The sequence below is a fragment of the Aquarana catesbeiana genome, linkage group LG03, assembly GCF_042186555.1.
Source record: "Aquarana catesbeiana isolate 2022-GZ linkage group LG03, ASM4218655v1, whole genome shotgun sequence".
Lineage (NCBI taxonomy): Eukaryota > Metazoa > Chordata > Amphibia > Anura > Ranidae > Aquarana > Aquarana catesbeiana.
This window is the reverse complement of record NC_133326.1, coordinates 311971247-312244963: the sequence shown is the minus strand read 5'-3', so window position 1 is coordinate 312244963 and position 273717 is coordinate 311971247. Positions and strand designations below refer to the sequence as shown.

Sequence of the window (273717 nt, the reverse complement as noted above, 5' to 3'; positions counted from 1 at the left end):
GTAAGCCCAATCTAAACCAGCAGCTCCTTCGGGGGTAAGTGCTACATAGGGAATATCATTCAACCTCCATAATATGAGCTGTACTATTACATGAATGTCACATCAGCCTGGTGTATTTATGTCTGTAATATATTTGGACATCGATCTTGTGCATTTTTTGTACTATGAAATGTTTAATAAATTATTACTTTTTACTCTGTTTAATGTTTTCTTTAGTGACCTGCCTCATTCAAAGTCCCATGACCCCTGCTTTTTGTTTGTCTATACAATTAGGGATGGAGGCACGTCACTGTTTGCTTCAGAACATATTTATTTTCCCTGTAAATGTATTTATCCCTCTTTTTATATAGGCAAGCTTGAAATATGCAAAGATTATCTGTATTACAGAACCAATTCGAAAAATTAAAATGGACTCCCAGCAGATGTTAAAAATTAATAAAGCACCTTAGGGTGCAATATTTACTTTCGATCCAAGCTATCCTCATAGAACTTGTTTTTCACCACAAGATTGTCCTCTTCTGGTTTTAATGACACCCAGCATCACTGGAAGACTAACGATATACAAGGTATCATGGGCCTAACCACTGAAATGATGCAGAGAGCGGCAGTGAAGTGATCATATCAGAGATACTCTCTTCTGCATCATCCAGGACTGACCATCACTGGAGGAAGATCAGAAGAAGAGGACCTTGCTCTTCACATTTCCAGCCTGGGGGGGGGGGGCTTTAAACAAGTCGGTTCTTGAATTTAATAGGCTTTTTACTCCATTACGTGGGTTTACCTGTTGGAAGTCCTTCAACGTTTTGGGTTTGGCCCCAATTTTATTACTTTTATCCATAGTCTGTACAAGTCCCCTAAGGCCAGAGTTTGCACTGACAACACTCTGTCTTCCTTCCTTGCCTTACACTGTGGCAACCACCAAGGCTGCCCTCTCTCTTTGGGCCTGATTGCACTGGCACTGGAACCGCTGGCCTGTTTGATTAGTTCCTCAGATTTTATTAGGGGCCTACTGGTGGTAGGTTGGGAGGAATACATCTCTCTGAATGGAGACGAGACTCTGCTCTACCTTGGGGACTGCGCTACATCTCTACAGGAAGTACTTCAAGCTATAGAAACCTTAGGCCTCTATGTGGGTATTCATGTTAATTGAGATAAATCCCCACTATTCCCTCTGACCCACAGGCACCGCTCCACCTGTCCTCTCTGCTCCGGTGCATCTCTCAGTTTAATAACGTAGGTGTTATAGTACGACATGAACTCTCTAGATACATTGTGGATAATCTCCTCCCATTGCTAACTTCTCTACAAACTAAGTGTACTACCTGGTCCACACTTAGTACCATAGACCAAGTTAACCTACTAAAAATGATCTTCCCGCCTAAATGTGTGCATTTCTTTAGACATACACCCACTCCTATCCCAAAGTCCTTCTTTTGCTGCTTCTATTGAATAGTCACTTCCTTTATCTGGGCGGGAAGCACACCTAGGCTTTCGTCATGCAACCTGCACCTTCCTGTCAACCGAGGAGGATTGGCACTCCCGAATTTCCTTTTGTATTATTGGTCAGCGGTGTTGATCACTATACGGTGGTGGGTCTCCCAGCCTATAGATAAGGGGGCAGTACTACTAGAGGCAGCACTGCTCAGCTCTTATGCAGAACTTAGTAACCTGGCGTACCGGGGGCCCACCTCTAATCCCGCTATTACTGCCCCAATGTGGACTACCTTAAAGGTTGGGAAGCAAGCCAGGGCTCAGTATGGGTCAAATGCCACTTACTCCCTGTAAACCCCACTCTGGAGCAATCCCTCGCTCTTCCATCTACTCACAGCCCCTGACCTGACCCTTTTGGCGTGTCCTGGTATCAAGCTGCTGAAAAATATTTTGTCACATGGCTCTCTCTTTTGCTTTGATGAACCTAAACTCTCACATTTTCCTCACCAAGTCATGTGTTTTTCAGATACCTACAACTGCGGCATGCAGTTGCAGCCTAATTTCCTTCTACTCCTACGCTGTGCTCTGACCCTCTGGAGAATCGGTTGATACAGGAAGATCTTCCTAAGCCCCTTTCAGCTATATACTCTAAGTTGCCCCCCTTAACCTTTCCTAGGATTACTTCTCTCTACGATAAGTGTCATGCAGATATCCCATCTCTCTCAGAGGATAACTGGGAAGACTGTCTCTTGACATTTGTACCTACTATGAATTCTGCAAGAGATCAGTTCCTTCAATTAAAATGTGTTTTAGATTAAAAAAAATAAAAATGTGTACACAGGGTTTATTATACTCCCCAACGGCTGGCTGCAATTTATCTCGCTAGAGACACAACATGTGCATGGTGTGATACAGCCGAAGGCTCTTATGATCATATGTTCTGGGCGTGTCCCAAACTGGGGCCCTACTGGACTGGTGTAGTGACTACTATTAACGCAGTTGGTAATTTTTCTGTGCCTAGAGACACCCAAATTATGCTTTTTGGCCTTGTAGACCTGATTGAAACTACTAAACATATTAAGCTGATTGTATTTTATTCTGCATATTATGCCAGAAGGGAAATTCTACTTAGGTGGAAGTCCCCAATTCCGCCCATGGTGTCTGGATGGAAGGAAGCAGTAAACCGGGCTCTTTGGTTCTATGAACTTACCTACGTGAGTAGAAATTGTCCAGCTAAATTTAACAAAGTATGGAGTAGCTGAATAGACGCGCAAGGCTTTATGCTGTGATATAACATTTTTTACCCCTGTGGATGGAGACTAGGGCTATATTCTTATCGCTGAAAACATTCTAATGCCTTCATCCCACTCCCACCTTTTTACTTCTCTCCCTTTCTCACCTTCTCTCCCTTCTGCAGCCTCTCCTCATATCTTCTCATCTTTGGGAATTGACATAGTATATTATCTGTTTAGCTGATTATCTATGATTACAGTACAGTTTGAAACCTCTTTACATATATTGCTATTTGAGTTGTGTAATTTATGCAGATTCCAACTTTGCATCTGTAATGAATCTTTTGGTCTGCTGGTCTTCTGGTTGGCTTGCTTCGTACCTCTTGTGTTGTTGTTGTTGTAATAATGTTTTACAAAAAATCTTTAATAAACCTTCTTGTTAAAAAAAAAAAACAAACCTGTTCTTTGCCAAAATGACAGTGTGTAATGTCCCCTTCCTGAGTAGAATATACTCAACTTCAGCACAGAAGATATCCAGTACCTCCAAATATGGAGAAGCATGTGACTGACTCTTTTTACTCTCATATGACAGCACTGGTGCTTCATGATTGGCCCAGCACTGTTCCACTGAGGCAGGTAATAAGACCTCAGCCCTGTGTAAGCTCTCTACTTTCTTTGTTCCTGGTAGCTGAATAGGCAGTATGTACTGCTGGGGTGGGGGATTACTACACACTTACTACTTTGCCCTGCATTGACAAAGCACATGTTTTCTTTAAAATTCCTTTATGTTTTTACAAGATAGAGTAATATTGTAACCATCAGATATGTTTCTGAATTTTCCATCTCCACAAAAATGCACAGAGATGAGAAAATTCATTTAGGGTAATTCCAAAACAGCCCTAACAGCACTTTCTGGTGGTAGTTCTTATGGGAACTTATTGTGCCTAATTCAGACACGCATTTGCGCCAGTGTCAGTAACATTACCAACATGTGCGGCAAATTCAGGGAGTTCTTACTAACAAAGGTTTAAGAATTTGTCGCAATGGCAGAACTGCCGCCATTTTTCAGATCATGAAACCAGCGGTAATTAAGACTGATTCTGAGCTGGAATACAAAGGTATGCCATTAATCAGAGCACGCAGTGGGTGTGCTAGGAAGCTGTTATATATGTGACAGCTTCCCACACAGTGCTGTATTCCCGGCCCCATTCAGCCCGAGCTGGGGAATTCCTCTATATGCATTTGATCCCCTGGGGATTAATAAAATGTAAAAATATTTGAGAGTTCTTCAGTGACAATTGAATGGATAAGAGTAGAAGTATCAGCATAGACTTTGCACCATAGCATGTGTTCACTTTAGCAAATGTAACGTATAGCGTATGTTCCACTCAGCACCATGTATCAGGTCTATTCTTTTAACAAGATTGTGCCAGACAATGTAATATCAAGCAGTTTATGGACCAAAACACATTAAACTGGGTAAGTAACCTCTATGTATGTAATTAACCACTTCAGCCCCAGAAGTTTTGGCTGCTCAAATGACCAGGCCATTTTTTGCGATACGGCACTGAGTAGCTTTAACTGACAATTGCGCAGTCATGTACCCAAACAAAATTGACTTCCTTTTTTTCCCCACAAATAGAGCTTACTTTTGGTGGTATTCGATTATCTCTGCGTTTTTTATTTTTTGCGCTATAAACAAAAAAAGAGCGACAATTTTGAAAAAAAAAAACACAATATTTTGAACTTTTTGCTATAATAAATACCCCCAATTTTTTTTTTTAAAAAAGCAAATTTTTTCCTCAGTTTAGGCCGATATGTATACTTTATGTAAGCATATATTGATTGGTTTGCGCAAAAGTTATAGCATCTACAAAATAGGGGAAAGATTTATGGCTTTTTTATTATTTTTTTTCTTACTAGTAATGGCGGTGATCAGCTATAAAAATGCACCGATTACTGTGTAAATGTCACTGGCAGAGAAGGGGTCAGTGGCGGCCCGTGCATTAAGGGCGCACGGGCGCCACCCCCTCCCTCCTGCCACCCCCTCTGTGCACTATGGATAGATTCGTGCACTGCATGAATCTATCCATGGAAACCGCTGCCACCCCCATTCACGCGTCCGGCCCCTTTTCGGGTGCCGGGCGCCTGAATTACAGCGGCAGGGGGTGTTTTTGAAGCACCTGATAGAGCCTTAGGCTCTAATAGGCGTCAAAAACGGTGACCTGCAAGCGCCATGCTTGGTGCTCGCAGTTCACTCATTTGTGTTAGGAAAGCAAATGAATCTTCGCTTTTCTAACACTGAACCGCCTCTCCGCCAATCAGGTGCTCGGGTCTGTTATCTGTCACCTGATAGGCGTCCAATAGCGGCGCCTGTCATTTCAGCCAATCAGGAGGAGAGGACGGGAGTCGGGAGATGATTACGGCAGGAGACGCTGGCTTGAAGGACCCCGCTCGTCGCCGTCACCCACTGCCCCACCAAGACAGGGTAAGGGCCGGGCAGACAGCGAGCGGGCGGGGGGGGTCACACTGTCGGCATTCGATGGCACACTGGTAGCATTTGAAGGGCACATTGGCAGCATTTAATGGGCACACTGGCAGCATTTGATGGCACACTGGCAGCGTTTGATGGGCACACTGGCAGCATTTAATGGGCACACTGGCAGCAATTGATGGCACAGTGGCCTCGTTTGATGGCACAGTGGCCTCGTTTGATGGCACAGTGGCTGCAATTGATGGCACACTAGCAGCGTTTGATGGGCACAGTGGCAGCGTTTGATGTTTTTTTTTTTTCAGAATTTTTCAGTTTGTTTGCGCCCCCCCAAAAATTTTGAGCACTTGCCGCCACTGGAAGGGGTTAACACTAGGGGGCGAGCAAGGGGTTAACTGTGTTCCCTAGTGTGTGTTCTAACTGTAGGGGGATAGGAGTGACTGGCTAGTTGGAACTCACGATCTGCCTCTCCTCACAGAACAGGGATTTGTGTGTTTACACATACAAGCGTCCCTGTTCTGGCTCTCAGGCTCCTTGACCGCTGGCCACGCGCATTGGCACCCCCACCAGGGCATGTGTGCCTGCTATCCCGCTTAAATGGAGCGACGTACAGCCACGACGGTTCACGGGATTGTGCTGGCCTGACGCCGTATAATGACGGTGGCTGGTCAGCAAGCGGTTAATCAAAGGATCAACAAAAAATAACAAACTGCAACTATTGGTCCAATGTTTCAGCTTGCAAGTGTAACCCTTATGAGTAAAGGTTATTATTTGCCCTTTAATTGAGCCCTGGTTAACATTGGTGCAATTTGACATGCAATTTGTCATGTTAAATCTTGTCAAATCGGCAGCAATTGCCGGTAATAGCACCGTCCTAATCAGTGCGACTCCGCACCGATTTCAAAAAGTAGTTTCTGTACTACTTTTTGCGATTTCAGGGTGCGATTTCCATTGACATCTGTGCAGAAACCCACACAGATGTCTGTGAAATTTCAGCCGAAATCAGAACTGACATGCAGGAGTGAAAGTGAAATCGTGCAAGTTCACACGTCTTCATTCCCGCAGTTGGGCTTAAACTAATCTGTAGTTTACATGTCCCCACGCAAAAAATGAGAGGCCAAGAAGAAACATTACTCAGCAACAATTGAAAGGCCTTCTAATAGAATGCTGCAATGGATTTAACATGCCCTTATTTTCATTATTATAGGCATATATACTTACCAGCCATTTTTTTTTTAAGTACCCCTTGCTAGTACCGGGTTGGACCCCCTTTTGCCTTCAGAACTGCCTTAATTCTTCATGGCATAGATTCAACAAGGTGTTGGAAACTTTCCTCAGAGATTTTGGTCAATATTGACATGATAGCATCACACAGTTGCTGCAGACGCAAGATCTGGTGACTGGGGAGGCCATTGGAGTACAGCAAACTCATTGTCATGTTCAAGAAACCAGTAGTGAGATGATTTGAGCTTTGTGACATGGTGCATTATCCTGCTGGAAGGAGCAATCAGAAGATGGGTACACTGTAGTCATAAAGGGATGGATATGGTCAACAATACTCAGACAGGCCATGGCATTTAACCTCCCTGGCGGTTTTCCTGAGTGTGGCTCGGGGTTACATTTCAGTACCATTAGCGTTAACCCCGAGCCACACTCGGGATTTCATTGCAGGATCCTGGTCCCCAGGATCCTGGGATGTCCCCCCGCTGTGTCTGCGGGCTCTGTCCTCCGCCCGAACCCTCTGTGTGCCGGGCTCCGTTCCCTGCGAGCGTCGCGACACACAGGGGCGGAGCCCGTCAGCAAATTCAAAAAATTTTAAAATCATAATACATACAGTACAGTGTAATCTTACAGATTACCTTACTGTATTAAATTTTTTCACATCTCTTTTGTCCCCAGTGCTTTGTCCAGTGCGCTGCATGCAGTTTTATATGATATACACTGTTCTTTCTGCCTGGAAACTGGTGATTGTCCATAGCAACCAAAAAGTATCCCTTTACGTCAAAAGTGGTTTTAGACCAACTAGAAAACAGCGATAGTAAATTAGAACACTTGCAGAATTGAGCGATAGTGATTTGTGGGGAAATTAATTTTATTACTATTATATTATTATTTTTTATAATTATTTATTTATTATATTATCATTTATTATTTTGTGTTTCAAACTTTATCATACCCGGGATATCTACTAGACTCTTGTTTGGACAGATTTAACTGTGTTTTTGCTAAGAATTACAGGCCTACAATATAAAATACCAAATTTCTATGCAAAATAATCATAATCATAACGCCAGGGAGGCTACACAATGCTCAATTGGTACTAAGGGGCCCAAAGTGTGCCATAAAAATATTCCCCACACCATTACACCACCAGCCTGAACTGTTGATACAAGCCAGGATGGATCCATGCTTTCATGTTTACCCCAAATTCTGACCCTACCACCTGAATATCACATCTGAAATCAAGATCAACAGACCAAGAAATGTTTTTTCAATCTTCTATTGTCCGATTTTGGTGAGCCTGTGCGAATTGTAGCCTCAATTTCCTGTCCTTAGCTGACAGGAGTGGCACCTTGTGTGGTCTTCTGCTGTTGTAGCTCATCTGCTACAAGATTCGATGTGCATTCAGAGATGGTATTCTGAATACCTTGGTTGTAACAAGTGGTTATTTGAGTTACTGTTGCCTTTCTATGATCTCAAACCAGTCTGCCCATTCTCTGACATCAACAAGGCATTTTGGTTCACACAACTGCCACTCACTGGATATCTTCTCTTTTTCAGACCATTCTCTGTAAACCCTAGAGATGGTTGTATGTGAAAATTCCAGTAGATAAGTAGTTTTTGAAATACTCAGACCAGCCCGCCTAGCATCAACAACCCTGCCACGTTTGAAGTCACTAAAATTATTTTTCTTCCCCATTCTGATGCTTGGTTTGAACTTCAGCAAGTCGTCTTCACCACGACTAGATGCCTAAATGCATTGAGTTGGTGCCATGTGATTGGCTGATTTGTGTTACCAAGCAATTGAACAGGTGTATCTAATAAAGTGGGCGTGAGTGTATGTGTGACAGTTGGAGCCTCAAGTAGTCCAGTGTCAAATCTGAGACAACCAGTTCCCCTACCAGACTGTAATAAGGCTATCACATTTTTACTGATTGTGAAATTAGCAGAATTAAGAAGAATGACTCATGTTCTAGGCAGATTTTAAACACATAAATGATACAAAAGTACACATTTACTAAACTGTAGTTTTTAAAATTGCCTAATATACTATCATACCACAGTCCTATCACTGCAACTCTACTAGCTATACTAAACCTGCCAAGTAGTGCAAGGCAATGCCACCTCTGCCTGTCACCAAGTGCAGCTGCTCCACCATTCACAGTCAACCACATCTACCCACTGTTCCTATACACTTCCATCTATAGCTATGCAGCACTCATTTGTCACCTTAAACCGGCCATACATGAATCAAAATTCTTCTGCTTCAGGTGTACCCACACTGGGCATGGCTGAGTGCGTGAGTTAGATTGTCCTCACTCCCTCACTGGTCTGCATTAAACTGTGCTCTAGGGATTAGTTCCTGGGAATGCTTACTCCATCACCTCTCCCAACCAGACCACAGTGATCCTGCTTTAGTGGTCTGTTGCTAGTTCTATGCTGAGGTACAGTTTGCGCTCACACCAAAGCGAACACCAAGTGGCCTTCAGCACGGTACAGAGCACTCACACCACACGAATCAGACCAAGGGGGTGAACTGTGCCCATGTATGGTTAAAAATTTGTGCGTGCCCCTTCAAGCTGGTCATAGATGAATCACTTATTTTTATGATCAGCCAACCAGCTAACAAAAAAACAAACAGATACCCCTATCCACACATTTATGGTGGATGGAGGAGTCCGCCTTACTGCGCTGTTGTATTCTGACGGCAGGGACTCCTTTGCTGTCAGAATACAAAAATCAGCGCTGCTGTGCTGATCGAACAAAAACTTTCCAACATTCTCGTTCGTGAGAAGTCGAACATTAGATTGAATTCTTACGAACAGGAATAGCCTTAGATGGATTGAAATTCCGCCGATCCCTGCTGAAACAGCTGAATTTTGATCCATTTATGGCCAGCTTATGTGAGCTTGGATTTTCGACCATATGCAAGAGCTACTTAATGTAACACTGTAGCACGCTGTAGTTTTAAAATGCTGACACGTAAACCTGCTGATTTGATTTGGTTACTAAAACAAAAGAGAATAGGTTTCTTTGAGGAACCAGCAACCACAAGCTGGTTCAGTCAGTGCCTCCAGATAGACTGACCCGATCGTGTCCCAACCGCAACTTCTCAGTGGAAACATCTAGTAAGCAATGCATGTCTAGATTTCCAGAACATGTTCTCACTGTACTTAATACCTTAGGGGGAAGTATCCTGGGATATCTACAGAACATCCAGTTATTGTAAAAGATAACCTTTTTTTTTCTTTTCTGTAAATGATGACAGGTAATTTGGATAACAGACTATAGCCTACAGCTACTGCAGACTTATTTCCAGAAATATAAGACTGAAAGAAACATAATATATATATCCATGTAGTTGCATGTGTGTATTAAAGGGAACCTGTCAAGATAGAAAATGTTGGAGCTGATGGTTTGAGAACGTTTGAATCTTTCAAAGACTGTTTTGTAACATGATTCTTCTCTTGTTTAGTCAAGAATCAACTAGACATTACATACAATGCAGTCCAATTCATCAGTGACTCTTTCCACTAGTATCACTCTACAAATGCCTAGAATTAGGAACATGCACAGCTAAAAGGAATCATAAGCCCCAGTATTACCGTGGATTGCAATCAAATAAAAGAAGCAGTAACTACATACATTTATATGCTTTTCCTTTTGCTATAGTAGTCATTGCCAATAATTGGCCCATGATTAAAACACTAGTAATTAATGCACATGCAGTTACATGTAGTAGCTATCAGAGACACAGATTTGGTGCACTGTGCAATTAATCACTATCAATCTATGTAAATATCTATCTTTCCAGTCACAGATAGAGTTGTATTAATGTGTTATACTACTATAAGCCAGGATCAGCAACCTTTTCCACATTAAGTGCCATTTTTACAAGCATTAGCCAACCAGAGTGCCAGTGTGATGTAGTCATATAGTTTGTGTTCAATTTATGCATTTATAGTTGTACTGCTAATGGAAGAAAAAACCCATAAATTATATTTTAACTGGTGCACACACAAAACTTGCCTATATTGATACCTAGATCAGTTCCAATCCCTGCACCTTCAGAGCTCAGATTAGGCCCAATTCATGCACCTTCAAACATCAGATAAACCCCAATTCCTGCATCATCAGGCTTTACGTCAGCCCCAATTTATGCCACCTTTAGAGCTCAGATCAATCCCAATACATGCACCTTCAGATCAGCTATAATGCATGCACTTTGACTTTAAATCAGTCCCAGTTCATGTACATTTAGACCTTGTAGCAGCCCTAATTCATGCACCTTCAGGGGTCAGATAAGCCCTAATGCATGTACCTTGTTATGTCACCTCAGATCAAACCCAGTGTATACATTTTGAGACCTCAGGTCATTTCCAATGCATACATCTTCAGATCTCAGATCAGTGTGAACACATGCAACTTTAGACCTCAGATCAGCCCCAATTTCTGTGCCTCTGGACCTCAAATCAACTCCAATTCCTGCACCTTCACATTTCAGATCAGCTCCGATCCTAGAACCTTCAGACCTCAGATCAGCCCCAATTCCTGCACCTTTATGCCTCTGATCAGCCTCAATTCCTGCAACCTAAGACTTCAACAGCACCGTGGTAGTTCATTGAGAACTACAAGCTGACATCCGCAAAGGATGTCGGTACTTGTAGTTGATTCATTCACAAAACTCTGTGAATGGAAGATGCAGCTGTGTGGGCTGAGCTGTTTTCAAAAAGTGACAGATGGTACCGGGAACATGTCCTTGTACACAGAGGGCTTGGATCACTGAGCCCTTGTAGGAGCGGGAACATGTTACTGTATATGTTCCACCCTAAAAACGGGTGAAACATGTAACATTTTCCCGAAGGTGAACTTATACTTAAATGTCATCCTGGTCATGCTTGGCAAGGGTTAATGAATCCCTGCTATAAGCTATAGAGCAACACAAGGGAAGCAACCACATCTGGACTGACCGTCTCCATTTCCTGATTTGCTTGATTCTCCTCATGTTTAACAGATCTGCATTCATATTTTTAGGTGCATCAAAAAGTGATTGTCCAGGAATCATCCTTAAAAATATTTCTGCAATACCCAACAGCAGAAAACATCTGGGGAAGCCATTGCCTTTATTTACAAAGTCACGTGTTTACTCTTTTTAAATCATAATGGCAACAGAAACTAGCCAAATGACCCTGATCAAAAGTTTACATACCCCAGTTCTTAATACCATGTATTGCACCCTTTAACATCATTGACAGCTTGAAGTCTTTTGTGGCATTTGTGGATGAGGCTCTTTATCTTCTCAGATGGTAAAGCTGCCCATTCCTCTTGGCAAAAAGCCTCCAGCTCCTGTAAATTCGTGGGCTGTCTTGCATAAACTGCACGTTTGAGATCTCCCCAGAGTAGCTCAATGATATTGAGGTCAGGAGACTGAGATGGCCACTCCAGAACCTTCAATTTATTCTGCTGTAGCCAATGACAGGTCGATTTGGCCTTGTGTTTTGGATCATTGTCGTGTTGGAATGTCCAAGTACGTCCCATGCGCAGCTTCCTGGCTGATGAATGCAAATGTACCTCCAGTATTTTTTGATAACATACTGCATTCATCTTGCCATCAATTTTGACCAAATTTCCTGTGCCTTTGTAGCATACACATCCCCAAAACATCAGCGATCCACCTCCGTGTTTCATAGTGGTGATGGAGCGTTTATAGTTATGGCCAAAAAAGCTAAATTTTGGTCTCATCACTCCAAATTACTTTGTGCCAGAAGGTTTGAGGCTTGTCTCTGTGCTGTTATTATAAGCGGGATACTTTGTGGCATTTGCATAGTATTGGCTTTCTTTTGACGACACGACCATGCAGCCCATCCTTCTTCAAATGCCTCCTTATTGTGCATCTTGAAACAGCCACACCACAGAGAGTCCTGTATTTCACCTGAAGTTATTCGTGGGTTTTTCTTTGCATCCCGAACAATTTTCCTGGCAGTTGCGACCTAGTTGGTCTACCTGACTGTGGTTTAGTTTCAACAGAACCCCTCATTTTGCACTTCTTGATTAGAGTTTGAACACTGCTGATCGGCATTCTCAATTCCTTGGATATCTTTTTATATCCCTTTCCTGTTTTATACAGTTCAACTACCTTTTCCCACAGATCCTTTTACATTTCTTTTGCTTTCCCCATCACTCAGAATCCACAAATATCAGTGCAGCACTAGATGAAAGATGCAAGGGTCTGTCAGGAGTCCAGAAACTCATTGACCTTTTATATATACACACACTAATTACAAGCAAACAAATTACAGGTGAGGATAGTTACCTTAAATAGCCATTAGTGCTGCACGATTAATCGCGGAGAATCATTATCGCGATTCTCCGCCTGCCACGATCACAACTCTGGATTTGTGCGATTCTGACCATCGAGCTGAAAAGCATGCGCTGCGCCGCCGCACACTGATCGATGTTGTCCCTGTGTCAGAGCGGAGGGGAAGCCGTCGGAGCCAGCGTGCTGACGTCACTCAGCAGAAGAATGTGATTGGTCAGGTAAGTAATCTGCTTCACAGAAGTCCCGGGGAGAAGCGTGACTGCAGCTGCATGCTGCAGCACTGAGCAAACGTGAACAGCTTTACTTTTTTTAGAATTAGGGAGGGAGAGACATTTTATATATATTGAGAGAGGGAGAGACATTTTATATATGTTGAGAGAGGGAGAGACATTTTATATATAATATATTATATATAAAATGTCTCTCCCTCTCTCAATATATATAAAATGTCTCTCCTTCTCTCAATATATATAAAATCTCTCTCTCTCTCTCTCTCTCTCTCAATATATATAAAATCTCTCTCTCTCTCTCTCTCTCTCTCTCTCTCAATATATATAAAATCTCTCTCTTTCAATATATATAAAATCTTTTCTCTCAATATATATATAAAATCCTTCTCTCTCTCAATATATATACAATCTCTCTCTTTCTCTCTCTCCCCTAAAAAATTTGTTAAAGTAATAAAACAATAAATAATAAAAAAAAAAATTGCCCTCCAATCCCCGCAGCAGTGAACGCATACGTAAGTCTCGCTGTGTAAACGACGTCCAAACCACACATTGTGAGGTATCACCGCACACGTTAGAGCAAGAACAATAATTCTAGCACTAGACATCCTCTGTAACTCTAAACAGGTACTCTGTAAAAAAATAAAAATGAAACCCGTTTAGTCACAGCGTGTCGCCTATGGAGGTTTTGAAGTACCGAAGTTTGTCGCCATACCACGACTGTTGCAATATTAAAGTGTGACATGTGAGGTATATTTACTCGGAAACTGCGTAACATCATACAACAAAAAAATGGGCTAACTTTTTAGTGTTTTGTTTTTTTATTCATGAAAATGTTGTTTTTCCACGAAAAAAAAAAATCACGCCGCCAGTTTTATTGGCTGACTTATAAAAACACACTGTTTTATTGCCTTTTAAATGACAGTGTGCACTCTTGTTTAGTTTTCTTTTTAGGTACATGAGTCCACTAAGAGAGAGAGTTATAAGAGTAGAATAATGAGTGAGGCAGAGGCCGCAGAGGCCACAGAGGCAGAGGCAGAGCAATGCGCAAGTCAGTCTGATAAAAACACGGACCTTGTTTTTGTACCGAAAAAAGGATCTTATTCCGAAGTGTGGGCTTATTTCAGTTTCAAGCCAGATGATGATACTCAGAAAACCATATCCTGCAAGCAATGTTTAGCCATTGTTTCTGCACCAAAGGCTAACACCACCAATCTGTTTAATCACCTGAAACGTAACCACGTACAACTGTATGATGCGATACAGAAAAAAAAAAATCAGCGATCAATCACAAAGTACCTGCAACCAGACAAAACAAACATCAATTAAATCAACAATATTCAATGCAACACCGTACCCAACAACCTCTCCCAGGTACAAAGAAATAACGGACGCAATCACATTTCACCTGGCTAAAGATATGGCTCCCATGACCACTGTTGAAAAAGACGGATTTAAAAAACTAATTCGTACCCTTGATAAGCGCTATTGCGTTCCTTCTCGTAATTATTTTTCACACGTTGGAATCCCTGCTCTGAACAACAAATGTCATGAAAATTTTGAAACAGAATTGCGCAGTGTACTTCATTTTGCAGCAACTTCAGATTTATGGTCCAGCAGAGCAATGGAACCATACATGAGCTTAACGATCCATTTCATTACTGATAATTTTGAGATGAAAAGTCGTTGCCTACAAACTGGATTTTTCCCTGAGGACCACACTGGTGAAGCTTTGGCGCAGGGATTAAAGGATGCTCTCATAAACTTGGAGGAGGAAAATCTTGTGTGTATAACTACAGACAATGGAACCAACATAGTAAAGGCCATATCCATAAATCACTGGACACGACTGCAGTGTTTTGGCCATAGGCTTCATCTTGCAATAGAGAATGCAATGAAGGACCCACAAATTGAGCGTGCTATGGGTTTGTGCAAAAAGCTTGTCGGGTGTTTCAGCTACAGTTGGAGGAGGAAGAGGGAGCTTTCTGTGGCACAAAAACAACTCTGTTTACCAGACCACAAGCTCAAGACAGAGTGTCCGACAAGGTGGGGACCTAGGCAGGCTATGGTGAGAAGGATGAAGGATACTTGAGCAGCAAGCTGCCATCACCCATGGTCCTCTCTTCTGACCGTAAGGCTAGACACCTCTTGCCAACATGGCAAAACCTAGAGGTCCTGGAAGCTGTGGACAAGACTCTCACCCCACTGGCAGACTTCACAGATGCTCTTTCAGGAGAGCAGTATGTCAATATCTGCTCTGTGAAACCTGCTCTCCACCTATTTCAGTCTTCTGTTTTGGCTGTTAAGGAAGAGGACTCTGATCTTATTCGGACAATGAAATCAAAGATCATGGGGTATCTGGAGGAAAAATATAATGACCAAAGAACACAAGACCTCCTCGACATAGCCACAAGCCTTGATCCCAGGTTTAAGATGACTTACGTCAATGAAGATAACCAAACTGCTGTCTGGAGCAGACTAAAAGATGAAATATCGAAGCTAGCAGTTAAGGAAAGTCTCCCTACAACAGCTACTACTCAGGGGCGGACTGATAACTCATGGGGCCCCCAGGCAATAGGCAATTATGGGGCCCCCAGGCAATCAGAGATTATGGGACCACACAGTATACACACACACAGTATACAATCACACAATATACACATACATGTACACACAGTATACACAGACAGATTTATACATACTGTCCCTGGTTTTACTGAGGCTGGCAACCCTGATGGGCAGTGCCCGAGTGGCTCAATGGTCAGTCTGCCCCTGCTACTACTAGTAGCAGTCCTGCAAAGAAGATTCAAAAGACCTTGGGTAGCTTTTTTAAAGCAGCACAAAGAAATGAAGGGCCACCACCAGATCCAGCCTCACACACACAGCAACAACAATCCATTACCTTGGACTTGGAGCTAAAGACTTACCTGTTCTTAGGCAACACTGACAGTGAAGAAGATCCATTAGTCTGGTGGAAGTATCCAAGATTGTTTGCATTGGCCAGAAAATACCTTTGCATTCCTGCAACCAGTTCCCCTTCTGAAAGGGTTTTTAGCACAGGGGGCAACATTGTCTCTTGTCGCCGTTCTGCACTGAAGCCACAAAATGTTGATAGGCTCGTGTTTCTAGCTAAGAATCTTTAAATCGGTTTCTGTGACATAATACCTGAATGTTTTTTTTAATGTAATGGTAATTTCTTTATTTCACATTACATTGTTCTTCATTACATTTCTTTCAATTTGACTGAAGCGAAGTGTATTATGGCTTATGTTATTGCCATCTTGTTTGCTCAGAGGTTGTAAATCTTTGAAATAAAAAGTTTTTGAGAATCGTGAGAGAATCATGATCTTTATTCTCTAACCAAAAAATCGTGATTCTCATTTTTCCCAGAATCGTGCAGCTCTAATAGCCATTCAAACCCCTTTGTGTCAACTTGTGTGCATGTTATCAGGCCAAAATTACCAGGGTATGTAAACTTTTGATCAGGGTCATTTGGGTAGTTTCTGTTGCCATTATGATTTAAAAAGAGTAAACACAGTTGATTAATAAATGGCTTCAGCCAAATACTAACCATAAGTGAAAGAAATGTTTTTGTCTTATCATTTATATTCTCTGAAAAATGACCAAGAAATCATAAAGTCTGCCAGTGTATGTAAACTTATGAGCACAACTGTACTATTTTGTATGACCTCCATGATTTGAAAGGACAGCACCAAAGCTTCCAGGCATGGAATACACAAGTTGGTGACATATTGCAACATTAATCTTTTTTCCTTCTTCAAGAACAACCTCTTTTAGAACCTAGATGCTGGATGGAGAGTGATGCTCAACTTGTCTCTTCAGAATTCCCCATAGTTGTTCGATTGTATTCAGATCAGGAGACATACTTGGCCACTGGATCACTTTCACCCTGTTCTTCTTCAGAAATGCAACAGTGTCCCTATCTTGCAATGGCAGATAATATGGAATCAAACAGCAAAGAGCTCATTATGCTCTTTATACAAAGAAAACTCCTATAAAATTCTCTTGCTGTGGTATATGACTCCAGACGTTCTCCATGCCATCTTTCCCAATAGTTCCGATAGATGCTGGAGATGCCAAGGAGCAAGGGGCACCTTCCTACATATATATTGGAGCTGCCCATTGTTAACCCCTTACTGGTCCACAGTCCAACAGTTACTGGCTTGCCTCTTGGACACACAGGTCCAGGCAACCCCAAAATTCTTCCTATTGGGCCTATCGCCGCTTAAACTCCCCACCCCATATAAAAAAACTGGTACGTCATATACTAATGGCGGCAAGATGCCTTATAGCACTACACTGGAAGCGTTCTTCCCCCCCCTCTGCTGAGGATGTATATGCTAGAATAAAGGATATAGAGGTGATGGAGAAGATGACAGCCAGAATACAAGATAGACTGGAAGCACATAACAGGGTCTGGGAGCTATGGCACCTCCGGGAGGACCCACCATGACCAGGTAACACCACCGTTGATACATCTACTATACCCCCCCCTTTATCTTCCTCTCTTTCTACTGTCCACTTCTACCTCTTTATGTTATGTAAACCTGTGATTTTTATAGTCATAGATAACTAAGTTATGGTTTTGCAATCACATTAAGGTTATAAACTTGCCAATAGATATATTAAATGGCAGACGATGACACTCAGTTGGCATTTTGCAAAGTTTTAATATTGGAGCATAGCAATTGTTTACCAACACTGTATACACAAAATTTGCACTTTTGTACTACTGTTACATTTAATAATTGTTAATGCATAATGTACTGCAAAAACGAAATAATAATAAAAAACGTTATTTGAAAAAAAAAAAAAAGAAATGCCTAAGTGGCCTTAGAGGTGTGTTTTGGATTATTGTCATGTTGGAAAAGTGAACGATAACCAAGGGCACGGAGTGATGGTAGCATTTTCTCTAGAATTCATTATGCAGCTCCCCGACACCAACAGCACTCATGTAGCCCCACAGAAGGACACTGCCACCAATATGTTTCACTGTAGGCACCGTGCAGTTGTTTTATTAGTACTTCTCACCTTTGCGACACCATACAGTTTTGAAGCCATCAGTTCCAAAAACATTTATCTTGGTCTCATCACTCCAGAGCCCCAGCCATCTTCTTTTTCAGCATAGGCCCTGGCAAATTCTAGGTGGGCTTTTTTGTGCATGGGCTTTAGGAGAGGCTTCCTTCGTGGACAACACCCATGCATGCCATTCCTCTGCAGTGTATGTCGTATTGTCACGGGAAAAAATCACCCCAGTTTGGCGTTCTAATTCTTTAGCTAACTGCAGTGAACTTGCATGGCGATTTTCTTCAACCCTTCTCATCAGAAGAAGCTCCTTTTGCGGTGTTAACTCCCTGGGACGGCCTGGACGTTTCTCTGAGATGGTTGCAGTTCCATCTTTGTATCACTTTTGCTACAGTATTCTGACTGATAAGTAAAGCTTTGCTGATCTTCTTTGTAGCCTTCACCTTTCTTGTGTAGAGAAATTAATTTCTTTCTTGGGCCTTTTGACATTTCTCTTCCATGTGGTGCCATTGCTGACAGCATGAAATGGGAAGGGGTTTTCTTTGTAAAGTAACACCCTTTTAGAATCAACTGTCTGCTGGATACCTGTTTAAAGTAATAATTAGACTCACCTGTAATTGAATTCTTGTTAACCACTTCGGATAACAAGAGATCCCGTTTTTTTCAGGGGAGTAGAGACAGATCGTGTGTTCATACTAAGTATGAACACCGATCGCTCTCTCCTCCTAGACAGTCCTATCCCCCCTACAGTTAGAACACAGTGAGGGAACACAGTTAACCCTTTCAATTTGTCCACCGCAATATCACAGTCCCAATAAAAATTACAGATCGCTGCCATTACTAGTAAAAAAATAAAATAAAAATGCCATAAATCTATCCCCTATTTTGTAGACGCTATAACTTTTGTGCAAACCAATCAATATATGCTTATTGTGATTTTTTTTTTTTACCACAAATATGTAGCAGAATACATATTGGCCTAAACTGAGGAAAAAATTAGTTTTTTTGAAAAAAAATGTGGGATATTTACGATAGCAAAAAGTAAAATAGTGGTTAATTTGGATTTTGTTGTCTAAAAATTAGCTTTGCTCCTAAGACTTTCATTGGGGTGTATTCATTTTTGCAACATGGTCTTGAATTAATTTGTTAGGAAAAATATTTTTTGTGTCTACAAATCTGTTGAGGTGTATGTATACACACACATTGATATTGAAAATATGACTGATCATGAAAAAAACTGTCTTTTATTTAAGGATAGCAATCACATCTAGCCTACTATTACATAGTTTTTTTTAATCCTTTTTAAAATAATATTGTTAACAGAAATCACCCAAATGGCGCTGATCAAAAGTTTACATACCCTAGAATATTTGGCCTTGGTACAGACACAGAAGGTGGCACACACAGGTTAAAATGGCAATTAAAGGTTAATTTCCCACATTTGTGGCTTTTTAAATCACAATTAGTGACTGTGTATAAATAGTCAATTAGTTTGTTAGCTCTCACATGGATGTACTAAGCAGGCTAGACACTGAACCATGAGGAGGTAGAAAAGAACAGGCAAAAGGCCTGCATAACAAGGTAATGAAGCTTTACAAAGATGGAAAAGGATATAAAAAGATATCCAAAGCCTTGAATATGCCAGTCAGTACTGTTCAATCACTTAATAAGACGTGGAAAATTTGGGGATCTCTTGATACCAAGCCAACGTCAGGTAGATCAAGAAAAGATTTCAGCTACAACTGCCACAGGAACTGTTCGGGATACAAAGAAAAACCCACAGGTAACCTCAGGAGAAATACAGGCTGCTCTGGAAAAAGATAGTGTGGTTGTTTTTAGGGAGCACAGTACAATGATAGTTGAACAAAAAAGAGCTACATGGTCAAGTTGCCAGAAAGAAGCCTTTACTGTACAAGTTCCACAAAAAAGCCTGGTTACAATATGCCCAACAACACCTTCACATGCCTCATTGGCTTTTTCTGTGACATTGGTGCAGTAAAGGGTTCCTTCTGGTAGCTCAACCATGCAGCTCTTTTTTGTTCAAGTATCGTTGAATTGTGCTCCTTAAAAACAACCACACCGTTTTTTTTTGGAGAGCAGCCTGTATTTCTCCTGCGGTTACCTGTGGGTTTTTCTTTTGTATCCTGAGCTATTATTCCACCAGTTGTGGCTGCAATCTTTCCTGGTCTACCTGACCTTGGCTTGGTGTCAAAAGAGCCCCTAATGTTCCACTTAATAAGTGATTAAACAGTACTGACTGGCATATTCAAGGCTTTGGATATCTTTTTATATCCTTTTCCATCTTTGTAAAGCTTCATTACATTGTTACGCAAGCCTTTTGACTGTTCTTTTCTACCTCCTCATGGCTCAGTGTCTATCCTGCTTAGCGTATCCATGTGAGAGCTAATAAACTCATTGACTATTTATACACAGACACTAATTGTGGCTTAAAAAGCCACAAATGTGGGAAATTAACCTTTAATTGCCATTTTAACCTGTGTGTGCCACTTTCTATGTCTGTACCAAGGCCAAACATTCCAGGGTATGTAAACCTTTGATCAGGGCCATTTGGATGATTTCTGTTATCATTGTGATTTAAAAAAACTATGCGATAATAAATGGCTTCATATGATTGCTATCCTAAAATAAAAGACAGGTTTTTGGCATGATCAGTCATATTTTCAATATTAATACCAAAATTTCTCAATTTTTGCCAGGGTATGCAAACTTTTGAGCACAACTGTATATTCATCCAATGGTTGTCAACCACACAAATCAGGGATAAAAAAATAGGCCCGGGGCACAGCAAAGACTGTAGTGCATATAAACCAAAAAAGAGCAGCACGATGGCAGCACGATGGCGGTTTAATTTGACGTTTCGACGAGGCACAAGCTTGTCTTCCTCAGGTTTGTATATATGCATACATACACACTACTTTCTACAAATTTGTTATATAAAAGACTAGAAAACCACTGTAGCTATAGATGCATGCTTTGCCTATTAAATCCCCACAGCACCTGGCATGGTGAATCACACAGCCCATCTGTGGACACATGCTGTATGCAAATCATTCTGCTCAACCACAAAGCCTGCCTTGGGAGAAATGAGTATATCTGTGTAGTCAGAACAGGTTTTTAGTAAATGAGGTCATAAATCTAAGCCGTTCTATAAGTATATGATGCAGCTTGACTTACATATATTACTATTGTCACATTAATCCAGTGTTTGTCACAAGGGATCATGGGAATATACAGTACTGTGCAAAGTTTTGGGCAGGTGTGAAAGAATGCTGTAAATTAGACATTAGTTACGATCTGAATGTAAATTCAGACAAATTTTTGGTTATTCAGATGTATATGAAATAATAAATAATTTAGTTGACATTTGTTTAATTTTGGTTTGTTTATTTGTTTTCTAACTAATTCCAAATTTTCGGAACAATTCGAATTCGGGAAGCCAGCTGCCCCGTCCTTAATGACCAATGACTCATCAGCTGTCAGCGGGCTTCCCTGCCCTCAACATGGGGGGGGGTTCTTTGGGGCAAAAAACAAAAATGTCCCACTGGTCAGGGTTGTGAGGAAGAGGCCATTGTCCCCGTCAACATAGGGACAAACTTGTCCCCATCAACATGGGGACAAACAGCTTTGGGGTGGGGGCCCCCCAGATCCCCCCTTCCCCAAAGCACCCACCCATGTTGAGGTCATGTGGCCCTGTATTGTTCCAGGGGGCACTCACTCCTTTACCCCTCGCTCATCTCTCCCTCCTTTCCTGGCCTGAACCCGCTGACAGCTGATGAGTCATTCGTGGTTAAGGACGTGGTGGCCAGCTTCCCGGCCTGCTCCTTAGCAACCTGCTATTCTTTACACAGAATTTTAATCAGTCGATCGTTTTTCGACGGATCTGAATTCAAATTGTTCCAAAAATTTTGAATTTGTTCGAAAATTATTAAATGAAACATAAATAAATAAAATAAAACTAAACGAATTCCGAAACGAAAATAGTAACATAACGAATCAATCCAAAACGAAGAGAAATCCGAAGACCAAATCAAATCAATATTTGGTGTGACCACCCTTTGTCTTCCATACAGCATCAATGAGGTTTCCCCATCCTATGAATGAAAACATAGGAACTGGGGTGCAGAAAAGTGGCAGCAGGTGCTCTGGACTGATGAGTCAAAATTTGAATATTTGGATGCAGCAGGAGGCAGTTTGTTCACTGAAGGGCTGGAGAGCCGTACAATGAGTGTCTGCAGGCAACAGTGAAGCATGGTGTAGGTTCCTTGCAAGTTTGGGCTGCATTTCTGCAAATATAGTTGGAGATTTGGTCAGGATCAATAGTGTGTCCTCAATGCCGAGAAATACAGGCAGATGCTTATCCATCATGCCATACCATCAGGGAGGGTGTGATTGGCCCCAAATTTAATCTTCAGCAGGGCAATGACCCCAAACATACTGAAAATGTCATTAAGATCTATCTTCAGCGTAAAGAACAAAAAACATTCCTGGAAATGATGGTTTGACCACCACAGAGCCCTGATCTCAACATCGAGTCTGTCTGGAATTACATGAAGAGACAGAAGGATTTGAGGCACATTACAAAATTTTTCCCAGCACACTTACCAGCTAGCCTGCAAAAAACAAAACAAAAAAAAAAACAAATTGCCCCTCTCTAACAGTGTATGTCAAAGACAGAGGGTTTAGTTGCACACATTTACAAATGCACTATATTATCGAAAGTATAGGGACGCCTGCCTTTTACACGCACATGAACTTTAATGGCATCCCAGTCTTAGTCCGTAGGGTTCAATATTGAGTTGACCCACCCTTTGCAGCTATAACAGCTTCAACTCTTATGGGAAGGCTGTCCACAAGGTTTAGGAATGTGTCTAAGGGAATGTTTGACCATTCTTCCAAAAGCGCATTTGTGAGGTCAGGCCCTGATGTTGGTCAAGAAGGCCTGGCTACCAGTCTCCACTCTAATTTATACGAAAGCTGTTCTATTGGGTCAGGGCTCCATGCAGGCCAGTAAAGTTGCTCCATCCCAAACTCGCTCATCCATGTCTTTATGAACCTTGTTGTGCACTGGTGGAGTCATTTTGGAACAGGAAGAGGTCATCCCCAAACAGTTCCCACAAAGTAGGGAGCTTGAAATTGGAAATTGCCCAAAATGTCTTGGTATGCTGACGCCTTAAGAGTTCCCTTCACTGGAACTAAGGGGCCAAGCCCAAGAACCCCACACCATAATCCTTCCTCCACCACATGATTTGGACCAGTGCACAAAGCAAGGTCCATAAAGACATGGATGATCGTGTTTAGGGTGGAAGAACTTGACTGGCCTGCACAGAGTCCTGACCTAAACCCGATAGAACACCTTTGGGATGAATCAGAGCAGAGACTGTGTGCTAGGCCTTCTCGTCCAAAATCAGTGCCCGGCCTCACAAATGCGCTTCTGGAAGAATGGTCAAACATTCCCATAGACACACTCCTAAACCTTGTGGACAGCTTTCCCAGAAGAGTTGAAGCTGTTATAGCTGCAAAAGGGTCGGCCAATTCAATATTGAACCATACGGTCTAAGACTGAGATGCCATTAAAGTTCATGTGTGTGTACAGGCAGGCGTCCCAATACTTTTGGTAATATAGTGTATATATGAAAGCCACAGTGCCTCATCAAGGCTCTTCTGTATACTATGGTCCTAACACTATAGTTTTAAGTGTCTCCCAAGGTGGAGCACATCTAGTAGTGGATAAATTAAGGGCAGGTTTGCCTGGAGGGGGCCCACTCCTCCTTAAAGGTGCAGGGACATATTGGACACCCAGCAAAAGCACAATGGCAGCTCAACACATCCAATGCATCCCTATGCTATATTCAGCCGACAAGCTATGCAGATAAGTGGCAAACACCCCAATCTAGAACTAGCTTTTACAGTAAGGTGTAAATGAAATGGCTTAGCACATGAAAAACAAATTTGCCCTGTCTAACAGTGTATGTCAAAGACAGAGGGTTTAGCTGCACACATTTGCAAATATACATGAAAGGATTTGAGGGAGCCTACATCCTACAGAAGATCTGCGATTAGTTCTCGAAGAGGTTTGGAACAACCTACCTGCCGAGTTCCTTCAAAAACTGTGTGTAAGTGTACCTAGAAGAATTGATGCCGTTTTGATGGCAAAAAGTGTTCACACCAAATATTGATTTGTATTTCTCTTTATTTACTTCCCATTTTGTTAATTGATAAAAATAAACTATTAACACTTCTATTTCTGAAAGTATTCTTCATTTGCAGCATTTGTTTCATACCTGCCTAAAACATTTGCACAGTACTGTATATAAAATCTGAAAGGTAAATTGAACATACTCCAATTTTGTATTGTTTGCCAGGTGCACAATAAAATCCATCTTTGTATACAGAATGAAACTTTTACCATCTTGCTTATTGTGAAGACATACGGTAGTTTAAATATTAAGCATTATAATAGGAGTTAACAGAATCCATTACTTATGTCCATCACCCATAATGATACATTTATCATTAAGCTGACAATAATAATTAGTAGGTCTTGTCTAACCTTCGTTCAAGATGAATGCTTGTTCCATCCTTGAATGTGAAGAGGTCCTATAATCAGGGGCCTTTTCTTCTAGAGCTGCTCATGTCAAAAGCACAGTATGGGTGTGTCCTCCAGAGAAAATAGGGCTTTGTGGGGAAATGCAGCATCTGCGGTATGATTGGTACAGAAATAACTGTCAACAGTCTGTCATACTTAAATGTATCTGGCTAAATAGGAAACTTTGTATTGGACGACCATTAATGTATAGATCTTAATCTAGAGGAGGCCTAGGTTGCCCTGACCTGTGGAAATACTTTCTGGCAGCACGATTGATTCAGTTGGCACAATGGCATACTTTACCAACTCATATCTCGTGGCTCCACTTTGAGCGCATTTCAGTGGCTCCCTACTACCTTCTGGGCCTCCTCTGGTCATGCTCTATACGCCTGTGGGATGTCACTCCGCTTAATGGAGTAGTGGGTCAATCCTTATATATATGGTCGCAATATAAAGAGAAATACAATCTACTTCCCAGGTCTCCTCATTTAGCCTCATATCTGGGGGAACCTACTTTTCCACCGGCATATGCTGCAGACCCTGAATTCTCTAGGTGCATTGAAAAGGGCTTGGTGACCCTGGAGTCTCTCGCTAAGGAATCCTTCTTCTGTTCATTTACCGATCTCCAACAAAATTACGCCCTCCCCAGATCAGAATTTTATAAATATCTACAGATCAGACACTTTTATTCATCCATCCCATTATCGGAAGAGGGAAAGGCCGATTCTCCATTAGAGGGTCTATGTGGAGATAGTTCTAGAGATAGAGGGACTATCTCTATTCTATATACAGGCAGTCCCTGAGTTACGAACCTCAAACTTGCGAACGACTCCTACTTACAAACGGGAGGCGGCGTGACGTTCTACGCATGCGCGGCCACTTTTCGACGGCGGGCACCTTGGAAAACATCAGAAGACATCGGAAAACAATGTCTGTGCATGCGCGGCTACTTGACAGAACATCGGAAAACATCAGAAAACTACGTCTCTGCCGTTCTGCGCATGAGCTTCTGACTTACGAACATATCCAACATAAGAACAAACCAGCAGTCCCTAACTCGTTCGTAACTCGGGGACTGCCTGTAGATATCTTAGAGCCCTTGCACACTGGGGCGGGGGGCGGCGTCGGCGGTAAAACGCCGCTATTATTAGCGGCGTTTTACCGTTGGTATGCGGCCGCTAGCGGGACGGTTTTACCCCCCGCTAGCGGCCAAGAAAGGGTTAAATACCACCGCAAAGCTCCTCTGCAGAGGCGTTGTGCCGGCGGTATAGCCACGCCGTCCCATTGATTTCAATGGGCACTCCGCTCCTTCACCGCTCCGAAGATGCTGCTGGCAGGACTTTTTTTACCTTCCTGCCAGCGCATCGCTCCAGTGTGCAAGCCCTCAGGGCTTGCACACTGGAATAAAAGCAGCGGCACTTTCGGGGCGGTTTGCAGGCGCTATTATTAGCGCAATAGCGCCTGCAAACCGCCCCAGTGTGCAAGGGCTCTTAAGGAGTATGGTACCCCAAGTCCCCTGCTATGTTGGGCTGGGAGGAGGAGACAGGCCAGGATTTCACTGCGGAAGAATGGTTTGACATGGTTTCAAATATGTATAAATGCACAAGTTCCATAGCCATCAAGGAGACTGTAGTTAAGCTCCATAAACGCTGGTACTATTCCCCGGTTAAGTTGCATACATTTTATTCACTACTGCCTGAATCTTGCTTCCAGGGATGTCCAGATAGAGGTACACTCCTTACCACCTTCTGGAGCTCTTTGGTCGCTGTGGCAATATGCCACTACTAAGATATGCCAGATGACAGGCGAGCAAATGACTGTGACATACAAGATCTGTCTTCTTTATGCTGATCTCCCTGACGATCCTCCTCCTCCTTGCCAAATACTGGCGCACACATTAGCGTCATTCAATGGGCTATTACTCTTAATTGGTGGTCACCAACAGTACCTTGGTCCCAGGTGCTCCATCGCATGGAGTCCATAAGGCTGATGGAAAGGATACACCACACTATTATGGACTCTGCGTATCTTCGACCGCAAATGGAAATACTGGTCTGCTTACTAGCCTATTGAAAGATTTTTGTGTGTTTCCATTTCTATAAAGTCTATTAAGCATTAATGCAAAAGTTTGATCCCGTTAGCCAGCAAATTTGCTAATCTGAGGTCATTTTGGTTTATTTTATTTGTATTATGTTGTTAGCAGAGAAATACTTTTTTCTGTTCATATTCAATCTGATATTTGGATAACAGATAATTTCAATGGTGCTTTTCCCTTTGTATTGGTTGATACCTTTCAATAAAAACGTTTGTTAACCAAAAAAAAAAAGAAATAACTGTCAAAAAGGTAAAAATAAATTTCTTCCCATTAAAAAGGTAGTGCCTTGATTTGTATAAATAAAAAACCCCTATACGCTATTAAATATCACAAAAGACAGAAAATATATCACACCATTAGTATTTATCACACCAGAAGTAGAGCTGCTATCACCTATACATGTCTTTATCTATTTTTATGTTTGTAGTGTGGAGTGCTTCACTTTTATCGAATTGCTTGATTTGTATGTCTATATGTGTGTTGCTACATTGGACGAGGGGTCTCTCTTAGTGTGTGAATGAGACTATTGGACAGGACACATGGCATAACTCCACATTATTGGTGTAGATCTGTAAAAGTCATTACGTGGAAGCATTTAAATGAGTGTAATGCTTAGAACAATGTCCTGTAATGTCTGTGGAATGTGCAAAGTCTTGGTATTACATCACTTTCCCAAACTTGCCTTCAATGACCATTAACAATCATATTCAGTGTGTAAAATGGGCAATAATGTGTGACATTACTAATAAAAGCTCCGGTGCTCCCACCTGCTAGTGAGAAAAACATGACCCATCCAAGGTCTCTGCAGCCAACAGTTGGGAAATATTACTTGGCCAAATCCTTTTCATCTTTACTACACAAGTGTTATGGGTGGTGGTTGTCATGATATAAAACTAAAATCACAAGCATTCTTGGGTAGTATTTTCCACATTATAGTACTCTCTCCAACAGGGGTTGAGGGCCACAATGAACTATAAGGTTCGACCGCCCACAAACCACAAATGTAAGCAAGCCCTCACTGTCCTGAGCCCCCTATAATTCTGCTTTCACACTGATGTGCTGCGGTTTACCTGTACCACGGATGCAGCGCAGTGTACCTGCGGCTTTCCTGTGGGTTGGCTGCGCTTTGCCATAGACTTCTACTACATCTCTCATCTACATCACTTTCAGAAAGTACACCAAACCAGCAGGATATAATAGAAGTCTATGGCTCAGTGCAGCTAACCTGCAGGAAAGCCTCAGGTGAACTGCGCTGCACCTGCAGATCAGTGTGAAAGCAGCCTAATAACCCTTTTTTAAAAGTGCAAGTATGCCCATTGCAACGCTATGGGGTAGATTTACTGAAACTGGTTCACCCAGAATCTGGTGCAGCTGTGCATAATAGCCAATTAGCTTCTAACATCAGCTTGTTCAATCAAGCATTGGCAAAAAAAACATAGAAGCTGATTGGTTTCTATGCAAAGTTACACCAGATTTTGCACTCTCCAGTTTTTCGTAAATAACCCCCTATGTGATATTTGATAAGCCAACCTTTTTCGCTTTCAGCCTCTACTGGCATTGCTAGTCTGCTAGGAAGGTCCCTGGCAAAGTACATTTGGTATCACTCTGCCTGGGACAGGATCCCGTGCTACAGAGAAATCATTGGGGTTGATTTACTAAAGGCAAATTCACTGTGAGGGGGAAGATCTGAAATGAGGACAAGCTCTGCTAATTTTATCAGCCAATCATGTACAAGCAAAAATGCTGTTTTTTTAAATTTTCCTTACATGTTCCCCTTTCGATCTACAGCGAATGTACTTCCAAGTGCACTTGTAGTGCAAAGTAGATTTGTCTTTAGTAAATTAACTCCATTGGCTTATGTGTCCACTTGCTTCCCCTGCTGCCCGCTCCATGATCATGCTCTTGGTTGGCAGCTCATGATGTGGGCTTGCCATCCAAGAGCATGAGCTTGTGGGCACCATCCGAGGGCCACGGGTTGAGCACCCCTGCTCAGCGAACTTGTTATAACTTATTGGTTAGAGCACCACAGACATATAACACTATGGCCAGGTTCAGACCTGTGCAGTTTGGTAATGCATGTTATATTAACTTATTTTAAAAGGGCCAACGCATCTAATTGTGGCCAAAACCACACCTGATCCTTTTTTGGGAATGGAACTAACAGTAGTGCATTCCAGTGCACATGCGTACATCTGGGTGCTATACAAAATGAATGTCACCCAATTGCTCATAACGTGCTTTACCGCAGCACAATATTATGAACCTAGCCTAAGTGCAATAATCCTTGAGCTTGTTGACAGCGCAATACTACCTAGGCATGGTAGATATGGCTGTAATAGGCTTACCCCTGCTCTCTGCTGATAAATTTACTGTCACCTGCTGTGAGTTCCCTGTTGCCCTCATCATATAGCTTATTCAGCAAAGACACATGTAGTGAGTCACATCCTTTAACATCTGCTGACTGCTTTTTTACAAGTAACTAGACTCATTTACTCGAACTGTCTGCAACTATGTCTTTGAAGATGAGCTGGTCGTGGAAAGACAAATGGGGTATTAAATTACTCAACCAACAGCTCAGCTCCCTGGTATTTTGTGTGTTGTCTTACACAAATATCTGGCATTAAAGTATTTATATCAGCCTACCTCAAAAAAACACCTTCCTATAAATAATAGTTATTAACAGATTTTCAAAAATAGGAAATCAGTGTAATAAAGGAATAAGATGTCAAAGCTAAAAGGTTGTAATCCATGATTACAGGTAACAGAATGCATACTAATGACACAAACATTTCACATAAAGTCAGTCATTCATCCTGTCTTTTGAGTCTTGTACATTATATTGATCTATATACACTCATTGACCACTTTATTGGGTACACCTGTTCAATTGCTTGGCAACACAAATTGCTAATCAGCCAATCACATGGCAGCAACTTGATGCAATTAGACTTGGTGAAGACGACTTACTGAAGTTCAAACTGAGCATCAGAATGGGGAACAAAGGGGATATAAGGGGGATATAAGTGACTTTGAACGTGGCATGGTTTTGGAATGGCTGTAGGTCTCCCAAGCCCTGGCACTGTTATGGAGTCCGTGACCATTACACTCAGCAAATGACCCAGAAAAAAAAAAAAGACTGGCCATAGTGTAAAACAGTCTATTTGATTTCATTATAAAAAAAGTATTGCACTTACATTTGGTATGTTTAAAGGTTGCATGTACATTAAAACTAAAATGGGAGAGTTTGCATCCACAATAAATGACCTAATTGATGCCCATGATGGGAAAGAGGAGGAGATGGAGTGGCTTAAGTAAAAAATGGCAGATATGGAAGACAGATGCAGGAGGAACAATATGAAAATTAGAGGTATCCCTGAGTCCTTACAGCAGGGAGACTTGTGGCCTTACGCTATAACCCTTTTCAAAGAAATCCTCCCTGAGCTAACTCATCTTGATGTCACCATAGATAGGATACATCACCTACCCAAACCAGCCTACCTCCCTGATCACACACCAAGAGATGTGATTTTGCGCCTACATTTTTACCACGCTAAAGAAAAATTGATGGCTGCAATCCGCACCAAGGATCACATCCCACCCTCAGCACCAAAATCTACAATTCTATGCAGATTTATCCCAATATACTCTCCAGAAAAGAAAGAGCCTTACCACTATTACTTAAGCACTTCGAAACCACAAACTAAGCTACAGGTGGGGTTCCCCAACAAAACTCACTATCACTAAAGATGGGACCACCTACACAGTGGACTCCTTGGAAAAAGGCCTTTCCCTATTAAAAGAATTGGGCACATCATCTCTGAACCTGTCAGCAACCAAACCTATCCGAAAAATGTTCCAACAGTGGGACCAGAATGGAGGATGGTCACTGCTAAAAACTCCAAGAAACACGCATAAGCCTGCTAAGCAGAGAATGTGACAAAAGAGTCAGACAGGAGACAGGAGGCTCTCTCAAGCACAAACTTACCCCGCTAAATCTGAGCAGCATTTTGCTGCATTCAGGTACACCTAAATAGACTTGGACAATAAGTCCAGAATGGTTAAAACTATCCAGTTATCTGGGCACAAGTTGTTCAAAATGACTTTCTTTTGTTTTCTTTTTATTGTTGTTCTTCCTTCCTTTTCACCACAGTCAATTATTACCAAACTACCAAGGCTTCCTAGTTACAGCGATCAACATCCCCCATGGGATCAACTACCCAGCTGGAGATTTCGCCTAAGTACTACCAAGATCCATCATACAATTACAGAAATAACTATTCGACGCCACTATACAGCAAAGATCAAGCTTAATATGTGAGTACTATGATACATAGTTTGCGCACCTCCACAAGAAGCGCAGTTCCAACTTTAACCACTGGGCGGAACCCTTCTCACACGAAAAGCATTTTAACAGAAAGACATACCTACCAGTCAATCATTCTAAATCCATCCACATGGGGGTGACATTTCTATCTGTAAACACGAGAGGCCTCAACCATCCAGCTAAAAGGAAATCCATGTGGAATGAAGCCCTACAACTTAAAAACGATGTTCTGTGTAGGGATTGGGAAAAAATCTATTTAAATCTTGAATTGAGTTGAGAGGCCAAATCGATTCAAAATTTAAGCAAATCAATGTTTTTAGATGTTTTTTTTTTTCACCGCGCCTGTCCTGAGGAGCTGCGGGCAGGAGTTTTTAGGCGAGGCCTATCTAATGACCTATCTAAAGGTAGAACTCTCCTGGTCAAGTCGCCTAGCAGCCTTTAAAATGATCCTCCTACCCCAATTTATATATTTATTCCGCACACTCCCATTCCTGTGCCCAACACCTTTTTTGTAGCAGCTCAATCATTTATTAATAAATACCTATGGCAAGGAAAGAAATCTAGATGTGCCTTTTCCAAACTGGTTTTAACCAGAAAGGCAGGAGGAGTGGGAATGGTAATGCTTAAAGATTACTATACGGCCTCAATATTAGCTCAACTTAAAACTTGGTTCCCTCAATCCAAGGATACTAGATGGAAAGAACTAGAACTCTCCCAAACACAGGGTAATAACTTATACCACTTCCTACTCACTAGCCAATACAAAAACCCACAGGATACCTCGCTATCCCCTACTGTACTAGCCTCTCTACAGACCTGGAATACACTAATAACTATCCCTTCTCAGGACTTAAAAACAATGGCACTCCCATTACCGCTACAAAGCTTACCCATAATCATATCCAACTTAAACATAAACAGATGGGTGACAAAAGGGATAAAGGATATAGAAGACCTAATGATAGGACCGACATCCAAAACCTTTATATCTCTACAAATAGAATATGGTTTAGAAAACTGAATATACATATCTGCAAATAACCCACTTCATTAAATTCAACCCAAATGTAGTACTAGCACTACCTTGGAGGATAATCCAATTCTATTCCAACCCTATTACTAAGATCAAAGGCATATCTATGTTTTACACACTGCTTAACAATAAGGACGTATTTACTAAAGCTGCCAACATATTAGCATGGGAAAAAGAGTTGAACGCTAGATATACCCCTAAACAATGGCAAAAGGCACTCAGCGTCACATATGCGGTGACTAAAAGTGTGAACCTACCCAAAATTTTTTACTTAGGTGGTACTTAACTTATAGAATTGTACGTTTTTTCCAAAATACCCCTGCGACTTGTTGGAGGAATTGCGGAGAAATAGGCACGTTATACCATACACTTTGATCTTGTCCGGCCATAAATAATTTCTGGTACGCAATATCTAGACTACTCACACAAATTTTAAAGATTAAAATAACACTGATGCCAGATTTGGCACTATTATCATTAAGCATAGAATCAATCCCAATAGAACTCAGAACAATAGCCACCCATATTTTGCTAAGCGCAAGACTAGTGCTAGTACGCCATTGGAGGAACCAGGAACCCCCCACTATCCAAGAAGCGATAACAACAACCCACACGGCACACTACATATGAGATGCTGTTTGCCTCCACGCAGGGTAAGCACAAAGACGCTAGCCTCCGAAGGGAAAAGTGATCAGAATGGTATACAAAGTTCTCTAAAACTTAAACCTTCCCCAATACCAAATAGGAAACTTGCTCTACTTATACTGACTGTGGTGAATAGTTGTAAATAGTTATTTATTTCCTTTTTTATTCATACCCATAATCCTGAGTGTTAATGCTATGGTTTACGGCTAAGTAATCGCAATATGATTGATGAAAATTACCAACAAAATCTATTGATATTAAAGGATATGAGCAGAAGACTTGGGTCCTTGCCCTCCAGGACGCAGAATTTTCCCCTTGGGACGTCCGGAGAGCGGAGATCCACTAGGGTAAGCATAAAAAGACTAAGCCGTGTCTTATTGTTTTATGTCACCGCGATATCATTTAGGATCGGAACAATGATCAAATGTTAAGATGCAACTGTTAATGCATTGATCACTCCTATGACATTGACTGTTAATTCTTTGTTTTCTTTGTTATCACCAAAAATTACTCAATAAAAATTTATTGAAATTAAAAGTTGCATATAAAAACAAAGCCGGCCGGCAAACAGAATCCCATTCTAGTACACAGGGTGGCGACATCAGCACGTACCCTCCTCCAGACGATTTTCGTCATACGTGACGTTGTCAAGGTGGAACTTATTCAAGGTTCCCCACTGACAATGTCACATATGACGAAATGCGACTGGAGGAGGGTACGTGCTGACGTCACCACGCTGTGTACTAGGACGACGGGCTTCTGTTGTTTGCCGGCCGGCTTTGTTTTTATATGCAACTTTTAAACATACCAAATGTAGGTGCAATGCTTTTTTGCAGTGAAATTGAATAGACTGTATTACACTATGGTCAGTCTTTTTTTCTGGGTCATTTGCTGAGTGTCACGGACTCCATAATGGTGCCAAGGCTTGGGAGACCTACAGCCATTCATCCTGTGATACTCGGCCAGAGACTGTCTGTGCAAGCTAAAGGCCTTGGCTGGGCTATAGCCACATGCCCTTTTTGCTTGCCATCGGGTAAGCATGTTTTTTCTTAAGGTGGCTGGGCACTTTTTTAGTTTGAATCATTGTGGTGCCAATGGGAAGAGGATTTATTCCATCCTATATGTTGATCAATAACATGCCGTTTCAATGAAGATTTTCCTGCAATATTTGGGACTATTTAGCGCAGCTGCTCTTATTTCCTAAGGTATGCAGAATACCATCTCTGAATGCACAACACATTGAACCTTGAAGCAGATCACACTGGGTGCCACTCCTGTCAGCTAAGAAAAAGAAACTGAGGCTACAATTCGCACAGGCTCACCAAAGTTGGACAATAGAAGATTGAAAAAACGTTGCCTGGTCTGAGGAGTCTCGATTTTAGCTGCAACATTCAGATGGTAGGGTCAGAATTTGGCATAAAGAACATGAAAGCATGGATCCATCCTGCCTTGTATCAACAGTTCAACCTGGTGGCGTAATGGATATGAATATATTTTTGGCCCCTTCGTACCAATTGAGCATCATTTAAATGCCACGACCTACCTGAGTATTGTTGCTGACCATGTCCACGTCCATCCCTTTATGACTACAGTGTACCCATCTTCTGATGGCTACTTCCAGCAGGATAATGCACCATGTCACAAAGCTCTAATCATCTCACCCTGGTTTCTTGAACATGAAACAGAGATCACTGTACTCCAATGGCCTTCACAGTCACCAGATCTCAATCCAATAGAGCACCTTTGGGATGTGGTGGAATGGGAGATTAACATCATGGATATGCAGTCAACAAATCTGCAGCAACTGTGTGATGCTATCATGTCAGTATGGACAAAAATCTCTGAGTAATGTTTCCTACACCTTGTTCAGTCTATGCCATGAAAATTTAAGGCAGTTCTGAAGGAAAAAGGGGTTCAACAAGGTACTAGCAAGGCGTACCTAATAAAGTGGCCTCTGAGGATGAATATATATATATATATATATATATATATATATATATATACACATATATACACACAGTATACAAGTATTGTAACTGTACTGTTTGCCCCAACGTTGTAAAGCACCACGCAAACTGTTGGCACTATATAAATCCTGGATAGTGGATTCTTTAATACACCTACCCTACTTCTCCTTTATCTCCATCATTGCTACCACCACGTGCACTAAAAATGCTACATAAAGTAGATCAATAGACTGTGGTTAAAGTGACCCTGTTGTGATTTTTTTTTTTTAAATGCTGCTACCAGTAAAAGAAAGCAATAAATACTCACTTTTTCTCGTGTGCATGGCGCTGAACATATCTCTGATCACTAGAACTGATTCCCCAATGAAACCAACACCTCTGGATTGTTGATCACCTGGGGCCCCTGCAGTGCTCATTGGTTCCCCCCTCTGACCTCATGTCACTACAGGAGAGAGTCGTTACATTGGTCATAAGGAGGAACTAGTGAGAAAACACTCCTGGAATGGTTAGGTTCCAAGTGGACTTGGGGAGGCATAGTTCTAGTGATCAGAGAGGTGCAGGCAGGACAAAAGGTAATTACTACCCTATTTTACAGGAAACAACAGAAAAAAGGGTGTGAATAGGCTTACATTACCTTTTTGGAAGGTAGCATGGTTATATAAGGGTAGGACTAATCAGGGTCAGGTTAAGGAATAGACAGAAGAGACATCGGTCCTGACAGCTTCTGCAGGAAGAGGGTACAAGAAGTAGTTCACAGCTCATGGGAGAAGCAGGCATTGGCCTTTTCACCTTGGGTGCCACAGGATCTTTTGCCCAGCACAGAGACTGATAAATGGCTATTTTTGTAAGGATTTTGTAGTTCTAAATTAAAAAGTATATCTAAAACCCATTTTTTTTTGCTCTGTCCATTGGGGATATTTCCCTTTACTTCCTGTCCTGTCAGGAAGTGAGAGAAAATATCTCCAATAGCGAAGGAAATCCTTCCTTAGACAGTTGTCACTGGAACAAGTGACAATTTTTCCATTAACAACTCCAATGTTTGGGTTTTTCTTCTTATTCAGTCCGGCTGACAATGGTCACTAGCACAAAATCAGTGTTTACACAGTATTATGGAACGAGTACTGATTGCCCTAAAGTGTATACAAGCCAATACTTTGTTTTATTTTTGGGTAGAGTCAGCAAGGATTCAGACCCCAATTTTTACAGTTAGTGACACAGCAATAAAAATCTCAAAGCCTAAAACAAAGTAACGCACCAAATCTAATGGTGGATGAGTCTAATAAATAACTTGTCACACACAGAACTGTTGGTATTATTATTATTATATAGGATTTATATAGTGCCAGTTTGGTATATTTTAGTTTAATTAGCAATTGCAGCCAATCATTGGCTGCAGCACTGATCAGAGAATTCTGACAGTGGATGAGTCCTGCTGTCAGAATACAATAACATAGCAGGGGGGATTCCTTCATCCAATACAAATATGTGGATGGGGGAATCCATTTCTTTTGTTTGGATAATCTGGCTGGCTTAAATAAAATCCATCTATGGCCAGCTCAAGTTTTATCATGCGTTGTGACCTACAAAACATAGGAAGGACAGACAATTAGACAAAGGCTGAATAAGTATCCGTCAAACATCAAGAGTAGGTTTTAGAGAAACTCTTGAAACTTTTCTTGATACAGCACAATAAGGACTTCAACTTATTCAAACTACTATAATTGAATAAGAACATTATAATAGGTTTACGAAGTTGTACAAATATGAAACTTCCTAAATTTATAGACTAGCCCTTTGGGGTTGATCTACTAAAAGAAAATCCACTTTGGAAGTGCAGTCGCTGTAGATCTGAGGTGAAGCTCTGAAATGAGGTGAAGCTCTGCTGATTTTATCATCCAATCATGTACAAGCAAAAATGCTGTTTTTTATTTTCCTTGCATGTCCCCCTCAGATCTACAACGACTGCACTTCCAAGTGCACTTGCAGTGAAATTGTGAGCAAGGTGGATTTACCTTTAGTTGGATTAAATTATGTCTACGTTCCTTGTTTTTCCATTTCTATAACAATCTTTTGACATCAACCATCTATTCTCTTATTTACTATTCATCCTTTTTACATTTTCATCAATTTACATGGGCTTGTGCATATCCCATTTCACGTTTGCTATTTCTAACCTTTTTTCTCGCATTGTAGTCCTATTTCACTGTTTCGGGTTCGGTTTCTATCATTGTTTTCACACATTTTTTATCACTTTGTTTCCTGTTCTGATTATCACACACACATTCTTTTCCACTAGAGTATACCACCTATCATAAGCTTTTCATTAGCTCCTTCCCAAGTTCTCAGTCCCTTACTCTTCTTTGTCAGCCAGCACTGACATACTGTACATCCATTCCTTCCCATCTGTCATTCAATTTGCCTCATTAACGTCAAACTCCTTCCCAGGCCCTAAGAACCCATATTGCCTCCCCATTCCAGTGCTTTTTTTTTTTGGCACAAGCACTCTTAAGCTGTTGTTATTCTTTTGGGACAGTTGTGTAACATACATCCCACGAGCACACAAGCTAGATTCAATACAGGCAAATTAAATTAATTTAGCCCCTTCATTGCTACTATTTCCACTTGAAGTTGCTCTTTTTTATAATGTTTCCAGAAAACACTTTTCCTCATTGTTTAACACAGATTTGTTTGGTAGTTCAATCAGCTCTGATAACGATTTTAAGGTATTCCTTTATCACCTGTTACGATCCCTTTCTCCTATGCAATGATAAAATTAACATTTGATACAAATCCGTTTTGTTAGAGCCATAACATTTAAAACCTAATTGCACGGTACAGGACACAGGCTGGATATTCATAGACCTTGGGTCATAGGCTGCTAGCTTTAGGTGATTGAACACTGGCAAAATGTCCTGCCCCACTCCGTCAGACCTCTTCTTCCTGATGGAGAAGTTTCTGTGCTTACCTATTTTTTTTTTTATTTGAAATTCTAAAATCGACTCTTCACTGCCTTGTACTATAACAACAGAAACAGTACATCTAGATCGGTGTAACCTTGGTAATACCTTGGGAACAATACCCAGACTCCAAGCTGTGGGAATGGCCTGTAACGTTGCTTCGGCACTGAATCCTGCTTGGGCACTCACCTTGGTGCACCTCAGTACAACACATGTAGTTAGTCGCAGGGAGCTATACAGGTTCAGGGCTGTGGTCCATTCCTATGGTCCCCAGACCCTGAAGACCCCTCCAGGGGTATGTCCTTTGCGACAGGAGAAGTTTGGAACCATAAAGAGACCAGCAACATGAAAAATAAGACAGGTTTTTCCTGTTATCAGACAGTCGCTATAGCTTTAAAGCTACTATAATGCCCCGTACACACGGTCGGATTTTCCGATGGAAAATGTGTGATAGGACCTTGTTGTTAGAAATTCCGACCGTGTGTAGGCTCCATCACACATTTTCCATCGGATTTTCCGACACACAAAGTTTGAGAGCAGGATATAAAATTTTCCGACAACAAAATCCGTTGTCGGAAATTCCGATCGTGTGTACACAAATCCGACGGACAAAGTGCCACGCATGCTCAGAATAAATAAAGAGATGAAAGCTATTGGCCACTGCCCTGTTTATAGTCCCGAGGTACGTGTTTTACGTCACCGAGTTTAGAACGATCGGATTTTCCGAAAACTTTGTGTGACCATGTGTATGCAAGACAAGTTTGAGCCAACATCCGTCGGAAAAAATCCTAGGATTTTGTTGTCGGAATGTCCAAACAAAGTCCGACCGTGTGTACAGGGCATAAGACTTTTTATCACCACTACATTTATTAGTGTCCCTTGAACAGTATTTGTTTTTACAATTAGATTGGTTAGAAAAACATAAATTGGGTTTGACCTTATTCTCCTATTGAGTGTTTAAACTTTCAAACTTGATAGTAAAATGTTCACTATTCTCAGGCGCATGACTGGGTGTTACATCACACTACAGGTCCCACTATCACCACCACTTCCATCCAGAGCCCTTTTAAAAAAAAGGACTTCTGCACTTTCACCCTTTTTCCACAAGAACTTCGATACAGGATGGTCGACACCTGGTTTGCGGTGGATTTTTCTCCAGACATGCTTATCCTATTCCTGCACCCTATTCCGTGATCACCCCATGGTGGAATAGCAGCGGAAATTAAGCACCAGGGAATCATGGCAAAAGCTCAGGCAAACCTTCGCTCTGTCGATGGGATGCAAAGAACTCAAACCGCATGCCATTGCCTCCCTTGCATCAGAGCAAGACCCTAATTTAAAACCAGTCTCTGCATCTGATTTTAGCTCTATCTCAGGCACGAAACTGGATTATCTGACCAAGGCAGATTTGTCTACAACTATGTCAGAATTTCTTGGACAACTAACATCCTTAACTTAGCTGTCACTGTCCAAAGCCCAAAAGCACCAGTGTGCTTCTCCACATCCACCTTCTCTGAGTCGGAAGTGGAGCTAACACCTTTAGAAGAGAAAGGCATGCAAAACTTGGCATGCAAAACTTGAGGAAAACATGAAGACAGTGTTATAGGAGGTAATGGAAGATTTCTCACTCCTAGCCTCCCACACACCTGATGCTGTGGCTTCACACAATATGCTTGCCAATGTATTTAGGCTCGCTTCTACTGTGAACTGAAAGCCTCCATAAAGTTGCACTTGATTCTCTTCAGTCTCGCAAGACACCTGCAAAGTCTAAAAATGTGTTCATGAACCAATAGAATGGAAAATTTATGACGATTGGGTTTCTCCTGAATAGGTTTTCCCCCCTTCCAAGAATCATTGCCAAGCTACAGTAAATCCAGTGGAAAAACATTTCACTAAAAAGTGGACTGTTCCAGTAGTAGAATCTGCTATCTCAGTCTTCAAACATCTTACTGTGCCTATAGAAGATGATTCTTAATTTAATAATAAAGCAGACGGGAACTTTCAGATGCTTTTAAAGGCTCTTTTTACTTTTGCAGGTCCACCCCTGCAACCTACTTCAAATTGTGTTGTCAAAACTACAACTAATTCCACTAAGGCAATGAACACTTAACGGGATCCTGTCTTTCAGTACCAATCTCTAGTGGAACAGTTACAAACACTACCTTCCACCATACTGTGTTGACACCCTAGAACAAATCATGACACGAATCTACAAAAAAAATGGCTCTCATTCCTGTCCATATACAAAAGATAGAACTGATATGGTGGACTTTAACGGTACCAGTAAAGGACGTATAAACCAAATAATGCTAAATGTCTTTATTACAAAAAGTTTAAAACATTTTTACAGATATAAAATCATTTGATCAATATACTGAGGCATTAGTAAATTAAAGATCTCTGTTATTGCAAATGTCAAGAGGTTGAGGCGTTTTACATCTTTGCTTCTTCAGGACCTTAAGTTCTTGACTTAAAACAGAGATCCTAGTCAAAAACAGAAAGAGACATATAAACATTGTTTACATTTAGATTGTATGGGGGTGCAACAGAATTAATTTCAACATATCAGCCAATTGAATGGAAAGCAGCATAAATGGGGACTCACATCTATGAGCAGCTCGCAGAGAATGACGTGCCAAGTGTCGTGGGAGAACAACCAGTGTCTTAAAACAATAGATGAATCAATATAAATAATCCTGTCACAAAATCACATGGCTTATTTTAAAGAAATGCCGATAAGCGTCAGAGAGGTAAGAATAGTGTTATAAGCTGACCATAATAATGTAGTACTTACTAAGGATGAAGTCTTAATCTGAAAATGAAGGAGCGGGGTGCATCAGCAAAGTCCCTATACAATTCATACCAAAATATATAGTCAATGTTCCACATAAAGATAAAGTTCCTAATCAAAGGAACAAACAGATAATAATGAGATGTATATATACCTAAAAAATATGAAGATATGGCTTAGTAGTGCTTATCAACATGGAGTTATTCAATCACTTATAAGGACAGTGTAAGGTACAGTGCGCCTTGCAAAAGTATTCACCCCCTTGGCATTTTTCGGGTTTTGTTGCCTCACAACCTGGAATTAACATGGATTGTTTGAGGATTTGCATAATTTAATTTACAGAACATGCCCACAACTTTGAAGATGTTTGTTTGCTTCACAATAAAAATAAAAAATAGGACAAATAACAGAATTTTTTTTTAGAGTGGTTAGGGAAACGGCGCTACCTTCTATGGCCTTAACTTATTTAGGATTTAAAATATTTTGGCTCAGCTTCAAGCCTAATTTATATAGTGTCAGAGTGTGGGTCTCAGAAATATCGTTTTACCAAAATCGTGTAAAAAAGGTGATTCGAAAATATAATCGTGTAATAAAATCGTGTGTACAAGTCGTGTAGAAAAGAAGAAAGGAAAGTGACACCTTGTAAATATTCACTAGGTGTGTGAGTTAAAGACCTATTAAAGTAATAGGAGGGTAATGATGAGAGATGCTGGGATGCAGCTCCACTAAGAACACAATGGAATGCACACCCACCCTCATCCATCCAAAAATAAATTTGTACCTGGTATAAATAAAAAATGAAAGTCTATAATAAAACATGTGAATAGTCTAAAGTACAGAACTCTCCAACCTAGATGTAGACACTATGGATATGTGCACACCCTAATAAGACGTGCAAGAAAATAATAAAATGTCCACAATGGTTGCATAATATAAGTGTCCAGTGTATAGTCCAAATCTTTAAACAAACGTAATAACATAAAAGAAATATGTGAAAGGGAAAATTCATCCACAGATTCCACAGGATCAGGTGACTTTAGTGCACAGCAGGTATGGTGACTTGGTGCTCCCCCAATGTGTCCCCACTCACCGAATATAGTTACCCCTGCAGGGGTAATAGGCATAGAGTGGGCAGCTCTATCCAGGTTTTCTCCTTAGGTGGCTGAATTAGATCGTCTGTACCTCCGGCAGCCTGTACGTTTCTTCACTGAGGTTCCAGAATGTACTCCAATTAGGCCTCCACCTCGGCCGCAGACAACACAGTCCTCACGGAGAAAACAACAAGGGGCTCCCATAGTGTAGTAAAAAGGATTTATTTAAAATTAAATGCATAAAAAGCACAATCGCTATGGCGATGATAGGCTAGGAAACACAGGAGCGGTGTATGGAAGGCCAGTCCATGGTGTGCGTGCCACCTGCGTTCCAAGCTGGATAGTTCCGGGTATGACGTAAGTACGTGGCTCTGACTTACGTGTTTCGTCATAGGACGTTCTCAAAGGTGGTGCCGACACTCCACGCTCTATGTTTCATATAGGCGAGCGGGCTCAGCGGCACCTCCCCTTTCCTTGCAAGCAGAAAGTGAATAATTAATAAGGGGCGGCCAAGAGCACGGACATACAGAGGATACCGCCTCCTAGAGCTAAGTAAGCTAAAGCCCATTCTTCTATATGCAGTAACAGACAGAGGTAAAACCAAGGCACAGTAAAAACATATTGCCCATGCGCATGATGTATGAATACACAACAGATCATATGGATAAGTCTGCTGAAGGTATGACGTGTTGAAAGGATAATAATATAAATAAAATAAAAATAATAAATAAAATAAAATATAAAAAATATTAAATAAAAATAAAAAATAGAAAATGAAGAATTAAAATATAATATATATATATATATATATATATATATATATATATATATATATATTAAAAATGAAAAATATAAATATAACTTAGAAAGGAAAAATTGTTTAATTATATTTAAGAAAGATTATACTTATGAAAAACCGGAAGAGGGGAACGGTCAAATGAACAAATTTAGCAGTATGTCAACCTTGGTGGGTCATATGAATAGAATAGTGGGTTTACATAAATGAGCCAAAGTTATGTGCGAGACACTGGTAGGAGGAGTGGATTTACATGTACATTAAATGGTTGAGCATTATAAGTAACTTAACCCATATTTATTTTGGGGGCCCATCTCCCATTTGTGGTGTTCTTTCATCCATTAACAATATCGCATACTAAACTGTATAAAATTTATATAAGCCAAGGGGGGTACACATGTCCCTAGGCATGTAAAATTACTTTTCCGTAATTCAAACTCAGTTTCCCATTCAGTGAGACTCCCCTCATATGGTAAGTTGTATTAATAAAAGGAGCAATAACCTGAGGTATAACTCTCAAACACAGCCACATATGATATTACAAACTAAAAGGAAAAGAAGAAGGGGTGGATGGATAGTCATAACCACGTTATCATATATGTTAAAGGGCTACATCATCCGCTGATTGTAATATTCCTAGTCAATTTCCTATGTGGCTACTTAAGTTAACACCCCAGAGCTACTAGTTCCTACAGAGGGTGACCAGGTAAGGGAAGGGGGCGAGTGCCCCTATTTGTGCATAGATAGGCCGTGGGGTTAATAGTGGTTAATGAGAATCACACTACTCGCTGCAAATATTAGCCAGGGTGTAATGTTGTTACTTAAAGGGATAATTTATCCCAATATCTAACCTAACTGAAGTTGTTCAGCCCAGCTATATATCCCAACGTCACCCTGTTATTTGGTAAACTTTCAGGGGTTTGCTATAAAGCAATTCAGGTCGATGTCTAGGTTCAACCCTTTAGGGGAAAGGGATCCCAGCTGGTAGATCCAGCTAGTTTCATTCCTGGAGATTAGGGTTTCCCTATTGCCCCCCCTCCAGTGTTCCTGTACATGACTAGTAGAAATATAGATATAGAGGGTATCTTTAGTCAAGAACAGGTCACTAACAATAAGGATATGCATGGTCTGATGAAACAATTAAAACATACATTAGAAAAACAACCAAGGGTCTGGTGGGATATTGCCACCCTAGAGATGTATATCACGGAAAAAATGACACCTAGAAGATTGAGGTGGGACCTACACCCCAATGATAGCATTGATGATGCAGACCTTATGAGAGACTGGTATACCCTCTTTAATAAATTTGAGGGGGAATTACTCCAAAATATTATAAAAAGAAGGAGCTAAAAAACCTATTAGTACCCTTTGTTCACCTAAAGGAATATAAGGATAAGGAAAAAGAGCTCCAAGAATCTATTAAGAAGTATGATAGTGACATACAGGTTAAAAAACAGAAAAAATTTAAAAGAGATGTTTTGGACTATAAAAATTCTACAGTATACAAATGGCAAGTATTATCAGAGGATCAACAAGATGAACTAGAAGATCTCTCTATGGATGAAAGCTCTGAAGAACCTGTAGCAACCCGACCTATGGGGGCGTTGGGGTTTACACCCCGGAGAACAGAAGTAATTAGCAATCCACCCTACAGCCAAGAAACACCAGCACCCTTTAATAGACAGTCAGGAAGAAGGGATGTCAGAAGAGATGATTATCAAGTACCCCCAGATTACAGAACCCCAACAAATAACAGATACAACATACCCACATATAACAGATTCTCACCACTAAGGAGGTATGAACAGAGGGGCCCCCGGTCCCTGTATAGGAGGGAATTCAGAGAAGAAAGGGGTTTTCCCAGGGCCGCCCATTGGGACAGGCCACCTGGGAGGTGGAGACCCCGTGTCCCTTACAGGAACTCTGGATGGAGAGGACAGAATTGGAACAGAGGAAGACCCCCAGGAGAGAACCACCAAAATATGAGGGAAGAAGGAGCTCTGAACGCAGACCAACCCTATGGAGACAACACACGCCCTGGAACCAGGAGAGACTACTACCAAGGAAGAAACAGGGGACCCATACACAGGAATCTAGAAAGAGAAAACAGACAAGAGGAAGAAGAGGAGGAAAAAAGAAGAAAAAGAAGGCGAGAATACTAGGTCAAGGAATTTTCAATTTAAGTAATGTACAATTTTCCCAAGAAGAATTAAAAGTGCTTGAATTGGGGCTTAAATATGCCCCTGACAAGCCTTTGGATAAATTTGAGGTCTATATTGACCTCCAAAAGTTTTTGAGGAAACTCAACATAAAGAAACACTTTGCCCTGAACACAGCGAATGTGAGAAGAGAGGATTCAGAGTACATACAGAAAAATCTTTAAAAAAATGTTATCTTCAGCCCAAAAACGCCAGGGAATCAATGCATAAGTGCATTTAAGAGGATGGTAGAGGACGATATTAGATCATTGGGTAAAAGTAATAAGAAAGTTAATAACATCTGGAGAACTATCAAAGAAATAGGAAGTAAGCATGAGGTGGTAATACGGCCTGCAGATAAAGGAGGATTGGTGATCCTAAATAAAAAGGACTACCAAGAAGAGATGGACAATTTATTGAAAATAGAAAATACCTATAGGAAATTGACAGGAAATCCCAAGAAAAAATATGAGAAGAAACTGAAGAGCTTTGTGGAAAAAGGGAAAAGGAATGGCATCTTAAATCCCAAAGAAGCAGAATATCTGGTCACGAATTCCACTAAAACCCCAGTGATTTATTACACACTCAAAATTCACAAAAGATTGGAAAAGCCCCCAGGCAGACCCATCATTAGTGGGATCAATTTGGTCTTCTCTAGACTCGGGGAGTACCTAGACAAATACCTAAAACCTTTGGTACAGGAAGGCAAATCCTATCTACGAGATAGTATGCAACTTATCCAAGAGCTCCAGAGGATAAAAGGAGTAGAACATTGGTTGCTGGCCACAACAGATGTCAACTCACTGTACACAAGTACTGAACAAAAAGATGGCCTCTTAGGAGTAGAGAAAGTATTACATGCCAGTACAGGGATGAAGCAACAACAAATTGATTACATTTTAGAGGGCTTAAAACTTGCCATGGAGTGTAATTATTTTTGGTACAACAAGGAGTACTTTGTACAAACAAAGGGTGTCGCCATGGGAGCTCGCTATGTTCCGAGCATAGCGAATTTATTCATGAATATGTGGGAGGATAAGTACATTTACAGTAAGAATATCCCTCAAATCAAGATGTACAGAAGATATATAGATGATTTGATCATACTATGGGACGGAACATCAGACAGCTTTAGCAAATTCCTTGAAGATCTAGATACAAACAGTTATGGTATTACGTTTACAGGAAAGTGGAGCCATCAGAAGATAGACTACCTGGATTTGGAGATCTTCAAAGTAGGGGATATTTTATCCACCCGTACATTCTTTAAGGCAACCGACCGGAATGGGTATATTCCCACCTCGAGCTGCCACCATCCACGGTGGAAGTATAATATTCCCAAAGGCCAACTAATGCGGATACGCCGCAATTGTGATACACTTGAAGACTTCAATGCCCAGGCTGACATCCTACTTAAAAGGTTCCAAGAAAAGGGCTATGCATGTGACAACCTTCTGAAATTAAAAGCAGAAATTATGGCTATAGATAAAAATATTCTACTCCAAAACAAAACCAGCAAGAAGAATGAACAAACAGACATAGCCTTCACAACTGGGTTTAACAGCCAGTTCAGAGATTTTGAACGAATCGTGAAAAAATACTGGCCGATATTAAAAGAGGACCGTGTCCTATCTAAAATCCTGCCCACAAAACCTAAATTCATATAGAAAGGCACCCACCTTGAGGAACCATCTAGTACACAATGCTATAGACCCCCCTAAACCGATCAAAATTTTTCCTGATCTTAGGGGATTCTATAGATGCCAAAGATGTTTACCCTGTAAGGTCAGCAAAAGGCAACCAAGAAAGAAGACCTCATTTAAATCGCTCAACGACCATAGGGGATATCAGATCAAGCAATTAATCACATGCCAGAGTACACATGTAACATATATCATCGAATGCCCGTGCCACCTTCAGTATGTGGGCAGAACCACCCGGCCCCTGTCTGTCCACATACGAGAGCATATTAAAAACATAAGAAAAGGCTTCCCTAACCTCAACCTGTCAAGACATTTTGATGAGGCCCACCATAGAGATCCAAGTGGGCTCATCTTTTATGGGATTGACTCAGTACAGGAACACTGGAGGGGGGCAATAGCGAAACCCTAATCTCCAGGAACAAAACTAGCTGGATCTACCAGCTGGGATCCCTTTCCCCTAAAGGGTTGAACCTAGACATCGACCTGAATTGCTTTATAGCAAACCCCTGAAAATTTACCAAATAACAGGGTGACGTTGGGATATATAGCTGGGCTGAACAACTTCAATTAGGTTAGATATTGGGATAAATTATCCCTTTAGTAACAACATTACGCCCTGGCTAATATTTGCAGTGAGTAGTGTAATTCTCATTAACCACTATTAACCCCACGGCCTATCTATGCACAAATAGGGGCACTCGCCCCCTTCCCTTACCTGGCCACCCTCTGTGGGAACTAGTAGCTCTGGGGTGTTAACTTAGGTAGCCACATAGGAAATTGACTAGGAATATTATAATCAGCGGATGATGTAGCCTTTTAACATATATGATAACGTTAGAAAACAGTAACTTCCGCGTCAGTGGTGTCAATACCAAAAAAATATATAAGTGAATCACATATCAAAAAAACATTCCCAGCAGTGAAAATATAAATTATCAAACTAATAAATATTCAAAACTAGTAAATAATTTACAACCTATATAAGCTGCTCCCTGAAGTTAGAAAAGACCCTTCATATCTCATCCTAGCCGGCGTGCGTTCCAGCCCGCATAGAGGGACAGCCAGAGGATCCGGATGTTGGCAGACAAAAAGGACATGTGACCACGTTCCGTTCCGACGTACGTTCACAACTGAAGACGTTCACAACGAAACGTACATCGGAGCGGTACGTAGTCACATGTCCTTTTTGTCTGCCGCTTCCCTGAAGACGTTCACAACGAAACGTACGTCGGAGCGGTACGTGGTCACATGTCCTTTTTGTCTGCCAAAATCCCAATCCTCTGGCTGTCCCTCTATGCGGGCTGGAACGCACGCCGGCTAGGATGAGATATGAAGGGTCTTTTCTAACTTCAGAGTTACCCTGACACACGAGCAGCCCCAGTGCCGGGTAGGCACCCACTAATGTAAGCGGCCACTTGGCTATTTTTATTGTTTATATTTTAATAAATGGTTTTACGCTATGGAGACTGTTTTTGTTTCCTATATACCCATATCTTGAACGAATGTGACGGGAACGATCCATGCCTATAATACCATCCAATATCCAGCCGTCCATGTGAGCAGGCACAATCCTGCGCAAGCGCTAGTGACTCTCTTTTTAACTAAAGGAGTCATTGGTATCTGGTAAGCAGATATCTATTATCTCAAGGTGTATCCCTTTCCTCCTCTTCTGGTGATGGAATTTTTCTCACAACAGCAAGATTGTGACACTATTGCAAGATACCACTTCATTCACTTATGTTATGGGGACAATAATCACTATTACTATCATCACTTCAATGTGTAACTCAAATGTGAATTGTTACTGCTAGCATTTTTATATATTTTTTTCACCCTTCAATGAGAAGCTTTGTTGTTTGCTTTTTTTATGCACCCAATTATGTTTGATAACCTCTAGCGCCCCCTATCTATCTAAAATATATGATAACGTGGTTATGACTATCCACCCTTTCTTCTTTTCCTTCTAGTTTGTAATATCATATGTGGCTGTGTTTGAGAGTTATACCTCAGGTTATTGCTCCTTTTGTTAATACAACTTACCATATGAGGGGAGTCTCACTGAATGGGAAACTGAGTTTGAATTACGGAAAATAATTTTTACATGCCTAGGGACATGTGTACCCCCCTTGGCTTATATATATTTTATACATTTTAGTATGCGATATTGTTAATGGATGAGAGAACACCACAAACGGGAGATGGGCCCCCAAAATAAATATGGGTTAAGTTACTTATAATGCTCAACCATTTAATGTACATGTAAATCCACTCCTCCTACCAGTGTCTCGCACATAACTTTGGCTCATTTATGTAAACCCACTATTCTATTCATATGACCCACCAGGGATGACATACTGCTAAATTTGTTCATTTGACCGTTCCCCTCTTCCGGTTTTTCAAGTATAACCTTTCTTAAATATAATTAAACAATTTTTCCTTTCTAAGTTATATTTATATTTTTCACTTTTAATATATACACATATATATTTTAATTCTTCATTTTCTATTTTTTATTTTTATTCAATATTTTTTATATTTTATTTTATTTATTATTTTTATTTTATTATTATTATTATTATCCTTTCAACACGTCATACCTTCAGCAGACTTACCCATATGATCTGTTGTGAATTCATACATCATGCGCATGGGCAATGTTTTTACTGTGCCTTGGTTTTACCTCTGTCTGTTACTGCATATAGAAGAACGGGCTTTAGCTTACTTAGCTCTAGGAGGCGGTATCCTCTGTATGTCCGTGCTCTTGGCCGCCCCTTATTATTTATTCACTTGCTGCTTGCAAGGAAAGGGGAGGTGCCACTGAGCCCGCTCGCCTATATGAGACATAGAGCGTGGAGTGTCGGCACCGCCTTTGAGAACGTCCTATGACAAAATGCGTAAGGCGGAGCCACGCTCTTACATCATATCCGGAACTATCCAGCTTGGAACGCAGGTGGCACGCACGCCACGGACTGTCCTTCCGTACACCGCTCCTGTGTTTCCTAGCCTATCATCGCCATAGCGATTGTGCTTTTTATGCATTTAATTTTAAATAAATCCTTTTTACTACACTATGGGAGCCCCTTGTTTTCTCCCGTGAGGACTGTGTTGTCTGCGGCCGAGGTGGAGCCCTAATTGGAGTACATTCCGAAACCTCAGCGAAGAAACGTACAGGCTGCCGGAGGTACAGACGATCTAATACAGCCACCTAAGGAGAAAACCTGGATAGAGCTGCCCACTCTATGCCTATTACCCCTGCAGGGGTAACTATATTCCATGAGTGGGGACACATTGGGGGAGCACCAAGTCACCATACCTGCTGTGCACTAAAGTCACCTGATCCTGTGGAATCTGTGGATGAATTTTCCCTTTCACATATTGCTTTTATGCTATTACGTTTGTTTAAAGATTTGGACTATACACTGGACACTTATATTATGCAACCATTGTGGACATTTTATTATTTTCTTGCACGTCTTATCAGGGTGTGCACATATCCATAGTGTCTACATCTAGGTTGGAGAGTTCTGTTCTTTAGACTATTCACGTGTTTTATTATAGACTTTCATTTTTGATTTATACCAGGTACAAATTTATTTTTGGATGGATGGATGAGGGTGGGTGTGCATTCCATTGTGTTCTTAGTGGAGCTGCATCCCAGCATCTCTCATCATTACCCTCCTATTACTTTAATAGGTCTTAAACTCACACACCTAGTTAATATTTACAAGGTGTCACTTTCCTTTCTTCTTTTCTACACGACTTTGACACACAATTTTATTACACGATTATATTTTAGAATCACCTTTTTTACACGATTTTGGTAAAATGATATTTCTGAGACCCACACTCTGACACTATATAAATTAGGCTTGAAGCTGAGCCGAAATATTTTAAATCCTAAATAAGTTAAGGCCATAGAGGGTAGCGCCGTTTCCCCAACCACTCTAAACTATTCTTGCAAGTTCTCTTGGGAACCCATTAGGGGAGGCTGCAACCTAATTTTCTAAGCGCGGATTTTCTGACATAAATAACAGAAAAAGTCAATGTGCATAACTATTCACCCCCCTAAAGTCAATACTTTGTAGAGCCACCTTTTGCGGCTATCACAGCACCAAGTCGCTTTGGATAAGTCTCTATGAGCTTGCCACATCTTACCACTGGGATTTTTGCCCATTCCTCCTTGCAAAACTGCTCCAGCTCCTTCAAGTTGGATGGTTTGCGCTTGTGAACAGCAATCTTTAAGTCTGACCACAGATTTTCTATTGGATTGAGGTCTGGGCTTTGACTAGGCCATTCCAACATATTTACATGTTTCCCCTTAAACCACTCAAGTGTTGCTTTAGCAGTGTGTTTGGGTCATTGTCCTGCTGGAAGGTGAACCTCCATCCTAGTCTAAAATCACATACAGAGTGGTACAGGTTTTGCTCAAGAAAATCCCTGTATTTAGCACCATCCATCTTTCCCTCAACTCTGACCAGTTTCCCAGTCCCGACTGCTGAAGAACATCCCCACAGCATGGTGCTGCCACCACCATGTTTCACTGTGGGGATGGTGTTCTTTGGGTGATGTGATGTGTTGGGTTTGCGTCAGACATAGCATTTTCTTTGATGGCCAAAAAGTTACATTTTAGTCTCATCAGACCAGAGCACCTTTCTCCATACATTTTGGGAGTCTGCCACATGTCTTTTCACAAACTCAAAACGTGCCATTTTGTTTTTTGCTGAAAGTAATGGCTTTTTTTCTGGCCACTCTGCCATAAAGCCCAACTCTATGGAGCGTACAGCTTATTCTCGTCATGTGTACAGATACTCCAGTCTCTGCTATGGAACTCTGCAGCTCCTCCATGGCTACCTTAGGTCTCTGTGTTGCCTCTCTGATTAATGCCCACCTTGTCGAGTCCGTGAGTTTTGGTGTGCGGCCGTCTCTTGGGAGGTTTGCTGTTGTGCCATGTTCTTTCCATTTGGTTACGATAGATTTGATGGTGCTCCTAGGGCTCATCAAAGATTTGGATATTTTTTTTTTTATAACGTAACCCTGACCTACTTCTCAACATTGTCCCTTACTTGTTTGGAGAGTTCCTTGGTCTTCATGGCAGTGTTTGGTTAGTGGTGCCTCCTGCTTAGGTGTTGAAACCTCTGGGGCCTTTCAAAAAAAGGTGTGTATATATAATGACAGATCATGTGACACTTAGATTGCACACAGGTGGACATCATTTCACTAATTATGTGATTTCTGAAGGCAATTGGTTGCACCAGAGCTTTTTTTTTTTTGGGCTTCATAACAAAGGGGGTGAATACATACGCACATGCCAATTATCATTTTTATATTTCTGAAAAATAGTTTAATGTATATATTGTTCTAATTTTACTTCACCAACTTAGACTATTGTGTTCTGATCCATCACATATAATTCAGATTAAAAAAAAACATTGAACTAAAGGCTGTAATGTAACAAAATAGGTAAAAAGCCAGGGGGGTGAATACTTTTGCAAGGCACTGTATATACTCTGCAAATAATACAAAGTGGTATGACAAATAAATTAATACTGTCATTAGATAAGTGTGTATGAGAGTTCTAGTGAAAGCAAAGACTTCACCAGAGAATGGCTATAACAATTTAACCGCTTACCGTCTGACTAGTGGCGATTGAAACTCTCCACCCTACTGGCATTGTTGTCTAACCTCTTTGCCAGGCGACAAACCTATAAATATATGTATGATGAAGAAAGGAAAAAGAAAAAACAAGAGTATAGAACGTGAACAACGGAAAGGGTTCAAGAGATTTTATGGCTTTAAAAGAGCTTATGGATCTCTTAGACGAAAATTATGCATCTGTGGGGGGGGGGTCTCAGATACTATACCGGGAGTCTCCCCTCAAGCACAGTCCCCCTTAGATGCTCCAAAATTTCGTAAAAAATCAAAACTTCCCCCCTTTGAAAACGAATTCCAATATTTGGACATTTCTGTCGGATGTCAAGAAATTGAACTTTGGCATCCGGAATGACAATAATATTACTTTCAAGCAACAGCAGGCAATAAATGTACTACAAAGTAATAGGGACACTACTATTAAAATGGCTGACAAAGGCACAAATGTAGCAGTAATGGACACAAGTGGCTATCGAGAAATGTGCCTCGATATCCTCTCAGAGACAGGTATTCCCTCATTCCTGAAGGAAACATCCGGGAATTCAACAGTGAGTATGATAGAATTGTAAATAATGCTTACATCAATGGAATTATAAGGACATTTTTGAGGCCTTAAAAAGGTACCTCATCCAAGAATCCCTTCATTCTATTCCCTACCAAAAACTCACAAGAATTTGAAAAAGCCACCAGGATGCCCAATCATTTCTGGAATTGGGGCTAAAACGGTAAAGGGAAGTCGCTTGGTAGATGCCTTTTTGCGACCTTATGTCATGGAACTTCTGTCTTATATTCAAGACACTATAGATCTACTGAGAAAGTTATATAACATTAGTGTTCCATCCGATAGTATACTAGTCTGTAGAGGCACTATACTGTAGTATACCGCACTCACTTAGTATCTTGTTAGTAGAAATATTCTTAAATGAGGGGAACGAGGCAGCCAGGCCTCATAATGCTTTTGTGATGGAGTTGTTGCATCATATTCTAACTAGGAATGTGTTCATGTTTGATGGCTCCCACTACCTCCAGGTAAGAAAAAAAAAAAAAAACAGGGAAGGGGAGGCCCCGACCTGAGAGCAGCATTAAAATGATGACTATAATAGGATAAGATTAAAAACACTTACAAGATGTTAGAAGATGCATGCTCGTCAAAGTAAAGTGCAGTCCTGGCATTCCACATGGCTCTGTGGGTCCCACTGCTGATTGTGCAGCTGGCTGGAATGGATCACAGTATTTCTCCAGGAGCAAAGGAACCAAGCAGCTTTACACAGACCAGCATGGACCGTGGAACAGGAAGTGACGTCACCAGCATCTGATTGGACCTAGGCAGGGCTGGAATCTTGTCAATCAGGGCTGCAGTGATGAAAGGCTACACGCTCGGAGCTGATTGCTCCTTCTATTGGCCTGCTGCCCTCTAGAGGACGACAGCTATATATACACAATGGAGAGCATATGGGTGTGGCCGTGGGACTGGAACTTCCAGCAGACCAATCAGTAAACAATAAATTATAGCAAGGGGCAAGGTGAAGCAGGGGTTAACAGTCTCAGGTTGACAAAAGACCCCCCAAAAAACCCTATATTATATATCTATATCTATCTATCTAGATAGATAGATAGATAGATTTAAAAAAATAAAAAAACTCGGAGCAGTCAGCTCCAAGTGCGTAGCCTTTCACCACTGCAGCCCTGATTGACAAGATTCCAGCCCTGCCTAGGTCCAATCAGATGCCAGTGACATCACTTCTTGTTCCACGGTCCATGCTGTTCTGTGTGGAGCTGCTTGGTTCCTTTGCTCCTGGAGAAACACTGTGATCCATTCCAGCCAGCTGCACAATCCTTTTCAGCTATCCGGAACAGCGGTGGGACCCACAGAGCCATGTGGAATGCCAGGACTGCACTTTACTTTGACGAGCATGCATCTTCTATCATCTTGCGTTTTTAATCTTATCCTATTAAAGTCATCATTTTAATGCTACACTCAGGTCGGCGCCTCCCTCTCCCTATTATTTTCTTACATGTCTTGCACAGTTCTGGACACACTCTGAAGGATGGCTGCCTTCCTTTTTAACCCTTAATACCCCTTTCTATGGATATATCACCATCCAGTTATTACAGCCACAGACTATCTTACTAAGGATTACTCCATCTGGAGCGCCAGATAAACACTGACTATACTGCCCACTACCTCCAGGTGCAGGAGGTTGCGATGGGGACATATTGTGCCCCATCGTATGCCAACCTTTACCTGGGGGGGTGGGAGCACACTCTGTTTGCAGACAAGTCCCTATGTACTTGTCCAGCTTTTTATGCTGGTACAGGTACATAGATGATATCTTTATGGTATGGAATTACAGTGAAGGGAGATTTATGGAGAGGTTGGCAGGCAACAGATATAATCTTAAATTTACTATGGAGCATGATTTGCTATCAATAGCATTTTTCGATCTAGTTATATTTAAACAGGAGGACAGAACATTGGGAATGTCATTATATAGGAAACCCATGGCGGGAAATACTATACTTCATGCATCCAGTGCCCACCCCCAACCACTAATTAACAGTATACCATATACACAATACTTACAATATCAGGCACAACTGCTCCAATGAAGAGACTTTCAAGAAGGAATCTAACCTATTACAATCCAGACTTAGAGGCTATACCAAAACAACCTTAAAAAAAGCCTTTTAATAAGGCACGCCAAAAAGAAGGACAACAACTGGTGTTCAGTAAGGGAACCAACAAACAGCTAGAGTCTGTAAGGATAGTCACTACGCACTCAAGCAACCATCATATTGTAAAAGAGATGATAGGTAGACACTGGCACCTCCTAACTGGTGATCCGATCCTGAGAAAATATATCAGTGAATATCCACAGATCACATACAAAAAATGTCGATCTCTAAAAGATCGATTGGTTCATAGCCATTTTCAAGAACCCCCAATGACCAATGAACAAAGCATGGGTATGCACAAATGTGGTGCATGCGAATACTGCAATTGGATTTTAGAAGCAGCATAATTTATTCTGCCTAATGGAAATATACATAATATTGTATTTATGCCTGCTGCTTGGGCCAATAGCTCTTGGACTTTCATACTCTATAAATCACGATATATGTGCAAAACTGACCATATGCAACTCTGATCCATATACCTACAGTACCTCACAAAAGAGAGTACACCCCTCATATTTTTGTAAATATTTTATTATATCTTTTCATGTGACAACACTGAAGAAATTACACATTGCTACAATGTAAAGTAGTAAGTGTACAGCTTGTATAACAGTGTAAATTAGCTGTCCTCTCAAAATAACTCAACACACAGCCATTAATGTCTAAACCGCTATCAACAAAAGTGAGTACACCCCTGAGTGAACATGTCCAAATTGAGCCCAAAGTGTCAATATTTTGTGTGGCCACCATTATTTTCCAGCACTGCCTTAACCCTCTTTGGCGTAGAGTTCACCAGAGCTTCACAGGTTGCCACTGGAGTCCTCTTCCATTCACTCCTCCATGAGGACATCACGGAGCTGGTGGATGTTAGAGACTTTGCGATCCTCCACCTTCCATTTGTGGATTCTCCACAGATGCTCAATTGGGTTTAGGTCTGGAGACATGCTTGGCCAGTCCATCACCTTTACCCTCAGCTTCTTTAGCTAGGCAGTGGTCATCTTGGAGGTGTGTTTGGGGTCGTTATGTTGGAATACTGCCCTACGGCCCATTCTCCAAAGGGAGGGGATCATGCTCTACTTCAGTATGTCACAGTACATGTTAGCATTCACGGTTCCCTCAATGAACTGTAGCTCCCCAGTGCCAGCAGCACTCATGCAGCTCCAGATCATGACACTCCCACCCCCATGCTTGACTGTAGGCAAGACACACTTGTCTTTGTACTCCTCACCTGGTTGCCGCCCCACACGCTTGACACCATCTGAACCAAATACGTTTACCTTGGTCTCAGACCAAAGGACATGTTTACAGTAATCAATGTCCTTAGTCTGATTGTCATCAGCAAACTGTTTGCGGGCTTTCTTAGGCATTATCTTTAGAAGAGGCTTCCTTCTGGCATGACAGCCATGCAGACCAATTTGATGCAGTGAGCAGCGTATGGTCTGAGAACTGGTAGGCTGACCCCCACCCCTTCAACCTCTGCAGCAATGCTGGCAGTACTCATAAGTCTATTTCCCAAAGACAACCTCTGGATATGGCGCTGAGCACGTACACTCAATTTCTTTGGTCGACCATGGTGAGGCCTGTTCTGAGTGGAACCTGTCCTATTAAACCGCTGTATGGTCTTGGCCACCATGCTGCAGCTCAGTTTCAGGGTCTTGGCAATCTTCTTATAGCCTAGGTCATCTTTCCGTAGAGCAACCATTCTTTTTTTTTCAGCTCCTCAGAGAGTTCTTTGCCATGAGGTGTAATGTTGAACTTCCAGTGACCAGTATGAGATAGAGAGCGATAACACCAAATTTAACACAGCTGCTCCCCATTCATACCTGAGGGGTTCACTCATTTTTGTTGCCAGCAGTTTAGACATTAATGGCTGTGTGTTGAGTTATTTTGAGGAGACAGCAAATTTACTCTGTTATACAAGCTGTACACTCACTACTTTACATTGTAGCAAATTATCATTTCTTCAGTGTCGTCACATGAACAGATATAATAAAATATTTACAAAAATGTGAGAGGTGTACTAACTTTTGTGAGATACTGTATATCTGTCCTGATATGTCTTGTTTGTGAGGACACTCCATGATGAACATTAAAGTTATCGTAATTGTTGTATGAAATTGTTCTATATAAAGTCATTATGTACAGCTTGAAATGGGCTACGGTTGCAACAGAAGGAATTTGGACAATAACTAATATATGTAATAACTATAAATTCTTTTTTCGTTTTTTAAGGAAAGTTTCTACATATGCATCTATGATGTGCCAGGCGGTCTTGAAATATGTGATTCACAATCAGGTCCTGATATATGGGACCCCCGGCCTGGTTATAATCTGAGGGCATTAGGGCTTTTTCAGCCATCTGCCCGACCAAGGTGGTGGGGTTGAGGTGGTAGGAGTACGGGGATTGCCATTTTTGTCAGGCCTTCTGTGATGTAATTGTTCCACTACATATTTAAATGATGAGTCGTTTATTCAGTCTTTAGAGAGGAGGAAGGTGTGGCGTAGTGCGTGTATGTGGGGGGTCTTGGATTTGACATTAGATATCCAACATCCTCAGATCGTTGCAGGACAGGGTTCTTATGTTTGTTTTTCGATATTGCGATACTCGCGCCGGCTCTGGCACGCATGCGTGGACTTTCAGTTTTCGGCCAGAATCTGGCTCGGCGCATGCACGGGAGTGCAAACGGCTCATCGCACTATTAATTTTCCTCTCTACCCGCCCCACACCTTGCGAACACCCTCCCATCATCTCACCTGCTTTGTAGATTAAGACACCGTTTTGGCGCTAAAGCAGGCTATATAATCAGTTTTGATTACAAGGGCTTAGTGAACGGTGCTGTGGTTGTTGTTGGGAGACACAGGTAAGTCTGAGGTTCTTTCAATGGAGAGTTTGCTATGCTTATTATGTGAGCCGGTTTCAACTCACTAGATATGCAATTGTATATTTCTTAGAGTCTTTGGATGACCATGTGGAGGGAATATGAGACAAGAGTTTTTTGCTAGACAGCAATGCCAGTAGGGTGGAGGGTTTCAATTGCCACTAGTCAGACGGTAAGCAGTTAAATTGTTACAGCCATTCTCTAGTGAAATCCGTGCTTTCACTAGAACTCTCATACACACTTATATAATGACAGTATTAATTTGTCATACCACTTTGTATTATTTGTAGAGTATATACCTTACACTGTCCTTATTCGTGATTGAATAACTCCATGTTAAACAGCACTACTAAGCCATGTGTTCATATTTTTGAAGTATATATACATCTCATTATTGTCTTTGATTAGGAACTTTATCTTTATATAGAACATTGACTATACAGTGGGGACGGAAAGTATTCAGACCCCCTTAAATTTTTCACTCTTTGTTATATTGGAGCCGTTTGCTAAAATCATTTAAGTTAATTTTTTTCCTCATTAACCACTTGACCACTGGGCACTTAAACCCCCTTAATAACCAGACCAATTTTCAGCTTTCGGAGTTCTCACATTTTGAATGACAATTACTCAGTCATGCAACACTGTACCTATATGAAATTTTTGTCCTTTTTTTCACACAAATAGAGCTTTCTTTTGGTGGTATTTAATCACCGCTGGGATTTTAACTTTTTGCGCTAAGAAAAGAGACTGAAAATTCGGTAAAAAAATGAATTTTTCTTTGTTTCGGTTATAAAATTTAGCAAATTAGTAATTTTTCTTCATAAATTTTGGCCAAAATTTATACTGCTACATATCTTTGGTAAAAATAAGTACAAATCGGTGGATATTATTTGGTCTTTGTGAAAGTTATAGAGTCCAAAAGCTATGGTGCCAATATCTGAAAATTGATCACACCTGAATTACTGACGGCCTATCTAATTTCTTGAGACCCTAACATGCCAGAAAAGTACAAATACCCCCCAAATGACCCCTTTTTGGAAAGAAGACATTCCAAGGTATTTAGAAAGAAGCACGGTGAGTTTTTTGAAGTTGTCATTTTTTCCCACAATTCTTTGCAAAAATCAAGATTTTTTTTTTCTTTTTTTCACAAAATTGTCATATTAGCAGGTTATTTCTCACACATTGCATATGCATACCACAAATTACACCCCAAAACACATTCTGCTATTACTCCCGAGCATGGCGATACCACATGTGAGACTTTTACACACCGTGGCCACATACAGAGGCCCAACATGCAGGGAGCACCTTCAGGCGTTCTGGAGCACCCAGGCCAATTCTGACATTTCTCTCCTACATGTAAAAATCATCATTTATTTTCTAGAAAATTACATAGAACCCCATAACATTATATGTTTTTTTTAGCAAAGACCCTAGAGAATATAATGGCGGTTATTGCAACTTTTTATCTCGCACGGTATTTGCGCAGCAATTTTTTGAACGCTTTTTTTGGACAAAAAATGTTTTGTGCTTTAAAAAAAAACAAAAAACAAAACAGTAAAGTTAGCCCAATGTTTTTGCATAAAGTGAAAGAAGAAGTTGCGCCGAGTAAATAGATACCTAACATGTCACCCTTCATACTTGCACACGCTCGTGGAATGGCGCCAAACTTCGCTACTTAAAAATCCCCATAGGCGACATTTTAAATTTTTTTACTGGTTACATGTTTTGAGTTACAGAGAAGGTCTAGGGCCAAAATGGTTGCTCTTGCTCTACCGATCGTATGCGTTCGCTTCTGCATGCGAGCACACGGGGACAAGGGCGCTTTAAAAAATTTTTTTTTTATTGTTTATTTTACTTTATTTTAGTTTGATGCTTTTTTCCAAAAAATTTATTTTTTTTATCACTTTTAATATTATTGTAATAGGAATATGGCATGACAGGTCCTCTACAGTGAGATATGGGGTCTATAAGACCCCACATCTCACCTTTAGGCTGGGAAGCCCGAAATAAAAAAAACAAAAAAACGATCCTGGCTTTGAGCGTAGCGGTGAGTCGGTAGAAGCACCGGAGGGTGGCGGGAGGGGGGGCGTCCCGTCTCGCCTCCCGTAAGAACGCTCAAGCAGTGGAACAGCCGCTATGATCATTCTTATTGTGTAGGGAATCGCCGACTGAAAAAGCTGATATCTGAATGATGCCTGTAGCTGCAAGCATCATTCAGATATCCCCACACAAAGTCAAGGACGTCATATGACGGCGGGCGGGAAGTGGTTAAAACGCATTTTTTATACAATATTTCTAACACATAGCATGTACATACCAAAAATGACACCCCAAAATAGATTCTCCTACTCCTGAGTACGGTGATACCACATGTGTGAGACTTCCACAGCCTGGCCACATACAGAGGCCGAGCATAGCAGAGTATGGCTGGGTATGACAGAGTATTGCACAGGGTGTTGCAGAGTATTGCACAGGGTATTGCAGAGTATTGCAGGGTATTTCTGAGCATGGAGGGATGGCTGAGCATGGATGGATGGATGGATGTGGCTCTGTGTCACAGAGCAGCGCTGTGGGCACTACACATCCAGCCCACAGCGCTGCTGCCATCCGATCCCATGACATGAGGCCAGTTTGTTTACATGTGATCGCTCCGTCATTTGACGGAGCGATCGCATGTTAAACGGCCACGATCAGCGGCCGTTTACCGAGATCCGTGATGCACCGGGTCCTCTGTACCCGGCGGTCACGGATGTTCTCGGGTGCGCGCGAGAGCGGAATTCTGTGAGGACGTCACTGTACGCCCTCCCAGAGTTAAGCAACCGCCCTGTAGCCAAGGGTACAACTAATGCGCAAAAAACAGAATTGCACAGGGAGCCGCCAACATAAAGAGGTCTACTCACATAACTCGAGAAAAAATATATAATATAAATATGTGGCGCTACCTCACCTACAATATAACTGATGAACAAAAAAATCAATAATGCATAAATATAAAAAGAATACTCAATATAACGTTCAATAATCAGGTAAACACTAATGGCGTAAATACCGTGCAGAAAAATAGTAATGTGAACTCATTAATAAAAGTGCAATGTGCATATGAATCCAAACAATAATATAACGATAAATATAAAAAATAAGTGGACTACTAATATGATTACCATAAAAATAAATATTTAAATATGCATATCTGAAAAAAAAAAAAAAAAAACTCCATACAGTGCGACTCCTGATAGCAGCCCGAAAATTCATATACAAATAATATAAAAGTGCAAGTGCAATGTAGGGTTTGAATCTACATGTGAAAAAATATGGGTGAGCTAATATCCCATATACTAGTATTATTAACATAAAAATAAAAAATCAAATATAAATATGCATATCAGAAAAAAACTCACTATAGTGCGACTCCTGATAGCAACCCGAAAATTCTATAAACAGGTGGTAAAAAAGTGCAAGTGCAATAGTGAATCTAAATGTGAAAAAATATGCAAAAATATATATAGTAAGGGGTGAGCTAGTATCATATATACTAGGAAATAAATGTCCAAACAGACGCAAAGTGCAGTTCAAAAGCGCATGACGTGCGACTCCCAATAGCAGCAAGGAAAAGATCTTCTACAGATGATGAAAAAGTGCAAGTGCAGTGGGCAACCACAATGTGACAGCCAGTATCTAATAGTCAATATAAAGATCCAATCTTGTTCCGGTATTTACGCCATTAGTGTTTACCTGATTATTGTACTTTATAACCGCCGTGTGGGCCGGTTGTTAAGTGGCAATGTACACACAGCACCCCATATTGACAGAAAAACACAGAATTGTTGACATTTTTGCAGATTTATTAAAAAAGAAAAACTGAAATATCACATTGTCCTAAGTATTCAGACCCTTTGCTGTGACACTCATATATTTAACTCAGGTGCTGTCCATTTCTTCTGATCATCCTTGAGATGGTTCTACACCTTCATTTGAATCCAACTGTGTTTGATTATACTGATTGGACTTGATTAAGAAAGCCACACACCTGTCTATATAAGACCTTACAGCTCACAGTGCATGTCAGAGCAAATGAGAATCATGAGGTCAAATGTGGCAAGGCACAGATCTGGCCAAGGTTACAAAAAATTTCTGCTGCACTTAAGGTTCCTAAGAGCACAGTGGCCTCCATAATCCTTAAATGGAAGACGTTTGGAGTGACCAGAACCCTTCCTAGAGCTGGTCGTCCGGCCAAACTGAGCTATCTGGGGAGCCTTGGTGAGCGAGCTAAAGAAGAACCCAAAGATCACTGAGCTCCAGAGATGCAGTCGGGAGATGGGAGAAAGTTGACCATCACTGCAGCCCTCCACCAGTCGGGGCTTTACGGCAGAGTCGCCCGACGGAAGCCTCTCCTCAGTGCAAGACACATGAAAGCCCGCATGTAGTTTGCAAAAAAACACCCGAAGGACTCCAAGATGCTGAGAAATAAGATTCTCTGGTCTGATGAGACCAAGATAGAACTTCTTGGCCTTAATTCTAAGCATTATGTGTGGAGAAAACCAGGCACTGCTCATCACCTGTCCAATACAGTCCCAACAGTGAAGCATGGTGGTGGCAGCATCATGCTATGGGGGTGTTTTTCAGCTGCAGGGACAGGACGACTGGTTGCAATCGAGGGAAAGATGAATGCGGCCAAGTACAGGGATATCCTGGACGAAAACCTTCTCCAGAGTGCTCAGGACCTCAGACTGGGCCGAAGGTTTACCTTCCAACAAGACAATGACCCTAAGCACACAGCTAAAATAACGAAGGAGTGGCTTCACAACAACTCCGTGATTGTTCTTGAATGGCCCAGCCAGAGCCCTGACTTAAACCCAATTGAACATCTCTGGAGAGACCTAAAAATGGCTGTCCACCAACGTTTACCATCCAACCTGACAGAACTGGAGAGGATCTGCAAGGAGGAATGGCAGAGGATCCCCAAATCCAGGTGTGAAAAACTTGTTGCATCTTTCCCAAAAAGACTCATGGCTGTATTAGATCAAAAGGGTGCTTCTACTAAATACTGAGCAAAGGGTCTGAATACTTAGGACCATGTGATATTTCAGTTTTTATTTTTTTAATAAATCTGCAAAAATGTCAACAATTCTGTGTTTTTCTGTCAATATTCAATATGGGGTGCTGTGTGTACATTAATGAGGAAAAAAATGAACTTAAAGAATTTTAGCAAATGGCTGCAATATAACAAAGAGTGAAAAATTTAAGGGGGTCTGAATACTTTCCGTCCCCACTGTATATTTTGGTATGAATTGTATAGGGACTTTGGTGATGGAGTAACTGTAGGGTCCTCTGTCTCTGGTTTGTGGCCGAAGCTAACCCTTCTCCTTCCTTTTCCAATTAAGACTTCATCCTTAGGAAGTACTACATTATTATGGTCAGCTTATAACCCTATTCTTACCTCTCAATCTGACGCTTATTGACATTTTGTGACAGGATTATTTATATTGATTCATCTATTGTTTTAAGACACTGGTTGTTGGATTGCTCTCCCACGACACTTGGCAAGTCATTCTCTGCGGGCTCCTCATAGATGTGAGTCCCTATTTATGCTGCTTTCCATTCAATTGGATATGTTGAAACAAATTCTGTTGCACACCCATACAATCTAAATGTAAACAATGTTTATATGTCGCTTTCTGTTTTTGACTAGGATCTCTGTTTTAAGTCAAGAACATAAGGTCCTGAAGCAGCAAAGATGTGAAGCGCGTCGACCGACATTTGCAATAACAGAGATCTTTAATTTACTAATGCCTGAGTATATTGATTAAATGATTTTAAATCTGTAAAAACATTTAAAACTTTTTGTAATAAAGACATTTAGCATTATTTGGTTTATACGTCCTTTACTGGTACCGTTAAAGTCCACCATTTCAGTTCTATCTTTTAAATATTCCATGGGATGAGGTACCCCCATAGCCTATTCAACCTCTTCCTGTCCATATACAGTTCTACTCAAAAGTTTGCATACCCTTTGAGAATTGGTAATGAATGTAGCATAGACAAAGAAAACATGCGTGAGCAGGTAAAAAAAAACACTTTTCTTTTATTTCTTATGGGATTCGTATTAATCTGTAGGCCATAACAGAATGGCACAATCATAAAACAAAACATGGCAAAAAGTAAACAAATGAAATGCCCCCTGTTGAAAAGTCTGCATACCCTTAGTTCTTAATACTGTGTATTGCCGCCTTTAGCATCAATGACACCATGCAGTCTTTTGTAATATTTTTCTATGAGGCCCTGAATTCTTGCAGGTGGTATAGCTGGCCATTCATCTTGGAAAACTGCCTCCAGCTCATGTGAAGGCTTTGGTCATCTTGCATGAACCACACATTTGAGATCTCCCTAGAATGGTTTGAGGATATTAAGGCCAGGAGATTGATGGCTACTCCAGAACCTTCACCTTCTGCTGTAACTACTTGGATGGTCAACTTGGCCTTGTGGTTAGGGTCATTGTCGTGCTGGAAATACAAGAGAGTCCCATGTACAGTTTTTGTGCAGAACAATGCAAATTGTCTGCCAGTATTTCCTGATAACATGCATTCATCTTGCCATCACTTTTCACAAGATTCCTGTGCCTACAGCTCACACACCCCCAAAACATCAATGAGCCACCACCATGCTTCACAGTGTGGATGGTATGCTTGTTGCTATGGGCTTTGTTGACTCCTCTCCAAACATTGCGCTTATGGTCATGACCATAAAGCTCTAGTCTGGTCTCCTCACTCCAGATTACAGTGTACAGGAAGCTGTGAAGTGTTTTATGGTGTTGTAGGGCATTTTGTAATGGCTTTTTTGTGGCATTGGCTCAGTAGAGGCTTCTTTCGGGCAACCCGACCATGCAGCTTAATGTTATTCAAGTATCATTGTATTGTGCTCCTTGCAACATGCACATCGTCTTTTTCCAGAGGAGCCTGTATTTCTCCTGAGGTTACCTGTGGGTTTTTTTTGTATCCTTAACAATTTCTCTGGCAGTTGTGGCTGCAATCTTGGTCTACCTGATCTTGCCTTCAGATTAAGAGATCCCCAAATTATCCACTTCTTAAGTGATTTAACACTACTGACTTGCATATTCAATGCTTTGGATATCCTTTTATATCCTTTTACAAATTTATAAAGTTCCATTACCTTATTATGTAGGTCTTTTGACAGTTCTTTTCTGCTCCCCATTGCTCAGTATCTAGCCTGCTCAGTGCATACACCTGAGAGCTAACAAATTCATTGCTTATTTATACAGACACTAAATGTAATTAAAAAAGCCACAGATGTGGGAAATTAATCTGTATTTGCCATTTTAAACCTGTGTGTGTCACCTTGTATGTCTGTACCAAGGCCAAATATGCCAGGGTATGTAAACTTTTGATCAGGGACATTTGGGCGATTTCTGTTATGCTATAAAAGGCAGCCAAACAACTATAAGATAAAAATGCATTCATATGATCACGCTCCTTAATTAAAAGACAGTTTTTTGGCAAGATCAGTCATATTTTCAATATCAATGCCAAAATTCCCCAATTTCTGCCAGGGTATGCAAACTTTTGAGCACAACTGTACACAGAATCTTATGGCTAAAAGCCTGGCCAGCTGAAGATGCCTGTAAAAGACACCTCACTCATATGCCCTTGAAGGAGGTACGTACTTTGGTGATGCACTTGACAAGTTCATAAAGGATGTCACAGGAGGAAAGGTCCTTCTCCCACAGCAGAGGGCCCCAACCTCCCTCCCCCCCTTTAGGGGCTACTACCGCCTCAAAATGCAGAGCACCACACTATTCTCCTCAGGCTGTTGGGCTACTTTCACACTGAGGCGCTTTACAAGCATTTTTGCACTAAAAATAGCGCCTGAAAAGCATCTGTAAACGGCCTCTTCTGCATCCCCAGTGTGGCTGAGAGGTGGCTGAAATATCGATATCGTATAGTCACCGTGCAGTGCGAGTGCAAACCGTGCCAGAGTACAGTTTTCTCCATAGAAATGAAACAGGGATTGCTGATCTGGTTAGCAGGTGCGACCACTTTCTTACAAACTAGTGCGAGTGCTTGGATTGTAACCTGCAGAATCAGCGTTTTTCTATATTCTACCCATGTTACAGGTGCATCTCATAAAATTAGATTATCAAACAGTTACAGTAATTTATTTCAATAATTCAATTCAAAAAGTGAAACTTGTATATTTTATATAGATGTGTTACACACAGAGTGATACATTTCAAACTCAAATTTCTTTTTATTTAATTTTGAGGATTATGGTTTACAGCTAGTGAAAACCTGAAATTCAGTATCTCAGAAAATTAGATTACAACATAAGACCAATAAAAAGGGATTTTTAATACAGAAATACAATCAATGCAGTGTGGCATGGAGGCGATCAGCCTGTGGCACTGCTGAGGTGTTATGGAAGCCCAGGTTGCTTTGATAGCGGCCTTCAGCTCGTCTGCATTGTTGGGTCTGGTGTCTCTCATCTTCCTCTTGACAATACCACACAGATTCACCTAACCAATACCTCTAATCGGTGTCCACCCGAGTTATAGGAGGAGTGCTTTTAATTCTCCCATAAAGAGGAGTGTATTTCTTCCATGGTTGAGAAGCAGGATCTTTCACTCTATGAATAGTGTAGGACCCACTGAAAATGCAGTACTTTGACACAGTAGTAGGGCTTAAGCACTGTATGGTCATATGGTGCGACCAAATCCCCATATTTTTACTTATTTGCTTAATATGTTCAGGTGCTTTAAATAACCTTGCAGGATGCAATGTAATTTTTGTATGTGTGCGCTGTAATCTTTTTGTTCTGTTTTTTTCTTAAACAGGATTCACTTAAATTAAACATTCTGATGATGTGATATTGTTACTGCACAACTGCACAAAGAGGAGGAGGAGGAGGAGAAAAGAACCGCTGCTCTTGGGCACAGTGCTGGCTCAAGATCAGACTCCAGTAAGTAGATAAGTACAGAATGCATTAGGGTAAAAAACAATCTTAGGCCTTTAGAACCACTTTAATGTTTTTCTTTGACTCTTTCTTGCATTAGAGCATATGAAAAACATACCTGCATGGAAAATGCCATGGTAGAAAAATGTACACAATTTCCAGTCATATTGGCGCACGTGGAAATTTTATTAAATCAGTTGGAAATTTACGCATGAAAATGAGCAAATTTACATTGTACTTTTGATTTGAGTGAACTGCATGGAATATTTCCTATTATTGGCCTCAGGGCTATAAAGTTTCTACTTTTTTAACTTTGTCCGTGACCCTACAAAGTGTGATTTGTACCTTACTTCCAGCTCTTGTGATGCGTATACTGTGCATGAAAAAGGGGTTGTAGTAGGGATTATTTATATGCCCCGATACCCTCTCTTCTTGGGGAGCTAGTAGTTTAGACTATTTGAAATGTAAACTGGAGAGGCCCATTATCGCAAGTCTCTAAATAACAGTGTACATAACGTGAAATAAATCGTTAAAAACGGATATCTCCTGTATGATTTTATACATATTTGGACCAAAAAAAAAATGACACCACATATTCAAAGCATTTTATTGGCAGAAGTAGGCATTACTGTCTTTAATGTCCTGCCTAGTATTTAATATTAACAGGTGTTTAATCCACCGTATTAATTAGCAATAGTATCACACATTCGGTAAAATATTAAATTAAATTATTAGCAAATGATAGAGACACTAATAGTTGGTATGTACTGTATTTATCGGCGTATAACACGCGCCCCAATTTAAGAGGGAAGTTTCAGGAAAAAAACAAAAAAACTGTGTGCCCATCTGCAGCCTGTTGTGTGCCCACCTGCAGCCTGGTGTTCGCCCATCTGCTCCCTCAATGCAGCTCACCATATCTCGGATTAAATCACAAAGCCATCATCTGTTTCCTCGCTCTCAGTTGACAGTCACATACACAGTCCCACCTCCACCATCGGCATTGGACCAGCTCCTGTGAAAAACAGAACACTGGTCCAATGCTGGTGGCGTAGGCGGGACTGTGTGTCGGAAAGCCAAGTGGAGAGGAGATGACGGCTCGGTGATTTCCGGCAGCACTCGCCCCCCTCCTTGGTACGCTGTCGGCGTATAACACACTCCTGAGATTTTTCCCCTATTTTAAGTGCATGTTATACGCCGATAAATTCGGTAATTCACACAACACGTACTCTTCATGTATCCATTTCTTAAACAGTCCCAGTAAGTAGCGTTGAGACAGTGAACATACAAATTTACATTGGTGAAAAAGGAAAGAGAGAACACACATCTGAAATCCTTTACCCACTATGAGTGATAAATCATCTCTTGATCCATTTAAGAGAACATTTTCAGCACAGTATAAATATCATATTCTTAACAGAAAATTTGTACTATAGTAAGCATATTACAGCTGCATGTAAGCTTTGTATACATAAATCTGTGTCATATGTTGACTAAATGACATCCAAAATGGCACCTGCATTTTTATAAAGAACACATGGCACAGTTGCTAAATAGTTCACATTTGGCCTTTGAGGCACTTTTGTAGGAAACGTACACCAGAACATTAGATCAACTGCATAAGCAACAAGTACATCGGAAAGTTGCATTACCCCAGTATATATTTCTTACATATATACATTTTATTGGCAAATTAAAAGGTATTTTCTAGGTTTTAGAAAAGGTTCCTCTAGCTTTAAAAATGTTAGTGGTAGAATGTTTTTTTGTACAGGCTCCAACCATTGTGCCTCTACCAATGTTATGTTACTACCTAAAAGGTTTAAGAATGATCTACTAAAGGCAGTGTACAGTAAGATGGTACTTCTGCATCTAAAGTACAGCCTGCAAAAGGAGTTGGTTTGGCTGCATTTTACCTGAGCTAATATACAGATTCCTGAGAATCTTCTCCGAATGTCACTAGTGTGCTAGTAGACTTAAAATGTGCTTACGATTTTACCGTCACATTCAAGAAAATCATACTATATATTTTTTATTGATTCCCACAGATTCCCTTCTTTTTTTTTTAATCCTCATCTTCTAGATGTTTCTTAGAAGGTGGTGTCATACAGACTGCAAGCATCTCTGAACAAGTTCAGGGTGAGTCTGTCCAAATATAAAGGATCAGGACAGAACAAACATTTTCTAAATTATTATCCCTTTGTTTAGGACAAACAGTATTCACATTTAGCGTACAACTGATAAAATGATCCGCCAGCACAATGGAGACAGGGTTAATTATGGTAAAAACGGCCCTCATAAACAAAGAGAAGTGGGATTTTTCAGAAAACTAGTAAAATGTATGAAGCAATTTTAATGTTCTGCTATGTCAATGGGAACATGTAACAATTATAAAAAAGGGTGTTATCCCAATTGGGCTGCAACAGTAGAAATAAAGTTAAAAATGTAGACCAGTCAGCACTCAAAATCCAGGCATGACTAAAAAATAAAAAAGGTTAACACAGCATAGAAAAGTACATGTATAATACTCACCAGTACTGCTACCCTTGCAATCAATCTTTACTCTCGCAGAGCTGGAAGCACAGGTGAAAATCGCCCAACAGTGTTGGATGCCTGTGTCCCTCCCCACTGCAAGCTGAGGTTCCACCCAGTATGCGCTTCATCACTATTGTGTGCTTATAGAACTGCAGAAACGCAGTAGTAACCTAGAGGAATGGGGGACCACAGTACACAACAGGGAGACACTGCTGTCAGATACTGAAAATTTCACTGATGGAAGAGTAAAGCTCAGCTGCAGTGTGAGTAATAGAACTGTACTTTACTATACTATTGATTTATGCATTTTAAAGTCAAGGTATTTTTTTAGTTGAAATTTAAAATATATAGGAAATATAGAAGCAGAGAGAAAGCAACACATTAAAAAGGTAGGTGACTATATTGGTTTTCCTTTTTTTTTTGTACCTTTTTCTTTATCCTCATGATCAAACACACCCAATGATTGTACAACCCCAATTCCAAAATAGTTGGGACGCCGTGTAAAATCTACATAAAAAATAGACTTCAACGATTTGGAAATCTCAAACCCATATTTTATTCGCAATAGAAAATAGAAAGCATATCAAATGTTTAAACTGAGAAAATGTACCATTTTCTAAAAAAAAAAAAAAAAAAAAAAAAAAAAAAAAAAAGTAAATGTTGAAATTGATGGCAACATGTCTCAAAGTTGGGACAGGGTAACAAAAAGCTGGCAAAGTAAGTGGTACTTAAAGGAAGAGCTAGAACAACATTTTGCAACCAATTAGGTTAATTGGCAACAGGTCAGTAACAGGATTGGCTATAAAAAGAGCATCTTAGAGAGTCAGAACGTCTTAGAAGAAAAGATGTGCAGAGGTTCACTAATCTGTGAAAGGCTGCATCAAAAAAAAAGGATGAACAATTTCAGAATAATGTTCCTCAATGTAAAATGACAAACATTTTAAATATCATCATCTACAATACATAAGATCTTGAAAAGATTCTGAGAATCTGAAGAAATCTCTATGCACAAGGCTGAAACACAATATTGGATGCCCATGACCTTTGGGCTCTCAGATGGCACTACATGAAAAGCAGGCATGATAGATGAGGACGCACAGTGGTTGTGGTGGTGAGGAGGTGGAGGAATTATGGAAATTATCTCAGTTTGTCAGTATTTTCAAAAATGACCTGAGCGTTCTAAATCTAAAAACAAAACTTGCCAAACGCATAGCGCAGAAGGAGAACAGATAAAGAGCTCAGAAAAAGCAGAGGGCTGGCATAAGGCCTGAAGGGGATGCTACACCATGGTAAACGTGGCCCCATCCAAACTTTGAGACATGCTGCTGCCATCAATTTCAAATGTCCTTTTTTTTTTTTTTTAAATGGTACATTTTCTTACTTTAAACATTTAAAATGTTTTCTATTTTCTGTTCTGAAGAAGAAATTAGTTTATAAGATTTGCAAATTATTGCATTTTGTTTTTATGTAGATTTTACACAGTGTCTCAACCTCATTGGGGTTGTAGTTCCTTGCAGTGTTACATTCAGAAAGCCTACTGTAATATCTTTTTTACTAGTTTCAAACTGATCAGAGCAGCTGCCATAGTTACTATAATACAAATATCAGTACAAAAGGTTAAAGCCTGCCTTGGAAGTCCGATAGTGACTGGTCATACAGACAGCAGATGGAAAGGAAGTTACCCAGCACAGGCTTCAGAATACAATCTCAATGATCCTGTAATAATCTCTGTGACCCGTGGAGTAGATAAAGGGAACGTCCTGATTTTAGCACAGTTGAATTACCGTATTTATTGGCGTATAACGACAGGGGGAAATAATGTATGCGTGTTATACACCGATTCCTGCTGTCTCTGAGGGGAAGAGGAGGGGCGAGCGCCGCCGGATTACACACAGCCGCGATCACCTGTGTACCCAGCATTGGACCGCTGTTCTGTTTATCATAGGAGCTGGGCCAGGAGGCAGGACTGTGTGTGACTGAGCACTGGGTACACAGGAGATCGCGGCTCTGTGTAATCCGACACTGGTGAGGCTGCAGATGGGCACTGTGCAGGCTGCAGATGGGAACTGTGCAAGCTGCATTATTTGGCAATGGTGAGGGTGCAGATGGGCACTGTGCAGGCTGCATTATTTGGCAACAGTGAGGCTGCAGGCGGGCAACGAGCAGGCTGCATTAATTGGCAATGGAGAGTCTGCAGATGGGCAATGAGCAGGCTGCAGATGGGCACTGATCAGACTGCATTGATGGACTGTGACCCTTATTTTGCTTCAAAGTTATTAAAAATTATTTTTTTTCCCTGAAACCCTCTTAAAATTAAGATGTGTGTTATACGACAATAAATACGGTATTTGTTGAAAAGAATTATACGTCATTAGTTGCTTGGAATGGCCCCTTAACCGTGTGAGGTCCTGAAGTGATTAGCTGAAGAAAAATAAATTCGAAAAATAATTACAACTTCCTAATGCTTTGACTTGGACAATGTTAAAGGCTACTTTCAGACTGATGTGATGCGGTCTGACCACACAGTGGGAGCAGCGCAGTGTACCCACGGGTTTGGACCTTTTCCTTTGACATTGCTGAAGCTTGGAGCTAGGACGGGTTCCTTGCCCCTGCCTACACTGACAGCCTAGTTGGACTTTACCGCTCTACCCGAGTGGCACCCAAATGTCTTTTTGATGGAGGTTAAATTATGCTTTCCCATAGACAGATGCAGCATGCAGGCGTTTTGGTGTGCTTTCAGAAAGTGCACCAAAACTGCAGGACTTAAGAGAACTCTATGGGAAAGCAAAGCTAACACTCAGGTACACTGCGCTGCCCCTGCGGTGTGGTCAAATCGCACCTTAACAGTCTGAAAGCAGCCTTATTGCTGTCTGTGCCATCCTGTCTAGGCGTCACATAGAAAGGAAGGGAGTGAAAAAAGCTGCCTAATGGTGTCACAGATGGAGATAAAGCCAGCTAAATTTAGCTTTTTCAGCCATTTTTAAAAAAAGTTTTGGATAGTGTTCGGGTTTAAAATAACCAGCCACTGTTTATTTCAAAGACAGATAGTTGTCTGAATGTCTCCAGCTTCAATACTTACGGAGTCACAGACCTGGAACAAGTAGGCAGCAAGTCTACCCAATATACATATTCACTACAGGTCAGTGACTCAGGATGCAATAAAGCCATTGCAACAGAAAGGATAGCCAGGCAACTGACATTTTCTGAAAAGCTCAGCAACTGCAGCTTACCCAATTATGCTACAAAATGTATGGTTTATATAAACAATGCATTACAATTAATAAAGCAGTGAAAACCTAGAAAATCCCTTAAAAAGTGTCATTTCACACAAATCATAATAAACTTTCCTCTCAGTTAAAGTTGAACTCCAGAAAGAAGAGATGGATATATATATATATATATATATATATATATATATATATATATATATATATATATATATATCTTTTTTTAATACAGCCAATATAAATACAAGAATTCGTTTTGGCATTAATTGCCTCTTATCTCCTGCACTGGAAAGCATGGAAAGGGCAGTCAGTGTAACACTGGTAGCTTGCTGACAGAAGGAAAGAGCAAAGTAACCACCCTGGTCAGTGTGATGATGTGGCACAGTGACCAAACCGTATTGCTCAACTGCGGTGGAGAAAATTGTGCCATGAACAGCTATTCTGCCTGGCATAAGAAATGTGGTGATCACAAAACTAGTCAGATGATTTGGCAGCTATGATGGCCCATTCTATATGCATTTGGCTGGAGTTCAGCTTTAACATCTTATAATTAATGCTAAACTTTTCCATACATTTTTACATTAGTATGAACTTTAGCAATTGTATGTTAAAATACATAGAAATTAAATAATTTTCCCTCAATAAGAACAAACATGTAATAAATTACTGAATGAAAAGTTCAAAACATAAAATTACTGTCATCATGAAATTTAAGGTAAAATATATATAAGTACCTTATCATGAATACTAACAATTTTTCCTAGCACATCAACATGATGTCCACCTGGACCCAGAGGATAAACACCACCTAGGAATACTCTGTAAGTGAAATAAAACTGAAAAATAAAGCCACAGAACATGCATACATAAAATGTAAAGTGCTTATAGCAAAGTGAATACATCACCCACGCACCTACTGATAAGGGAATTTGCCAACTATTGATCATTTGAAATTTGTAGAAAATTGAAAATGTTCACAGTTTTAAATCCTAGAACAAAATACGATTGTCCGCTCTTGTTTAGCTGGATTCTGTGGAAATGATTTTACCCGAGTATCAAGTAGAGGTGGTTGGATTTTCAACCTTGGCTAGTCTCCAACATCTCCATCTCTATCCCCAATAAGCCACAAAATATGGAAGCCAACAGCAAGCAAAGCAGTTCCTAAAAGGTCCCCCAAAGCAGTGAGGTATGGAATAGAAAAACTGTCTGGGTCCTTTCCTTTCCTCCAAATGTGATGCACCATCCAGTCTGCAATCCAGAGCAGAGAAAATACCTGGAAGACATAAGTCAGTAAATAAATAGAAATTCCATGACTGTGTGTTGCATTCCACGGCAGTGTTTCTCAACTCCAGTCCTCAAGGAGCCCCCACGAGGACATGTTTTCAGGATTTCCCTCAGATGAAATGGCTGTGGTAATTACTAAGGCAGTAAAACTGATCAAATCACCTGTGCAAAATAATGAAAAGCCTGAAAACATGACCTGTTGGGGTGCCTTGAGGACTGGAGTTGAGAAACACTGTTCCAAAGGCTTATACTGGAAAGATTCTGGATTATGGCGAACCAACTGTGCTTTAATTTGTGTACATTAACCACTTGCTGCCCGCCCACCGTCATATGATGGGATAGTGCAGCTGTTATCCTGGGCCGCCGTCATATGTTGGAGCTGCCTTTCAGGATCCTTAGGGGGAGCGCGCCCACGCGTCACTCGGGTGCCGATGCGCATGCCCGGCAGCCGCGATGTCCGCCGGGCACCCGCGATTGCCCGGTAACCGAACAGGACCGTGGATCTGTGTGTGTAAACACACAGATCCACGTCCTGTCAGATGGGAGGAGACCGATGGTGTGTTCCTTGTACAGAGGAACACCGATCGGTCTCCTCCCCTTGTGAATCCCCCCCCCCCCACAGTTAGAATCACTCCTTAGGAACACATTTAACCCTACAGCGCCCCCTCCTGGTTAACCCCTTCATTGCCAGTCACATTTATACAGTAATCAATGCATTTTTATAGCACGGATCGCTGTATAAATGTGAATGGTCCCAAAAATGTGCCAAAATTGTCCAATGTGTGCAATATCGCAGTCACGATAAAAATTGCAGATCGTCGCCATTACTAGTAAAAAAAAAATAATAATAAAAATGCTATAAATCTATCCCCTTATTTTGTAGACGCTATAACTTTTGCGCAAATATACGTTCATATAAATAATATTATATAAATTTATATAATATACGTTTATTGCAATATTTTTTACCAAAAATATGTAGAAGAATACATATCGGCCTAAACTGAGGAAAAAATTTGTTTAAAAAAAAAATAAATTTGGATATTTATTATAGCAAAAAGTAAAAAATATTGTGTTTTTTTCCAAACTTGTCACTCTTGCTTTGTTTATAGCGCAATAAAAACCGCAGGGGTGATCAAATACCACCAAAAGAGAGCTCAATTAGTGGGGAAAAAATGATAAAAATGTCATTTGGGTATAGTATTGTAATTGTTATTCAAAATGCGACAGCGCTGAAAGCTGAAAATTGGCTTGGGCAGGAAGGGGGTGAAAATGCCCTGTATGGAAGTGGTTAAGCAGGACACTGCTGCTTTACTCTCTGAAGAATCTATTAGGCACATGCTCAGTATGCAAACTTGCAACCCTGAGTTGCCCCTTGGCAGGCATGTTACAATCATGCACAGTGGGATTTTTTTCCTAAAGTAAATTTTTTTGCTCTGGATCAGATCCACCCCAGCTCCCAGGTTGGGGATTGGAACAAACTTATCCAGAGGGACCTGAGGTGGATCCATTCCCTCAGAGCTACTATTTACCCTGGCTGCAATGAGGCAGTCAATTACAAGCCCTTTTAGGAGGTTTTTGTCTCAGGAGGAATGGAGACGTAATCAATTCTCTTCTCGTTCTCTCTCCCCTCTTGATTCATCTGTTTGTTCTCCACTATGTAATCTTACTAATTTATGACTTCCTTTAGGCCGGAGATGCTCATTGTCACACAGTCACTTTCAATGTATTTCACAATTTTTTTTTTCTGTTTCTTCTGTGGCAGTGGGACCCTGTGATATCTGGAAGATTGATGGTTTAGGCCAGATTTTGGAGAGACAGGCACGCTGATTGTCTCGCTTTAAAGTTGTAAAATATAGCAATTGTAAACCAACTCTGACCCACTGCACACAAACTGGAAATGTTTTTCTGGTAATTCTGTTTGAAGGGTACCTGCCCTTGCCTTAGATTTCTGCATGCAGTTTTTGCTTACCTCCCTAAAATCAAGATTTAAGTAAAAGAAAACCCAGAGTTTGAAGCCAACACTGCCTGCACACATTTTAAGATTCCTACTATTAACTGCCAGTTAAAGTATAAGAGTTTAGTTACAGATTTGCCCTAAGCAAAGACTGAATGCTGAAGGATTGGAAGGAAAACCGTAATGATTTACCCTAGTTTTATATACATATTTTTAATGCATCGACACCATAAACATTATAAGAATTCTGTTTCCTTATAGCTACAACATACAAGTGCATTTACCTGTGTTTCTCCTCATTAAATCTTTCCACTAAGCTGACAATGTACCTATACATAAAAATATGCACTGACTGTTGAGACTAACAGGCCCCTCTTTATTGCAATAACCTAACTCATTATGCATCCACTAGATGTGCTGACTTCAGTCCAGAGACTATTTAAGTGTGTGTTTTGCTTGGAGAACCCTCTCTACAACACTGACTCCACTTTTCCTTCCACTGACAAATCCATTTTTGTACTCTAAATGTATACTGCCTTCTGATTGCACATTAACACTAGTATGTGCCGTGTAGAGCTGAAGAATAAAGTAAAAGGGCACAGGTACAGTGAGGGGAAAAAAGTATTTGATTCCCCACTGACAAAGAAATGATCGTTCTATAATTTTAATGGTAGGTTTTTTTTTAACACAGAGACAGAACAGAAAAAAAAAGCAAATTTCAAAAACGTTAAACAGGTTTGTATTTTTAATGAGTGAAATAAGTATTTGACCCCTTCGCAAAACATGACTTCGTACTTGGTGGCAAAACCCTTGTTGGCAATCACAGAGGTCAGATGTTTCTTGTAGTTGGCCACCAGGTTTGCACACATCTCAGGAGGGATTTTGTCCCACTCCTCTTTGCAGATCCTCTCCAAGTCATTAAGGTTTCGAGGTTGACATTTGGTAACTCAAATCTTCAGCTCCCTCCACATATTTTCTATGGGATTAGGGCCTAAGGCCAAGCTCAGGTTTGTGATAAAAGTGATGACATGTAAATATATTCTGTTTTTAAACAGCAGTGCTGTACTTCTCGTCAAGGTGAAAGATGCCAAGTGACTTGGGTCACAGGACTTCTAAAATCAATGCAAAGTGCTAAGATGCTAGAACAGAAAGCACACTAGGGAAGGAAAACCAGATTACATTTGTTCTACAGAACATTGTTTAAATCATCTTTAGAAAAGGAACAGCCATGGAAGCAAAAATGTATATCAATACAATCAATCACAAACACTCACCAGTCCCAATATTATGTGAAGGAGATTAAACCTACAGTTCTAAACTACCCCTTTACTGTATTGATGCGGCTACGTAAAATGTGAAATGTAATATCGATTTATTCAGCAGGTTCAATACTCCTAACAATACAGCGGACCTGTTTATAGAGTGAAAACAGAAACTGTTATAAACATGCTACAGAGCTAAAGACAAAGCCATAACAAGCATTTTACACTTTTTAAAATATATTACTTGTAAATTTTTTTTTTGGGGGGGGGGGGGGGGAATTAATGTCCATCCCTTGATAACTCGCAATATCAGTGTTCATATTTAGCACAGCTGCTATTGAGATCCTGCACAACAGCCATCGCTGCAAAGGGGAAATAGCTTCCAAGAGGAACAATCCTTATTTTTCTGTACACGTCTTTAATAATAAAACTGGCAAAATGTGTAATACAAATCTAGGGTAGACCTATAGTTCTTCAAATGCTTGATGTTTTACACTGGAGGTCATTTATAAAAAAAAAAAAAAAAAAAAAAAAATCAGTCAACCATAACAACATGTCAATGTTCCAGTGCAAGTTACAAAATGTAAAGAAATTTGTATTAAGAAAATACAGAGGTTGCAACTGCCTAACTCTAAAACTTTACCTTGCACGCCTCCACTTTTCCAATCTTTGGCACTTGTCTAGTAGTATAATGTTCTGACTGTTGTGAGGCACTGGTGGGGAAAATTGTGGATGATGTTTATGTGTCACTTAGGTCACTTGCATACACATGGTAAGGGGCTCTGGGTTATGGCTGGATCATAATAATAAGTTCTAGGTCCTGGAGCCCAGAGGTTTTATAGAGCTTTGGGTGGGATAAAGCCTCTTTCTAGGTTCACATCTTAAGGTAGGTACAGAGGGATCGAATTTTGGCCAGTTCAGTAGGGAGGATTCCTCCATCCACTTTACTTGTGTTGGATGGGGGGGGAGGAATTTTTTATTTTTTTTCTTCATTCAGCCTACCGGCAGCCCCCCGAGGATGCCCACCAGGGATGCCATCAGGACCACCAGGGATGGCCACCACTGATGACTACCAGGTATGCCACCAGGGATGACAATCTGTGGCCACATATGATGCCAATGTGTGCCCACATATGATGGCAATTAGTGGCCATCAGCAATACCTGCCAGTGCCTCCATGGCAGTGATGCCCATCAGTGGCATCTATCAGTGTCCATCAGTCCCTTCTGTAATTACCCATCAGTGCCGCCTCATCAGTGAAGGAGAAAATGTATTTATTTACAAATTTTTATAACAGAAAATGAAGAAACATTTTTTTCATAAAAATTTTCGTTTTTTTTTTTTTTTATTTGTTTAGCAAAAAATAAAACCCCCAGAAGTGATCAAATGCCACCAAAAGAAAGCTCCATTTGTGGGATGATAAAATGATAAAAATGTTGTTTGGCTACAGTGTAGCATGACCGCGCAATTGTCATTTACACAGCGACAACGCTGAAAGCTGAAAATTGGCTTGGGCAGGAAGGGTGGAATGTGTCTTATTGAAGTGGTTAAAGGCTCATTTATGAACCGATAAAAAAAAAAAAATATAACGCGCTATTGGAACGTATATATTATATACATTGAATAAAATTAAAAAAATAAAATAAAAAAAATAAAAACTAAAAGCAGCTGCTAAAGTGGGATACATACACAAATAAAATAAGAAAAAAATGTAGCAGCGCTAAAAAGATGTGACAAACACTAAACCAGTAGTGATCGACAATGATATTGGTATAAAGTTGATTAAAATATATTTGGAATTCGTCAAAAGTGAAGATATTCTTCAGTGTATAGCTAGTCGTGCTCAAGTTCCATAACCAAGGTGTAGATAAATGATTGTTAAGGTATAAGATGAATCCTCCACCGCAACCACAGTGTTAACACCACACAGAATGCACGCTTACCCCAAGGCAAGCTATGTAAGCCTGCGACCAATTACCCGGCCAGGGCCTTTATCCGGGGGAGATTTAAGGAGACCGATGCCCCAGCAGATTCTTAGGAAGTGGTCAGCATACAGCCCAAGTCACCCGAGTTCTGGATTCAGATAAAGGTGGTTTAAGAATGCCGTTCAGATGTTCCCCAAAATAAAAAGGTTTACCATAGCGTAATTCTGACGGACCATCATTTAAACACAATTAAAATAACACTTACAATATCCAGGAATGAAAACAACATAGCAGCCGGCTGGCTTGTACGAACGCCCGTCCCTTGGACGGCACACGCGATGACGTCAGCACGTCAGCTCCTCCCGACGCACGTTTTGTCATACAACGTCGTCTTGGGCACGAATTACGCTATGGTAAATCTTCACTTTTGACAAATTCCAAATATATTTGAATGAACTTTATACCAATATCATTGTCGATCACTACTGGTTTAGTGTTTGTCAAATCTTTTTAGCGCTGCTACATTTTTTCTTCATTTATGAATAGCCCTTATGCCTAGTACACATGGGCCAAATATCGGGAGACATCGGCCGGTTCAATAAAAAACGGTCGACATTCAGCCCTTGTGTAGGTCAGCTGGTCCAACAGAAGCTGGCCATTTGGCTGCCTTCTGTCGGACGAGCATGTCGGAAAACCATCAGTCAACGGCCTCCCGATCAACGATCTCAGCCAATGGCTGAGAGCACTGATCAGACTGTTCTGGCAGGGGGGCTGTCCCTCTGTCAGAGTACAAAAGCTCAGCGGAGGAGATCGTTGGATTATTAGTACAGTAGCTTTGACCGGAGTGGTCAGTTTTTTTTTGTTTAACCACCTGGGTTGAACGAAAAAAAAAAAACTATTCGTATGTACCAGGCTTTAGAGAATAATCCTTTTAAGGTAGACAGTGACACAATCCTGATAATCTCAAAATAAAACTTTAAATATTTTGCTGTAATTTCATGTTTACATTTTTGCCCTTCCCCAAGCGGATTATCAGACTACTGGGACTTGCTGCAAATCTCACCTTATGGTGTCAGTGGCGCATGTTTTTAGTCTATTTATGAATTATTATAGATGAAAAAACAAATGATTGGGCCCTGTTTGCATGGAGATTTTTCAACAAGCTGAAAAATCTCTCTTCAATAATAAGCGTAACCACCTGAAACACTTATCACCTCCGAGGAGATTAAAAACAACCTCATCATATTAAATTTTGGACTACCACCGGCTATTTACCGGCAAATCAGTTCTGTGCTGCCAAGATCAACAAATCTGACTCTCTATTTTATCCCATTTATCCCAGGCTAGTGAAAGAAAAAATATCTGTTTGGCTGCTATGGTCAACACCAACTGGTAAAATTTCCTTTTAGATGCCCTTTTAGGTGCTCAGAGAATCTCATGCCTTAGCATTTGAAAATCAGAGGATTGCGACATTTTAAAGCTGACATTTGCTTTACAGGTGATATTTGACTGCAGCAATGTTATTTCAGAACTTTTAAGAGACTGTAGTTTAATTAGGATTTATATTCAATCTTCTATCCCCGGATTTCCTTGTGTGCAGTTTGTACCATTCATACAAATCATTAGGTTTATTTACACATCTCTCTGGCTCTCTTGTCACTCCTTTTACATCCATTATACAATGAGTGTTTCTCCTCTTGTATTTGCAAGCCTTAATCAATTGAAATGTAAAAAGAAGAAACTGCCGTTCCAGAGCTAGATAAGTCAGAGAGCTGCAGCGCATGCATATTGAGTAGACAGCTAAACAAGTGCTGTCAAATTTATACACTGCCAGGTTGCTTTCCCGAAAGAGAAATAAAATATTGAATGATAAACAAGATAAAGGACTCAGGAACCCTGGTGTAGCTTATGAATAATAAAGAATACAAATCTCTGAAGGCCAGTATGGGGAATACAGCACTTAGTGTAAAATGTCTCTTTGCTGTAGATTATTACCGGTATTCCTCCTCATTGAAGGCTTTTTCTTTTAAGCTGAAAAACACTGGATAAATTAATGTATTTTGCTGCTGACATGAATGGGTTAACTGACTTTAACATCTGCACAATACTTTCCTCACCAAGGGTTAAACAAAATTTTATAAGAAATATGTTTAGACCTAGGCTAAGAATCACATAAGTGTCTGCAATTGTGAAGATGACTCTAGGGAGGCTATCAAGGGTACTTCACAGACAGTACCCATTAATCTGTCTGAAAACCAGCCTAGAGTGGAGATCAGGCGAATACCAAACGGGCCGCTGTATCTAATACCATTTTGGGCCAGTTACAGTTGAGGTGTGATGTTCAACTTAAAACTGCTAGAAAATCCTATTTTATATATATCTATATATAGAGAGAGAGAGGGAGAGACAGAGAGAGAGAGAGACGGAGAGATGGAGAGAGAGAGAGAGAGATGGAGAGAGAGAGAGAGAGAGAGAGATGGAGAGAGAGATGGAGAGAGAGAGAGATGGAGAGAGAGATGGAGAGAGAGAGAGATGGAGAGAGAGATGGAGAGATAGAGAGAGAGATAGAGAGAGAGATAGAGAGAGAGATAGAGAGAGATGGAGAGAGATGGAGGGAGAGAGAGAGATGGAGGGAGAGAGAGAGATGGAGGGAGAGAGACATGGAGGGAGAGAGACATGGAGGGAGAGAGACTTGGAGGGAGAGAGAGAGAGAGAAAATGAACTTGACCCTCAAAACAATGATTCAGCAATGAATAACCAAGGCATCTATGCCAATTGGCAGAATTCGGACATTTGGGTTAGCATGCTTCATATTCCAGGGAAAGCGTCACAATCCTAGCACGTGGCTGCCTGCAAATGGTAACCTGTCCTGTCACCTCTTCAGTGTCAGCAGGACACTACTCTTCTTAATCTTCTCCACCATGGCAGCTACTATTCCTCCACTTGAATCCGTTTCTGTATAACTTAAGACTTGGCAACTGTCTCCAAGCTGATTTTGATTGGTTTGTAAAAGCAGATAACTGTCTGTCTTTTTTCCAGTCAAAAACTACAAGCTCAGGAGCAGGCGTCAAGTGGTAAAATGATACAGAAGGTTAATCCCTGTGGTTGTATATGATCAATGTGCTTGAGGGTTTTTCTAATTTCTCCTTGTCAAAAGAAGTTTATTGAGTATACAATGTTATAAAGATACATAAAGTAAGTTTACAAGGATCTATAAAGTAAGCTCATTGTTTTACAGTAGGGTTTATATAGGTAAATATCATGAAATTTCAAATATTAAACATTGGGTTCACGTAAACCTAAATTAAAGATATATATCATTTCCTTAGTTACTTTTGTAGGTATTTAAATGATTTATACCTACTATACATATTGTTTACAAGTAGAGTGTATATAGGTCAAATAAATTCTGATAATGAGCTTTAATCGTAAGGTGGAGAAAAGGAAAGGGAAAGAAGAAAAAAGGTTGAAAGGTAGAGGTATGGTCCACAAGGTTGTCCCGCTCGTCAGTTTATTATTCTTTTTAGTTCTCTTTGAAGCCTTAGAATGGGTGTCTCTGTAAGTCATTTAATCTGTTACCATGGCAACAGGACAGAGTCATTGAAGTTTGACAGGAACTGTTGTTTTATCCAAGGATGCCAAAGTTTTTCAAATTTTGGAATTTGATTTTGATCGATGGCTACCATCTTAGCATGGGACATTGTATTATTCATTCTGTGAATTGTTTCTGCTAGTACCAATGTAGGAGATTTCCATGCCTTGGCCACTGTTTGTTTTGCAGCCGTTATTAGTTGGATCATAAGTTTGAATTGAGAGAGTGTTAACCATTCCGGTTTTAGATTAAGTAAAGTTAAATATGGATCTGGTTGTATTATTTTTTTAAATATTTTAGATGCAATCACGAAGACTTCCTTCCAGAAGGTTTGGATTACTGGGCACGTCCACCATATGTGTAAATATGTGCCTATTTCTGGGCATCCTCGAAAACAAAGAGCTGAGGTATTAGGTGAATATTTTGCCACTCTAGCGGGTACAAGGTACCAGCGAGTTAGGACTTTATAATTTGTCTCCAGTGCTAAGATGTTGGGTGAAGATGACTTAGATGTGAGCCATATGTTAGACCAGTCCGTGTCTTCTAAAGTTCGTCCCAGGTCCCCCTCCCACTTCTGAACGCAAGAGGGTCTATTAAGATTTGCTACTCCATATAATTGATTATAAAGTGATGAAACTGTACCTTTAGCAAATGGATCTTTTGTACAGATTGATTCAAAAATGGATAATTGGGATAATGGTGTATCCCCCTTTAGGAATGGTGTATAGAAATTTTTGATTTGGAGATATCTAAATATCTCAGAGTTTGGTAGATCATATTTTTCTTTAAGCGATGGGAATGAAAGGAATGATTTAGATGCTATGAAGTCATTTAGTGTCTGAATGCCTGATGTTGTCCAAGCTTTAAAAGAATTTGGGTAGATCCATGCCAGATAAAAGGCCGGATTTCTGATAAAAGAAAGGAGAGGATTGTGTGGAGATTGTAACTGATATTTGGTTTTTAGTTTATCCCAGAGAGATAAGAAGTGTTTAGTTATGGGATTATGAATTTTAAAGCGGTCTTTAGGATCAAGCCATAATAAATTTGATATTAATAGAGGGTCATTTTCTGAAGCCTCTATAAATACCCATAACGGGATTTCCTGTTTTGCATGGTATTTGGACAGACTGGCCAAATGTGCTGCTCTGTAGTAGTTAGTAAAATTAGGGTATCCCAGGCCTCCTTTATTTTTTGGAAGATGTAGTGTGTGTATAGGTATACGTGGTTTAGAAGAGCCCCATATAAACGAAGTTGCTCTTTTTTGTACTATTCTCAAAAAATAGGAAGGAATTGGAATAGGGAGGACTCTGAATAGATAAAGCAATTTGGGTAGAATAGTCATTTTGATTGCATTAATCTTCCCTATCCAGGATAAAGGAAGTTGCGACCATTGTTTTATTAGATTTGTGATCTGTCTTAATACAGGAGGATAATTGGTTGAGAATAAGTCAGAATGAGATGCTGTTAAATGAATTCCAAGATATGGGATTGATTTTTCTGCCCATGTGAATGGGAGTGCAGTCCTAGCCGGGATCAATTCCATGTTTGTGAGTGAAATATTAAGCACTAGGCATTTCTTAGGATTAATCATAAGGCCGGATAGGGCTGAAAATCCATCAAGAGCTGGTATTAAGTTAGGACCAGAGACCTGTGGTGATGATAGGAAAAGTAATATATCGTCTGCAAATATACATAATTTGTGTGTAATACCTCCTACTTCAATGCCAGTTATAGTTTGGTTTGTTCTGATGTATTGGGCCATGGGTTCGAGTATAAGGGCAAATAATAAGGGAGATAATGGGCAACCCTGTCGGGTACCTCTTTCGATATTAAAGGCTTCAGATTTGTATCCAGCATATTTTATATAGGCTTTGGGTTTATTATATAATGCTTTGATCCATGTTAAAAAGTGGGGTCCAAAACCCCATTTTTGTAATGAATATTGCATATATTGCCAGGATACTGTGTCAAATGCCCTCTTAATATCGAGAGATAGAAAACATAAAGGGATTTTCCGTTTTTTAGCAATATGTGCCAATAACACTGCCCTGCGTATATTATCGCCTGCCTGTCTATTTGGCATTTGGGTTTTTCTAATTTCTCAATGAAAGCAGAACATTCCTTTAACTAGTCAAAGCTATTATTATGACTCTAAATATGGGACATAAAGATCAGGTCATTTTTCATATTACTAATAAATTACGTTACTGACATATTTTCCAAACATCATTTTCCTTTGCAACTTGGAGAAAAGAATATGCAAGTTATCAAGGCACTGAAAACTGCAGTTTAAGTTAGAACCCAAAGGAACCCACAAGACGCACATATTAACATTAAAGCTCAGATTTTTTTTAAAATGCACTACACAGCTTATTTATGAGAAAGCAAAAGATAAAAAAAATCTACAATGGTGCCAAAAAATTATGCTTTGTTGAAGATTTTGACCATGTTTTATTTAAGGGGTCAAAGGTAATACCTCCCTATCTTTAAGCCCAACCCCAGGAATTTTTATAAAAATCCACCCTTGCAGTGCTACCCTCCCCAACACTGCAAAGGTTAATGCTCATTATGTACAAGGGTTAAAGTACACACTGTAGTACTTCCTTTACATCCCCATTTTGGCTGGCTCTGACTCTCTTCTTTGCCCAAAGCTCTAGTCTGTGGGTGGAGCTTCAACATCATCACGTTTCTCATAAATAAGCTATGTAGTGCATTTTAAAAAAAATATGAGCTTTAATGTTAATATGTGCGTCTTGTGGGTTCCTTTGGGTTCTAACTTAAACTGCAGTTTTCAGTGCCTTGATAACTTGCATATTCTTTTCTCCAAGTTGCAAAGGAAAATGATGTTTGGAAAATATGTCAGTAACGTAATTTATTAGTAATATGAAAAATGACCTGATCTTTATGTCCCATATTTAGAGTCATAATAATAGCTTTGACTAGTTAAAGGCATGTTCTGCTTTCATTGAGAAATTAGAAAAACCCAAATGCCAAATAGACAGGCAGGCGATAATATACGCAGGGCAGTGTTATTGGCACATATTGCTAACCCCGTGTTGTACACTGGGGTGACTGGAGTGCAATCAGAGCTGGTTGCAGCTTACAGTGCAAGCTGTGGGCGACCTGTCATAGCACTGGAGGGACCCTGCTGGAGCGAGGAATAAGGAAAGGTATACCTTGTTCATGCACCCCTAGAAAGTATTTCAAAGTGAAGCTCAGGATATGAAAAAAATAAACATTCATACTCGCCTAGATGGAGGCTGCTCGGCAGTGAGAACTGAGCGATCTTCAGTGAGCAGAGAGACGGTGACTGTCAGTCATCAGCTCTCTGCTGTGCCCTTACAGTGCTCACTGTAGCAATGGGCTGCGGAGAGGGCAGGAGCGGCTGGCTCAGCCTCTCAGCGGCTCGCAGAGAGGCTGAGCCAGCTGGCGATCCAGGCATTTAGATGGATCCTGACAATAAAGTAGGGATCTCTCCAGAGTCAGGACTGCATGAGTGACGTTGGCTGTCAGCAGACTTTAGCCCACTGTTGGCTCAATAGGGATCACAGGAGTGCAGAACAAACTGCACTCTTGTGATCCCCAGGAGGGCCTTAGTTCTCCTTTAACTCTTGCAGGGAGAAAGGGCGTTTTTGTTTTTAATTTCTGGAGTTGGGCTTAAAAAAAAAAAAAAATCCTGCTTCGACAGGTTTTCATTCATTTCATAACATAAATATTTTAGAGAACGCAAAAGCAGCTGAAGCATGTTAAATGCAGGTCAACTGCAATTGTACTGAATTTGGAATGGTCAAGGTGCTTCAAGCGATGTCAAATGGCACACTGAATTTGCACATCTAAGCACTTGGACAAAGGCCCTAAATGCAGAGCAGACTTCCAAGTGCATTCTACAAAGTAAGATAAGGTGCTAAGTTTCTAATGCAGGTTAAAAAATAAGAAAATATATATGACTGCTTACAATAGAAGCAATGTGTTCTTTCTAGTTTTAAAAATCTACTGTAGGATAAATAACAGAGAAAGAAGTAGCTTATAGTAGATAATAGCTGCAACTTGGCAGCACAAAAAATAGTCATTCCTAATCATATTTCCACTACATAAAATCTCTTTGGTAACATAGTAGCGAAATGACAAATGTAGACAAAAACAGATGTTGCTGGGTGCAATTCATTAAGCAAATTAACATGTTTGTGTTGTACCTTAGACTGGCTAATGAGAAGCAGATACGCTGTGACAATGCCACTGAATACAGGAATCTGGCAGCATGAACAATTGGAGGTGATAAAGAATACAGCATTCTGCAGTCAAAACATTCCAGTAAGAGTTCCTACCTGTAATAGAGCTGCCAATGAATAAACCACAATGAAGATGGGAGTCAGAGACGTGTGACCACTCTTCATTAAATAAATGGTGCATAAAAAAATTAAGTGTCCGGGGATGACAAGGGAGATGAGAACTTGAGCCGATTTCCTATTTGGACCTATGAAAGAAAACAGATTGCATTAGGGGTCTAGGGGTCATGAAGTCATTAACGTAATGAAATCCTGCTCAATAATTTATCCCTTGTGCTCTCTTCCATCAATCATTATTCAGTGATAAAACAAAATGTTATGGTATTTTCAAACTAGTAAGCGGCAACCTTTGCTATGTTACATTTGGTCATCTTCCAGGCATATGGCAAGGTATATATCTCTTTAAAATATATGCAATTAGAAGATGGAGTACCCAGGCCTAGTCAGCCTCTATCAGAATATAGAAAGTTGTAGAATGGTAAGAAAGCCCTTAAAAAAAAAAAAAAAAAAAAAACAAGGTACTGTACATTGTGCCCTCTGCAACCAGAATCTCCCTTCACTTTACACTTGAACAGTGTTTTTAAACTAGGGTGCTGCAAGCACAGGCCTAGCTTGCCCTGGATGAGTGTCACAAGTTGCCTTGGTGTGGACTGGCAAGTCACTAGCATCATAACATCTATAGTTATTCTAGGGATAGGATGCACAGCGTCATTGGCTATGGTAGTGCATAACAAGGATGCACAGTGGATCCACCCCCAGCATTCGAAAGAGGACCAAAGTCCACCTCCTCCCCTTTGCCACGCTGATGGAGTCAAAGGGTAGGGCTCTGATATGAAGAGTGGCCTGTGTGATTTGGGGGGGTGGGGGGACTTTGTCATGTGGGAACTCAGATGTGATTGGGGGGGGGGGGGGGGGCTTGGGGCTTCTAATGTAAAGGGTGGCCTCTGTTATGATGGAGTGCCTCTGACATAAATGAGGGGGGGGGGGGGGGCTCTGATGCGATGAGGGGACCTCTAATGTGAAGTCAAATTTCATTAAGACGCTTGTGTGTACCATCCCAAGCTCAGGCTTCCCATTGATAATTAACAAACAGATTTTCATTATTCTAATGCAGCTTAAATGTTAAGGATAACAAAAGCAACTCTTCCTGCAGATATTTTGGGCGGAATACATTATAACCCAAAAGACCAATGGCTATCGACTGTATTTTGGACATTTACTATATTTTGTGCTCTTGGCAAGAATTCCTTATGGTTATTAACAAAGGCAGATTGAACATTGTAAAGTCTTACCAATCTACATGTGTAACAAAATAGAAGGAAAGAAATTGCGCTAGGTGTGTGATAGATAAACATATAAATTACTGAAAATTGAAACCGTGAAGGATATCCTGCTGCTAAGCACTATAACCCTGATATGGGGCACAGAGAGATAAATATATATAAAAAAAGTGCAGCGCGGGAAAATAAACCAATGGTTTACCAAGTGAACATAATATATAAATTTACACTAAAGTGAAATGTGTATCGTAATCAAAAATATCCAGTGCAAAAAAACAGGTGAAAAAAATCAGGTAAAACAGGTCAAAAAGAATTCATACATAAATGTATATGTTAGAGAAATTATGTGCATTAATAAAACGCATAATGTGACAAACAAGGTTCATAAGTGAAGGTATCCCAATGGAAAAATGGCAATACAGGTACCAGGGTCTATGTTCTCTGCTTGTGCTGCCCGTCACCTTACAATAAACAATGGAGGCTTACCAGAAAGCCTGCGACCACCCTTCTCAGGGGGGTCAAAACAGGCTTAGTAGAAACAGCAGGAACACTGTTAAGGATTCCCAGGTGACCAGCTGGCATCAGTCAGGAGTAACTTCCATAGCTTACTTCCAGGAAATAAGTGCTGCGCACCAATGGGCGACCGAAGGATCAAGAGCGCACCAATGGGCGACCGATTAGACAGGAATTGCGCACCAATGGATAGCCACTTTTGCTGCTGTAGGTCTGCTGGCACCTGTGGTTCCACAAGCTTGTGCTCTGCTCTTGCTGCACTGACTGTCTTACTGCACAGACCCAAAGCTGCTAAGTCAGTGCAGCAAGAACAGAGCACAAGCTTGTGGAACCACAGGTGCCAGCAGACCTACAGCAGCAAAAGTGGCTATCCATTGGTGTGCAGTTCCTGCCTCATCGGTCACCCATTGGTGCACTCTTGTCCCTTCGGTCATCCATTGGTGCGCAGCACTTATTTCCTGGAAGTAAGCTATGGAAGTTACTCCTGACTGATGCCAGCTGGTCACCTGGGAATCCTTAACAGTATTCCTGCAGTTTCTATTAAGCCTGTTTTGACCCCCCTGAGAAGGGCGGTCGCAGGCTTTCTGGTAAGCCTCCATTGTTTATTGTAAGGTGATGGGCAGCACAAGCAGAGAACAGACCCTGGTTCCTGTATTGAAATTTTTCCATTGGGACACCTTCACTTATGAACCTTGTTTGTCACATTAAGCGTTTTATTAATGCACATAATTTCTCTAACATATACATTTATGTATGGATTCTTTTTTACCTGATTTTTTTCATCTGTTTTTTTTTCACTGGATATTTTTGATTATGATACACATTTCACTTTAGTGTAAATTTATATATTATGTTTACTTGGTAAACCATTGGTTTATTATCCCGCGCTGCACTTTTTTATATATATTTACCAATCTACATACCAAAAAAGGCCTAGAAGTTCGGAAGAGACATTTATTAGAGGGAAATCTTTTTAACTGCTGGATAAGATGAGCAAGCAGGAGTGAGAGACAGAGACTTTAAAGTCTAACGTCATTTTTTTTTCCGTTTGTTATAGGGTTTAAAAGATAGATTCCATCAGATTGTATTCTGTCTGTGGCCACTGTGATGACAATTCAAATAAAATGGACACGTGGCTGTCATTAGCACAGACAGCAGTAAAAACTAAACTACTGTCAGAAGTTTTAGCTCTTCCCCCATTATTATAAAAAAATATACATATTTTTGTCCCTGGCTTTGTTGGAAAAATGTCCCATCACTTTCTGTCTGGGCAGGATGTGAGGAAATCACTCCAGAATGAAGGCAGAAGGAAATAAAAACCTGGCACGGATTCTAACCTTTCCCCTGCTCAGTTAAAGCTTAATTCCATGCAAACAGCTAAATACACACAGATTAAACACTAAAGGAGTTGTATTTCTGTCCATTCAGTCCTACCACAGCCCTGTCTGGCAGAGAAGGAGATCTTTATGTTTTCTCTGCAACAGTTCAGGAACCACAGTCTGTGGTTGGAAAGTGAAAGGAGAAGTAGTGGGCTGTTCTGTTGTACATGGACTACATAAGGCCGATAAAGTCAAAACCAGGTATTTACATGGCTTAAAAAAAACAAAACAAAACACCACAATTACAGATTATAATCAATATAGTCAATCCTTGAATATCAGTCAGTCATTGTCCCAAAAAAAGTATGCAGATTATGATATCAGCCTGCACTCTGGCTTTATTATTTGCCATGTCTGCTTTAGCGATTGAGTACGAGTTCCTTTTAAGACATGAAATCAATGATCAAAAGATCTCTTGTAGCAGACTGATTAGTACAGCGGATCATTCGCATTTTGAATTTAGGAAAATAATCTAATCAGTAAAGAGTATGCTATTTCTGGACATAGGATGAATTATGATGCTAAAAGCAATCAGGTATTCAGTGGTTCAGATGGGGCAAAACAGACAGGGATTAGCATTGTAGCAAATGTGAATGAATATTATTTAGAAAAGTGCATCGTCATGATTTTCATTTTTAGACTACCATTAAACATACCTGCTCCACAAAAGGTCCTACAAGGATGGTAACACCCCTTGGCATCTTCTGACAGCTCTCCGGGAATGCTGTGTAAGTGAAGATAGGTAGAAATCCTGCTGGCCTGAATGGCTACTAAATTTCCACCAATACCTGCATGAATAAAACACATATTTCATGATTGAAGAAGACATTTTATGTTCATCTAATAAACCTAAACTGCTTTGGTGTTAAAGTGTAGCTAAACACAAGAACCAAACTAAGTTATTTTTGCAGGCTTTTTGCTCTGATTCATTTTCACCTGGGGATCCTGCCAGTAACACATTTCCCATCCTAGGGTGACAAAGCTTGTTTACTGTACTGTATCTATGAAAAGCAGCAGTGTTGTTACTCTCGGATGCTTACTTCTGACTACAGAAAAGCTGCCCCTCTACATAACACGGGGGAAGTGTTCTAAAGAAAGGGGCAAACTGGGCGAGGCTGATATCATTGCAGCATAGACACAACGTCAGCTTTTTAAATTTTTGAGTTAACTGAATTTCTGGAAGGATCAACAGGATTTTTTTTTTCCAACAGATATAACAAAAAGCTTTTAAAAAGGTACATTTAACAGACCAACATGAAGCAAATGGGGGAAGGTAATTGTTATGCCGCGTACACACGGTCGGACTTTTCAGCTACAAAAGTCCAACGGACGCTGACGGACTAAAGCTGGCTGGTAATCCGATCGTGTGTGGGCTTCTCCGGACTTTTTCAGCCTCAAATCCGACGGACTTTAGATTTGAAACATGCTTCAAATCTTTCCGACGGACTCGAGTCCGGTCGAAAAATCCGCTCGTCTGTATGCTAGTCTGACGGACAAAAACCCACGCTAGGGCAGCTATTGGCTACTGGCTATCAACTTCCTTATTTTAGTCCGGTGTACGTCATCACGTAAGAATTCGACGGACTTTTGTGTGATCGTGTGTAGGCAAGTCTGTTCGTTAGAAAGTCCGCCGCAAGTCCGCCGCAAGTCCGTCGAAAGTCCGTCGAAAGTCCGTCGGACAGGCTGTCGGACTTTTGTAGCTGAAAAGTCCGACCGTGTGTACGCGGCATTAGGGTTTATATACACTTTAACAGTGTATTTAAAGAGGAAATATATGTCTTTTCTAGCAAATATCCTTGGTCATAGAGTTACAAACATGGCAGCTGGCTGAAATGCGAAAGAACTTTTCAATATTGTATTGAGTCAAGCATCTCCTAATGGACAAAACAAGAAAACAGCAGAATTTCAGAAAAAAAATAAAAAATGTATTGCATTTGTCTTTTAACCATTATATTTTGCAGCACAGTGCAGTTTCAATTTAAATCAGATGTGCATATGAGACCTAGAATCATCCAAACCACTTCCTGTGAACCCAGACAGTCATGGATAAGAAATGTCATCAGCACGCCTATAAGCTTGTCGTGAAGTGTGAACTTTTTTTATTGTACGATCACATAAATGTACAACGTTTGGGACCATGCAGAGACATAGGACATGTCATCATGCTGATCTGGCCTTACAACACTACTTAAAAGAATTGTACCCACCTATACCTCATTTTGTGAGCATTGCTTTGCCCAGAAGTAAGGGTTGCCCGCCACCAACATCAGAGGAGAATAGGAAGGACTAGTAATGTCAGGACTGTCTGGAAAGACTGCAGGAATTCAGTTATATTATAAAGTGATTTTGAAACATTAAATTAAAATATGAATTTTACCAGGTATCATCAGAGTGCCAGAATAACACAAGGGGCCTACTCTGAGTATTCTAGTGATCTGGGAATCACTGTCTGCTATACAAGAGAGACGTTCACAAATACACCCACTGCAGGTGCCACGTTATCTCTCATTCAGAAAGCCTGATATAAATGTCAACAATAAGACCATCAAAACTGCCTTAATCTGGCCATAGATGGATCAAAATCTGTCCAGTTCAGCAGTGACCAGCTGTATTTCAATTCATGTGTGGCCGTTCCTGCTTGACAGGAGTAGATTTAACCACTGACTTCTGTCAAACGGACTTGTTGCAAACGTTCTCTCAATCAGCGGCTGCAGCCACTGATCAGTGTATGCCAAAAGCAGAGATTCTACTCTGTAAGAATATAGTGGCACAGCAGGGAGCATTCCTCCATCTTGCTTGTGTGGATGGTGGAATAATTTTTTTTTTTGGGGGGGGGGGGGGGGGGTTTGGCTGATCAATTAAAAAAAATCATCTATAGCCAGCATTACAAGTGTGTGAGGGAAGGGGCTGTGTGAAATCTGGATGCTACATATTACTAGAACTTACCTTAAGGTAAAGCATGTGGACAGGTTTTAATTGGCCAGTATAGATAAACCAAGTGGCTAACAACTTAACCCCTTATGACTTTACAACTGAGGACTTTAAAGAACATGGTATATCTAAAGAGTGGAGGCACACATCATTAAAGCCCAACTCCAGCCAAAAATATATTTCATTCTGGACAGGTTTTAACTGCGGTCCCCATTAGGGAGGTTTCCCTTTGAATCCTGCTAAGAAAGGAAGCAGTGAAAAATATTTCCAGCAAAACACTGCTGGGACACTGGCAAAACACATTTTAGCAGAATGAAGAAGGGTTAAAACAGGAGTGTCAAACTCAATTTCACTGTGGGCCACATCAATATAATTGTTGCCCTCAAAGGGCCTGTTGTTTTTGGAAGAATGTACAAGTGTATCTGTGGCTTTTTTCTCAGAGCACAGGTGCAGAAACTCAACCACAACCAAACCACATCAAACAATGTGCGGCCAAATTGCATGGTGGGAGGATATAAAAGGGGCAATAAATACCAGGAGTGCGTTATGTGCACCGTTCAGTGATGCGCTATGTGTACAGAGTTAAGAGGTACCCTATGCACAGAGTACAGTTCCAGGGGTGCCCTATGCACAGAGTGCAGAGTTCAGGAGCAGGCTACATAGCAAGTGCTGGTTTCAGGGATGCGCTATGTACAAGGTTCAGGATGTACAGAGTGCAGTTTCAAAAGTTCAAAAGGTAAAAAAATGCCCTGGGTGCGAGGGCCACATGAAATGGCCTGCCAGGCTGGATTAGGCCCGTGGGCTTTGGGTTTGACACATGTGGGTTAGAATATTTGTATTGGTGGTGTCTGTGCTTTGTTTGTCCTGGAGGAATCAAAAATGGAAACAAAAGAATAAAAACTCTTCTTTAATTCAATACTAAAATAAAAATTATGGCTGAAGTAGGGCTTTAAGGCTGTTATTATTCAACCAGAAACACGTTTTTAATATTCCAACTGACTGGGAACCGTGGCTGCAGTTGAGCCTAGTTCAAATGAATAGAACACTGAACACATTTTGAGGAATCCTCTTAGTTTATGCCTGGATCACTTTCAGTATGGCTCCTTAAAAAAAAAAAACACACGTCATGACTGAAAGATAGGGGCGTCCATTGCTGGAATTCTTCAGAAAACACTAGTTGACTGGCTGTTTCATACAGTACCTAGAACAGAAATGCACCAAAAAGGACAATTGGAGAAAAGTCTGAGTCCCTGACCTGAAACAACTATGGAAATGCAAAGTGTTTACGCCAACGCATCTGCATAACAGATAGGAATTTTGAAGAAAGCAATCGAAGCCCCCATAATTCCCTCATGACAATTGTATTTTAATGTCTGCACTGAAAAACACTAAATCTAAAAAACAAGCTACACAATGTAATGTTTTTAATCTGATAAAAAGACCACAACACTCTTTTCATATCAAGATGGCTGCCTTCAAAGTGACCTAGGTGTGTTCACACATGCCTTTACATATATACCCAGTGGCCTAACAAAAAATGGTTCTGGTTAGATTAATGCAGTATTGGGCATCATAAAATATGTTGGACTTTTTACTGATCTGTATCAGACTATTTTTTCTTTTTATGAAATTGAAGATGTCACATATCTACTGTCTGTATGCGCTACCAGCTGGTGGCACTGTTCTTGTGTGACCAGCAGCCTGTGGTTCCACTATCCTCTCACAATTGTCTACCTGCAGCTTTGTACCTCTGCTAATATACTTCACCTGCACCTTGCCAGAGGGCATTCTTTTACTTTGCTTCATCATAAAGACTATAAAAATAGATGAAGAGGGAGCTCTAATTGGAAGATCTCATGGCTGAAGCTCCTGGATGATAAGCTACTGTGTACCATCTGCATCTATCCAATACTGTACATATGCATTTTACATGGACCATGGCTAACCTGGCGAAAGCAAGCGATGCTCCAGATTTGAGGATTTCCAATTCCCTATGTGGCAGTACCGTGTACCTGAGGCAGTTTGCACAACAGGGTGGAGAATCTCTCTGCCAGAGTACCTGATCCTTTCCTAAACTATAGAGAAGAGAAAACATCTAAAATCTATGTGTGTGCCACCATCAGAGTCATGCAAGTATTGCAGAAGGTTCTGATGCTCTAATATCTGAAGAACTAAAAGGAAATGATGATGTAGTCACTTGAAGTATCCCAATTATGAGAAGACACAAAATTGCACTGCTAGATTCAGTATTTCTTTACTCAATGACTGCTGTATTTTGGCTTTGAAGGTTTGCTAGCATACTGTGCTTTTCTAGTGTGGTCAATATGAATAAATCAGCTGCTGTTTCTTTGCTCATTATTGCCTATATGGTGTATTCTTTATTAGAAATGCCATGGGTATGTTATGAAAGAACCCAGTGGGCTTCAAAAGCTATTTGAAAACAGCTTTCCTTTAATCCTCAGTGCAAGGCATCCTGTTATGGATGTACAGATGATAGCGTGTGCCCTCCTTTTGATGCTAAAAGCATCCTTTTTCTCAGTTGTTGCTTCTAAGCTTTTTATCCTTTTCCATATAGGTCATCTACCAGTGCTAGGTCTAAAGCATGAGTAGCCTAAATAAATAGGCTGGCAGCCTGTCACAGATCATGGTGAAACTGATGAACAGTTAGCAAAGTACAGCAATCCCTTAAAAACCAATAAGCCTAAAACAAAACTGGATTTTAGACAAAGTATTTAGTAGAATAAAGCTATTTTTCGTAGCCATTTTAGATCTCCGTCAGCCCAGGTAAGCACTTTAAAGTTCCATGCTTCAATTTTCACACCTTTACAAAAGAAACAATTAGATAATGTACTTTCACCCACCTTCCCACCTCTGCATTCAAGTAAACAGAAGAATATTCATCATTGTTCGTGTTCCCAGCCACCTGAACAATCCTATGTTGAGCAAAGTGTGACTCTTGCTATATCTAATGATGGTGTCTGCCTAGATCACATCACATAGAAGTCGGGGACTTGGCCAATTGGCCATTACACTTTAGGCTAGACTCACCTCCAGCTTGGTGTACAGAATTGTACAGATGATGGGGAAATTCTATATTTTCTTATTATTGTGGGCTCACCAATATCTAAGAATGAATCCCAAGCGTGATTACCTTAGCTCAGCCTTAAGGATGCTTTTAGAGGTGCCTTGGCAAAATGCCAAAAATTGCCCAAAAGTGCATACAAGACAGCAGGTGGATCAAGCCTGCATTTTAGTTACACAAAGCCACAGGTTTTTATTGTGCACCATTTCAACCTTCCAAACACCAGAATCCTAAGAACTAAGGATGCCATCAGTGCGGATAAGAAGGGTGTAGAATGCCTGCATAGCATCCTTGTTTGGCCCTCCCCTGCCCCACTCCAACACTAAGGACACATTAGCTGAGGGATAAAGAGAAACTGAGGGAGAGGAGAAACACAGGAATACTAGTCGGTACTAGTGTGCAAAAGTGTATTTGCTTTGTGTGTCAATGCTGCCACATTATGTAAAACTATTAGAATCGTTTTTTACATTTTAGAATTGGGTGCCTTGAAACTGTCCATAATTTTAAAGGGTGCCTTCAGATTGACTGAAAAAAGGTTGGGAAACACTGCCTTAGCTGACTTCATACTATAGGAATGCCATTATGAACTGACCAAATGGCCAAGCAGTTTCAGGAACATGAGCAATCTTCCTTAAAGTTAAAACTACTGTTCCAAGAGTTATAAATCGGTTGTTACTTACCCACTAGTCCTATATATACCACAGCCAAAATTAGAATAAACTAGTCCCATACCAGGGCAAGCAAACACCTGCTTTGATCATTTTGCCAAACCGTAAATGGGGGACTCCTTGGCGAAAGTCATCCATAGCCAAGTAACTTGTTAGTTTCTATTATTATTAAATTTCTTATCTTTAATTTCTTAACCACTTGCCGACCAGCCGCCGTACTTATACTGTGGCAGGTCAGCTCTCCTGCGCAAACCCATGTACCCATATGTCGGTCCATGCATGCGAGATTGTGTGTGTGCGCCCGCGGGTCTGGCAGACTCGATGTCCACCAGCCGCCTCCGATCGCTGTATACAGAGGCAGAATAGGGATTTGCCATTGTAAACAAGGCAGATCCCCGTTCTGACAAGGGACATCTCAGAGATCTGCTGTTCCCAGTGATCAGGAACAGCTATCTCTCATGTCCCAGGCAGCCCATCCCCCTCTACAGTTAGAACACATTTAACCCCTTGATCGCCCTCTAGTGTTTACCCCTTCCCTGCCAGTTTAATTTATACATTGATCAGTGCATTTTTATAGCACTCATCAGTAATAATATCACTGGTCCCCAAAAAGTGGCATTATGGGTTAGATTTGTCCGCAGCAATGTCGCAGTCCCACTAAAAATCGCCGCTATTACCAGTAAAAAATAAAAGTCTCTAAATCTATCCCATAGTTTGTAGACGCTATAACATTTGCGCAAACCAATATAAATATATAAATAAATATTTTTTGGATATGCATTATAGCAAAAAGTAAAAAAAAAAAAAATTTTTTTTTTCAAAATTGTCAGTCTATTTTTGTTTATAGCGCAAAAAAAAAAAAAAAAATCAGAGGTGATCAAAAAACACCATAGGAAAGCTCTATTTGTGGTAAAAAATGACATTTTGGTGCAACGTCGCACGTGCAATTGTCAGTTAAAGTGATGCAGTGCTGTATTGCAAAAAATGGCCTGGTCATTAAGGGGGCAAATCCTTCTGGGGCTGAAGTGGTTAATTAAATGTTAGGTACAGTTAGATTTTATCTAAAAGTGTTTGTGTGTTCTTGTGTACATCTATTAAAAAAAAAAAAAAATGTAAGCCATCACGTTACCGTAATAAAAACAACAGAGGGCAAAGAGTGCTGGAAATGATAAAAACTAGACTGGCCCTGAGCAGATTGGAGATTGAAAGGAGTTATTTTCCCAGCAAACAGATAGCTATTTGTTTTAATTTTTGGATGTAGGGAGGTCACAGTGGTAAAAGGGTGTGTATGCTGCATGGCCTATGTGGGATCAGATTGTCAACCAATGGTATATGATTAGCTAGAGGATGCAGTAGGAGGAGTGATTTTACAATCACTTTATAATAAAAATGTACCTTTTTAGGAAATGGTAAATTACATATAAAATAGAGATCAGTAAGTATGTTTTGTAAAACCATAAATTGTCATATGGAAAACATTTGACCTTTCTTCCATGTTTTGTTACTCAGTGCAGTTGTTAACATTTGGTCTTTTTGCAGTCACTTCCTGTCTACATGCATTCACTCCAGCAGTGCCTGCAGCTCACTGCTCATGGTAGGTTTCCTGATGGTGACAATTAGACCTCATGCACACAGGGCACTTATTTATCTCGCCTAGAAGCCAGCAGCATTTTTGCAGGAAAAATGCCTGAGGCTTGTAAGGCTCCATGTACACTAGGAGCAGAAAAAAAAAAATCAGCGTTTTAGCTGGAAAAACGTGGCATAAAAAACAACGCGAATTGAGAGCATATTGTGCACAGTTTAGGAGAGTTTATGAGCGTTTGAGTTTACAGGTATTTTTTGCACCTAACACTCCCCTTTGCAAAAGTTAACTCCCAAATAAAATTTAAAAAAACGTTGAAACTTGACGTTCACAAGAGATAACAGGAGTTTAGGAGCGACTGACGTTTTTACAGCTCCAGAAAACGTGGTTGAGAAGGGTTTTTTCCCTGCTTCTGAACGTCCCTGTCAGAAAATGCCTGTAGTCGTCATAATGTGCAAAGACCCATAGAATACAATAGAAGTGCTTCTACAGGCAGGTGAAAAAAAGTCAAACGCCTGTAGAATCAACATTTTTTTTTGTCAGTGTGCATGGAACCTTAGAGTGTCTAAAGCTTTTACAAGCTTTAAGGAGCTTTTACAGGCGTCAAGTTCTTGGACTTTAATTCATTTCATTGGCCAGAATAAATCATTTATTCTGGACATTAAAGTGAATTAATGCTTAAGCACTAAATGCGCTTAGCAATGTCAGGTGGTTTTTGCTGCTCTGGACGCACTGGCAGTGGGGCGTTTCTGCGTTTAAAAGCCCCTGCCACTGAACGCTGGTAAAAGTCTATGTGTGCATGGACACACAGGCTAACATGCATGGGAGTTTAGAGGCAGGAAAAAAAAATACCCACACGCCCTTCGGAGAGGCAGTAAAGACTTCCAGTATGCATGAGGCCTAACACCACAAGCCACTGGAAAGTCATTTTACAGGGAGATAAAATATTGTCACCTCATAACAGGAAGTACCAAACAAGAATATTTATACCAGGATTACCATGTACTGTTCTAACAAAAGCTGGAAGTTACATTATAACATTATAATAATCACATTTTGGTGATTAGGTTTGGATCTATTTTAACACTATTTTGTTTTCTCAGACATTTGATACAGAACCCCAGTGTTTTAACACACAAGCCAAATAGATTAAAAAAAAACACGTCAGGTTGCCAGGATCTCACAAACCAATGTCTTCCCAAAGAGGAATCGGATATCTGGACAAGAACGTCACAAGATATCATCAGAAGCTTCATATGGAGCTGCACAAGGAACCTGTGAAGAGGTTGAAAGTGAAACATTGCTCTGTGGCCCAAGACATAAGAGACCTGAACAGATGCAAATCTCCTTTGATGTTTTTGAAGACTGACATTTGCTTCACATGTCACAGATTTACTTTCAAATATTTAAGCGAAGATCAAATGTGTAGATGACCTCCACACTAGTCCAGACAAATACAGCATATTGTACAATGCACCTTAGCAAAGGGTCTATTTTTATTTTAAGAAAACAGAAAGTTCTGTATGGCTGCCGAATGTAATGGTCAGTTATGGCTGGGTGTATTCTATAATAGATGTTAAGGATTTCTGGGGCCAAGTCATTAACGTTGGCACGGAAGCTTACAAAAGAAAAACTAAACAAAATTCAGAAATGTTCATAATGCAGATTTGTCATCAATAAAAGCAATGCTTAATTGATAACTGTACTACACAACGTCTGACCTCTCTAGAATGACTAATGCTACGTGGGATTTAGGTATGAAAAGAGGTATAGTCCTACCAACTGTGTAACTTCCCTGTCCTATTTACCAGAAACACATGCAAATGTTGTCCCATAACCGCCTACCAAATTCAAAGCACAGTGCGGAGCATTTACTGTCACATTTCAGCAAATAGAAACATGTAGGCATATTACCTAATAAAAATCATAATAAGATACTAATGTTCCTTTTCCTCCAGAATGGTTCTATACCTAATAAATGTAGCCATAGGACCGAATACTGACTGAGAAAACAATGAACATAAATAGCTGAAGGGTAGTCTAGATTGCAGTTTAGTGACAGCTGGCTGAAATAGCACACAGCTCTAGGCCATCTCTCTTGCTGGGTAATAATTATAGCTAGATTAGTGGCATGGCCACGCTGTGTTATATAAAAGGGAAGTAGAGCCATAAATCTGGGGAAGTATGGACCAAAAATGCTGGTGTTTTTCTGCCTCAATGCACCTATTAAATATCCAAATAATATGTTGCTAACATGACAGTATTTCTACTAATAATGTTCTTGAGATTACATTCTGCATCATGGGCCAGAGGAGTGTAGCTCTTACCCCCAACTTCAGGTAACTTCGTTTTAGGGAGCGCAAGGCTGCCCCTGTCATTATCGTAACATATTTTAGGACTATGAGCAGAAAAACATGTATACTATACATATGTACTACACGTTTGTGTGGCCATAAAGATTTGGAGTTCATTGTAGTCTGGAAAGGCACCATAAAATTGGCCTAAGGGATTGCGTTACTGAATTCAGGTCCTAGTTTTGATTACCTTTATACTCTAGGCAAATATTTTTAGAAAGATCAAGAAATGGCATATTTGACTCAGCATAGGGTTCCTTACCTATATTAGCGGAAAATAAAATTGTACCCTGACAAGAGTACTTGTATCAATCAAGGTAAAGGAGAAGTATGGGAATGTAAAAAAAAAAGCGCTTTAGCATGCTGTTGGCAGATTCTGGGTCACAGAAGAGAATTATGGACAAAAAGGTTTGCCCATACTGCTCTTAAATAAAGAACTTAAGATTATTTATATATTTATCAATTTTTTACATGTAAGTGAAGCGGACAAGTAAAAGTGACAACCACAGGAGCAGTAGAAAACCAGAATATTGCTAGGGCTCAAAATTGTTTTAAGTAAATTTAAACCATTAAACTAGTCAGTTTACACAGACTACCAAAAAAAAAAAAAAAAAATCAACAAGACAGTGCTGTGGTTTTTATAGCAAAGCACAGCAAGCTTGGCAAACTGAGCACCATGGAAGAACAATCAAAATAATATTTAAATAGGAAGTAAAGCTTTTATGCAACCAAATTAAAAATGAATATTCTTTTGAAAAACTCAAAAGTTATGAACGCTTCCCTTTTAAATCTTAGTGGGTGACATAAAAACAACAGTTGAATGATAAAGCTTTGAAATAATTTCTCATTATTTGTGATAACATAATCATTTACAGTGAATGCACTTTATGTCAGTCTAAAAAAGGAAACCGAGATAAAGAAAATCATCTACTATTGTAGAGGGCAACTTATGAGAAGGGGAGAGTAATTAGAAGATAAATCATACAGACTTTATATGTCATTTCACCATTTTTCTGTAATAAATTCCTTTACATGAACACTGTATGCCAGCATAGAGGAGGAATTTGTGATAAAACACACACACACACACACACACACACACACACACACACACACACACACACACACACACACACACCTTAAAAACAGCTGTTCAAATTAAAGTGGTTAACCCACTGTGACAACTTCATATAATCCTGTTTGTTTCCTAATGACAGATGCTCCTGTCTGTGTTTTCTAAGAAAAATGCTGACATTACCCGATTTTAGAGCGCCTCTCGGCACTCACGTGACCAGACGGCTCTCTCCTCTTCCTGTCTGACAGCTGCAGCGGGCAGGGCCGAGATTCCCCTGCTGACATCAGTCGGGACGAGAGGAGGAGAGAGGCGGCCAGTCACGTGAGTGCCGAGCGGCACTCTGAAATCAGGTATAGCCGGCATTTTTTTTTTAAAACACAGAGACAGGAGCACCTGGCATTAGTTAAGAACCAGTATTATTTAGGATATTTAGTCTAGGTTCACATTGCTGCGGGTTAGAAATCGTGCGAGTTCAGCTGAACTCGCACAATTCTAGCCCGGCAATGCAGTCCGACTTCGGGGGCGATTTGACAGAAATCTTTGTGGGTTCCTGCACACGTTTATTGAAATCGAACCCAAAGTCGGCAAAAGTAGTGCCGCAAAGTTGGCGTCGCAGCGATTCGGACGGTGCTATTGCTGCCAATAGCTGCCGATTTGGCATGCGATATGACATGTCAAATCACACCAATGTGGACCTAGGCTAAGGCTGGGTTCACACTAGAGCACAGAGCGGCTCACAGCAGGGGGTCCAGTGTGTCTCCATTCACTGGTTCAGGTCCAATTTCAGCCCAAATTTTTGGCTGAATTCGGACCTGAAATGGACCAAAAGACGCAAAGGACTTTTGTGCAATTCGCACCGGAGCCACTCCGGAGATGTGTGAACCGGCTCCATAGAGAGCCGGTCACAATCTCCTGCTATGCGGCTTGGATGAAGGGAAACCCGCATCCAATTCGCAATAGTGTGAACCCAGCCTTAAAGTAATTTTAGCAGCGGGAGGGGACGGGCACTGACACAGGAGCAAACAGGCAGAGAGAGGACAGAGGACGACAGGAGAGCTGCGGATGATGGAGGCATATAAACTGAGCACAGTGTCAGGGCAGCCTTGATAAAACCATGGTCAGTTTACAGGGGGAGAGCAGAAACAGCAGGATCAGCCAGGTATTTCAAGTGATACAGGGGGCCAAATTACACAGCACTGTGCTGTATAACATGCTTTAAAGGAACAAGTTTTTTTTTTTTTTTTTTTTTTTTTTAGAGTAACAAACACTTTAACTTGCTTGCTGACCAGCAGCTGTCGTTCTATGGTGGCAGGTTGGCTCCCCTACATGAAATACCACCCAAGTGTGAACAAAGCATAACTGTCAGTCCACTTGAAATTGATATTTCGTTTTTTGGTAGATGCTGGACAGGCCCATAACCAGGTGTAATAGAGCTCATAGCAAAACCATTAAGGGACACCCTGTCAATGTAATTTACAGGCAAATGTAATACCTCAAGTTATTCAGGATAATTATTTCAGAGCAACCGCAAGCAAGCTCGAACTACAGACTGAACGATCACTTTTGGGTGGACTGACCCTTAACAGCTTTTGCAATTAGTGTTATTGATCTAAATATTACCTACAACAAAATGCATAGTACAAGGGTAACAATTGACATAAAACGATGATCAGAAGTAAAATAAGAGCTTAAAGCTGGGTTCACATTGGTGCGATGCCAGACATTGCATGTGATTTGCACCGCATGCCTGTGCATATCACATACGATGTCTGCGCAGTGCGAATTCAGCCATTCAGTTTGTATCACTGAAAACGCATCGCATTCGCACCAAGATGGTGCAGGACCCCCCCTTTTTTTTTACTGCACTAGAATCGGATTGCATGGGTGTTCGGACCCATGCAATCCGATTCCATCTAATTCCACAGTTGGCACTATGTTCTGCGAACCGATTTGAGGGTGTCATTAACTTTATATGGACACCCGCAGCGGTTCGCAGAGAGCAGTGTGAATTGCCTGCGAGTCTAATGCAGGAACCCGTAAAGGAATCGCTGTGGTTCCTGCATCGCATCAGTGTGAACCCAGCCTAAAACACAGTAACTTGTACACTTTCGTTGTGTCCTATGTGGATGTTACTGAAACAAATAAAAGGAGGCAATCATCCATTTGCTCCTATCATAGAACTACAGTGATGAGGCAAAATTGTCTGCTGCCAATTACTCCCAAGCAAATTTGATTATGTCCACTGAGACAGAGGACAATTATCAGAAAATTGGTCATCATTTATAAGGGTTTCCTGAGACATAATTCACAATATATTCTGAACATGCATTGCTAACAAAATTGTGTAGTGAGTGGCATGTGTATTGAGTCTCTGCACTGTACTGACAAAAGGTTGGATTATTATTAGGGCCGAAACAACTAATTGATTATGAAAATAGTTAACTATTTTCATAATCGATTAATCGGCCAGCTGATTAGTTGGCCTGCATGCAGAATGCCTTATTTGTTTACATATCAGGAAATACAGTGCAGCACACATACAGCTCAGTACACCATCCATACATGTCAGTAAGTGCAGGTGTTTCATCAGCTTTGGCGACCCGTCAGAATGTGTAACGGAAGTGACATTCTGTCGTCTCCATCTTGCTAAACCAGGCACTCCTCCATAGTAAGGATACACTGAGAAGGGGGAAAGCAGACATCTTGTTACACCCACTGGAGTTTTGAATTTTACACTTATTTTTAACAGTAAAGTGAGTTTATATAGTGAAATACAGTACTTAGAACTCCATCTGACTGGTTAGATGTTGAATTTTAAAAACAGCCTGCAAGCCTGCTCATCTCATAGATTTGCTAATCTGACCCGGAGTCTGTGATCGACAGAATGCATCCCAGCATTGGACCCGCGTTCTGTCTATCACAGGCTCCGGGTCAGGAGAAGGTGGGTCTGTGTGTGACGGCGAGCAGAGCAGAGGCAATTGTAATGTAAGCTGTAACAGCGTGCTATCTGCACTCTGTGATCCCACGGCTCTCCTCTTCATCCATGCGCTCTTCCCCCGGGGCGATCACTGGGAGAACGGCTCCCGATCAACCCCACCACACACATACACACACACACACACACACACATATACACACACAGTTGTGCTCATAAGTTTACATACCCTGGCAGAATTTATGATTTCTTGGCCATTTTTTCAGAGAATATGAATGATAAAACAAAAACATTTCTTTCACTCATGGTTAGTGTTTGGCTGAAGCCATTTATTATCAATCAACTATGTTTACTCTTTTTAAATCATAATCACAACAGAAACTACCCAAATGACCCTGATCAAAAGTTTACATACCCTGGTGATTTTGGCTTGATAACATGCACACAAGTTGACACAAAGGGGTTTGAATGGCTATTAAAGGTAATCATCCTCACATGTGATCTGTTTCCTTGTAATTAGTGTGTGTATAAAAAGGTAAAAAAAACACATACAGGTGGTCCCTGGGTTACAAACAAGACAGGGTCTGTAAGTTTGTTCTCAAGTTGAATCTGTTTGTAAGTCGGAACAGGTACATTTTTTAAGTGTAGCTCCAGCCAAAAAAAAAAAAATGTTTAATCTGTTTGGATAGAATAGGGAAGGATTAACACCCCTATGATGTTTGTTTTGCTGTCTGTGCCCCTGTTCAGAAGATTTCACCTCACTTTGGTGTCCGTTTATGAAGCAGTGAAATCTATTCACTGCTTCGTTCTCCGACATTCACAGTGAAGATCTTTCTCCTCTGTGTGCCTGTTTATGAAGCTTTGTAGATCGCTTCACCTTCAGAGGAGTGAAGAGATCTACAAATGCTTCAAACAGTGGAGAACGGCCCCTGATACTGGAATCTCGTGAGACTTTACAAGATTACAGCACCAGAAATACAGAGATGTCAGTTTATTAAGCCGTGATAAATTATCACCGCTCAATACAGGGACAGACGGCGTGAATTACTGTTAATAAAATAATGAGTCCCCCTACATTATATACATATGTATACACACACACACACACACATTATATATACATGTATATATATACACATATACACATTATATGTATATATGTATATATATATATATATATATATATATATATATATATATATATATATATATATATATGTATACACATAAATATGACAGGGGGACATGCTTACAGTGTTGGGGGGTCTGAACGAGGCATAAGGAAGTTAAAAATCTTCCTCCTTCCCCCTCAGATCCCCCCAGATTTCCTCTTCACTCCCCAATTCACCACCTCTGAACTGGTGAACCTGGGAGTGTGAATTCTGATACAGATCGCCAGTGAAGCGGTGATAAACTGGCCGTTTCTGTGTCATTCAATGAGGATTCTCCGTGTGTAGAGATAATAGGCGGGAGAACAAGTTCAAACATGTTCTCCCCCGATTATCACTGTTTTATAAACTGTTTATGGACTGTGATCAGCGGCGATCCTCTGGATCACCGCTGATCACTGCTTCATAAACGGACACCTTTCTGTCCAAATGACAAATAGATTTTGAAAACAAGCCTTGGTGATAAAAGCATCAGTGGAGGTACCTTTTTCCCCATAATAACTCTTACAGGAGTGAATTTCCCTTCCTAGGGGTAGATTTCCTCTCACTTCCTGTTGTCTCCCTCCATTTGTAAGTCGGATGTTTGTAACTAGGGGACCACCTGTACACTGTCTGAAATATCCTTTAACCAAGAAGTTTTCTTTTCTGCTCTTTCGAATTTTCCCATAACTGTAGTCAAAAAAGAACGTCAATTTGACCCCACTAACGATTAGAAAATCGAACGAAGTCTCTTCAAATGAAATTTTTTTTTTGAAGGAAGACATTGTTTTTGTATGGCCAGCATAAGTGACAGCAGGTGCAGGGAGCTACTTTTATCAAACCACCTGCCTATGACAAGGGAGTCTGTCATACATAATATAAAATCGGCAAAACAGTCTCATTTTTTTCCTTTAAATCAAAAATTAGATTTTGGAGTCTGATGATATTTACCCGATTCCACCTCTAATAGTATATACAGGGGGTCCCCTAGTTACAAACATCCGACTTATAAACGACTCCTACTTACAAACGGAGGGAGACAACAGGAAGTGAGAGGAAATCTACCCCTAGGAAGGGAAATTCACTCCTGTAAGAGCTATTATGGGGAAAAGGTACCTCCACTGATGCTTTATCACCAAGGGTTGTTTCCACAACAACCCAAAATTTTCAAAATCCAATTGTCATTGGGACAGAAAGTGAGGTGAAATCTTCTGAACAGAGGCACAGGCAGCAAAACAAACATTACAGGAGTGTTAACCCTTCCCTAGGCTATCCAAAAAGCTTAAAAATAGTTTTTTTGGCTGGAGCTACACTTAAAAAATGTACCTGTTCCGACTTAAACAGATTCAACTTAAGAACAAACCTACAGTCCCTAACTTGTTTGTAACCCGGGGACCCCCTGTACAGTATATTTCTTCTGTCTGTTATTCTCACAATGGATTAGAAATCTTGCTCCCTAACCATATAGTTGGTTATTTATATTTACCACTGCATAGAGACATTTAGGAATAAATTGCCTTTTATTTTAAACTTTACACCACACTTTTGTGAAGGTTATTATCCTCAATTAGGAAAATAATCGTTAGTTGCAGCCTCAAATATTATACCACAATACCTGGGACCTATGCGCTGATAAGCACATAAGATTAATTCTTGTTAGCTATCAATTCAGATACAATTCTTTACAGTTTTATTGAGCCACTTTTATCCACAAGACCGATGCCAATTCCTGGAATTTTGCCTGCATGGAAAACCCAATTAACTGGGCCTGAAAATAGATTGCACATGAAGAGAAGTAACTCACTTTACAATCTAATATTTGCTGCATGCCTTTAAGGAGCTGATGTTTATGAAAATTCTCTCTCCAGCTGTGACATAAATGTCATCTTTATATATGTGTGGGTGAGATGCTTATGAATTATCTGTTGCTTGAAATTCACATATGAAGTTTGTGAATTTATGGTCACAGCATATGCGTTCATTTCATAATATCAGCATTGTAATTGCAATACAATAATTATAACTGACAATCTAATATAAGGCCATTGAAAAATCCCTTTTCATATTGTGAGTGCTGTGTGTCTGCTGCCATATCTTTCTTCTATTTCCTGGATTCCCTGCATGCTTTGCAGCTTCTCCTCTGCAGGTTACTTTACATTTTTGAGGACTACATATCCCATGGTACCTTGCTGCCTGCAAGCTGTGATTTCTTTATGGACTCTGCCACTCTTGAGACTCCTCCTCTCAGCACCTCTGTAGTTTAGAAGGCAGGCCCTGTGAAATGTGTGACACAGTAGTGCCTATTCACACTATGTGTAAATGTTTGGGATCTTCACAAAGTACGTTTACAAACATCAAGATCATTATTATTAGGAGTAGGCTAGAAATAACAAATATAATGTGGAAATAAATGTATATGTTAGGTATGAAATAATAATTAAAAATTATTTTAAATTTTGAGCAAAAGAGAAAAAAAAAAAAAAAAACACAAAATGAGCTTCCTACCATTTATTACTGGTGTGTAGACAACAATCCCAACCAAGTTTGGGTCGGAAACAGTTGTGTCTAGTATAAGGCCGCCAACACTGAAAAAAAAAAGAAAATTCTTGTTAATAAGGCAGAACATGCTAGGTACTTAATGACTTATTTAACGTCTTGATTCTGTTTTAAGATGCTATGAGTTCAAGTAACTGTATCTCTTCTGGGACCCACTGAGGCTTTGTCACAAGCTATGCAGCAAAGATGTGAGACTTCCTTTGTAGTCAGTCTCCAGGATGTGCAAGTGGCTGCAGGCTTTAATTAATAGATGAACGCAGCCCAGACACACTGCAAAAGGAACACACAAGATAAAACTGGGAAGTAGAAAAGTTTCAAAACCTGTCTTGCAGCAACTATTAAGCCATTTTGTTTCCTATGCTTGGTCTATATGAAAGAAAAAACAAAAATTGGATTATAGATGAGATGGCAAATTAAGTGTGATAAATATTTTATTGATGAAAAAGATTTTATTGGAAAACGTTTTATATAAACCAATTCGTTTAAAATGAAAGGGGTTGTAAAGGTAAAAGTTTTTTCACCTTAATGCATTGTATTGTGGTTTGTTCAATTAAGCTTTGGCAATAAAAGCTAATTGGTTTCTATGCAGAAGTGAGCTAATTTTGCACTTTCCAGCTTCAGGCCAGGTTCACACTGGTACGGCAAAAGCTCCAACATTGGGAGCTCATGTCGCATGACGTGTGAAAATCAATGTATCCCTATGGGAGCCATTTTAACTGGTCCGACACAAGTCAGTCCGATTTTGAAAATGTTCCCTGCACTACTTTGGTCCAACTTTGATCCTACTTCAGCCCATTGAATATCACTGAAGTCAAATCAAAGTCGGATTGCCGTCTTAACTGACCCGACTTTGGCATGAGACTTGTGCTGTAAGGATCTTGAAGGGGAACTCCACACCAAATTTTATTTTTAAAAAAATGGCATGGGTTCCCCCTCCAAGAGCATACCAAGTCTTTTGGTCTATGGATTTTAAGGGAAACACCCACGCCGAAAAAACAAAGTGGGGGTTTCCACAAAATCCATACCAGACACTTATCTGAGCACACAGGCCGGCAGGTCAGGAAAGGGGGTGGGGACGAGCAAGCGCCCCCCCCCCTCTCCTGAACCGTACCAGGCCGCATGCCCTCAACTTGAGGGATGGGTGCTTTGGGGGCAGGGGGGCCATGTGCTCCCCCGCCCCAAAGCACCTTGTCCCCATGTTGATGGGGACAAGGGCCTCTTCCCGACAACCCTGGCCATTGTCAGGGTCTGCGGGCGGGGATTATCAGAATCTGGAAGCCCCCTTTAACAAGGGGGCCCCCAGATCCCGGCCCCTCACCCTATGTAAATAAGTATGGGGTACATTGTACCCCTACCCATTCACCTAAAAAAAGTGTCTAAAATAAAACACATTACACATGTTTTTAAAGTAATTTATTAAGGCTGCTCCATAGTCTCTTCCAATCCCCTCTTCGGCTCTTCTGTCTCCTCCGCTGAGGTCTTCTGCCTCTGTTGGTTCTTCTCCCCTCTCCGGGTCTTCTCCGCTCTCTCCAGTTCTTCTGCCTCTGCTGGGTCTTCTCCGCAATCTTCTCGCTCTTTTGCTGTTTTTTCTCCGCTGTCTTCTCCCGATGTTGACTTGACGCTCTCCCGCTCCAATGTTGGGTGCGCGGTGTGCCACTACTTATCTTGGCATGGGGCGGGGTCACCGCGTGAGGTCATCCAGAGGCCCCGCCCTACATGACATCACCGTCTGGGGCATGATGGGCGGTGAAGTCATAAGGGGCGGGCCTCCGGTAACCCCGCCCCATGCCAATATAAGCAGTGGTACACCATGCACCCGGCATTAGAGCGGGAGAGAGCGTCAAGTCAACATCGGGAGAAGAACAGAGAGAGAAGACAGTGGAGAAGACCCAGCAAAAGAGCGAGAAGATAGCGGACAGAGGTAGAGTAACTGGAGAGAGAGCGGAGAAGAAACGGCAGAGGCAGAAGACATCAGTGGAGGTGGCAGAAGAGCCGGAGAGGGGAGAAAAGATTGGACGAAATGACACAGAGCTGCCTTAATAAATTACTTTAAAAACATGTCCCAAACATGCCCCAAAGCACCCACCCCCCATGTTGAGGGCACACGGCCTGGTACGGTTCAGGAGGGGGGTGCGCGCTTGTCCCCACCCCCTTTCCTGACCTGCTGGGTTGTGTGCTCGGATAGGGGTCTGGTATGGGTTTTGGGGGGGGGGGGGGGGGTATCATACCGTATTTTTCGATGCGAGTGGGAACCCATGCTTTTTTTTTTTTTTTTTTTTACATTTTGCATGGAGTTCGCCCTAAAGATTCTTACCAGACACAGTGCCTGGTATTGTCTGGGATCCAAGCCGGATCCCTGTTCATTGAAGTTGGAAGCATGTCGGAATTCAAGTCGCAGGGCAAAGTCAGATCCAAAGTGGTACGACTGTCGTGTCGTACCAGTGTGAAACCGGCCTCAGTAAATAAACCTCTATGTTTGTTCAATAGAGATGGTCCTTTGACTAAAAAAAATTAAATAAAATCTGTTGCCCATAACAACCTCCCCTCTTCATCCTCTAATCTGCCTATAAACAAGGGATGGCGAAGCCAATTAATGATTAAATGACCAATACATTGTTTTTCCATATACAGTGAGGGAAAAAAGTATTTAATCCCCTGTTGATTTTGTACGTTTGCCCACTGACAAAGAAACTATAAGTCTATAATTTTAATGGTAGGTTTATTTTTTAACAGCGAGAGAGACAGAATAACAAAAATATTCAGAAAAACGCATTTCAAAAAAGTTATAAATTGATTTGCATTTTAATGAGTGAAATAATTATTATTTGACCCCTTTGCAAAACATGACTTCGTACTTGGTGGCAAAACCCTTGTTGGCAATCACAAAGGTCAGACTTTTTTGTAGTTGGCCACCGAGTTTGCACACATCTCAGGAGGGATTTTGTCCCTCTCCTCTTTGCAGATACTCTCCAAGTCATTAAGGTTTCGAGGCTGAGGTTTGGTAACTCGAACCTTCAGCTCCCTCCACATATTTTCTATGGGATTAAGGTTTGGAGACTGGCTAGGTCACTCCAGGACCTTAATGTGCTTCTTGTTGAGCCACTCCTTTGTTGCTTTGGCCGTGTGTTTTGAGTCATTGTCATGCTGGAAGACCCATCCAAAACCCATTTTCAATGCCCTGGCTGAGGGAAGGAGGTTCTCACCCAAGAGTTTATGGTACATGGCCCCGTCCATCCTCCCTTTCAATGCGATGAAGTTGTCCTGTCGTCTTAGCAGAAAAACACCCCTCAAGCATAATGTTTCCATCTCAATGTTTGACAGTGGGGATGGTGTTCTTGGGGTCATAGGCAGCATTCCTCCTCCCCCAAACATGGTGAGTTAAGTTGATGCCGAAAAGCTTGATTTTGATTTCATCTGACCACAACATTTTCACCCAGTTCTCCTCTGAATTATTCAGATGTTCATTAGCACACTTCAGAAAGGCCTGAGTAGTTGGATAACCTGTGCTTTCCACCAAGGTATACAGAAAATGTAAACAAAATTCCAGGCAGATATAAAGAAAAACACCAATTTATTAATCTATACCAGGGTCCGGCAAACTTTCTAAACAAAGGGTCAGTTTACGGTCCTTCAGACTCTGAGGGCCGGAATTTGGCTAGTGTGAGTAGAAAATGCTTTGGCGTCAATGGGCGGGGACAATGCTTCATTATTGGTATTAGTGGGAGGAATAGTGCCAATTGTTGGTATCAAGGGAAGGAACAGTGTCTTATCATTGGTGTCAGTGTGAGGAATGATGTCCCATTGTTGGTGTCCGTGTGAGGAATAGTCTCTTGTATTAGGCGGAGGAATAGTGCTAATTGTGGATATTAGGGGAAGGAATAGTGCCCCATCATTGGTGCCAGTGGAAGGAATGGTGCCCTATTGGTGTGTAAGGGCTGGATAAAGGCAAGCAATATGTAACATCTGGCTCTAGGCCGCAGTCTGGAGACCACCGATCTATACATTCAATGAAAATCACTAAAGGAAACCTAAGCTGGACAAACAGAACCCAAGGCCCAAAGTGCCTGAAGTTACCGGTGTACTTTCAAATGACTGCCCTGTACGCTTTCAAATCTAGGCATAGGCCACGAATAGGGCAACTAAGTCAATATTATGATCCTCTCCTCTTTTCAGGCATTCCAGATAAACTGTACATGCCTGATGAAGGGGCTCTGCGCATTCCCAAACTATTACACTTTAGACGTGTGTGCCGACGACATTTTCTCTATGTTTTGTATGGATAACAGTCAGTTACTAAAGAACCCTCAAAATACCTTGGGGGTTGCTCTACTAAAACCGGAGAATGCAAAATCTGGTGCAGCTCTGCATAGAAATCAGCTTTCAGGTTTTGTCCACTGTCAAAGCTTAATTGAACAAGCTGAAGATAGAAGCTGACCGACTGATGCACCAGATTTTGCACTCTCCAGTTAAACCAACCCATTGTGTCTAACTCAGTAAGGTGTGTGATGGTAATATTTTGATTATTTCTTTTGGCCTTTTGAGCCCCATCATTAACCTGTGAAATGCAAAAGCCTGGATGGAGAACAGTACTAGGAGCCAGTAAGGCACTACATAATTGCACAGTGCTACCATCTACGTGCTGATAAAGAGAGAAAGCAAACTGGGAAAAATAATAGCATTCCCTCATTAAGCAATAAAAAGGCTGGGTGTGTGTACTGGACCAAGCAGTTCTGCTTGTCCATGACCTAACTGTGCTCTCTGGCAGGGTTGATTGGTTAAATGAAGTTACAAGACTTTTGGCAGGAAAGAAAGTTCAACAAATATGTATTTCAAATGTTTCTTTAGTGGACTGCCTAGAATTAAATTTTAGGACATGTAGGGCATTCTTTCAATGTTACCACTGCCATTGTACTTGTCTATATTAGCACAGCCCTGCCACAGCCAAAGGGACAGTGCTATGCAGGTAACCAGGCAGAATTCAGCTGCCCTTCACTTGTTTTACAGAAAACTCCAAAAAGACCATTTCTGATTGGCTCATATGGCTGATATCTGCCTTTTTTCTATGTTTATATGTAAAAAAAAAAAGTGTAATTGGTATTTGAAAAGCACTGGCCATGCCGGCAAAAGTGGCCTGATATTAGATTAATATATTTGTATGCGCGAACTATAATGCCCCAATGACATTTACACATGCAGGAGGCTACGCTGCAAATTTCTATTTTCACATGTTGGCCATATTTTGTTAAAAATTAGTTTATGGCATCTTGCATTTATGATAACAGATATGGAAAGAAATTCAACGCTGAGAGTTTAACTAAAAATAGAAATATTAAGTACATTACCGAATTAATTATAACTGGGGTTTCTGAAGCCTTAATAGAATGCATACAGAGAAAATTAAAACCAGAGAGGTTTAATAAGGGGCTTCAAATGGAACACACACTGTGGAATAGGTACAAGGTTTTATTGATACAAAAATAAAAAATATAAACATATCATATGGCAAAACAGCCAGGACAATTATTTAGAACCTTCAGCAATAGAATGATTAAAACGCAACGATAACGTTGTCATGATTAATAAACTACTTTAAACTATCCAGAGTAAGGTTGCCTGAAAACCTGGGGATTCGAATGGTTGTTACACCTTACCGTTATGAACGGATCACGAAGACAAGCAGCATAGTGGGTGAGATCTTGATAAGGGACACTGAAGTCCTGCTACTAGTGTTTAATTTCTGTATCACATTTATAAGTTCTTACAGTAAATTAACTGTTGCAACTTTATCTACAAGAGACACTTCCAGCTCACCCCATATACCTCCCCATGGTGAATTTGTTTCTAAAATCTAGACTTTATATCCACCCACAATCGCACATGCGATTACCTCTGGATAGCATACAGTATATCCGCTCTTCCAATGTAGCTAAATATCTTAGTGGCTGTTTCCTTGGATCAATATCCTGGCTTCCAATGTTTGACACCACTGTGTGTCATAAAATTCAAGGGATCCTTGAAGGAAATGTTTCTTGCGATTTTGTGCTACTGGATGCCTTATCTCAGGCTTTGGACTATCAGCCATCCCCATGTGTATGTGGAGTGACTGAGTGAGTGTGATGATGAACCGGGCTGTTTTTTAACATGACATCATTGTCATTAAGTTTTAATCATTCTATTGTTGAAGGTTCTGATTAAATGTCCTGGCTGTTTTGCCATATGATATGCTTATATTTTTGATTTTTGTATCAATAAAACTTTGTACCTATTCCGCAGTGTGTGTTTCATTTGAAGCCCCTTACTAAACCGCACTGGTTTAATTTTCTCTGTATGCATCTTACATTTATGCAATTGTTGCAGAAAAAAAAGGGTTAAATATGGAAGCATTCACAAAACGTCACATGTTCCCAACCCGTAAGGAAAATGTGCTGCTCTTTACCAGACGTGTGGGGGTGCCATTAATTCCCCACGTAGCTCATAATCGTGTGCACCATGCGACGGTGTGGCACATTAAAAAAAAAAAATAAAGAAGAATCAAGGGCTTCTTTCCCTGTGTTTCTGCAAGTGGGGCAGCCCACTGAAGTGAATGGGATACCTACATACCCAATGCAGGTTGCACAAGCTACCTTTGCTACCAGCTACCAGAAGCAAGGGGCATACAGTCTCTTCGTTATTTTACATTATATATGTACTACCATTGCTGGCAGTGCAGATGACAAGTTCATATATTTTATCATTATGGTTTGTAAAAGATCGGAATACAGATTTGTTTCCTACTGAGAGATAATCCATATTGTGAAAAGTTTAAATTCAGCTCTATATCTTCATGCATATTTGTAATACCGATGTAATTGCATCTATGAGATGGAGGAACCCTGCTGGGGAAAACACCATGTGTCATAATCATAACTTATCTTATTGTGATGACTGTTATGCAAAATTTGTACTATGCATTATCTAGTGTCAAATAAAAAAGGTGTTTGTTTTTCAGAGTGGAACTTTCCCCGTAGTCTTCCTCTGCCATCTGTGCTTTAATGACAACAGCAAACATTGTAGATATAGAAATCTCATAAGTACTTTTATTATAAAAATGTAGAGCTATTTATGAATGCTTATAAACCTTCTTTTACTTTAGTGCCATTTTACTGCCTTCCCCTCTACCTCACCAGGCTGCCTCCCCTTTGTATTGCGTCAGTATAGATAAATGTGTATAATCTTGATTTTCAGACACAAGGTTTCGCTTTCTGATGGAAATATTTTTTTACCATGCTATTGTGAGGTCAAGCAAGTATTTGCACATAACCAATTGTATTGTCCTTTAAAGTGTGTGTGTGTACCGTAAACTATTTGCAGAGAAAGTACACATCTACCATTGTTCTCACTGTTTTAGAGGGAGCTCTTGATCAAAATACTGGACTCAAGCTTCAGAGCAGTTGTGTCAATAAAGAATCAACAATATTTTTAACCACCAACATGGCTGTCCTAGGGCAATTTTGGCACAGTGCTGCCATCTAGAGTTTGCAGGCAGAAATGGGGGGGGGGGTGGTGAGAACACTGAAGCTCCACCAGAAGAAAGACTGCCGAGATCAAGGAACCTATTTTCCTGCAACTATTGTCCTGTTCACTAAGAAATCATGGGTCAGCTATAATGGAAGCCAAGTCACTTTTAGTGCATCAATAATTGCATGCAGACTACTGACAATGTTCACTCACCAGGGAAAGATAGACGGTGTGTGCATGTATGTATGCATATTTACACTTTGCATGTCTTGTACGGTTTTCCTGTAACTAAGTAGTTTGTATACACAGCATTCTTGTTAAGTAAAAAACACATTAAAATAATACTGGGTGGTTTCCTTGCTTTACTGCAAATAAATAGACAAACAGCTGCTAAGAAAAAGCTAAATGCCCCTTTTACCTTCCCATCTCTAGGCGACCTCCTCCTCTTCTTTAGGCCACCGCACCCTCCCCATCCCAATATCAAGGCCACCCCCCCACCTTATCTCACCTTTTCTAAGCCACCTCCATCTTCCCATCCCTAGGGTGCTTCCACCATCCATCCTTAGTATGCCTCCCTCTCCATATTCTCATCTCCAGGTTGGTGTCAGTCATTAGAGAAGTGGACGGTGTCAGTAGGGCAGTGGCTGCCGTCAGCAGTGTAGAAGATGGTGTCAGTAGAGAATGGTGTCAGTCAGTAGAGCAGTGGATGGTTTAATATGTTTTTTATTATTACTATTTATTTATTTTTTAACAATTTTTTTTTAGGAGCCCTATTGGGGGCTTTTGTCAATTATCAGGGGTCTAAACCAGGGTTCTCCAAACTACGGCCCTCCAGCTGTTGCGGAAATACATGTCCCATGAGGTATTGTAAAACTCCGACATTCACAGACATGACTAGGCATAATCGGAATTGTAGTTCCCCAACATCTAGAGGGCCATAGTTTGGAGACCCCTGGTCTAAACAGATCCCGGATGTCTCACTTTTGAAACTTCTGCAGCCTCAGCTGAATAAATGGGAAGTGCTCTGTGCCAAGTGGCTTACTGTTTATTCACAAACTGAAGCATAGTAAACACTTTACTACGCTTCATTTATGAATGGACACAGGAGCAAAATCGGTGCTGCTCACTCACTGTGTTAATTTAGAAAAGGAAGGGGCCGGTAAATGACATTTACTGGCCCCTTCCCTTGCTCTCCATCATAAAACGATCCCCTGCAGCAGACAGCGGGACGTGGCAAAAGAGAGGAGGCAGAGCTGTGGAGGGGGGCGGGCAGCATGAAGTGGAACCTGGACAGGAGGGGAAGCAGGGGCAGCATTTACTAGAACCAATCGGCTGCACTTTTTCGGCCTACAGAAGCTGAATGCCGGTGGGAGAGAGAGTGGAAAAAGCTGGTTTTCAGCTGCTGGAGGAGGAAAATACAGGCGATTTGTTCTAGTTAATTCCACCCCCGGCTGCCCCGCTTGTCTAGGTGTAACAGAGAGGCTGCATTGACCCCCTGGAGCATGGGGATGGTGGTACCCCTCTCAATCTGGCACCCAGGCACACGCCCTCCACCCTAGTTTTGGCCCTGGATGAATATGTGTGATTGTGTAAAAGTTTTATGTTAAGGTAAGTGACTTTAGTTTTTCATTCCTGAAAAGGTTTTCAATTTTAAAATTCTTCTTGGAGCTCAACCTTAATGATCCAATCATCCAAAGACTGAAATAAATCTAACAAACAATGACACCTTTTGCCTATGGCAATACAAAAATCATAGGTAAGATACCCACCTGCTAATAAGCATTGCGGTAATGACTGGCTCCCAGCCAGAATGCAGGACGATTCTTGTTGCTGGGTGTTTGGATGCTACTACAATCCATATTGGAGTCAGAGCCAAGAAGAAAGAACCAACCAGTGGTGATGCAAATGAATATGAATCTAGGACACAGTAAAATAGCAGCATTTAAATTTTATAGCAAATAAAAATAAATCAATAAACAAGTATTGTATTTTTGTTAGAATAAGAAGCGATGGAAAATCTCGCATTTGGGGACATGGACAAAATAACTCAGTCAGGAAGGGTTAGAACTTTTGAAAAGGTCTCCCTGTGCAGGTAACATCTACACCCTTTTTTTTGTATTGGGCCTCATAGGAACAGGCATTCAGAAAAAAAAAAATATCCCCAATGAGGCCACATATTGAAATAACAACCATAACAAATTTTTATTGCTTCCCCACCCTACCCAAAAGTCAAAGATAAGGTTTTGTGTAACATTAGACAGTGTACAGAAGTTTTAAAGCCTCTGCCAAATCATAAATTAGTTCCTGGTGTTACCATGGGAAACATTTCTCTTCAGATGTTGCCATGTCAGAGTGACAGGATGTGAGGGAAATGTCTCCAAGGACCAAAAGGGAAGAAAAGACCCCTTTACAAACACGGTTTTCATCTAAAATGATGAAAAAAAAAAAAAAGGTTTTGAGTGGAGCTTCACACTAATTAGCTCTTCCTCTCCCATTTCTACAACTACATTATAGAAGATTTGTCAATTTATAGGTTTCATTAGCATTTTTCAATCAAGTTGAGGTTCGGTGGAATCATGACAAATACATAAAAAGGACAAACTGTAAACAATTTTATAATAGCAGTAATAATGGTCATTTGGCCTTTTGCTGACATTCATATATTCCAAACCTCATTTTTAAAGTGAAAAAAATAAGTATTTTCCCTTTACAAACAGTTAAACTTTTAACTTAAACATTTTAAACCAAAAGTAACCCTGTTCCTACAGTGAAAAAATCTGAAATCAGGAGTAGCCTATATAAAAAAAATGTTTAATACTTACAGGACACAGTTGTAAAGTAGAAGCCCATGGGGGAAGGAAATACAGCACCCAGCAGGGGACCGGGTATTTGACACCCCAGAAGTGTTGCGTACCAATAGTTATTTAAGACTGCAAAGATTTGACCCCCCTCCCACAAGAAAGCCTAATATTAAACATATTTTTTTACAGCCTGCTTTAAAATTTTGCTACTATATCAACAAAGTCATTTTAAAGATTTCAATTTCCACTACGGGCTTTAATTTGATTGGTTGTTAGGGTTTTTTCAAAACAGAAGCTAATATTGTTTCAAAAGGAAAAAATAAAAATAAATAAAAAATAAACCAGACGATGTCTGTACATTTCACTTCCATCACAAACCCAAAAAATAAACGTTTATTCCTCATTTAAGTGGGCAGAGCCATTAAAAGATTTCCTTTTTTTCCCCCTGGGTCCGTGCAGTGTATTCAGAAGATCTGGTTTACAGCCTAATATTATAGAGCCTATGGAAGTTCAGTCAAACACTAACAATACCTAGTCTACTTTGACCACCATTCTAAGGCAGGCCATACATTGTGCAATTTTCTTTCCTTCAACCAGGGGTTAAAAGAAGGAAAATTGCTTGATTCCCCCATCAACACAGTTAGTGTTGATGGGGGAATCCCCCCTAAAGCGCTATTTTATTCTGCTGGCAGGGAGACTTCCCATGAGCAAAATACAATGATCACTGCTGCTATAACCACCGGCAGTGATTGGACGAAAAAATGACAGGCTGGTTGTACTGAAGTTGATTGATGGATTGACTTCAGTACAACCAGCCTGCCCATAGACTGATCAAAATTCGGCCGGTTCAGCAAAAATGTCGATCCTTCAATGGCCAGCTTAGGCCTATTCTATATACCCCATGTGAAAAGGAAAGATCTTTATATACCTATTCTGAGGGTGCTCTGATACGGTCACATGATCGGGCTACAGCACCGAATTCAGTGTAGAAGAGGGAGAGCTGACAACAGATGCCCCTTAATTTCTCCTCTTCGCTGAAGCTGATGCTGGGACCCAATAATGTGAATAGACCAGAGCGCCCTCAGCATAGTAAATATACAGATCTTTCCTTTACAGGGTAGAAAGAATAGGCTTAGAATGAGGGTGGGAGTAGACTTAAGTATAGTTAGTGTTGGACAGAACTTCCACTTTAAGCAGTTTCAGTTTTGTTGGTCATCATTAGTACATGGGAACCTCAGGTAATAGGAGTTAGGTCTCCCATTACACAAGGGGCAATTAGGATTAACAAAATGCAATAACAGTCCCTTGCATTTTTTTTGTACTTCAGCCATATCACTAGCAGTAAAACTATTGTACCATATTACCACAGATAGTACTAGGAAAGGAAAAACAATACATGATACGCTTCATGTGGATAACTAGAAACTGTTTAAGGTGTAATGCAAGGGTGTCTCCATAGGATGCGCAAGAGAAAGGAGCCACCCTGAAACTGGAAACCCGGGGCAGTAGTCATAGCACCAACTTCAACTAAAAAGAGGCCAGAATTAAAAGATAAAGAAGCTGTATACTCAGTAAGTGATTAAATCAACTGCTGAAAGGGCTTAAACAACTGAGGGTTTAATATTACACTGAATTACTAGACAACGTGCTGGTACTCAAGTCAAAGAGTGACAGCAAATATCCAGTGATAATTATAGGATTATTACAGTGGCTTAGTGGTTTTTACTTGCGCCTTGCAGCACTGGGGTCCACGGTTTCTCTGTTCCCAGCCAAAACACTATCTGCATGGAGTTTGCATTGCGTTTGCGTTTTCCTTGTGCTTCCTTCGGGTACTTTTTTTTTCCCCACACTCCAAAAACATGCTGGTAAGTTAACTGACTCCTTTCTAAACTGATCCTAGTATGAGTATGTATGCATGTGAAGCCCTAGAGTAAGTTCCTTGAGGGCAGGAAGTGATGTTAGTGCACACTATGTTAAACTCTGTGTAAATTGTTGACGCTATAAAAACGCCTGTAATAAATAAAAAAAGTGGCCAATGTGAGTAATGTTCTGCAAGTCTACAGTTTATTCAAAAGAGCCAATCATCAGGTTCCTGTCCATATGCAGTATTCAGTAGATACAATTTTTAAACTCCATGTAGCAGAGTCAACATATTCATGTCTAGGTTACAATTTTAATGAAATACTAAAATATATAGGGTGATTTATTTTTGAAGGAGTTACTTCTTTGAGCTTTTTTTTTTGATTGATTAAAAAAGAATTTGCATACAGTATATACATATCTATACTTGACAAAATATTAAAACAAAATGATTCCAGAGCACTGAAAATTTTTCCATAAAAAAAATAAATAAATAATTCTCTGTAACAAAATGTTTTTTTTTTTTCCAGAAGAAACAAAAGAAGACATCTAGAGGAAAAACTGTGTCAGAGAACAGAGCCATATTTATATCATTAGAGCTAGTGGTACATAGGTAAATCAATATGTGAACAGCTGGTGAAGCTGCATTATGCATCCTCTGTGTGGGTGGTTCTTACAGATGATTATAAAGTATTGTTTCAGAAATTCTAAAGTCTAATCAATAGGAAGGCCAAAACTAATGTATTCTCGTGAGAAACTTCACTCTCTCATCCACAAATGTATGCAGATAAAAAGGTAGCTTTAACCGTTGGCATTTGTCAGAGGGATTCCTCCCCCTATTAGTCTGACCCCAAATCTGCAATCTTAAATAAGATTTTTACTTATCAAAGTGCAAAAGATCAGGCATGTGCAGTAATCACAGCAATCGTAATTAAGAATTCCAAGTTTGGTGTAGACCACACATGTCAAACACAAAACCCGTGGGGCGAATACGGCCCATCAGGCCATTTCAGGTGGCACTGGCACCCAGAGCTTTTTTCAGCCACCACCTCTGGCTCTCACACTCAACTCCCCACTCCCCACTGGTCATTGTAAACATAGAAGCCTTCTGTGTTTACAAGGACAGCTTTCCTCTCAGCGGGTCTCACAGATTCCTGTCTGCCCTGTACTCATGGCGGGGACAAGAAAGACGTAGGTGATGTGGTAATAGGTGGGATGGGGCATCACGTGGTAATATGCACAGTGATTCCCATCTTTGCCCATGTGCACAGCCTGTGAAAGAGCTAAACCCTGGCACTCTGCACGTAGCACAACCCTGGACCCTGCACGTAGCACAACCCTGGACCCTGCACGTAGCCCAACCCTGGACCCTGCACGTAGCCCAACCCTGGACCCTGCACGTAGCCCAACCCTGGACCCTGCACGTAGCCAAACCCTTGGACCCTGCACGTAGCCAAACCCTTAGACCCTGCACGTAGCCAAACCCTTAGACCCTGCACGTAGCCAAACCCTTGGACCCTGCACGTAGCCAAACCCTTGGACCCTGCACGTAGCCAAACCCTTGGACCCTGCACGTAGCACAACCCTTGGACCCTGCACGTAGCACAACCCTTGGACCCTGCACGTAGCACAACCCTTGGACCCTGCACGTAGCACAACCCTTGGACCCTGCACGTAGCACAACCCTTGGACCCTGCACGTAGCACAACCCTTGGACCCTGCACGTAGCACAACCCTTGGACCCTGCACGTAGCACAACCCTTGGACCCTGCACGTAGCACAACCCTTGGACCCTGCACGTAGCACAACCCTTGGACCCTGCACGTAGCACAACCCTTGGACCCTGCACGTAGCACAACCCTTGGACCCTGCACGTAGCACAACCCTTGGACCCTGCACGTAGCACAACCCTTGGACCCTGCACGTAGCACAACCCTTGGACCCTGCACGTAGCACAACCCTTGGACCCTGCACGTAGCACAACCCTTGGACCCTGCACGTAGCACAACCCTTGGACCCTGCACGTAGCACAACCCTTGGACCCTGCACGTAGCACAACCCTTGGACCCTGCACGTAGCACAACCCTTGGACCCTGCACGTAGCACAACCCTTGGACCCTGCACGTAGCACAACCCTTGGACCCTGCACGTAGCACAACCCTTGGACCCTGCACGTAGCACAACCCTTGGACCCTGCACGTAGCACAACCCTTGGACCCTGCACGTAGCACAACCCTTGGACCCTGCACGTAGCACAACCCTTGGACCCTGCACGTAGCACAACCCTTGGACCCTGCACGTAGCACAACCCTTGGACCCTGCACGTAGCACAACCCTTGGACCCTGCACGTAGCACAACCCTTGGACCCTGCACGTAGCACAACCCTTGGACCCTGCACGTAGCACAACCCTTGGACCCTGCACAAAGCACACCCCTGGCATTTATGGTCACTTTAAGATTCTCCCACTGTTAGTGCAATATGGCCATAACCACTGTTTAATGCAGTTCGGCAGGGGGGGCATGATTGAATTCCTTCACATTTGATTTAACATAACAAGCATGTGTATTCTTAGGCCCCGTACATAGAGGTTGGGGGGGGGGGGGAGCGAAACGTTAAGTAGAAACGGGCAGCTGAGCTGCGGTTTTACCACCCCTTTGTTTGCCGAGTCACAAGTTTACATAGCCAGCGCCCAATTTAATACACACTGTGCAGAAAAATGTATACATCAGGTCATGTTGAACAGACAGTACTGTTGTTAAAGACAACCTAATGAAGTGAATGGGGCAGCGTGTAAAGCATGCAGTTGCAGCACAGTGCTGCCAGCTTTCAATAAGTACACACACCTGTCAATGCCTCTGAAAAGCAATCCACTGTGGAATGATTTTCAAAGGGGCAGCAAACATGGCCGCACATGTAAGAGAGCCCTTACTTGAATTTTGGTGTACTTTGTGTATTTCTTTCAGATCTTTGCAGTAATCTAGCATGAAACTTTGTCTGTGCAGGAGTTTCCTGTAATATGACCAGACAATGCGGCACTTTCTCCTTGTGCAGCGTGACTGGTCTTCTATCTGCACCACTGACATTGAGGTTGTTGAGTGTGCCACCTCTACGGAGTTGAGGCAAAGAGGGAGACTTAACAATGGGTGCAGAGAAACTGAGGGTCAAATAATTGATGGGATCTGGTGATCCTTTTTTGAAGGAAATTGATAGTTTTTTTTTCCCTCCAGGAGACCTGGAGAGAGATAGTTGATGCTGGAGTTGGAAAGCAAATATTGAATGCTGATCAGCTTGAGACCTAGTGAGAATATTTAAGGGCAGAGAAAAGAGATAAGAGCAGGTCAAACTGAGGGAAGAGTGGTACCCATTTGCCACTGCTGGTTTTGGGCTACCATAAGAAAGAATTGGTGGATTTGTAAAGGACATCACTCTGAAGTGAGCCCTCTTCCTTTATCTTGTGTAGTGGCTGCCATCTAAACCCTGAGCACCATGCTGTTGTTATAACCCTGTTGTGTGTATAGCAGGCACCTTAGAGCATTCTGCACCAACATTTAGGTTCCTAGCGCCCTCTAGAGGAAAACTAAAACTGCATCATAATCTGTATCAAAACAGTAAGATAGCGTGCATTATACATGATTTTCTAAAAATGAATGATGACCTTTCCAACTTTCTTAGGTCACTGTCATTTTAGGAACACTGATGTCAAACCCTATTTTTTACCAGCAAGACTTAAAAATAAATAAAATAAAAAGTCCATCCAAAATTTATTTTTTTATGTGGCAGATGTTGGGTTGTTAAAATGATCTGACAATTTCAATCTCTCAGGAACTCCATGCTGAATGTTGGTATCTGCACACCTGGGATGGCCATAATAAGAGGTTCAAAGCTCCATATTGGATTTTTACATTAAGCTTATATTATAAATAGAACAATAGAAAGTAATGGAACACACAGATGTGGCCAAAAATATTAAAAATAAGATGGACAGGAGTATAGCACAGCGAGAGGATCTTGCTGTTTAAGCATCCAAGATGTGTAAAAAGCCGGGGGCAGACTCAGCCCACCCAGCGTCACCTATGACTAACATTTGGATGGACCTACCTTTTAGAGTTGAAAGGCTGAATCCTGTTTATTGAAAAATCGCATCTCTGGAGACCCAGAACTATAATACACATTGACACCGAGCAGCGCAAATGAAGAGTAGTGCATGTTAAAAAAACAAATCTACAGTAATACATAAGTAAAACACTTGTTAAGTCTAGAGCGCCCTCTAGTGGTAGAAACAAAAGACGATAAAACAAGTACTGCTACACTAAACTTGGTTTAAAAAACAAATCCAAATCAAGATATGTATTCTAGAGTACTCTAAAAGTTTTCATTAGCTACAGTTTTAAATTGACATATATTACAATTACAGCTCATATAAGTCATACTGTAATTGAATGTTATTAAAAATTACCTTTCCTTTTCAATCTGCAGCTTCTGTAATTTTCTGTAAAATTGAAAGCAATATAGCTACCTGGAGGTGTTCTGTACACAGAATGTGTACAGAATGTCCCCCCAGAAACTATTTCCTGCTTGTGCGATTGGCTCACCGATTTTCCCAGAAGTCTACACTAAGATACAAGTCAGATTTCAGGCATCTCCTGAAAGAAAAATTTAATTTTTGGTGAGATACTCCCAAGGAACATGTGTAAAGGGATGCAGGTTCAGCAGATTTCCTCATTAGTGCTCTGCAGGTGCACAGCTGATTTATAATTATGAAACCACTCCCATCAGATCCACTTTTCCACATGGGCACAGAAAAAAAAAAAAAAAAAAAAAAAAGACAGAGGGTTTTCTGCATGCACACCTGTGCGTTTCCTTTTCAGGCAGAAAGTTGCACGATTTCGCACAGGTCAAAAGGTCACCAATGTAAAAAGCAGAAAAATTCCTGTAATCTGCCCAAAAAGAAGCTCATGTACTTTGAGCTTCAGGCTACAAAACGCTCAGATGTGAACAGGGGCCATTTAAATGAATGGGGTTTTGCTTATTGGGCGTTTTAAGAGCTGAAAACACTCAGGTGTGAATGCAGCCTCAGAATAACAAAAAAGTAGGAATCTGCAACAAAGGTTGTTCTAATCCTTGTAATGTACATAAATCACCCAAAGGGGAATGTTTTTTTTTTTTTTCAACAAAAGTGGAGTTACGCTTTAAGAAAGTACAAGGCAATCTTACTGATCTGGCAAGGAGGCATTCTTGTCAAACCTAGCCACACATGCAGGTGGCCAAAACAGACATGAATCCTGACAGCTGACACTTATACGAGTGACACAGGCTCACGCATAGCCAGAGTTTGAATGGGGAACAGATCTATCAGTAGAGGATTCCAGACATCTGCTACAAGCCCCAGGCAGTAACTCACAGTGTGATGATGTCAATGTGCACATCAGGATGAAAATTCCTATATCCTGCCAGCGCTAAGTTAGCAACAAGCCAGCCCAAGGCCAGGGTGAGGTCAGCCCATAGCCCAGACAAACTCCAGAACATTGTATGTAAATAATTCCTCCTCTATCTAGCTGTCAGGGGAACTCAAAAGGCTTTATCCTTTTGTCTGACAAGTTATGGCATTTTGGTAACAGAATCACATTAAAATAAGTAACCTAACCAGGAAAGAGTACTACTACAGAGCAATAACTCTAAATAAATGGAGAGTCAATTGAACATTTTATATTGTGAGATCACCATAAAAAAGGACGATTCTGTGGGATCACCATAAAAAAGGACGATTCTGTGGGATCACCATAAAAAAGGACGATTCTGTGGGATCACCATAAAAAGGACGATTCTGTGGGATCACCATAAAAAGGACGATTCTGTGGGATCACCATAAAAAGGACGATTCTGTGGGATCACCATAAAAAAGACGATTCTGCGGGATCACCATAAAAAAGACGATTCTGCGGGATCATCATAAAAGAGACGATTCTGCGGGATCACCATAAAAGAGACGATTCTGCGGGATCACCATAAAAGAGACGATTCTGCGGGATCACCATAAAAGAGACGATTCTGCGGGATCACCATAAGAGAGACGATTCTGCGGGATCACCATAAAAGACGATTCTGTGAGATCACCATAAAAGACGATTCTATGGGATCACCATAAAAGACGATTCTATGGGATCACCATAAAAGACGATTCTGTGGGATCACCATAAAAGACGATTCTGTGAGATCACCATAAGGCTGGGTTCACACTGCTGCGGTGCGGGAACGCAGCGAATTTACTGCGGGTTCCCGCATCGCACCAGCTCGCACGGCAGTTCACACTGCCATATGCGAACTGCTGGGGAGTGTCATACAATGTTAATGACACCCCCAGTTCAGCCCGCATATCGCAATGCGAACTGACAATTCGGACATTTTCGGATCGCATAGGTGTGAACACCCATGCGATCCGATTTTGGTCCGAACAAAAAAAAGGGTCCTGTGCGAGTTTGGACCGAATGCGGTGCGATATCAGCCATACTATCTGTATGGCTGATATCGCACAGCACAGACATCGCATGTGATGTGAACAGCAGTGCGCTGCGAATCACATGCGATGTCTGCCACCGCAGCAGTGTGAACCCAGCCTAAAAGACGATTCTGTGAGATCACCATAAAAGACGATTCTGTGGGATCACCATAAAAGACGATTCTGCGAGATCACCATAAAAGACGATTCTGTGGAATCACCATAAAAGATGATTCTGCGAGATCACCATAAAAGACGATTCTGCGGGATCACCATAAAAGATGATTCTGCGAGATCACCATAAAAGACGATTCTGCGAGATCACCATAAAAGACGATTCTGTGAGATCACCATAAAAGACGATTCTGTGAGATCACCATAAAAGACGATTCTGCGAGATCACCATAAAAGATGATTCTGCGAGATCACCATAAAAGACGATTCTGTGGGATCACCATAAAAGAGACGATTCTGCGGGATCACCATAAAAGATGATTCTGTGAGATCACCATAAAAGACGATTCTGCGAGATCACCATAAAAGACGATTCTGTGAGATCACCATAAAAGACGATTCTGTGGGATCCCCATAAAAGAGACTAGTCTGTGAGATCCCCATAAAAGAGACAATTCTGGAGGATCATCATAAGTGATGCAATAAAAAGCCAATTCCCTATCCTTGATATTTATGAGTACCTCTAAACAATAAAAAGAATCTGTAAACTGCGATGTAATGTATGGTTATACCAAACCTAACAGACTACATAAAAATAAGTAAATGGCTTTGTATAACAAATCTGCTTTATTTATTTATTACAATTGAAAGAAAGTAAATAAAGAGAGAGTTCTCTCAATGAAGGTTTAAGGACCCGTTCACACCTCTCCAGTGCAACGCATTACCTGCAATGTAAGTTGCACTGCCATTAATTTTCAATGGTACTGCAATGCACTAACCCAAAGCACCTCTGATACACATGCATTGTAATGCACCACAAGGCCCAGCAACACATTGGGTGTTCTGGTGCATGTTCGATTTTTAAAACAATGCATCAAGGGGATCAGTCTGATTGGGCTCTAAGCTCCCTTCCATCTAGATAAGTCTCATTATAGTTTAACCCCTTGTATACATGGGATTAAAAGCTTGGTATTAATTTATACAGCCAGAAATGGAGCTTCAGATAAAAGTGATTCTGGTGGCTTTAGTACCACCCGATCACTTTTATGGGGCTCTAAAAGAGCTCCCAACATTGGTTCCCGGGCTCTCCCATTCCTCCAGTGACCCCGGGATTGTGGTAAATGGCTCCTACAGTGAGAGTAGGAGGTGATTGAGGGAACATTCATTTCTGATCTCCCTGCAATTAATGAACCTGGAAACCCCATACATTTTCTCAATTCCAAGTTCACAGCTGTCACTCCTCGATCACTTTAGCCAAGAATGCAGCTAATCAGGCATGAGCTATGCTTGATTAGCTGCAATTGAGTGCAGGGGAGACATTGGGGGTGTAATAGGCTCAAGATGTTTCAACAGAGGACCTGACACATAAGGGGATTATTAGCCTGCTTGTGATAACAATAAAGTGAAATAATAAAAAATAAAAAATTAAAGCACCCCTCTACATACCCCAAATTCAAATGTGCAGCAGGGGGTGAGCATGTGAGGTATACATCGCAAACATCAAGAGTGAGAGCAACAATTCTAGTCCCATAATTCATTGTTAATTTTAAACTGATAACCTGCATTGCTACACACCACCACTTACGACCTAAATGATGAATGTTAAAAAAAAATTAATTCATTCTGGTGCAATAGCAGCCTATTCAAATAAATGGGCTGCTTTAACACAATAATGAACATTATAGAGCAACATAAAACAAAATTGTGAGTGTGAGTTAATGCAACGCATCAGTATGAAAAAGTTTCAGTGGGCCCTAGGGAAGAATCCACCACTACAATGGCACATTTTTTAAGCTGTTACAATAAAGAGTGTAAATACACTTACCAATGCAGGTGTAAAGACCTTGACTTATCCATGCCAATATAGCAAGGGTGATAAGATCCCCAAAACTAGCAGCAATCGGAGTGGCCACATTGTCTGGGTTTATCCCGGTTTTCTTTGATCCAACAATTACTCCTACCATGATTATACCTGGAGCGTCAAGGGGAAAAAAATTATTTGTACACCAAGCCTGCTAAATTATGTTTTAATAATACAGTATCTCACAAAAGTGAGTACACCCCTGACATTTTTGTAAATATATGATATCTTTTCATGTGACAACACTGAAGAAATGACACTTTGCTACAATGTAAAGTAGTGAGTGTACAGCTTGTATAACAGTGTAAATCTGCTGTCCCCTCAAAATAGCTCAACACACAGCCATTAATGTCTAAACCGCTGGCAACAAAAGTGAAAATGTCCAAATTGGGCCCAAAGTGACAATATTTTGTGTGGCCACCATTATTTTCCAGCACTGCCTTAACCCTGTAGAAGAAAGAAAGTGGCCGCACACTGGAACGAAAAGTTTGCTTGACAGATATCTTTATTGGTCGTATGCCAGACAGATGATACAGGACCAAGGTAATGCTTCACACAGATATACCGTGCTTGTTCACTCCGTGCTTTAACTTCTGGTTCCAGTGTGCGGTGTTTCTTTCTTCTATATACTTCAGTAACAGTGGTGAGACAGGGCAAGCACCTGGAAAGACATTGCACCTCGATGGCCTGAGCGGTGAATACTTTGTGTTACTGCCTTAACCCTCTTGGGCATGGAGTTCACAAGAGCTTCACAGGTTGCCACTGGTCTTCTTCCACTCCTCCATGATGACATCACTGAGCTGGTGGACGTTAGAGACCTTGCGCCCCTCCACCTTCCATTTGAGGATGCCCTACAGATGCTCAATAGGGTTTAGGTCTGGAGACATGCTTGGCCAATCCATTACCTTTACCCTCAGCTTCTATAGCAAGGCAGTGGTCATCTTGGAGGCGTGTTTGGGGTCCCTGAAGGGAGGGGATCATGCGCTGCTTCAGTATGTCACAGTACATGTTGGCATTCATGGTTCCCTCAATGAACTGTAGCTCCCCAGTGCCAGCAGCACTCATGCAGCCCCAGACCTAAAGATGCAAAATTTCCGGACATTTTGAAGCTTGCAAAAAGACCCGGTTTATTTCTTTTTTTGGGGGAAAAAATGGAAATTTTCGGAAAAATTGAAAAAAATGCTACATTAGCACTTTTTTGTCTTTTTAAAATTGAAAGTCATTCTGTTACTTTAGGAACATAAAATAGGACTATGGACAATTTGACTTGGCATAAAATTATCACAACTAGCATATTAAAAATATAGTGTAGCCAAACAATTATCACAAACATAATTTACTTTTTTATAATATTTATTTGTAACAAAGGGAGCAACAATCTCCTGAACTGCTTACTAGTTTATGTGGAACAGCCAAAAAGCCTCCACAACAATTTTCAAAACCAAAGGTAACAATTTTTCATATTTCCTCTCCACAGTATTAAATAAAAATAAAAACCCCATTCTCATAAAAAGAATTGAAGATGGGAGAATTGTTAAGAAGAGAGTGGGACTAAGTTTCCATGGACATTTAATCAGAATCATTTTCTGAGCTAAAATTGTCAGTATCCGTCTCTGCTTCTGCAGCTACTCTTTTTTGTCCGTCATCACAATAAGGAACTTCTAAAAACTTAAGGTTTGACCAGACCGGTTCTTGTTACAATAGCAGCACAGCACCTCCTAAAGGAAGAAATGCATACTGTTCTTGCATTGGAGGGATCAGTTTGTTACCTAGGACTTGCTTGTCCTCACTCATTGCACAGAAATTAGAATAATCTGATATCATACATTTTTTTTGGAAAATATTTGAACACCCTGTCTTAAAATATTTTATATTTATTTTATATTTTATTTTTTTTTTCAATTTTTTGGAAAAAAACAAAAAAGCCTTCAAGAAAAAAAAAAAACGGAAAAAAAACGTTTTTTTTTCCAAATTTTTCTGGGCTTTCACATCTCTACCCAGACCTTGACACTCCCAACACCATGCTTGACTGTTGGCAAGTCAACATTGTCTTGTACTAATCACCCGATTGTCACCACACACGCTTGACACAATCTGAACCAAATAAGTTTATCGTGGTCTCATCAGACCACAAGACATGATGTCAGTAATCCATGCTTGTCTTCAGCAAACTGTCTGCAGGCTTTCTTGTGCATCATCTTTAGAAGAGGCTTCCTTCTGGGATGGCAGCCAGGCAAACCAAATTGATGCAGTGTGCGGCCTATGGTCTGAGCATTAACAGGCTGATGCCCCACCCCTTCAACCTCTACAGCAATGCTGGCAGCACTCATATCTATTTCCCAAAGACAACCTCTGGATATGATGTTGAGCATGTGCACTCAACTTCTTTGGCCGACCATGGCGCAGCCTGTTCTGAGTGGAACCTGTCCTGTTAAACCGCCGTATGGTCTTGGCCACTACGCTGCAGCTCTGTTTCAGCCTCTTGGCAATCTTCTTATAGCTTAGGCCATCTTTATGTAGAGCAACAATTCTTTTTTTTCAGATCCTCAGAGAGTTCTTTGCCATGAGGTGCCATATTGAACGTCTAGTAACCAAAATGAGAGCGTGAGAGCGACAAAACAAAATTTAACATACCTGCTCCCCATTGACACCTGAGACCTTGTAACACTAACGAGTCACATGACACCGGGGAGGGAAAATGGCTAATTGGGCCCAATTTGGACATTTTCACTTAGGGGTGTACTCACTTTTGTTGCCAGCGCTTAAGACATGGCTGTGTGTTGAGTTATTTTGAGGGGACAGCAAATTTACACTGTTATACAAGCTGTACACTCACTACTTTACATTGTAGCAAAGTGTCATTTCTTCAGTGTTGTCACATGAAAAGATATAATAAAATATTTACAAAAATGTGAGGAGTGTACTCACTTTTGTGAGATACTGTATAATACATTGTAATACACAATACATATGCCAACCTGACAAGAGAGAGATATACAGGGGTCAGCTTTGCTGACTACCTTCTAAAAATAACGCAAGGTATACTTACTAATCCACACTCCTTAGCCTCCCTGCTCCATCAAAGCCCTAAAGCTGGCCTAACATACAATTTTATTATTCAATTTCCTTCGGATTTACCTTTAACTATGTACAGCAAGGGCCTGCCTGATTGTGTACAAATTGAGAGCGTTTAGGTCTGACCTCATATTATATGGTTTTGGTAAATCTAAAGGAAAATTGTACAAGAAAATTATATAATGCATGGCCAGCTCACACTGGTTTTGTCTGACTTTAGATTTATATTTGTTCCAATCATGTTTGAATCCACGATTCAAAATAGAACATGGTGTGGGAAACGTGTGATATGTGCGGTTTTCCAGCACTGTGTTCAAACTACACTGCCCTTGCGGGTGACGGTGCAATGTCAAGGACACCCCAAATTGCAAACACAGTGCGTTTGCTTGCACCAGATCACAGGGTACAAGACGCCATACAATGCAGTTGCAATGCATTTCTAAAATTGGTGCATGCACTACTTTGGTGCAATGTGGTACAATTTGAGCCCATTCAGCAAAATGAATGGGCTCAAATCGCACTGCACTGAATTGCACAGGAATGTGCTGCAATTCCTGTGCGATTCATAGTGTGAACCAGGGCTTATTTGTTGACTGACTCACTACCTCTGCTGAAGGTCTTTTCCAACCATCAACTACCCTTTTAGTGAAAGAACACTTTCTAAGATTAGTTTTGAACTTTCCTCCTGCTACTTTGAGGTCATGTCCCCATGTTCTTCACCTTGGCTTCATATTTAAAATACTGCACTCCTGAACCTTATCATTAGGTGCATTTTACACGCATTTATTAGCTGCAGTTCCATTGACTACTATTAGGTCACATGTTTTTCTGCATTTTCTGAAAGAATATCAAAAGTTTGCATGACACATCTTTGGTGTGCTTTCGTGGCAAAAACACATGACCTAATAGTGAGTTAGTCAGGTTGAAAAAAAGACACAAGTCCATCTAGTACTCCTTAGTTGATCCAGAGGAAGGCGAAAAACCCCAGCAAAGACTAATAGTAGTCAACTGGACCACGGCTAAAAATGCACGTAAAACACACCTAAACCACACATACACTGGCGCAGAGGTTCAAGCGCAGCACACCAGTGTGAACTCGGCCCAACTTCAATGCGGTACTAGAGTGGTGCTTCCGATATGGGGAACAGTGCCCTGTCTCAGTCGTCAGGCTAAAACCCTCACGCACAGAGGCAGTACTGTAATCCACTGGGGGTAAAAACTAACACTATAGCTTACCTATGGTCAATTGCTGCAGCACAAAGGAGACGGAACATAGATCAACGAATATACACGGCTGGGGGTAGCAAAGTGGGGGCACTTTTCATCTCACTCACTTTTTATATATTTATTAAATACATCTATTTTACTACTTGAGACACTTATCCTAGGTTCACACTGATGCCATGCAGGAATGACCCGATTACAGCGCTGGTTCCCACATCCCTCCTCTCCCGTAGGTAGTTCACACTGTCTTCTGCGAACCGCTGTGAGTGTCATTACATTGTTAATGACACCCCCAGATCGGGTCCCAGATCGCAGTGCGAACTGTGAATTCTCACAAGAATCGGATAGCATAGGTAAGAACACCCATGCGACCCGATTCTAGTGCGGGGAAAAATAGTCCCTGCACTTTGTGTGAATCTAATGCGAGTTCAGCCATACAACTGTATGGCTGAACTCGCATCTCACAGACATTGCATGTGATCGGCACCGCAGGTGCGAATCACATGGGATGTCTGATCGCACTGGTGTGAACCTGAAATGAAATTATAATCTGATGAAAAAAAAATTATCTTCAAAGAATAAAAAACAGAATGGCTAGCTTTATTCTCTTCTATAGTGGTAGTAAGCTTACCTTGAAGAAGTGATGCGATGAAAGCAGTCGCTACACTACTAGAACAGAGGAGTACTGCATGGTCCAGACGGTATTTGCCCTCTGGAATCCAGCCTAAAATAACTGCTGCAACGGCAGCCAAAAACCCAACCACCGTTGCTTGTACCTGCAGAGAGAGACAAAGTATTATTGAACTGAGAGAACATTATGAAACAGAAAAATGAATTCACATCAGTTATAAGAAAAATACATTATCTACTTATTTGTGATTTTATTTTTCCAAATAAGATCAAGAAGACTTTTGATTTCATTTTTCCTGTAATTTATCTAATCCCCAGGTTTATGTAGTATATTGTCACAGCAAAATTAGCACATTTAGGATTTACTTATTGGAATTTCTGACTATGCCCCTACCACAGCCCTTGCAAAACTAAATTAGGGAGTTTAACTTGGTCTGCTGCATTCCACAAAAAAAAAAAAAAAAAATATAAAAATGAATTGAGAATCCATTAAACGTTGAGCCTATCATTCAACTACTCTTGCATTCAAACTTTGCCAGAGCTCTTTTAGGACTGGCCACACGGTACAATGTGATTGTAAACCCTCATTTCTCTTTAGAAACAAATTAGAAGTGTGAAACAATCTTTTCAGTTAACAACCAATTACGCAGGCCCTCCCACCACAGTTGTGGTAAATATATAAGATCGAATTAAAACATGTATGGACTACCAGTTTAAAAGATAAAAGCTACTGATAAACCAGTCAATATCAATCTAAAAATTAAAGTAAAAAACCTACGGATATCAGAGATTATACACACACACACAGTATCTCACAAAAGTGAGTACACCCCTCACATTTTTTTTTGTAAATATTTTATTATATCTTTTCATGTGACAACACTGAAGAAATGACACTTTGATACAATGTAAAGTAGTTAGCGTACAGCTTGTATAAACAGTGTAAATTTGCTGTCCCCTGAAAATACCGCAACACACAGCCATTAACATCTAAACCCCTGGCAACAAAAGTGAGTACACCCCCAAGTGAAAATGTCCAAATTAGGCCCAATTAGCCACTTTCCCTCCCCAATGTCATGTGACTTGTTAGTGTTACAAGGTCTCAGGTGTGAATATGGGGCAGGTATGTTAAATTTAGTGTAATTGTTCTCACTCTCTCATACTGATCACTGGAAGTTCAACATGGCACCTCAAGGCAAAGAACTCTGAGGAAAAAAGAATTGTTCTACATAAAGATGGTCTAGGCTATAAGAAGATTGCCAAGACCCTGAAACTGAGCTGCAGCACGGTGGCCAAGACCATGCAGCGGTTTAACAGGAAAGGTTCCACTCAGAACAGGCCTCGCCATGATCAACCAAAGAAGTTGAGTGCACGTGTTCAGCGTCATATCCAGAGGTTGTCTTTGGGAAATAGACATATGAGTGCTGCCAGCATTGCTGCAGAGGTTGAAGGGGTGGGGGGTCAGTCTGTCAGTGCTCAGACCATATGCCGCACACTGCATCAAATTGGTCTGCATGGCTGTTGTCCCAGAAGGAAGCCTCTTCTAAAGATGATGCACAAGAAAGCCCACAAACAGTTGGGTGAAGACAAGCAGACTAATGCCTTGTACACACGAGCGGACTTTTCAACCGGACTGGTCCGACGGACCGAATCCGGCACACAATCCGACTATGTGTAGGCTTCATCGGACCTTCAGCGGACTGTTTGTCGAAAATCTGACGGACTTTAGATTTGGAACATGTTTCAAATCTTTACGTCAGAACTCCACCTGACCCAGTTCCTATCGAGAAATCCGCTCGTCTGTATGCTAGTCCGACGGACGAAAACCGACGCTAGGGCAGCTATTGGCTACTGGCTATGAACTTCCTTATTTTAGTCCGGTCGTACGTCCTCACGTACGAATCCGTCAGACTTTGTTGTGATCGTGTGTAGGCAAGTCCGTTTGTTTGAATGTCCGTCAGAAGTCCAGCGGAAGTCCGTCGGAAGTCCATCAAAAGTCCGTCGGAAAGACTGTTGGACTTTTGTTGCCGAAAAGTCCACCCGTGTGTACAAGGCATAAGGACATGGATTATTGAAACCATGTCTTGTGGTCTGATGAGACCAAGATAAATGTATTTGGTTCAGATTGTGTCAAGGGTGTGTGGCGGCAACCAAGTGAGGAGTACAAAGACAAGTATGTCTTGCCTACAGTGGGAGTGTCATGGTCTGGGGCTGCATGAGTGCTGCCGGCACTGGGAAGCTACAGTTCATTGCGGGAACCATGAATGCCAACATGTACTGTGACATACTGAAGCAGACCATGATCCCCTCCCTTCGGAGACTGGGCCGCAGGGCAGTATTCCAACATGATAACGACCCCAATCATACCTCCAAGATGACCACTGCCTTGCTAAAGCAGCTGGGGGTAAAGGTGATAGACTGGCCAAGCATGTCTCCCGACCTAAACCCTATTGAGCATCTGTGGGGCATCCTCAAATGGAAGGCGGAGGAGCGCAAGGTCTCTAACATCCACCAGCTCCGTGATGTCATGGAGGAGTGGAAGAGGACTCCAGTGGCAACCTGTGCAACTCTGGTGAACTCCATGCCTAAGAAGGTTAAGGCAGTGCTGAAAAATAATGGTGGCCACACAAAATATTGACACTTTGGGCCCAAATTGGAAATTTTCACTTAGGGGTGTACTCACTTTTGCTGCCAGCGGTTTAGACATTAACCAGTTCTGGACCAGCTGCCGCAGGTTGGCTCGGCTAGGCGAAGCGTCGTAGCTGTACGTCGGGCGTGGGCCACGACGATTGGATTAGCTTCAGAACCGATCAGTCTCCAGGCCCAAGCCAATGATTTCTGGCCTGGACCTGGTGATCAGTTCTGGCGAATGAAATCCTTCCCCTGCCTGTGGAAATTATGTCATCTCCCCTCGTGGAACTCTTTTCCGTTCCAGAGAGAGGAGAGAAGACATCTCTCCTACACTGACAGTACACATCCCCCCCCCCCCCCATTTAACCCCTTCACTCCCTGTCAGTGTCACCCAGTGCAGTGCTCATATTTTTTTTTTTTTTTTGATCACTGTACTGGTGTTATTTGTGACAATCAATCATTTTTAGGGTACTTAATGTTAGGCCCAGATAGGTCTAGGGACCACCCTAAACAAGGTTTAACCCCTTGATCACCCCCCCGTCACCAGTGACCACCGTATTAGGGTCACGGGTGACGCTGGTTAGCTAGTTTTTTTATTAAAGCATCAGGGCACCCGTCGTATATTACCTAAATAAAGGTTTAACCCCCTGATGACCAGGCGGGTAATATCAGTTAGGTTTTAGCGTCAGTCAGGGTCTGCGTCGCCCCAGGCAGCATCAGATTAGTGCCAGTAGCGCTAACACCCACGCACGCACCATACACCTCCCTTAGTAGTATAGTGTCTGGATTGATCGATATCTTTGATCTGATCAGAAAAAAAAAATTATAATATTATATATATATATATATATATATATATATATATATATATATATATATATATATATATATACACACATATACACATACATATACACACACACACACACACACACACACACACACGTCCCCAATAGTTTAGGGTTTACCAAAAATGCAGCGTTAGCGGGATCAGCCAAGATACCTACTAGCACCTGCGTTTAGTCCCTCCGCCCAGCCCAGGCCACCCAAGTGCAGGATCAATCAATCACTGTCACTTACAAAACACATAACTGCAGCACTCAGGCCTGATCCCTGTGAACGCTAACAGTTTTTTTTGGTAGCATTTGAAGCAGTTGCTGGCAGTCCGTGCTCTTTTTTTCCTGTGAGTCTCACTAGTGTACCAGTAAATTTAGAGTCCAAAATGTCCAATTGAAGGTACACTAGTGAAGAGGCCTACACGTTTCTGAGCATGACAGATGAGAGTGAAAAGGAAGTCACCCATCTGTCTGATTATGGCTCAGAATATGAACCAGTAGAAAGCAGCGGCACCTTGACAGACAACTCTGACGACGGAGTAGTGGTCCCTGCTAAGGTCAGGTGTATTCGACCCCGTTCTTCTGCTGTTGCTGAGGTGCAAGAACCGCAGGGCTCTCGTATGGAGCAGAGAGCCAGTACTAGTGGCACTCATCCTTCATGTGAACTGGCAAGCACCAGAGGGTTTGGTACATTCTGGTCTTACATCCAGCACTGCAGTAACACTTGGTGACGTGGCGAGTCCCATAAGTGCAGTTCAAGCTAGTGAGGTGGCTAGCGCAACTAGTGTCCCACAGCCACCAAGAAGATGAACACAGGCCCATCGAACCCATAATGCCCTTCCTGCTGCATTTGCCAATCCGAATTGGGAGCCCACCACTGCTGCAGTACTTGTACTTCCCCCATTCACTGGCCAACCCGGAATTCAGGTGGAAACAGTTGATTTTACGTCACTTGATTTTTATTGGCCATTTGCACGAAAGATCTCTATAGATCTGTTGTGGACCAAAGCAATTTGTATGCTGGTCAATTTATAACCGCTAATCCCCAGTTGACCCTTGCCAGAGATTGGAAACCTATTACGGTTTCCGAATTTAAGACCTTCCTGGGCCTATCCCTCCTCATGGGCATAGTTTAAAAAAAGTGAGTTGCGGTCATATTGGTCCACTGACCCAATTCACCATATGCCCGTGTTCTCTGCCTCCATGACCAGGACATGATATGAGCAGATCTTGCGGTTCATGCATTTCAATGACAATGAACTCCGCCATCCTCGGGGTGACCAGATCGGCTCCACAAAATTCGGCCCCTCGTAAACCACTTAAACCAGCAGTTTGCAGCCTTGTTTACTCCCGATCAAGTTGTCTGCGTTGATGAGTGCCTGATTAAGTTTTCTGGCCGCTTGTCCATCAAACAGTATCTTCCCAGCAAGCGTTCCAGATATGGGGTCAAGATGTATAAGCTCTGTGACAGGACAACAGGCTATACATATAGTTTTTTAATTTACGAGGGAAGAGATAGTCATGTAGAGCTGGAGAACTGTCCAGACTACATAGGGAGCGCTGGTAAGATTGTGTGGGACTTGGTGTCACCCTTATTCGGAAAGAGGTACCACTTGTATGTGGACAATTATTACACAAGCGTGACACTTTTTAGTCACCTTTATTTATTGTAGAATTGGCGCATGTGAGACCATGCGTTCTAATCGCCGGTGCTTCCCCCAAGAGCTTGTAGAGTTCTGACTTAAATGGGGGGGGGGGGGGGCCTGCTTGAAATGTAATAATTTGTTAGCAGTGAAGTGGAGGAATTCACGGAATGTTTTCATTCACGCAAATAGGACAGTCCAAATTCCTACGGCAATTTGTGTTGTGGGGAAACCCCTCTCTGTCCACGAATAAAACCTTAACAAGGTGGGTGGACCTCAACGACCAGTTGCTGGCACCGTACCCAATTGCCCGTAAGGCCAGACGCTGGTATAAAAAAAAAGTGTCTGTATATTTATTCCAATTGGCTCGGCTGAATGCTTTTGTGCTATACAAAGCTTCAGGACGAACAGAATCCTTCCTAAAATTCCAGAAAGAGATCATCACAGCCCTTCTGTTTCCAGACGGTGCTTTGACCCACCTTCCCAACGCAAGTGCAGTAAGCCGGCTGCATAAGAGGCAATTTCCGTATGTCCTACCTGGTACCCCTGCCCAAAGAACACCCCAAAGAAGATGTCATGTCTGCAGAAAACGCGGATTTAGGCGTGACACCTGCTTTTATTGTCCCCACTGTCCTGACCAACCTGGGCTCTGCATCGGTGACTGTTTCAAACGCTACCACACACTAGTGGAGTATTAGCGTAGGGTAAAGCACTACACAGTCCTAGGGCACACCTACACAGGGTCTCGAAAGATGAGATAGCCATCACATTTTGAGAGACCCTAATCTGGAACGTTTATAGTTTATTTAAAAGTGCAAAATAAAATAAATACATTTTAAAAAAGCCAAAAATGGTTGTGGTTTTATTTTTCTTCTCTCTCTATTGTTATTATTATTATTATACAGTATTTATATAGCGCCAACAGTTTACGTAGCGCTTTACAACTTGAGGGTAGACAGTACAAATACAGTACAATTTGATACAGTAGGAATCAGAGGGCCCTGCTCCTTAGAGCTTACAATCTAAGAGGGAAGGTCAAGAGATACAAGAGGTAATAACTGTGGGTGATGTGGTGATTGAGAAGATAAATGTACAGTTGTTAGGTGGGGGCCAGATAGGCTTCTCTGAAGAGATGAGTTTTCAGGGATCGTCTGAAAGTGGATAAAGTAGGAGAAAATCGGACGGATTGGGGTAGAGCATTCCAGAGGATGGGGGAGGCTCTGGAGAAGTCCTGAAGGCGAGCATGGGATGAGGTGACAAGGGAGTTTGAGAGCAGGAGGTCTTGGGAGGAGCGAAGAGAACGATTAGGTTGGTATTTTGTGACTAGGTTAGAGATGTAGCTAGGGGCCAGGTTGTGGATGGCTTTGTAAGTTATAGTTAGTATCTTGAATTTAATTCGGTGACTGAGTGGCAGCCAATGGAGGGATTGGCAGAGGGGTGTAGCAGACGCTGAGCGGTTTGTGTGGTGGATGAGCCTGGCCGCAGCGTTCATGATGGACTGAAGTGGGGATAGCCTATTTAGAGGTAAACCAATGAGGAGGGAGTTGCAGTAGTCAAGGCGGGAGATGACCAGGGAGTGGATTAGAAGCTTTGTAGTGTCATTGGTTAGGAAGGGGCGTATCTTGGAGATGTTGCGAAGACAGAGGCGGCAAGCTTTGGATAGTGATAGAATGTGGGGTCGAAAGGTTAGTTCAGAGTCCAGGATTACACCTAGGACCTTGGCGTGGGGAGATGGGTTGATAGTTGAGCCGTTGATCTTGACAGGGAGATCAGGGGAAGTGGCACCTGAGGGAGGAAATATCATGAGCTCAGTTTTGGATAGGTTGAGTTTGAGAAAGTGATGTGACATCCAGGCTGATATGTCTGCTAGTAAGTTGGTAATGCGTGAGGAGACAGATGGAGAGAGCTGGGGGGTGGAGAGATAGATTTGGGTGTCATCAGCGTAGAGATGATATTTAAAGCCGTGGGAGGCAATCAACTGACCCAAGGAGGTGGTGTAGATTGAGAAAAGGAGAGGTCCAAGAACAGAACCTTGGGGGACCCCAACGGAAAAAGGAAGAGGAGAAGAGGAAGCAGAGTTGTAAGTGACACTGAAGGAGCGGTGGGATAGGTAGGATGAGAACCAGCGAAGAGTACAGTCACGGAGACCAAAGGAGTGGAGTTTTTTGAGGAGGAGGGGGTGGTCCACTGTGTCAAAGGCAGCAGAGAGATCCAGGAGAAGTAGTACAGAATAGTGTCCGTTCTATTGTTCTCTCTCTTATGTTCGCTCTCTATTGTTACTGTATTTTAGAACTGTAATGTTATATTTTTACTACGTTTTATTGTATTTGCTTTGCAGGTATGGTATGACTTACTGTTATACTGTAATGTTACTTTGTTTTATTGTTAACCATCATTTGCTTAGCAGGTACGCCATTCAGCTGCAGCACGGGTTTATTTATTCTGACAGCAACAGCGTTTGCTCCCACGATACGTAAAGACGCGACTCCGCTGTGGGAGGCAATTCCACCACCACAGTTAAAAAAAAGAGCATATATGCTGAAGCATGGGGGCAGCGGTGGTAGAGGAGCGATTTGCTCCTAACATTAGAGGTGGAGTGCCCCCATGATTCGGCATATATTTTTTAGTCACAGACTGCGTTAAAAAATATATTTTATTTTTAATATGTTTCATTGTATTTGCTTTGCAGGTATGGTATGTCTTACTGTTATACTGTAATGTTACTTTGTTTTATTGTTAACCATCATTTGCTTAGCAGGTACGGCATTCAGCTGCAGCACCGCTTTATTTATCTTGACAGCAACAGTGTTTGCTCTCACGATACATAAATCAGCTACTCCAGCGCTGTAGGAGGCGATTTCACCATCGTCCACAGGCTGCATGAAAAAAAGAACATTACAATATATGCCCAACAAGGACCAGCAACGTACTGGTATGTTGCTGGATTTTGAGTGGTTATACCAGAATGATGCCTGCAGGTTTAGGAATCATCTTGGCATCATTCTTTTCAGCCAGCGGTCGGCTTTCATGTAAAAGCAATCCTAGCAGCTAATTAGACTCTAGACTGCTTTTACAAGCAGTGGGTGGGAACAACCCCCCTCCGCCGTCTTCTATGGATTTCTCTGGCTCTCCTGTCCCACCAGGGAACCTGAGAATGCAGCCGGTGGTTCCCGCCAGCTGACCATAGAGCTGATTGGAGACCAGAACTGCTCCAATCATCTCTATGGCCTAAGAAACTGAGCGCTACAAGCATTTCATGACTTATGTTTCGGCGGATATAAACAGCGCCATTGGGAAATTGGGACAGCATTTTATCACACCGATCTTGGTGTGGTCAGATGCTTTGAATACCTGTCACTACCTATTGCTATCATAGGGGATATTTACATTCCCTGAGAAAACAATAAAAGTGATTAAAAAAATTAAAAATGAAAAGGAACAGTTTAAAAAAAAAAAAAAAAACATCCCTGTCCCCCCATGCTCACGCGCAAGGGCGAATGCAAGCGTCGGTCTGGTGTCATATGTAAACAGCAATTGCACCATGCATGTGAGGTATCACCGCGAAGGTCAGATTGAGGGCAGTAATTGTAGCAGTAGACCTCCTCTGTAAATCTAAAGTGGTAACCTGTAAAGGATTTTAAAAATGTACAGTATGTAGTTTGTCGCCACTGCACGTTTGTGCGCAATTTTAAAGCATGTCATGTTTGGCAAAAGATCATCTTTTTTTATTTCATCAAATATTCAGGCAATATAGTGTGTTTTAGTGCATTAAAATAAAAAAAAAGTGTTTAATTTTTTTTAAATTGCGTGCAAATACTGTGAAAAAAAAAATTGCAACACCCACCATTTTAATCTGTAGGGCTTTTGCTTTAAAAAAATATATATAATGTTTGGGGGTTCAAAGTAAATTTCTAGCAAAAAAAAATTTTTCATGTAAACAAAAAAAGTGTCTGAAAGGGCTTTGTCTTCAATTGGTTAGAAGAGTGGGTGATGTGTGACATAAGCTTCTAATGTTTTGCATAAAATGCCAGGACAGTTCAACCCCCCCAAATGACCCCTTTTTGGAAAGTAGACACCCCAAGCTATTTGCTGAGAGGTATTTCGAGTCCATGGAATATTTTATATTTTGACACAAGTTTCGGAAAAATTACACATTTTTTTTTTTTTGCACATAGTTGTCACTAAATGATATATTGTTCAAACATGCCATGGGCATATGTGAAATTACACCCCAAAATACATTCTGCTGCTTCTCCTGAGTATAGGGATACCACATATGTGAGACTTTTTGGGAGCCTAGCCTTATACAGGACACCGCTTTCAGGCTTTCTAAGGGCGCAAAATGGTGCTTTTCACTTCCTCACTACCTATCACAGTTACGGAGGCCCTGAAATGTCCAGATAGCACAACCCCCCCCCAAATGACCCAACTTTGGTATTTGCTAAGAGGCATGGTGAGTATTTTGCAGCTCTCATTTGTTTTTGAAAAATTAAGAAAAGAAAAATGTATTTATTTTCAAAACTTTGTGACAAAAAGCAAGATCTGCAAAATAATCAACATGCCTCTCAGCAAATAGCTTGAAGTGTCTTCTTTCCAAAATGGGGTCATGGGGGGGAGATTGTCCTATCTTGACATTTCAGGAGCTTTGAAACTAATAGGTAGTGAGGAGTGAAATAAAAAATGTACGCCCTTAGAAATCTTGAAGGCGGTGCTTGGTTTTCGGGGTCCCGTACGCGGCTAGGCTCCCAAAAAGTCCCACACATGTGGTATCCCTGTACTCAGGAGAAGCAGCAGAATGTATTTTGGGGTGAAATTTCACATATGCCCATGGCCTGTGTGAGCAATATATCATTTAGTGACAACTTTGTGTAATATTTTTTAATATTCAATGGGCTCAACATGCCTCTCAGCAATTTCCTTGGGGTGTCTACTTTCCAAAATTAGGTCATGGGGGGGGGGGGTTGTACTGCCCTGCCATTTTAGCACCTCAAGAAATTTAGATGAGGCGGTCATAAACTAAAAGCTGAGTAAATTCCAGAAAATGGACCCTAGTTTGTAGATGCTATAACTTTTGCGCAAACCAATAAATATATGCTTATTGACGTTTTTTTTTTACCAAAGACATGTGGCTGAATACATTTTGGCCTAAATGTATGACTAAAATTGAGTTTATTGGATTTTTTTTTTTTATAACAAAAAGTAGAAAATATAATTTTTCCCAAAATTTTCAGTCTTTATTCCGTTTATATCGCAAAAAAAAAAAAAAAAAAAAAAACGCAGACACAATCAAATACCATCAAAAGAAAGCTCTATTTGTGGGAAAAAAAGGACACAAAAATTTAGTTTAGGTACAACATTGCATGACCGCGCAATTACCAGTTAAAGCAGCGCAGTGCAAAAATGTAAAAAGTGCTCTGGTCATTGAGCAGCCAAATCTTCCGGGGCTGAAGTGGTTAATGGCTGTGTGTTGAGTTATTTTGAGGGGACAGCAAATTTACACTGTTATACAAGCTGTACACTCACTACTTTACATTGTAGCAAAGAGTCATTTCTTCAGTGTTGTCACATGAAAAGATCTAATAAAATTAATTACAAAAATGTGAGGGGTGTACTCACTTTTGTGAGAATATATTTTATATATATATATATATATATATATATATATATATATATATATATATATATATATATATATATATATACACATACATACACACACACACATATACATACATACACATATATACATATACACACACACATACACACATACATACACACATACACAATGTGAAATTTTCCACATGTTGTCATGTTACAATCAAAAACGTAAATGTATTTTATTGGGATTTTAGGTGGTAGACCATCACAAAGTGGCACATAATTGTGATGCGGAAAGAAAATAAGTGTCTTTCAATTTTTATTTTTTTTTACAAATAAATATCTGAAAAGTGTGGTGTGCATGTGTAGTCAGCTGCCTTTACTCTGATACCCCTAATTAAGATCTAGTGGAGCCTTCAGAAGTCACCTAATTAGTAAATAGAGTCCACCTGTGTGTAATTTAATCTGAGTATAAATACAGCTGCTCTGTGAAGCCCTCAGAGGTTTGTTAGAGAACCTTAGTGAACAAACAGCATCATGAAGGCCAAGGAACACACCAGATATGTCAGGGATAAAGTTGTGGAGAATTTTAAAGCAGGGTTAGGTTATAACCCTGCTTTGAACATCTCATGGAGCACTGTTTAATCCATCATCTGAAAATGGAAAGAGTATGGCACAACTGCAAACATGGCAAAACATGGCAGTCCAACTAAACCGACAGGCTGGGCTAATCAGAGAGGCAGCCAAGAGGCTCAGGTAGGAGAATCTGTCCACAGGACAACTATTAGTCATGCACTCCACAAATCTGGCCTTTATGGAAGGATGGCAAGAAGAAAGTCATTGTTGAAAGAAAGCCATCAAAAGTCCAGTTTGCAGTTTGTGAGAAGCCATGTGGGTGACACAGCAAACATGTGGAAGAAGTTGCTCTGGTCAGATGAGACCAAAATTTTACTTTGTGCCCTAAAAGCAAAACGCTATGCGTGGAGGAAAACTAACTGCACACCATCCCCACCATGAAACATGGTAGTGGTAGCATCAGGTGGCGAGGATGCTTTTCTTCCGCAGGGACAGGTAAACTGGTCAGAGTTGATCTGAAGGTGGATGGAGCCAAATACAGGGCAATCTTAGAAGAAACCCTGTGAGAGTCTGCAGAAGACTAGAGACAGGGGCAGAGGTTCACCTTCCAAGCAGGACAACGACCCTAAACATACAGCCAGAGCTACAATGGAATCGTTTAGAACAAAGGATATTCATGTGTTAGAATGACCCAGTCAAAGTCCAGACCTAAATCCAATTGAGAATCTGTGGCAAGACTTGAAAATTGCTGTTCAGAGATGTTTTCCATCCAATCTGACAGAGCTTGAGCTATTTTGCAGAGAAGAATGGGCAAAAATTTCACTCTAGATGTGTAAAGCTGGTAGAGACATACCCAAAAAGACTTGCAGCTGTAATTGCAGCGAAAGGTGGTTCTACAAAGTAATGACTCAGGGGGGCCGAATACAAATGCACACCACACTTTTCAGATATTTGTAAAAAAAAAAAAAAAAAATCAAAACCATTATCCTTTTCCTTCCACTTCACAATTATGCGCCACTTTGTGTTGGTCTATCACATAAAATCCCAATACATTTACGTTTTTGGTTGTAACATGACAAAATGTGGAAAATTTCAAGGAGCATAAATACTTTTTCAAGGCATTGTATATGGACAGGTCTTCAGGATGCAGAGAGCTGGTGAGTGTCAGTTTGCTGGAGCAGCTGGCTTAGGTTCTCAGCAGCTCACTGAGAGGCTGATCCAGCTGTCGGTCCAGGCATCGGGTTTATCCCGACCTAATGATTGGGAACATTTCAGAGCCTGGATAAGCTCTGTGACATCAGCCGACACAGCCACTTCCGGCTGAAAATGGGTCACGGGAGTGCAGAATGAACTGCACTTCTGTGAACCATAGGAGAAATATAACCAAAAAAAGCTTTGGCTATACTTCTCCTTTAATCTTATATGCAACCTATGTTATCTGCTATGCTGAAAATAATGTTGGTCTACAGCAGGCATATGCAATTAGCAGACCTCCAGCTGTTGCACAACTACAAGTCCCATGAGGCATAGCAAGACGCTGACAGCCACAAGTATGACACCCAGAGGCAAAGGCATGTTGGGACTTGTAGTTTTGCAACAGCTGGAGGTCAGCTAGTTGCATATCCCTGTTCTATAGGTATATACAGTAAACAGCACTTACAGATGAGACTAAAAGAGTAGCAGTATATAGATTTGATAAAAGTTCACTCTGGAAAAATAGCCAAAGACAAAACGCATGTACCTTGATAAACGCACAGCACCATGTTTGATATCTGTTCACTCTCCGGTTGTCCAGAATCAGCACCGGAAACTTCTAGCCATTCACCATTGACACCATGCAACTCAAGTGTCACTCAGCCACCCTATGCTACATATATCCTGTGACATGTCATGTGTTACTGTCAAAGATGTAGATAGCAGCAGAGTGGCTGAGCGACACCATGAGTTGCATGGTTTCACTGGTAAATGGCCAACAGTTTCCAATCCTGATTGCTGGACAACCAGAGTGCAGACAGAAATCAAACATAGTGCTAAGCATTTATCATGGTACATATTTTAAAGCGCAATTCTGGGGTGAACTTCCACTTTAAAAAGCAATCATTTTGTCAGTACCATAATATTAAAAAGTAGGGATGTATGTAAGATTGGAAGCATGCATCAAAAATAAATACCTGCTTTAAAGCCAGATTTCCAATAATCAGATTCCACTTCTCAATAGGGGAATCCATTTTCCCAACATTAACCTGCAATAAACACATACAAGTGACATTTTTACAGATAATTTGCTGAAGAATCTAATACAAGCAGACACATTCAGTGCTGGTTCTCAGTTATAATTTGTCTCTTAGATGGGCAAATCTTGTCAGTTTCTCCACCACCTGCATATAACTAAATAAATGGAGCTCAGCTACTACCTACTGTAGTTGGCCGACATCTAAATATTCAGTGCTGCCAGAAAACAAAACTCATTGAAATGTCATATTTGCCTGAACTACTAGTTATTAGTGAGCCAAAACACTTGACCTTTCAGCTGATCTAGTGTTGTCTGCAGCTTGCATTCTCTATCCACTCCTATAGGATTCTACAATAGATTTTGAGACACAAATGGTTTTATTACTCTAGTCGATTTTCATAAAAATACAAATGAGACTTGCATACAAATGCAGTCATGCAAGCAGAATTTCCATCCTACTCTATAATCATTTTCGCAGACTTCCATGGTGATAGAATAGCTCACTTAATCCCACATACCGGTTAATCTTACACGGATCAAGTTTAAGGCTGGGTTCACACTGGTCCGACAAACGCTCCGACATTGGGAGCTCATGTCGCATGACGTGTGAAATTTAATGTTTCCCTATGGGAGCCGTCCTAACTGGTCCGACACAAGTCGTTCCGACTTTAGAAATGCTCCCTGTACTACTTTGGTCCGACTTTGATCCTACTTCAGCCTATTGACTATCATTGAAGTCGGATCAAAGTCGGATTGCCGTCTCGCATGATCCGACTTCGGCACGCGACTTGTGCTCAGATCATCTTGAGGGGGAACTCCGCGCCAAATTTTAGATAAAAATCCGGCATGGGTTCCCCCTCCAAGAGCATACCAGGCCCTTGGGTCTGGTATGGAACTTGAGGGGAACCCCCTACGCCGAAAAAGCGGCGTGGGGGGTCCCCCCAATCCATACCAGACCCTTATCCGAGCACGCAGCCCGGCCGGACAGGAATGGGGGTGGGGACGAGCGAGCGCCCCCCCCCCCTCCTGAACCGTACCAGGCCGCATGCCCTCAACATGGGGGGTTGTTGCCTTGGGGGAGGGGGGCGCGCTGCGGCCCCCCCACCCCAAAGCACCTTGTCCCCATGTTGATGAGTTCTCTCCGGTTCTTCTCCACGCTCTCCGGATCTTCTACCGGGCTCCTCCGCTCTCTTCTGCTCTTTTGCCGCTCTTTTGCTAAAGCGGAGGAGCCTGGTCTTCAATCTTCTGCCTTCTGCCTTCTGCCCTCTTCTCCTGATGTTGACACGACGCTCTCTGGGGCTAGAATGCTCTCTGTGCGCTCTGCTCTGACTTATATAGGCGGTGACCCCGCCCCCTTATGCCGTCACAGTCCCTGGGCATGCTGGGACTGTGACGTTTTAGGGGGCGTGGTCATCACCCGATGACCACGCCCCCTTATGCCGTCATAGTCCCAGCATGCCCAGGGACTGTGACGGCATAAGGGGGCGGGGTCACCGCCTATATAAGTCAGAGCAGAGCGCACAGAGAGCATTCTAGCCCCAGAGAGCGTCGTGTCAACATCAGGAGAAGAGGGCAGAAGGCAGAAGGCAGAAGATTGAAGACCAGGCTCCTCCGCTTTAGCAAAAGAGCGGCAAAAGAGCAGAAGAGAGCGGAGGAGCCCGGCAGAAGATCCGGAGAGCGTGGAGAAGAACCGGAGAGACCCCCGAAGTCGGAAGAAGACCCCCGGAGCTGTCTAATAAAATGCTTTAAAAATCTGTGTAGTGTTTTTTTTTAAATTGACACTTTTTTCCTAGGTGAATGGGTAGGGGTACGCTGTACCCCATACTCATTTACATAGGGTGGGGGGCCGGGATCTGGGGGCTCCCTTATTAAAGGGGGCTCCCGGATTCCGATAAGCCCCCCGCCCGCAGACCCCGACAACCAACGGCCAGGGTTGTCGGGAAGAGGCCCTTGTCCTCATCAACATGGGGACAAGGTGCTTTGGGGTGGGGGGGCCGCAGCGCGCCCCCTCCCCCAAGGCACCACCCCCCATGTTGAGGGCATGCGGCCTGGTACGGTTCAGGAGGGGGGGGGGGGGCGCTCGCTCGTCCCCACCCCCATTCCTGTCCGGCCGGGCTGCGTGCTCGGATAAGGGTCTGGTATGGATTGGGGGCGACCCCCCACGCCGTTTTTTCGGCGTAGGGGGTTCACCTCAAGGTCCATACCAGACCCAAGGGCCTGGTATGCTTCTGGAGGGGGAACCCATGCCGGTTTTTTATTTAAAATTTGGCGCGGAGTTCCCCCCTAAAGATTCATACCAAACACAGTGCCGGCATTGGCGGGGATCTAAGTCGGATCCCCGTTCATTGAAAGTCGGACACATGCCGGCTTCATGTCGCAGGGCAAAGTCGGATCCAAAGTAGGACGGCTGTCGTGTCGCACCAGTGTGAATCCAGCCTAAAAGCCAAACTTCAGGACATGTAAAATACATACAAGGGAGCTGATTTATTTGCCAAAGGATTTGTATTTTATTCATGAGATTACACAGCCAAACCAGACAACAAAGCTAGGTTGGTGACCTAACTTTTTTTCTTTTTACAACAGTTCAAGTGTCACTAAACCCACATCATAACAAAAGTTATCAATAAATGGTATTCATACTAACTCAGTCACTATGAAATTCGTTTTCTGTATTCTGCAAAAAACCTGGTTGATCCTGCTGTTCTCTATCTCCACCTTCTGTTTATGTCCCCAATTCCACTAGGAATTTTGCAGAGCAGCGTTGGCAGCTCTGCACATGCTCAGTTTTCTTGAGTTTCTATGCTGAGCATTTTCTCCTTATCACATCTGGGCAGCCCATGTGACTATAGAGCCACACATGTGGGCGTATATACAGTGGTAAATGACAGCCCAATCCCTTGCTCCTCCTCTACGCCCACTAACCGGATAAACACAATGAGGGGCGGGATATTATATATGTATATTGATGGAGGCTTCACCTCCTTCTTATTCTAAGACACAGGCTGGAGGGGTGTGACACAGCCTGTGTCTGCCAGAAATCCGCCCGCACCATGAGTATTGCCAAAAATAATAAAGATTTCATTTCAAATATATTTTTGTGTGACAATTTAAAACATCTATTTTTACTCTGTATTCCAAAGGCTGTTTTTTTTTTATTGAACATGTGAACAGTAGTAGAAGACTAGAAACTCCTCATGTTTGTTTCCCCACAGACAGGCTGGGAAATTCCATGGGTCATGTGAAAGCAGTTTATTGAATGTGTAAAAGGTACTTAGATTTTTTTTTTTTTTATTAAAATAATTACAGTGCCATCACCCATATACAGAAAGAGAAGGAACATTGTAAATTAAAAACAGTATGTGTTTAGCATCACCTTGAGCATTACAAGGTCAGCCCCTGGTCCAGATTGTAACTGGAAATTGAAGGATTCTAGACAATTCTAAGTGCATCCTTTAACTCACTCCGCTCTTTCCTTCTCTCAGCATGCTTCTATGTCAGGAATTATACATGCAGCACATCAAATTTGGTACTGCTGTTCCCTCTCAGCCCAAGCAGATGAACAGGGGATTCCAAGAGGCTAATATCAACCAAAAATAGTTATGTGCACCAGTTGAATTTAAAAATAAAATCATTTTTACTACAACCATAACAGCACAAATTAGTACTCTATGGGCCTTAAGTTAATCTTTAAACAGATCTAATCTAAGCAACACAAGCTAAAAACGCTGGTATATGGCAATTCTGCTCTCTGTTTACAGCAACATAGCTACCTGCAACACGTGCCAATCTACATGCCCTGTTCATATATTTATTCATCTTCTTTCTCTATTCTTTTCCATCAGAAAGAAATGATGGGTCTGGTGGTCTAAAAAATGACCTAAAACAATCAGCTTTAAAAAACATTATTCCTGTACTGAGCGTAAATAAAGGGTATTATTTTTTTTTGTTTTACTGGTACTTTGCTAATGGCTCCATTTCTTTGCCGCAGCTGTACGCAATAATATTGATTATATTATTAGGAACATGCGGCGTCCTTTGTTATGTATTTTCTACAATCAGCCACAAAATGCAGTCTGTTATTTCAGAATTTTTCTCAGAATCTACTGAGCAGACACATTTTGTTTCTGTAACGCCGGACGCATAATCTTTACAAAGAGAAATGAGTTAGCCAGCATTTGTTACCTGAAGGTAATTATTTTAGCATTGATTTTCCTCATGATATGTTCCTGCCACAAAAAACTGCACAAATACCATTTTGTCAGGATCGTGTTACACTTTCCTAACATTGTGTTAGCACTGAGTGGGTTTCAAAGGAATGGGAGCGGTATGATTAAATGGCAGGCCCCTGAATTTCCATCCTCAATGTAGCCTTTTATAAGCATGACCTTGAGCAAATTCGTTTTCTTTCCCTAAATCAGAGGCTGAAATAACACTAAAAGCTCCTTCAGATTTTTTTGTTCTAACATTTTGCTGTATGTGGCTCCTGAAATCTGTAAGACTTGTCCTAAGCACATTATACTTGACCAAAATATTATTTATCAAGTAGTCTAGTGGAGCGGGTATGGTGCCTTCTCGGAATGCACATTTTACTTTTAGCTGATGAATACAAGTTAGTGGGCTAAAAATTTTTTAAAAAGGGTTTTACAATCCTCTACTCTATACAAAAGTCTATGTCAGTGTTTGGCTCGCAGCCGTGGTGCAGCCCCATTGATCTCAATGGGCGAGTTAGACTTGGGGCGTCACCTGTGAGACTCTGCAGTCCGACTTATTATTGCACTAATAATGCAGCATGTGTACAGCCTATCAAGCTGTAATGTCAGTGTCTGCTGGGCAGCAAAACTGCAGAAGAAAGAAAGAACCCAATGGGGGGGCCGGGGGATTAACTTTCTCTGCCATGACCACCAATGTGTGTGTGGGAGGAGCAGAGCTGCTCCTACCAGTAGGCAAACTAAGCAGCTGCCTAGGGCGCAGCCACGGCCGGGGCTACAGATAGGGCAGAACAGCCGGCCCTACTGTAACATTAATTATATTTTCCCTGGGTCACTTCACCAGAGGGGCCAAGGAGGCAAGGGGCAGAGGGGGACTCTTCTTTAAATTTTGGGTGCAGGTGGCTAAAGCAGTGCTGCATTTTGCAATGCTGATCAGTGGCTGCCCGCCGTAGCTGCTCCCACAGCCGTTCACTGGCGGAGTGATCCTCCACAAGGAGGGCGGAAGGCGGGGCTGGGGGAGGGTGGGGCGAGGGTTGGGCTTGGATGGGCGGGGGGCGCGCAGAAGGCGGGGCTGGGGGAGGGCAGAAGGAGGGGCTGGGGGAGGGCAGAAGGAGGGGCTGGGGGAGGGCAGAAGGCGGGGCTGGGGGAGGGCAGAAGGCGGGGCTGGGGGAGGGCAGAAGGCGGGGCTGGGGGAGGGCAGAAGGCGGGGCTGGGGGAGGGCAGAAGGCGGGGCTGGGGGAGGGCAGAAGGCGGGGCTGGGGGAGGGCAGAAGGCAGGGCTGGGGGAGGGCAGAAGGCAGGGCTGGGGGAGGGCAGAAGGCAGGGCTGGGGGAGGGCAGAAGGCAGGGCTGGGGGAGGGCAGAAGGCAGGCTGTAGCCTGGCCATGGGAGGTGATGCAACAGAGACGTGGCCGAGGGCACAGGCAGCAATGGGAACCCAGTGCACAGGCAGCAATGGGAACCCGGTGCACAGGCACAATTTCTGTTTTCTGAGGCACACACAGAGATACAGCCATATGCTGTATACAGACAGACAGACATGACAATCACATAAGCACAGTGAGATGCTTGCTTTTATCCACACTTTTACTGTCCACCAACCATTCCCCATTATGCTGCAAAAGCACTGCCACCATAGTATGGCAATAGTGGTGGGGTGCTGTGTAAAACCCTCACTGCCATACTATGGTGGCAGTGCCTTTGCAGCATGGCTCAGCCACACGTCCGCTCATTCACCACGGGCATGGACTCACGATGACCGTGACGTCACGGGCCCAGCTCCTGCCCTCAACGCGTGTCGCCCTCTCATTGGGCTTCATCAGTAGATGAAGCAGACAAACAAGCGGACGTTTATTATATATGCCGTTTTAACCTTTGGATCTTGTAAGTGTGCCTTTTATAGGGGGCTTTTTAATAAAAGTACAGAGAGCACTATGGTATCTGTGTTTGTTATTACATGTCAATAATCGTATTGAGAAAAGCAGAGCGGAGCTGAAAGGAGGGAAAGAAGGAGGGCGTTTCCTGGAAGTTACCCAAGTGAAGTTACCAGTACAAAACATGCAGCCTGGGGAATGTAGGAGTTCCTGCTATTGAGACTTGGAGGAGAAAGATTGTGGAGGAATTAAAGAGAGAGATCTTTTTCTGAGTTTTTAACTCATCTGTGAGGTGAGCAGGCAATTTGGGTGGTGATGGTGTGCACGTGTTATTGATCTCAGAGAGGACGGATATACACAGCGATGATTGTGTTTCATACACTAAGATATATGAACTGTTTCTTCACCAAGAATTTTTATTTAATTTTTGATTTTTCACATAGACTGGTTGCACTGTGATATTTATCATTGTATGGAAAATAGGGATCGTATAATCATTTTGTACGTAATGATCTAAAGACACACATCGCTGCACTATAAGGAAATTATCATTTTTATTAAGTGTGGTGAATCACTGAGTGTTACAGCAGCTGTGGGGATCTTTGTATTGTATTTACACTGGTATTTAGATTAATTTTATTTTGGTGCTGATTGTCTCTTCACACTTTAGATAGGGGGTTAACTTTCACTGCCACTGACCACCAATGTGGAAGGTCACCAGGAGACGGGATTATTAGTGCTGACACCAGTGGTGTGGATTAATATTGCACCTATTGACACCAATATTAGGGGTTATTATTGTATTCTCTGGCACCAATGGTAGGGGTTATTATTACATCGACTGACACCAATAATGGAGGGTTTATTATTGCATCTACTGACACCAATGTTGAGGGTTATTATTGCACTCACTGGCAGCAATGCTGGGGGTTGTTATACTCAAAGTTCTTCAGCATGCATTGCGATACGCTTCAAAAAATTCAGCAAAACCAATATTTTTGGGCTTGAGGGGCTGTGCTTTATAGCCTACTCATTTTGAATGGGCTGTCTAAGTTGATGCACCTCAAGGAATGAAAATATGCCGCTATTGTGTGGCCCTTAAAGTGTTACTAAACTCAAGGAACCTGCATTCACTATATCTTGTTTCCCACAGTACACAGAACATGGAAATGCAATTATTTTTGTAAATTTAAGCTGCTAAATATCTTTTCTCATCAGCAGTATATGGCAGTCTTGTGACTTCTATCAGTTCCTAGTAAAGATTGTAAAGGAGTTTTCATTCTCCCCTCACCCTCTGTCCTGACATGTCAGGATAGTGCTGATTGGCCCTGCGCTGATCACATGCACTCTCCCAAGAAAAAAAAAAGCTCTAGGAATACACACCAAACTGAGCATGTGCAGCTTGTCCCCAAGGCTCTGTTCTATCTGGAGATGGTTTGGGGACTGCAGAAGGGGAGGATCGGAGAAGACAGGGTCAAACAGCCTTTTTACACATTGTGGAGGATTAACCTAGGTTCCACAGTGAGTATAACCGGCATGCTTACTGCATATACAGACAGATTTTACTGTTGTGGGTTTAGCAACGCTTTAATGCATCCTCTGCATGAAGGTAAAAAAAGCTTTCCGGGTCAACTCTGCCCGCCCCGCCCCCCCCCCCCCCCCCCTTCAGAGCCCTCTTCTCACAGGAGGCGTGGCAGGAGCCAATGGCTCCTGCTGCTGTCAATCAAATCTTGTGAGCTAAGAGAAGAGGCAAGGCTCAGCCACACTGTGTATGTCAACAGACGCATACAGTACAGCTCACGCCCCGATAGCAAACGGCTTGCATTTGAAAAGAGGAGGAGCCTGGAGAGCTACTAGGGGATCCAAGAAGAGGAGGATCAGGGCTGACCTGTGCAATCCATTGCACAGAGCAGATACATATAACAGAAAGAAAAAAAACAATTTAAACCATTACAACCGCTTTAAGGCAGCCCACTGATATAAATGCGTTGCCTTGCACCACAACAGACCTGAAAATGTGACCTGCACCTTTTTTGCCAGTAGTGCCTTACTGTGTGTTTGGCTGTGCTGCAACATAGCTGTCTGGTGTTCACTGGTTTAGTTTATTGGGTGCTAATCAAAATGAACTGTGTTGAACACCATGGTATGTGTGCTGCCAAGCAGTGCGGTAAGGCATGTTACAATAATGCATATGTGTAAAGCCTTAAAGTGGATGTAAACCCTCACATATACCTAGTGAAGTGTACAGTTCCAGATGATAAACAGGGATGAAACAAATCTCCCTACATAAGTTTTACATGTATATCTGCTATCTTCAGCTTTATATTTAGAAAGTTCAGATCGTGTTAGGAGATTTTATCTTCCTGTTCAACACTGTAGTGAAGTCAGGGCATACAGCCAATTGGAGGAAAGGCACACACACCATATCCACATAGGTAGAGACTTTCAGCTCTGTTCCTTGAATATTTCAGGGCCCTGCTAATCTATTTATAGCATCTTCAACACAAAAAACTCAGGCTGCTTTAATCATATGTGAAGGAGAACTTGTCAGGAGTTACCAGGCTGATAACAGAAGAATGGAGCAGGAAACAGCTAGGGGACATGTTGCTTTGAAGAGAGATAACAAAACACTGCAGATATGTGCCCAGCTCAAATTTCATGAATCGGGTTTACATCCAGAACTCTCTGCATGAACAGGGGGCGTGACCGGATGTGAATAAGACAGGATATGTTTCTCAAGAGCTCCACATCTCTCCAGTAAAACAGTTTTTTGGAGCTTTCCTGCCTGGTTTCCAGCGCTGGTGGTCACGACTGCAACTTCCTGGACATGAAAAAGGCGACATCTAAATTCGGGCACCAGGCACAGAAAGATCAGCGTAAGACCTGCTCTGCGTGAGGCTCGGAACAAGGTTCCGCCATCTTGTCTTCTCCTCAGACATCTAAGAGCGCCGAGAAGCAGGCCAAGAACATGGCAAATGCGGCTGCGGTGCAGAGTCACAGCCCTGAGGCTTCCCTATCTGCCTCTCCAGAGCAGGAGTTGCTCAGGATGCCATAACCAGACCCATCCTGGAGGCTTTTTCGAGGCCAGATCTGGGGCCGGCTCACTGCAGCCAAAGACAGGATTTCAGAAGTGGAGGATGCCTCCCATTCCCAAGGTACTCAATTATCTGAGCTTCAGGATATGGTGAGATCACTGCAACATAGGGTTGATGACGCAGAGGACAGGCAGAGGAGGAATAAAGTGAGGGTGGTGAGGCTGCCAGAGGGGGCTGAGAGGGCAAAGCCCACCATGTTTGCAGAACAGTTCTTCAAACAGCTTTTGGCTTTGGGGGAGCTGCCTCCCACATATGTGCTTGAACGGGCCCTCCGGGTCCCTGCAGGAACCCGCCCCTCCTGGTGTATTCCTTTGGCCGTTCATGGTCAGATTCCTGAATTACAGAGACCAGGACATAATCTTAGCAGAGTCCAGGAAACAACAGGAGCTACGCTAATACCCATGTTATGTTATTCCCTGATTTCTCTGCTGAAACCCAGAAAAAAAAAGTGTTCATTTAATGATGTCCGGAAAATGTTGCAAGCTAAGGATACAGCATGTAAGTACATGCTAAGTACATGCTAAGTACAGCATGCTCTATCCCAGCAGATTTTGTGTTCTGTATAAAAGTAGCTGTGAAATTCTTTGATAACCCACTTGAGGCTTGTGAATGGCTGGACAAGAAATCGCTGAAGGTTGTCTGGGCTGTGATATGTTTGTTTTTTTTCACTGCACCCTGATGGATCGTAAGGCTGCATGCCTTTTCACATTGTTGCACCCTTTTTTTAGGCCTACATTCTGTTGCTGCCGGCAATTTATTCCAGGTTTCACTTTACCATTACAAGTTTGGATCAGACATATCATATCTGCTATTCATCAATAGATGGTGCCAGATGTCCAGTTACCCAGTTTTCTGCTTATTGCTGTATCAATCAATTTATGCAGTATTGTGCTCCTTGCTCCTTATTAAATGGGGCTTCCTGGAATCCACAAGGATACTATTTTGATCAGTCGAAACTAAGGTAGAACTTCCAATACTAATTTTTGTTCGTGTTTGGGACTAAAGCTTTATACTGGACTTTGTTTTTTTTTTGGTTCTGGTAAAGCGTTACTAGAGCTACTGATTACCAATACAGACCTGATCACGGATGTGGAAATAAGGGGCAATATAGGAAACAGAGATCACAAGTCAATTCGTTTCAGTATAAAATCACACGAATAGGAAAGGGCAATACAAAGACACTGAATTTGAAAAGGGCTAACTTCCCTAAACTACGAACCTTGCTAGAAGATATAAGTTGGGATAAAATCTTAGGAACAAAGAACACGGAGAAGAGATGGGTTTGCTTTAAGAGCATATTAAATAAAGGCATTAGTCAGTGCATCCCATTGGGAAATAAACTCCAATGCAAAAATGCATATAAAAGCAAAGGAGAAGGCCTTCAAGAAATACAAGGCTGAGGGATCATCATCAGCATTCAGACTTTACAAAGAATACAAGTAAATGTAAGGGTGCAATTAGGGCAGCTAATATAGAACATGAAAGACACATAGCGGAGAAGAGCAAAAAAAAAAATCCCAAGACATTCTTTAAGTATATAAACAGTAAAAAAGGGAGGACAGACCATATTGGCTCCATAAAGAACAATGAAGGAAATCTGGTTACAAAGGATGGGGAGATGGCAAAGGTATTGAATGTATTCTCCTCACAAGGGAATCAGGGGGCTCCAGTAACCAAAAACTGTTTTTATCCTCATGACACATCTCAGGAAGCACCCTCATGGCTAACAGAGGACAGAATTAGAAATAGACTTGGAAAACTTAACATTAATAAGTCACCAAGACCAGATGGCTTGCACCCGAGGGTCCTTAGGGAACTCAGTCAAGTAAATGCCAGACCATTGTTCCTAAATTTTACTGACAGTCTACTGACTGGCATGGTACCAGCTGATTGGAGAAAAGCCAATGTAGCACCAATATTTAAAAAGAGCCAAAATACACCCCTGGGAATTACAGACCAGTTAGCCTAACATCTATAGTATGCAAGCTCTTGGAGGGGATGATAAGGGACTATATACAAGATTTTAGTAATGAAAACGGTATCATTAGCGGTAATTAGCATGGATTCATGAAGAATCGTTCTTGCCAAACCAATTAATCTTCTATGAGGAGGTGAGCTGTCATCTAGATAAAGGAAGGCCCGTAGACATGGTGTATCTGGATTTTGCAAAAGCATGTTCATAAACGCCCTGGAAGATGGGGTAAACAGTTCAATCTCTGTATTTGCGGAAGAGACTAAGCTAATGAGGGCAATAACTTCTCCGCAGGATGTGGAAACCTTGCAAGAAGATCTGAACAAATTAATGGGGTGGGCAGCTACATGGCAAATGAGGTTTCATGTGGAAAAATGTAAAATAATGCATTTGGGTGGCAAAAATATGAATGTAATCTACTCACTGGGGGGGAGAACCTCTGGGGGAATCAAGGATGGAAAAAGACCTGGGGGTCCTAGTAGATGACACACTCAGCAATGGCATGCAATGCCAAGCTGCTGCTAACAAAGCAAACAGAATATTGGCATGCATTAAAAAGGGGGTTACCTCAAGAGATATAACGATAATTCTCCCACTCTACAAGACTCTGGTCCGGCCGCACCCGGAGTATGCTATCCAGTTTTGGGCACCAGTCCTCAGGAAGGATGTACTGGAAATGGAGCGAGTACAGAGAAGGGCAACAAAGCCAATAAAAACGGACTGGAGGATATTAGTTAGGAAGGTTACGACCACTGAACTTATTCTCTCTGGAGAAGATACGCTTAAGAGGGGATATGATTTCAATTTACAAATACCATACTGGTGACCCCACAATAGGGATAAAACTTTACCATGTAAGGGAGTTTAACCACTTGCTTACTGGGCACTTAAAACCCCCTCCTGACCAGACCAATTTTCAGCGCTGTCACACTGTGAATGACAGTTGTGCGGTCATGCAACACTGTACACCAAAATTAAATTTTTATCTTTTTTCCCACAAATAGAGCTTTCTTTTGGTGGTATGTGATCACCTCTGGGTTTTTTATTATTTTTTGTTAAAAAAAAAAAAAAAGACCGAAAATTTTGAAAAAATAAATAAGTACAAAAACAGTTTTATATTTTGTTATAAAATTTTGCAAACAGGTCATTTTTCTCCTTCATTGATGTAAGCTGATGAGGCTGCACTGATGGGCACCGATAGGCGGCACTGGTGAGGCGTCACTGGTGGGCACTGATGAGGTGGCACTGATGGACAGTGATGGGCACTGCTAGGTGGCACTGATGAGGAATTGATTGGCACCACTGGTGGGCATTGATAGGTGGCACTCGTGGGCATTGATAGTTGGCACTGATATACACTGGTGGGCACTGATATGCACTGTGTGGGCACTGGCAGACGGCACTGGTGGGCACAGATGAGGTGGCTGTGCCTCTTCCTCTTCGGGACCAATGTCCCTTACACAGAAGCTGGTTATCGTCTTTCTTTACTTACCGGTAACATCCTTTTCCAGGAGTCTTTCAGGATAGCACCATAGAGAGACACGGGCTCCTCCCCTCTTAAGAAAACACCGCTTTTCAATTCAATATTTAAATCTCACCGTCCCGCCGGCCCCTCAGTTCTTCAAGAGTACCTCCAGCCAACTGGGGAGACACAAGAATACATCATACAAATCTTTATCTTACCTGACGATCTCATGCGATGAGTTCTCATAGATAGCCAAGAATTTGGGTGGGTACCGATGCTGTCCTGAAAGACTCCTGGAAAAGGAAGTTACCGATAAGTAACTCAGTTTTTTCCCCCCATTTATCTTTCAGGACAGCACCATAGAGAGGATAAGCGAGCACCTTACCTTAGGGTGGGACTACTGCCTACAGCACTTTATGCCCAAAGGCCTGGTCTTTGGCTGACAGCAGGTCTAACCTGTAGTGCTTCACAAACGTGGCATAAACTGGACCATGTTGCAGCCCTACAGATCTGCTCCGGAGAAGCACCAGCCCACTCTGAAAAGTCGCCACTGCCCTGGTGGAATGTGCCTTAATACCCTTCGGAGGCTCCAACCCCCCCCCCCCCCCCCCGATTACATAAGCCTGACCAATGGCCGACCTTAAACATCTGGCTATAGTACATTTAGAGCAGGGGGTCTCAAACTGGTGGCCCTCCAGCTGTTGCAGAACTACAATTCCCATGAGGCATTGCAAGGCTGATAGTTACAAGCAGGACTCCCATGGGCAGAGGCATGATGGGACTTGTAGTTCCACAACAGCTGGAGGGCCACGAGTTTGAGACCCCTGATAGAGGCTCTGGACCCTTTCCTAGTCCCTGAAAATAACACAAAAAAAAGAATTGAAATTCCTAAACTGTTCTGTACTATAAAAGTACTGAAGGACGCACCTTCTAACGTCCAATCTGTGAAAAATATGTTCCCCCACAGGATTTGAACAGATGGTAGGTAAAACCATTTCTTGACCTCTACGAAAACTAGAGGCCACCTTTGGCAAAAAGGCCGGATCCGTTTTAAAAATCAAACGGTCCGGGAAATCCTGAAAATAAGGTTCACTCACTCTCCTTGCCGTGGTGATTGCCACCAAAAACAAAGTTTTGAGGGTGATCAACTTCAACGTACAGGACTCCAACGGCTCAAAAGGATCCCCTGTAAGAGCCTGTAAAACTAAAGAAAGATCCCACACTGGGAAGGAGGAAATTCTGACTAGTCTGTCTGCCTAAGGCTCTAAAAAACCTAGCTATCCAGGGATCTATTGCTAGCGGCTTTTCCAGGAAAACGCTCAGAGCGGACACCTGTCCTTTCAAGGTGCTAAGGGATAATCCTTTGTGCGCTCCTGACTAGAAATTCCAACACTGCTACAGAACTGTGTACATCAAAGGAGCTTTCTGTGCACCAACTATTGAAGCGTTTCCTCACCTTTAGGTAGATAGCTTGCGTCTCTATTTTGAGGCAATTTAGGAGAGTCGCCACTAGACGATCCAAGAAACCCTTGCCCTTCAGCAATTCCTTCTCAGTAGCCACGCTGCGAGGTTCCACCGCTCCACCTGGGGGCAACAGATCGGACCCTGAGAAAGAAGATCCTCCTGGATAGGCAGAATCCAGGGAGATTCCACCGCCAGACCCACCAAGATGGAGAACCACGGCCTCCTGGGCCAGTGTGGCGCGATCAGAATGAGGGTTGTGTCTTCCAATAAACTTTCTCAGAACTGCTGGACTCAGTACCGAGGGGGGAAGGCATAACACCTTGAGAAACGCCAGCTCTGAGCCAGTGCATCCACCCCCGGTGCTCCGTCCCATCTGTTCAGGGAAAAGAACAGAAGCACTTTTGTGTTCCCCCCTGAAGCGAAGAGGTCCACAAGGCAGCCCCCACTTCTGAGTGACCATCTCGAAGATGTCCTGGTTCAAAACCCAGTCGCACTCCCTCAGCATCTGTCTCTCTCCAAAGCTCTTCGTTCCTCTGTTATCAGCATGTCTCACGTCTGACAAATTTTCCCGACACATGAAATAAATTTGTGATGGGGAGGGAGCTTGTCTATTCAGGACACAGCTCTATATCCTTCCTTCTCTCCTGTTTTCTGTGTGGAAGGGGGGGGGGGGGGGGGGGGGATACTAACAGATGAAGAAGGATTATAACACAATTCTCCGCTTTTGAAGGGATGTAGGGAAGAGAATACTGCAGATAAACAAGTAAAACCATATAGGAGGATTTGTTTCATATCTGTGCATCACCTGAGGCCAGTCATTTCACCTGGTATTTGAGAGGGTTTACAGCCACTTTAATTTTGCAAATGTATTTTTCCTGTATGTGTATTTTTTTTTTTGGTCAATAAAATTTATCTCTAAAAAGGACACTTCATAGGACGTAACAATTATTGCTCAACTCAGACAGTCATAAGCTAGAAGTATTTTCAGAAGAGAACTTTTGTTTCCTTTTTCACATACGTATGCTGGAAAAAAATCAGTCATATAAATAGACATCTAAATAAACTGGACCTATGCAAATAGCCTAGGTTTTCAGATAATCCAATCGCATGCGTTCCCTGACTCGCAGGCAAAACGTGCTGCTCTCTTGCCCAAATCCTCACACTTGCCCATTTTTTCTGATTTCAACACATCAACATCATGCTCACTTGCTGCCTAATATATCCTAGCCACTTTCAGATGCCATTGTAATGCCCCGTACACACGGTCGGACTTTGTTCGGACATTCCGACAACAAAATGCTAGGATTTTTTCCGACGGATGTTGGCTCAAACTTGTTTTGCATACACACGGTCACACACAGTTGTCGGAAAATCCGATCATTCTGAACGCGGTGACGTAAAACACGTACGTCGGGACTATAAACGGGGCAGTGGCCAATAGCTTTCATCTCTTTATTTATTCTGAGCATGCATGGCACTTTGTCCGTCGGATTTGTGTACACACGATCGGAATTTCCGACAACGGATTTTGTTGTCGGAAAATTTTATATCCTGCTCTCAAACTTTGTGTGTCGGAAAATCCGATGGAAAATGTCCGATGGAGCCCACACACGGTCGGAATATCCGACAAAACGCTCCAAACGGACATTTTCCATCGGAAAATCCGACCGTGTGTACGGGGCATAACAAGATTACTCAACGTTATTCACTTTACCTGTCAGTGGTCATAATATTATGGCTGATCGGTGTGTATATGTGGTGTAGCACTCTCGCCTAGCAGTAAGAAGGGTCACAGGTTCGAATCCCAACCACGACACTACCTGCCTGGAGTATGCATGTTCTCCCTGTGCCTGCGTGGGTTTCCTCCGGGCACTCCGGTTTCCTCCCACACTCCAAAGACATGCTGGTAGGTTAATTGGATCCTGTCTAAAATTGTCCCTAGTATGTATGAATGTGAGTTAGGGACCTTAGATTGTAAGCTCCTTGAGGGTAGGGACTGATGTGAATGTACAATGTATATGTAAAAGCGCTGCGTAAATTGACGGCGCTATATAAGTACCTGAAATAAATAAATAAATAAAATACCGGTAATTTATTTCTTTAATTTTAGGATCATTTTATTTTGAGTTGTGTCTTTGCTATCTACCAATATTTTTCATTCAATGTTTTAGATAGGAAAAAGAAGACCCAATGCAAGTTTTTACCAACAAAAGTAGCAGGATATTTACTCACTGCAGTGGAGAGCCTAGAAGCTAGAGTCATTTCCAAGTTTCCTTTAAGACCAAGCAGCGCAGGAACCAAGATAAAAACTTCAGTAAGATTTTTAAACACTTCCCAATGCTGTAGATGGAAAAAAGACAAAAGAAAAATGACTAATATGGCAGGACAGCATGTGGCCATCATTAGTAACTGATAACACAGTAATAGCAGTAAGTAATACTAATCCCCAGCAAAGCATGGTAATTAAAAAACATTTTAAAGTGGTTACGAAAGCAGAAGTTTTTTTTTTTTTTTTTTTTACCTGAATGCATTCTCTGCATTAAAAGTGCAAAAACACATTCAGTGATCAGCCCCCCCCCCCCCCCATACTTACCTGAGCCCAATCTTTATCCAGCGCTGTCCCCAAGAGGAGCAGTGCTGCACTCTCTCTCCCCTCAATGGACATGGAGACAGCATCAGGAGCTAATGACTACCATGTTTCCCCCAAAAAAGCCCGGGTCTTATATTAATTTTGGCAGCCAAAAACACAGTAGGGCTTATTTTTGGTGTAGGGCTTGCCATTTAATGTGCTGTCTTCTCGCCTCCTCTACCTCCCTGCCTGGCAGGAATCCCCAGTGTGAAGCGAAGTAACAGTGGTTGTAAACTGCAGGAATCCTTCTCTATTACAGTAGTATAGAACGAAAAAGGTGTGTTTCTGCAATCGATTGTGTGACATACCTTCTTATAGTGCTGCTCTGCGCTTCCATAGCCCGCCGGAGCTCTCTTCCACAATCAGTGCATTGCAGAGGGAGTGCGGCCGAGATCCCCCCGCTGACAGGCAGGAGATCAGCTGAGCACCGATCGGCGCTGTATACCGAAAGTATTTGACTACAGATTAGATTACAGAAACACATAAACTAGGGATTATTTTCAGAGTAGGGTATATACTTGCAGCCCTCCGGGAAAATCAAAGTAGGTCTAACTTTTGGAGAAACACTCCTAGCTCCTGAGCCAATCAAATCCAGTGAGGAGGGAGGGGACGCATGCATTCTGGCTTGGGATCAAGCCTGCAAAAGGGCCCCCATAGCAAGCCCTTAGATATGGGGGCGCTCAGAAGTTTGGGGAAGCCAGGAGGGCCAGTGAGGGACCCCAGAAAAGGAGGTACGGGGCTGCTCTGTGAAAAACAACTGCACTGTGGGACTGCTTTAAAGGGGGGACTGTAATGTTAAAGGGCACAGGGCGCTGTCATGTAAAGGGCACTGCAACATAAAGAGGGGCAGTGATGTGAAGGGGAACTGAGGACACAGTGGGACTGCTTTAAAGAGGGGACTACGATGTTAAAAATACGATGAAGACGATGATGTACGGGGGACCTCTATATGTTCTAGATTCAGACCTCTGCCAGAAGGAAATTTTCCAGGGGCAGCCTTATTTATGAGCAAATTTTTTTTTTTGCAAGCTTTAAAAAGTGAAGCATTTGAAAGCACAATTCATATTCTTCCCGCATTAGAAGGACTAAAATGCTTAACTACAAGATGCCTTTACTTAAAACCCTTACAAACACATAGGTTTTCTGCACCGCAAACAAGATAGTTGACCTAGAATTGATCTATTTCATTCCAAAATGTTTTTTGCCCATTTATAAATACAGTAATATCTTTATATATAAAAATAATATGTGGTGTTTAGGCCACCTATATTGCGTGGCACTATAATATAAAAAATTCTTCGAATGTGAACCTGCACTTTGTCCATACTAGCCAGAATAGCCGATTTGCTGCACAAACAACCAGCACTTGATTTCTACTGCTTTCCCACAGCCATACTGGCTGAGAGTTAAGATCAAGATCTGCTAAGGATCCAACAGGCTCTTGCCTGCCCCTATGTGCTATGATTTGGAACTGGTGACTAGCATCCATCATCAAGTGCTATATTGTAGGGCTGGAATGGAGGCAGGGGCATCAGGTGTATCCTGAGTAAAGGGTATTTCGTAGGGCTCTGGTGGTGGATTGAGATAGCAGGTTAACACAGGAATGGTTAGGCAAGAACATGCATCTCACGGTACCTCCTAATAATGTAAACTTGTTACTTTGTTCAGTATAGACAACAGTACAGTAGTTTGCACTATCCTTTCTTCGAGGACAAAGTTAGTTTGTATTACTGTAGAATGATTTTGTAGTAGGATATTAAAAGTCTTTCATAGTCAAGGCTGGTTAAAGTAGAACTATAAGCAAAACTTCAGCACAAGCGTTTCCCCCGCACCAGGTTGTATCCAAACCAGGTATAAACTGAATGTTGCTCTCCAGAGTTGAAAAGCCCCAGGTGCTGGCTAATGCTAATCCATGTTGTGAGGGAAGAAAAAAGTCCGGACAGCCGCACACCAGGAGAATATAATCCAACGAAATTTCTTTATTGTAAAATCAGGAACAAATCATGTACAAAGCACCATGGATAGAATGTACAGATAATCAGCTAACACGTTTCACGCTCTGCGGAGCGCTTACTCATAGCTATGAGCTAGCGCTCCGCAGAGCGTGAAATTTCGTTGGATAATATTCTCCTGGTGTGCAGCTGTCCAGACTTTTTTCTTCCCTCACAATATAGGCAAAACTTATTTTTGAATTTTGGATAGAGTAATCTAGGGTTATAACCTCTGTCAGTTTTTTTTCCAACTGTGTCCCATTGGGGACATTTCCCTTCACTTCCTGTCTCATAGCCAAAACAGGAAGTGAGGAAATCCCTGCAAGTTAAGGGAAACCCTTAGGGTCCCCTCAGATCACCAGGATTTCCCCTATTACTTTTCTGGGGACAACCCAAAATTTGGGATTTTTTTTTAGGTCATACATATATTTTATAAGATTTGTGTTGAGAACATTGCTATTCTGTGTATATAATGATTCGGAAAGTTGTTGAAAAGTAATAGGTTAATTTAATTTAAGACACGTTGGAATATATAACTCACCAATAGCCTACCTTAAAAGTGGAACAATAGCAAAATCATTTTTTGTAGATTTGGATGGCATGGGGAAGGGTTTAAATGTCAGATGTTTACCGATGCCTGTACCCCTGTTGGGAAGATGCAGGTTCAAAGCCACAAGGACCCTAACTGTTGCCCTTGATAAAGGAGTCCTCATGTGGCTCCTAAGTATCACATCTGCATCTTTCTTAGGTCATCAACCTGAGGAAGGGATGAGAAATCTCTCACACAGTAGCACAGGCAGCAGTACAGTTTTTCTTTATACACAGAATAGTGCAGGGCTTAGGTAGGTTACAGGGGCGGCCCATGCATTAAAGGCGCACACGGGCGCTGACCCTTCTATCCTCGCCACCCGCCTATATGCAGAATAGTTAGATTCATGCATTTTCAGATGCCGGGTGCCTGAATTACAGTGGCGGGGGTGTTTTTTAAAGCATCTGATTAGAGCCATAGGCTCTAACAGACTTCAAATAGGGTGGACTCGGAGCGCAGAGCATTATGTTAAGAGTCCACCCAGATGTGTTAGAAAAGCAAATGAATATTTGCTTTTCTAACACAGAATCGCCTCTCTGTCAATCAGGAAGCACGGGTCCGTTACCTGTTTCCCGATTGGTTAGGCGATCCTATTGGACGCCTAGGAGGAGGGGAGGATATGCACAGCAGAAGCCGCCGTGATCTCAGAAGAACACAGTAGACGCCGCAAGATGCCTGCCGCAGCCTGTCCCCCTGCTCGATGATCCCCAATGTGGCCGCCAATCTGGTAAGCCGACCGGCAAATGTGTGGGGGGGTGTTAAGGTGCCGCGGGGGGGGGGTGTGTGGTTGCTTGCCAACCCCCCAAACAAAAAGCCACCAGCCGGCACTGGACGGTTAGCTTTATCAACTGGAGACAAGTTGGGTCCTTGTTTAAATACTTACAATGGCTAAGGGTAAGCAAAAGTAGTGATGAGAGGGTTGTATGCTGTCCAAAAAACAAAACAAAAAAAAAAAAAAATAATAATAACTCCAGTACCATATGCCTACTGCTGGCCTGCCCCAGGCTGGCCACAATTTTCTAAAGGACAGAGAAAGCAGATAGTCATTATGCGGTAAGGTGGTGTCTAGCCCATGTATGCCTGAACTCTTTCACATACACTAGTGAAAGTACAGCTATTCTTTAAAAAGGAGCTCATGGCTTAAAGTGACCCTGTTAGGGTAAAAAAAAAAAAAAAATTAAAAGGAAGGTTCCATCCATAGAAAAAAGGTATTGTATTTCCCACCAGCACGTTTTATAAACACATACACAGCAGTGACGTAAAGGTCAGATGATGGCATACAGTCGAGGGAACAATGGAATCCAATACTCCTGGATGTGTTGAATGGCTGACAGAGAATGCAACACTGGAGTTGAAGAAAGCCAGGTGACACAGGCTGCCGGGGAGGTGAGCACTTCTATTGCAGGGCATTGTCCTTTAGGATTCTTATTCCCTGGTATGGCCGTTTTAAAGTGGAATTTTGCCAAGAAAAATGAATACTTTTATTGTGGAACAGACATACCATATATCTTCTGCAATAGATGCTTCTAACCTGCCTGTTATCAAACAGTTTTAGATTCTACACTGAGCTGGACATGAGCAGTTCAGTGTACAGTCTCTGCATGTTGTTGGTGCTGGGAGGAATAAATTCTCATAAGCATGCACAAAAGGTACATCATAACAGGCCAGCCATTGCTGCAAGGCAGTTGAACACTGCAGACTCATGTCCTGCTTTAAAAAGTTTTTTTTTTTTTTTTTTTTTTTTTTTAATGGAAGGTTTCAGATTTGTGCAGTGCTCAAATACAATAATATGTGAAATATAACAAAATAATAATACAAAGCTCTATCCAAAAGTGCATCAATGACCATGTGCAAGCAGAGAACACTTAGATCGGGTCTATTCTCTTTTTTTGACCTGCACTTGAGGGAAAAAAGTTTTTTTCTTCCACATCTGCTGAGACAGTCTGGAGAGGGCCAGAGAGGGATCTCCTTTAAAGTGGTAGCAAACTCTACTGTGCCCTTTTTCCCTACAGGTAAGCTTATAATAAAGCTTACCTGTAGGTGAGAGCGCATGCACCAACGAGGAGGAACCTCAACAGCCAGATGACGGCGGCGGCCGTTCCCCTCAGCTATGCCAAAATGGCGGCGCGAGGCACACACAGCGCGGAGGAAGCTGAGGTATCCATTGCGGATCAGGACTTATCAACTCCACAATCCCCAGGTACCTCCTCTCCACCCAGGGACTGGGCTGCTTCTCCTGCTTCAACAGAGTCTCTGTTGAATAGAACGAATGACGGTCTCCCCTCCACACCCATGCTAGATCCACACACAGGCATGCTCCTGTCAGTGAGTGAGGAAATGGCTGCCACCCCCATTCCAAATGATTTCCCCTCCATGATGACAGCTTTCTCCCAACTGCTTTCTAAAAGCTTAGCAGCAAACGCAGCCCAAATTACATCGTCCATCCATGCTGATCTACAGCAAATAGGGTTGAGAATGGACACTATAGAAAGGAAAGCAGATCAATCAGTGGCGAGGATTAACCGGAACTCAGCCAGAATTCAGGATGTTCAGGATCAGCTAGAAGCTGCATTTGCAAAGATCGATGACCTCGAGAACAGGTCTAGACGTTATAACTTTAGAATCAGGGGGCTCCCTGAGTCTGAAAAGGATGTGAACGCTGCTGTAAAATCTCTGCTCAAGGGTCTCATCCCAGGCATTCCTGATCGCCGTTTGGAATTGGATAGGGCCCACAGAGCTCTGCAACCCCCCCCCCGCTCAGATGGTCTCCCTCGGGATATAATTGTGAAACCACATTTCTATTCGGTGAAGGAGGAGGTCATGAAAAAGTCCAGGCTCTCTGAAGATCTAAAGCTAATGGGCCATAAAATTCAGGTGTTTGCGGACTTATCACCGTACACAGTACAGAAGAGACGTGCACTTAAACCGCTCCTGCAGATTCTGATGGACAAAGAAATTACATACCGGTGGTCCTTTCCTCTCCGTTTGAATTTCTCCTACAGAAATAAGAACTATGCATTCTCATCATTTGCCGAAGGGGAACGCTTGTTTCTGCACTTGGGCCTAATTGTGCAGGAACCCCCCAACACTAAGACAGCCAGGGGCTCCACACCGTCCTCTAAAAGACCTCCGCCAGCTAGCCCACTGCGACCCACCTGGCTACAACCAAACCACAAGCGTTCCAAGGAAAACGCTCCGCCATGACTTACCGGTTATGTACAGGGACTCAGGTACTGACCGGGGACTTTCCGGTTTTCCCCTTCTTCTGTTCCCAGATGTCTTTTAGGACTTCCGTACATCACCCCTCACTAACTGGACCACTTCTGAAATACTCTCTTCACCAGCTATGTCCAGGAGGGGGACTTAGTCCAAATTCATGTCGGACTGGAAGTTACCTAAACCCGGCGGTGTTGGTCATTGCCGTGGGGGAGGGGAGGGGGTAGTACACTCATACGGACTTCCTTAGAAAACTTTCCTGTTCGGTTTATTAGATTTTACATTTATGGTTATCTTACTCGCCTTGATCTTTAACGGCAGGTTTTGAAGTCTCACACCCTGTGGGACTCCTAAATAGGTTACGAGAGTTCTAAGTTGCTTTATTTTTATTTTTTTCTTCTTCTCTGCATATTTGTGGCTCTCACTTGACCCTTCACAGGGCTGGTGATGGTCAAATCGCGGGCGGCGTGAGGGGAGAGACTCACGGGACCCAGGGGGGTCTCCTCCAACTTGGTACTCAGAGCCCAGGAACTCCCCGATTGATGTCTGTCGGCTCTCCTAGGCTCACAGCCTCATTGACTGGGGTACTGGGCGCTGGACGGGCTAGGTTTGGTACAAACAGTGACATAAAAGGTTTACAGTTACATTCTTTTTTTCTGGGTCGTTCTGCATATTGCATATTGCTTTAGAACAGCCTTTAGTTATGATTTTTATTTAGGCGTCGGGGCTGTGGTGGACCCAGCACGCCTCTAGTGGAAACCAGGTTCACAGCAGGTGTACTTGGTTTCCTTTCCGGATCCCCCCTAGCTGGGGTTTCTGGACTTCTCAGGATTAGGGGATTGAAGTGGCGAGTTCACTTCAACCCAGGGGTGGGAAGGGGGTCGAGGACCCCAAGGTTTACTGTTACCAGGGAATTTATCTGTTAGATATGCATCTATTTCAGTTTAATGCAACGTATTTGTTTCTCTTCTTTCCTTCCTTCCTTCTCTTCCCTTTTCTATGCTCATCTGAGTACTCCAAGGTTCCAGGCGTGTTCGTGGCCTCCCAACGCAGGTACACAGTATTGGGCTCAATGGTTCATCATGCTGCCTGACTCGATCTCTCTGCTCAACAGTGGTAAGACACAGATTCTTTTCATAGGTACACCTCCTCTGGTATATGGCTGATGCACACGGCTCTTCCTCCTCTCTTAAAATCATCTCTCACAACACTCAGGGTCTCAACCCCCCCCGTAAAACGTAGGAAACTATTCCAAATGTACCACTCCATGCATGCGGATGTTCTACTCATCCAGGAGACCCATTTTCCTTCTACATATAAGCCCACTTTCCTCCACCAACGCTTGCCACAATTTTTCTTAGCTTCCGCAGACAACAAAACTAAAAGGGGTAGCTATCTGCTTTGCCAAACACATCAATATCTCACAATCAGAGGTAATAATTGACCCACAGGGCCGGTATATTCTGGTGTCTGGCCATATAGACGGTGAACTCTACACTTTTGTATCCTACTACTCCCCTAATAAAGGGCAGAAAACCTTTTTTGAATCCCTATTACACAAATTACAACCCCACCTGCGCGGTATGATTTTTATAGGCGGAGACTCCAACACGGCTTTTGACTTTTCCCTTGATAAGTTTACTGAGGGTAAGCCAACACCTAGACGCCCCTCCAGACAGAGTGTCAAAATTGCGAGGTTGCTTCATGAGGCGGGACTGATTGATATCTGGAGAGAGACTAATCCGCATGTGAAGGATTACACTCACTTTTCTGCACCTCATAATTCCTATGCCAGGATAGACCACATTTTCACGCGTTCGGCATCGATCCCACTGGTTAGGAGGTCCAGGATAGTAGATACTCCCTTATCCGACCATTCGATGGTGACACTGTACACGAAGAGGACTGGGGGCACTGGGGGCCCACCTCGCTGGTGCTTGCAGGAATCTCTACTGAGTGACCCAGTGCAATGTTCCTTACTAGAAGAAGCCATCAAGGAATATTTCCAAATTAACGTGACAAGTGAGGTTTCCCCGGTAACTGTCTAGGCAGCCCACATGACCGTAATTAGGGGGAAACTGATACAAGTGTCGTCCAAACTTAAGGTGGAACACAGAGTAGACACAATCAGACTGACAGAGGAATTCCATAACTCTGTGAAGGCCCATAAACAAAACCCCACACCTGAATCCTTGGCAAACTTGGATAAGGCCAGAACCCTTCTAAACCTACACCTGACTACAGCAGCAGAAAGGCACCTTAGGTGGACGGGGGCTAAACTTTACTCCCAAAAGGACAAGATCGGGTCTAAACTGGCAGTCAAACTGAGCCCCAAACCCCGCTCTTTGGCTTTCCCGAAAATTAGGCTACCCTCAGGGAACCTGACCCAGAATCCCGAAAAGATCATGGCCGCTTTCCATCAATTTTATTCAGACCTTTACAAGCCGAAACTTTCATCCCCCCGACGGTCTCAGCATTCCTTACTGGACTCCCTTACGCTACATACTTTGTCATACGAACACAGGGACCTCCTGGAGAATCCCTTTTCAAATTCGGAAGTACTAGACACTATCAAAACATTAAAGGTGGGTTCCTCGCCAGGTCCTGACGGCTTCCCAAATGGTTACTATAAGAAGTTTGGTTCTTGTCTGCCCCCCCACCTGACGAGACTCTTTAATGCACTTAGGGAGGGGTCTCACCTTGGTACAGACCTCAACTCAGCATACATATCGGTTATACCCAAACCGGGCAAAGATAAAAGTGAAGTGGGCAATTACCGCCCCATCTCGCTGATAAATAATGACATCAAAATTATGACAAAGATACTGGCAAACAGAGTTGCGAGTTTCATCCCTTTATATATACATAGGGATCAGGTGGGCTTTATCCCTGGGAGACAGGGCCCAGACCAGATCCGTCGGACCATAGATATCATTTCCCTCCTGCAGTCCCAGTGGGACGGGGGACCTCCTCAGAAAGGCTATCTCCTTTCGATTGATTTAAACAAAGCCTTTGATTCAGTAGATTGGGCGTACCTGTCTGTTATCCTACGGAGATGGGGTTTTGGGGCTCATTTTTTGAATTTAATTAATTTGCTCTACTCTAACCCCTAACCTTTTTGCTATGGCCATTGAAACGCTGGCCATAGTGATTATGGCCAGCGCTCTATGCCGACGACCTCCTTCTTTATATTACTTCCCCATTAATCTCTATACCTATGATCTATAGGACGCTGAAGGAGTTCACGGCGATATCTGGTCTAGAGGTCAATATGAATAAATCCATGGCTTTAAATATAACAATACCTAGTGACTCACTTGCACACCTCTCTAATAATTTTGACTTTTCATGGGCCTCGGCCGCACTTCCTTATCTAGGGATCAAACTAACCCCGAACATAAATAATCTTTTTAAAGCTAATTACCCGCCCATGTTCAATAAATGTAGAGCAGAGCTGACCAAGTGGTCTAGATGTGGTCTATCCTGGCTAGGAAGGGTGCATGAGGTTAAGATGACGCTCCTCCCACGCCTCTTATACCTTTCTCGTTCTCTACCAGTCCCAATCAGGAAGCGAAGCCTCAGTAAATTTCAGTCAGAAATTATACGCTTTGTTTGGGGTAATAAGGGTTATAGGTGCCCTTCACGCACTTTGTTACGCCTAAAGTCACAGGGAGGATTGGGGTTACCAGATTTGTGGGGTTACTATCAGGCAGCTCAATTATCACAAATTTCGATAGTATACTCTAGGAACCCCAAACCTGATTGGGTTACTATGGAAAGAAAAGCCTCCCTCTTAACACTATCGATTACCTCTTATGGTCAGACACCAAAAGTAGGCCAGCTATAATGGCCCCCACTCTATCCCACTCGATTGCTTTATGTACCAAACTTTACATAAATCACTCCCTGATTTCCCCGCTGAAACCATTGGCCCATCTTTTCCATAACACGATTTTCGCTCCGGGTCTTAATATACAAGTGTTCCGCTGGTGGATAGAAAAGGGCCTCTACCGTATAGGGCACTTCCTGTCCTCCAAGGGTCCACTTACCCTGGCTCAGTGTAAGGAAAATCTGGATATGCCGGATTCGGAAAGGTTCAGATTCATGCAAATTTCTCATTTTTTACACACTATCTGGTCCACCGGGAAGGACCCTCCCTCTATAACACCTTATGAACGGTGGTGCACAGGCTCTATGGACCAGAGGGGAGGTATCTCCCCGATTTATGCAGCACTTCAAACGAATTTGGATAAACCAACATACGCTTGGGCCTGGGAGGAGGACACGGGCAGCGCCTGGAACGCCTCTGAGTGGTTTCGGGTCTCGACACGCTCCTCTAAAGGTATCTGCAATGTATCCTTAATTGAAGCTAGCTTAAAAGTTATGCTTTCGATGATGTGAGCTAGAAGGTTCCATGATTCATATATGGTGGACATGCCCTCGCATCAGATCCTTTTGGAAGAAGATTTTGCGCACCATTAGCTCCTTAACAGGAGAACTGATTACCCCTACTCCTACAATAGCGCTACTTAATCAATACATACCTAACCTGACTAAACACTTACAAATGCTCTCTTTCTTCATACTGGTGGGAGCTAAAATTACCATAGCAAAAGCCTGGAAGAAGCCCTCGGTCTCCTTTCAGGCTTGAAGAAGAAAAGTCTCATGGATCATGGCACAAGAGCTTATAGTAGCGAAACTAAACGATAAAATTGAAAGATTTAAAGCCACCTGGGAACCATGGGCCACGCTTTGTGATATTCCAATCCTCCCAGGTATGGAGAATACGTCACGGAACCTCTCCCCTCCTCATTGATCTTCTCTTTTCTAACTCTGCCTTCTTTTTCACACGTTTCCTCTCCTCTCTATTTGGGCATCCTGCTCGTACCCCACCTGACAAGTTGTCATTCCTGAAATAGCACTACTGAAGATTATCTCCTATGCATGGGCTGGATGGTCGGGAAAGTGCTCTCCCCCTCAGGGATACCAGACTCTTACAGTCCAGGGAGTCAGGGCTTAGGTTTTGATCCCCTGGGAGCTCTCCAGACGTTCCCGCAGTAAGAGCCCATAGTGGCAGGTCGTTTGGGAACCTAGGGGGGACAAAGACGTTAACGCCCCAGGAAGTATCAATTTTACTTTCTCAGTAATCACTTTCCGGGAGAGGCACTTCCGGATTGTCTCGACCCTCTACTTAAGTGTCATTGTTGAGAGACATGTATTTAATTTTCAAAAGTTCACTATGGCAAATCTTATACATTTAAAATGTTTATGTGCATAGCTCTCTGCATGGCAATGGCAATGACTGTTGAAGGTTACAGATTTTGTTAGTTTCCTCTATGCATTGAATTCTTGTCTTTGATTTGTATGCTACTGCTCTTTAATAAACATTTTAAAACTAAAAAAAAAAAAAAAAAAATAAGCTTACCTGTAGGTTAAATGAATATCTCCTAAACATGCACTGTTTACGAGATATTCCAGCGAGCAGCAGCCGGTGACATCACCGCCACCCGCTCTGAAGGAAGGGCATACCCATCCAGTTCCTTCAGAGCTCTGTGCTGTGCCCAGGGCGATGCATACTAGCACATTATATTACCTTGCGGGGAGAAACTTTTTATTTTTTTTAGACATCCCATATTTTGGTGAATTTTTTTTGGACAGAAGTGTGGAGGTGACAGTGGAGGTTTGTGCTTTTACACCATTTTGAAGCACAGAGAATTGAGTGAGGACTATATTACCTTTGTCAAAGTATTTTGAGGCTTACATATGGACGTTAATGCACTTTTGGATAGAACTTTGTGTGAACTACTTTGGGATCTGCAATAGGTTTCACATTTCATTCTGTGTTTTTTTTGAAGAGCACAGCATTTATTATAATTTTTTTTATATTGTTCAAGGTATTATTGTATTTAAGCACTGCACAATTTTTTTGCTTTTAGATCTATTGTATGTGTGTGAAACACATCACTGTGCTGTTTATTTATATAGGGAGGCTGCTTGGCGACATTATTATTTTGTGAATATATATTAAACATCCATAAATAATTTCCTATTGTTATCTGGAGCTCTGTGACCCTGTCCTGCAGTGTCTAAACTGGTCATCTTTGTTTGGCAGAAGAAGTTGTCCTACAGCTTCAAGTCCCTAGGAATTAACTACTGATTAGTAAGCTCTCACAGACCAGAAGCTATTCAAAACAATGAAATGCACTTTGGTGGTCAGCTGCCATCCATGTTTTTGGAACGCAGCAGTAAATATGTTTCTGAAATCTGTGAGATGTTTGGCTCAAGATATCAGGCCGTCACTGTCCAAGAAAAATTTGAGGAACTATATCAGTGACAGCAAGAAACCAGTTTCCTGTTGTGATTGGCATCCTCAACAATTAGCGCCTATTGGATACATTCAGGTAAAAGCAGAATACCCATTCATGAATGCTTAGAAGACAGCCCTAAGAATAATGTCATGGAAAAGCTGAGTCACTTTATTGTTGATGTGGCTTATCTTTAGCAGATTGTGGTGTCCGTTTATGAAGCAGTGAAAAAATAGGAGTTTTATAACAGCTTTCCTGAAAAATACTTTTCTTTGAAGTACATCACGGGACACAGTAGTTACTATGTGGGTTATAGGCCACCTTCAGGGGATGGACACTGGCACGCCCTAAGACAAAAAGTGTTGTTATAAAAATCCTATTTTCTTATTGTACATCACGGGACACAGAGCCATAGTAGTTATTATGTGGGATGTCCCATAGCAATGCCAACTGAAGGGAGGGAGACACAACAAAAAGTAGGGCATTAAAAGACTAGAGGACTCATACTGCAGCCTGCAGTACACTGCGCCAAAAGGCGATATCCTCATGACCTTTTACATCGATTTGATAGAATCTGGTAAATGTATGGACTGAAGACCAAGTTGCGGCCTTGCAGATCTGAGCCATGGAGGCCTGGTGATGCACTGCCCAAGAAGCACTAACAGCCCTGGTGGAGTGCGCTTTAACATGAAAAGGAGGAATTTTCCTCTTTAGACCATAAGCTTGAACAATCACTTGACAAATCCATTTGGAAACAGTAGATTTTGACACTGTCTGTCCTCTTTCTGGACCTTCTGGCAATACAAACAAAACATCTGTTTTGCGAATCTGCGCGATCACCTTTAAATAGACTTTGACCACTCTCACTACATCAAGGGAATGCAGTGACCTCTCTTCCATAGATCGAGGTTCTGGGAAAAAAAGAAGGTAGGACAATATCCTGGTTTAAATGAAAATCTGTCACTACCTTTGGTAGGAATCTAAGATGAGGCCGTAATACCACCTTATCCTTATGAATAATCAAATATGGCTCTTTACAAGAAAGAGCCGCCAACTCTGATACTCTTCTGGCAGAGGATATGGCAATCAAAAAAAAAATGATCTTCCTCATCAAGAGGACCAAGGAAATATCCTGTATAGGCTCAAAAGGCTGTTTTTGTAAAGCCCACAAGACTAAATTCAAATCCCAAGGGTTAAGGGGTGTTCTGACGGGAGGATTAATCCGCGTTACCCCCTGAATAAACGAACCAGAGAGTGAGAAGCAAAAGGCCATTGAAACAATACTGATAAGGCCGAGACCTGGCCCTTGATAGTACTCAAGCCCAGCTTCATTTCCAATCCCATCTGTAGGAATTCAAGGATCCTACCTATGACATATTTTCTGGGGTGCCAACCCCTGGATTCACACCAGGAGATATATGCCTTCCAAACTCTATTGTATATAACTCTGGAGGCTGGCTTCCTAGCATTAACCAAAGTAGACACTACTGAAGGAGACAGCCCACGGTCCTTAGAATGTGGGTTTCAATAGCCAAACCATTAAATTTAGTGTTTGTAAGGTAGGATGGAATACCCTACCTTGCGCGAGAAGGTCTGGCCACAGTGGCAGGGTCCAAGGGTCCCCTACCGCCATCTTTATGATTTCGGCAAACCAAGATCTCCTGGGCCACCAGAATCACCTCCTTACCTTCCTGCTTGATCCTGCAAAGAAGGCGCGGAAGCAGAAGAACCGGAGGGAATGCATAGACCAGTGAAAACTGATTCCATGGAAGGACCAAGGCGTCTGTTCCCCATGCCAGCGGATCCCTCGTTCTTGACACAAAGTTGTCGACCTTGCTGTTGAATCTGGACGCGAACAGATACACGTCCAGAACACCACATCTTTGACATATCGACAGAAAGATGTCGGGGTGAAGGGACCATTCTCCCGGAAACAATTGTTGGCGACTCAAGTAGTCTGCCAGACAATTTTCTAACCCTGGTATAAAAATCGCCGATAGGCAAGGAATGTTGCTTTCTGCCAAAGATAGAAAACGATTCACCTCTTTTTGGGCTGCACGGACTTCTCGTGGCCCCTTGGCGATTGATGTAGGCTAAAGCCGTGGCATTGTCGGATTGAATCCTGACAGGACAATTTTGTAATCTGAGCATCTAGGCCTCTAGGGCCAGATGTACTGCCCGAATTTCTAGAATATTGATGGGCAAGGTCCTTTCTGACTTGGACCACTTCCCCTGGACAGATGCTCTGACGCACCTCGGGGGATAAGTGCATTGGAAAGGCCAAAGCCTGAACCTTCTTGTTCCAAGTTGACAGAATACGGTTTTGCAGCAGTCTTGAATGAAACTGCACATAAGGAACGACCACCATCTTTCCTAACAATTTCATGCAAAGCCGAATAGAAGGATTTCTCTTTGTTTTGATAAACCAAATCAGTTCCTTTATGGAACTGATCCTTCCCTGGGGTAAGAATACCTTCTTTTGAACTGTATCTATGATCAGCCCCACTGCAATCTCCTTGATGGTTTTAAGGAGGATTTTTCTAGGTTGAGAATCCAGCCTAGGAATTCTAGGTAACTCACGGCTGAGACTAAACTGACTGATCTACTAAGAGCAGATAGTCTAGGTAGGCTAGAATTGTTATACCCTGAGCCCCTAACCTGGCTAAAGGAGGGGCCAGGATCTTTGTGAACACTCGAGGTGCGGTGGCTAGACCAAAAGGCAGAGCCACAAACTGAAAATGACGATTTTCTACCTCGAAGCGCAGAAAGTTCTGATGAGCGGAAAAAAATTGGCACATTGAGATAGGCATCTTTGATGTCGATCAATGCCAAAAATTCTCCTCCTTGTAGAATGGAGACAAGCGGTCGGATTGACTCCATGCGGAAGGAACGGATATTCAAGTGCCGATTTAGATCCTCGAGATCTCCCCGTTTGGTTTTGGTACCATGAAGAGGTTTGAATAAAACCCCGATCCCTGCTCTTCTGTGGGTACCTCTGATATCACTTTCTGAGACAAGAGATGATCCAGAGCCAGAAAGAGAGACTTCCTTTTCCATGGGTCTCTGGAAACGTTTGATCCTAAAAAAACGAGGAGACAGGAATTCAAGATTCTAGTTTGTAACCTAGAGAAATTGAGGAAGCCACCTATCTGTCCTGACAATGTTCCTGTCAGATCTCTGAAAAGTGTAGAAGCCTTCCCCCCACTCGAGCGAGCGGGGGTGCCCCTTCATAAGGAGGCTTTAGTATTTTGCTACACGGGCTTCCTGCCCCAAGTCCTCTTTTGGCCCTGGGACGGCCCTTGAGGTCTTCCTCTTGAACCTGACGGTGGAGGCCGCCGAGACTGCCTGGAGGCAGATGCTCCTGGCACTGGAGAAGATGCACGTTTAAAAGGAAAAACGTTTAAACTTCTTCTTTACTGGTAAAAGAGAACTTTTCCCATTGGAAATTCTTTGGATATACTTATCCAGATCATCTCCAAACAACCGTTCACCATGAAATGGGAAACTGGCCAAGAGCTTTTTACATGGCACTTCGGCTGACCAATTTTTCAACCATAGGACTCTGCGCACATGTGCCAGCCCTAGCATAAGCCGAGAGGCTTGTATAATACAATCTTTCATAGCATCCACTGTGAAACACAGTGCCTCTGATATGCAAGCCATCTGCTGGACCTGCTGATCAGGAATAATTTTGAGTACCTCTACAAACTGGTCCTTTATGGACCGAGATACCCCAAACACCGCTAGTACCGGCTGAACGAATGAACCTGCAAGAGCAATGTTGTTCTTAAAGAGAAATTCCAACTTTTTATCTGTTGGATCCTTCAACATTTGCGCATTGTCTACAGGACAAGTCAGGTTTTTGTTTACAGAAGATATAGCAGCATCAATTGCTGGAATCCCCAATTTCTTATAGAATTACTCCTCCATAGGAGAAAGTATAGAAAACTTTTTTGGAGAAAAAAAAACTGTTTATGTGGGTGCTCCCACTCAGAATACATAAGCTTTTTTAACCATGAATGGATAGGAAAGGTATCAACAGATTGGGGAGGCTTTAGTGATCCCAAACCAGAGGTGGGCTCATCAATAGACTGCGTTACAGGCAGTAAAAAAGTCGAGCGGACCAACTTAGTAAGGTAGGGTACCAACAGTCTCTCCTGAGGCCAATCCCTCCATATTAGGATCTTTGGAAGAAGAGTCATCAGCCTCTTCCTGATCCTTTGAGAGAACTTCATGATCTCTCGCCCCTTGTTCCTCAGTATGAGGATCCTGAGCAATGGACGGGGATCTGCTACGCTTGGGCCCACTGCGGGAAGCGAATAAAGCATCAATCTTCTGTTCCAAACTTAAAAAGGTAGAAGAAAAAACCTCCTCAGTGATATATATAGGGGCTGAAGTGTCCAGAGCTGCTGCAACACTAGCGCCCCCTGATGGCCACATCACTCTCAAAAGGAGTATGCCATCTTTTTTAGACATGGATTTAGGTTGTAATGAAACAACAGATCCTCTAGAACCCTTTGAGGTGTTCCTTGTCCCCCTTCCGCTCATAGCCTGATGCACAAAGCAGAGGCACTATCAGATGGAATGCATACACTGCTAGGGCTATAGTCCAGCACAATTGCTGCTATTAATGCCCAGCCTGATGAAGCAGTAAAAAATGTGTCAAAGGAAATGCCTGTGTTACCAAACCTGTTAATACCACCTCTTTGCGCTTGTGTCCCTCCACAGCCTGCAGGAACACACAAATGTGCTTTTAAAAGATTGCCTTCTTGTGTTTGGGCGTCGGAGAACGCCAACGCCGCTAAGCCCCACACCCCCTCCTTGCCTACGGCTCTTCCCACTTTTTAAAGTAAAGCCTTTCCCGCACGAGTGGTGGACTACAGGTCCTCTCGGACCTACCGAGAAAACAGCACGGGGCGGGGGGGGGGGGGCTGCAAGCCGCCGAGCCTCGCGATGGTCACGCTATTTTTTTCTGCTTTTTTTTTTATTTTCAAGAAAAACTCTGAGCTCTCCTTCCCCAAGAGGGGGAGACCGTCAGCTCAGGGGGGTGATGAGTGGGGAGAAAAAAAAAGCTCTCTAAAAAAAGAAGCATTCACAGGAAAACCTTGTTTCTTCGGATACGAGGCCCGGGTACCATTCAATTTGGCCAGGAGAGACACTTTGAATGGATGCAGATAGCCCCAGCAAGGATTGCTCTAGTGGAGCTCAGCACAGCACATCTTTATTCGTGACCAACACCTTAGACACTGGCGCAAAAAAACTGAGGTACTCCCAGTAGTGGGAGGGCACTTTTTTCTTAGGGCGTGCCAGTGTCCATCACCTGAAGGTGGCCTATAACCCACATCGTAACTACTATGGCTCTGTGTCCCGTGATGTACGATAAGAAATTTTCACTGCTCCAATCTCCGGCATTCACAGAGGAGATCGTTCTCCTCTGGATGCCAGTTTATCAAGCGGTGTAGATCACTTCTCCTTCGGAGGAGTGAAGCAATCTACAAACGCTTTGAACAGTAGAGAACCCCCCCTGATACTGGATTCCTGTGATACTTTACGAGATTACAGTACCAGAAATTCACTGAAACACAGAAATGTCCGTTTATTAAGCAGTGACAAATTATCACTGCTCAGTACACGGACATTCCTGGAGGAGACCGCCCACCTAGTTACTAAATAGCTGTCCCCGCTATAATATATATATATATATATATATATATATATATATATATATATATATATATATATATATATATATATATATATATATATATAATATACACACATAGACATGGCAGGGGGATGTAGTAGTGGCTTGGGGGGTCTGAACGAGGAAGGAGTAGAGTAAAAAATCTTCCTCCTTCCCCCGGGATTCTCTCTTCACTCCTCTGAGCTGGTGAATCAGGGAGTGTGAATTCTAAGACAGATCACAGCTTCATCAACTGGCCGGTTGTGTCAGTCACTCACAGATTCTCAGTGTGGGGAGATCATCGGCGGAGAACATGTTCTCCCATGATCATCTGTTTTGTAAACTGCTAATGGACTGTGATCAGCGGTGATCCTTGGGATCACCGCTGATCAGTTTCATAAATGGACACCTAAAATATTTGCATGCTACACCCATCTGCTCCTGATTACTGGAGGCATGGTTTTATTTTTAGAAGACAGTCAGGTGTTAAAGGTTTGCTGAACTTAGTAATTTGAGACCAGCACTTGAGGCTAGGCAATACCAAAAAATCTGCTAGAAATTCTAAATTAGAAAAACTTCTAGCTACTTAAATAAACTGGTTGTTTATATTTTTATGAGTGTTTATACCTTAGCTTGAAGGCCTCAAACATTCTAAACAAAAGACTTTAATGCTTGTGTTGGGAACTTTTAAAATGAAAACAGAATTTCAGGCAAAACCTAACTAGTCTTAATAATGCACCCTTACCCTTCCTACTACCTATGCTGACTAACCGGTGTAAAAAGATGTATATATTTACCCATTTTCGCATGGGCCATAGAAGCCTATGAGTGACGTCACCACTCCAGGCTTTCCCAGCCATTACTAAGTGCTCTCCGCTGCAGCTGGCTGACACATGGTAGATCATGTGACCGGACCAAAGTAAGGCGAAGTAAGTTAAGTATATACAGTTTAGTCAGCATTGGTGTTAGAAGGGAGTATTTTTAAGACTAGTTAGGTTTAGTCTATTTAAAAATTTCCTTACAATGCTTATAGATACAGAGATGAACAAGGGCTTTTACCGCTTGTTTAGAATTTGTAAATACTTTAGTATGCATGATCTGGGTGCAGGTTCACTTTAAAGATGAATTCTGATTGGTTGCTATGGTTTATTGAACCTTGCACACTGCCCTATATTAAGATATTGAAACAGACCTGTACAATGTCCAGAACCATTCCGGCAGACACGGTTCCAAAGCCTGCTAACAAGAATGGCACAATTATTTGAAGCGCCATGGCAAAGATAGATTCTTTTGGCAACTTTTTTTTGTCCTCCACCAGGGCATCAGTATCCTCATCCCCAGATGTTCGACTGTCCTGCAGCATAGCATCTGTTTCTGATACCTCCCTTCCATCACAATAATCATAGCTGTCAAAGTCATAACCAGTACTGCATAGGTTTGAGCAGTGCGGGCCATTTGCAAGGTAGCCCGGCTCAGAAAAATGGTGGTATTCCAAGTGCTGATCTGCTCGGATGTTAAAGCCATGTCCAGTGGGTGACAATCCATTGATTTTCTTCAGTCTTTCTTCCTGACCTTTGTGACTTGCTAGAGGAACCATGCTCAGCAAAAGAGTGAGGAATTCTTTAGACTGAACTGCATTCACGTTAACATTCCTGCTTACTGGCTCATCTTTTGTACATATTATGAATGGCCTCCCATCGTGGTCACTCATTATGCAGCAGCTGCTCCTTCAGGAATGGTTTAATACTGTTCACTTGGCTCCTGAACAAAAAGAAAAAAAGACTATCAGTATATGAGGCAATAAAACATATATACATTTTCCTGGCAGAAAACTGTAGAAACATTTTATTTTATGAGCAAAACAGAAAACAATATAAGGCAATTCAGTGGTATTTGAAGATTGCATACAAGTCACCACAAGCCTTAAAGGAAACCTGTACTGAGAGAATATGGATGCTGCCATTGTTGACCTTCTAAAAAGGACCAGTGGCTTCAATACATTGAAGGTACTGATCTTGAAAATGAATGCAGATCAGGAGTTCTGAATTTATACTTTCTAACCTGCATGCTCTTCCAGGGTAAGGACTCAACATATGAAACCATATACAGACAAGGCAACTAGTATCCTCCATAATTCAGTCAGAACAGGCTTCCATTAAGATCTAAACCCTAACTGGATGATATTTAATTTGTTACGAACTATGTTTCGTAAACTGCCATTTCTTTGGGGGGGGGGGGGTAATTAAATGCTTGCTTTCCCCTCTAATATCTTTTATTTTTTTTCCCCATCTTGGTGCTCCTGAAAGCCTCCAGCCATTTTCACTTACTTCCTTTGTGATAGTAAAAAAAAAAAAAAAAAAAAAAGAACACACACAACTATCTTGAGCTTAAACATGCTCGTGGAATTTGATTTGCTGAAGATTCGTTTACATTCTGTCTGTATACATTTGCTCATTTAATTAGCATTTTAGTGGTTGGGCTTAGATCTACTTTTTTCATGTGTTTTACATATTTAATCTACCGTACAAACGGTAATCTACCAAAAGCATGTAGCATGTCCACCTCAACAATGTATTCTAATTCAATATAAGGAAGGTTGTAGGGCCTATACACCTGTTTTCCTCAATATAGTCCTGTAGACACTCACTCTGCAAAATAAGATTTATTTTTTATTAACCGACTGATCACATATGCAATAAAAGCAAATCTGTGTTGCTAGCAATTAAAGAGCAGCTGGCCACACAGGTGATCAAACCAGATGATCTCATCAAACTTACAATGCTTGAATACACTTTAAGGCTTATTCAATAAGGCCCCTTTTACACTGGGGCGGGGTCGGCGGTAAAGTGCTGCTTTACCGTCGTTTTAGTGGCGGCCAGCCGCTAGCAGGGTGGTTTTAACCCCCCGCTAGCTGCCAAAAAAGGGTTAAAACCACCCGCAGAGCACCGCTATGTCGGCGGTATAGCCGCACTGCCCCATTGATTTCAATGGGCAGGAGCGGTGCATACACCGCTCCTTCACCGCTCTAAAGATGCTGCGAGCAGGACTTTTTTCAGCGTCCTGCCAATGCACCACTCCAGTGTGAAAGCCCTCGGGGCTTTCACATTGGAGAGACTGCAGCGGCTGTTTCAGGGTGCTTTGCAAGCGCTATTTTTTAGCGCTGTAGCGCCTGCAAAGCGACCCAGTGGGAAAGGGGTCTAAGAAGCAATGAGCCATCCAGCACAGTTATGGTAATCATATGTCATCTGTAATAGACAATGTATATTGTTACCCCATGCTAGAAAGCGGAATGCTTCCCTTTGTTGCAATTTGAAGTGGTAAAATATAAACAGCTCACACACATACACACACTCTGCCTGACCTTATCGACTGTAGGAAGGTCAGCATGAATGGAAACATCTTCTTTCAGGCAACAAGTAATACAGGCAGGCTTGGTCATACATGAAGGCACAATTTTCTAAGGCTTCATGTACACGGGACGTTTCTCAACCTCTCCTGAACACTGGAACATTACAGCTAGTAATAAAACGTTTAAAAACATGTGTTTAAGGGCGTTTACAAGCCATTGCGTTCAGAAGCATTTACTAAAAGATAACCTCAGGAGACCCTCCCAAATGATTAGAAAGCACTAAAAACAAGTATTTATTAACTATTTCAGCCATTCTGAGAGAGAACAGTGTGAGTAGCAGCTGAGAAAGCAGCATGCTTGTAGCTAGCTGTTATTTTTTGGTTGGTTTGTTAACCGCTTCAATACCGGGCCAATTCTGGCACTTCGCTCCTACATGTAAAAATCATCATTTTTTTGCTAGAAAATTACATAGAACCCCCAAACATTATATATGTTTTTTTAGCAAAGACCCTAGAGAATACAATGGCGGTTGTTGCAACTTTTTATCTCACACAGTATTTGCGCAGGAATTTTTCGAACGCGTTACAGTAAAGTTAGCCCAATGTTTTTGCATTTTGTGAAAGATGAAGTTACGCCGAGTAAATAGATACCTAACATGTCACGCTTCAAAATTGCACACGCTCGTGGAATGGCGCCAATGTTCGGTACTTAAAAATCCCCATAGGCGACGCTTGAAATTTTTTTACTGGTTACATGTTTTGAGTTACAGAGGAGGTCTAGGGCCAAAATTGTTGCTCTCGCTCCAACGTTCGCAGCGATACCTCACATGTATGGTTTGAACACCGTTTTCATATGTGGGCGGGACTTACGTATGCGTTCGCTTCTGCGTGCGAGCACACGGGGACAGCGGCGCTTTAAAAAAAATTTTTTTTTTATTGTTAAATTATATATTTTTTTATTTTGACACTTTTTTGAAAAAAAAAAAAAAATTGATCACTTTTATTCCTATTACAAGGAATGTAAACATCCCTTGTAATAGCAATATAACATGACAGGACCTCTTTACAGTGAGATATGGGGTCAATAAGACCCCATATCTCACTACTAGGCTGGGAAGCCTGAAATAAAAAAAAAGAAAATAAAACGATCGCCGCTTCCAAGCCGAAGCGGCGCACTTTTTTTGAATGGAGAGGCCGGGCGTGACGTCATAACATCGCGCACGGCCTCCGACGATCATAGAGACTGCGGGGACCATCTGGTCCGCCGGAAATCTCTATGATCTACATTCGGCGCCGGCGGATCCACTCTCCACCTCACCGATCGTAACGGTGAGTCGGAGCAGGCACCGGAGGGCGGCGGGAGGGGGGGGGGGGGGACGTCCCCTCTCGCCTCCCATAGGAACGATCAAGCGGTGGAACGGCCGCTATGATCGTTCCTATAGTGTAGAGATTCGCTGGCTGAAACCAGCAATATCTGAATGATGTTTGTAACTACAGGCATCATTCAGATATACCTGCTCAAAGCCAAGTGGTTAATATGGCCCCCATGATGAGCATGTGTGAGGAAATGCTCCTGATGTTGCTTTTGCGGAGGCTCCAAAGATGTAGAAAATTGCGTGAGAGGACCTCGCTAGTTCATTGCTACTGGACACATCCATTGATGGCTTAACGCATGTATACTTTCTAATATCCATGTTCAGCGGCGCAATTACCCAGAGAATTTTTAAAATTTTACACGCATGTCAATTGCCATCTTTGACGTTCTCTTGGAAAAGGTTAGACCCCGTCTAGTTCGCATGGACAAGAACATGAGGAACGTGTCTGTTGGTGACTCAACTTTAGCGTCAAGTAATGCAAGTCCTGTATTTTACAGCATAATTGGCTGATGAGGGGAATATCACATGGTAGATCAAGCTTGTAGGCAGTGATAATTGAGTTTTTTGGTGTGTTTTTAGCATTTTCCAGGCTCAAAAGTAATAAATAAAAATGTTTCCCTTTAAAAATGCTTCTAGACGAAAAACGCGCCTAAACACGGGTAGCTGCGTTTGGCACTTGAAATGCCTCTAAACTCAGCTTCTGAACGCATTTTTTTGGGTTCCAAAAAAGGCCTCTAAACTCAACTGCCTAGAAACGACTATAAATGAACCTGTGTACATGTACTGATAAGATAACATACAGGAGAGTTCAGGAGCTGTTAAAAAAAAAAAGCCCAACTGCTCCTAAACGTCTGTTTACCAGCAGCAATGTACATGAGGCCTAAGATGTCGAATGGATGGAGCATTTTGCTTTGCTTCTTCACAGCAGCGTTAATTTTGACATCAAATTTCGATTTAGTTTTAGTCTTTGGACTAAAATGCCATTTTAGTTTTACTCCTATTTAAGCCATCTGAATTGCTTTAGTCGTATTTTAGTTGACTAAAATCTAATGTGTTTAGGTCAATCTGAATGCATTATTTAAGCATTTCTTTAGAATTACCAAACTCATTATATACTCCAGGAGTAAAAATCTAACAATAGGTTATTTCTGGTATTAGGCTACTTTCACACTGGGGCCGAACCGAGCATTAGCGATAAAGCGCCGCTCGTTTAAGCGGTGCTTTAGCGCTGTTTAAGACGCACTTTACGGCGGAAGGCGGCTTAAAAGAGGGCATATAGCAGCGCTTCTGAAGTGCTGCCTATTCATTTCACTGGGCAGGATGTACAGCGCTCCCAAACCGCCCCAAAAAGGTGCTGCTTGCAGGACTTTTTCTAACGGCACGCAAGTGCACCGCCCCAGTAGGAAAGAACTCAGGCTTTCACATTCGGGCAGCATAGGAGGCAGTTTTCAGGCGCTTTACAGGCACCATTTCTAGCGCTAAAACGCCTGAAATCAGTGTGAAAGGGGTCTTAAGGTTTGAGTATGCGCTACAGACACAGATTAAGCTGCTGTAACATAGAACATTTTTATAAATAAAACCAAAAGTTTCATAAACAAATATATTGCTTTTTGACAAGCAGGAGTACTACTTGAAAATATAAAAGAACCAAAAAACTGTAAACTCAATTGACTGTAATGTCATCGTACATATTACCTGAATATATATTACCAACATTGAATATTAAGCAAAAAAAAAAAAAAAGAGAAAAGCCTTTTTCCTTATAGCAGCTTAGCAGATGCCCCCTACTTAATTTTATGTGATAGTGCAGTGTTAATTTTCAATTTAGTTTTAGTCATAGTCTTAACTAAAATGCCATTTTAGTTTTAGTCGGACGAAAATATTTCAGTCTACTAAATTAACACTGCTTCACAGAAAAGTATTAAATAGCCACATGAGCACATTATGCCAAGTCAGAATTCACCAAAAAATAAGAACGTATCTGTACAACCAGGAAGAGTGTAAAAACTTAGACTAATTTTTCAACACCAAGATAAAAATGATTAAAATTCACACACATTCTCAAAAGTTCAGTATATCAAACGTCCCGTGTACATTAAAGCCTTACAAATCGAATATCTTTACAGGAAGAAGAGTAGTAACAGAAAGGCATCAGAATATGGAAAAATCACAGGTAAAGCCACCTACCTATAGGAGCAGATACTATTACAGTTATTTTTCACAATCCTCCAGACACAAAACCACCAGCTTGAAATAAAACAAGAAATCTCCTACTCTATGGGTATAGTAAGCCATCGGAAAGCAATAGCATTTAACCCTTGCACTTTACAGATGACACAAATGTGCTTTCCTTATAGCCAGAGATATGATAAGACATTTTTTACAGTTATCAATTTGTAAGAAACTCATCTAGTATCATAAAACATCTTCCAAAGTCCAACACAGTGTTTATAGCTTTAGATGGTACTTTATGGTGAACAATTACTATGGGCACCCAGCAATCAAAGCAGGGAAGAGCAACCTTTGGCATTGTGCTAGCTGTTGCACTACTTTCAGATGTTACCTGGGACAATTAGGTGGAGCCATAGCAAACAAAAATCCTAAAATTTCTGGTTTACAGTTAGCCCTCATGCACACTGGACGTTTTTACAGCTGCGGTTTTTGGCTTCAGACATTTTTTTCTACAGTCAAACTCTCCAGCATGTTAGTCTATGTGTCCATGCACACATATGCTGTTATCAATGGTTTTTGGCTGGAGTGTTTTTTAGCTACAAAAAAAAAAAAAAAAAAAAACTAATGCGTTCTGAGAGGAGTTTTTCAGCTGTAAAAACGCTCTAACGCTGAAAAACGCAGATAAAACGTATATATATATATATATATATATATATACACATATATATATATATATATATATATATATATATATATATATATATATATATATATATATATATATATCAAAAAACACCCTAAACACTAAAAAAACGCTATTGCAAACATGCGGAAAAACTCACTTGCAAAGCTACTGGCGTTTTTATAACGTTATTAGAATGCCCAGTGTGCATGAGGCCTAATAGTTCACACACCAAGACACTGATGATCAGAAAGATTAAATAGACAGATAATCAAACCCAATGCTAAATAAACTAATACATTATGTATGGAATGCAGCGTTCTTTATGCTTTCCAAATTTATTAAGTCCAAGTACACAATAATGGAGATTTCACAGATTTTCAAACAAGGGGCATATACTTAAAGCGGTGAATGTTAATGAAGGAGAATTTTTCACTGTAATTTCCAAGACGATACTTTAATGAAAAGTAGATGGAAAGATCTGGCATTTTTGACAACATCCAAACTTCACCAAAAGAATTGCCAGACCAAAGGAAAACCACAGATTCCACCTTTCTTCTATGATTTGTAAATGATCCCTTCTGTACAAATCTTTTGCTCCCTATGTTCTTTCTTGCCCCTCTTTACTAGGTGTGCCACAAAGCTGATAAATTTAGCCATCTGGCTGTTGAGGCAGCTGGAAGGTCTGCATTTATAAATGTTTTGCTATGTACATAGGCTAAACAGTCCATACTGCTTCCTTAGCAATAAGGGCCCTTTCACACTGGGGCGGTTTGCAGGCGCTATTCCGCTAATAATAGCGACTGCAAACCGACCCGAAAGTGCCGCTGCTTTGTCTCCAGTGTGAAAGCCCCAAAGGTTCACACTGGAGCGGTGCGCTGGCAGGACAGGAAAAAAAGTCCTGCTAGCAGCATCTTTGGAGCGGTGAAGGAGCGGAGTGTATATCGCTCCTGCCCATTGAAATCAATGGGACAGTGCGGCTATACCGCTGGCAAAGCGCCTCTGCAGAGGCGCTTTGCAGTGGTTTTTAACCATTTCTCGCCCGCTAGCGGGGGGTAAAACCGCCCCGCTAGCGGCCGAATAGCGACGGTAAAGTTTTACCGCCGACGCCGCCCTAGTGTGAAAGGGCCCTAAAGCAAGAATGTATAGAAAAAAAAAAAGAAAAAGGGAAGTCCACTGCCAGGTAATGTGGATTCTGATGACTGGTTGACAGATGGCCAGTAGATGGGACTATACTAGCATTTAAGCATGAGCATATGCATGCTCTATAGAAGCTTAAAATTTAGCAACAGCCAAAACTTTTCTTTGTTTCGTCTGAATGGAGTGGAAAAGGGTCCTGCTGAGTTTTTAATTTCCGTCTATGTTTCGGGATTTAAAAGTGTTACTAAAGCCACAACAGTAAAATCAGTCTGTGTATGCAGTAAAGCATGCTTGTTATACTCACTGTGGCTAAGGGGTTAATCCTTTGCATTGTTTAAAAAGGCTGTTTGACCCTGTCTTCTCTGCTCCTCCCTTTCTTCTACAGTCCTCAAACCATCTCCTGATAGAACAGAGCCTTGGGGACAAGTTGCACATGCTCAGTTTGGTGTGTATTGCTAGAGAGGTGAATAAAGTGATTTATTGTAGTAATAGATACACTGAATAAATATTTACCAGATAGGATATATAAATGAATACAAATGTGTTCTAAAACATCTAAATAAAGTGACAATGTGCAATATGTAATATTAATAAATGAAGCATAAATCTAATACTCCTAAAACATGCAGTGTGTACTTCAAAAGTGTCCTTACATAGAATCATGTGAAAAAAAGTGTCTGACACCTTCCATGAGGGAAAGCCAAAGCCGTAAAATCATAATGAATATTTAAAAAAACAAAAATTGAAAAATGAAATAAATACATAAATAATGATGCAAAATATATAATAAATTGCAAAAGTGTTAATAAATGTTCAAGTCCTCTTAAAGTGAATGAATAAATGGATATAATTCTGTTTCTATCAAGATTGATCGAGAGGGTGATCCAGAAGTAATCCTGCTATGGCTTCTTTAATATTAAAGTCTCCCAAAACTCTCACCTCAATGCTATGGAAAACAAGCAATCACCATCAGAGCTCTCCACTGGCCTCCATGGGTGGGCAGATGTAACAGTGCGCCTCCTATGGGCACAACGATTCGCTCCAAGATCGCAATGGTATGAGGAGGTACCTCAGTGTGAGATAGGGGACAAAATACAGAAACCTCCAATAGTGCAATATGTCGGGGCAAAAAACGTCTTTATTAAAACAGAGTAAAGTGGACTCTTACACAGTACCAATAAAAAACAGCACAGGGAACAAATTTGGCGTTGTTCCTAGCCTTCTCACGTTACTTCCGGTTGTGGCTATCCCGGCCAATCCAAAAGGGATTTTGTGATTAGCAGTGCCCATGGAGCGGGCTGGCAGCTCTGCTCCTTCTCTCAGTGCAGCCGAGCGATGTGCAGGGAGGGAGGCAGGCAGAGGCAGACAGCCAGGAGAGGACTCGAGCCTGCTATAAAGTGGTGTGGGGAGAAGCTCTATAGTGCAGGCATCTCCTTTTAAACCTCCGGCCAGCAATGCATATTTTACAGTGGAGGGGAAGGGGCGTCTGATTGGGACAGGCACTGGCTTGTGTACAGTGTGTTGCTCAGCCAATATAGCAGGCATCACAGACCTGCCAATCGGTAGTGCAGGTCTGTGTGTGTGTGTGTGTGATTGCAGAGATGTTCAGTGGAGTACATGTGCTTGGGGGGGGGGTGCAGAGACTTTCTGAAGGATACAGAAGCGTACAGAACTGTGCTGGGGGTGCAGAGCCAACTGGGGGTAACAAAGCCATGCTGGGGAGTACAAAGATGTCTGGGGGTGCAGAGGTGTGCTGGGATACAAAGGTTTGCTGGGGTTACAGAGGTGTACTTGGGGATACATATGAGGGGTGCAGAGGATTATGGGGGGGGGTGGAAGTGTGCTGGGGGCTGTTAAGGTGTGGAAGGGGGTGCAAAAATGTGTGTGGGGGTGCAGAGATGAGAAAGGGGGTACAAGGATAAAATGTGGATATGGAGATGTGCTGGGAGTTCAGAGGCATTCTGGGAGTGCAGAGATGTCCAAAAAGGTACAAAAGCATGCTGGGGGTACAGAGAGTACAGGGGTGTTCTGGGTGTACAAAGATGTGCTGAGGGGTTACGGAGGTGTGCTGTGCTATTTATGGAGCAGTAAACTATAATATTTGTGGAGCAACTGTAATGTAAACTGCACTTTCACTTGTGTAGAAAAAAAATCCTTTACATTTTAAATGGGGGGGGGGGGGGGGTTCCTTAAGAAACAAAAAAGTTAAATCTAGCCAGGTACTTATACATTTGTGTATGCTGCAGCTCTCATACACAAACACTGGTTGTTTATCAGCCTTCCCTCCCTTCTTGGCCATTTCACAGAAAACTTTCTATTCTGTAAATCATTTACAAAATACAAGTGCATCGCCAAGGAGGAATGGAGCAGATATGTGACATTACTTCCACATATGAGAGTCGTAGTGGACCAGAAGTACAGCACTAGTTGTAGTATCTTGAATGAATTACACAGTCAATAACTGGACTAGAGGTAACTTTTTTTTACGGATTTTAGAAATGTTTAAAACGTTCCAATTTAGAGTTCCAATTTAACATGGCAGTTTATAGAAAAGGAGAACTGTGAAATTGATTACAGCCCAAGATTCCTGCCCAGTGCTTGATTTAAGCTCTATTTTAACCACTGGTATTTGCACAGTACCACGTACATTATTAAACATACGACGGCACAAATATTTGCATTGGTACAAAGAAGATTACCCAATTTAAATTAAAACACACGGTCAACTTAGGAATTATTCACTGCAAAAATATTCATACGTGAACTGCTAAATTTGGTAAAACAGTAAAGAGCAGCCCACACATTCTGACAGTAGTGTTCTGTATTTAATAGGTCAAGCGACAAAAAGCTTCTCTTCCCTATTGACTCAAACATTAACATTACAAATCTTCAATTGAAATATGCATTTATCCTTGCATAACCATAACTAGGCAAACGATTACACCTACAAACAAAAAATGAGCAACCTTTCAGTTATGCCAATCGACTTATGAGCTTTTTGCTTCACCTGGGCACAGTGACAAAGACTTAAGTATGCATTACCTAAACTCAAAAGTTTTTTTTTTTATTTTATTTTGGAGAGCGTAGCAAGTCATTAGAAACTCTGACAGGTTGTTTTTTGTTGTCTGTGTCCCATTGGGGAGAATGCCTCTAATTCCCTGTCCAACAGACACAACAGGTAATAGATCTGCAAGAAAATGGAACAGATACCACCAATGGAAGATTTCCCTGTGTGTCTTGTTCCAGTAAAGTCTGGATGTCACACCACTTTCTTTCCTGGAGAGTAGGGATGAGCCGAACACCCCCCTGTTCGGTTCGCACCAGAACATGCGAACAGGAAAAAAGTTAGTTCGAACACGCGAACACCGTTAAAGTCTATGGGACACGAACATGAATAATCAAAAGTGCTAATTTTAAAGGCTTATATGCAAGTTATTGTCATAAAAAGTGTTTGGGGACCTGGGTCCTGCCCCAGGGGACATGGATCAATGCAAAAAAAAGTTTTAAAAACGTCCATTTTTTCAGAAGCAGTGATTTTAATAATGCTTAAAGTCAAACAATAAAAGTGTAATATCCCTTTAAATTTTGTACCTGGGGGGTGTCTATACAGGGGCGCATGTTTTCCGTGTTTAGAACAGTCTGACAGCAAAATGACATTTCAAAAGGAAAAAAGCCATTTAAAACTACTCTGCCGGTCCGACAATACACATAGAAGTTCGTTGATAAAAAACGGCATGGGAATTCCCCACAGGGGAACCCCGAACCAAAATTAAAAAAAAAAAAAAAAAGACGTGGGGGTCCCCCTAAATTCCATACCAGGCCCTTCAGGTCTGGTATGGATTTTAAGGGGAACCCCGCGCAAAAAAAAAATAAACGGCGTGGGGTCCCCCCAAAAATCCATACCAGACCCTTATCCGAGCACGCAACCTGGCAGGCCGCAGGAAAAGAGGGGGGGACGAGAGAGCTCCCCCCCCCTCCTGAACCGTACCAGGCCACATGCCCTCAACACCTTGTCCCCATGTTGATGAGGACAAGGGCCTCATCCCCACAACCCTGGCCGGTGGTTGTGGGGGTCTGCGGGCGGGGGGCTGATCGGAATCTGGAAGCCCCCTTTAACAAGGGGACCTACAGATCCCGGCCCCCCCCTGTGTGAAATGGTAAGGGGGTACAAAAGTAGCCCTACCATTTCACAAAAAAAAAAAATGTTAAAAATAACAAGAGACAGTTTTTGACAATTCCTTTATTTAAATGCTTCTTCTTTCTTCTATCTTCCTTCATCTTCTTCTTCTTCTGGTTCTTCTTCCGGCATCTCCTCCGCGGCGTCTTCTATCTTCTTCTCCTCGGGCCGCTCCGCACCCATGGCAAGGGGGGAGGCTCCCACTCTTCTCTTCATCTTTTCTTCTCCGGGCCGCTCCGCACCCATGCTGTGTGACGGCGTCTCCTCGTCTGACGGTTCTTAAATAACGGGGGGCGGGTCCACCCGGTGACCCCGCCCCCCCTCTGACGTCACGGGGAATGCCACAGGGAAGTCCCGTCATGTCCTGTGCGTCAGACGGGGCGGGGTCACCGGGTGGCACCGCCCCCCGTTATTTAAGAACCGTCAGAAGAGGAGACGCCGTCACACAGCGGGAGCCTCCCCCCATGCCAGCATGGGTGCGGAGCGGCCCGGAGAAGAAAAGAAGAAAGAAGAAAGAAGAAAGAAGAAAGAAGAAAGAAGAAAGAAGAAAGAAGAAAGAAGAAAGAAGAAAGAAGAAAGAAGAAAGAAGAAGGGAATTGTCAAAAACTGTCTCTTGTCATTTTTAACATTTTTGACAGTTTTTTAGTGAAATGGTAGGGGTACTTGTACCCCCTTAACATTTCACACGGGGGGGGCGTGATCTGGGGGTCCCCTTGTTAAAGGGGGCTTCCAGATTCCGATAAGCCCCCCGCCCGCAGACCCCCACAATCACCGGCCAGGGTTGTGGGAATGAGGCCCTTGTCCTCATCAACATGGGGACAAGGTGTTTTGGGGGGCTACCCCAAAGCACCCTCCCAATGTTGAGGGCAAGTGGCCTGGTACGGTTCAGGAGGGGGGGCGCTCTCTCGTCCCCCCCTCTTTTCCTGCGGCCTGCCAGGTTGCGTGCTCGGATAAGGGTCTGGTATGGATTTTTGGGGGGACCCCACGCCGTTTTTTTTTTTTTGGCACGGGGTTCCCCTTAAAATCCATACCAGACCTGAAGGGTCTGGTATGGAATTTAGGGGGACCCTCACGTCATTTTTTTTTATTTTGGCCGGGGTTCCCCTTAATATCCATACCAGACCTGAAGGGCCTGGTATGGAATTTAGGGGGACCCCCACGTCTTTTTTTTAAATTATGGTTCGGGGATCCCCTGTGGGGAATTCCCATGCCGTTTTTACCAATTTACTTCTATGTGTATTGTCGGACCGGCAATGCAATAGCCGCGAGTAGTTTTAAATGGCTTTTTTCCTTTCAAATGTCATTTTGCTGTCAGACTGTTCTAAACACGGGAAACATGCGCCCCTTTACAGGCATACTATAGACACCCCCCAGGTACGAAATTTAAAGGGATATTACACTTTTATTGTTTGACTTTAAGCATTATTAAAATCACTGCTCCTGAAAAACGGCCATTTTTAAAACTTTTTTTTGCATTGATCCATGTCCCCTGGGGCAGGACCCAGGTCCCCAAACACTTTTTATGACAATAACTTGCATATAAGCCTTTAAAATTAGCACTTTTGATTTCTCCCATAGACTTTTAAAGGGTGTACCGCGGCATTCGAATTTGCCGTGAACACCCCAAATTGTTTGCTGTTCGCCGAACTTGCGAACAGCCAATGTTCGAGTCGAACATGTGTTCGACTCGAACTCGAAGCTCATCCCTACCGGAGAGAATGGTTACAATACAGGTTTAAACATTTCTTAACTCCAGGGGTCGCCAAAGGGCAAGTTTACTGTTCTTCAGACTTTAGGGGGCTGAAGTGTGGAGTGGGATGTCCTGTCCATCAGTGGGGTAAACAATGTCCCATATTTAGGATTAGGGGGAGAAATAGTGCCCTTCTTTTAGAGTCTTTAAGAGGAATAGTGCCCCAAAAAAAGGCAAGCAAAGGGCCACAGTTTGGATACCCCTGCTCTACTCTATTCAAAGCTTAAAAGAGAAGTATGGCCAAAGCTTTTTGGCCATACTTCTCACATGAGCCACAAAAGTGCACTTACTTGCTTCAGGCTCTGGAAGGATCCTAACCATATTGTCAAGATCCACCCAGATGCCTGATCAGCAGCTGGCTGCCTCAAAGCAATGCCGCTGAGAGGCTGAGTCAGCTGCTCATGTGATCGCTCAGTTCTTGGGCTTAGGGCTGGCGGGGGCTGCTGCAGCATCAGACTGATGCTGCAGCATCAGACTGATGCTGCAGCATGAAGGAGAGTATGTGTGTTTGTTTAAAAAAAAAAAAAAATAACCCTTCTCCTTTAAAGCTAAACAGCTAAATATACAGATGAAATCATTATAGGAGAGCTATTTTACCTGCCATAGGATTTGTACTTCTGTCCATCCAGGCCTGCTATAGCACACAGCACAGCACGGCCCTGTCTCGCAGAGATGGGGACCTGATCTTTCTCTGCTGCAGTTTCATTTTGGCTTACGGGGTCTCCTCCTCAACTTGATTGGACAATAAAAAGAAAAGCAGACCACAGTTCATCCCCACTTTACGTTTAAAATTAGCATCCAATGTGATAGACCCACCCAAGGTGGTGTGTATGTTCTTGGACCAAGTGTTTTTTAGACTCCATCATGGGAGGGATCTGAGTGGTTTGACATTCTGTGGTATAGACAAAATTGAGGGACATTGGAGAGGAGGTAACCTTAAGCGGGCCATCTCTCGAAACGAGACCCAGTGGATTAATCATTTAAGATTTTCTGCCAAATTGGTAATATTGGTTTTAATAGATTTTTTTTCTTTTTAATGCCATTAACATGTAAATTTGTAAATTTCATATCCATCCACTTTTTTATTCTTTTTTTTTAGTCTTTCAATTTTTCATTTATATTTATGTTTATTCTGCACCCCCCAAACCCCCCCCCGTTATTAATTTTTTTTTTTCAGTTTATATATATATTGTTTTTTAAATTTTTTAGGTTATTACTTTATTTGCATAATTTTCAAACATTTCTTTGTAGGTTATTATATTGCATTTATTTCCTTATAGTGAAGCGCTGCATGACATTTACATATTTATATTAAAAACATTTTTTTTAAAAACGTATTAAACCACTTTATATATTCAAAAGAATGATTGATATCCCAGTGAAGCAGTCCATGTGTGTATAACATCTATTATTGAAAAAATAGTTCATTTATCACAGTGTATAAAACAATCCACCGCTGTCCCAACTGAGATCAATACTTGTGTATCCTTCACCAGCCAAATTGCCTGCTCACCTCACAGATGAGTAAAAGACGTATAATGGTCACTCCTTTCCTCTCCTTCACGCCACAACAGCTGATCCTCCTATGCTCTCCAAGCAGTGTGCTCACGCTGACAGCTTCACAGAGATTAAATCAAGGCAGTTTCTCCTTTCCTCACTGCTTGTAGCTCAGCTCAGCTTCTCTTTCAAATCGATCATTAGCATGTAATCACCTCATACAGCTCTGCTCCACTTCTCTCAAAACAATTGCACCTCCACTTTCTGTGCACTGTGGAAGACCAGACACAGTGAACGCAGGGTCCTGCGCCTAGCAACACTTGATCTTTAGGTGGAGAAGATCCTCTAAGTAGGACTGTGGAGTGCTGGTGGAAGATAGTAGGAAGGGGCATGGCTTTGGTCTTGGTGGATATAGGATGGTTTCCAGAGAACTGACTTATACCTCATACAGCATTCATGCACATGAGTAGCTGTTGGAACCATGGCCAGACTTTGTCCTGTTGGCCTGCTGAAGATGCCAAGGCCAGAATGTCAATTATGGCACACCTGCCCTCAGGATCCTGCAACAGCCTGAAGGAAATGCTGGGACTTTCCTTCCGTCCTGAAGATGCCAATCCTGGATACTGCTATTATGGACTCTGCCAAATATGGACTCCTTTCTGTGCAGGTATGCTGGAGCAGCCACAAGAATGAGCTAGGGAATAGAGACTGCACTTTATGTTGGAATGTCCTGTTAACTTATTCTTCAGTAAAGCTTTTGAAACTTTGCCTTCGCCAGGTCTGGTATACCTTGTGTATACCAGCTTAGAAACTGAACATGCTTGCTGAATTTTTTTTTTTTTTAAATACTTTGGAAGCCCTGACTTCCTGGGACATCCAGAAAACTTAATTTCCCATTATGCTATGCTTTACTGCATCATAGAATAGGGCGTGCCTGAGGTCAGAAACTTGACAAATTCCACACTTTTATTGATATCCACAAATATGTACGCAAGTTGAATGTTCGAGATATTTACTTGCCAACCCAGTAGCCAACCATTATAGTTTGGCTAGTTTCCTAATCTATCAACATCTTCAAGGACTTGGTCCTTGGTGACTTAGACGCACTGGTGATCAAAAGACCTTATAATAACCAAATCGGTTAAAGCTGGGTTGAAACAACTATGTGAGAGAAAAGGATCTGGTGGTACGTCCAACAGATACGGGTGGTGCTATCGTTATCCTGGACAAATGTGACTATGAAAATGAGATGTTAAACATCCTAAGCGATTGTGAAACATAGTCCATAATCCTGTGATCCCACTAATCGCTTCAAAAAGGATTTGGGTATTATTGTTAAGCGAGGCATTTCTGACTCATTCTAAATAAAAAAAAAAAAAAGTGTATGCATTTTTTTGTCTCATCAGCTCTGCGTGTACCTACCATTTACTATCTCCCAAAGATACATAAGCACGCTACTAAACCCCCAGGACGTCCCATCATCAGTGGGATAGATTCAGTCACTTCAAGAACAGGTAGATATATATATATTTTTATTCACAGCCTTTAGTTAAACAAGTACCTTCTTATCTGAAGGACACTAAAGATACCATTCAGCTGTTGTCCAGTATTAAATTCCCTGCGGGTTGCTTACTGGTCACGGCAGACGTAGCGTCCTCTACACCTGCATCTCACATCAACTCTGATTTGAAGCAGTTCAATACTATGTATTCCAAGATTCACATTTACCTCAGAACCAAAAACAGTTCATTATGGAATTTTTATCCTTTGCCACAGGCCATAACTACTTCATGTTCAATGGGGGTAGCTATGGGGGCTAAAATATGCCCCCAGTTTGGCCAATTTATTTATGGCCTAGTGGGAGGAGAATGCCGTCTATGCCCATAAGAGATCAGGGATCATTCACTGGGCATGCTATATAGACGACATCCTCCTCCTATGGAATGGCAGTTTGGATTCACTTGAATCATATATGGCCACTCTTAACAACAATAGTAGAGGCATTGTGTTATCATTTGAGGCCAGTCCCACAGAAATCCATTTTCTAGATTTGGTTATCAAAGTAATGGGCAATCAATTAAGTACAAGCACCTACTTCAAACCAACTGATAGGAACTCGTACATTCCTGTCGACAGCTGCCACCATCAGAGCTCGCTACGTTCTGTCCCACGTAGCCAGTTCTTAAGGCTTCAACGCAACTGCACCAACATCCAAGACTTTGAGATGCCGGCATCTATGGTAATAGACAAATTTCTAGAAAAGGGTTATCTTTAATCTGACTCCGACCAAAAAATTACATAGAACAGGAGAATTGGATAGAGGGGAACTCTTTCAGAATAATCCCCAGTCTAGAACCAATAAACAAAGGATTTCAAATGGTCACTCTTCACGTCCTTCTCCATCCAACAGTGAGAAATTAAACATAGCTTCAGTAAACACTGGAAGGTACTGAAGAATGACCACATTATTAAGCCGTTGCTACCAGACAAGGCTGATGTAATCTATAGAGGAGCTCCATCACTTCAAATGCAAATTGCTCCCAACATTATCAACCCCCCTTCGCGGCCCACGTTTTTTCATAACTTGAAGAGTTACTTCACATGTAAAAAATGCAATGTCTGTCTCCATAACACACTTGGTAGAAAGAACACAATTTCCTTCATATCAAATGTTACACATAGATCCTATTGCATTAAACCGTTTATCACGTGCCACAAATCGTGCCTTGTATTTAATCACCTGCTGTGTGGGAAACATTATTTGGGAAGGACCACATGTAGTTTCTCAACTAGAGTTGGTGAACATATTTTCAACATTAGGTTGGGAAAAAAGAAACAGTGTGGTTAAACTTTATGCCCGTTTCCATCAGAAGGACCCAACCACTACTCAATTTTTAGCAATAGATGGGTTTACCTCTCTTTGGCAGGGAGGTTCATCTAAATGAGGTGTATCCAGACTCAAAACTTATTGGGTATATGAACTCAAATCATATTTTGCATATGGTATGAATGTGAAGTGGGACATCAATGCATTTATTAATAAGGCTTTTTCATCCTTTTTAGGTTATTTTCAGTCATCTCTAGCAATTTTTATATTTTAAATGTATTTATATACCTTTAATGGTTAATGTTTATGCATGGTTTGTATCTTGTAGGTATGATCCATTGCTGTATGGGTCTATATTATGCCCTGTTCACCCTTAGTCACTTAAGGGGGTCAATTTAACATCACTTCCCTTTAGGCTATGCATTAGTTTACTTTAGGGAGTCTGTATTGCCCTTTGGTATGTGCACCTTAAATGTGCCAAATCAGAGAACATACATGACACATTTACTCTCCGTTAACCAGGGGGTTTGTTTACCATTTACGATTATCCATTTTTATTTTAGGGTATCCGGATCGCTTTCCTGCCTTTTGGCATGTGTCCCTGACTTTGCCAAATTCAGTGGGCAGATTTATTATTATCTGCATTAAGCTCTTTTTTATTAATGGGTTTTATGCCATTTATTATCTGCGTCCCATGTTCAGCTCATAGAGATGCATTTTGTATTTGATCCTTTATTGTGTTCCACTCTCCCCCCTCCCCACTCTTCTCAGTTGCTTGTGGTACCGCTTCTAAGTGGGTGTCATCATGTGTAACCGCCTTCACCTTGCGGCAACGTATGGGTGAGGTGGGACGGGCTTGATTAGCAAGGTTGAAGGCATTGGTAGCGTTTCCACCTCTCATCCAATGACAGAATGCGAGAGCGAGGCATGGACCACTTCCTGATGTGGTGGCCGGGGAGACGTGGAGCGCATGTTTTCATTTCCACCCTTCTCTCCAACTACAGCAGATCTTGCATGCGAGGCGTGGAATGCACGCCGTCGCCATCTTGGTCTACCACGGAAGCAGTCCCAGATGTCCCCTGTGATTCATTTTAGGGCTATTCTTTTATTGGCAAGTCCCCCTATATAGACTACAGCGATTGCACACGACACTCACACCCCAGATGTCGTCCATTAGGACGAAACGCGTTTGGTGACGTTTGTGGAAATCGCTCTTCACTTTTAAAGAACAAGCTTGTTTTTATCTACATTCCTGTAAGTGTGAACCCCTCTTTTTAAAAAATAAAAGATCTTACGGTATTATGATATGTGGATCAATTTGTTTTTCATGTTCAATGCCAATGGAATAACCCAATACTTGCTGTGTGCTTTGGAGTTCGTTTCTCTGAAGTACGATCTTCCATCATCTACCCTTGAGGTCCACTTTCCATCCACTGCTTCAGGGCTGGGCTGAGCCCTTCCTTCTCTGAGCTGAGTTGGTGGAACAGATGCTAGCAGCAGCGCTTTCCATTGCAATCCTTTGCCTATCCATGCTTATTTTAACCTACATCTTGTAAGTACCTTTTTTTATCTGCGCAATAAAACACCTTTACCAAACAGTACTTCACTATAGTCCCCTTTCTTTATCTCGTTTTGGGCACCATGATCCACACATGACTGTCATGAGCATGGGAGATCTTCCTTGTATCCTTATGTGACTTTGCCATCCCTGGCCAACACTCTAAGCCTGAATGACCCCTAAACTGAAAAGCTAGGGGCCCATTCCATCCGGTGAGTGGGGACACTTTATAAATTGGAGCACATCATTTACCAATATATGGACATTCACCTACTTATGAATTGTTTTCACTGTATTCATTGATATATTATTTGCATCACTGCGAGCGCTGTAATTTATTCATTTCATTTGTCAAGTGTATAGCACTTTGTGTACAGCAGCTGCAACTTTATTTTTGATTATTTGGTTTAACATTTCTAACTTCCAGTGCAAGTATATTTAGAATATATTCCCTTCACTGATAAACTCATCTTTCGGTCTCTCTGCTCTTTCCTATAAACACGTTCCTCACAATGCAGTACACCTGATTAGCTACTTGTATTGCTTCTTTCTCCCACTGCTCTCCAAACTCTGCTGTGCCAGGCTGATAAGAGGTAAATTTAGTTACTTCCACTGCTTGCATTAAAAATACATTAATGTGTTAAGGCTGCATTCACATGGACTATTAGGATCTCCAGCGACAAGAATCGGGGTCAGCAGAGTAACTTCAGGCCTATGCACACAGCTTTGGGCTGCAGTCAGATTTGGGCTCTGTACAATTTAATGACTGGCCCTACGCACTACTCACATGTAATCACTGAGCAAAAAAAAAAAAAAAAGGGAAGAAGATTAGGGGCCAGTCCTGGACGCTGACAATTTGTGTCCAGGGATGGCATTTCTGGCTGCACACAAACTGGCTGCAGCTAAATGCCCTGTGTGTATGCGGTCCAGTGGCGTATCATCCATGGGTGCAAGGTGTTCACTGCACACGGGCCCCGAGGGGGGCTCCATTGTGCTCTGACACACACTGCACCCATGGATGCCCTAGGGCGCCATGGTTGAGGGATCCCCTGCACAACCGACCAATGGCACAATGAGCAGGGGGGAGGCTGGTCCCAGCAGTGAGGAGCCCAGCCCACAGTTGGGTGGCTCCATGCAGAGTGCCCACCCTGCTGCCTGGAAGCAGAGGGCACAGGGTGAGAAAATCCGGCTGGGAAAAGATCGGGTGAAGGAGCCGGACACCTGCCTGAAACCCTCCTGAACACTGTCATCCCCGTGGTGACCTCGCACCCCCAGCTTATCAGTACCTCGTCGCGCGCCCCACACACAGTGCCTAATTGGGACTGCACAGGCCCCTCCACCCACTGCTGCCTGTTGACCTGATACTAGTGAGGTTCTCCTCTGTCCTGGAACACTGCCCTCCTCCTGTCTTTTTCAACCCCCTCCTTTCAAGCTGCCCCCCGGTTGGTCCGGAGACCAATGAGCTGCGGGCTGATGGGTTGACTGGCAGGGGCAGCCCCACCCCCCCACCTGTCTTGTGTTTTCACCCTGGTAGTGCAGAGGCCGCTCAGGGTGCTGATTTCTGCGCGAGGAGGCCAGGGGCGGGGGAGCATCCGACTGCGCGAGGAGGCCAGGGGCGGGGGAGCATCCGACTGCGCGAGGAGGCCAGGGGCGGGGGAGCATCCGACTGCGCGAGGAGGCCAGGGGCGGGGGAGCATCCGACTGCGCGAGGAGGCCAGGGGCGGGGGAGCATCCGACTGCGCGAGGAGGGGGAGCATCCGCCTGCGCGAGGAGGGGGAGCATCCGCCTGCGCGAGGAGGGGGAGCATCCGCCTGCGCGAGGAGGGGGAGCATCCGCCTGCGCGAGGAGGCCAGGGGCAGGGGAGCATCCGCCTGCGCGAGGAGGCCAGGGGCGACAGTGTTAGGTTAGGCAGACATAAGATTCATGGGACAATATTACAATAGTGAGTTGGTCAGATTACTGTCAGTTTTTTGGCTTGAGTAGATTTCTCAAACAAATGCTGTTTCATACAATGGGGTTAGATACCATTGTTGTATTCAATTGACAGTTTGAATAGGCTATTGTCTCTATAGCTACAGTAAACAAGTAAGAGAGAGTCTCTCAAACTGAAAGAATGACTGTTAGTCGGTTGTTATGGAAACAAGTTTGTAATCATTAACTTTTGGCAACAAACTTAAAAAAAAGGGATGAGTAGAGACTAGAATACACACATCATCATGCTTTGAAGATCAGAAGCCACTCATGATACAAGAACAGTGCCTGATCTCCAGAAGAATCATTGCCAATGGAGATCACAAACATACAGTAACAGAAGATAAGTAACCTTTAAGTGTATTTGTACTGATATAGACCACAGGCTGTTTGCTAGGCATTTTGCTTGTTATAGATCTGTCAGTCTTGTATTGTATTCCTAAGATTGTAATAGTTTTGTATGTACTGCATATTTGTATAGTAAAAATAGGATTTTTTATAACAGCTTACCTGTAAAATCCTTTTCTTTCGATGGACATCACGAGACACAGAGCCACAGTAATAACTGATGGGTTATGTAGGTACCTTTAGGTATTGGACACTGGTCACACCCTAATCAGGAAGTTCAACCTCTTATATAATCCCTCCTCTTCCAGGGATACCTCAGTTTTGTAGCAAAGCAATATAAGTGTATTAGAAGAGGGGCGGGACCTCTGTGTCCCGTGATGTCCATCGAAAGAAAAGGATTTTACAGGTAAGCTGTTATAAAAAATCCTATTTTCTTTCTCGGACATCACGGGACTCAGAGCCACAGTAATAACTGATGGGATGTCCCAAAGCAATGCCAACTGAGGGGGGGGGGAATCACAACCAAGTAGGGTGCAATCACACCTGAGGACCCTGTACCGCTGTCTGCAGCACACTACGCCCAAAGGCGACATCCTCATGCCTTCTCACATCCACCATCCCAGGGGTTTAGAGGTGCCTTAACCGGAGGATTGAGACGCATCACCCCCTGCATAAAGTTTCGGACCAAAGAATGCGAAGCAAGTGGCCGTTGAAACAATACTGATAAAGCCGAGACCTGGCCCTTGATGGTACTCAAGGCCAGCTTCATCTCTAATCCCAATTGTAGAAAATCAAGAATTCTACCTATGACATATTTTCTGGGATGCCAACCCCTGGATTCATACCAGGATACATAAGCTTTCCAGACTCTATGATAAATCATTCTGGAAGCTGGCTTCCTTGCATTGATCAAGGTAGATATGACAGGACCTGAAAGCCCACGACTCTTCAGAACGTGGGTCTCAATAGCCAAACCGTCAAATTTAGCGTTTGTAAGGCAGGATGGAACACTGGACCTTGAGAGAACAGGTCTGGGCTTACCGGTAGGGTCCACGGGGAACCCACCGTCATCCTTACTATTTCTGCATACCAAGTCCTTCTGGGCCAAGCGGGGGCCACCAGAAGTACAGACTTCCTTTCCTGCCTGATCCTGCGAAGTAGTCGTGGCAGCAGAATAGGCGGGAATGCATAAATCAGTGAGAACCGATGCCACGGAATCACCAACGCATCTATCCCGCATGCAAGAGTATTCCTCGTCCTTGCCACAAATCTGTCTATCTTTTTGTTGAATCGGGATGCAAAGAGATCTACATCTGGGACACCCCATCTTTGGCATATGGCCAAAAAGACGTCGGGATGTAGAGACCATTCCCCTGGGAGTAACTGCTGGCGACTTAGATCGCCTGCCAGTTCTCTATCCCTGGAATGAAAACTGCCGATATGCATGGCACATGCATCTCTGCCCAGACTAAGATCTGGTTCACTTCCTTTTGAGCAGCTCGGCTCCGGGTGCCTCCCTGATGATTGACATAAGCCACTGCTGTGGCATTGTCGGACTGGATCCTGCCAGGGCAAGCCTGTAGCCTGATAGTCCAGGCTCTTAGGGCTAGGTATACCGCCCGGATCTCCAGAATGTTGATGGGTAAGGTCCTCTCGGTCTTGGACCATAACCCCTGGATCGCAGACTGTTCCAGAACTGCTCCCCAACTTGACAGACTGGCATCTGTTACCACCGTCCAGGTAACCGGTAGAAAGGATTTCCCCTTCTGCAGGTTTTCGGGTATGAACCACCAATTGAGGCTCTGACACACCGCATGTGACAAGTGCATCGGAAAGTCTAATGCCTGAACCCTCTTGTTCCAGGCCAACAGAATACTGTGTTGTAGTAGTCTTGAATGGAACTGAGCATAGGGAACTGCTTCGAATGAAGACACCATCTTTCCCAGCAGCCTCATACAAAGGCGGACAGAAGGACCCTTTTTGGTCCCGACTGTCAGAATCAGCTCCCTTAAAAGCAGTGATCTTTGCCTGAGGAAGAAATACCTTCTCCTGGCTTGTATCTATGATCAGACCCAAATACTCCAGTCTTCTTACTGGTTTTAGGAAAGATTTTTCTAGGTTGAGGATCCAACCTAGATGTTCCAGATACTTGACCGTGGTCTTCAAGTTCTCGTTCAAGGAAGCCACCAACCGGTCTATCAAGAGCAGGTCGTCTAGGTATGCTATGACAGCTATACCCTGAGCCCTTAATCTGGCCAGAGGAGGGGCCAAGACCTTTGTGAACACTCGAGGTGCAGTGGCTATCCCGAAAGGCAGAGCCACGAACTGGAAATGGCGCCCTCCTATCTCGAAGCGTAGAAACTTCTGATGAGCCAGAAAAATGGGCACATGTAGATATGCATCTCTGATGTCTATCAATGCCAAAAATTCTCCTCCCTGCAGGATGGAGACTACTGTCCGAATTGATTCCATGCGGAAGGACTGAATCCTTAGGAATCGATTCAGATCCCTTAAATCCAAGGGATTTTTGGACCGTAAAAAGGTTGGAATAGAAGCCCAATCCTTGATCCTTTGTGGGAACCACCATAATGACCTCTTGCGACAAAAGTCGCTCTAACGCTAGAAGGAGTGACTGCTTCTTCTCTGGGTCTCTGGGAACACTTGATCTGAGGAAACGAGGAGAGGGAAATTCTTGGAACTCCAGCTTGTACCCTAAGGTTACCGTGGAGATTACCCATCTGTCCTGGAAGTCCTCCTGCCAGAGTTTTGAGAACTGTAGCGGTCTTCCCCCCACTCGAGCGAGCGGAGGCGCCCCTTCATGAAGAGGTCTTAGTGTCTTGTCTAGAAGACTTCTTCCCCCAGGACTTCTTTTGTTCCTGGGGTTGACTCTTGTTTCTTGCCCCAGACGGAGGAGGCCGTCGTGACTGCCTGGAGGCTGAAGCCCCTGGCACTGGGGAAAGAGTCCGTTTGAAAGAGGGATGCTTACTCTTCTTCTTAACAGGTAAGAGAGTGCTTTTCCCACAAGAGATTCTCTTGATATAGTTATCCAAGTCTTCTCCAAACAACCTTGCACCACGAAAAGGAAACCCAGCCAAGAGCTTCTTACATGGTGCTTCGGCTGACCAATTTTTCAACCATAAGATTCTACGCATATGCACCAACCCAAGTGAAAGGCGAGAGGTTTGCATGATAGAATCTCTGATGGCGTCAACAACATAACATAAGGCCACTGGAAGGTTAGCAAACCCCTGGGCCTGTTGTTCAGGTAATACTTTGATGACCTACTTAACATGGTCTCTTAAGTATTGACAAACTCCAATCGCTGCTACTGCAGGTTGGGCCACTGATCCTGCTAAGGAAAAAACATCCTTTAATAAGGATTCCATCTATTTATCCACAGGATCCCTGAGCATCTGAGCGTTGTCTACAGGACAAGTCAGACTACTATTTATAGAGGAAATGGCCGCATCAATGGCCGGCATTCCCCACATCTTAATAAATGTTTCTTCCATAGGATAAAGTGTTGAAAACTTTTTCGGCGGAAGAAATCGCTTATCTGGGTGATCCCACTCAGAATAAAAAAGCTTTTCAAGCAAATTATGAACAGGAAAAGCATGTGCTGCTTGGGAAGGTTTCAGTGACCCCAAAGCAGAAGAGGATTCTTTAACAGCTTCAGGTACGGCAACTTAAATGTGGAGCGGACCAATCCAGTAAGGATCTGCACTAAGACTTTCTCCTCTTGGGAAGTCGCAGAGGGTCCCTCTCCACCTGATTCCTCCGAAGAGGAATTATCTGTCCCATCCTGATCCTCTGAAAGGGATTCATCTCCTTTATCCCAGAGCTCCTCTGTTTGAGGGTCTTGGGAAACAGAGGAAGGCCTAGTACGTTTTCTTCCACTGAGTGAAGCTGTAATCACGGCCATTAAATCTTTCCTCTAACCCAGTAATGGTTGAGGAAAAAACCTCTTGTGTAATGTATACAGGGGCTGAAGTGCCGGAAGCAGGTATAGCCCCAGACCCCAATGGCTCTCCCTGTCCAGCTGTCCCTGGACCCTCGGGGGGGGGGGGGGGATGTACCAGATAGGGGGTCCTCAGAACCTGAACGAGATCCCCTAGTGTCTCTGGTTCTGGGGGTACTTGAACCTCTTCTACCCATAGTGCAAAGCAACAAGGTGTGAGGTATCCAAAATGAACACTGACTGCTGAGCGATGTAGTCTGGCAAAGGCCTTGCTACCAAATGCCCAGTCCGGTGTTACCTTAGTAAATGCAGCCTAGGAGAATGCCTGTGTCCCACCTTACATGCGACTGTCAGCTCTGTGTCCCTCCAAGGCTCAGAGCACCTGTAGAGTGTGCTTTAAGTAGCCATGCTTCTGGCACTGTGGGCGTCTGAGCACGCTGAGCTGACGCCCCGCCCCCCCCCCTTCGTTTTTCGAAAACAAGTGCTTCCCGCGTGAGCCTGACCCTTCCAGAGTAAGCATGGAGGAAGGCTGGGGGTGGAGGAGGAAGGAGAGAGGCAGGCAGCGATGGGACCTGCATAGATGCAATGGCGGCGGCGGCAGCGACAGTGCGGTATAAAAACCGCCTTACAGCCCACCTTCAGCCTCCCCTTGGCCTGGGAGGAACATTCCTAAGTAGAAATCCCCCCATCCCATCCTACCTGGAGCCGGTCGGAAGAGCTGTGCAGCGTGGAACGCTGAGACAGAAACAGCATGAGAAGGTATGTGCTCTTGGCAGCCCCCGGTGGTCACACTAGGCATAGCATGCATCTACCTTAAAGGAGAAAACCTACTAGAATTCAAAATTCTGTGGAATCTCCTCTTACCTTATCCAGCCGCAGGGTGCTGTATACACAGACCCAATCTTCACCTCTCACGGTGGACTCCGTTTGAAAAAAATCGTCAGCCTGGGGCCCCCTACGAATAGGGGGATCCTGCAGTTCTGGCCCTGTAAAGCACCCAGCCAGAAATTAGGAGGTTTAAAGCCATTTTCTGATCTGCGGGGTCCAGCTCTCTAACAATAGAAGCATTGCAGGTAAAACCTTGTTTCTTTGGACACGAGGCCCGGGTACCATCCAATTTGGCCATGAAAAGACACCTTGAATGGATCCGGTTCGCCTGGCTTGCCCCAGTATAGGATATCAGGATATTCCCTTTGGAGCTTCAGCACAGGACATCTTTACACGTCCATCACCTAAGACACTGGCGTAAAAACTGAGGTATCCCTGGAAGGGGAGGGATTATATAGGGGGTTGAACTTCCTGATTAGGGTGTGACCAGTGTCCAATACCTAAAGGTACCTACATACCCCATCAGTTATTACTGTGGCTCTGTGTCCCGTGATTTCCGAGAAAGAAAGCACATTTACACATTGCAGAAGTCTTAGCTTCCTTGGTTATACCACAGAGCAGGGCTGGTGCAAGGATTTTTGACACCCTTGGCGAAACCTAATTTTGCTGCCCCCATTGGCCCCACCCCTGACTCCACCCCCTTTGCCCTGCCAATGTGACAGAAGGCCTGCTATACAGGAAGCATCGGCTCTCCTTCCTCTAGCGCTGTTGCTGTGCTGCACCTCTAATTACACTACCGGTCCGACTAAGTTAGTTACATGCTGTAGAGCATGCAAACGTGGAGGGAAACCAGTGGCCAGGCGCCCCTAGGCATCAGGGCGCCCTAGGCGGCTCCCTAGTTTGCCTAGTGGTAGCACCGGCCCTGCCACAGAGTAACTTTGATAGATAGACGCAAGCAAAACACACACACACAAAGCAGGGCTAGTGGCAGCATAAGGCTGCTTCGGCGGCTGCCGTAGAATGCCAGGATTGGGACACTGCTCTCCCTGTATATACTACCCGCCACCATAAACTCCACACCCTTCTCATGCACATACCACCCACAGTCATACACTCCACACTCCTCTCTGTACATTCCCTATCTAACATTACCACATTCTGCACTATGCAAGTCATCTCAGACTATTTAACCACACCCCCTCTAAGCTATGTGCAATATTTAGCACAATTTAACCCACGCGCCACATTTTAATTTTCCTCAATGTCTAGAGCCCACGTTTGATCTTGCATACAGGCCCATTGATTTCATGATATACCGCTGATGCAGTCATAGCACATACCGCTAGCCACCTCTGAACACAGCAGCTTATCTGCTGAATAAGGCCTAATCATGACAGAACTGCATTACTCTGTATTTTTAGATCTGCCATGATTTCAGCGTTAAACAGTTCTTTATATTCTAATCCAACTTAATCAGCAATATTGATGAAATATACAATTACTTTTATACACACAATCTCACAGAAGTGAGTACATTCCTCACTCCTTTTTGTAAATATTTTATTACATCTTTTCATGTGACAATATTGAAGAAATTACACTTTGCTACAACGTAAAGTATGTAAAGAGTGTACAGCTTGTATAACAGTGTAAACCGCTGGCAACAAAAAGGGAGTACACCCCTAAGTGAAAATGTCCAAATTGGGCCCAATTAGCTATTTTCCCTCCCCGGTGTCATGGACGCTCAAAAAAGTCCTGCAAGCAGCATCTTTAAGACGCTGCAGGAGCGGTGTATGAAATCAACGGGCAGTGCCGCCGAAGCACCGGCAAAGCACTTTACCGCCGACACACGCCCGCCCCAGTGTGAAAGTGCTCTTAGTGTTACAAGTTCTCAGGTGTGAATCGGGAGCAGGTGTGTTAAATTTGGTGTTATCGCTCTCACTCTCTCATATTGGTCACTGGAAGTTAAACATGGCACCTCATGGCAAAACTGAAAAAAAAGAATTTTTGCTCTACATAAAGATGGCCTAGGCTATAAAAAGATTTCCAAGACCCTGAAACTGAGCTGCAGCACGGTGGCCAAGAACAATCAGGGGTTTAACAGGACAGGCCTCGCCATGGTCGACCAAAGAAGTTGAGTGCACATGCTCAACATCATATCCAGAGGTTACAGGCTACAGTTCATTGAGCGAACCATGAATGCCAACATGTACTGTGACAAACTGAAGCAGAGCATGATCCCCTCCCTTTGGAGACTGGGCCGCAGGGCAATATTCCCCCCTCCAAGATGACCACTGCCTTGCTAAAGAAGTTGAGGGTAAAGGTGATGGACTGGCCAAGCATGTCTCCAGACATAAACCCTATTGAGCATCTGTGAGGTATCCTCAAACGGAAGGTCTCTAACATCCACCAGCTCCATGATGTTCTCATGGAGGAGTGGAAGAGGACTCCAGTGGCAACCTGTGAAGCTCTGGTGAACTCCATGCCCAATAAGGTTAAGGCAGTGCTGGAAAATAATGGTGGCCACACAAAATACACTTTGGGCTCAATTTGGGCATTTTTACTTAAAGGGGCATACTCACTTTTGTTGCCAGCGATTTAGACATTAATGGCTGTGTGTTGAGTTATTTTGAGGGGACAGCAAATTTACATGGTTATACAAGCTGTACACTCACTACTTTGCTACAATGTAAAGTATCATTTCTTTAGTGTTGTCACATGAAAAGATATAAAATATTTACAAAAATATGAGGTGTGTACTCACTTTTGTGAGATACTGTACATACAGGTATACATACATGTGCAGATCTGCTCTTGTTACGGAATAATTAAAGTACATGGAAAATTACCATTAAAACCATCATTCAACAAACTCACTCAGCTTATGTACACGTATACTGTAAATCATTCTACAGCTTACAACAGTTATTCAATGCAGGTTACAACCTGTTTTTTTTCTTTTTTTTTTTTTTTTTTTTTTATTCTTACCTACATATTAGTCCTCAGCTTTTCCTTCTCAAACACAGCTGGTTCAACGAACTGCCAAGTAAGCCAACTCGTAGCACAGCAGTAATTTCCAAGTGATGGCACAGAATGTCTCAGACCCAGCTTTTACACTTGTGGCTAAAAACCCTGTGCTGAGCTGGAGCCATTTTCCCTAGTAATGTGATCATACAGTTCTTGAATGACTTGTTCGTCAGGTTCAACTATGCTGGTCATTTCACACACATTGAATTAACAGATACATTTCAAAAACAAATTCATAAAAGCTACTGACATGATGTTCAATATTTAGAACAGGGGTCTCCAAACTATGACCCTTTAGTTGTTCAGGAACTACAAATCCCATCATGCCTAGTCATGTCAGAGTTTTACAATGCCTCATGGGACGTGTAGTTCCGCAACAGCTGGAGGGCCTTAGTTTGGAGATCCCCGATCTAGAACAAGTGTAAAAGGGCCTATTCACACATCCGCTCCTAGGAACCTTTAATGCACATTACATAACAGACTTCTGAATGTATTTGATCATTTTTACACTCAAAACGAAAGATGGCCCAATTTACACTCGATGTGGATGGGGGGAATCCTCCCTACTGTGTAATTGTATTTCAACAGTGGCGAGGTTCCCCTGCTATCAGAATACACAAATCAGTGCTGCAGCCTCTAGTACTGATTGAGCGAGAAAATACTGACAGGGCAGTTGAACAGAAGTTGATCACCTAAAGTGGCCACACATGGATCGAAATTCGGTCAGTCAATCCACACAGATCATCTGAATTTACCACATGCAGGTTATATTTTTGGCTTTTGCAGGGGTTATCTTTTTTTTTTTTTTAAATGCAGCCAATACAGCCATAGTGACAACATATAGAATCATGAGATGTGCTTTAAATCCCAACTCTGAAAAAAAAAAAAAAAACACAACACCACACACCCTACCCTTGCAGTGGGCCCTCAAACTATAAAAGTCAAATGCTCATTTTTGCCTAGGGGTAGTAAAATAAGGTGTACCTTGGGAATACTTTACTTATTCCTCACTCTGGCAAGGTTTACTTTCTTCAGCAGTGTGACTAGACCCGCAAAGCCTCCTCTCTAGGTTGCTCTATACGAAAGTCACAGTTCTGCCTCCACCATGTACAATGCAGGGTTAAATAGCCTTGCATTGTACGTGGTGATGCAGAGGGACCGCCCACAGCCCCCATATGAGAGACAGAGAGAAGCGCCAGGGGTCAGCCACAGCAGCCTTCTCATAACCTCCTAAACATGAGCTTAAAAAGTTAACCCTTGCAGTGGGGGGGTGTCGACAAATCGTTTTTTACGGGCCGATACCAATTTTTTGGCTGCCTTACAGGACCATATTAGATGCCAATATTATGTACATCACCTGCCACCCAGACGCAGGGTGTCACTTGCCGCTGCCACTGCTACCCAGACGCAGGGTGTCACTTGCCACTGCCACCCAGACGCAGGGTGTCACTTGCCACCGCCACCTGCAACCTAGATGCAGCGTGTCACTTGCCACTGTCTCCTGCCACCCAAATGCAATGCGTCACTTGCCACCGTCTCCTGCCACCCAAATGCAGTATGTCACCTGCCACAGCGGTGATGCAATGCAGGCAGTGAGATGACAGATTAGCAGAGACTGCAGCGTGCATCCTGCGGGGAAAGGGGGGAGGAGGTCTGACCAATATCGGCACGTTTCTAATAATTCGAAAAATTTTAATATTGGCCTCCGATAATTAGTCGGGTGGTGTAATGGGGACACTTCAAGGTGTTTCAGCTTCTTACAGAGTTGGGCCTTAATACCATCATTTGTGGAGAAGTAACATTTCTAAATCTAAACAATGTTGTTATAGGTGAATGTAATATTTTGCTCAGAAAATTATGCTTACAATAAAATATGCAGTTAAAGTAGATGTTAACCCAATCACTAAAATCTTATTTGAGCTTTAAAGTGGTTGTAAACCCTTACAGACCACTTTTTGCTACAGGTAAGCCTATAATAAGGCTTACCTGTAGTTACCCAGGATATGCACAATTTAGGAGATATCCCCTTTATTTACATGTGCCGATGTGATCGGTACATGATCACTGACACAAACTGAAGCAATTGCACGTATGCGCTTCAGTGAGTGTGCCGTTACAGCGCACATGCGCAGGAGTGACGTCATCGTGGCTCCGGCCAATCACAGCGCCGGGGCCGTGATACCCAGAAGTAACCCCCGGGAGTGATGTCGCCAGCCGGTGCTTTGTACAGGCACCGCAGCGAGGGCTTCGATCTCCGGCGAGTATTACATAATGAGCTAGTATGCTATGCATACTAGCTCATTATGCCTTTGTCTTGCAGGTGTTTTTTTTCCTCCAAAGTGGGTTCACAACCACTTTAACATAATAATAATAATAATAATAATAATAAATAAAAAAGAGCTTTAAGATTTTTAAATATGCAGCTTTCATTAAACGCAAAAATACGTAGTGATCCTGCTATGAAAGATTCTTGTGGAGGCATTTTTTTTTTTTTTGCATTTGGGTGACAATGCTCTGTTCCGGTCTCTCAATTTTTCTCACCAGGTCACCTGCTCTGCCAATGGAGACTACAAGATGCCATGCTTGTGCACAAGCATGTTCCATCGTTGTAATAAATATAGTGCAACCTTTCACCCTTAATCTGTGCCCTTACAAAGTGCACAACTTACACATACAATACATATAAATACTCTTCTTCTATGTGATAGGGAAGTCCAACTTCTTTCAATTAATAACAAAGTTAATATCTTTGTGTGAATTATCCTCCTCCAAGGGGGGAGGAAGTACAGGAATCACTGCTTGCAGACAGCAGGGTACTGTGGGATATGTAGTCCTTAAAAATCAACAGCAGAGGAGAAGCTGCAGAGCATTCAGGGAATCCGTGAAGTTGTGGAAAGAGATGGCCAGCAGAACTCACATAAGAGGATATTTTTTTTAAGTAAGCTTACACTGGATTCCCCCAAAAAACTATGGTTTGTATTGTTTTTACAATGCTGATGTTCTAAAGTAAAACGGTATGCTGTGACAATGGACCTCCTTTAAAAGTCGGAACAGAACTTGCCGACAATGTTAATCTGCAGTGTACATTTAGGACACCACTTCTTGCTGTGACTCCCATGCACATGAGTGACATCATTGTTGCCTGGCCAATCAGGTGGCTGAAGAGTCCAAATATGGAAAAATGAATGGGAGAAGACAGAAGCACCCGTGACCAAACGACAATGCTAACAGCACAGCCCTGCAGGTATCGTCAACCCACTAAGTTTTTTTGTTTTTGTTTTTTGTGGTGTGCTTTAAAATGTACAGAAATATTCTGATTCACATATTTCTTTTAGTATTTTGGCCAGACGGAAGCCACTCCTCAGTAAAAGACACATGACAGCCTGCCTGGAGTTTGCCAAAAGGCACCTGAAGAACTCTCAGACCATGAGAAACAAAATTCTCAGGTCTGATGAAACAAAGGATTGAACTCTTTGGCCTGAATGGCAAGCATCACGTTTGGAGGAAACCAGGCACTGCTTGTCACCTGGTCAAAACATCCCTACAGTGAAGCATGGTGGTAGCGACAGCATCATGCTGTGGGGATGTTTTTCAGCAGCAGGAACTGGGATACTAGTCATGATGGAGGGAAAGATGAATGCAGCAATGTACAGAGACATCCTTGATGAAAACCTGCTCCAGAGTGCTTTGGACCTCAGACTGGGGCGAAGGAATCTTCCAACCGGACATCGACCCTAAGCACACAGCCAAGATAAAGGCATGAAGAAAAAAGTATATAACCATATACCAGGGGTGTGGGACTTTGTGTGAAGCATATGACAGCTCAGAGAATAATAGGGTGAGTATGAAGGAATTTTATTACACATTGCATTATACATACATATTTAAAGTAGCAAAGGTAATTTAACATACATAGGTAATAAGACTATTGAGCACAGTTCATAGTATATATGCTGGTAACAACAAAAGTACTCTAAATGACTCTAAATTGATAATAAAATGATCATATTATATGGTAAAAATATTTGGTAGAAATATTTAAAATTCCCAGGTTCACCACAGAATAAAGGTGTATGCCATTAATTGGAAAGGATATAGCCTGCAGGACCTATGGCCTCACTGGCCTGTAAGGGTACAGAACACATAATGACTTGAAGTTCTTATGACACTAGTGGAAACACGGCAATCAAGAGCTCTACGCTTTTCGTGGCTGTTTAACCTTGTAACCATTCAAATTGTTATGATAATTTTTATAATTTTGTTTTTTGAGATCCCCAATTAATTTTACTGCTCCAACTGTTTAACCAGCTTAGTTTAGGTACTGTTGATGGGGGGGGTGTGCTGGGCCGTCCTGCGGTCTGGTTTCACTCTCATTCTGGGGGCTGCGACACGCCTTGCGGACGTCCCCCCTTCCCCACCGTCTCTCACGGCCTGGAGGGGGTGGATGTGCTGTCAATGCGTGTCGTTGTCACGCGGGGCGCCGCTCTGACGCCATCGCGCACAGGCTGTGTTTACCACACTCGTGGGCTATGGGGGAGCTTGCTGGGTGCCGGCAGGCGTATTTAGGTGCGCTCCTCGGATGGTCACAGCACTCGAGGCTTTCCACACACCATCCATCACAAGGATTGGTTTTTCACTGGTCATCCTGGCTCCCTTCACTGGGTTCCTCTTTTACACAAGGTAAATTGGCACTTCCCATTGTTTCATTACCACTACTTTTTTCTGGTTTCACTTGTTCCCATTCACCCACCCAACATCACCCCCTTCTGCCCATTCACCTCCTTCCCTGTCCCCACATCCTCACCCTCTTCCTCCCCCCCCCTTCCCTTTGTCCTCCCCCCTTTTCCCTCTCCCTTCCCTTTACCCCCCCCCTTTTCCCTCTCCCTTCCCTTTACCCCCCCCCCTTTTCCCTCTCCCTTCCCTTTACCCCCCCCCCCCTTTTCCCTCTCCCTTCCCTTTATCCCCCCCCTTTTCCCTCTCCCTCCCCCCCCTTTCTTGCCATGTTCCCCCCTTTTTTCCCCCCTTTCCTCTCTCTGGAGTTCTTCTTTTCTCCCCCCTCCTTTTGCCTTCCTCCCCCCTTCTCCCCCTTTCCCCCCTTCCCTTGTTTCCTTCATCATTCCCTTCCCTCTTCTCCTTTCTCCCCCTCTCCCTTCCCCCTCCCTTTCTCCCCCCCTTGTTTTTCTTCCCCCTCCCCCCCCCTTTCCTTTCCCTCCCCCCCCTCCCCAGTGTCCTTCACATCTCCTCATTCACCATTGTCCCTTCACTCCCAGAATGTCCTCGGTTGCCGTGCCTGCCGTGAGTGTCGCCCCTCCCAGACCCGCGGGGCTGCCCACCTCAGCTCCCGGTGTGTAGTTGTTTCCCGGACTGTCTGTGGGGCCTTGCCATTGCACCTTCAACATGCCCAACCTGAGTAAGTAAGCCTTGGTTATGGTGGTTCCATACTTTACCCCTAACCTTGTTCTTGTATTTTTATTGGTTTTTAATTTTTTCAATTTTATAGAAACTACACGTGCCTGCTCCTGACGAGCGGCTTAAGCCACGAAACGCGCGGAGCTCGATTGCCGTGTTTCCACTAGTGTCATAAGAACTTCAAGTCATTATGTGTTCTGTACCCTTACAGGCCAGTGAGGCCATAGGTCCTGCAGGCTATATCCTTTCCAATTAATGGCATACACCTTTATTCTGTGGTGAACCTGGGAATTTTAAATATTTCTACCAAATATTTTTACCATATGATACGATCATTGTATTATCAATTTAGAGTCATTATCGTGATTCATGCATACTTTTGTTGTTACCAGCATATATACTATGAACTGTGCTCAATAGTCTTATTACCTATGTATGTTAAATTACCTTTGCTACTTTGAATATGTATGTATAATGCAATGTGTAATAAAATTCCTTCATACTCACCCTATTATTCTCTGGGCCGTCATATGCTTCACACAAAGTCCCACACCCCTGGTATATGGTTATATACTTTTTTCTTCAAATATAAATGGGATGGATATCTATGTCCTTACCAGGTCATGATATCATACAAAGTCCCTAGGGATGGAAATACATGATCTTACCAGATCATGGCTTCCTGAAAGTCCCTAAATCCCCCCTCTTTCCCCATTGTTTTCAAGATAAAGGCATGTCTACGGGACAACTCTGTGAATGTCCTTGAGTGGCCAAGCCAGAGCCCAGACTTGAACCTGACTGAACATCTCTGGAGAGATCTGAAAATGACTGTGCACCAACGCTTCCCAGCCTACCTGATGGAACTTGAGAGGTCCTGCAAAGAAAAATGGGAGAAACTACCCAAAAATAGGTGTGCCAAGCTTTTAGCATCATACTCAAAGACTTGAGGCTGTAATTGGTGCCAAATGTGCTTTAACAATGTATTGAGCAAAGGATGCAAATACTTATGTACATGGGATTTCTTTCATTTTTTATTTTTAATAAATTTGCAAAGATTTTAAAACAAACTTCTTTCACGTTGTCAGTATGGGGTATAGTTTGTAGTATTTTGAGGGAAATAATGAATTGAATCCATTTTAGAAATAAGGCTGTAACATAAAATGTGGAAAAAGGGAAGCGTTGTGAATACTTTCCGGATGCACCGTATACAGTAAAAAGCACAGTAAACATTAGGACTCATATATCTACTATTACTATTATTATACAGTAAAAGCTTGACAAACCTTCTTGTAGTGTCACCTTTATTAGGCAGATCTTTCAGTATATTCAGTGTGTCACAATTTCTGGAAATGTATAATCCTCTAGGATTTTGAAATAGCCAAAAAGGGTGATGATACCTAGAGACAGGAATGTAACCAACCCTGTCTATGGCTTTAAAAAAAGGCTTTAGCGTGTTAATGACTAGATCATCTATGAATCATTTTCATCGATATAACCAAAGACAATCCTTTCACATAAATTCCCCCTTTCATCTATCCATAGATATATTTACAAGATTGTATGGAGTTTGCATGTTCTCCCTGTGCTTGCGTTGGTTTCCTAAAGACAATCCGGTTTCCACTACAAAGACAAAACTGGCTCCTGTCTAAATTGGCCTTGTGTGTGCGCATATGTATGTCTGTCTGACTATTGTCCATGTAGAGTATGTATGTAAGTGATATTAGGGACCTTAGATTGTAAACTGCCCGAGTACAGGTATTATGTTAATTTACAGTATATAAAGCACTGAGTAAAATTGTCAACACTAGGGGGCGTGGCCGGCAGCGGAGTGAGATAGATGTGTGAGAGCTGAGCTCCTCTCCTTACAGATAAACAGCGGCTAATATCGACTTTCCAGAGGGGGTTTTCACCCCAAAAACAGAGCAATCTGCACACCACAGCATCAATGACCATGGCCAGGAAAAGAAAAGACCTCAGGAAGCCCCAGAAACTGACGGATTTTTTTATCATGGCAAACACATGGAGGTAGGCAAGATGGCGCCGGCCGTTCATCCACCCCGGCCCATAACACACACCAACTCTGCATCTGTCAGCAAAAATAGTGGGTCCCCAGACAGCCAGCAATCCTACCCTCCATACCCCTCAGTCTACAAGCCCAGCTAAAGCCAAATTCCGGATGGACAGCTCTGGATGTAGCCCCCACAACCAGCTCCAGCACTGATTCTGGGGAGGACACTAGAGAGCTACCTGACAGCATTGAGGTGTTCCCAACGAACAATTATGGACACAGTATTAAAGGATATGTTACTGTCCCTAAGGAGCTCAATCTAAACTGACATGATGTTACATAGTTACATAGTAGGTGAGGTTGAAAAAAGACATAAGTCCATTAAGTCCAACCTATGTGTGATTATGTGTCAGTATTACATTGTATATCCCTGTATGTTGTGGTCATTTAGGTGCTTATCTAATAGTTTCTTGAAGCTTTCGATGCTCCCCGCTGAGACCACCGACTGTGGAAGGGAATTCCACATCCTTGCTGCTCTTACAGTAAAGAACCCTTTACGTAGTTTAAGGTTAAACCTCTTTTCTTCTAATTTTAATGAGTGGCCACGAGTCTTGTTAAACTCTCTTCATCTCATGCATGTAAAAGTTCAATAAGGAGATACAGGCTGTAGAATCCAGAGTGGGGGACATTGAAAACAAGATGGGGGAGTTTGCAGATAATGTGAACGATTTGGTAGATGCCCATGATGAAAAAGAGGAGGTCATAGAAGGGCTCAAATCTAAAATGGCTGACAGCAAGGAGACCTGCGTGAGTACGCCACTACTCTGTTTAAAGAAATCCTTCTTGACCTCACGGGTCTAGGAGGTGACCATAGACAGGATCCATCGCCTGCCCAAACCTTCATACCTCCCCGATCAGATCCCTAGGGATGTAATACTACGGTTGCATTTTTACCATGCAAAAGAAAAATTGATGTCTGCGATGCGCACTAAGGATAATATTCCTCCACAGCATCAAAATCTGCATTTTTTTGCAGATCTATCGCAGTACACTCTCCAAAAAAGAAGAAGCCTAACCACAATTACCAAAGCCCTTAGGAATCATAGGATCAACTACAGATTGGGCTTCCTCACAAAAGTCACGATTACCAAAGAGGGTCACACTTTCATCAGACTCCCTGGAAAAAGGTCTGTCCCTGCTTAGGGACTGGCAAATACTTCCAGAGCCTGTCAGCAGGCCTGGCTCCACTGGGAGCGTTCCCCGTGCAGATCCTGGATGGCAAAAGGTAACAGCTAAGAATGCTAAAAGGCACTGACTACCTGGAAAGCTAATAAGTATTATCTTTTGTTCTGTGGGGAGAGCAGTCTCTCTCGGCTCACAAACTCACCCCCCTGATGCTACTTGAGCAGCAAAAGCTGCATACGGGTATGAAATACCCATACTTGGATCACAATGTTCACTTGAAAAGTTCAAACATGTTATTCAAAGTTCAAATTTTTTTTATTCAAAGTCAGTTTTATTTTTCTTCTTGTTATATTTTTCCACTGCAGCTTACTTTACAGTTCTCAGATGAAGCCACTACTGTTTCTTCCAGGTCAACACCTCCAAAGAGAATTCACCAGCACCGCCAGGCTGGAAAGATGCCTGTACTTCCAACTGTGAGTACAACAAATCCATGGTCTGCACTAGCACTTAACAAAATGATCTATACCAGCTCTGACCACTTGAGGGCACTCTCCACTAGGGCTGAAACAACTAATCGATTATGAAATTAATCGATTACTATTTTCATAATCGATTAATCGGCTAGTAACATAATGGGGTTAAATAAAACTAAAATGAGCCCTTTATAGTACAAAAAGAGCAAATAATCGCTACTGTAAATATTACTTTCACAGTTCTACAGTAAAAAAAAACGAACCCCTTACAGTAGTGATTATCTGCTTTTTTTGTACCATAAAGGGCTAATTTATTTTTTTTTTTTAACCCCATTATGTTACTAAACATCTTAGACCTGGTTCACATCTATGCATTTCTTTGGTGCTTTTTGCAGAAACGCACTACAGTTCATTTACATGGTTTCCTATGGGACAAGTTCACACCTATGTTTTTTTCAGCCGCTGCGTATTTGGAAAGGGTCAAGGACTTTTTTTTTTTTTAATGCAAAACGGTGCTTTTTTGGTTCAATATACTTCAATGGAGAATCTGCAGAAAAAGCATGTAATGCGTTTTTGCAGCAATTTGTGTTTTTTAATCTGCCCAACAACAAATTGGCCAAAAAAAATGCAAAAACGCAAATTGCAGCAAAATCACGTGCGCAAAAATCAAAACGCACAGCAAAAAGCACAGCAGAAACAGATCAAAAGCAAACTGCATAGGTGTGTACCGAGCCTTATGCTGGCCACATGGATCAATTTTCAGACGAGAATATTCAGACGAAAAATCTTTGTACATTCGCCGAATAAAAGAATGTTGTTTGAAATTTTCACTTGTTTTTAACATTCTGTGTTTAAAACGAATGTAATTTCTGAACAAAAACCACATACACTGTCTGAAAATTCCTTTCACCAAGAAGTTTTCTATTTCCAAATTTTCCCATCACTGTGGTTGAAAATGAACGTCGATTTGACCCCACTAACAATTAGAAAATCGAACGAACGTTCTTAAAATTACATTTTTTTTTTTTTTGAAGAAAGACATGGTTTGTTCTTTAAATAAAAAAAATTTGATCTCTGAGTCTGATGATATTTACCAGATTCACCCTTTAATAGTATATACAGTATATCTCTCCTCTAATAGTATATACACAGTATATCTCCTCTAATAGTATATACACAGTATATCTCCTCTTATAGTATATACAGTATATCTCTTCTGTCTGTTATTCTCAGAGTGGATTAGATATTTTGCCCCCTAACCATATAGTTGGTTATTTATATTTACCACTGCATAGAGATATTTAAGAATAAATTGCCTTTTAACCACTTGAGCCCCGGACCATTATGCTGCCTAAGGACCAGAGGTCTTTTTCCAATTTGGCACTGCGTCGCTTTAACTGCTAATTGCGCGGTTATGCAATGCTGTACCCAAACGAAATTTGCGTCCTTTTCTTCCCACAAATAGAGCTTTCTTTTGATGGTATTTGATCACTTCTGCAGTTTTTATTTTTTGCGCTATAAACGGAAAAAGACCGAAAATTTTGAAAAAAAATGATATTTTCTACTTTTTGTCATAAAAAAAATCCAATAAACTCAATTTTAGTCATACATTTAGGCCAAAATGTATTCGGCCACATGTCTTTGGTAAAAAAAATGTCAATAAGCGTATATTTATTGGTTTGCGCAAAAGTTATAGCGTCTACAAACTAGGGTACATTTTCTGGAATTTACACAGCTTTTAGTTTATGACTGCCTATGTCATTTCTTGAGGTGCTAAAATGGCAGGGCAGTACAAAACCCCCCCAAATGACCCCATTTTGGAAAGTAGACACCCCAAGGAAATTGCTGATAGGCATGTTGAACCCATTGAATATTTATTTTTTTTGTCCCAAGTGATTGAATAATGACAAAAAAAAAAAAAAAAAAAATATTTACAAAAAGTTGTCACTAAATGATATATTGCTCACACAGGCCATGGGCCTATGTGGAATTGCACCCCAAAATATATTCAGCTACTTCTCCTGAGTACGGGGATACCACATGTGTGGGACTTTTTGGGAGCCTAGCCGCGTATGGGACCCCGAAAACCAATCACCGCCTTCAGGATTTCTAAGGGTGTAACTTTTTGATTTCACTCTTCACTGCCTATCACAGTTTCGGAGGCCATGGAATGCCCAGGTGGCACAACCCCCCCCCAAATGACCCCATTTTGGAAAGTAGACACCCCAAGCTATTTGCTGAGAGGCATATTGAGTCCATGGAATATTTTATATTTTGACACAAGTTGCGGGAAAGTGACACTTTTTTTTTTTTTTTTTTTTTTTTGCACAAAGTTGTCACTAAATGATATATTGCTCACACAGGCCATGGGAATATGTGGAATTGCACCCCAAAATACATTTAGCTGCTTCTCCTGAGTATGGGGATACCACATGTGTGGGACTTTTTGGGAGCCTAGCCGCGTACGGGGCCCCGAAAACCAATCACCGCCTTCAGCGTTTTTAAGGGCGTGAATTTTTGATTTTACTCTTCACTGCCTAACACCGTTTCGGAGGCCATGGAATGCCCAGGTGGCACAAACCCCCCCCAAATGACCCCATTTTGGAAAGTAGACACCCCAAGCTATTTGCTGAGAGGCATGGTGAGTATTTTGCAGCTCTCATTTGTTTTTGAAAATGAAGAAAGACAAGAAAAAACTTTTTTTTTTTTTCTTTTTTCAAATTTCAAAACTTTGTGACAAAAAGTGAGGTCTGCAAAATACTCACTATACCTCTCAGCAAATAGCTTGGGGTGTCTACTTTCCAAAATGGGGTCATTTGGGGGGGTTTTGTGCCACCTGGGCATTCCATGGCCTCCGAAACTGTGATAGGCAGTGAAGAGTGAAATCAAAAATTCACGCCCCTTAGAAAGCCTGAAGGCGGTGCTTGGTTTTCGGGGTCCCGTACACGGCTAGGCTCCCAAAAAGTCTCACACATATGGTATCCCCGTACTCAGGAGAAGCAGCAGAATGTATTTTGGGGTGTAATTTCACATATTCCCATGGCATGTTTGAGCAATATATCATTTAGTGACAACTTTGTGCAAAAAAAAAAAAAAAAAAAAAAAAATTTGTCTCTTTCCCGCAACTTGTGTCGCAATATAAAATATTCCATGGACTCGACATGCCTCTCAGCAAATAGCTTGGGGTGTCTACTTTCCAAAATGGGGTCATTTGGGGGGGTTTTGAACTGTCCTGGCATTTTATGCACAACATTTAGAAGCTTATGTCACACATCACCCACTCTTCTAACCACTTGAAGACAAAGCCCTTTCTGACACTTATTTTTTACATGAAAAAGTTTTTTTTTTTTTGCAAGAAAATTACTTTGAACCCCCAAACATTATATATTTTTTTAAAGCAAATGCCCTACAGATTAAAATGGTGGGTGTTTCATTTTTTTTTTTCACACAGTATTTGCGCAGCGATTTTTCAAACGCATTTTTTGGGGAAAAAACACACTTTTTTAAATTTTAATGCACTAAAACACACTATATTGCCCAAATGTTTGATGAAATAAAAAAGATGATCTTAGACCGAGTACATGGATACCAAACATGACATGCTTTACAATTGCGCACAAACGTGCAGTGGCAACAAAATAAATACATTTTTAAAAGCCTTTAAAAGCCTTTACAGGTTACCACTTTAGATCTACAGAGGAGGTCTACTGCAAAAATTACTGCCCTCGATCTGACCTTCGCGGCGATACCTCACATGCATGGTGCAATTGCTGTTTACGTTTGACGACAGACCGCCGCTTGCGTTCGCCTTAGCGCAAGAGCAGGGGGCGACAGGGGTGCTTTTTTTTTTTTTTTTTTTTTTCTTTATTATTTTTTTGCTTTTTTATCTTATTTTTAAACTGTTCCTTTCATTTTTTTTTTTTTTAAATCATTTTTATTGTTATCTCGGGGAATGTAAATATCCCCTATGATAGCAATAGGTAGTGACAGGTACTCTTTTTTGAAAAAATTGGGGTCTATTAGACCCTAGATCTCTCCTCTGCCCTCAAAGCATCTGACCACACCAAGATCGGTGTGATAAAATGCTTCCCCAATTTCCCAATGGCGCTATTTACATCCGGCGAAATCTAAGTCATAAAATGCTCGTAGCTTCCGGTTTCTTAGGCCATAGAGATGTTTGGAGCCACTCTTGTCTCTGATCAGCTCTATGGTCAGCTGGCTGAATCACCGGCTGCATTCTCAGGTTCCCTGTTGAGACAGGAGAGCCAGAGAAAAACACGGAAGACGGTGGGGGGGGGGGGGCATTCCCTCCCACGGGTTGTAAAGGCAGTCTAGAGGCTAATTAGCCGCTAGGATTGCTTTTACATGAAAGCCGACCGCTGGCTGAAAAGAATGATACCAAGATGATACCTAAACCTGCAGGCATCATTCTGGTATAACCACTCAAAGTTGTGAATGGCGTACCTGAAGACAAAAAAATGGTTAACAATAAAGCACAGTAAACAATAAAGTATAAATAATTACATACCTGAAAAACAAACATGATAAAACATAATAACAATAACAATAACAATAACAATAACAATAACAATAAAACACTGCAGAATAGAATACAGTAAAAAAAGAGCAGAACAATAGAGAGAGAGAATAGAGAGAGAGAACAATAAAACGACAACTATTTTTTTTTATTTTATATATATTTTTTTTTTTTTTTACACTTTTTTTGTAACTAACTTTTATAACTGTAACCGGTTCCAGGTTCGGGTCTCTCAAAATGCGATGGCATCTTGGGAGACCCTGTGAAAGTGTGCCTAGTCTGTGCAATGCTGTACCCTACGCTAATACTCAACTAGTGTATGGTAGCGTTCAAAACATTCACCAATGCAAAGACCAGGATTGTCAGGACAGAAGGGACAATAATAGCGGGTGTCACGCCTATATCCGCGTTTGCTGCAGACACAACATCTTTTTGGGGGGGGTTCGTTGGGTAGGGGTACTCGGGAGCACATAAAAATGCCTCTCATGCAGCCGACTGCATTTCGTTGGGGGATGTGAATGGGGGAAGTACGGGCGCTGCAGAAGTGGTGGGTTCCCAATTAGGATTGGCGAATGCAGCAGGAAGGGCACTATGGGCACGACGGGCCTGTGTTTGTCTTTTTGGTGGCAGCGGGACACTACTTGTGCTTGTCACCTCACCAGCTTGAACTGCACTTATGGGACTCGCCACGTCACCAAGTGTTACTGCAGTGCTGGTTTGACTACGACCGGGGTGTACTAGGCCGCTGGCGCTTGCCAGTTCAATAAAAAGCTACAAAAAAACTGTTAGCGATCGCAGGGATCAGGCCTGACTCTGCGAACGCTGCAGTTATGCGTTTAGTGTTTTGTAAGTGTCAGTGATCGATCGATACTGCACTTGGGTGGGCTGGACTGGGCCGGGCGGAGGGGCAAAACGCAGGTGCTAGCAGGTATCTGGGTTGATCCCGCTAACACTGCGTTTTTGGGAACCCTAAACTGCTGGGGACGCTAGTATAGATCTGATCTGATCGGATCAGATATTGATCCGTTCAGATACTATACCACTAAAGGAGGCGTATGCTGCGTGCGTGGGTGTTAGTGGTACTGGCGCTAACCTGACGCTGCCTGGGGCCGGTGCTTGCTAGTTCACCAAAATGCTACCAAAAAAACTGTTAGCGATCGCAGGGATCAGGCCTGACTCTGCGAACGCTGCAGTTATGCGTTTAGTGCCTTGTAAGTGTCAGTGATCGATCGATACTGCACTTGGGTGGGCTGGGCTGGGCCGGGCGGAGGGGCACAACGCAGGTGCTAGCAGGTATCTGGGCTGATCCCGCTAACACTGCGTTTTTGGGAACCCTAAACTGCTGGGGACGCTAGTATAGATCTGATCGGATCAGATATTGATCCGATCAGATACTATACCACTAAGGGAGGTGTACGGTGCGTGCGTGGGTGTTAGCGGTACTGGCGCTAACCTGACGCTGCCTGGTGCTTGCTTGCCAGTTCACCAAAATGCTACCAAAAAAACTGTTAGCGATCGCAGGGATCAGGCCTGACTCTGTGAACGCTGCAGTTATGCGTTTAGTGTTTTGTAAGTGACAGTGATCGATCGATACTGCACTTGGGTGGGCTGGGCGGAGGGGCAAAACGCAGGTGCTAGCGGGTATCTGGGCTGATCCCGCTAACACTGTGTTTTTGGGAACCCTAAACTGCTGGGGACGCTAGTATAGATCTGATCAGATCAGATATTGATCCGATCAGATACTATACCACTAAGGGAGGCGCATGCTGCGTGCGTGGGTGTTAGCGGTACTGGCGCTAATCTGACGCTGCCTGGGGCGACGCATATCACCGCCGGGCGATCAGGGGGCTAAACCTTTATTAGGTAATAAACGTCGGGTGCCCTGACACTATAAAAAATAAACGAACTAACCTGCGTCACCCGTAACGGTTATACGGTGATCAGTGGTGAAAGGGTTAACTAGGGGGCAATCAAGGGGTTAAAACATTTATTAGGTAGTATATGGGGGTCCCTGTCACTATAAAACGCTGACGGCGAACCTAAATATTTACCTCACTAACTAGCGTCACCAGCGACACTAATACAGCGATCAGAAAAATGATCGCTTAGCAACACTGGTGACAGGGGGTGATCAAGGGGTTAAAACTTTATTAGGGGGGGTTAGGGGGGTACCCTAGACCTAAAGGGGGGTGATACTCACTGTCCCAACACTGTAACTGTCACAAACTGACACTATGCAGTAATCAGAAAAAAAAAAAAAAAAAAAAAAAAAAAACCTGCTGGTGTCAGTTTGTGACGGGGGGGGGGGGGGGGTGATTGGGGGGGGATCGGGGTGTTTTGTATGCCTGGCATGTTCTACTGTGTGTGTGTGTGTTGTGCACTCACATTGATGTCTTCTCCCCTCGGCGCTGGAACGGAAAATACCGAGCCGAGGGGAGATGACATCATTTCCTTTGCTGCTGTTTAGCATACAGCAGCAAAGGAGTGTTCCCATTGGCCGGCGGCGATCGCGAGGGGGGGGCCACGAACGGATGGCCTCCCCCTCATCTCGGATCGCCGGGGAACAGAACGGGACCGCTTCGGGCACCGGGGGGGGGTCCGATCGGACCCCCCACCCGCGAGAGGCAAATCACGTACATGTACGTGATTTTGCCTGCCCGTGCCGCCTTGCCGACGTAAATCGGCGTTAGGCGGTCCTTAAGTGGTTAAAACTTTACATATTAACTAAATTATACACCACACTTTTTTTTTTAAGGTTATTAACCGATTAATCGAAACAATAATCGGCCAACTAATCGATTATGAAAATAATCGTTAGTTGCAGCCCTACTCTCCACTCACAAAAGAATTTACATGACCACAGAATGTCAAACATCTAAAACCTACTTTGTCCACATGGGGGTGACATTTCTTTCTATAAATACCAAAGGACTTAACCATCCTGTCAAGCGTAAGTCATTATGGAAGGAAGCTCAACAATTTAAAAGTGATGTCCTATGTGCTCAGGAAACGCATTTTAATAGTTTGTCCCCCCCCAAAATGCACAAATAGTTTCCCTATATCTTTACTGCAAACGCAGATTCCAAAAAAAAAAAAAAAAAAAGGAGTCCTTATTGCAATAAGGGACACTGTCTCATTTCAACTCCATGAAGTCATTGTAGACCCACAAGGACGGTTCATAATATTAATTTGCGATATGAACTCCTCAACATACACTATTGTGAACCTTTACGCCCCGAATACCAACCAAATATGCTTTCTTAACAGAACTTTTCGGAAGATACGGGCCCACCAAAAAGGAGCTCTGATGATCTGTGTGGACTTCAACCTTATCCCAGACTCACAACTTGATTCAACTTCTACCCCCAGCAGGAAAATCCAAATGCTTCAAAACACCATACATCAGCAAAACGTATTAGACGCCTGGCGATGCCTTCACTCAGGGGAAAAAGACTTCACATTTTTTTTCTTCACCACACAGGTCATACTCACGAATTGATCTATTCCTAGTAGATCAATGGACCTTGTCCAGAACTGTAGCAGTATCCATAAATGATATTACGTTGTCAGATCACGCGCCTGTAGCGCCAACAATCAGAGACTCATTTTCCTTGAACCCTGTTCCCATCTGGAGAGCTAACCCACTTCTTTTACAGGAAAAACCTACTAAAAACTATATTGGAACAACGCAATATTTTAGCCATAATGTGAATTCCGTGGACGATAAGTTTACATTGTGGAATACCCATAAGGCGTTCATGAGGGGTATCTTTATTAAACTGGGGGCAAGGAGGAAGAGGCAGCACCAACAGCAAATACAGGATCTCACAAACAAAATTCACAACTTAGAAATCAGTAATAAACAAAAACCCACATCCTCAATTTCTAAACAATTATCACAACACCATTATGATCTTCGATTGCTGCTATTAGGAAATTTTGAAAAGTCTACTAGACGTGTAAATATGAACTATTAAGTAAATGGTAACAGGGCGAGGAAACTCCTAGCACAACGCTTACGGGGCTACAGGTACAAAACCAAGATACCGTACATCCAACACCCAATCACTAAAGATAAACATCAACACCCACAAAAAATTGCCGCCACATTTAGCCATCATTATGGATCTCTGTACAACTTAGCAGATGATCCAAATACCATACAACTAACCCCCGAGGCTATAAAGGGCTTTCTGAAGAAAGCATCTCTTCCCCAATTAACCCCAACACAACTACAGCACCTTAATTCTCCCTTCACAATCCAGGAAGTATCTCATGCTATAGATACACTACCACTAAACAAGTCCCCAGGTCCTGATGGATACATAGGAGAATACTACAAAAACATACAAATACATCCTCTCACCCCACCTAACCAATATTTTCAACACTGCAGCTGCCTCTTCCTCCTTCCCATCAGAAATGTTGAAAACACTCGTAATCACCCTGCCTAAACCAGGGAAGGAGCCATCTCTTCCACAGAATTTCAGGCCGATATCATTACTTAATAACGACCTGAAACTATATGCCAAACTGATTGCACTAAGGCTGATAAACATACTTCCACAGCTAATACATACAGACCAATCCGGATTTACAAAAGGATGTCAAACCACTGACGCCACAAGGCGCTTAATTAATAGAATCCACCACGCAAATCTGAAGGGAACGTCTGCTCCTAGCTTTGGATGCAGAGAAGGCGTTTGATCGGATACATTGGGGATATCTTGCCAGGGTACTGGAGAAGTTTGGATTCCAAGGCACCATATTTTCTGCAATTATGGCATTATATCCCAAGCTCTCTGCCCAGGTTTACACCTCAGGGGAACTTTCCACTCCATTTAATATTACAAATGGAACTGGCCAGGGGTGCCCACTTTCACCGCTAATTTTCAACCTTCTCATGGAAACTCTGGTGAGTTACATACGCAACCACCCTCAAATTACAGGACATAGGTTTAGCAACTCAACACACACCATGAGTCTATTTACTGACAATGTTATACTCATGATCACAGACGTGGAAGACCTCATTAGCCTCAATACAAACATTCAAAATGTTTACCAGTATATCCTACTACAAAGTAAACAACACTAAGTCATACATCCTTGGCATCAATATACCTCCTAAAACTAAGCACAAAATGGAACAATTATACCCATACACGTGGAGCACCACTGGTATAAATTACTTTGGCATCACCTTAACACCTAAGACAGAAGAATTGTTCAAAGCAAATTATTCTATATTCTTAGACAAAACTACACTCCAAGATCTAGCAAAAACAGAATTATCCAGGTTCGGAAAACTTGCAGCCTTTAAAATGGCACTGCTACCACAATTTCTATACCCATTTAGAACCATCCCTATCCCAGTACCTAACACCTTCTTTATTAAAGCCCAATGTATGATTAACAGATATCTTTGGTAAGGAAGGAGGGCGAGGTGTGCATTCTCCAAACTAATCAATACTAGGAAGGCAGGAGGAGTGGGCTTAGTAATTCTTAAAGACTATTACATTGCCTAAATATTGGCACAAATTAAAACATGGTTCCCCCAAAGCCCCAATACCAGATGGAAGGAATTGGAAAATACACAACTTAAAAGGTGGCGATCTTTATCACTTTCTTCTTACTACCCAACAAGACACCCCTAGATACGCATCACTTTCTCCCACCATCGCAGTATCACTTTATGTCTGGAGAGCTTTGTTAAACACTCCATTTCAGGGCTCCATTACCTCCACACTATCAATGCCCACCTATAGCGTGACACACATAATACCTGACCTAAATGTCTCAAGCTGGGTGGAAAAAGGGATAAAAAAAATTGAAGATATAATGATAGGTCCAACTCCAAAAACCTTCAGGTCCTTACAGATAGAATACAACCTAGCTAACTCAGAATATTACACATACCATAGGATTACACATCTATTACGCACCAACCTGAAAACAAATATTGAGATGCCATGGAGAGTATTCCAATGCTACACAAACCCTACCACCAAGATTAAAAAGGTATATCATTGTTCTATAATATACTAAAAAGTAAGGATATACCCTTGAAAACAACTCATATGATTACTTGGGGGAAGGACTTAGATACTTCTTACTCCCTGGAACAATGGAGAAAGGCACTACACATCACGTACGCTGCAACAAAGAGTGTAAACTTATGGGAATTATCGCAGAAAATCCTCTTCAGATGGTATTTAACACCCCATAGAACTGCCAAATTCTCACCACAAAGTTCAAATACCCGCTGGAAGAACTGTGGTGCTGTGGGAACATTGTACCATATACTCTGGTCTTGCCCCACTATAATCCCCTTTTGGAAAAGGAGTCTATGGAGTAATCTCACAAGTATTGAATATTAAAGTACCTATGTCACCGGGAAATGCAATTTTATCCTTAGAGATAGACTTAATTCCACCAGAATACAGGACCATAGCCGTGCACATTCTTTTGAGTGCACGATTAACGATAATGCACCATTGGAGAGATCAACAAACCCTGTCTCTACATGAAGTAATCAATACGACTAACACCCACGCAACGTACGAGATGTTAAATGCATCAACTCAAAACACTTACAGTAAAGCCAAAAAAACATGGGAAAAATGGGTAGATTGGTACACAATGAAACATAAGACCTAAATGTATCACTTATAACCCATACTATACTATACTACCAAAGGGAAGTGACTATCAGACTGTTTTTCTTTTTTTTTTTCCTAATTTTATTTTATATTAGGTTATACTTTCATATTTTATATTTCTTACTTTTTTCTTTTTCGAATACCAATGTCTATTTCATATATTTCTTAGTCTAACACTAGATGTTATCTAACAATGGAAACAATGCAACAACCCTCAAAGAGGGTTGGGGGTCGCCGCTCCCCTCCTGAGCACAGCGTGTTCCCAGTTGGGGTGCCTGGGCAGGGGAGTGCTGTCCCTCACTCTTGATCTAGCAAGATATACTTTATATGTCACATTTTTTACCTTGGTTTACGTGTCTATTGTATACAGACTCCGTTATAGAATAATCCTCAAGACTGTATCAGAAGCTGAAGAAGTGCATATCTGAGTGACTATTTTTCTATATGTCTTTCACTTATGTTCTGTGAAATATTCAATAAAAACATAGAAAAAGCCTCAAAACTTAACACCAACACGCAAAACCACAAGGTTCAATATATGTTGGCTCCCACTCGCATGTTATTCTTCTCCTATATCAAAGATTTCAATGTACAATATGATATACCAGTAATTCACCTAAAGATGCATATTAAAATGATCACTCCTGTTTATACATGGTTAAGGTACACCTCGCTAATCTATGTATACTATCTGTGATGTTATACTGTAAAGAACGGTATTTTTCTGTTATATTCTTTGTATTCTTACCTTTGAAATAAACTAAGATTGAAAAGAAAAAGCCTCTAAACTAAACTGCCTAGAAACTCCTATAAATGACCCTGTGTACATGGATAGATAAGATAACATAGAGGAGAGTTCAGGAGCAGTTGAAAAAAATGCCCAACTGCTCTGTCCGTTTACCAGCAGCAGTGTACATGAGGCCTTATAGGTCACAATAAGAGCCGGTTCACACAGGGGCAACACGACTTGCAGGCCGACTCTGTGAGGCGACCTGCACACAAGTTCAGCGGCGACTTGCAAATAGACTTCTATATAGAAGTCAATGCAAGTCGCCCCAAAAGTAGTACAGGAACCTTTTTCTAAGTCGGAGCGACTTGAGTCGCTCCGACTTAGAACGGTTCCATAATACAGAACGGGACGCGACTTGTCAGGCGGCTAAGTCGCCTGACAAGTCGCCCCTGTGTGCACCGGGGCTAAGGCTGCTTTCACACTGAGGCGCTTTACAGGCACTATAGAGCTAAAAATAGCGTCTGAGTGGCGCCTGTAAAGAGCCTCTCCTCTCACTCCTGTAAAAATAAAAAAAAATAAAAAAATAAAAAAAGTAGCATCTTTGCAGTACTGTAGGAGCGGTGTATACACCGCTCCTAAAGCGCCCCCGCCCATTGAAATCAATGGGCAGCGCTGCCAGCAAAGCACTGCTGCAGCGGCACTTTGCGGGCAGTTTTAACCCTTTCTTGGCCGCTAGCGGGGGTTAAAAGTGCCCCGCTAGTGGCCGAAAACCTCCGGTAAAGCGCCGATAAAAATAGCCGACGTCCCCAATGCCCCAGTGTGAAAAAAGTCCTGAAATGATTTATCTTTGTCTCTTTTTTTTTTTTTTTTTTTAACATCACAGAAACCTAACATTTTATATCCACTGTAAAAAAAAAAAAATATTATATATAATTTTACAGTGGATATAAAATGTCAGTAACAGTAAGTATCTCACAAAAGTGAGTACACCCCTCACATTTTTGTAAATATTTTATTATATCTTTTCATGTGACAACACTGAAGAAATGACACTTTGTTACAATGTAAAGTAGTGAGTGTACAGCTTGTATAACAGTGTAAATTTGCTGTCCCCTCAAAATAATTCAACACACAGCTATTAAATGTCTAAACCACTGGCAACAAAAGTGAGTACACCCCTAAGTGAAAATGTCCAAATTGGGCCCAAGTAGCAAAGCTGCTTTTGTCCAGGAGTGTTTACGTCTCTTATTTATACATGTTATCTTGGCCAGCCAGCCCATCGGGATACGGATATCACTTATATGCTGACCATATAATTATCTCCCAGGATTCATTGCCTTTAGCAGGCCATAGACGGTACAACTGTCTTTCCTGCAACCACGGAAACCCGCTGACAGCAGTGGAGTCATGGTTAATAAGGAAACCAGCGGCTGCCTACTCCTCAACAACCAGCTATTAAAATTTTTTTTTTTTCCTTTTTGATTTTCTTTCCACATTTTCCAAAAGAAAAAAAATTACAACTCCAAAAAACTCACCATGTCCCTTGCTAAATACCTTGGAATGTCCACTTTTCATTCCAAAAAAGGAGTCTTGGGGGGGGGGGGGGGTTGTACTTTCCCAGCTTGTAGGTGTCTCAAAAAAAATTAGATAGGCCATCAGTACATCAGGTCCAATTAATTTTCAATGGATTGGCATCATAGCTTGTAGACAAAGGCCAAATAATAAACACTGATTTGGGTTATTTTTACCAAAGAAATGTAGCAGTATAAATTATGTTCAAAATTTATGAAGTAAAATTACTAAATAGCGAAAATTTAACAGAAATGAAGAAAAAAAATGCATTTTATTTTTTACAAACTTTTTTTTATTTTTAACGCAAAACAATAAAAAAAACCCAGTGGCGATTAAATACCATTAAAAGAATAATTGTCAAAGGGCGCTGAAAGCTGAAAACTGGCCTGGTTAAGAAGGGGGTATAAGTGTCCAGTGGGCAAGTGGTTAAAGTGCATCTTTACCCAAAACTTTTTTTTTGTAGTTATAAATAGATAGGCGAAGGATTAAAATTAGCCCGGTCAGGTTTTACTGCTGTCCAGGGAACTTCGTTAGAGAGATTTCCACTGTGCTCTCTGTCCCGGGTACAATGTTTTCAGCAGACATAAACAGCACCATAGAGAGAAGTTACATTTTTTTTCCTAAAGCAGGGTATTCACTGGTTGAAAGAAGAAATAAATAAATAAATTAATTAATTAAAAACACACACACACACACCACACCTGAACATGGATACACTGCATAGTTTCCTCATTGGCCGCCGACATCTTTGTCCAGTCCTCTTCTGGGTACAGGATCTTTTGCCATATTTAATGAGGGGACATAACTCACTCATGCGCAGTAGTTCATTCACCCCAGCAGTGCCAAAAGAGTACACTGAACTGCGCATGAGCAGCTCAGTATATGCTGTATAGGAGATTGCAGACAGTCAGAAAAGCTCATATGGGCATGAAACGTTAAAGACCAGACCTAGGTGGGGCTGCAGTGTGTCATGTGCCATTATAGGATGTGGTATCGATTAGAGCCGATGCTTCTTGCTTTCCTATGCATAGAGCATGGTTGGGTTACTTTTGGTTGCCACCAAGGTGGATAAAAATTGATTTTTTTTAATTTAATTTTATTAAAATGCTTTTGGAGTAAAAAAAAAAAAAAAAAAAAAAAAAAAAAAAAAATCTAAAAAACAATCAAGTTAGACTTACCGGTAATTTGTTTTCCAGGAGTCTTTCAGGACAGCACCTTGAGAGCGTGGCTCCACCCACTTGACAGGAAACACACCTCCACCAAACTTTAAAAGGAGGCTCCTTCCCACTTATCATCAGTAGTAGTAGAGAACCTCCGGCCCAAGCTGGAACACATAATCAGAATATGGTTAGTCACAGCATAGTAATTTAATACAATAAGGGCGGGTTGCTGCTGTCCTGAAAGACTCCTGGAAAACAAGTTACCGGTAAGTCGAACTTGATTTTTCCCTTAACGTCTTTCAGGACAGCGACTTACCCACTTAGGGAGGGACCACAGCCTGCAAGACCTTTCTGCCAAAAGCTTGTTCACTTGCTGACAGAAGATCCAGCCTGTAATGACGGACAAACGTAAGGTAACTTGACCACGTAGCCGCCCTACAAATCTGATCTGGGGTGGCACCAGCCATTTCTGCCCATGTAGTGGCCTGAGCCCTGGTAGAATGTGCTTTAATTCCCAGCGGGGGAGATAGCCCCGATTGAGAGTAGGCTGCTAGAATAGCTGATTTAAGCCATCTAGCTATAGACCCCTTAGAAGCTTGCTGGCCCTTCTTCTTACCAGAAAAAAGAATAAATAGAGAGTCCGAGGACCGAAAACAGAGTTAGGTACCTGGTAACTCTTTTTCTAAGAAGTCTTCCAGGGCAGCATCCGAGAGATAGGCTCCTCCTCCCTAAAACAGGAAACACATTAGTCCACCATTATAAATTTCACACTCTTACCTGTGTGCCTCAGTTATGTTAAAGCACCGAAGGAATTCCCTGTAAGCTGCAAGCTCCCCCTCTGTACCTGGTTTTTGTTGTTTCAAGGGTGGGAACTAGTGCTGCCCTGGAAGACTTCTTAGAAAAAGAGTTACCAGGTACCTAACTCTGTTTTCTCGAATCGTCTTTCAGGGCAGCATCCGAGAGGATATATCAAGCAATACTTACTAGGGTGGGGTTAGAGACTGGAGCACTTTACGACCAAATGCTTGGTCTTGGTCAGACAGCTGGTCTATGCGGTAGTGCTTAGCGAAAGTACTGAAGCTCGACCATGTCGCTGCCCTGCAGATCTGCTCCGTAGTTGCCCCTGCTTTCTCTGCGGCCGAGGTTGCCCAGGCTCTAGTTGAGTGCGCTCTGATTTCACTAGGTGGAGTGAGATTCTGTGCCTTATAGGTAATCTGTATGGCCATCCTTATCCATCTGCTGATGGTGCTTTTTGAAGCTTGTTTCCCTCTGTTGATTCCTGCATAGAGGATGAAGAGGGAGGTCGTTCTACGCCATTCTTTTGTTCTTTCGAGATACGCTATGAGCGTGTTCCTTACATCAAGTTTGCTGTAAATGTTTCTTTTCCTACTATCCATGGTTGTTGGAAGTGAGGGTATGACGATGTTTTGGGTTCTGTGAAATGTAGAAGAGACCTTGGGTAGAAAGGCCGGATCTGGAGAGAGAATTATCTTGTCCAGATGTATTAGACAGTATGGTTCTATTGAAGATAGAGCTTGGATCTCACTCACTCTTCTGGCGGATACTAAGGCCAGAAGGAGCGCAGTTTTTAACGTGAGGTTTTTGTCTGAGCTGTCCTCGATAGGTTCAAACGGAGGGGAAAGAAAGCCCTTAAGTACTGTGCCCATGTCCCAGGTGGGAGTTTTGTACAATTTGGCTGGTTTGGATCTTTTAAGAGCTATGAGGAATCGTCTTATCAGCGGGTCTTCCGCTAGTCTAGTATCCATGACCGAGGAAAGTGCTGCAACCTGTACTTTCAGGGTACTTGGTGATATGTTTTTGTCTGCACCATCTTGTAGGAAGTCCAAAACTATTGGAATTATCCCACCGTTGGAGATTGGTCTGTCTTCGTACCAAGAAGCAAATTTTTTCCTTATTTTCTCATAGATGGATCTCGTTACCGGCTTTCTGCTGTTTAAGATGGTGTTGATTACTCTGTCTGACAGGCCTTTGTTCTGGAGTTTTACCCTCTCAGTAACCAAGCCGAGAGCTTCAAGATTTTGTGGTTCGGATGGTTGACTGGGCCTTGTGACAGTAGATCCGGGCGGTCCGTCAGTGTCAGCTGAGGTTGTATGCTGAGATTTTTTAAATGACTGAACCATGCTCTCTGGGGCCAGTGTGGTGCTATTAGTATCACTGTTGTTTTCTCTGCCTTGATTTTTTGGATTACTTTTGGGATTATGGCAGTTGGAGGGAATGCATAGCACAGATGCCATTTCCAGTTTTGGTTGAAAGCATCCACCCCGCTGTTGCCATCTGTAGGGTCCAGGGAGAAAAATATCGGAGATTTTGCGTTCGCCCTGGAAGCAAATAGGTCTACTTCGGGTATTCCCCACTTCTGGGTGATTTGAGTGAAGGTTGTTTGGTTTAGCGACCATTCCGTGTGTTTTATCGTTTTCCGGCTCAGGAAATCTGCCACTGTATTGTCTGTTCCTTTTAGATGAATACCGGATATCGATCTTATGTTCACTTCTGTCCACAGTAGGATAGATTGTGTCAGTCTCATCAGTTTTTGGGATTTTGTGCCCCCTTGTCTGTTTAGGTATGCGACTGTCGCTGCGTTGTCTGATTGTATCTTTACATCCTTCCCCTGTAATGCTGGCTTGAAGGTTTTTAGCGCTTCCCCCACAGCTTTCAGTTTGAGGAGGCTTGTGCCCATTTGGGTGTCCATTTCCCTTGCGAGAACCGCCCTTCCATGTGGGCTCCCCATCCTAGGGCGCTTGCATCGGTGGTGATGCTGACTGGATTGACTTGAGCCCATCTGCGCCCCTCGATGACCCGAAGTGGGTTGAGCCACCAGTAGAGTGTTTGTTTGACTGTGGCGGGGACGGGAATGGATTTTTCTAGGGATGCTTGCCTGCCATCCCATTGGGACAGAATGTAGTTCTGTAAGGGTCGCATGTGAATTTGTGCCCAGGTGATGGCTGGAATGGAAGACGTCATCAGTCCTAGTACGGACATTCCGTGCCTGATCGTTGTGGAATGGTTCCTTAGCAGGGACGTAATTGCTTGTGTCATTTTTACGTCTTTTTCCTTTGTTAGGAAAATTTTTGACAGTCTGGAGTCCAGCACGTATCCCAGGTACACTACTCTCTGGCTTGGGATCATTTGCGATTTCTCTGCGTTTATTAACCATCCCAGGTTTTGCAGATAGATCATACTCTTGCGCAGGTTGTTTTCTAGGATTGCTGCTGAGTCCGCAAAGAACAGGAGGTCGTCTAAGTATGGTATTATTCCAATACCCTCCTGTCTTAGACCTTTTAGCGCTTCCGCCATTATTTTTGAGAATATTCTTGGAGCTGAGGAGATTCCGAAGGGGAGAGCTGTGTACTGTAGGTGCAGCGTAGCTGCTGGCCCCTGGATTGCGAACCTTAGAAACTTTTGGTGATCCTTCCTTATGGGGACATGTAGGTAGGCATCCTGTAAGTCTAGTGTTGCCATGAATGTCTCCTGCGGTAGGATGTTCCTAATTGAATAGATAGATTCCATTCTGAATCTCTTGTATCTTATTCCTCGGTTGAGTGGTTTGAGGTTTAGTATCAGCCTTAGTTTGCCTGATGGTTTTCTTTTTGCGAAGATGTGTGAGTAGAAGCCCTTTTGTTCCTCCTCTTGGGGAACGTGACAAATCACCTTCTGATCTAATAGTTTCTGTAGGGATTCTAGAAACACCTTTGCTTGATTGCTGTCCTTGGGTAGCATGGTCGCTAAGTATTTGGTTGGGGGGCGGTTGGAGAATTCTATTGCGTAACCGTCCGCTATGGTGCGCAGTATGAATTTTTCTGTTATCTCCTCCCATTGGTGGGAGAAAGCCGCCAATCTGCCCCCCACCTGAAGGCAGTCATTGTTTTTTGTTCTTTTGGGTATTAGGCTTGAGGATGAATTCACCTTTGCCTTTCTTGTTTTGTTGACCCCAGTGCTTTTTTGCCCCTGGCTTATTGAATTTCTTGAAATGCCGAAAGGGCGCCTTCCCTTGTCTCTTCTTGGTTTGAGGGAACCCCTTATTTTTTGCTGCAGTCCTATCCAGGACTGTTTCTAGTTCGGGACCAAACAGTAGGTCTCCAGTGAATGGTATGCCACATAAACGGTTCTTGGAAGGTGCATCCCCCCCCCAGGATTTTAACCACAGGGCTCTGCGGGCCGAGTTTAGTAGTGCCGTGGTCCTAGAGGATATTCTGACAGTTTCTGCTGAAGCATCTGCCAAGAAAGCTGCCGCTCTAGTTAGTGTGGGGATGGTTTTAATTATTTCCTCCCTGGGTGTGTCGTTCTCCAATAGATCTTGCAGCTGGGTTAGCCAGATTAGCAAGGTTCGGGCTGTGCAGGTGGAAGCAATAGCCGGATTTAGGTTTGCCGCCCCTGCTTCCCATGCCCTTCCTCCTCTGAGTCTGAACAGATACCGTCTTCTGATTCAGATTGTTCAGATTCATCTGAATCCACCTCTTGTTCTGCCTGTACCTTGTTCTCCCTTGGAATGTGTGTTCCGCTGGTAGATGGGATACTGGCCTGAGCGACACTTGCTGGCGTTTCTAATTTCTCTATAGCTGAGCGTAGTGGTGCCATGGTGCTCTGAATTTCTTTCTTAAAAGAATTGAGCAGGTCTTTCAAAAATCCCTGTGATTCTTTTGCCACCATTTTGTCTAAGCATTTCTGACACAGGGGCTTTTTCCAATCTGGGGAAAGCCTGTGGCTGCATGAGGCACATGTTTTGCCTTTAGCCTTCCTTTCCTCAGGGGTCTTTGCCTGCAAGCGAGCATAGAGAACAAAAAAACCCCGTGAGTTTAGGTGGTCAAAGGAACTGCCTGTAGATAGGCAGTAAAGAGGTTAAGACAGAGATAATTCAAGAATATTCTGGCTTACCTTGGAGCTGTCCTGATTTGCAGGATCGGCAGGGTGGGGAAGCGTCAGACATGATCAGCCACCAGGATCCTCTGCTTAGAGGCCTTTTTATCTGCTTCCTGCATAAGCTCCGGCCCCGCCCCCGGCTGACCCCGTGCAGGTTGGTGGACACACCTGCACATGCCGCTGTATTGTAGAGTAACTGTGCTGGTAGTGAAGGGTAGCATTGAACAAATTTGCTATTTGTATTCTGTTTTCTTTCTTTTTTTTTTTTTTAAACTTCCCGCCCCTAGGTGTCCCTGCTCTATCTCCGCAGTAGATAGACTACGGGAAAATGGCCGCCAACCCGGAAGCGGAACTTCCTCGGCGCCATCTTGGTACACCCCCGACTTCCTGTAGCGGCCTGTGGCGGTGAGGACGCTGCTGCGCCGCCCGGAGAGCGGTGGATTCGTTTGGGGGGACAGCCGCAGCCACCAGGGACCTAATTTAGAAGGTGCAAAACCCTCCCTGCTAGACCCTCTGCTGCTGAGGTTTTCGGCAGCGGTCGGCGGCGGCGGCGGCGGCGGGGGGGGGGGGGCGCCCATCTATGCATGTATCCATCCCCCCTGGCGGGCTTGAGATTCTGCGGAAAGCCAGAGGGGGGTGCTTGCGGAAGCATACACAGGCCTAACAGCGGCATGGGGTGGGGATGACAGAGTCCTCCTGCAGCCTGGGGGGATGATTGCAGACCCCTCAGTAGGGGCGAAATCTCAGGCTTTGAGCAATGTTGCCCAGTGCTGCGCCTGCTCGCCCTCCCAAAGCCCCTTGGGCTGTATGGGATGCTGGCAGGGGGTCTCCTGCAACAAGCACAGAGACAGGTGAAAATAAAATAACAAACGTTCTTGCAGCTCCTGTGGGTCCGGAGGAAGCACAAACAACTGAGGCACACAGGTAAGAGTGTGAAATTTATAATGGTGGACTAATGTGTTTCCTGTTTTAGGGAGGAGGAGCCTATCTCTCGGATGCTGCCCTGGAAGACGATTCGAGAAAGTTACTTGTTACCTCCAGATAATGTAATAAAATGCTTCTTACATCCAAATTATGGAATTTGCCTTCTTTTTCCCCCGAAGGGTTAGAGCAAAAGGTTGGCAGGATGATCTCCTGCGACCTATTGTGTGCTGACGCCACCTTTGGCAAAAAACCCAGATCGGTTTTAAGTATAATCCTATCTGTGTAGATAGTTAAAAAGGGTCTCTTAACAGATAGGGCGTGCAGCTCACCAATTCTCCTTGCTGACGTTATTGCCACTAAGAACAAGGTCTTAGAAGTAAGAATCCTTAGAGAGATTTCTTGTAGTGGTTCAAAAGGTTCCTTTGTGAGGGCTTGCAGGACCACTGATAGATCCCAATTGGGAAAGTGCTTAGCCGGAGCTGGTCTAGATCTGGTAAGCGCCTTGAAAAATCTTATAACCAAGGGCTCAGAAGAGATTGGTCTTTCTAGAAATACTCCCAAAGCAGCTACTTGCACTTTAAGGGTGCTGACTGACAAGCCCTTGTCTGCCCCCTCTTGAAGGAATTCCAAAATTGACACTAAAATTTCTTACTTTTCTCTTAGTCGGACGACAAAAAGAGTTGAAGACCTTCCAATATTTAGCATAAATTTTTCTGGTCACTATTTTCCTACTGGAAAGTAAGGTAGTTACCAAGGGCTGTGACAGACCCTTGTTTCTTAACAACTGCTCCTCAGAAACCAGGCCGTGAGGCTTAGACTGGCCACTCCCAGATGCTGTATTGGACCCTGTAGGAGCAGGTCTTGCCGGAGAGGCAGCCGCCAAAATGGTTTGACTGCCATCTGTAGAATGGTGGAAAACCATGCCCTCTTTGGCCAAAATGGAGTAATTAGGATTACTGCCACCTTCTCCCTCTGTATCTTTCTTAATACCAACGGGATAAGTTGGAAAGGAGGAAATGCGTAACCCAGATGGAAGTTCCAGGGCTGGATTAACGCATCTGTCCCCTGGGCCTTGTCGTTTCTGTGAATAGAGAAAAATACTGGGAGTTGTGCATTTTCCTCTGACGCAAATAGGTCTATTTGTGGTTGACCCCAGGCCCTGGTAATCAATGCAAAGATTTCCGGATTCAGGCTCCATTCTGACTCCTGAATCCACCTTCTGCTTAGATAATCTGCCACTACATTTAAGGTGCCTTTGAGGTGGACTGCTGATAAGGACCGAACATGCTTTTCTGCCCAAATCAGGATCTTTGAAGCTAGCAACTGAAGTGTTTTGCTTCTTGTACCCCCCTGTTTGTTTAGGTAGGCTATGGTAGTGGCGTTGTCTGAGAGGACCCGGACATGAGAACCTTGAAGGATAGGAGAGAAGGCATCTAAAGCTAAGGCGACTGCCTTTAGCTCCCTCCAATTTGAGGACCTCTTTGCTTCTGTCCGAGACCACATTCCTTGCGTGAAGCCTTGGTCTAAGTGAGCTCCCCAACCCCATACACTGGCATCTGTCGTTACCACCTTTTCTATTGGAAATGACCAGAGGCCTTCTGACAGATTCTCCTGTCTTCTCCACCACCAAAGCGATCTCTTGACCTTGGTGGGTATCTTTACCTTTGCTTCCAGAGATTCTGACCTGTGATTCCATATTCTCAGGAGAAAGCTCTGGAGAGGCCTGAAATGTAACCTTGCCCATTGAATGGCTGGTATGGTTGCGGTTAGGGTTCCTAGGGATGACATCACTTGTCGGACTGATAATTCCTGGCTTGCCTGTAAGGACGCTACCACCTTCTGGACCTTCCCCTTCTCTTCTGGGAGAAAAATCTTTTGTTCCCTTGAACAGATCTGATACCCCAGGAATAGTATTTTCTGGGCTGGATTGAAATTTGACTTCTGCATATTTATGATCCAACCCAGGATTTCTAGATGACCTTGGGTTTTTCCGAGGTAGTCTAGCAGTCTTTCCCTGGAGGGGGCAAAAAGGAGTAGGCCGTCCAAGTACGGAATTACCGCAATCCCCTGCATGCGAAGAGGTGCAAGCGCTTCTGCCATTATTTTTGTAAATATTCGTGGGGCAGAAGACAGGCCAAAGGGGAGAGCCCCGAATTGCAATTGCAGAACCTCTTTTCCCAAATTTATTGCAAATCTTAGGAATCTTTGGGACTGCGGGGCTATAGGGATATGCAGATAGGCATCTCAAAGGTCTATTGATGCCATAAAGCATTCCCTTGTCAATAGATTTTTGACCGTGAAGATGGAGTCCATACGAAACCTTATGTATTGGACTATCTGTTCAGCGGTTTCAGGTTTAGGATTAAACGAAAATTTCCGGATGGTTTCTTTATCAGGAATATACGGGAATAAAATCCCTGATAAAGCTCCCCCTGTGGGACGTAAGTCATAACCCCCTGATCTATCAGATCCTTTAATAGGCTCTTCATTGCCAGGGATTTTGTTACATCTCTTGGAAGATTTGTCATCAAGTACCTTTCTGAGGGGAGATCTGAAAACTCTATAGTGTAACCCTGGGCTAGCATATTCAGAATGTACTGGTTTTCTGTTATGCTTGCCCAATAGGGGAGAAAGCCTTGCAGTCTTCCTCCTACCTGTAACCGACTGTCATTGCGTCTTGCTGGTTGACGCAGGAGGATGGAAAAGGACATTTCCTTTGCCTTTTCCCCTCTGCCCTGACCAGTTTTTCTTTTTCTCTTGAGGCTTGTTTTGTTCCTGAGCCCTTTGAGGACGAAAAAACCGTTTGACTGGTTGTTTCTTCTTTCTGACAGGAAAAGATTTCTTTTTATCTGCAGTCCTGTCCAGAACTGAATCCAAATCAGGGCCGAACAATAAGTCTCCTAGAAAAGGGACCCCGCATAATTTGTTTTTAGATGCTGTGTCCACTTGCCAAGTCTTTAGCCATAAAGTCCGTCTAACAGAATTAGCAAGGGCTGCCGCCTTAGCTGTCATCCTGATAGGATACAGCTGCTGAGAGGGTAGAAAAGGAGTCAAGGATCTCTTGCTTAGGGGAATCTGCTATTATATGAGCTTTAAGCTGATTTACCCAATACTCCAAGTTCCTGGAGATGCAAGTAGTTGCCATTGCTGGCTTAAGGTTGCCCATAATGGATTGCCAAGTCCGCTTGAGCTGTTGATCCATTTTTTTTTTTTTTTTTATCCATGGGGTCTTTTAAGATCCCCATGTCCCCAAATGCTAGATCAGTAGATCTTGACACTTGAGAAAAGGCTGCATCAAGTTTTGGAACCTTATTCCAAAGAGCCGCTGGGTCTTCCACAAAAGGGAACCTTCTCTTATGAGCCCTAGAGAAAAATGGTTTCCTATCAGGGTCAGCCCATTCTTTTCTGATTGTTTCAGAAATCACTGCATGGACTGGAAAGGTACGGGACTTAGACTCGCTAAGCCCTGCATACATCTTGTCATGTAAAGACATTTCCTTATGCTCTTCTTCAAGGCCTAGAGTAGCATAAATAGCCTTTAAAAGGCCATCCACCTGATCCAAAGACAATTTATACTTGGAAGACATATTTTCCAGCTCATCATCATCCTCATTTGATTCATTAGAATGGGATGGGGAAAGCCCTTCCTGGTTCAGAGGACCCATCTCTGCCTCCACTGCCGGGATTAACAGTGAGCCTTGAGAGGACTGTGAGGTAGTGGGCTGACTTGCAGATGGATAGGTGAGTGAGGATCTGAAGGATTGAATGGTAGCATCCAATTCCTTTTTAGCAGATGCGATTAGATCACTGCATGCGGAAGTGGTTTCTTCCCTCACCAAGGAGTCAATACATGCTTGACATAAAGCCTTTTTCCAGCCTTCATTTAACTTAATTTTGCATGAAGGACATTTCTTTCTAATCCCAGGGTCAGAGCTCTTGGCCTGCCATGATAAGGGAAAAAGAGAGAGAAAAAAGACAAACCATCTTTTAGAGTCAGCTTGATTACTCAAGGTTACTCACCACAGGTGCACAGTGAGAAAAGTTATCAGACTCATGTGCCCTGACAGGCCCCTCCGCCACCAGGGGGAAAAAATACCCTCAAACTTCACTAACATTTAGAGAGAAGAGGGCTAGAGAGAGACCCCACAGTAAAGCTGAGCATTAACTACAGTCTGCTCCTTACCTGGACCTTGCTGGTGCCTGTGCCTGTTCCACTTGCTGCGGTTCCTGAATCCATGCTGAGGCAGCAGCGTGATGTCTGTGGCGAAAACGCCGGTTCCGGACTCCAATAGCACCTGTGCGTCGGACCGGAACCGGAAATAAATAGGCACCAGACCTATTCCTCCCTCCTCCCCCTGTGCTTCCGGCGGAAATGACGCCTGGCGCCTGCTCCATGGATGCCGCCCCACTTCCGGATACCTCACATCCGGCGGATGCAGTCCTCTGACTGCCCTTCCCAAGATGGCGGCGGCGTCAGGGAAAAAACCATGTGCAGGCAAGAAAAAAAAAACAAACAAAAACGCCTGACATGCCTGACGCCCCTGCCTGGGAGCAGCAATACCCGGAGCAGTTCTGGCTCTCCCCGAGCACTGACGAGGGAGAAGGAGCCCATCCACCCGGCACCCATAAGCCTGTGGAAAATGGGAGGAATCGGCTCTCCCGAGGTAGGTAAAAAAAAAAAAAAAAAATAGTGGAGTAGGGAGCCTGTTCTCTCAGGACAGAACCTTGAGAGCTCCAAACTCCCACATGTGTTCCCGCCTGAGGAAACACATAAACTGATAAGTGGGAAGGAGCCTCCTTTTAAAGTTTGGTGGAGTTGGGTGGAGCCACACTCTCAAGGTGCTGTCCTGAAAGACGTTAAGGGAAATAGTTTTCTATTTAAGAGACATTAATAATTTTGTTTATTCAGCATGAAATGGAGCTTAGTTATGTAGCATGAGCCTGTATATTCTGCAATATTTACATTTTAGGTAAACTCATTCAATGAATCCAAGCTGAGATGACATGCTCTGCATTGATGCATTCACACAATCTCACAATAACCATGAGATAAACCAAAGTTCAGGAATATTCCTTTATCCCATTGTTTTGCAATTCTATGTACACAACAAACTGTATGATTGAATCGGTTCTGATATCGCTGTTTTACTAACCTGACAACATTTTATTCTAAATAGGAAACCTTCATTTTGTTTGCAAAACAAAAACTACCAGCAAGAATGAGTCTTTACATTTACAGAGCACCTGTCATTTCAGATCCATCGTGGCAGAGCCTGTTAGTGGGCATCCACTCCCCTGCTGCTGCCACGTCCCTCACCTTGTTGTGTCATTGCTGTATCACCAGCTATTCCATTAAAGTGAATGGGATTGTCGAAGAGTCAACAGTGGGTCAGAGGAGGAGCCGCTGCTGGACAGAGTTGCTCTTCAAAAATTATGATTTAAAATCCAATTTAAATCAAGCCTTTTTATTAGGGATTTCAAATCGACTTGATTTAAATCAAATCCACCCTGGTTGTCACACAGAGTTCCAAAAGGAGAGAAGGATTTTCATACAGGCTTGGAGCAATGACATCGCTCTACAACGCTAGAACCTCTTTGCTTTTTTTTAGTAGTACGTTTCCCCGTTGAAGATATAAAGGAGGTCTATGGTCAAGGCATAGACTTTCATTTTATAAAAGCAGGACTATAATAACAATGCAAACAATAGTTATTGACAATGCAATATAAGCTTACTTATGAAAAAAAACAAAAAACCTGCCTTTATGTTGCGAGTCCTGTCCGTCTGCTGTCAATCTCTTTCCACAATCTCTTTCCACAATTTCCTGGATTCCCAGCATGTTTTGCAGTTTCTTCTCTGCTGTTTACTTTAAATTTCTAAGGACTACATATCCCATGGTACCTTGCTGTCTGCAAGCAGTGACTCCTGTACCGACTCCACCTCCTGAAACTCCTCCTCTCAGCACCTCTAAAGTTCAGAAGGCTCTGTGAATTCTCTGACACAGTGTCTACAGGGTATAGTGAATACGTGTCACAGAACTGAAGGAAGGGCCAATCAGCACTGTCCAGACAGAAAGTCAGGGGTCCTGCAGGCTCAAAAGGACAATCACAGGAGAATGAAAACGCCTCCTACAGGCTTTAACCACTTCAATACCAAGGACGTCATATGACGTCCTTGGCTTTGAGCAGGTATATCTGAATGATGCCTGTAGTTACAGATATCATTCAGATATTGCCGGTTTCAGCCGGCGAATCTCTACACCGTTCCGCCGCTTGATCGTTCCTATGGGAGGCGAGAGGGGACGTCCCCCCCCCTCCCGCCACCCTCCGGTGCCTGCTCCGACTCACCGTTGCGATCGGTGAGGCGGAGAGTAGATCCGCCGGCGCCGGATGTAGATCATAGAGATTTCTGGCGGACCAGATGGTCCCCGGAGTCTCTATTATCGTCGGAGGCCAGGCGCGATGTTATGACGTCACGCCTGGCCTCTCCATTCAAAAAAACGGCGCCGCTTCGGCTTGGAAGCGGCGATCGTTTTATTTTTTTTTTTATTTCAGGCTTCCCAGCCTAGTGGTGAGATATGGGGTCTTATTGACCCCATATCTCACTATTAAGAGGACCTGTCATGTCATATTGTTATTACAAGGGATGTTTACATTCCTTGTAATAGGAATAAAAGTGATCAATTTTTTTTTTTTTCAAAAAAGTGTCAAAATAAAAAAAAAAAAAATATATAATTAACAATAAAAAAAAAAAAAATTTTTTAAAGCGCCGCTGTCCCCGTGTGCTCGCACGCAAAAGCGAACGCATACGTAAGTCCCGCCCACATATGAAAACGGTGTTCAAACCATACATGTGAGGTATCGCCGTGAACGTTGGAGCGAGAGCAATAATTTTGGCCCTAGACCTCCTCTGTAACTCAAAACACGTAACCAGTAAAAAAATTTCAAGCGTCGCCTATGGGGATTTTTAAATACCGAACGTTGGCGCCATTCCACGTGCGTGTGCAATTTTGAAGCGTGGCATGTTAGGTATCTATTTACTCGGCGTAACTTCATCTTTCACAAAATGCAAAAACATTGGGCTAACTTTACTGTTTTGTTTTTAAACACAAAACAGTTTTTTTCCCCAAAAAAACGCGTTCGAAAAATTCCTGCGCAAATACTGTGTGAGATAAAAAGTTGCAACAACCGCCATTGTATTCTCTAGGGTCTTTGCTAAAAAAAACATATATAATGTTTGGGGGTTCTATGTAATTTTCTAGCAAAAAAAATGATGATTTTTACATGTAGGAGCAAAGTGTCAGAATTGGCCCGGTATTGAAGCGGTTAAACAGACTGCTCTAACTGCTTATGAAAAAAAGGTATTTTATTTAGCAGTTTATATTTACATTTCCATGTACTGTGGGAGACCAGATATAGTGAATGCAGGGTCCTGGGTTTAGTAACACTAAAGTTTACAGACTTCAAGATCCTTTCGATTAACAGGAGTAGTGTAGAATTATTTAAAATAAAATTGGAAAACATACGATATTACATTTTGACCATAGATATCTATTTCACATCCTGACAGGTAAAAGCTCCAACAGAGCCCCAGGTAGCAGTAAAACCTGACAAGAGGTTCAAATCATTCCTCATTCTATAAAACAAAAACAAAAAAAAACACCTGGAACCATTTCAATCTATTCTCAACTCCTTGGCCTGACGTATTCACTTCTCCACCCTACACTTCTTTGACAGTCTCAGTACGGTCTATTTTGACAGAAACAATTGAAATCTCTCTTAGCTCCTGTTCACATTGGAGCGACCTGTCATGTGATTTGTGCAACGCAGACTTTGTGGTGCCGCACCGTTTTGAAAAAGTAGTTCTTACACTACTTCTGGCTATTTCGGGTGGGACTTACATAGACATCTATGTCCAAGTCGCACTGACATGCGGCTTTGAAACTGTGGGATTTCAGATGAAGTCGCATCATTTCAAAGCTGCAGTCAATGTGAACGAAGGCTTATTGCATCTTGCTATTAGTGCATATGTTTTGCTAAACAACTTTATCTACCTGCAATTTGAGTATAGTATCTAGATACACACAACATACGTACAGTATAAGAACTGTGTAAATCATAGCAGGTATTGTATTTAAAGTTCATAAGAAATAATAGGTGTCAAGTTTATGTGCCATATTTTTCAATCTTAGGCTGTCCTTATTGAAGTTTACTTGATATTCTAGCCTAAAGCTATGAATTAAATCCCTCGCCCCCAGTCAGTTTGTGGCCGTTTAGTATAACCACAAAGTAGGGGTTTTGTTACTGTTGCTACCAAGCAAGCACTTTTTTTTTAGGATTTCACAACCCTCTGCAATAACAGTTTAATTTACAAGAGAAACACAACACAGATATTTATAGGCTCAAGTATATTTAAAGTGGTTGTATAGTCTTTTTTTTTAACTTTTACCTACAGGTAAGCCTATAATAAGGCTTACCTGTAGGTAAAAAAAAATAATATCTCCTAAAGCTTTAGAGCCCTTTCACACTGGGGCGGTTTGCAGGCGCTATTGCGCTAATAATAGTGCCTGCAAACCGACCCGAAAGTGCCGCTGCTTTCACACTGGAGCGATGTGCTGGCAGGACGGTAAAAAAAGTCCTGCCAGCAGCATCTTCGGAGCGGTGAAGGAGTGGAGTGTATACCGCTCCTTTACCGCTCCTGCCCAATGAAATCAATGGGACAGCGCGGCTATACCGCCGGCAAAGCGCCTCTGCAGAGGCGCTTTGAGGTGGTATTTAACCCTTTCTCGGCCACTAGCGGGGGGTAAAACCGCCCCGCTAGCGGCCGCATACCGACAGTAAAACGCCGCTAATAATAGCGGCGTTTTACCGCCGACGCCACCCCCGCCCCAGTGTGAAAGGGCTCTAACGGTTTAGGAGATATTCCCCTTGCTATGAGCCGCTGGCTGCAGCGGCGCATGTGCACAGGGGATTCTCGGCTGAAGGCCCGGCAACTGCAGGACCCTGCCGGGTAAGAAATCTCCCGCGCGCATGCGCGGGAGTGATGACATCGCGGCTCCAGCCACTCACAGCGCTGGAACCGCGATACCCGGAAGACACGCCGAGGCAACATGACAGCTCCCTCGGCGTGGACCAGGTAAGATACCGACGCCTCATTCTAAGGTAAGTATTTCATAATGAGCTAGTATGCGGTGCATACTAGCTCATTATGTCTTTTGCTTAACAGGGGTGAAAAAAATTTCAGCGGGTATACAACCGCTTTAAGCAACATCATTACATGCTATAAAGAAAAGGGCTCATGCACACAGAGCTAAAAAAATGCCTTTTTACATGTTTGACTTTTTTTTTTGTCTGTAAAAGCATCTCCATGCACACATATAGGTGTTTACAGGCTGAAATAAAAAAAAAAAAAAAAAAAAAAAACCACGACTGACACGCCTAAATGCTAGACGTGTTTAGTGCATGAGTGTTTATTCATTGCAATGGCCAGAATTATTATTCTGGCCAATGGAATCCATAAACACATGTGCACTACACGCATTTTTTTAAGCAGGTTTTTCCTGCCAAGAGAAAAATGCATTCAGAGGAGAATAATAAACAGATTTTAGCCTGGGTTCACACCGGTGCAAATTTACAGCGGGTTTGATGCGTTTAGGAACACACAGATTCGCAGGCCATGTAAAAAGTATAGTATTCTATGGCTTTGGTTCACATCTATGCGTTGCGAATTTGTTGTGAGAAAAAAAACAAAAAAAAAAAAAAAAAACAAAAACCTGGGTCCTGTGCGTGTTGACTGCGAGTGCGATGCAAATTCCTATGGTGCAGTGCGAATTTTATCTTCATAGGCTTCAATTGAACTTGCAGTAAACTCGCAGCACACAGCGAATTGTTCACGGTCTGCCTCCTGAAATTCGCAGTAAAATCGTGGCAAATTCACGAAAAAAAATTAAAAATCGCAGTAAATTCGCCCCTGTCCACCTCAAAAAATGCAAGGCAAAGTCGCACCTCATACAGGACAAAAAAAAAAAAAACGAAATGGATCAAATTCGCAGTACATCTCATCGCGGTAGTGTGAACCTTGGCCAAGCAGAAAAAAGGTAGAGGCCTCAACACAATTTGTCTCTAAATGGAACAGAAAAGAGAACTTAACAAGTCAGGGCCATAAACACACAGGCTCGCCTCAAGGAGGTGTTGGAAAAGAAGAGGGAATCCCTGTGGGTAGATGTAGATAGAGAAAACCTCTGATAGGATCAAAAGCAAAGATCCAACAAAAACAGGTTAAGATTTCACAAATTCACAACTGGATGAACCAGCTGAACTATATGAGTAATACTCAGTACGATGGTTTACTCATGAATGATAAGTAAGCAGCCTATGGAATAACTGTGCCAGAGCCAAGAACTGGCCCCACCAAGAGTAACTAAATGGTCCAAAGGTTTATCAAGTCTGGAATGGTGAAAAAAATAAATAAAAAATCCACACAAGCTTTGTCCCACAGAAAACTACTTGAGATGAAATGTCTTCGCTTCGCGCTTCCCAGCTGTGATAATAGACTGTGCCCAGACCAGATTGGAAGAAAGCCTTAATGCATCTCACAGAGAATATCTTGGGGTGGACTTTTTTGCCTCTTCTCAAGAGGAGAGGTAGATTTCCTAGCTCAGAGAATCAAAAGGGAAAACAGAAAAGGATAGGCCCCCCAACGCTAACACACATGGTTTTCATGCTGTTACAGCCAGCCATAGAGAAGCAAGATTGAGAGATAGTAGAAAAGGCAATCACTGTGTCTGATGTTGACATTTGACATTACTCAGAGCCAGGTGTTCACCTAGTCCAGATTGTGGAAAAATGGGATTTGTTCCATGGAGAACGTCTTAGAATGGGATTTCCTTGCCTCACACCCTGAGAAATAGGTTTACCAGTAGCAATGGTAGACAATGCGAGAAAACTAATTACCTAACTTAAAGCTGAATGCCAGCTTATGCTAGACTTTACATAGTTTGTTTGGGCAAGTCCTGCCCAAATAAACTATGTCTCTCACTAACATGTGAGGCCCCTAGATGAGTGGTATGAATTATATATAGTCTGGATCCATCTGGATGCCATGAAGCAGATGAGGAAGGAGTATAAAGAAAATGGAAAGGCGTAGAACAGGCAATATAGATCCCACTAAGTCACCAGAGAATCCCCTGTAATAGCTGGAGGGTTCCTGGACCCGGGGACAAACTTGGCCAGTTTATTGTAGAATCTGGAACCCAGGAAGTCCCTGTCAAATATTCCTTACCGGAAACAGGGATCTAGAACACCTGAGTGAAAAGACTATACATCCGAGTCTGGACACAAACCAATTTCCCAAGCCCAGAATGAGCATAGCAGACAAGCCTGAAATGAAATTCCATCTAAGGCAGAACCTGCCCAGGATTTTGCTTGTGAGACCACCTGACGGTTGACATTTCTTCACTTGGTTCACTAGAAGGAACCAGGGTTTCCCTTCCCTCCACAGAGAATTCAGAAAAGAAAATAACCTTCAGCCTGGGTTCCCACATGTGCAGTGCGAATTGAAGCTCAGGTTTCACTGGGAAGATAAAAATCCGTTGTTCAGAGGTTCCTCTGTGTTTAGCTGCGGATCAGTGAGCAGGGAGGGGGGAGGGGGGGGGGTGTAGTGAGGAGAAGGAGAAAATCCATGTTCAGAACGCAATGCATCTGCGAATCAGATGTGTTACCATAGAAGATAATGGGCTTGTAATACGCACCGCAATGCCCAGAAAACGCACACGTTTTTTTGTGCAATGGGCAGTGTGAATGCAACGGACATATGTGAACCAGATGAATTCATAGGAATGCATTTTAAAATGTGAATTGGATGCGGTGTATGGCGCATCTAATTCACATAGGTGTGAACAGGGGCTCAATCTCCTCCTCCAAAATAACTATGAAAAGGTGGATTACCAAAAGGAGTAAGTGACTAACTGAACTTTGTAACATTCACAAAATAAAACAAAAAAGCAGATGCTTTTTAAACACACTAGCTTTGCTTGTGAGGAATAAAACTTAGGGGTTAAGTTTAACTGCCACTGACCACCAATGCGGGGGGGGGGGGGGGGGGGGGGGAGTTGGGGGTATTATTGTATGCACTGACCAAATGCTGAGGGTAATTATTGTAGTCACTGACACCAATGTTGGGGGGGTTTAAGGAATACAACAATGCAATTTTTTTTTTTTTTTTTGACAGCTCAGATACTGGTATTGATGCAACCCTAGGGGTTATTATAGTGTCCACAGACACCAATGTTGGAGGTGGTTATTATAGCGTCCACAGACACCAATGTTGGAGGTGGTTATTATAGCGTCCACAGACACCAATGTTGGAGGTGGTTATTATAGCGTCCACAGACACCAATGTTGGAGGTGGTTATTATAGCGTCCACAGACACCAATGTTGGAGGTGGTTATTATAGCGTCCACAGACACCAATGTTGGAGATTATAGCGTCCACAGACACCAATGTTGGAGGTGGTTATTATAGCGTCCACAGACACCAATGTTGGAGATTATAGCGTCCACAGACACCAATGTTGGAGATTATAGCGTCCACAGACACCAATGTTGGAGGCGGTTATTATAGCATTCACAGACACCAATGTTGGAGATTATAGCGTCCACAGACACCAATGTTGGAGATTATAGCGTTCACAGACACCAATGTTGGAGATTATAGCGTCCACAGACACCAATGTTGGAGATTATAGCGTCCACAGACACCAATGTTGGAGATTATAGCGTCCACAGACACCAATGTTGGAGGCGGTTATTATAGCATTCACAGACACCAATGTTGGAGATTATAGCGTCCACAGACACCAATGTTGGAGATTATAGCGTTCACAGACACCAATGTTGGAGATTATAGCGTCCACAGACACCAATGTTGGAGATTATAGCGTCCACAGACACCAATGTTGGAGATTATAGCGTCCACAGACACCAATGTTGGAGATTATAGCGTCCACAGACACCAATGTTGGAGATTATAGCGTCCACAGACACCAATGTTGGGGGCTAATTTAGCATCCACTGACACCAATGTTGGGGGATAATTTAGCATCCACTGACACCAATGTTGGAGATTATAGCGTCCACAGACACCAATGTTGGGGGCTAATTTAGCATCCACTGACACCAATGTTGGGGGATAATTTAGCATCCACTGACACCAATGTTGTGGGCTAATTTAGCATCCACTGACACCATTGTTGGGGTTTAATACCGCACTCACTGACAACAATGCTGAGGGTTATTACTGCACTCACTGACACCAAAGCTTGCGGTATTGTACTTAAAGCAGCAAGATCAACGTTTTTGGGTGCATTGCTGATTTGCCACCCTTTAGAAGTGTCAGGGACTGCACTTGAGGCCCTCTAATTTTCAAGTTGACCACTGGCTATGCTATACAGGGTAACCAACAGCAGGACTAAAGTCTCACTTTTGCATGCCAGAAGAGTGTAGGTTGGAAACAGTGTTATTACACATACTTTTTTTTATATTTATAACTATTTCTTTTTAGTAAATGCCTAAAGGCCAAGTTCACTTTTCCTTACTAAAAGTCACAGTGCAGTCTATGAGCCCAATTAGTTTCTAAGTCATAGTGCTTTTTAAAGCAAATTGACCTTTTTTTACATTCCCTACTCAATGCCGCTGTCGATGGGGAGGGCAAGCGCACGGCACATGCGCAGGTCAGTAAAGAAAGAAGAGCACTCATGTCTGTAAAGCTGGTCTGTCAGTCCCTTCTTCTATGCCAGATGCAGGAATAACTCAGGAGACTGCTTTTTGGCCAGGCTTTGCACAATACACCATTGGCCTGGGTATAGGAGATTAAAACATTGAATTTCTTTAAAAAAACACTATGCATTGTAAACCAATAGGGCCTCTTGACTGCACTGTGATTATTAGTTAAAATGCAAACTTAGTCTTGAAATAAAAATCTGCAAATAATGAATATTTCACTGTGCAATATATCAGACTGGTGATAATTTTCATAAAACATTCCACAAGTATTAAATGAACAGATCTCTCTTCTTAGCAGGAAAAGATACAAGGTTGTCACGGAGTATAGAAAAATAAAAATATTCCTGTCATCACCACATTTATAACAACATCTATAAGATAGCTCCAGTAAATACCAAAAAAACACTATCAAAGACTATGAAAGCAGACCTTTACTTACATTGAAGTAAGCTTGCAGCAGATATGCACCCAGATGCTTCAGTTCTCTTCATGAAAAGCCTTAAAATCCAGGGCCCTATAATATTTAAATACAGCCAAGAACAGGAGCTTAACCCCACCTCCTCTCACTTCTCTATTGGTCACGGAGGCCGCCCACTACAGACTTGGACCAATAGGTAATTAGGAAGAGATGGATTTAAGCTTCGGACCACAAGACTTCATCAAGATGAAAGGACGCCCATCAAGAGAGATCTGTAGGCTGTAAAACTTTAAATCACGGATCTGTAACAAGTATGCATATCAAGAAAATCAGGGAAAAGTATGAAGTCTTTATCTGTGTACTTGTTCCAGCAAAATGACCTCACTGGAAAAGGGTATATGACAGCCAGGCAACAAACATTTCCAGAAAGAGACAATGACAGCTTCAACATTTTCTCGTAAAACTCTCATGAGATTGAGCATCGTAGTAAAGCACGCGTCTCACCGAGTACCAACGCCAGGCACATGCGTGAATAAGGCCTTTGTGACCTACAAGGCTGCTTGCACAGAGCAAATATTGCATTTTATTTCTGCAACCTACTTTAGGACCGATTCACACCGGGAATAACACAAAAATGTGCTGTGCATTCCTGTGCGATTTATATGCAGTCCTACGCAGTGTGATTTCCGTCCATTCATTTTGAATGGGGTGAAATCGCACTGCATCACAAGTAGTGCATACACTACTTTTGGAAACTTGCTGCAACCACATTGCATGGTACTTCTGTACCATGTGATCTGTGGTGGGCAAATGCACCGCGGCCTGCATTTGGGATGTCATCAACTTAATACCGACACCCGCTACAGATCGCAACTGTGGTGCAGGAAATGTGCATGCAACGTGGGTTTCCTGCACCACGTTCTGGTGTGAAATGAAGTATTAAAAAAGAAAAAAAAGGGAGTATGATCCAAAAGTTTATTCCCCTTGTGTTGTCTGTAATTATTCATATGTCAATGTGATAAAGATCAAACAAGTCACGTCACAAGATCTTGTTTGAACTGAACCCTCCATGTTTTCAAAAACACATCCTGGTGTTGTGTGCAAGATGTAAAGTTCTCAAGCACAGAAGAAACAGATCACTTTGCAAAGGGAGTGTTTCTTGAACTAAGAGAATTAGGTGTTGTTGTGTTTATTTCAATCATCCAGTCCTGAGCACATTATTTTAGTAAAGTGAACGTTGACTTTGCCAAGTTAGACTATGGGCGTTATTTACAAAAGGCAAATCCACTTTGCACTGCAAGTGCACTTGGAAGTCGCTCTAAATCTGAGGGGTAGATCTGAAATGAGGGGAAGCCCTGCTGATTTTATCATCCAATCATGTGCAAGCTAAAATGCTGTTTTTTATTTTCCTTGCATGTCCCCCTCAGATCTACAGCGACTTTACTTCCAAGTGCACTTGCAGTGCAAAGTGGATTTTCCTTTAGTAAATAACCCCCATTGTGTTTCAATTACTAAGCCGGAGCTCACACTGTGCAACACTGTGTGAGCATGGGGGGTTATTTACTAAAAGAAAATGCACTTTGCACTGCAAGTGCACTTGGAAGTGCAGTCGCTGTAGATCTGAGGGGGACATGCAAGGAAAATAAAAAACAGCATTTTAGCTTGTACATGATTGGATGATAAAATCAGCAGAGCTTCCCCTCATTTCAGATCTACCCCTTAGATTTAGAGCGACTGCACTTTCAAGTGCACTTGCCTTTTGTAAATAACCCCCAATGTGTCCATTTGAGACTTATGTGGTTTTAAATCGCTCATTAGAAAAAGGCTGAACCCCACTCGGCCTAACTTGATTTTTTTTCCTGGGAATGGGACAGGAAGTTCCCATCCCACTGCAGGTACACAGCGAGGTATACTGTATGTAGCCAAGAATAAATACAAATATATACAGCACTGCAAATTTTAGTAAAGGAAATTTTTTGTTTAGTTTTGCTACAATCGAACAATGTAAACTTCACTAAAAGCTGGAGATCCTAAAATGGTGACACAAACCTCTTTTGGTACTGAACACACTTCATTTCTTTCACCTGCTCTCTCTTTTGCACTGTTCTCTATTTCACTGTGACACTGACTCTCTCTCTCCTCTGTCACTCCCTCCTCTACCGCTCTCTTACTTTTCTCTTTCACCTCTCCTCTAAATCTCTCTTCTCTCTCTCTCTCTCTCCTGTTCTCTTACTTTTTTCCCTGACATCTCTTGAACTCTCTCTCTTCCCCTCTTTCTCTGTCTACTTCTCTCTCTCTCTCTCTCCTCTACCCCTCTCTCTTCTACTGCTCCCTTACTCATCTCTACTGCTCTCTCTCTCCACACCTCTACCTTCTCTGTGCCTCTCTTCTCTAAAATGTTCTTAGTTCTCTCCTCTACATCTCTCTTCTCCCCTTCTGTTTCACTCCTTTCCCCTACTTCTCTATCTTCTCAGTCTCTCTCTCCTCTACCACTCTCTCCTCTCCTTTACTGCTCTCTTACTTCTCTCCTCTCTTCTACATCTCTCCCACTTTCCTCACTTTCTCCCTCTATCATTGATTCCCCAGCCTTAATAAAGAGCCCAGTCACTACAGCTATTGAAAGGGAACCCCCATAGAGGTGTCAGTCCCTCAGCATCATAAAGTTGTGATGGGTGTCATGGCTGCAATCTTCCCCATAAGTCACTGTGACAGTAAACATAGATACAGAGCAGCTGTGTCAAACTGGCAGCCCTCCAGCTGTTGCGGAACTACAAGTCCCATCATAACTCTGCGAGTCATACTTATAACTCTCAGCCTTGCAATGCCTCATGGGACTTGTAGTTCTGCAACAGCTGGAAGGCTGCCCCCTGATATAGAGGCTTCCATCTGAGCCCCCTCAGCAGGTATGGAATACTGATCCCACTGTTCTGGTACACACTCTCCTGTATGGATGGAGCCTGCTAGCAGTCTGATGTGTCCCACACAAGTGTGTTCCTCAGTCACCCCTGTACAGGCGGCTGGCCCATCTCTCATACCGGACCCAGGTGACACCAGCAATAACACACAGTTTGAGGACCACAGGGCTATTCTCCGGCATCTATTCCCCGGTACACCGTAATTACCTGTCTGCTGTCCCTTCCTGTCCTGGTTCCATGGTAACGTTAGTACCCCGGGTCATTCCGCCGCCCCCCGGGTTCCAAGCTGATAGTTGAAAGCTGCGCAGGCGCACGGTCGGGTGGGCGTGGCTCCACGCTGACAGAGACGTGAGATCACGAGACTTCTTACGCGGCAGAGACACAGGCGTGAGGGCGTGGCTTCTGTATCCAGGTGACGGCTGTTCCAAGTCTAACGAATGAGAGCTGCCCAGAGGATGCTGACGTCACGTGTAGACATCTGTCAGATGTTGTGTTTACACTGTGTGGGATTCTTGTGACTGAGATACGACAAGTGGAATGAGTGACACGTCAACACTTCACTCAGGCTTCTAGGCCAAACCTACACTTCACATAAGATATGCCGTGACTCACTGGCGATGTAATACGGGTTTCTGGGACCTTAGTGGTGCCTCCATGGTATAGAGCAGCGTTATCCTGGGAGTCCTCCTTACATATTCCCATCAAACACAATCCTGGAATAAGCTTTTAGCAAATGGGTGCTGCAGCAACCGCTAGCTGGAAACTGGAACATAAATGATGCGGTGTAAATATTTGGCAGGACACCATGCATCTTCAAGTAAATCCAAACAATCTTTTTTATTGAAGCACGATCACGTCACAAGCCAAAAGAGTACAATATTCCGGAGCGGCCCAGGACCTCTTCATCGTCAATGCCTGAAGAAGGGGTCTAGCACAGTTCCGAAATGTTGCACTCTTTTTGCTTGTGATGTGATTGTGCTTCAGTAAAAAAGATCGTTTGGACTTACTTGAAGATCTGTGGTGTGCTGCCAAATATTTACACTGATTACTAATGTAGCACTACCCCCATAGGAGTCGCTGATGTCAGGGTTCCTCACTGCTGCACAGCCAGTCACACAGCATTTCTTTCTTGCATCCAGACACAGAAATCAGTCCCTTGGTTTGTTTTTGTTTTTTTATTAGGGGATGATAACTTGGAGGGGGCAAGGGATTATGAGATGCCCAACTTGAAAATGTCCAATGATTCAAACCAGGGACAACTTCCTCCCCATTTACACCTCTTCTTCCTTCCTCCTGCACAAATTTGGTTCCCTTGTACAGCTCCCACTGGTTCACTCCTGGGGGAACTAACAGTCTCTGGTTAGCTCAGCAACAACACATTACGGGTTAGGAACTTGCCATCGTTTGGTAAAGTAGCGCAAGTGGAGTGAACAGCATCTCACACAACCTTCTGCTTTCCTGTTGACATTGATCTCAGCTCTACTGCTTGCAGAAATGCTAGCCCACCTGGCTGCTTTTTCTTCCCAGTCCTCCTGACTGACACACACATGGAGACTCCCCAGGGCAAGGTTAGATTAAGTCTTGGCACACAGCTGTCTTCAAGAGAGCACTGTCACAGCTGGCAATCTCTCCCCTTGTCTGTCCCTGCACCGTGCTGATCTACTCACCGTCTCTCCTTGTTCTCTCCACTGCCTCTCTGGTTAGGGTGCCTCCTGTGGTGGGATCCTTAAAGGCCAGCCCAAGGTAAAACTCATCCCTGGGAGGGGTTCCTCAAGGGCTACCAACAGACTCCCCCCAGCACTACTTCCCCATCTTCCACCCGACTCTCCTGCTGGCATGGCCCATGTCTATTTAAGGGCTCCTTAGTTTCCCTGCCAGGGCCCCAACCTGAGGATTGGCTAAGGGCCTCTAAATATTCAAGGCAACCCCTCCTATCCTCCGCCCACTATCTTCCAGAACATTCACCAACATTCAAAAAAGTGGGGGTGAGGAGGCTCCAGAGAGCTGCCAGGATGAGTCATCCAGCCCTGGCCTCTAATAACCCTGAACCAGATTCAGTGACTCAGGTTTATCCCTGGGCCAGACTATAGTTTGCCTACTCTAATTCTCATAGCACACACACTAGAGCAGGGATCCTCAAACTACAGCCCTCCAGCTGTTGCGGAACTACACATCCCATGAGGCATTGTAAAACTCTGACATTCACAGACATGGCTAGGCATAATGAGAATTGTAGTTCCTGAACAACTGGAGGGCCATAGTTTGAAGATCCCATGCACTAGAGGATGCTACACTAATATTTGTCTAATTAGCTTTCTAATGCCTGCTGGACTATGGACACACTCTTCCCTGGATTTCAGGGTCCCTCTCAGAGAAGTATTTATCACACAACTGTCATTCCTCCCAATTTTAGAGATGAGCATTCCCCTATGACAGAGGCTGTGTGCTACCCATTTCTTTCAAGCCATTCTTTTGCAGTTTGCTTAAAAAAAAGGGGGGGGGGGGGCTCGTTCATGCTATATGCCTCTATTTTGCGCACTGCATAAATGCTGGGCACATAGAATACAATTGTTTACTATGTGCCCCATTCATACCACAATGCTGATGTGATGTGCAATGCTGCAAAAGTCCTCAGCACAGTGGATGACACTGCACTGCAGCACAGCACACTGTGCAGAGACTTGAATGAAGTGTCAACATACGGTATTTCAACTAAAGTTAAGAAAAAGTATGCAATGCAATGTGCTGAAGCATGCATAACACCGCCCCCGTGCTGGACCTTAAACTGGCAGCTGCTCATGCAGTAAAATGATGCGTTTTACTGTGTGGGCTTGTGTAAACATGCACTAAAAGTGACAATTAGGGCCTCTATTGATGAGCTTTGAGCTTGTGTTGAAGACTTCAATATGGCATCAGTTCGAGTTGCTTCTGAGATCATTCAAAATTTGTTGACTGGCCTGAAGGTGATCTTCTTCTGCCTGCTTCAAGCAGGTTTTGCTTTCCCATAAAATTGTACAGGAATGCAACCTGTACTTGAACCAAACAAAAGAACATTGATAGGGCCCTTGAAAATCTCCCTGCAAAAAAACATAAATTCTAGCCTCTCCCAGTGCCTATAATTCTGTTCTAATGCAGAGAAATCATCACCTTAGGTCTCTTCAGAAGCCATACATAGAACTCCATCCAAACCTTTTTTGTTTGTTTTAAGTAAGATGGAAAGGGGTTAGACACTCTCCCGGGTTTTTAGTTTTATCTGTATTGGCAGCAGCATTCATGATAGACTGAAGAGGGGATAGCCTTTGGAGATCCAGGCCAATGAGAAGGGAGTTGCAATAGTCAAGGCGAGAGATAACAAGGGAGTGAATGAGGAGCTTGGTGGTTTCATTTGTTAAAAATGGGCGAATTTTAGAGATGTTACAGAGGTGAATTCTACAAACTTTTGACAACGATTGGATTTGAGGCTGAAATGACAAGTCAGAGTCTAGGATTACACCGAGTACCCTGGCGTGAGGGGAGGGACTGATAGTTGCATTGTTGATTTTGATGGAAAAGTCATGGAGGGGGGCACGGGCGCGCGGGGGGGGGGGGGGGGAATATTAATAGCTCAGTTTTAGAGAGATTTAGTTTAAGGAAGTAGTGCGACATCCAATGCCGATATGACAGTTAGTAAGTTAGTAATGCGAGAGGAGACTGAAGGAGTGAGGTGAGGAGTAGACAGATAGATTTGGGTGTCATCGGCGTATAAGTGGTATTGGAAGCCATGGGCGGTTATCAAGTTTAATAATAATCAAGTGACCAAGGAAGGAGGTGTAGATAGAGAAAAGAAGGGGTCCAAGAACAGTGGGGGCCCTCACAGAAAGGGGCAATGTAGAGGAGGATACAGAGCTGTAGGTGACACTGCAGGAGCACTGTGATAGATAGGCAGAGAACCAGGATAGAGCAGAATCTCGGAGGCCAAGGGAATGTAGTTTATTGAGAAGGAGCGGGTGGCTTGGTCAACAGTATCAAAGGCCGCAGAGAGGTCAAGTAGTTGGAGTATGGACTACTGGCTGTTGGTTTTAGCAGTTAGTAAAACGTTAGTGAGTTTTAGTAAGGCAGTTTCCGTGGAGTGCTGCGAGTGAAAGCCAGACTGTAAGGGATCAAGAAGGTTATTTTCACTGAGGTAGGAGCTAAGACGGTTGTAGCCTTCTAGAAGATTAGAGGTGAATTGGAGCAATGAGATGGGTCTTAAGTTGTTCAGGTTGGTGGGGTCCAGTGAGGGCTTTTTAAGTATGGGAGTGATCTGCGCATGTTTTAGAGGGGAGGGGAAGGTGCCACTAGAGAGGGAGAGATTGAAGATGTGAGAGAGGGAGCATAGGAAAGAAGAAGAGGGTGACCGTAGTAGTTGTGAGGGAACAGGATCCAAGGGACAATTGGTTAGGTGGGCATCTGAGAAAAGTTTTGTAACCTCTTCAGTAATTACCTTTTGTATCACTCAATCCTCCCAATTAAATTGTATGCTCTCAGGAGCAGAACCTTCCTAACCCTCTTGTAGAACACAACGTGTTATATAACCCCCCATTATTCCTTTTTTCTTTCAGCCCGGGTTCACACCACAACGGGCTGCGGATCGCACAGGAGCGCTGTGCGTCCCTGTTCACCATTTCAGGGACGAATCAGGGCCGATTCTATGCCTGAATTCGGCCCTGAAACGCAGCCAAAGACGCACAGCGTTTTTGTGCAGTGCGCACCACAGCCGCCCCAGGGATATGTGAACTGGCTCCATAGGGAGCCAGTCACATTCTCCTGCTATGCGAATTAGAGGTGCGGAAACGCACCTCTAATTCGCATAGGTGTGAACCCGGGCTTAATCTTTTTGGTGCTATATAAATCCTATATAATAATAACTGCATTTCTGCTATGTGTCTGTAATTAAAAATATTAGAGTGTAATACACACATCTCTCCACCAGAGGTCCAGTTAGCTTTTCTATCCTTGATTAACCAAATATTAGTAAAAAGGACAGGAGATCTACAGGATCTGTCTCCTCTTAGAGGTAGTGTTTAAGAGAGGTCATATCATTTAAGTTTTTAGCTGCTCCTGTAAAATCACTTGACTACAGCCATGAACAATTACTACAGCTGGGAGAGATCTTCTGCCCTTATTTATCATGGCCGTTGATTGGGCTATGGGTGACATTATCAGTGCATAGCTCCCAACTGTCCCTGATTTTGAGGGACTGTCCCTGATCTGGAGCAATGTCCCTCTGTCCCTCTTTCCTCCTTATTTGTCCCTCATTTTGGTCTGATCAATATAGATGTATATAAAATGCACTTTTTATCTTTCAAAAAATGTTTCCCAGTGCTAAACCTTTCATCCAATTTCTAAATTGCTGCATTTGTACATTTTAAAAGCCATTATAAAGGAATAGTAGTGGTAAAAAAATGTCCTTGTGGATTTAATTAATCTTTTTTTTGGTTAATTCTCCTTTAAGGGGGTGTGGCATGGGGCGTGTCCTATGCCTACATACATTTGTTAGTAAGTGTCCCTCATTCCCATCTCATAATGTTGGGAGGTATGATCAGTGTACTGCCCGTTTCCTGTTGGGTGCACTCTCTCACATCCTTCTGTTTAGTAGCCTGATCAGGAGGAAGCTGGGGGTGAGACAGTGAAGCAGGTCCACTCTGGGGAGTTGCAGGATGTTGGTCCTTCACAAGTTGACGTGAGAGAACAGCCATCAGAATACATGAGAAAACACTATATATAAACAAAAAAACTTGCTGCAATCAGGCTAAGACAATAAAAAAAAAAAAAGCTGCCAGGACTAAGGGTCAATGATACCAAAGTCCCAATATATATATACAGCAAAAAGGGGGCTGACCCGGAGTAGCGAACAGAAAAGGTATGATGGATGTTTGTATGTCGGAAAAACCAAATTGGAATTCTGGCATAGGGCATACCGCCACATCAGAAGCATGCAGACATGTGACCCCGACTTACCACTGGGGAGACATACGGCCCTGGTTCACCAGGGAGAATTCCCAAGAATCAAATTTTTGATCTTGGATCGGGTCCACCCAGGTTGGAGAGGAGGAGATTGGAACAAGGATCTCCTCCAACTCGAACTGAGGTGGATCTACAATTTACAGGCGACCAGACCCCCTGGACTCAATGACTCCACTTGTTTCAAGCCCTTCTTGGAGGGTTTTGACTCTGGGAGTATGGAAAGATAGATCCTTTCTTGAGTCCGTGGCTGTTTGCACGCCCCAGGTCCTGCCATACGATTTGCAGGTTATCTGACTCTAGGCCCTTGACCTGCCCCTATTTATGCCTTTACAACTTTTAGGCTTTATTTGCCCGTACGCTATGTCCTAAGTAGGAACCCACTTTGGGGCTCGAGGTGATAGGGGCCTACCTGTATGTCCAGGTTTCGGGTGTGGCAGGACATCGGGGTTATCCCCTGCTCTGTTTATCGTGCCCCAGGCACGCTGGAGTATCGGGTTTTGTTCCCCTTTTATTTATTTATTTGCTCCAGAGCTCTAGGCTCTTTTCATTGGTTTTTCTCCCCATTTTAGGGCTCTGCTGTGTTCTCCCACGCCTTAGTGGCACTAGTTGGTATCCAGTGTGCCCGTACGACCATGGTTTGCATGAGAGTGCAGGCCTGCAGCCCTTTTTTATTGTTGTTGGCATGTGTGTTCTTTTTTTCAGGCACCGCCCCTTGCTGTCACTGTGCGTGGACCCAGCACGGTAAGGCTGTCCCCCTCCGGGACACACTAGGGGAACGGATCGTGTTCCCCCTGTCCAGATCGGGTTCAGCGTCAGCTGACTCCGGTCCTGGCTTCCCGTGCTGGTGGGAGTGAACGGCGGCGCGCGCCTCCGGGACGCGGCGCCGCGACGTCAGCCGCGACGATGCGCTCCAGTGTTACTGGTGCGCGTGCGCGGTGTGGGGTCAGGACCGGCGTCATTCGTTCCTTTGGGGGGGCGGGGCGCGGTCCACTCCCAGGGGGCCCACTATTGGACCAGGATGACAGGAGATCTGCCCAGGGGCGGATCCCCTGCCAGCTGGAGCCGAATGGGAGGAGGGAGTCTAGGGTGGACACGATGCACACAGCTGCTTGCTGTTGCAATCAGCTGGCCTCACTTTCAGTGGAGATAAATAGCTGAGCTCATCCACTCGGATCTTGTGATCGGAGGAGGATGCTGCACTCATGCTGGGCTCCTAGCTGCTAAAGTAAGTTACCTGTTGGACTGGGGGTATTACTGGGGAGCTTTTCACTCCTCTGATTATTTGGGGAGCTTTTTACCCTTTTGATTATTTGCTCATATGTGATGTGGTTATATATACCACAACCCATATATATATACTTTTTGCATTACCTTTTTTTTTTTTTTTTTTTTTTTTTTTAAAAAAATAAAAAAAGACCCCCCTCTCTCTCCCAACACCAGATCTCTTTTATGATGTCTGTCTGATGGTCAGCAAGGTACCCTCCGTGCCCTCCTCCCCTCCCCCTACGGTACACCTTGTAGGTGTTATTTGTGGCTCCAGATCCCAGGTATGTTTCTCTTTGACCATTAGCCTTTACACATTGACAGGTTCTCTGTACCAGTCTGATGGGGGTGTTCACCCCCAACTCTTTGCCACTCCTCATGATACTGTTTGCTTGGTCTTAGGTCCGAAGATTTCTGTGGACCCCAGCCCATGCACAGACGTTGCGCCCTAATTTGGACGTGACGTGTCTCAGCATCTAGGGAAATGGTGTCCTCCACATGAACCTCTTCTAGTACTCCATCTACTCACAATTGGATCACCTGGAATTACACATGGCCTGGGATACCACAGCAGAGCTGATTATTTGCTTTGAATCTTTTTGTAACACGTGCATTGGGTAAGTGAGTTCACTCTCACATATGAGGTTTGGGGGACATATTATGTCACATGTATATGTAATGCTAACTACTCTATGTTTTTTGCTTCTGTAATATGAAACAGATGATAAACCTCACTTGTCAAACCCTGACGAAGGACTTTCCGAAACGCGTCGGTTTAGTGAGACCTACCCCATCCTATGCTTAACTGTTTGTCCATTGTGATTATCTTCTGTCCCCCACATGCTGTCCTTGATGCATTCGTATCTATGTATTTTTTATGCTTGAGTTGATTTTGTCACTTGGTATATTTTTGTATTATGTGTGTGTATTTTGTAATAAAATTTTCTTTTTTCATACATACTATGAACGTTTTTTGGTAATGCCTTAAAAATCCCACCTCTGGGGAACCCATTGTTCGTTTTTCAATATATATATACAGTGCATCCAGGAAAGTATTCACAGCGCTTCACTTTCTCCACATTTTTTTGTTACAGCCTTATTCCAAAATGAATTAAATTCATTATTTTCCTCAAAACTCTACAAACAATACCCCATAATTACAACATGAAAGAAGTTTGTTTGAAATCTTTGCAAATTTATTAAAAATGAAAAACGTAAAAAATCAAATGAAGCGCTGTGAATACTTTCCAGGTGCACTGTATAAGAAAATTAGAAATAAGTGTAGTGCTAAAGGGGCGTACAAATGGGCCGAATATCGGGCGGCATCAGCCGGTTCAATAGAAATCGTCTGGCATTCGACCCGTGTGTATGACAGCAGGTCCGACAGAAGCCAGCTGTTTGGCCGTCTTCTGTCGAAGGGGCATGACCGAAAAAAGTCTGCCGATCAGCACTCTCAGCCAAGGGCCGTCCCCCTGTCAAAACACAATAGCTCAGCGGGGAGATCACTGTACTAACATCGGATTGCTAATATAGTGGCTCCTCCCGAGCTCTTCAGTTTTTTTCTGTCTTTCAGCCCACTGAGTTGAAAAAAAAAAAAAACATACTAGTGTATTCAGGTTTAGAATGAGTTACGGGTATATACAAACATAAAAAAATGTGTCCAAATATATGAAATCAGTCCACATTAGGTGATATATGAAATAAGTCCACATATAGGCGATAAAACGAGTAGAAAGGAAATAATCCTCACAAACGTAAGTGTTACAGGGCTCATTCACATTTGAGCTCAAAAACACTGATTTTACAGGTGCTTGAGCTTTTTTTTTTTAGCTTTTTTTTTTTTTCTCTGCCGCTAACATTCCATGTTAGCCTATGCGTCCATGCACTCTATGGCTACTTTCAGACTGGGGTGGGTGGGTGTCGGCGGTAAAGCGGCGCTATATTTAGCGCCACTTTACCGTCGTTTTAGCGGCGCTATTTGGCCGCTAGCGGGGCTTAAAAGGGTTAAAACTGCCCACAAAGCGCCGCTGCTGCGGCGCTTTGCCGGCGGGTTTGTGGCACTGCCCCATTGTTTTCAATGGGAAGGGGCGCTTTAGGAGCGGTGAATACACCGCTCCTATAGCGCTGCAAAGATGCGGCTTGCAGGAATTTTTTGACCGTCCTGCAAGCGCATCACTCCAGTGTGAAAGCCCTTGGGCTTTCACATTGGAGTGAATTGAGCGGCTCTTTCAGGGCGCTTTGCGATATAGTGCCTGCAAAGCACCTCAGTGTGAAAGTAGCCTATAGGTTTAGAGAAAGGGGTGTTTAGAGGCAGAAAAAAAGTTGCGTTCAGGAGAGGAGTTTTTGAGCATAAAAGGGCGCTCAAAAGTGTCTAAACGCACATCAACGCCCGTTAATACATTATAATAGCCAGAATAAATTCTGGCCAACAGAATGCAGTAACGCCAGATGCTAGATGCATATTAATGTGCATAAACGCGCATGCAAAAATTAGTCTTTCTACTGCGTTTTTCTGCTGCTAAATGCCGGTAGGGAAAAAAAAGCATCATAGAGAATACAGTATGCATGTGCCCTTATTTGTACATCAAAGTAGCACATCCACAATTCTCACCTAGGTGAGAATATCTCCCCACCCCCTGCACAGATGTGCCACAAGGCTAGGGTCCCGTGAGGGATCTGTGTACATGCCTGTTTCCCTGGCCATTGGCATACATGTGGGGTTTCCTGCGCATGCACAAAGAGTGTAACAAGGGAGCTCTAGAAACCTTTCCCATCTTTGCACATGCAAGGAAACTCACCTGCGTGTGCACACATGTACTGACAAGCTCTGCTAGGCCCAGGACCCAAAGGCTAGGCAGAGCCCATCTCTGCATGCGCCATAGCAGTCGCAGCCAAGGGGGAGTTTGCCAATTTTTTTCACTCTATGAATATTTCAACTTACTTAAACTGTGATTTAACGTTTTAGGCTCGGTTCACACTGGAACCAGCTGGGGATCACACAGGAACGCTGTGCGCCCCCATTCTCCGGTTCGGGAAGGAATCAGAGCCAAATCTTTGCATGAATTTGGCCCTGAAACTGAACCAAAGATGCACATCGTTTATGTGCAGTGCGTTCAGCAGCCGCCCGCAGATATGTGAACCAGCAACATAGAGAGCCGGTCACATTCTCCTGCTATGCGAATTGGATGCAGGGAAACCCACATCCAATTCGCATAGGTGTGAAGCCAGCCTTAAGCCTTGTACACACGACTGGATTTTCCGCAGACAAAGCGCCGGACTTTTGTCCAAGGGCGTGTGCCGTGAACTTGTCTTGCATACAAACGATACAAAATTGTCCAGCAACAAACACGAACGTAGTGACGTACTACATGGAATTTGCAGCTCTTGAGCGCCACCCTTTGGGTACCTTCTGCTAATGTCTTGTTTGGTGAGCAATGATTCCGAGCATGTGTGTTTGTACTTTGGACTTTTGTGTGATGGACTTGTGTACACACGATAGGAAAACCTGACAACAGACCGTTGTCCGCCGAAAATTTACTAGCCTGCCATCCAAAATTACAAACATCAATATCATGATTACCACCACACAGGAGTCTTCTTTGCCTTCTTGGTGAGGACATGGATGTCATCCCCACAGGCTCACCAGGCTCCCTCTCCATTGGACTGACTGTATCATCAACATTATACAGGTGAAAGAACTACACATTCATTCAATTTTGAGCTCTAGGTATTGATCGATCTGTCTGCTCCTTTGCTTCGCTCTTGACTATTTGACACATTGTCGGACATCAAACAAATGGAATGCAACTTTAATCTGTTAAGTTTTGTGCTATGTTATACTGTAATGCCATTTGGGCATCTGTGAATGCCTTATAAATTCTTTAAATCATATGCGCTTAAATTTGATTAAGTATGTATCAATATTTATCTATAACTTTGTCAATATTTCATTTATAGGTTATTATAATATTTGTATCAAATTTATGCTACTTTAAGGCCCTGACGAAGCGCGTAGGCCATCTGTTTTGATCCTTTCTGCCAGGATCAGCACGTTCTGGACCGAATAACAGTAAACTGTGATTTTAACCTTTTATAGTCGTAGAATGTTTTTACTTAACCATTGATATATGGTAAATAAAGTCTAATTATTTTTATTCTGTGGTATATATCTTCATTTAAACCCTACAGGGGTACACACAAAGTCCCACTCCACTTTATTTTTGCTATTACACAACATAACTGAACCAGAACTTGCAGCAGACTTGCAGAATGTTTGCAAAGAAAGATGATCTGGAGTCATGCAATGTGGACTTTCTGCAATTGTGCAAAAAACTTGTGAAGCCGAGCAAGTCTAGCAAAAGCCCAGCAAGTCATTTTCACACTTGCAGCACGATTACTTGCTATCTGGGTACATATTAGAGGGGGTGTTCTGTAGTTCACCGAGAGCTGAGTACACTGATCACTGATAAGGGTGCAGCACAGTCATAGAGTACAGAATGTTATTGGCTGATAAGCTGTTTGGCAAGTTCAACAAATTTTTTGCACATATTAAAGTGTTTGTTCCCCCAACATTTCCTATTCTATATACACTATAGTACCAAAAGTATTGGGACCCCTGCCTTTACACACACATGAACATTAATGGCATCTCAGTCTTAGTCCGTAGGGTTCAATATTGAGTTGGCACACATGTGAGAGAGATATGTAGGACAGGACTGTCACTATAGGCAGAGATATGTAGGACTCATTATAGACAGAGATATGTAGGACTCTCACTATAGGCAGAGATATGTGGGACACACTATAGGCAGAGATGTGTAGGACTCACTATAGGCAGAGATATGTAGGACTCACTATAAGCAGAGATATGTCAGGCTCTCACTATAGGCAGAGATATGCAGGACTCACTATAGGCAGAGATATGTAGGACTCACTATAGGCAGAGATGTGTAGGACTCACTATAAGCAGAGATATGTAGGACTCACTCTAGGCAGAGATATGTAGGACTCACTATAGGCAGAGATATATAGGACTCACTATAGGCAGAGATATGTAGGACTTACTATAGGCAGAGATCTGTAGGACTCACTATAGGCAGGGATATGTAGGACTTACTATAGGCAGAGATATGTAGGACTCACTATAGGCACAGATGTGTAGAACTCACTATAGGCAGAGATATGTAGGACTCACTATAGGCAGAGATATGTAGGACTCACTATAGGCAGAGATATGTAGTACTTACTATAGGCAGAGATATGTAGAAGTCACTATATGCAGAGATGTGTAGGACTCTCACTATAGGCAGATATGTGTAGTACTCACTATAGGCAGAGATATGTAGGACTCACTATAGGCAGAGATATGCAGGACTCACTATAGGCAGAGATATGTAGGACTCACTTTAGGCAGAGATGTGTAGAACTCTCACTATAGGTAGAGATGTGTAGGACTCACTATAGGTAGAGATGTGTAAAACTCACTATAGGCAGAGATATGTAGGACTCACTATAGGCAGAGATATGTCAGACTCTCAGTATAGGCAGAGATGTGTAGGACTCACTATAGGCAGAGATGTGTAGGACTCACTATAGGCTGAGATGGGTAGGACTCACTATAGGCACAGATATGTAGGACTCACTATAGGCAGAGATATGTAGGACTCTCACTATAGGCAGAGATGTGTAGGACTCACTATAGGCAGAGACATGTAGGACTCTCACTATAGGCAGAGATGTGTAGGACTTACTATAGGCAGAGATATGTAGGATTCACTATAGGCAGAGATATGTAGGACTTACTATAGGCAGCGATATGTAGGACTCACTATAGGCAGAGATGTGTAGAACTCTCACTATAGGCAGAGATGTATAGGACTCACTATAGGCAGAGATGTGTAGGCCTCACTATAGGCAGAGATATGTAGGACTCACTATAGGCAGAGATATGTCAGGCTCTCACTATAGGCAGAGATATGCAGGACTCACTATAGGCAGAGATATGTAGGACTCACTATTGGCAGAGATGTGTAGGACTCACTATAGGCAGAGATATGTAGGACTCACTCTAGGCAGAGATATGTAGGACTCACTATAGGCAGAGATATGTAGGACTCACTATAGGCAGAGATATGTAGGACTTACTATAGGCAGAGATCTGTAGGACTCACTATAGGCAGGGATATGTAGGACTTACTATAGGCAGAGATATGTAGGACTCACTATAGGCACAGATGTGTAGAACTCACTATAGGCAGAGATATGTAGGACTCACTATAGGCAGAGATATGTAGGACTCACTATAGACAGAGATATGTAGTACTTACTATAGGCAGAGATATGTAGAAGTCACTATATGCAGAGATGTGTAGGACTCTCACTATAGGCAGATATGTGTAGTACTCACTATAGGCAGAGATATGTAGGACTCACTATAGGCAGAGATATGCAGGACTCACTATAGGCAGAGATATGTAGGACTCACTTTAGGCAGAGATGTGTAGAACTCTCACTATAGGTAGAGATGTGTAGGACTCACTATAGGTAGAGATGTGTAAAACTCACTATAGGCAGAGATATGTAGGACTCACTATAGGCAGAGCTATGTCAGACTCTCAGTATAGGCAGAGATGTGTAGGACTCACTATAGGCAGAGATGTGTAGGACTCACTATAGGCTGAGATGGGTAGGACTCACTATAGGCACAGATATGTAGGACTCACTATAGGCAGAGATATGTAGGACTCTCACTATAGGCAGAGATGTGTAGGACTCACTATAGGCAGAGACATGTAGGACTCTCACTATAGGCAGAGATGTGTAGGACTTACTATAGGCAGAGATATGTAGGATTCACTATAGGCAGAGATATGTAGGACTTACTATAGGCAGCGATATGTAGGACTCACTATAGGCAGAGATGTGTAGAACTCTCACTATAGGCAGAGATGTATAGGACTCACTATAGGCAGAGATGTGTAGGACTCACTATAGGCAGCGATATGTAGGACTCACTATAGGCAGAGATGTGTAGAACTCTCACTATAGGCAGAGATGTATAGGACTCACTATAGGCAGAGATGTGTAGGACTCACTATAGGCAGAGATATGTAGGACTCACTATAGGCAGAGATATGTAGTACTTACTATAGGCAGAGATATGTAGAAGTCACTATATGCAGAGATGTGTAGGACTCTCACTATAGGCAGATATGTGTAGTACTCACTATAGGCAGAGATATGTAGGACTCACTATAGGCAGAGATATGCAGGACTCACTATAGGCAGAGATATGTAGGACTCACTTTAGGCAGAGATGTGTAGAACTCTCACTATAGGTAGAGATGTGTAGGACTCACTATGGGTAGAGATGTGTAAAACTCACTATAGGCAGAGATATGTAGGACTCACTATAGGCAGAGATATGTCAGACTCTCAGTATAGGCAGAGATGTGTAGGACTCACTATAGGCAGAGATGTGTAGGACTCACTATAGGCTGAGATGGGTAGGACTCACTATAGGCAGAGATATGTAGGACTCACTATAGGCAGAGATATGTAGGACTCTCACTATAGGCAGAGATGTGTAGGACTCACTATAGGCAGAGACATGTAG

The 273717-nt window shown here is 42.5% G+C and overlaps 1 protein-coding gene and 1 long non-coding RNA gene across 8 annotated transcripts; one reads left to right on the top strand and one right to left on the bottom strand.

Moving 5' to 3' along the window:
- The first annotated feature begins 57134 nt into the window (after window positions 1-57134).
- On the top strand, window positions 57135-63183 carry LOC141132180 (uncharacterized). Of its 3 annotated transcripts, XR_012242862.1 has the most exons (4): window positions 57135-57366; window positions 57458-57556; window positions 62893-62958; window positions 63077-63179. It is a non-coding gene; the product is annotated as an uncharacterized lncRNA (long non-coding RNA). The 3 variants fall into 3 exon arrangements; XR_012242860.1 differs by lacking the exon at window positions 62893-62958 and having other exon boundaries at window positions 63077-63183; XR_012242861.1 differs by lacking the exon at window positions 57458-57556.
- Window positions 63184-66944: 3761 nt separating this feature from the next.
- On the bottom strand, window positions 66945-259219 carry SLC41A2 (solute carrier family 41 member 2). 5 transcript variants are annotated; one of them, XM_073620286.1, is made up of 13 exons: window positions 259062-259219; window positions 191203-191332; window positions 190568-190718; window positions 182738-183306; window positions 163365-163472; window positions 146995-147066; window positions 133538-133682; window positions 128572-128718; window positions 117183-117330; window positions 107866-107945; window positions 90242-90373; window positions 86453-86601; window positions 66945-73380 (listed from the first exon to the last, which is right to left on the bottom strand). In XM_073620286.1, the coding sequence occupies exons 4-13, from the start codon at window positions 183254-183256 to the stop codon at window positions 73195-73197; spliced, it is 1686 nt and encodes a 561-aa protein (XP_073476387.1). In that variant the 5' UTR covers window positions 183257-183306; window positions 190568-190718; window positions 191203-191332; window positions 259062-259219; the 3' UTR covers window positions 66945-73194. The 5 variants fall into 5 exon arrangements, with proteins under 5 accessions (XP_073476387.1, XP_073476386.1, XP_073476388.1 ...); XM_073620285.1 differs by lacking the exon at window positions 191203-191332; XM_073620287.1 differs by lacking the exons at window positions 191203-191332; window positions 259062-259219 and adding an exon at window positions 255961-255975.
- Between the last annotated feature and the right edge of the window lie 14498 nt (window positions 259220-273717).

Bases quoted from the DNA above. Each gene is read 5' to 3' on its own strand.
- SLC41A2 (XM_073620286.1), bottom strand. From the start codon at position 183,256: ATGAGTGACCACGATGGGAGGCCATTCATAATATGTACAAAAGATGAG. The intron at 147,067-163,364 runs GTGAGTAAATAT...TGTTTATTGCAG, and splicing joins CTTCTAGGCTCTCCACTGCA to GTTAATGTTGGGAAAATGGA. The intron at 86,602-90,241 runs GTATGTTTAATG...TTTCTTTCATAG, and splicing joins TAGGACCTTTTGTGGAGCAG to GTCCAAATAGGAAATCGGCT.